General features: G+C 41.9%; 6 protein-coding genes, 3 long non-coding RNA genes and 1 other non-coding gene across 21 annotated transcripts in view; 4 read left to right on the top strand and 6 right to left on the bottom strand.

The window, feature by feature from the left end:
* Positions 1–1,871: 1,871 nt before the first annotated feature.
* On the bottom strand, positions 1,872–22,816 carry ARHGAP1 (Rho GTPase activating protein 1). Of its 2 annotated transcripts, XM_068193580.1 has the most exons (13): positions 22,678–22,816; positions 21,801–21,893; positions 16,506–16,535; positions 11,248–11,335; positions 10,880–11,011; positions 10,304–10,390; positions 9,621–9,719; positions 8,806–8,913; positions 7,482–7,558; positions 7,020–7,097; positions 6,346–6,474; positions 6,089–6,192; positions 1,872–5,662 (listed from the first exon to the last, which is right to left on the bottom strand). In XM_068193580.1, exons 1-13 carry the CDS (start codon positions 22,814–22,816, stop codon positions 5,483–5,485), a joined length of 1,344 nt encoding a protein of 447 aa, XP_068049681.1. In that variant the 3' UTR covers positions 1,872–5,482. The 2 variants fall into 2 exon arrangements, with proteins under 2 accessions (XP_068049681.1, XP_068049682.1); XM_068193581.1 differs by lacking the exon at positions 16,506–16,535.
* A 12,969-nt stretch (positions 22,817–35,785) lies between these two features.
* F2 (coagulation factor II, thrombin) lies at positions 35,786–45,589 on the top strand. Its single transcript, XM_068193565.1, has 14 exons — positions 35,786–35,879; positions 36,783–36,946; positions 37,901–37,925; positions 38,126–38,176; positions 38,662–38,767; positions 38,849–38,979; positions 40,612–40,908; positions 41,320–41,433; positions 41,708–41,831; positions 42,310–42,477; positions 42,804–42,977; positions 43,087–43,265; positions 44,480–44,550; positions 45,333–45,589. Exons 1-14 carry the CDS (start codon positions 35,801–35,803, stop codon positions 45,474–45,476), a joined length of 1,827 nt encoding a protein of 608 aa, XP_068049666.1. The 5' UTR covers positions 35,786–35,800; the 3' UTR covers positions 45,477–45,589.
* On the bottom strand, positions 37,340–42,315 carry LOC137475839 (uncharacterized). Of its 2 annotated transcripts, none has more exons than XR_011000094.1 (2): positions 42,007–42,315; positions 37,340–38,235 (listed from the first exon to the last, which is right to left on the bottom strand). It is a non-coding gene; the product is annotated as an uncharacterized lncRNA (long non-coding RNA). The 2 variants fall into 2 exon arrangements; XR_011000093.1 differs by lacking the exon at positions 42,007–42,315 and adding an exon at positions 40,310–40,617.
* A 2,717-nt stretch (positions 45,590–48,306) lies between the features above and the next one.
* CKAP5 (cytoskeleton associated protein 5) lies at positions 48,307–95,932 on the bottom strand. Of its 6 annotated transcripts, none has more exons than XM_068193543.1 (46): positions 95,880–95,932; positions 89,647–89,738; positions 88,919–89,112; positions 87,597–87,803; positions 84,980–85,151; positions 83,921–84,053; positions 83,533–83,636; positions 83,048–83,161; positions 82,744–82,848; positions 80,130–80,219; positions 79,863–80,027; positions 78,957–79,085; positions 78,009–78,191; positions 76,983–77,096; positions 75,668–75,778; positions 74,436–74,528; positions 73,673–73,858; positions 71,912–72,006; positions 71,213–71,270; positions 71,006–71,131; positions 70,530–70,666; positions 70,195–70,369; positions 69,562–69,675; positions 67,356–67,484; positions 66,565–66,759; positions 65,796–65,931; positions 64,985–65,073; positions 64,062–64,172; positions 63,657–63,779; positions 62,839–62,988; positions 62,251–62,454; positions 61,403–61,538; positions 60,420–60,613; positions 58,007–58,179; positions 57,771–57,794; positions 56,719–56,892; positions 56,167–56,287; positions 55,292–55,471; positions 54,672–54,859; positions 54,200–54,275; positions 53,228–53,416; positions 52,983–53,117; positions 52,388–52,471; positions 52,134–52,293; positions 50,228–50,382; positions 48,307–49,037 (listed from the first exon to the last, which is right to left on the bottom strand). In XM_068193543.1, the coding sequence occupies exons 2-46, from the start codon at positions 89,701–89,703 to the stop codon at positions 48,786–48,788; spliced, it is 6,240 nt and encodes a 2,079-aa protein (XP_068049644.1). In that variant the 5' UTR covers positions 89,704–89,738; positions 95,880–95,932; the 3' UTR covers positions 48,307–48,785. The 6 variants fall into 6 exon arrangements, with proteins under 6 accessions (XP_068049644.1, XP_068049643.1, XP_068049642.1 ...); XM_068193542.1 differs by having other exon boundaries at positions 48,307–49,040; positions 64,062–64,169; positions 95,880–95,931; XM_068193541.1 differs by having other exon boundaries at positions 48,307–49,040; positions 95,880–95,931.
* Positions 56,009–56,119, bottom strand: LOC137476714 (small nucleolar RNA SNORD67). The gene has a single exon (XR_011000549.1). It is a non-coding gene; the product is annotated as a small nucleolar RNA SNORD67 (small nucleolar RNA).
* A 5,577-nt stretch (positions 95,933–101,509) lies between the features above and the next one.
* LRP4 (LDL receptor related protein 4) lies at positions 101,510–184,992 on the bottom strand. 3 transcript variants are annotated; one of them, XM_068193550.1, is made up of 39 exons: positions 184,768–184,992; positions 144,169–144,315; positions 133,218–133,334; positions 131,513–131,626; positions 130,962–131,078; positions 128,418–128,546; positions 127,953–128,072; positions 127,697–127,822; positions 125,306–125,431; positions 124,722–124,856; positions 124,432–124,557; positions 123,165–123,395; positions 122,750–122,906; positions 122,175–122,392; positions 121,088–121,264; positions 120,419–120,544; positions 119,496–119,704; positions 118,811–118,892; positions 118,100–118,205; positions 117,095–117,296; positions 116,532–116,721; positions 116,159–116,290; positions 115,348–115,488; positions 114,562–114,648; positions 114,185–114,356; positions 113,939–114,101; positions 113,468–113,693; positions 111,780–112,083; positions 111,272–111,490; positions 110,826–110,960; positions 110,466–110,574; positions 109,992–110,136; positions 109,387–109,500; positions 108,964–109,087; positions 107,933–108,000; positions 107,240–107,327; positions 106,571–106,712; positions 105,942–106,010; positions 104,690–104,827 (listed from the first exon to the last, which is right to left on the bottom strand). In XM_068193550.1, the coding sequence occupies exons 1-38, from the start codon at positions 184,850–184,852 to the stop codon at positions 105,966–105,968; spliced, it is 5,454 nt and encodes a 1,817-aa protein (XP_068049651.1). In that variant the 5' UTR covers positions 184,853–184,992; the 3' UTR covers positions 104,690–104,827; positions 105,942–105,965. The 3 variants fall into 3 exon arrangements, with proteins under 3 accessions (XP_068049650.1, XP_068049649.1, XP_068049651.1); XM_068193549.1 differs by lacking the exon at positions 105,942–106,010 and having other exon boundaries at positions 101,510–104,827; positions 120,419–120,541; XM_068193548.1 differs by lacking the exon at positions 105,942–106,010 and having other exon boundaries at positions 101,510–104,827.
* LOC137476647 (uncharacterized) lies at positions 157,330–159,384 on the top strand. Of its 2 annotated transcripts, none has more exons than XR_011000494.1 (3): positions 157,330–157,445; positions 158,796–158,890; positions 159,194–159,384. It is a non-coding gene; the product is annotated as an uncharacterized lncRNA (long non-coding RNA). The 2 variants fall into 2 exon arrangements; XR_011000495.1 differs by having other exon boundaries at positions 157,336–157,468.
* Positions 184,993–198,775: 13,783 nt separating the features above from the next.
* Positions 198,776–277,010, top strand: CSTPP1 (centriolar satellite-associated tubulin polyglutamylase complex regulator 1). The gene is made up of 9 exons (XM_068193672.1): positions 198,776–198,935; positions 207,862–207,964; positions 223,370–223,500; positions 262,415–262,499; positions 267,433–267,518; positions 269,959–270,154; positions 271,846–271,955; positions 274,989–275,052; positions 275,566–277,010. The coding sequence occupies exons 1-9, from the start codon at positions 198,890–198,892 to the stop codon at positions 275,744–275,746; spliced, it is 1,002 nt and encodes a 333-aa protein (XP_068049773.1). The 5' UTR covers positions 198,776–198,889; the 3' UTR covers positions 275,747–277,010.
* A 590-nt stretch (positions 277,011–277,600) lies between these two features.
* ARFGAP2 (ADP ribosylation factor GTPase activating protein 2) lies at positions 277,601–287,282 on the bottom strand. Of its 2 annotated transcripts, XM_068193679.1 has the most exons (17): positions 287,089–287,282; positions 286,727–286,845; positions 285,747–285,819; positions 285,105–285,236; positions 284,935–285,015; positions 284,079–284,181; positions 283,384–283,440; positions 282,790–282,834; positions 281,656–281,708; positions 281,117–281,253; positions 280,459–280,590; positions 279,858–279,986; positions 279,650–279,778; positions 279,151–279,277; positions 278,954–279,044; positions 278,717–278,835; positions 277,601–278,290 (listed from the first exon to the last, which is right to left on the bottom strand). In XM_068193679.1, the coding sequence occupies exons 1-17, from the start codon at positions 287,158–287,160 to the stop codon at positions 278,270–278,272; spliced, it is 1,620 nt and encodes a 539-aa protein (XP_068049780.1). In that variant the 5' UTR covers positions 287,161–287,282; the 3' UTR covers positions 277,601–278,269. The 2 variants fall into 2 exon arrangements, with proteins under 2 accessions (XP_068049780.1, XP_068049781.1); XM_068193680.1 differs by lacking the exon at positions 282,790–282,834 and having other exon boundaries at positions 287,089–287,281.
* Positions 287,283–287,420: 138 nt separating this feature from the next.
* Positions 287,421–288,358, top strand: part of LOC137475866 (uncharacterized) — a 17,941-nt gene continuing 17,003 nt past the window's right edge. The window contains exon 1 of the long non-coding RNA XR_011000101.1: positions 287,421–288,358. This exon is cut by the window's right edge and continues 3,998 nt beyond it. This is a non-coding gene — a long non-coding RNA (uncharacterized lncRNA).

Here is a 288,358-nt window from a genome sequence, read left to right on the forward strand (position 1 = left end):
TGAATTAGGAAACTGAAATATTAACTTGTCTCCAGAGGAAAGGGGTGGGAAAAGGGGGAAAAATATACCCACAGAATTTGCATTGTACATGGTTGCTACTACACACTTAAAGAAGTGTAGGAATGTTTTGAGTTGACAGGAGAGATAGCAGAGACTAATAAAATATGGAAAGAATAACCACACTTAACAGCTGTATTCTTGTATTGGTAAAAGTTAACCCTGTATAACACACAATGCCAGGTTTGGTGCCAACACCTTCCCTCTAAAGGAAAGACAAGATTATAAAAATCTGTATACTAATAACAATTGCTGATTTAAGCTTTGGTGTAAAGGGTGTCTGGTTATTATAAAAAAAGACACAGTGGATAAAATGATAGGAATGGGGGGCGGGAAAGAAAAAAATACTCTGTGTATTAGAAGCTTCTATGAAGGGAATATTCCAGCTTGGGATACAAGGGTAACAAAAGCAATCTTTTCTTAATCACATCTTCAGAAGGTAACACAGTAAACTGAGCATACTGCTGGAATCTAACAGATACCGATCGGTCTACAATTATATGCATGTATATGTGTGCATTTATAAGTGTCATTTCATGAACTTAAAAAAGACATGGTACAGTGTCAAAACTCACTGAAATCATCCTGTAGGATCTGGGGCTTACTACAGGGCTTCCAGTATCCACTATTTACACCATGTCACCAGGAAGACAAGGCATTGGAAAAACCATCAGGAAATTAGGTGAGAAAGTAAAACAATCACAGAAGTATGATTAACCACCAAGATCATGAACAATTAAATACCATCGCCTTGTGAGCCTACTTTATGTATTTATAAAAAATGTTCTCAGAACAGTGTCCATAAAGTCAGGTGGCAGCTACTAATGAGAACGTGCCCAGTTGCAATGGTGTTCACACTGCGTTCAGTACTGCCCATGGCTGCACATAATGTAGGTCCTGCCAGTGCCAGCTCCCTGTCGGGGACAGATGCACCTGCTCTCCAGCTCCTCGGAGCTGATGTTGCTACAGCACAATGCCAGGCAGGTCACTGTGACAAAGCCCAGAGCAAGGACCAGCTGCTACACTGAGAGGAGGTTTGAGATCTCGCTGTATGGTTGGCATGTTAACCACACTGACCCCATTACAGGGGCCATGTCAACATGGAGAAGGGGAAATGGCAACACTGGGAAGCCCTTAACTGGTACAGTAAAAACTGACAAGCAGCACACAGTTTAGACATGCAAGTGTCGACATCAGCATCAACACATCACCCTGACATACCATCACTGACATCCCAGCAGTCAGGCTACTGCCCAATGCTGATGGTTTTAGCCCCAGCGCTCTCCATTCTACTCCTAATTCTTGCATCCTAGTCAAAAAGCTTACTGATGTAACAGGCAAATTGCAGTCTTTAGGAAAAAGTAGTGAACTCAGTATGGATCAAGAGGAGTGCAGTGGTCCTAACCAGACTACTGTTCATCCAGTTAGCAATCCATACATTGAAATGAGAAGGTGCAGGCTTCTGCTGAGTGTATCACCTGGCCCCAGAATAAACTTAGCCAGCTAATCCTAAAGTGGCTCCTGCTTGGCACCCATGGAAATCCTAGGCAGACTGCTCATCATGACAGGAAGATGGTAATGTGGAAGAACAGCCCTCTTCAGAAGAGCCAAATCTATACTGCTTCATTTCTGTTTTAATTCTGTTTCCAGCCCAAGGCTCCTGCAAACTAGTATTTCTTCAGAGTTACTCACACAGGAGGCATTTCATACTTTCTTTCCTTCCTTGCAGCATGGTTGTGGTTTGCAGCATAGGACAGCCTTACTTTCTTGTAGATGTGTCACTGCTGCTGCCATGGGACAAACATATCTGGATCTGAGATTACATTTTGATTTTTATTGAAATACAAAAAGTGCAAACTGTGAAATACAAGATTGGTGCAGATTAAAAGAAAATAAACAGTGTGAGCTGTGAAAACCCAGGCCTGCACCTGATGAACATCAACAAAGAAGGCAAGGAACGTCAGCAACAAAAGCAAAGCCAAAATTTTTGCACAGGAGCCCCTGTGCATAAAAAAGGAAACTGGGACCAAATTGGCCCTCAGCTCTCTCATGTCAGCACACAAGGCATCTGGATGGCCCCAGACCTTCTGCACCACCCAGAAGCTCTGGTGTCAGTTCACAGCTTGGGCCAGGGAGTGATCAGAGGCCATTAAGACAGCAGGAGGCTTAGCAGAGGGGAGTGTTCTAGGTGCTAGAAGGAGGAGGTTGATGCAGAACAAGTACCCCCAAGAGGAAGAAATGGCTAATAGCTAACCTGAAAGGTAAGCCAGGAAAGAGACCCTTGGACAGCTCTATAGCAAGGAGAAAACCAACACAGACCAGCACCTTAATTGTATACCACCCCCAACCTATACAAGGCAGAGAAACCCACCCCAGCCAGCACCCTGCCCATGTGAGGAGGGAATTTAATCCCCTGGCCTTGGAAGGTGCAGGCTCTGGTGACCACCCACCTGACACAGGCTAGCAGGCAGGCCTGGGCCAGTTCTCTGCTCAGACCACAGGAGGAACATTTCAATAAAAGGCATTCAGGAGAACAGATTGCAAAAGCAACCCTGGTTACTATGCCTGCTCCAGGGCTCTCAGCAGCTCCAGCACAAGGAGCAGCAGAGAAAAGGGGCTATTTACAGTGGGTCCCTTCCAGGATTTGCAAGCACTTTCCCACCATGAGCAGTAGTAGTTCCCTGAACACTCTCTGAATCTGGTCCCTGTAAGCACTGAACTGGAGCAGGCTTTAATCCCTGCCAGCAGGGGATGAACCAGCCTCTATTTTGCTAAAAAAGGAAACATAATTTCAAGAATTCACTAAAAAAACCCAAAAAACTAAATCCCCCCCCCCCAAAAAAAAAGCCCTAAAAAACCCCACGAAACTCCAGCCAGAACTCAGACACTTGCAGTATTCTCCACTTTCCCCACTGGACAGGAGCTACTCCAGCTACTCCAGCTGCTCCTCTGGCTACTGGACAGGGAACAGTCCTTTCTGCTCTGCAAGGCCAGGACATGCCACCTTTCCCAGAGAGTGCATAGGGCCAGGCCTCATGCACGCAGGCACTTGGATTCCAGATTGCCGAGCTTAAGCATTTGTCCCAGAAGTTAACTGGGCTTTGTCTTTCCTCTAAGAGATGAAGGTGAAGTCAGTGTCAGCTGCAGATACAGTCAGAGCACCAAGTCTCCTTCTCCCCCTACCAAAGCCTCCACAGAGCAGGACACCTGCAGGGAAAGAGGGGCTGCACTGGGCTCCCTCAGCCTCCATAGCCCTGCCCTTTAAACACTGGGGGAGGTACACCTCTCTCCACACTAGTCCACCCCAGATTACTCCTCCACAGCACATCAGCCCTGCTAACTCACTCTAGAAGAGATCACAAATGAATTAGGAGAAGATTATCTCTCCCTCCAAAACTTTTACTTAGTTACTGCTGTGAATTGTTCAGGATGAAACAATTCATATTCTGGCCATTCTCCTGGTCTTGCAAGAGGGAGACTTGAAGAAGTCAGCAGCCTGGTAGCCTCCACAGGGCAAAGTCTCCCCGGTATCTAGAAAGGATCAGATCCAGTTCCATCTTGGAACCTCTCTTGCTCCAGTCTTAGAAATGTTCACTTTCTTGTTTACTGTTCCCACCCACATGTCGGTGAGCCTCCTCCAAGGCAGCTGGCTGGACCTGCACTGCCTTGCAGAGCAGCCTACGTTTGCATCCATCCCCATTCCAGAGTTTAGCAAAAGGAGCAATCTCTTTAATTCCTGCAGCACATGCCACTTACTGAGACTACACCAGGGACACCGACCCTTGGTCTGTGCTTAAAGGCAGGCTAAAATGTTATGAAAAAGCAAATTCTCCTTAGCATCCAGTAGCTTTAAAAAACCAGTTCTGCTTGGTCCAAAAGATTTGTCCTGAGGCCAGATGCAGCAGGGAGGTCTGGCCCAAGCACACAGGGCACAAGATACAAAGATAAATCACACCAGTGAAGTAAGGCTAGAAGCTCCCTCCTAAAACCCTGACAGGCCCAGGCTGAGGAGGTTCTTTTTTAGCTCAGGTAATGGGAATGAGGCAACCCAAACCAACAGAGATGCTATAACAGTATCGCAGCTGCTCCAGGGAGGTGCTGGGACCACCCCACTCGGAGCCTGCCTTGCAGAGAACACGATCTCTCCAGCTGTGCCCAGGGCATCCAGGATGCATCTGACCAGATGCCAGGGTAGAAAGTATGAACACAGGAGGAGACACGGCAAAGGCCCTTGGCATGTAATAGCTGTTCCCTCACAGCTTTGGCACGAGTGCTCAGCATCTGGGCAGAAATTTGTAATCCAGGCCTGGTGCACCCCATGGTGAGGGTTAGCCCCAGTCCCTAGACCTTTCCTCAAGGCCATGCTCTCTGTTACACTGTGCTGGGGAAAGTTGTGCTCAAAAAGACAACTAACTAGTCAAGGCAGTCTGTGCCAGTCAGCACAGATACATGTGCCAGAAAAGGAGGCCTTGTGCTGCTGCCAGGACAGATGGTGATCCTCATGGTGTTCAGCAGCTCAGTGCCACCAGGGCACTTGCTCCTGCCATTCAGACTCACCAGCTGTCAAAGGGTCATAGCTGGCCCGCATCACAGCCAGGCCTGGCATGAACCTTCTCAGCCAGGCTGGAAGTGCTGCTGGAGGGACAAACACACCTGAGCTGGATAACTATGGGAGGCAAGTCACCCACTACAGTCCAACAAACACTGAATAGTATCTGGAGTGGGTGACCCCAGAGGGGCTGGGCTTTGGGCTAAACTCACCTTCATTGTTTTGGAGTCTGACAGGTAACACAGCCCATTGCCATGAGCCTGTCCTTCACCTGCCTACCAAAAGCAGGGGGCCTAGAGCGGTGTTTGCAAGTGCAGGACATGCTGCTACCTGAAGCACAAGGGCTGCTGCTCCCTTCCCTGCTTTAGGTGCCCCTGGGGAAAGGCAGCATGCATGCTCAGTGCTGAGAAATGGCACTCACAGTAAGAATGTCTCCATCACAAAACCCAGCAACCCTGCCCTAGCCCAAACAGCCCAGCTGAGGCAAAGAGGGTGAGCTGGGGCTATTGGGAGCTTGAATAAAAAGATCTGTGCTGAGGAAGGGACCAGGAGGGCAGAAAAACTGCACATAAGGGAAGGAGGAAAGGAAGGCAGGTCATCTGATAGGGCAGAAGACTGGTGATGAGCCCTGGAGGAGCTGCGCAGGTGGGTTAGGACTCCAGTCTCAGCAGCTGGGAGACCAGCTCCCCTCCCCATCCAGAGCTGCAGGTGTCCTGCTCACTTACTTGCACACTTTCACCATCATCTCCACAGCCCTCACTCTGCTCATCACCCAGAAGATCAGTGGTCCCTTTGTACTGGAGACAGCTTGGTCACAGCTCCAAGACAAAGAAGGGGGAAGGTGGGCACAGTGTGCAGGTGTGGGCTGGCCTGGATTCAGGCCTCTGCCGCCTCAAACAGCTCCTTCTGGTGGTCCAGCAGGAATTTGGTAAAGGTATTGATGGGATTGATGGCTTTTAGAGTGATGGCCACATCTTTGGCCCAGAGCAGATTTGGGCCAAACACAACTGCCAGGTTGGTGTTTGTCATCTTGTTTCTGTCGCTGTGAGCAGAGACCTAAGTGGGAAGGAAAGAGACCACTGTGAATCCTACAGAATAGCACAGCAGCTGCCCTCTAGCCTCCCCGAAGCTAGAGCTGATAGACTCACAGAGAAAATAAGAGGAGAAAAGCGGGCCAGGCCATATCATAACAACAGGATCAAGAGCACTGTCAGATAATATCTCTACAAATCCAGATCACCACTCATGATCTTCCCTCTTGCTTGAATGGCCTTGCAGTGGCTTTCTTGGCAGCAGGAAGTACTGTAAAGCAGATCTGAGACCCCTCTTCTACTCAGCTACTTTGTAGTTCTACCTCCACCCTGGGGAACTTTCCTTCTCCCTGGTATAGACCACACCAGCTGTATGCCTGCACTTTTTAGGCTGAAGGCCTGCCTGCACCTCTCAGCATTATGACAAGCAAATGCTTAGGCTAGCACTCACCTGCACCAGAAAGGCTGTCAGTAAACGGAGCACTTGGTAGTTTTCTTCGGGCAAATCCTGGAGCGTTTTGCGAACAACATCCACACGTTTCATCTCCTCCACACCTAAAAATCAAGAGACAGGACAATCCTCAGCACCCACCCTGGATGAAGGCCCTGTTGGCAGTCACAAGGTATCCCATGCACGTTTCCACTAAGTAAGACATCTTTGCCCTTAGCCAGTGCAATATTCAGGGAGTAGCACTTGTTACAACTCACTCTGGAAGCTGACAACATGGCTGTAGAGGCCAAAAGTGAGGAGAGGCTCAGGTAGCTCCCTCAAGAAGGTTTTGAGAATCACAGCAGGGAGGTGGACATCTTCATACTCCTGGAAATCTACAGGCACACCTGAGAAAGTAGAGCAGAGACTCAATGCTCACTGGCCGAAGCAGCATCTCCTCCAAAGGACAAGACATGATGGTCAGAGCCCAAAACTAAGGAAGAGGTATTTTTAAAAACACAGAATTCCAAAGTACCACATCTTCTAGCAGAGTAGAAAAATATGTCCCAAAATCATATACAAAACAGTGCTGAATCCAACATTACATCTTTAGAAGTCATCAAATCAAACATGACTAAGTTTCATCCTGGTCCTCCTAAGTCCCTTCAGTATAACCAGAGTAAGACGGTGTATTTCACCCCAAGAAACAGGGAAACTTTCAGGGAAAAAAAAAGGATATTAAAGGGAATATGAATGGGAAGGAATATGCTTTCCACACAGCAGAAATACCAGATACTTCTCCCTTGCAATTCAGGTCATACCCCAAGATGAGGCCTCACCTACAGACCTATCAAAGGAGGAAAGGATCCACGATGGACTAGATCCTACACAGTTGCAGTTGCACAGTAATCATTAGGGAATGAGAGGGGCTCTGATGTCTTTGGGCACTTACCCATATTGTATTTTTGCTGGACCTCTCTGACAACCTGCGTATTTGCTGATCTCCGGAAAATCCCCTCTGTATTAAGAGCTGTGAAGTGACAGCAGATGGAGAAGGAAAAAGTCAGCCATGTGAGAGTCTCTAAAAATGCTGGCCTTAACAATTATAAATCCATGCTGTGGGGCATTCAGACAGATATCAACAAGTCCCTTTTTTAGAGTACAATTCTTTCTGCTTCCACTATCAGACAAAAGATACAAGGGGCATTTGGCTACTTTTACACAGAGGGAACATGGACTCCTGAAAGAAGGAGTTCTCCTAAGCCCTCCACAATCTCACGTGAAGGCTAACTCACCTAGTTTGGGCTTTACACCCTATTTTAGACTGCTGTTGTTTATCTTACCACAGTCTTGATGGGACCTTGGACAGAACAGAGGTCACTGATATGGGACTGCAGCTTCCCCAAACACTTACCATGCTCCCGCAAATGAGCAATGGTGTCTCTGACCACCAGAGGAACAGGAGACTGATCAGGGCTCTTCTCCCTGAGACTGCACCAAGAAACAACAGGTTACACACGACTGCTACACAGGACTGGTCCTGCCCTACATGCAGCCTCCAACTCTTGAATTTGCCCACACCAGCTGTACTACGTATGATCTTGCTATGCCCATCCCTGGTTCAACCATTATTCAGGCCTTCTATCCTCTTCACCCATCATGTTACATCATTCACTGGAGCAACTATGAGCTCATTACTAGACCACAGGAACGTTTTTCCATCCTCTGTAAATATCTCAACCTGTATATGCCAGGGCAAAGGGTTTCCCAGAAGGCAAGGATGCTAGTTATGAATCAGGTGAAAAGGGTTACGCTTCCTTTTTTCTTCCTCATAGGAGCAAGGGCAGACAGAAGCTGACACATGAGAAAAAAAAAATTTTGGCCACTACATTCCTGTGACAGAAGATTTATCAACAAAATGGCTGTCAGGGAAAATCTCATGACACCAAGGTGCTAACTGCCACCCTCACATTCGATTGTCCAGATCACTCGATAGCTTGGAGCTCTTCACCCCTCCCAGGCTGCTAACAAGTTCAGGCACCACGGCACCATGGCAAACACCATCTGGAAATGTTGCACTGAAGCTGGGGAATGTGTTCCCAGACTGCCTCAGAGGATGTGTCTAGCTACACAGTAATGGCTCCTCCTCATTCCCCGGGGAGGCAAAACCACACTCAAGAGTTAAAAATACCTTCAACACTTACTCAGTATCACCAGCCCTTGCCAGTGTCTGTGTTTGCCTTTGTCATTGTGCAGGAATGGGGAGTGGGGTTCACTACAAGGCTGAATAGAGGTGCTTTCAAAATAGATTTTATGATTTGGAAAACAACTAAGAAACAAATCTGCAGCACTGCTCAAAGTAGCATAGTCCTAAAGAGACCCCCGTCAGCCAACCTCTTACAGACTTCTTTTGCTTAAAAGGAAGTTTCTAGTGCCATAAAGCTGTCTCCATGGCTCTTATTTTGCTCCTCCCTTAGTGACCCTAAGTTGCAAAAACAATCTAATCCAGGGATCAAGAGGTTGGAACTGAACTGAGTTAGTCAGGATCTGGACATGAGCACAGAGTTCCTCAGGAAAATGATTAAAATTTCGTAGGAAGTCTGAACTGCAAGAAATTTCGCAGCCATTTTCTGATGGTGTTCAGTAATACCAAATATAATAAAATAAGTAATAAAAAAATTCAGTGACCTCATATCAAGCAAGTCAGGACAAAAGCAACATAGTCCAGAAATACTCACTGCTGTAGGGAGACTCCAAACTGCTGGTTTGGCAGTGGTGGGCGTGGGGGTGTTGGCTTCTGGGGCACTTGCAAAGGTTTCTGCAGGGATCTCAGGTATTCATCATACCTGCAGCAAAACACAGACTAGTAGAAAGCCACTCCACCTTCCAGAAAGTGCATGAACCCAGCACTGCACACCCACTGTTAACAGCACCAGACTGGTACAGTCAATTACACCTACACAAAACCACCACAGGCAGCTCTGGAGCACAAGAACAAACATCTGGTTGCCAGAAAAAAAAAAGCAGGGAGAAAATGAGTATCTATCTGCAATCAAGAGTTAGAGTAGCCGAGTAACAGCATGGGCGGGAGGCCAGGACAGCACTGCTGTGATGAGACAGATGCATGTGTGGGTGTGGGACAGGGAAGCAGTCTGGTAGGACTGATATTATGGCAACTTTGGGAAGCCCCAAAGACAAGTTGCGCAGTGCAGAATGAGCTGAGCAGGTGCCCAGATGACAGCAAATGCACACCATGAGCTCCAGGTCAGTGTTAGGGTCAGTATCTTGCAGAAAGTCCCCAAGGGGTGAGTGGGAGATGCAGGATTGGTGCTCCATTGCAGGAGGATTTTTAACTCAAAGACAGAACTGGGGACTGGGGCCAAGGACATACAGGAAGGACTACAGAGAGAAACCAAGTCTTGAAGGCAACTTGTCAGCACACCCTGCAAAGCCACTGCCTGAGTGGACCAATCACTTCCTTCCCTTGCCACTCTTCACAAAAGGTCGTCTCTCACAGAGCCCTAAGGAAGGGGGACACAGACAGTATTCTTACTTTAGCACTTGGCTTGGGATCCCCAACTGCTCCAGCTTCACATACTCCTCCAGCTCACTAAGGTAATTCACATAAAAAATCTTTCGTCCAAATTTAAAGCTGAAAAACAAGAGAAAAGTAGATATGTGAGGAATTGGGAAATCCAGTAACATAACTGACTTCTTACAGAAAAGGAGAGCAGAGGGCTGCAAGAAACATCGGTGGGGCAAAGGGTAGGTATGGCTGAGCAGAAGAGATGTCACCCACGTCACTCTCCCACTTCATCTATTTTACCAGAAGATGCAAAAACTTTCCAAGATACATTAGAAGCCCTAGCAGCAGCAGGCTCCCTCAAATGGTGGATTTCTCCTTCCTATGTTCAGCAGTAGGTTTGAGAAGATCTTATTACCAATTATTTCAATATCACAATAAATTAACTATTTGAATTGCAGATCCTGCAACTTTTTACTTCTGCTTGGCTGGAGAGAAAAGGAGTAGCACAGAGCTGCAAGTTCTGTGGGTTCCTTAAGAGGTATTTCTGGTGTGTGAGTATTTCTGAGCTCAGAAGTGGGAGGAGATAGAAAAAGGTGAGAGACTCCAGGATAGGCCTGGCAGCCTGGGCTCCGCTTGTGCGCCTCTGAGAAGGCCTCGTTCCCCTGCAGTGTGAGCATGCAGGTGAGCTGCCAACAGCCCTTCCTTCCTACCTGATCAGAGGCTTGAAGAGTATCAGGAGGGTCTTGATGAACATAGTTGGGTGCACAATATACAAGGCTTTGATGTTCTTCTTGTACCTGTCAAGAAAAGCCCAGTAATGACCAGCTGCACTTTAAGCAGAGGAACCAACCTTTCAACAAGATTAAGGCACCCTGGTTGCTTCGTGCCTTTTGCACTGAGCCTCACCACATCCCAGCATCCATGGCCTCTGCTCTCCCATGCTCTATAGCAGTGTCAGGCCACTCAGCAGCCTAATGGCATGCTACCCTGTATTCCAAGATTCATCTAAAACCAGTGAGCAGTCTCCCCAGGAACCTACAAGGGGGCTGACACACTTGCACCAGGTCCTGGGTTTGCTCTTGGCTGCTGGCTTAAAGGATGTAACTACAGAAGGACCTGTTTATCCTATGATTCAGTCTGTATTAAACAACAGTCCACCTCCTTAAGCAGGAGAATAAGTGACAGTAAATTATGATCACCAAGCTACATAGGGGAGCTGGAGAAGATCCTCTATATTAGGCTACAGAACAGCACATAACATCCTTGCTTGCTGCACCTTTACTCACTTGCGATCAAATTCCCTGTAGGCATCCCGTAACCAGCTCAGGGATGGCTTGTTCTCACTGGTCAGGCCATGGTGCAGGTACACCAGAGTGTAGTCACTCTCCACATACTGGTCGAGTGTGAATTTCAGGTACCTGAGAAGAAAGAACTGATGAACTCACTTTGTGCTCTGCTAGAGAGAGGCTATTCCTCCCTTTGTGACTCTTTTTGTGTGCCATAACAGAGGATTTGCATCTCCAGCAATGGAGGTAAGCATGGGAGGACATGTCCAGCTAAAGAAGCTACTGCAGATGGATCTGTCCCCAGGAATCCAGCAGCTGAGAATTAGGTCAGATTTAAGAAATTAACAGCAGCCTAAGATTCTACTTACCCCAGCAGTTTCACGTGATCTAGTTGATGACTTGGGGGCATCCGGCAGGCACTGAACAAAATGACTTTTCTTCCGTATTTGTCATCACCTGCAGATAAAATGCCAGAGATTACAGGAAGTTAAGGACTTAATTGTGGTATTGGCAGCAAGGGGTAAAGAAAGAATGAGAAACCACGGTAACAAGGTACAGCTGCCAGCAAAGCGAAATCCAATTTTCAGCAGTTATCATGGGCCTAGTGTGGAAGCAGAAACCTGAACACTAAGGGCCTGGCAAGTCAACAATGAGAATGAAGAACAGATTCCCTGCTCCAGCCCTGAAAGGAGATGAAGGACTGGAAGCCAGAATGCCTCGGGGCACATAGGGATGGAGGCAAGTAAAGAGCAGAGTGCTCAGAGCATTAATCCTGCAAAACTGTGCCTGGGCATTGCTCCTGATGCATGCATGTCCAGAGAGGCACAGGGAAAACTGCCCCTCACTGGCAAAATAACTCCCTCCACCCTGCATACAGTCCCAGACTAACTTCTAATAGTCTGGTGCATCTGTTTCTTGCTTCACCTGGAGCTTAGTTCTGCACACAGAACACAGGCCATTTCATACCCAGGAAACCAAGAAATTCCTAGAAAAAGAGCACTTCCAGATGAGAACTCATCTGGGTGAGTTCCAGATGATTTCTCATCTTTCCAAAGACAAGTGTCTTCTACAGATGGGCCAAGCAGGGCTGCTGGATTCTCCAGGAGGATTGTAGAATAAGCTCTTCACTGCTTCCTAGATTTTCCATCCACAGAGAGATTTTCCAGCCTGAGACGGAAGGTGCTGCAACGTGCAGCGCGACAAAGCATTCTTTGTAAAAGCCATGCAGAAAACAGCCCCCATCACAGTGGAGCCAAATAATCCATAAAGCACTATCATGTCATTGAGGACACTCCCAGCCACCACTTGAGGCTTCAGAGACAACAAGCCAAGTTTTCCCCAAAGCAAGTCTTCAACGTCAGTGGACTTCTGCCAGCAGAGATCTCAGCCCCATCAACAAAGCCCAAGCAGACACACATGGCCAAGCTTAGCAGACATGCTGGGGAATAGAGATTTGCATAAGTGAGAACCAGGTCACAAATCCTGTGGACATACAGAGTTTGAGGGAAAGTCTGATTCTCTCCCATACACGACACCCAATCCATTTCCACAAAGATGACTTCTTTTTAGCAGCAGTGGAGATGAAATGGTTCCTTTAGTATTAAGGGTAAAAGTCTTCCCACCTTTTTAGCTACTCACCCTGATCTGAAACCTGTGTTTTCTTGTCAAGCAGAGAGTGCAACAGTGAATAGGGCTGTTGAGGCTATACACAACAGTACCCTCCTTACTCCCATATGGTAAACCATCTCACACAGACCACAGCACAGAAAAGCAGCAAGGATCACTACTTATGCAGGATTGACCTGCAATACATCATTCCTCTTGAAATATATCATTTTCTCAGCATGGATTTACAATATTCATGCCACCATTTTCTCACCTTTGCACAGGCTCTGGCCCTCAACTATCACTTGGCTACACTTGCCACGCAGCAACTGAGGTCTCAGAATAGCAAACCTGATATTTCTGGGAACGCTGCCTGTTAGTACCAGATGACCACTGGGTGCTGCAAATGGCAGCCAGAGAATTAATACACACCAGCCATGACATTAAGATGCCACTGGCCTCCTTTTGCCCCCATCTTGCCAGAACAGATTCTCTTGCTACTTTGTTCATTTTTATTTTCACCTTGCAAGTCCCATTTTCAAGTCACCAGACAACACAGAATTTACTGATGCACACAAGCCAGAAATTCTACCAAAGCTAAGGACACTGCGGCAGCACTAGGTACGGACCAGGAAAGGGGCGCACAGGCCATCACACACATACACATGCGGAGATACGGGGCAGCTGGGGAGGACACATGACCCGGAATGCAGGACTAGGAGAGAGTGATGCAAGGCTCATCTGGAATAACCAGGTACAGTCACAGCCAGGCCACAAGACCAACATCACATCGCACATCCCACAGTAGCCCACTCTCTGCCTACCCCAGAGTTTCTTGGTAGCTTGCTGTGAGCTTTAGGAACAGGTCTAATGTAATTGAGCTGTCTAAAAGACTAAGTGCAGGTTACAAAGTCCCGGGCAAGAAACATGGCATATTGTGACCTTTCCCATTGGTCTTGAGCATCTCATATGTGTCTACCTGAAGGACAAAGGGTCTTGCCTGTATAAAGCACCAAGAAGATCAGCATTTGAGAATCTGCTGAGTTTTATATTCATGAAAGAGAATAGTCAGAAAGACAGATCATACAAAGCTCTATGCTAAATTCAGAACAGATGATATCTTCAGTTAACTGAAGCTGCATTTCACATCAGAGTGGATGATCTGAAGGTCAGATGCAGACTTCAAGTTTAATCAAGGCAGGCCTCTGTGGTGCAGTACAGTACCATGTTTGTGCCATGTTGTGGGTGACCATACATGCAACTCAGGCTTCTGGGCACTGATTATCAGACCTGACAAGTCACAATTCCAGAATGACATACCATAAATAGCTTTCTCTGAAATGACATAAAAGCCTATAGCAAGGCCTATGCAAAGTCTACAGTCTTGTTCCTTACATAGCCTGGGATTGCTGGTAAAGAATAAACACACAATCCATAATTCTTTCAAAGGGGAGATGGCATGTATCCCCTGGACAATTTCCAGGACCAAGCACATCAAAAGATAAACTACAGTGCCCTGGATGACTGAAAAAGGAGTGGCCTGTTTTGCCTTCCAAATCAGAATGAATTTATGCATGAGACCTACAAAGGAACGAGCGTGCCCTTTTAAGAGTTCTGGGTTTTGCTCCAGTTTCATCACCCTGAGCTCAGCCTATCAACACAGAAACTTTCAAAACCATCAACTGCCAATCTTGTTTCTACCTGATATATATCTGATCAGTCACCTTGCTTCAGACATGACAAAATCAAAAATTCAGCATCGAAGCTGAACAATCAGTTTATAAACAAGAACCTAAAGCCCATTCCATGCATTCTTGTTGGAGGAAACTACCTTCAGGTGGCCCCTCTGCCTCCTACAGAACAGATTCTTATCAGGTTTGATCTTTCCCAGATGCTCCATCCCTTGTACTATTTGCTTTCCTGATTGCAGTATTAATCTTATGTATCTAGGTTTTCACCTCTTGTTTGCAATTGCAAATAGCTGAAGTTTCCACTGAACACAACTACAGACCATGAAGTAATCACTTGGCTTCTCTGGCTGCCTCCTACCTCTCCCAGATGAGGAATGCTCGATAGTTAACAACAAACCAATAACGAATTATATGCCATCAGTACTCACAGAGCACCCCAACTTAAAAAATATTTTCAATGTACACTTGAATTAAACTACCTCCCTGAAGGATGTGATTCAGATTATTTTGCTTTTAACAATGAAGAGCAAGACAGTAGCCAGTATCTAAAGCCAGTCAAGACAGCTGCTCATCTAAAGAGATATGAACTCGTAGCACTGATGAACATAAACTCCTGAATATTTTTATGACACTTTTAAGGCCTGAACTGTGTTTTTCCTCTCGCTCGAAAAGCAACATTTCCAGGGCACTTCTAAGACACGGGGCAAGGAAAATCACTGCTGTGTTTCCAAGCCATGAGTGCAAGGCCAAGCTTCTAAAAGGGCTGAAATGAAAATACTGAGGCAAATGTTTCAGACTGAAACCTGCAGCAATACAAACGTATCACAGCAGAAATTCAGATCAAGATGGCAGTAATGTCCCAAGACACGGCATTAGATGAATCTGCACAGCCAACATGGAAAATACATCCTTGACATGCAAATCCTGTTATTTACTATTTCTAGGTAAATAGAAATATATCCATTACATATCCTGAAATATATCATTTAGCACTGATGTCATGATTTGAGGCAGCCTAACTGCAGTCTAGAGACTGCTCATTCCTACCTTCATCAGGTCGCCTCAGTTAGGTGCCCATCTTGTTGAAAGATTCATATGGGAATATCCTAGTACTTTGACACTGAGACAATGCAGATGGATAAAACTTGCCACCGAAAGCTAGTGTTACTGCTAAAACAGCAAAGTTAACAGAGTTGAGGGTCAAGGAAAGAGCACCAGTACAGAATACTGGAATATTACTACACAAGTTTCACAAAGCTTAGCATGTGGAGCCACTGTGAGTAAAATAGCTGTCAAAAGTAATTTCATTTCAATTAGCTGTGCTAAGCTTATGGCACAGCTGGAAACATTTAAGTATAGTAGATTTTAGTTGCCTATTGAATTCCTAAGTGGATTTAGCCCTGAAGGAAAAGAAGGCAAGGATCTCAAAGCAGAAGTATTTTAATACATTATTTCATCCATCTTGATATTCCCAATATCCAAACACTGCCAGAATCAGAAAGCCTTATGAAGTGAATATAGCTTTAACGGATACAAAAATATACTAGAGGGTCAGATTAAAGATTGCAGAGTGGGAGGATGTCTGAAAGCATAGAAAAAGGGGGAGAAGACTCCACATAATGAGGAAATGAGAATCAGCATTTCCATGAATTGTGTGAAGGTCTTAGCAGTAAGAATTTCACACCAATAGGAGTGTTCATGTACATTGATAAGCATGAAAGCACCAGCAGCCAAATTATTGAGACTTAGGACTGAAGTCCGGAGAGTATTAACAAATGCTCAGCAAGCCCAGGGCAGTCAAGCACAGCTTTGGGCAAACAAGTTACCAGAACACAACATCTCTGTAGCCAAATGGAGAAGAAGTAGATAACAGTTGCTTTCAGATGGAGAATCCAGTTTAAGTGCCAGCTGCTTAGCATGTGAGTGCAGCAGCAGATCATGTGAAAGAATAGGAAGCAATCCTTGAATGAACTTCCAAACCACATAAGATAAAAGGATAAACTGGAGTTCAAACTGAACTGGTCCAAGCAGGCCACCACCATGACAGGACAGAAACAGGATTTACATTGAGACCAATGAGCCCCAGAGTGCCCAAAGTAAAGCCCACACACCAAATTTGGCTCAGATGATTCTGCTGTGCCTGAGGCAGAGGTGCAGCCCTCAGACAACAATTTTGTGTAGCTTTTGGATTCCTGAAAAATTGCCAGTGCAGCCTAAGGCTGAGCAAAGTTTGGGCTCCCCTGAGACAGTCCAGCTACAGGCCATGGTCATGCTAAAGGAATACCATGATCTACAGAACCAAATGTTAGTGCCACAAAAAATCTACCTACCTGGTTGGGCCCCATCAAGTGCACCCTGGTCTGGAGGAATAGAAAAAAAGTTATAGCAAGCCAAGCTTTGCATCCTTTCCCAGAAAGTAATCATGAGGGTAAAGTCTGAGAGCCTAGCCAGATTGCCACTGGGATGCATTTAGCTGCTGTCTTGCAAGATTCAAACTCCTTCCATTTCATCTTTCCCCCGTGCTCCTCTGCAAAAAGCAGCCTTATCTAACAATTAGAGGCAATTACTTGAGCAACAATTAGAGCAACCCTTGATTCCCAAATCTCCTTTTTGAATTTGCAATTAACTGTATAGTCAAATTTCTTGCCCTTACTGTTACGCTTCCTCTGCCACCAAAATGGTAACTGCTGTACTGCCACTTTTAAAAGGGTCAATTGCAATTCTGAAGTCCTCTGAACAACTTCAGAAGTGTACAGAGAATGGCATTATACCATATGAATAACACATCCCACACCCATAACTTTTTTTCATGATTACTAGATTCTGAATAAAAAAAATTGAACTGCCAATTAGAATTTTAAAAAGATTCCTCTAGTTTATGAAGGCATTTATTATCACACCCAGCCCCTTTCCATCACTCTCACAGCTATATACTCAACAGACCCACATGGGCCTATCAAGACAGGAGCCTTTGCAGAGCAGAGGTCATAGGAAGAAATTCTCCATTCTCTCAGCCTCTCACAGAAACTTAAAATTCCTTAGATACTCTCCCTTCCCTTGACCTTGCATATCAAAATACGGTGCACAAGCTGGGCTTGCTGTGGATGGACTCAATTCTATAGAGGCAATTCATAATGTTTTATCATTCAAAATATTCTTAAACAAATGAACAAACAAAAAAGTTAAAAGCCAGAAACTACATCCAAAAGCAGCAGAAATGCAGGCAGTCTGTACTGATGGAGCCAGTAACAATGTACCATGCCTGAAGCGAAAAGGACCCTTGTTATCCTTTGCTAACGGGTGTCTGCTGAGTCCATTAGCTACCAAAGACACCCTGCAACACACCTTCAACACAAGTTTTGTCTGCCACTTCTACCTTTGCCTGCCTAGAGAAACAACAGCTACTGGTGCTCCAAGATTGATTTTACCTCCCCATGTCAATCACCAACACCTACAGCAAATCATCAGCACCAGTTACAGCTTTAGCACCTGCAGTCATGTTTGTTGGGTAGGTTTGGTACCAGAATCACCAACGAAAATAGATTATTTACTGCTGAAATTGCAGCTTCAATCCAGTAACACAAAAGGTACACTCATAGCTCTCCACCTTGTTTTCCCACTTCAGTTACAGGTCTTACACCTATTTGGCATCACAGCTTTTCTGCGAGGGCAGCCCCACAGATTGACAAGTAATGGTGTGAGGCAGCAGATTTCCCACACAAACTAGCAGAAACATGCTTTGAGCTCCAACAAAGTTTTGAAATCACTGGGCAGGGACTACATAGCTGGAGTATACAATGACAGCCACTTTCCTCACCACAGATACACTATCTTCTACCCCCCATGGCAGTGAGAAATTCATATGCTAATATATGTTAGGCCCCTGTTTTCTTATCCCGAAAGAAAGCAAGGCAGTTATTGTGTAAAATAGGAATGCTCATGAACCTCATAGCCATAGTTTTGCATATTGACCACAAAGAAGAGACCAGTGTTTCAGACTGGGCAGCAGAACGAGGAAGGAACACCTTGCCAGAGCTGACAAGATCTCTGCTCTTCTCACACAACCACAAGTTTCCAGTATGAATTGCCATCTCCAGAAACTTCCTTTAGACTATTATTAACTACCTGCCTTAGTTTTGCAATTTGGCCTGTGCTAAAATTCAAGGCCAAGACCATGTCACATCTAGTCTGCATCAACCCCCAAGAAGATGGAAGCAGCGTCTTTGCCATGTAAGAACTGGCAGAAGAACACAGAAACTCTCAACGTAACAGAAACTTGAGATATTTCCTTAACAGCCCTCAACCAGGAGCTTGTGTTTCCTCCGAATGCTACGTGACGTGAGCAAGGAAAACAACACTCCACAGAAGTGGACTGTGCAATGAAATCAAGCCTCCTCTCTTTCAGCTTCTGGACAAATGTAAAGAAGAATTTCACTGCTACAGTGCTCACAAAAAGAGGCACTCAGAATTAAGAAGAACAAAACCACACAGAGACCTCTCCAGAGCCTGCGTAAAACACTCCATTAAACACAGACCTTAAGGCAGGTCTGAAAGGACCAGCAGAACACTAACATCTTCTTTTGCAAAATCAGGTCCCAGAACCAAAAGAATGTTTCCTTAAACTAAAATATTGTGATTCCTAACAATACTCCAGTTCTGAGTACTCCCTCAGGAATGGGGTGGCCCTGATGCCTTTTGTTGTCATCTTTGTGTAACACACCACCACATGGGACAGCAGTGACACGCCTGCTCCTTTCCCATGGACAGCCTCTTCCCACAAGATCCCAGTCCCCAGAAGAGACAGGAGCATAGGGCACAAAGGAGAGTCTACATGAAACTGCTGTACTATGTTTAAATTAAAAACAAACTCCAGAAACTTATTTTTCTAACAAATTCTACAAAATATTTTTCAATACTTTCCCCTCTTAGGTCAGATAGCCAGATTTTTCAAATCCAGCATGCCTTGGACTGAATCAGAAAGAAAGGTCAGCTAGAAAATGAGTGCGCTTTTTTGTCATCAAAACGGTGCTTTTTAAAAGTTATTAACACCATGTACATATCCAGCAAAAAGCAATTACTTTTCTGACCACACAGGATAACACTGGGATCATGGAGTTCAGCAAGGATGGGAACCAGCCTTCTGCTTTTGTCTCAAAATAGCATCATCATCCCAGAACATATTTCAGGGCAGGCAGGAACAGAATTAGCCACAAGCTTTCTGTTCTGAACTGCAGAACAGAGAAGGACATGGGACAGAAAGCTAATGAATCAATAGAGTGGATAAAACTATCCTTGATCTGCTGCCATTTGCTAATATTTACAAGAGATCTAGGGTAATTTTGTTTCAGGCTCAGCATAGCCAGTGTTCATTGCACCTGGAGCTGCTGACAAACACAATTTGTCAGCAGAGCCACATCTGAACAGTTTCATATTAATCCTCCAGTGAAATTTTTATTCTCCAGACTACCTCTAATAGGATTTTTCCAGGCTTTCCCAGATTGTTTGCCTCCAGCGACAATCCAGAGAAGACTACCCTGTCCAATACTCTGAACAGTTAAAATTATCAATTACTGACCAAAAAAAAAAAATTAACAGCTTCACCCCAGAACCAAGATTACAAGTCAGACCTCTTTGATCAACCTCTTAAATTCTCCTTTCAGGAGATGAGAAACCAGCAAGTCTCAAACCTACATGGCAGCAAATCCTCAGTCTGGAGCTGTGCTCCAAGCTCTCCCAGTGCCAAGAAAGGCATCACACCACACGGCGTGTGTGGGACCATCACATGCTTTCAGACACATCAGCTACTGGTGAAAACTGGCCAGCAAGAGCCAAGAACAGAAGCTTCTCTGAGCCGTTTCTGCACTATACAAAGACACTGCAGGGACACAGAGCTCACTAGGAATACAAATTTAAACCTCAACAGGGAAGAGTTCAGAATGCAGGCACAGCTCCCAGTCAGCCACCATCCCACCCCGGAATCTTTTCAGGAAGCTGGCAAATTCTTCATTTGCTACCCTAGACTGTATCAAATGGCAAAATGGCTACATTCCAACAGTATTGACACACACCTCCACTGGCGTGATACTCCATTCAGAGAGCTTGTCAAAGAAAAAGTCATGTTACTCTAGAACAGAAATCCCTCAGAAAGAGTGGTGTTTATCTCAGGAGGCAGCAAAGTATATCCTTGGTTTGCGCTGACATTCCAGTCTTATCAATGTCTCTGATCTAAACCCTGCTAAGCACTTTGTCTGAAGCTTAGCCTAAAGCGAACAACTGTATCATTTAACTCACCCTTTCCCAGAGTCCTCAAACAGCAGTTACCTGTGCCATTTGCATTCCAAATATTCTGGCTATTAGTACTGAAATGTTTCAGCAACAGGGTGCAGACCTCTATAAACTCCAGTCCTGAAACTCCAGTCCCACGGAAAAGAAGCTTAGTAACACATTTGTAAATGAAAACACTTCTGGCAAATCTATATGGCATAATAGCCCGAATGTCAAACACCTGGCCTGTCAAACTGAGCAGGAAAACAATAAACAAGGTTTTGAGTCTGTCATTATAATTTTGTTCCACAAAAGATGGAACATGAGAGATCAGGAAAAAGAAAGCTCATTTGAGAAAAATGCCCAGAAAAGAATGATACTGAGACAACTCTTACCAAAGTAAGTGCTTGAGACTCTCCGTTGTGGTCAAACTCTGCTGCAGAACAACCCTGAATCAGGAGGATTCAGCCTCCTGCCTCTCCTGCCTCCAGGCTCTGTGCCAGAGGCACAGAGCCTGTGCCTCTGCTTCCTTGACAATTCACATGTGGGGCAGGGACCAAAGGACAGAGAGATGGCAGTAGGAGGGGTAGGAGGTGGCAACAGGAGGGGTAGGAGGTGGCTACAGTCAAGCAGGAAGTATGAATCAAGTTACAACCAGTTGTAGAAATGCTGCTTCTTTTTAAAAACAAGGAACACAAGACAAACTGGCCTTACCCTTCACTAAGGCTCACCACAGCAACCTAAAAAATACCTCCAAAACTCTTTCTCATGGAGGTCCCAGCAGTATATCATCAAGGGTTAGTGTAAATAAAATAATATGGACAAGAAAACACAAAGAAAATCCAAATGCTTGTGACCCTGAATGAACAGGTCTTTCCTTGCAGTGGAACACAGGCCTATTCCCTCTATTTCAGATTTCTGCACATATTACATCTGGACAGGATGGCAAGCTCTGGCCATTCAGATATGAGTGATGCCACCTACTGTGGATTACTCTGTCAGCTGAGGACCTTACAGCTGTATTGCTTAATTACATAATTTCTGTGGCATTATCAAGCAAAAACCACTTTTGTGCTCGGGATGTAGTAACGAGCCATACCTAAAACAATTCAGCAAAAGCAACCGAGTCCCGACAAAAATGTAATCAAGTCAGCAAGAGCCAAGAAGCAACCCAAGTTTAGCTGAAGTCAATGGAAAATTACACATATCACAAACATTCAAGAAGTTTGGTGCTCTTTCTGTGCCACCTGTCATTGCCACTTGGGCTTGGCAAACAGCAGATGTCCCCAGAGCCCTGTTAGCAAAGTCCTTCCTCAGCCCAGCTGCAAAGACACCAAAGGAGAAAACAGAAAGGTTCCTACCTGCTACTTCCACAATGTGGTGCCTGGCGATATCATAGTAGGGATCATCCCACTGCAGGTGAGTGACAGGCTCAGGGGAGCCTTTGGAATCATCTGAACAAAGTACAAGAAACAAGCAATCAGAAGAAGGGATCTGGAGCACATTGGCAAGTACAAAGAGATAGAGGCATGAGAAAAAAATGGCACTTCTACATGGGAGGGACTAATGTATACAACTATACACGTTGAAAACCCACTTTTGAAATTCTGAGTGGACAAGAGCAGCAATGACTTCAGAAGAGTCCTCTCAGTCCTAGGAGATCCATATGTGTCCCTCAGAATGTACACTCTCTCAAACAAATGTTCAGATATGTCACAAATATTCACAAAGACAAAACCCAAGCACATCATCATGGCTTTTTTGGAAAGGAGGATCTTAACATAGTCCCTTGATGGATGGTCATACTATATATCCTTCAGTTAATTTTCCTGACCTCTCTGTTCATAGTTCACAGCACAGGATTTCAGAGCAACAACTCAGATCTCCAGCCCCACCTCCCAGATGGAAGTTTGAGACCATTCCATTCCAGAAGGCCAAACTCCTGCAGGAGACCATAATGGAGCATACTCAAAGATTTACAGCACATCTATTCTGTCAGCACCAAAATGTTGCCAGGCACAGGACTGAGAAGAGCATATTTACAGCAGCTGGCTCTGCACTTTTTAGTGCTGTTCAATACTGAGGCTGATTCACTTGAGTGTGGTGCAAGTTTAATGTGTCTATAAAGCTTTTAAATGGAGCTGGGGCTCTCTGTATATGTAGATATGACCACAATGCTGCAAAACAAACAACTGCTTTTTGGCCAAAACCCAGATCCCAAACAAGCAGGATACTTACCTGATTTGGGAAAAGCAGGGACTTCATCTGCTGGCCAGTTCTTATCATCTATGGAGGCCAGTTTGAGCTGGCTGAGGGACTGGTTGGTATCATCCAAGTTCAGGTCATCTTGAAGCTCCGAGAGAGGGTCTGTAGCCATGGTCCCCAAATACCACAGTTTATTTCGCTGAGTCTAGAACACAGACTGCAGAGATTGTTACATGAGACACAGAGATCACAAATCTACCTCCCCACAGAGATGCTTCCTCTTCTCACTGATGTCCCCCCAATACTCCCTTATCTTTACTTAACCAGAGACTGTGTTCCCTCCTCCTTAACAGAAGCAGGAACTCCTCCTCCTCACCGGAGGCACAACATGTCAGATTCTTTCATGCCAATTGCTATCAAAGGCCATCAAGAGCTGTACCAACCCTCTCAAGGAGTCTCTGCTTGACCACAGCTCTGGGCAGAATAGCTTTTCTCTCCTGAAACAGAAGCAGCACCAGGACTCTGCAGAAGGTGACAGGCTGCACCAGCCCCTGCCTGATACACTCCCTGTATGGCTCTGAGCTCCCCCTCCCTCTGAACGGCTGGCACAAAGCCCGGCTGTTTCCACAGTTGGCCCAGTGCTGGAAGCTTTCCCAAGAATCGCCCCCCCTCCTTCTCCCCATAATGGAGAACCAGAGCTCTCAACAACACTGAAGTGGGTGCTTCAGTGTGCTGAGATCTGAACAGAGAAGTGAACAACTCCTTAAAGCAGGAATTTTTTAGGTGGAGCTAGTAAAACAGGGAGAACAATACACATACAATCCTCATTTCCTTTCAGCATCACCCAGTAAATCCTTTATCCGACATAACAGCTAGCAGCAAGGAATCACTTCTTTCATTTAAAGCCATACTGCCCGAATGAGTATTTTTCACCAAGCATGCCATAAGGAGACCAAAGAATTAAGAGGGTCCAAGAAACAACAGCTCAGCGCATTTGCTGTTGTTTGCAAATATTTCTCACTCTCATCTGAAGCGGAAGATACATTAAAAATGGAACTGAGCTAGCACAGCATACAGGACCTCCTAAGAGTACCAGCTCTTAGGGACAATCCTTGGGAAGCAGCTGTTATCCTCTGAATTCAGTCTCCTGGAAGTAAGCAAGGAAACATTAAAAAGGACAACTATGTAGATCTGGACTGCTCAAACAGACCACATGGACAGTAATTCAGTGGTCAGCAGGCAGCAAGCCAAGAGGAACTGTAGAAAAATCAAGTGACACCTTGCATCAGCAAGAGTCTCTATAACACTGTTTCACAGAGATGCTTGTGCTTATTTTGCTCTATGAGGAGAGGAAAGGGTTCAAAGATGATCTGAGGAGGCACAACACCTTAGTGTGAAAAGTATATTCGCAGTTCCTTTAGTAGAACTGAGAGGGGGCAATGATGTTTTGCATCTTCCATCCCTAGAGCTTGAATATGTATATTCATCCAGAGAAAATAATGCAACAGTTACTCAGACTGAGCACAGAGGACAAAATCTGTGAGAGACCGAGCTCTGGAAGGTGTCACGTCCATGCTCAGGTCTATACTTGCCACCAAGCTTGGGGATACATTTTGAGAGCACAGGAAACTGCATATTCAGTTTATTCAGGATATTGGTTTTCTTCTCCCTTTGGACCATTCCAAGCTTATTATTTATTTCCTTTCCTCCCTTATCTGCTACTTACCAGTTTACAACCAGTTTTCATCTCTCTGGGGCTCCCAAAGGACTGGAAGCTATTGATAATCAAATGCAATGTTACCCAAAATATGAAAGAGCATGACATATACAGACAGCGGGTCATCAAGACAGCACATCAGACACACAGGATCCCACCACTGCAGCCATGCAAAGATCCAAGCAAAATTATTTTCCCTGCCCTCTGGTCAGGGCTGCCAGAGCTGCCTGACCTCCTCTGATCTCGACAGGGCAAGGAGCGAGAAATCAGGTTCCCTAGCTCCGTGAGCTCATGCTGGAACCATGCAGCAGTGGAGCCAAGGGACCAGGACTCCCCACCCCCAGCAGCTGATCCGATTTCTATGGTAACAGCAGGCACTGACTCCTATGACTCAGCGAGCTTAAAGCATTTCCCACAGGAGCTCAGCAGCCCCAAAAGCCAGTGCTCCATGCTGAGAAAGCATCCACTGCTGCCCAGGACAGGCTCTCAGCATTCACAGATCTCAGGGACTTCCCAGCCCTAGTGGGGTCAGAGGACCCATACTCAACTGCTGCAATCCACTGAGATGCCTTTCACGGGAGATTCTTGGGGATGCCTGGTAGCAACCACTTCCCCAAAGCCGAGTCCTGAAACACTTGGGGACCAAATCCAAATCCTCCCCACAGAGTAGTGACGGTACTGCCACAGGGCCAGCAAGTCACCAAGTGTCCCTACACTCACCACTTGGCTTCACAGTCAACTTGCAGCACTTGTCCAGAGACAGAAGAGCAGGTTATTAGACAGCACTGGGGGATTTCCCCTGAGGCATAAAATTAATCTTAGTGTGGCACCATGTGGAAGAAGTTGTTAGTAGGATCCACACTGCAAAAAGAGCCCAGTGGAGAGTGCTCTGGCCTCACCTCTTGGAAAAACAAACAAGGCTCTCCAGACACTTTCACGTAGATTTCACAGCCAGCTCCATTCCTTGGCAGTAGGTTACTGCTCCATGGTGTTAATGGAAGCAGGATGCAGAGCAGAAGACCTAGAATTCAGATCCTTCTTGTGAACCATACTGTAGTACCCAGAGAGCCCCAGAAGGTTTTGCAGAATTTTTTCCAGCCCTTTCCCAACATACAAAAGCCAAAAGCAGGGGATCTCACATCAGATAACCATACAGCAGTTTAGGACATGCAATCCTCTAAATGCTTTGGAACTGGTAGGCTTTGAGAAAGAGAGAACTGGAGTTAGCATGTAAGACACAAATTGAGGCTCTTCATATAAGGATACACATTTCACTTTCCAATAGTGCAGCTGCATGAGATGCTTTCCTGTGTACTCAAAAATGATCCCTAAGGATCTGTCATTAAACAGAAAGTCCATATGTATCATAGTGATATAGTTGTTAAAATGGGTAAAGCGTTTGTTAAAAACATTGAATGGTTTTTAACAATAAAAGAGAATTTCAACAGATTTAACTCAGTTTAAAAACTGAACCTGAGAGTGCATGAGAAGATGCAAGTGGTAAACTCCATATAGCAAATAATATGATAGGAAAAATTACATACCTAGATTTTGAAAAACAAAAATTCTAGCCAAAGATTTAAAACCTAAAGAATCACACATGGCAGCTGAAGCATTTACTTACTGTCAGGCTCTAAAGAGCTAACTCTTACCATTTTTTCCAAGTATTTAAGTATGTTTTCTGCAACTGCACTACACCTGAACACTTGCTGTGTAATAAAAATTAACTTTCCTAGATAAGAGAGACATATGATGGAGAACAACACACTCCACTAAAGGAGAGAACTCAGACCATTAAACTACAATTTCCACAAAAATTCTGAACTGAAGATTCCTTACATAAGATCCAGAATTTACCCAAGGAAGACCATTCACATTACATCCAGGAAATCTTGGTAGCTGCTGTTCATGAAAACTATTTTTTTCTGCAATTTCAGTTTCATTACTTTTCTATCACTTATTTCTAAGCTACATCTGCTTAGGAGTTTCTTTTTCCTGTTTTTCTTCCAGATGTATTATTAGTTCAGAAGCTAATTACACCTCAAAATACGTACATGCATATATTACCACACCCTGGAGCTGTACGCACAATAAAGAATTACAGAAGCAAAGTGGCCTCTTCTTCCATGCAAGATGAGCAAGCAATGGTCAGATGCAACACAGTCCTGGTTCCGGGATTAATTTTCTGACTCTGCTGCCATCCACACCTCCTCCCAGTTTCGGTTTATTTGCACAGGTGTCTCTTTTTCTGTACATATCAATCAAGGCCCTGCACTTTGCTATAGTGTTAAAAACAAGGACGTTGAAAGAAAAAGGAGCAGTTACTCAGCAGCAGACCTTCAGAGTACTCACGTGCATGAATGAGGTCCAGAACCAAGACTCACCCACAAAGCCCACCCCTTGTCTTCCCTCACATCAAGACTGATGATACCACCGAGAGCATCACTACCCTGGTACTACCCTGACAAAACGCAGACGTCAAGGGCCAGACCTTATCCTGGCTCACCATGACCAGTAAACTCAGGACAGACACACTATTGCTCAGGGAAGCCCTTTGGTCCTTCATTATTCCAACAGCTTTTTAATTGAGCAGCCTTCCTTCCTCAGTCATCTCAATCTGTTTACTGAAGGCCACCTCCGGCCAGCTGGAAATCCAACTTAGCGAGCAGTCAACCACTGCTGGTTCTCTGCAGGGTCTGAGGGCAAAAGTGCTGAACTCCCCAAGTGTCCTCTCCGGAGCTGCTGCACAAAGTAAAGAATCTGCTCTCAGTGCCGTGCAGGATGCACCCAGGACTCACATGTGAGGGAGGCAGTGGGGCACACGCAGCCCTCCTACTCCTCCTCCTCATCACCCCCTCCACTATACACCTGCTCTCTCCCGTTCCCTTCGACTCATCTCCCGGGAGACCCCTTAGCGAACTCAGGATTGCTTACGAGACTCACGGATTTGCTATTTACACTGTTAAAACAAACGTCCCCTAGTACACGCCAACTGCCTGAAGGCAGGACAAGTACCAGCCCCTGCTGCTGGGCGCCGGGGTTAATGGCAGCCAGCCTCAGCGCCAGCCCCGCCGCAGGAGCTGCCCCGCCGAGGTCGGGAACAGCCAGCAGCAGGCCCGGTGGCGCCGCTCCGGCGATACCTGCACCGCCTGCCCGGATCAGCGGTGACCAGGACACCAAGGGCTGCCGGCCCGGCTCTGCCCGCCCAGGGGCCCGCGGCGCTTCCCCAGCCGCGCTGCTCCCGCCAGGCGCGCACCGCGGACGAACCGAGCCGCTCCCTCACACAGGGCGAGCCCGGCAACACCCAGGCGGAGCGCTCGGGGCTCTGGGCCCAGCTCCGGCCCGTTCAGCCTCAGCCCCAACCCAGCCGCCGGGCCTCTCCCCCGCCCCAGCAGCACCAGGACAGGGTTCCGGGCCCCGCTGCTGCAGGCAGGGCCCGGCCGCGCTCCCCGGGCACCCCACACCGCCCCGCCGGTGCCGGTACCTGCCGCTCGTACCGCCCGCCTGTCACCGCCGCCCGCCGGAAGCGCGGTGTCGCCGCCGGGGGATCTCGCCCCGCCCCGCCCGCTGCCGGCCGCCGTCCGGGCGCGTCCGCCGCTCCCTCGCGGCGTTCCGCCGGCACGGAGCGCCAGAGGCCAAGGCGGCGGCTGCGGAGGCGCCGGGGGCCCGAGCCACCCCCGCAGGCAGAGCCCCTCGTAGGTGCGTGCCGAGGCCCAGAGTGGGTGGGATGAGCGGCCCGGCCTTCCCTTCCCGAGCGTCGGGTTTGCGCCTTGAGCTGTCCCCGGCATGTGTGCGCCCTGCAACCCCCGCGGGACGTCGGTCCGGACCGCGCGTCGCTTTTAAGGAGCTGCCAGCCGAGAAAAGAGCACGTCGCCCCGTTTTATGCCAGTCAAGACGATACGTCCTAGAAATACTGCTTGTGAAACAATAGGAATGCTGCACGGGTACTGTCTGTGGTGAGAAATCAGAGACTCGTCCCTCTTCCCCAGTTTAAAAGGGAAAAAGATCATAAAAGTAATGGTTCTCTTGGGCAGAGCCTCAGGATTACTGCATAGCAGAGTATCCACCTCCAGCGTTCATCTTTCTCTTATCCAACAGCAATCATGTCGCACAACAGCTAGCCTTAATTCACCCATCGTGCCTTTGTGTTTGTGCATGGGATCCCGAGCTCTCCAAGGTGGTAGCTGATGAAACCACAGTCCTCAATGACCCTGTTAGCAGGCTGTCCACCAAATATTTCCACAGGCTGCAAGAAGCTTCCAAACATGAGCCGTAACAAGCCAGAGTGCCGGGGACTGAGAATCAGCATGTTGAGCCCGTCTCAACCATTAAGACCAGTGGCAGATGCAAATAGAAATTGGACAAGGGAGTGGATCCCAGATCTACAGTAGAAAAAAGTGGAAATGGGACAGCAGGCAGCAAAGTCCTGAAGACCTGGATCTGTTGTCTCCCTTGAGTAGGGTTTGATTCAGTGCTCCTTTGGTTGGCAAGCCATGCAAGGTACATGCTCTGGCCAGCCCACTCCAGAAGTGCCTGAAGGAATACGGTGGCAGGACAATTGGGCAGGTACCCCAGAAGCCCAGTCAGTCCTTCAGAAGGAGAGACTGTCGAGATTTGTGAGAAGGAGAGCAAAGCTTCCAAAACCTTCAAACTGGCTTTCCCAGAGCATCGGGGGAAGGGCTCGCTGGAGGGGCCCAAGTGGCAGAAGGAGTATACACAGCTGGTGGAGGATTATTCTGGCAGCCCAGGCCCCGTCTAAAAATCTGTCCCAAAAGGGACAGATCAAGCACAGGTGGTGCTCCAGGGAGTATGATAAAGCCTTCCCGTGGCTCTGCCACCCCAAGAAGCACCACTTTGTCCACCCTGGCCACAAGCCCCTCCTGCACACAGAGTGTGACAAGAGCTGTAGTTCAGAAGGGAGCTTCAAGACTCACATGTTGGCCAACAGGGCTGTGTGGCCATTCCAGTGCACCCAGTGTAACCAGGTTTGCTGCCCCAAGTGAGACTTTCAGGAGCACCAGGTCCTGTGCGCCGGCCAGCACCCCTTGTCCTGCCAGCAGTGTGGCAAGGCCTTTGCATGCTGGCTCTGTCTCTGCATGCACAGGAAGATCCATTTAGCTGCTGGGACTGGCCCAGCTGGTCCCAAGGGGTGCCAGTGTGCCATATGTGGGTGTCACCTGGCCAACTCCAGCTCCTTGTGCAACCACATGTGCCTGCACTTTCACCTGCAAGCAGTGCAGCAAGTCCTACACCCTGGCCACTAAGCTGTGGTACCATCAGAAATCCCACCCGGCTGGCAAGCCCTGCAGATGCGAGCTCTGTGGCATGGGCTACGTCCTTCCCCAGAGCCTTGTGCACCATGTCCTCGCCCACAAGGTGGTAAAAGGACTCTGAGGAACTTGCCACTACAGTGGCCTCACTTGCTGTGGGCTTACCTCAGGCAGCAAGAAAGAAGCCACAGAGGAAGGGCCAGCAGGGGGGGCTTGTGGCAGAGCTCACCCTGCTCATGGTGGTGGAGGTGCTGAGGCCAGTGAGTGAGGCTGAGCTGCTGATCATAGCCAGCAGTCACTGCATTGCTACTTACCAGTCTAAAGGCAGATCCCAGATCCTGGGGCACATGGGACAAAGGCTATGTGTCCATCAGCAAAGGACATAATCAAAATCATCCTCTCCAAACATGAAGACAAATGCATTATGATGCAGGATGAGGCCTCACTGAGTGACATGGTCATCATCCAGGAGGGGATGGGCTTCAGGAGCCGTGGCAGAAGTGGCAGAGGTCAAGACTGATACTTGGCTGTCCCAACATGCCCTGGCTGATCTTCTGTACTTATTTAAACAAGGTAAAAAACCAAAATAAAACCTAGCTCTCTCATCTTTCTGTTAGAAACAAGGCCCTGTGGCTCAGCCGCAGGCAGAATTAGCAGTCTTGGAGGTAACTGCCTGTATAAATGTGGGTCTTTGCAGTAGCTGCTCATTGAAGCTATGAGCCTACACATGCCACATGCTGGGCTTGGCACAGGGAAGGCATTGGCTGTTGATGGGAATAACTTCCTAGAGAAGACACAGCGTTAATGAGCAGTGCTTCTGTTCTGCCTGTGTTACATGTCAGTCAGTGATAGTGCACTGCAGGGAAGGCAAGAAAAGTCTCCAAGCAGTGACTTTGAACAGTGCCTTCCTTTCAAGTTTTTTAATTACTTGTTGCTATTCAAGCACTTTCCTGGGCTTTTACTCTTGGAGCTAAGCAACACTTCTGATCATTTGAAGCTCATGCTGGTGCCAGACATTACTGGTAAGCAGCTTTCCAAGTGTTTACAAGGTAACTTGTAATATGAAGAGCATTTTTCACAATTAGCAGAAGCAAAGTCCTGCCTTGGAGCTAGGGCTGAATGTTCTTCTCCACTGGTGCCTGGTTTGCTTGCTGTCAGTTTCCTTCGCTTATGGTGACTGGACAGTCTGCCTGAGGACATGAAAAGGATAGCTTTGTGTCTTACTGAGCAATTTTCAGTGTCCCCAGCTGAAAGGCTCTTCACCTCTCCACATAAAGGTTGACTAGTTCATCCCCCCTCAGAAGATTGTCCATTTCCTCTCCGTGTTCAAGCTGGGTTCAATATTTTTTCCCTTGTTCCTCTTCACACATTTTTGCTTCCTCTCTTCCCCTTCTTTCCTACCCCCGTACCAAAACATTAAAAGACAGCACTGCCTCAACTACATCCCAATATCCCGTGCTCCATCTTCTTCAGTGCCTGTTTGCCAGCTGAGGCATGCTGATGTAAATTAGTCCTGTTGCAGGAATGAAGTGCACAGCTATGTGAACTTGACCTCCTTGGAAGAGCTGACAATACCAGACCTAACAGGTCTTTCAGACTTGCCTGCTCTGCAGTCTCTTTTCACATGTTATAGGAACACCATTTTCATTCACTGAATCCTCAGTTTTAGCTATTATTGTTCTCTATCTTATGCCTCTCAAATATCTGCAATTTCTCAAATTTTTTTGTTTAGTCTTGCTTAGTGGCTTTAACTTCTCTGGGTTTCTTATGCCCACTGCACAAGGCACCAGGGAATCATAAGTAGCACAGTTGCCTTTTGGGGTGCTATGAATGCAGTTATGTGACACTCCTAAAAACTGCTCTTTGCAGTTTCTACCTTAATTTTTTTTTCATGAACTTTTATGACTTGTTTGCAGACAATGTGCTAGAGTGAGATCCATGACACTTTGATGTGATGTAAAGATGGAAGGTGAATTCAGTTGATAAGCCTTTGAGTGTCCTAATTTTTAATTATTTTCTCTATAGGGGCACGTGAGCTAAGTCTTCCCTGAGTGCTTGGAGCACAGGCATGTGAGGGGGTTTGTATTTGAAGGTGCAGTGCTTCCTACTGTTCTCTCTTTGGTGCCTATCCAAACTCAAATATTGACACAGCTGCAGAATGTTCTCACTGGAGCTGAGCTAATGTGCTGTGTTTGAAGCGTGTGCCCTCTCACAGCAGAACTGGGAGAGAAGGGGGAGCAATGGGGGGAAGGGGCAGGGAGAACCCAGACCCCTACTGCCTAGGTAGCTGACCTGCTTCTTTATTCCAAGGTAACAGGAGAGAAGTAGAAGGAGCAATTATGAATTAGGAAGTCTTTGCAGAAATGTTTTTCACCTGACAGTTGATCTGAGAAGGTGGGAGCATGTCTGTGCCATGCTGCACGTATCACTCGGCTGCGAGATAAGCTTAGCTGGCTAATTCTGAGGAGCCCGTAGGTGATTCCCATGGGCCCCTGCTGGTGATGCCACCACCATGTTTTTGTCTTAGAAACAGCATGTTCTCATGTGAACAACCTTTTTCTTGACAGCAAAATTATGCATAAAGTTGTTTACTCCTAGGAAATTCCTATGAAAGCCCTGAAGACCACGGTGCTGGTGAACCTCAGCATGGATGGGATCTGTACAGGGTGCCATGGCCTGACTGGATAGCTGTGCAGTGTTGTATAGCTTGGTGTTTGCAGCATCTCAAGGGGTGTGGGATTACCCAATGCCATGCCCTTTCTTGTATTATGTCCAGTAAATGGTATTTTAATGACTACATTGTGGGCTCTGAGTGCCTTTTTTATTGGGATCCATAACAAGCCCTCATGCCAGTGCATTACATTTGGTGCAGTTGTCAGCATCCTGGTGAGAAGGGAAGGATAGCAAGGAAAAGGATGTGTGCCTGCCTGGTGCCATATGCCGGCATGGGGAGCAGTTACACAGCGTGCTGCCTTTCAGTGCCAGTGAGGGTTATGCTTCAGCACAGCAGATACGTGGATTACCCATTATAGGTTCAAGCAGCAAGCACAGAGCTCTCCTGGGTAATGAAGTCCACCATGCTGGCAGGGCTTCACCAAATCTTTGGGGTGCTGCTGCAACACTCCTGGGTGACAAGTGCCAAGGTCTTTTGGATGATTGGGGTCCTTCGTGCTGGCAGGGTGACACCAGGTGTCAGGCATGCACACAAGTGTTAGATTTAAACCTCACACCACAGTCAGGGTTCAGTTCCTGGCCAACTTGTAAACTGGCTTAAACCTGACCAAGGTGTTTGAATGAAAAGGAACAGGCTGCAAGGGAAGGAGACAATTCTCTGGGTCCTGAAGTCCTCTCCCATCTGGCAATTCCCTGGCCCTCAGGGACAGGGGAACTCCCATGTGTAGGGATAAGGGTTTCATTTTTCTGATTGTATCCAAGGTGTTGTTTTGATCAAACTGTATAACTCACTTTAGGAACAGATTGATAAATGCCTCAACTATTGAACCAGCAAACTATCCATCACAGAGCACACAAAGGTCCAAGAAAATGGGCCAAGGCCAAATCCCCTCTGGAAGATTGAAAAGTTCCAGAGGAACTTTTCAACTCCCTGGAAGGAAGTTTTCAACTCCCTGGAAGTTGAAAAGTTACACAGGAAAAAAAATTGTCAAATTTCTTTACTTAAAAAGAAGAATCCACACATAGAAGGAAAGAGATCAAAACTCCAAACTGTGTTACAAGCCATAACTCTGGATGGCAAAGGTATCTTAACTCTCTTGTCCTAAGAAAGAAAATAGCATCCATCATTCATAGGTGAGTGAAGGCAGAAAGAAAATGAAATTATAAAAATTTGCTTTGAATGGAAGAGGTAAATGTTGGAGGGGTGGAAGTCACCCTTGGAGAGGTGATAGCTGATGCATACTGTGCTGCTGCAGAGGCTAACCACAGGAATGGGAGAAACAGAGAGGAGCCCTAGAAGCATATTATGGAATGAGAAAGGCCACAATGTGAAGAGTCAGCATCTTTAATTACTAACATTGCTATGAGACACCAGAAAGAGCTGAAAAGTGTCCCAGGATGTAGTGAAAATCTCCAATTACAAAGAAAATGTAAAGAAATAGAAGACATCTAAGTGATAGATGTATCCTTGAGCAATGTAGAGATAAAAGGTTTCAGCAGTTACAGTTAACAGCTTAGTTGCCCTGATAGGTGGGTTTGTCTTGCATCACAGGGGAAAGAAGAGCAGCAGCAGAAGAAAGCAGCTGGACAAGAAGCAGCCAGACATAGTGACAGAACCATCATCAGTTTCAGTAAGGGTTTTTCAAACAAATGTTTAAGCAACAAAATAAATGTAGGAACCAGAACAGAAGTAATGTTTAAGGAAGATGGCATAAGTAGGTATTAGAAGATATTCATAACCTGTCTGATAGCCAAGCTTAACTGCTGCAATGTAACATTGCCTTAAGTTAGCCTTATATACTGCATGATCCCATGGAAGGTGGTAAGACCTTTCCTTTAAAGGAAAGACAAGAAGAGGGTAAAAATCTATGCATAACAACATTGACTTAAGCTGCAGTGTAAATGCTGCCTGGTTGTTATAAAGAAGAGACAGAGATGCAGAAATGAAAGTGATTGAGGAGACTGAAAGCTGCTCTTCCTCCAGTGAGGAGTGGAGGTGGCTGTGTGGGACACAGCAGCAGCTCTGACCTCACCACTCTTTATTTGTGCTTTTCCCTGTCCCTTCCTGTGCTCTCTACCTAAATGCTGCTTCCCCTGCTAAGAAACATGGGTATTTCTAGGGTTGTGTCTAATTCCATTCACACACTGTCCACCCAGGTCATTTCCACCCAGGGAATCCCAGCCATTTCTAAAGGTATCTCTCCAAAATCCATAGCGAGGAATAGAGATGTGTGTGGATGAGAACAGGAGATACTCTTATGTGAGGAAGGAAGCCTCTGCAACTGCTCTTTGTACCAGTGTCCAGAGTCATTCCTCAGCCACCCTAATGCTAATATTTGCACTCCTTCTATGGAGATAAACATTACAGATGTATCAGCTGCACAGAGGCACAGGACAAAATATGCTCCCTGCTGGCAAGAAACACTTTTGCTCCATGTGGCAATTCCTGAGACTACCCCCATGCTGCCCTGCTTTCTGCTGTTTTTCCACTCTTGCCAATAGTCTGCTTGCTGTAGCAATCATTAGAGCTTTCCCAGCTCTGGTAGTCCACTTCTTGACTTAATAGCTGATGTCATGACATCCAGACCATTCCTCTCTCCCTGTTCCTGGAAGCCCTTGTTTTCCTGGCTGGTTTGGGGTGTGCTAGCTCCCTGCTTGTCAGAGTTTCTGTTTCCTTTTGGATGGAGTTTAGTACGTTCCACTAAGGGGGGGAGAAAAGGGGGAGCCCAGCCTTCATGCTGTTTCATCCTCCTCCACTCAGCTGGGAATTATAAGGCATTGGGAAGAATGCACTGCCAATGGCACTGCTAGCTAACCTAACTGGGAGGAAAATCTAAATTCCGAATGGGCTGTCAAAGGCACCCTTTCTGCTCATTGTCATGGGCAAGGGAGAAGGGGGAACACTGAAACTGTGTTGTGGTGCCAGAATAGCTGAGGCTGAGCTTGCTGATAACTGCAGGAAGGAAAGACAACTGAGCACTTGGGAGAATCAGGGGGGCTTGCAGCTAAAAAGAGAAGGACTGGGAATGGCTAAGGAGGTCTCAAAGTCCTTCTGCGTTTGAGGCTGCTAGAGTACAGCCTTTGAGAACAGTCAGTGGCAGGGACCTGAACCAGCAGGGTGGGGAGGCAGTGATGGTGCCAGGGGCTGCACAGAAGCAAAGCCAGGGAAAAGGAGCAAGCTCTCTGGCTGGGATGGCTGTGAGCTGACAGAGGTACCTCTCTCCAGCCCAAGTTCTCCCTGTGGCCTAGGACAAATTTGTCCTCTTGCTACTCATGCCATCATTCTAGATATGAAATAGGAAGTTAAGTAAGGAAATGAAGATGCTCTGACAGGAGGGAGAGATGCCAAGAGAGGAGGGATAAGAGTCCCACTGTCCCTGACACACCACGACCTGGAGTCCTGTTTCTTCATTCTGGTTCAATATTAACCCAGCAGGGCTGTGACTCTGCTTATTCTGCTTCCTTTGCAATTCCCCTGCAGCCAGGGCTGTACAGCATGGCGCAGACCAAAACCAGCATACTGAGGGGCCTGCTCTTCTCCAGTCTTCTGCACCTCACCTTGAGCCATGCTGGAGGTAAGACTCAAGGGCAGAAGTACCAGTAGATGACAGGAGGAAGACGGGGATAGTTCTTTCCAGGGGTAACACAGGTGGCAAGTTTTCTTCCTCAAGTCAGGAGGACAGGCTAAAATCTTGAAGCTGGGAGCAAAAGGGTGCTGAGAATGGAGTGAACATAGGAGGATGCAACTGCATCTGTCAGCTGGTGATAGCAACTCAGTGCATTTTACGGGTCACCTGGGAAATGGCAGGGAGGGGACTGTGGCTTAGTCCAAGATCAAGTCTAACAATAACCATGGGGCTTTTGGGGATAGAGTTTCTCAGCTGACCTAGGTGACTTCAAGTCTCTATTGCCTCCCTAGCTGTGCCTTATCGAAACTTTAGGTCATACAAAATATTCCACCTTCCTGCTCACTGTTTCTTTTATTAGAGCTTCTAACTGTCTTTTCTTAACATGAGGTTAAGTCCTCTCTGACCCACTACTGTGTAGGGGAAGACCTGTCTCCACATTTCAAATCAGGGGCTCTGAACATGAAATGGAACCAAGCTGTGCTTATCACAGTGGTCTGAGGCTTACAAGATAGAAATACAGTGGCTGGGGACAGGGACAGCAGCAGGCTTAAAGCAAACAAGCCTCTATCTAACTGCAAATGAGCAGAGCAGCTTTGCTGAGGAGGCAGTGTTCCCGTCACTTCTGTTCCTTATGTGATGGGAGCTGTGACGGGGTGAATTCCAGAGAGCCTGCTCTGATCATCAAGTGCAGACATGACAGGGCTTCTCCTCTCTGTATGGTGCACTGAGGGAGGCTGGGCTGTGGGATCACCACATCAGCTGCATGTGGTTTTTGGAAACTGCAAGGGGAGACAAAGGTGCCCTCTGGCTGTGAGCAGCCCTTTGACTGGCAGTGTTCTGACCTGATAGTTTTCCTGGAAAAGGGGCAGGCATTGTCACTGCTCAAGCGCCACCGACGTGCCAACAAGGGATTTCTAGAAGAGATGCTCAAGGGAAACCTGGAGCGAGAGTGCTTGGAGGAGACGTGCAGTTATGAGGAGGCTTTCGAAGCCCTTGAATCCACTGATCAGACGGTACGTACCAGGAAACATTCCCCCAGGCAGCCTCTGTAGGGAGACACCAGCAGGTTGCCCACACAGCCAGGGGCCAGGGTTGTAATACTCAATTCTGTGAGCTAAAGATGAGGCTGATGAGTGCACACCCCACGGCAAACTCAGGCTTCCTTAGGGAGTTTCCCTACTTGAGACACTGCAGGAAATACACTTGAAAGCTCAGGTTCTTTTCTCTCCTTCTCTATGCATGAAGTGACAAGGTGCCATTGGTCCTGAATAGCATCTTCCACTAGCCCAGCATGGTACCACACATGTGAACTGCTATTCCAGACACTCACAGAAGCACTGGCATAGTAGTCAAAACACTAAGTGCAGGTTCCTCAGACTCCCTTGAGCTGAAGCTTTTGCACACCCTGTCCATTTTTCTGGTTTCCAGACTCACTCACTCTGCCAAATTTGTGCTGTGTCCTTCTGGGATTTGCTCCTAGCCCCAAGCCTGGTGTACCTGCAGAATTTCACACCCAAAAAAACAACAGATAAACAGTTAGGAGCCTAAGCCAGCAAGACACTACCTCTTTGGAGTACTTCAAAAGCAATCAACCTCAGGCTGTATGGCAGAGATGAGCAATACCTACATGTGATCTGTGGCCTTAGAAATTCCAGGTTCAGCTGCTTGGACTTCTGCACTGTAGCACACTGCATTACTTGCACTGCTTGCTCTGCAGGTTGATGAAAGTTGTAAACATCTTTGGTCTCTTTAGAAACAACAGTACTGTCTTGATTCCTGAGTCTGATGTGTGGGAATGTGGTTTTGTATCGCATTTTTTGCTTTGACTCCATAGTAATTGGTATGAACAGAGCGAGATTAGTCTTTCCTTTTGTTGTGATGGGATGTTCTCTTACTGGTTTGAATAGCGGTAGCCAAGAAAGGTTTGATGTTCTGTGTCCTTATTTTTTATTTTTTTTTTTTTACAGGACATATTTTGGTCAAAATACCAAGGTAAGTTGTTTTGAGTCTTGTAGGTACTGTTATTCCTTAGGATGCACTGTCTCATCCTGGAGAGATGGCTCCCTCTTTTAAGAGCTCACTTTCCAGGGCTAAGCACTTGTGTTTTGTCTCTAGATGATAAACTGGTTCAAATGATGATGCTTATTTGGATTGCTTTCTTATAATGTGTTTCTTTCTTCTTATTTTGCTAGTATGTCAGGGCCTGGGAAAGTCCAGGACAATTCTGGATGCTTGTCTAGAAGGTATGAACTTCATGCTGACCTCAAACTCCTAGATACAGTGAGTGCCAGGAACTTACTTCCTGCAGAGATTGTACAGAAAAAAATTAAACTGATGTTAGAGAAGCCATTTAATTTTAAAGAAAAATACAAGGGAAGGAATTTGAAATTACTTCTTACTCTTTGTTTCCCTAGTAATCATTTCAACAAAAACTCTGGCTTGTGCACTGAAATAGCATGGGGTAAATATCCTTATTCTTGCAAGAGTCAGGTGTGAGCAGCCTCTCAGAAAGGCTCTGAGCCAAAGCAAAGCACAGAGCCCTCACGGATAGCTCCCTCTGATGAAGCAGAGAAAGCTTAGGCTTCTCACTGGAAGAGGATGCCTCTGCTATTGCAGGCTCATGCACCCAGCAAAAGTTAAAAGGGATATCTGAGATGGTACTTCTGATCTTGAAAAATGCAACATCCAGTTCCACTGCCTGGCTTACACTCTCTTGGGATTTTGACAGGTAACTGTGCTCTTGGGTTGGGCCAGAACTATCGGGGAACAATTAGCCAAACCAAGTCTGGGATTGAATGTCAAGTGTGGACAAGCAAATATCCACATATTCCTAAGTAAGTTAATCTCCCACATACCCCTTAAGAGTACTCTGGGGTGTCTTTCCTTCCTAGCCTAACCAGCTTTGTCTCTCATAGATTTAATGCCACCATTTATCCCAACCTCATTGAGAACTACTGCAGGAACCCAGACAACAACTCAGAAGGCCCATGGTGCTATACCCGAAACCCAACGGTAGAACGGGAGGCGTGTCCTGTCCCCGTGTGTGGTATGCCCCAGCATTCCAGAGAGCCCTTCACTCACAGCAAAACACTGCACTGAGACTGATACTAAAGCAGTCAAGGAGAGGGTTAAGGAGGGGGAATGCTTACATGAACAGAGGTCAGTAGGAGTAGAGAAGCTGCATCTTAAAGGGTAAAGGAGCTGAGGAAGAAAAGTCAGAGTTGCCCATACATAATGAGCCATTTTCTCTAGATTACACTAATCTAGATCTAAATTAAAACCAGTGTCAGCAGTACCCTGGAATCTACTACAGTATTTTCTAGTCAGTCACCCCAAAATCCTGGCCCAGCTGTCTCTAATTTGTGACAGCCATGAACCATAATGTTTTTTGGTCTGAATGCCTACCTTTAGGACAAAATAACTGCAGTTTGTGCTTGACTGCCTGCCTTAACCTTCTTTCCTGTGGAGGTGTGCAGTTTAATACTCACAATCTCAAGTAAAGAGAAGATGCCCTTCTCTTATCATTGAGCTGAACATGGAGGCTCATCCCCCTACACTTACACATTCTAATTTCTCCCTAGGACAGAGCCATCTCCCCTGGGACTTGGCCTCTGTCTCAGAAGAACTGGTAAAGGAGAGAACCTTCTCACACAGCAGAAGTTTCTCTTCCAAAAACAGAGACTAGAAGCAACAACTCATAAGTAAAAGTTAGAGGTCAGCAACCATTTTGACATAGGGTATTTTGAAAGTTCAAAAGCCATTACCATTGCTCTGGTCTGCAGAATCTAACAAACTGAGAAGAAATACTGCTCTGCTTTGAGGCCATCAGGTATCTGTGCTACCTCTGTTCACCAGTTAATTTCTGACCTGCAGTATCTTACAGTTACACTTCCATGTACATGGATATAGCTGGATTAGAAAAGCCTTGGGTTTGTGCACAGTTCTTTTATAATCATGTTGACATGAGTCAAAAACAGAAGCAGTCCCACTGATAAAGGTGAATGCTACTTGACCAGTGGCTGTTGTGCACCAAAGTGAATATGCAAAATGGGGTCTCTCTTCACATGGGGTCTCCCCCTGTGCACAAGGAGAAGGCACCTTGAGGCCAAGCAAGATGAGATTATTGATTACCCACTCCTTCAGGAAATACTGCTTAAAACTCGCAGTCATTAGGACACTTGCAATAAAAAGTGTGAAAATTCTTGCATGAAAATTTTTCACTTATCATTAGATTTAGAAACATTGGCAAAAGTTAAATTTGTTGTTTTAGTAGAATACCACAGTAAAAGGCTCCCCAAATAGGGCCTAGTTATGCATTTTAGAATAAGGTGTTGAAGGAGCTAATACAGCAGAATTATCATGCCTGAGACACCTACCTATCCATTGAACTGGTTCTCAAAGATGTCCCGGAAGGGAACACAATATTGTTCCTCATATCTTAGTGACAAAGAGAAGTGTGATGGATAGTGCCAGCCTCATTTCACATACTGCTGATCTATCTCTGACACTGCAGTATTTTAGAGGGCCACCACACGCATGGAAACACAGTGGGAGCACCCAAACATAATGGGAGGCCCCATGGAACTCTAGGCTTTAGTAAAGGGGCTCTGGTGCTACTTGCTATTAGTACTTCTGAGTGCACAGCTATGGCTTAAATCATAGCTCTCTGTCTTTCCAGGAGAAGATAGAACAACAGTTCCATTTACTCCACCGGCCATAGAACCTACACCAATGGAGCCTTGTGAACCAGAGAAAGGCATGCTTTACACAGGGACTCTCTCAGTCACTGTGTCTGGAGCTAAATGTCTGCCATGGAACTCTGAGAAAGCTAAAGAGGTGCTCCATGGAAAACAAACTGACCCAGAAGTGGAGCTGCAGGAGAATTACTGTCGGAATCCAGACAGAGATGACGAGGGTGCCTGGTGTGTCATAGATGAATCACCCTACTTTGACTACTGTGATCTGCACTACTGCGGTGAGAAGTCTGCATAGGTTTGGGTAGGCACATATTTGAGGCAGTGGCAAATAACAGGAGTAGAATGAAGTGCAAATAACAGGAGTAGAATGAAGTGCAAATAACAGGAGTAGAATGAAGTGCTTGGCCTGGGAGGAATAGACAAGGATGTACATGCACCATGCACACAGGAATCTTGTTTGTCCATATATCACAATGTGTACTAACCTGCCTTAGGTGCACAGCACTGTTACCTCTCTCAGGTGTTCACCCTGAAAACTCACACTGGTGGGCAGGCACATTAAAAAGAGAACTGGTGTTTTAAAACATCATTCCTTCATCAGACCCACTGTGTGGGGAAAGGAACATTTGCATTGCTGATAATTATGGCAACTACACTTAAGCTTTTTACTTTGTCTTTCCATCTCTCAGACAGCTCGATAGAAGATGAAAACCAAGAGTCTGAGGGAATATCAGGACGTTCTACTACTCATAAAGAGTTCAAAACCTTCTTTGATGAAAAAACTTTTGGTTCAGGTGAAGCAGGTGAGCAAAAACTCTAGGTACAGCATGTTTGCAGAAGGGCTGTAGCTACTTCCTATTCACTGTTCTCAGAAACATTAGCTAGCCAAAAGCTGTTAAAAGCAGTGGAAGATATTTAAATTCCTTGAAGAACTCTCAGAAGTCAATATCCAGTTCCAATTATGGAGCTAGTAAGCATGTTCTTTCTAAGATCTTCCAGCTTCGCATGCTGGCTGCAGACAACAGTTCTCCGCTGTGAATCAGGTAGAGTAGCAAAGCCAGATTGCTTGTTTTTCAGATTGTGGTACTCGTCCTTTATTTGAGAAGAAAAAGATAACAGACAAAAGTGAGAGGGAGCTGTTGGATTCCTACACAGGAAGAGTTGTTGGTGGGGATGACGCAGAAGTTGGCAGCTCCCCCTGGTAAGTATTGTCTTTGCAGAGTCTTTGGGGATCGTGTCTTCCTTCTCTTCAGCTCAAGCAGGTAGAAATAAAAGGGCTTTCCTATCTTAGGCAGTGTGCATAAATTACAGAGTCTAATCAAAGCTTCCCCAAGTGGTTGACAGAGCAGTAATAAAATAGCTGGAAAGAACCTCACCTCTTGAATCAAGTATGCAACCACTGGAGAAAGCAAGGGTGTTGGTGTGTTTCATCTTCATGTCGTCCTCTTTCCAGCTTTGCTGGAACAAAAAGGATGAGAAACTTCTTCAGGTAAAAGAAATGGGGTAAATGGCCTAATACATAGGATATACACGTCGAGGGAAGACTTTTGCTACAGAGCTACTTAGTTTTGTCAGTATAGAGCAATGCTGTTTCCTGCTCACTGCCAAATCTGCACTTTCTGCAAGACACCAGGACCCATTTAGTCCTGCTAAGGGCTTCCTTCCTCCTCATCTCTCAGGCAGGTGATGCTCTACAAAAAGTCTCCTCAGGAGCTGCTGTGTGGTGCCAGTCTCATCAGTGACAGCTGGATCCTGACTGCTGCTCATTGTCTTTTTTATCCACCCTGGGACAAGAACTTAAGTACAAGTGACATATTGGTGCGGATTGGCAAGCACGTAAGAGCAAAGTAAGAGTCTGAATGAAGTGAGAAGGAACTAGACTTCCTCTTGAAGTAACGAGATACTTTGAAGTTGGGCTGTCATTCAGTATCCATGGAGTATTATAACTAGTTATGTGCCTCTCAATAACAGGATCTAGTGGGGCTTCATTTGCTGCTCTTGCTGATCCTGAAGGTTGAAGTGAAAGGGAACAAGGAAGACTGGGAAATCTAAAAGGGTGCTCCTATGTAAAGACAGCATTGTCTCAGAGGGTACAAAGCTGAGAGTATCACAAACTCCAGAGGACTCTCAGCTGCTCCTGTACAGCGAGTTCTTTCCTTCATAACTATTTCAGATATGAAAAGAATAAAGAGAAGATTGCTCTGTTGGATAAAATCATCATCCATCCCAAGTACAACTGGAAAGAGAACATGGACCGAGACATTGCACTCATGCACTTAAAGAGACCCATCAGCTTCAGTGACCACATCCATCCTGTCTGTCTGCCTACCAAAGAGGTTGTGCAGAGGTGAGAAGAGAGAGAAAAAGATGACTTCTCGAGACTATTTGCAGTAAGAGTGACAGGCAGAAGAAAGCTGTTACAATAAATTTAATGATACTTTTGCTTCCTTCCACAGGCTGATGCTGGCAGGTTACAAAGGGAGGGTAACTGGTTGGGGAAACTTGAAAGAAACATGGGCCACTAGCCCCTCTAACTTGCCCACAGTTCTGCAACAAGTCAATGTGCCCATTGTAGATCAAAGTACCTGCAAGGCATCCACCAGAGTCAAAGTCACTGACAACATGTTCTGTGCAGGTAAGTAACGCTGGAGACAGAAGGGCTCTGAGCTCCTGGTGTGACTCATGCAGCAACATTACTTTCTGATAAATTTGTAAATGCCCTCCACAAAGAATAACGTTCCCATGATAAGAGATTTCTCAGCTCTCAGAAAACATGAAGGCTGGAGAACTTAAAGCTAGGAATAAAGTTTGCAACACCAACCTGTGTCAGGCACTAGTCTAATGGTACTATGTAGCAGCAACAGTAAAATTATCTTTTCACCAGTACACAGAGCAGTTCAGTGACTTCCCAAATTAAAGGCTGCACATCGATTATACTATCCACTAGCTTGTCTCAATCTTTTGGAGCCCATTCATACTTATGGCCACAAACTTTGAAGGCTCCTACCTTCCTAAATCTCTTCTAGCATCATTCCCTTTTTGAGTGAGAAGGGAAATGGACACAGAATTCAAGTTATCAAGAGGCTATGGATTTATGTACCAATTTAATAGTTTCTGCTAGATTCTTCATTTATGCAGACTTTATCAGTTCCTACAAGCAAGCCTCATGATTTTTGACTAAATTTGTGCTGCTTGCATCTAATTGCATGCGATTGCTTGAGTTAGGATGGAAGCCAATTACATGAGTGTGCTGAAAATACACAGGTCTTATGGATTCTCTTTCTAGACAACATTCTATGAAATAGCTGAGATGCAGACATTCAGAAAAAAATGGAGACACGGATGATGGGAACGTGCAGAGATACTATCCGGTTCATCAGGAATGAACGAAATCCTCTTCCTCTTCATAGTGACACTTCAGGAAGACAGCTGGGGAGAGGAAAAACAGAACTTACAGTGACAGAAAAGTGGAAGTGGGGATAACAGTGAATCTCTATAGTAAATAGAAGAAGAGGGAAGATGGATTATTACAAATAAGTTTCTAAGACAAGAAAAGCACAGTAGCTCAAGCTACAGCTGTTGTACAGTGTCAGTGCAACTGACACTAACAGCAATTCTGATGAAAAAACAGGAACGAGAGCACAGCGGATAGATTCAAGAATGCTGCAAAGACAGATGCAAAGTTAGAATTTTTACATATATGAAAAACAGAAGTCTGAGGTGACAGAATCAGCAAACAATCTCATGGGTCCCAAAACATTTATGCCATTTATCCCAAAACCTTAAAGAAAGCATGGCCAACACCGGCCCCTCCCCCTATAGTCAAATGTCCATTTTTCTTGCCTGTAGGTTACAGTCCTGATGCACTAAAGAGAGGAGATGCCTGTGAAGGGGACAGTGGGGGACCTTTTGTAATGAAGGTATGTTCAACAAGTTCAAACTTATAAGACATACAAAGATAGGTTTGTTCTGTGCTGAACTTCATAGTCTAAAAAAAACCAGCAGAGTTGAGCCACTGCTGAGTGGCTGAAGCAAACTCAGCTCATGCCCAAGGTGAGCAATAGAGGCCAATCCTGCAGTCATCCAGCCCCATTTCTACACTGAGCTCTCAGCGTATTGGGAGGTCACCTGCAGGACGCATGAGTGATGGCCAATTCTTAACTAAAGATTGAAGAGTAGAGACAAAATGACTCTTAACAGACTCTGTTGGAGATGCCAGTCTGAAGCCCATAGTAGCATCATCCATCATTAGACAGACTGGGGCACATCCAAGGTTTAGATGTGAGAGGGCAACCAAGCTGCTAAAGAATCCAGAGCACAAGTCTTATGAAGTGGGGCTGAAGGAGCTGGGCTTGTTTAGTTTGGAGACAGCTTCCTTTTCTAAACAACCCTCCTTTTCTAAAAGGCAGCTCAGGGGAGACCTCCTGAAAGGAGGTTGTAGCTAGGTGGCACTTGGACTTTTCTTCTTGTCAAGCAAAGGACAAGAGAAAATGGCCTCAAGCTGTGCCAAGGGAGGTTCAATTTGGACATCAGGAGGAATTTCTTCACTGAAAGAGTGCATTTAGTGCTGTGATTTAGTTAACATGGTGGTGTTTGGTCAAAGGTTGGACTTCATCTTGGAAGTCTTTTCCAAACTTAATGATTCTCTGATTCCATCAAGATCTTTTGCTCCTTGTGCCAATCTCTTTTTTCTTTACTTTAGAACCCAGATGACAACCGCTGGTATCAAGTGGGGATAGTTTCATGGGGAGAAGGCTGTGACCGAGATGGCAAATATGGATTTTACACCCATGTATTCCGCCTGAAAAAGTGGATACGAAAAGTCATTGAAAATCAGGGGCGATAGATGAAGCATTTACATTGCCTGGTCTCATTTTGCTACAATGCTCCACTTTAAAACATAAGCACAGAAGATCCTGAAGTAAAACAAGTTATATCCTTACAACTTGACAGAGGAAAGTCCTATCCCTCGAGAATAAAAGCTCTGAAACCCATCTTCTTCCTTTTATTCATGCTGAATTTAGTTGCAGTTGTATCTAAGTCATGACAGTAGCCAGGAGTACTACTAGCTATACTGGTAATTACCTGTTGTACTTCAAACATATTTCTCTCCCTTCCATCAGCTATAATCAACAGGTTTTGGACCCCTCACAATGGCCTTGTCAGTCACAGCAAGCAAGATTATGCCCTCATGCACTACCCCTTTCCTCTCTTCAAGACAACTAATATTCTGTTCCAATTTTTGACCCATGTATATACCAGAGATAACCACCCTACAGTACCTGTAGCATTCCACAAAACACCAATGTCAAAAGTAAAGCAATCAGAAGCTGTTTTGATCAGACAAACATTGTTCTCAGCTACAACAGCCGGCAACAAATACCAGCACGACTGTGTGCAATTCATCCTACAAAGGAATAGTGGCTTGAATACATGAAGCAGCATTTCCCTTAAGTTCCTACACAGGAGGTAGTGCTGGGTCCTCATTGTGTATTTTCCACCTGCATAGCAAGATTCTGAAGGAAGCAATTCATGTAGTCATTGTCAAAGCCTACAATGAAAACATCCTGCACTATACCTGTTTGCTTGTGTTAAAAAGGCTGTTTAGGGATCTCTCCAAAAACAAGCTTCAGTCTTTCACAAACTCCTCTTTAGCAAGAATTTGTGGACCACTGAGGATCCAGTAGTACAGCAGTAAACACAAATTTCTGACCATCCAGTTTGTTCTGCCCAATTTTCTACTAAGACAACCGTGAGATTTTTGCCCAAATAAAGCACAAAACCAACCTCTCAAAGAAATCTGAAGAAAAAACCTCAACAGCTCAAGTTTCATGACTGTTTAAAGTAATTGATAACCACATACATTGAACACTGAAAATGCTTAGCCCTTCTAATGTTTAAATTTAAGCCTCACCCCTTCACTACTATCAAATAATCTGTGACAAAAGGGGGGAACCAGGACCATACAGTTTCTGGAGAAAGTCACTGTTCATATTGACTTGTTACAAACAATACAGAAGAATAATTTTTAAAATTCAGTTTAATGTTATTTAAATATTGTCTGGGCTAAAGATTAGGCTTTATTAATTTATGTGCACAAGTTTTAGTTCAGAACTCCCAGGATATTGAGTCCAACCAAACACTACAAAGACACAGGGCAAAAACTCATTCATAAAAACAACTATATCTTCTGCTACTCAATTATTCCTGTATTCCACTTCTGATTCAGCTTCAAATTTAAAATAGTTTATGCAGGTTTGCAGGCATTGCTGTTTTAACATCCTGAGCTAATTAACAAATACTTCTTCAGAATGCTTAATATGGTAAAGGAACATATGGATTAATTTACATGTCGCTAAGTTTCAGAGAGCAGCTAGTAATTGAGAGGTAGTGGCCGTAACTCTAATGTAACTCTAGCCAACACAAACTATTCACAGACTGCCCCAGTTTAAGTGCACAAAACCACAGCACTTACCAATAAGGGCCAAACCTCCACTTGTAACAGAGCTCTGTTCCACAAGTGCACGCTCATTTCAGGTTATGAGAGGAGACTCTGACTATTAAATTGAGGCAGTGGAGCAATGAGTGGGATCATATCAGTTAACACAGGATGGAGAATGCTTGTGATCACCTGCTATCACAATGTGCAAACTCACCATAAGCACCAAGCAGCATTATGTCAACTGCAACCCCAGCCTAGGGGTCCTGAGAAAGGAAAATTTCAGACATTTGCAGAAGCTCTGGCATAGATCTGTTGTACAAGTACTAATTTAAAGTCATGTTTTTACTGTAATCAGGCAAGACAGTTTCAGCAATGGCTCTTACGCTCTTATGCTGGTCCACATAGCAAACAACAAAAGCAGCAGTTACATGGAACAGATTAAAAACCTAGCATAGATGTGTGTTGTCTTAAGCCTGCCTGTCCAACCTTTCAATAACTCTGTTCTAGCTATGGAACAGATGTGTAATTTATGCTTCACAACCAGTTTCCACATGGAAGTGCAGCAGTAAGGTGAAAATACATGACCTCCCTAGAAATGAAAGGGCTAGAAAGGATACGCAGTGTGTCTGTCTTAAATCTTCATTATTTGGAGCTTCTGAAAAAGGCTCTTCACTCATAAAAAAAAAGAAGTGGCTACAACTTTTGCAGACTAGTTCTATTAGGTGTCTTAGTTACAAAATGGTAACATCTGTTGTTTAAGAGCAAAAAGAATGTAGTGAGTGAGGTTTACCTGCATAAGGAACACTGCTTAATCAGATGAGTTCAGGATAAATGAGTCTGCTGACCATACACCACTGCTACTCTATTCCGTATCAACAGCAGCAGGCTCCCTCAAAGAAAGCTCCCTCAGATGGGACCACGTAATCTGGGTAAAGGCATCACAAGGACTAGATAATTCAAAATAAACATTTCAACAAACTAAATATTTTCAAGTTACAGAAACATTCCAAAACAAAAAAGCAACTATATAAAAAAATGTACTGCTGCTCATAGAAGAGTGCAAAGTCTCAGGACTGCACCCACAGACAGTGTATTTCCACTCATCTTCCTTACAGTGTATCCAAACCCCAAGGTTCATGTCCGCTTAGTTCAGTTTCTAGATGCCCAGTCACTAACATTCAGAAATAGAGAGTGACCTCCAACCAGCAGTTGCTGCTGTTCCTATAGAGGCTGGTATAGTTAATGCAAACTTTATTTACAAAAGACACTTAAATTAGTTACTTCATGCCATGTGTCCATACAGAATCAACAATTCAAGGATTACATGGAGAAGAATTCACAAAATTAAAAGTGAAATCACTAAAGGTCCTCTAAGAGTTAAGAACTAGGAAAAGATTTTAAAGACAACTTTACAAATAAAAACCCCAAGTCATGAGAAACTAGTCTGAGCAAGAGGATGGTTGTTTACAGGTCTGTACACTAAAACTAATACACAGACAGCCTTCTATTGTCAAAGAGATGCTCATTGAGAAGCAGATTATGTACAAATACTTGTGCCACAATGACTCAACCCCCCAAAATCCACTGTATTATACATAAACCAGTTTGTATACATTAGGCCTAAACGAGGCCATTTAACTATGAAGACTTCTAGTTTAGTAAACTAAAGCTGAAGACAGCCCCAAGCAACAGCGACACCGTCTCTTTGCATCTCTATTTGCGACTGCTTTTTATTCTCTCCAATCTTTTTTTCAAGTCATCAATATTGGCTGCTGCAGAAGAGGGTGAAGCCAGGGTAGTTCCAATGCCAGAGGAATGAGTCTGATTGGAGTCCAGGTCCAGGTGTTGGTACTGCTCCCGGGACTCACGCAGCTGGGAGAGCTTACTGTGAAGCATATCTGTAGAGGATGCAACTGTAGGGAGTGTTGGTTTAGAGAGCAGAGACGTCAGAGGGGGTCTGTCTTCCTGCTGTGAGTGAGAAAAGTGAAGTGTTAAGACATATAGTGATAAAGACCACATAAAATGTACAAATCATAATCAATGGCTTTTCATCCCTACAAGCAATAAAAACAGAGGAAAGGGAAAGAGCGCTACAACACAAGGGGATCTGGAGCAATACAGTCAGTTGCTGTCCAAGTCAGAACCATGCAAAGCTAATTACAATGCTCAGTCATCTGAGTAGTTAATGTTTAATTTTATGTCAACAGGGACACAAAGAAACTAGTCTTTCAAGATCAAAAAATTCCCTGCAGATCAGAGTTTTACTGAGATAGACTGCCAGAGTCTTGAACAGCCTAAATTCTAACACAAGAGAAAAATCCCTCCCTATGTGCAACATCAACAGACAATGAATTTTCTGGAAGAATGAGAAGAGGAAACTTTAACTGACTGGCAAGACTGAAACTGTCAAAGACTTAAAGTGTCAATTCCAGTGTTCTTTTACCAATTGATATTTCCATCTGAGTTACTTACCTTGTTGCTATGATCTAGGAAACATTTCCCCTTCTCAGAGCTCTAAGCTGACACTCAAATTTGTGTCAAAGGTTAAAACAGTGATGCAGCTGGATGACTATTCCTAGAATGAACATCACTTCTCATGGATGAATTAAAATTTCAGGAATTGGCATTAGATTCCAAACGTACAGATCACTGAACTGTAAGAAATGTTGGTCCACAGGTTTCCAGTACTAAGCTCATTCATCATTCCTGCACCTCATTATCTATACACCCAAAATATATAAAACTTCAAAGTTCTAATTCAGCTCTCATGGTTGTTTTAGAGCAAAAAGTCTATAAGTTCCACATCCTTCATCTCTGAGGTGTTAACTTTTAGAGAAAAGTTGTTGTTTGAACCTTTCTGAGACTGAACTTCCCAGCAAGGAAAGATAATCAGCTACAGGCCTGTAGAAACAACCTGCACAAAACACCAGCGATGCAGACTGAGTGGATTGAAATGCAAGCCTATTTGGCCAAGTAATGAGTTTAAAGCCATTTATATTAGGCATAGTGACATGCAGGAAGTAGCTAGGACATGCATTATAAATGAAAGATCATAAATTCTGATTGGAATCTGCCTTCTGGCATTTGAATTCTTAAAAAAAAGTGCAAATCAAGTGCCTCCCCAGGAGATTTACAAGTGTTGTCAAGCACAATACCTTTGCGTTGTCGAGGCCACAACGCTGCCTGAGGATTTTTAATCTTTCCAAGTAAACTGAAGGCCCCACTTCCTCCCCATTTGTGTTTCCTATAGATGAAGATACAGTGTGGGTAGACGCAGGAACGCATGTTCCTTCCATCTGAGGAGAAATTCCTGGAGGATGAGGGGAAGGAAGGAGGAAAGTTAAAAAAATTAAAACATCAGAAAAGCATAAACCTCTTGGTCAGTTCCTTGAAATAAGATGCAATGGATGAAGAATTAACCAACCTATTATTTGCAATTGCTAGTATAGATACATCTGGCCTTTCATTTCCTTGCAAAAGTGACAACTGAAAACCAAGAAAAGAAATGGAGAAATTTAAGGAGTGGCTGCAGAGCAGCTCTAGATTGCTGAAGCCAACAGCTGAAGAGAACAGTGCGGGGAGAGAAGGATGCTGATGTGCATCAGCAGTGACCATAATGTCCAATGGGAGAACTAATCAATTAGCAAGGTGGGAAATACTTGGAGCTGTCTGTCTTTTTCTAGTTTAGTAGTACTTTTGGGCTTACCACTGATTCTAACCCCTCTTTATCTCTCATTTGTGCAACTTGAAGCTTTTTATTCCAACTTGGAGCTGTCTGTCTTTTTCTAGTTTAGTAGTACTTTTGGGCTTACCACTGATTCTAACCCCTCTTTATCTCTCATTTGTGCAACTTGAAGCTTTTTATTCCAACTCAGTCTCAAAGAGTGATTTCTGGAATGCACATAACAAGGTTTTTAAAGCTTCCCTACCAAGAGACTAGAAAAGGAATTTACATGACCAAAAAAAATTTTCCATTATTAAAAGAACTGCAAATTCTAAGACTTAGAATGGACAAGGATTTGTTCTCACTAATTTACTACAAGGGTGTTTAAAATAGATAAAATGAGAATTAAGGTTAAGCATTTATACCTTACTCTAAATAAAGCACTGATGCAATATGGAACAGCATGAGACTTACATGAGACAGCAACATTACATGAGACTTAAAGTTAGAGGAAAAAAAAAGACAACCATAGCACATAAATTAGGTTTTGAAAACTGCTGAACTAATATTTCTCAGTTGCACAGACTTCCATGATGCAAGGTAGAATTTTCTGTCCTACATAGGTGGACACATTTAGGAAGTTCTGAAAGAACCTCCTATCATCCATCTTTCTAAAGGAATCTACAATACAGGGACAGGAGAAGGAGCAGTAGTAGAAAAAAGGCTCAAATTTCACAGGACAATATGAAACAATTAAGAAATAAAGATTAGAGGTAGTTTTGCTAGACTGTGTATCAGCTTTTACTGTCAGCTAATAATTTGTCACATTCCTCCCCTAATATTTCATTAAACACTCCTTCGTATTCATCTGCAATGAAAAGACTCAGAAAACAACAGTTTTACAGTAATTCAGCCAATTAATCACAAATTCTGCAGAAACAGTTCATATTATTTAAAAATAAGCTTTCCAATTCCACAGAAAATAGTATTATTAAAAGCAGCCTATATGTTTTTTAGTAAAAAGGTAAAAGGAGAATCTGACAGCTGCTGCTGCCGTTTTAAACCAGCTTTATGCCTTGCAGAACCAATTCTTGATACCAGACACATGAAACACAAGCTAATGTTCAACACACACTACAGGATATGGATTAGAACCACATGTTTGCCAAGCCTTTCAGATGTTTTCTGCAGTTAGTATGGTTATAATTTCTGCTTTTGTAAACAAAGAATGCATACTCCCTACAAATGCTGCCTCATGAAGCAACTCAAGCAGCAAGAAAATACATGGCTTGCTTCAGAAATCCGTAAGTGTATGCAAATATTAATTTCTACCAGGAGACCTGTAACTGTTCTATCTCTGCTTCTCACAAACCAATCAGTTTTGCTATAACATGTACCTGAAGAAGTAGCAATGCGTCCTTTCCCTTCCCGTTCTGTTTCTATCAGTCGGAGGCCTCTTTCCACATAGCTTTGGAAGAACTGTGAGGAATTTTTCAGGAAGGGCTCAATGTCTGCATCAGAATATTTCTTTTTGTATTCATACAGTTCTGCCAGACCCTGGGAGGGAAGAGTTGCTATGTATTACTACAACTGCTGCATATACTATTCTAGTGTACCATGCTCTCTTTCTTGCATGAAAGGGGGCACTCACCTCCTTGGTGTTCTCCTTTGAGCCAATCTTCTTAAATATTTCTGCCAAAATATCATTGACTTTGGCTTTTGAAGCCTTTTCCTCCTAAATAAATAAACAAAAGGAGACTTTTAAAACAAAGAATAAACCAAAAAAGAAATCAGAAAAACCCATGACACCCTCAGACCTACTAGCTGGATACAGAGCTTCCAAGATGAAGAAAACCTTGAAGTGATCAGGGTTCTACATAGCCACTTTATACACAGAATGTGAGCAAGGACATCATGAAGCTGGAGGTCTCCTTCTGAAAAGTGTTTAAAACCTATTTTGGATATGGCTAACTTTTAGTAGATCAGATGCAGTACCATGCAGCATAAAACTTTTGCTGCACATTTGAATTTCCTGCAGAGTACTTCATCCTGGGATATGCACAGAATACTCAGGTAAACGCACACAACAAATTCCTGAAACAGTTGTAATGAAAATTTCATTTTACAAGAGTATTTCCAACATTAGTTGCCTGCTGAAAAGGGAATTACTACTTACACAAAATTTAGTTTGTTTCTTACATAAATTGCTTTACACTCCCTTCTCCTGCCAACACATCTTTACTTACTATGCGAGAAGCTCCTTTTTCTGTATCCTTATCAGCTTTTCCACTCTGGTCCATAGTGTGTTTCATTAGTCTACAAAGGTGAGCTTCTAGCTCAGATTCATTTTTGTTGTCTATCATTGTTAAATGATCTAAGATCTAAAATGAGAAAAAAGGGGAATTAAAAAAAAAAAGGAGAAAAAAGGAAAGACTCTAAAGACTGCATGAACATCCAATTTAAAAATATGTTGACTAGTGATTGCTCTGACCTTGGGCCCTTTCAGCTTGCACAGGGTGTGAAGTAGTGTCTTCAATGTCCTAATAGGGAACTCACTCTTACATTGCTTCAGCTTCTCTTTGGGAAAGACCTTCATGAAAATGTGGATATCCAGCAGAATCCGATCCAGATTGATGCTATTAATGGTTTCCGGAAGAAGACGCACCATTCTCCAAAGACACTGGAATGAGAGGCTGACTTAAAGCAAGACAACTCAAGAAAGAAGCTCTTGATTATATAAGAAGTTACACAACACTATCACTGAGCCACTTCACTCTGCTAGCACATCATGCAGGCAATGCGCTGTGTCTGCTGCTCAAGCTATATTTGCACTGGTACATACTTTCTTTTTGTAACTGGCTGTACAGTATCCAGATCTTTCTTTAGAGCTGATGCATAAGTAAGGTACTGATTTCCCTACCTGTAAGTGGAGACTGAATGCTTTGTGTGAAGAAATTTCAGCAGATAATATATATATATGCTATGTACACCTACACGCAGCACAAGTTCTTTAGGTTTAACCTCATCAAGAATGCCTGGGCTGTCTTTAAATCAAACCAGTTACAAGAGGGTGTTGGATGGTAAGAAAAGATCATGCTCATACTTTAAATGCAGACGTTTGCCTGTTCACTCTGCCTGTCAATACAGATGACAGGATACAAGTCAGCTCCAGCCCAGCACTGTTTGAATCCACAGTACAGTGCGGTGCTCAAGCAAACAAGCCAAGCAGGTGACTGTGCACTTCTGTATGGAGCTTGTATTAGCGTACACAAGTTTCTGTAACCTATTAACAGGTGTTAAGTTCCCTCCTAAAGTCCTTGTATGTGACATCTTGTAAGATAAGAATTATGGAAGTTATAAGAAATATTTCAAGTTATGGACACTATTTTTTTTAACTCTTGTTATTTCAGGCAAGATGGTTCAGAGAAACCACGTAAGTTCAAAATCTCTACTACAGGCTCACCTTCATGACAAGTTCTGAAAATTTAGGAGAGCTGGCTGTTGCTAGAAGACTATCTTGGAGCAAGACAAGCAGAGCACTAAAATGAATAAATTTATAAAGGTTACACAGAAAAAGTGCTATACACAAGGAAAAAAAAAAGGTATCAACTCACCACAGAACACCACACTAGAGACTGGGGTTAGTCCAGCAGATGTACCAATAGTTTTTCTTTCTTTTTAGTATGTTACAAGAATTTAAGAGACAGTCTGCTGAACTTCAAAGCACAAAGAACCATACTAAGCTGGCTTGTTTAGCCTGCCTCCAGCAGTGCAGTCAAATTTTGATCACAATCAGTGATAATGCTTTATTAGCTAGCTGAATGATTCTAGAGACACCAGTCTTCACTTACAAAATGACTAAAAAACTCAGCTGTTCAGGGAACATAAGAGAACAGGTAAAGAAGAGCAATAATTGTGCACTTTTCATTACTTACCTCAAGATGTTGGTCTGGTCAGACTTCTCCAGAACTTTAACTACCAAGAGGTTGACTGATCGGATGACCTGCTCACCCTCCTCAAGATCTTCAACTCGAGAATCCAGCATTAATGTAATAAGACCATGCATTAGGTCTTTAAGCACACCAGTGGATGCCTCTCGAGCCAGACTCTCTATCTGAAATAGCTACAGATTGAAGAAAGAGTTAGTTTTCCCTGCACATAATCCTTTAGTATAGGGACTTCTCCAGACTACACTGTCAAACCACGACATCTCCTGTTTCCCACAAAAGTAAAAAACAGAATAATGAAGAAAGTTATTTCTACTGAGTGACTTCTGAAAATACTCAGGCCACCAACTCAGCACTCAAAAGGTAAAGAATATTAAAAACAGAGCTTAATAGAAGTCCTGTGGCTGTATTTTGCAGAAGCAGAGACCTTCTTCTCTTCCCCAAATTCTCGCTCTCCACCTACTCTCAAAAGGTGCATTGATGAGCAGTTGGCAACAAACCTTAGTAAGAAAGACTCAAGAGTAAGTACAGAACAGACATTCCATTCTCCCACAGCTTCTGCACAGAAGTTATTTGCTCTTCACCTTATCTTTTACAGCAAGCCTTACCGTGATCATGCTCCCAATAATACAGCTGTAAAGTCTGACAATCTCATCTTTGTCCAGCTTCTCATCTGCCATGTGTGTATTGTAGATTAACCGGAGCTGCATAAGTGTGGCTATTAGGAACTGGTCGATGTGGCCAGACATAGCTTCTGCTTTATCTTCCTGTTTGAGTACCTCATCAATCTAAGATTTAAAAACAAAACACTCTAGTAAAATCAACATAATGCAAACAGTGCAAAATAACAATAATTTAAATATTTTTCTGTAGGAAAGGTTTTGCCCATTTTGACCATTTGCCAAGGCAGATGTATTCTAAGCTTTCGCCCAAAATCAGTAGCTAGAGATTTGTATTGCTAATCCAAACACAATCAATTACTGATATTTTAGAGAAGTGCAATCCTATCCTGTACACAAATGAAAACATCAACAGCTGCATAATAGATTCTGGAATTTACAGCTTTGTAACATCTTCTTGACAAAAAAAACTTCTAAGTAGTTAAAGCCACCTGAAACCCATGCAAAAACTATGGGGCAAGACAATCCTTTTGCTAAGGATCTCTAAAGCAGTTCAAATTTAAAAGTTAATTCTCCTTGACAAACTGGCTTTTACAAACTTATAACACAAGTAATTTGACAAAACCAAAAATATAACACAGAAGCACTAATGAAAAAAAGCATTAAGATTATTCTACATCTTTCAAGTGGAACTTCTATTGCTAAAGCGAGTCAGATGGCCCCTGTGCACTTAGTTTTGTCATCAGGGAAATTCTGAGCAGAGCCCACGTCACCTGACATGATTGCTCCACCACAGTGCAACTCATCACCCTCGCCGGCAAAGTCTGCTACAGTGTGATTAGTTGCTACCTTAATTCACTTACCTGTGTCAGAGCCTGGATACTCGTATTTATATCACCACTGGCCACTTGGGAAATGACAAAGTTGATAGTAGAAGCTGTGTTACTGTGCATGTCATCAAAGTGCGGGGACACAGCACGGATTCTGAAGGGTTGAAAACAGGATTCATTACTTTTTTGAGAGCTACTTTAATGTACACTTAACTGCTGTATTTCAATGAAGATTTAGAGGAAAAAGGATTTCATTCTTCACTGAGGATTCTCAAGGAAGGAATTGTTCCTTTTAACCATGTCTGTTGCACTATTTGTAAAGACACTGATGATGCATTTACAAATGCGATATCCTCTAACTATAAAAATGCCTAAGTAGAACTAATGTTTTCCATTAAAAATAACTGCTCTCCAGATTTCAGAAAAGTACAACAAACACTTGTTTTGCCATCTCTTCATGTTAGTTGACATTACCCTCTTACGAAAACAAGTCTGAATGTAGAAACTAGCACTATCAATTCACCTTCTCGAAATAGTTTTTAGGCAGCCCTACTGATTTCACTTAGGAGGTAGAACTAAACTCACTTGGGCTCAGGAATCAATACTGGCTCAAAGATGTCATCTAGTTTGTGCTGTACAAGTGCTGGCATCTCACATCTGACGGTTCCATTGTCATTTTCAATTTCATCAAGATCCAGCTGAAATTCCCGTGGAACTGTATGTGTTGTCTCCGAGTGGCTGCCCATGTTGCGATTTTGGCTACAGAAACCAGGAGAGAGGCAAGAATATTAGCACTAGCATCCACTGGTAGCCCTAAAGCTCTCATACTAACACAGGTTTTGCAGTTTGGATTATATTAAGCCCCTTAACTCCCTCTGCCTTTCCCCTAGTCCTTAGTAAAACAAACTTCTGTAGGCCAGAAGAGCAGCTGCTACTTACTTGCCCTCTTTGTTTCTCTTGTAAGCCACAAGATGCCCTGTACCTGTGCCAGGTATGCATGGTTTGGGATAACTAGCACAGTTTACAGTACTATTAAAAGAATATAACTTTAAAGTTTGAGTGGCTTTTTTCACCTTTGTTTTTTTTTAATAATGGACAGGATGCACATGTACAGAGCAACCTCACAAGCTCCTCTGAATCTAAGACTCATAGCATCCCCACATGACCTATGCTGCATATCAGATTTTTCAAGGAAATACTTGAATACGTAGTTCTCAGCACAGACTTTTATTCCAAAATAATGAGCAGGTGGCAAGAAATAGTTTCTGAGCTTTTTGTTTTGGGTACTGTTGCCCCAGGATCTACAAGTCACACGTGCTTATCCATTTCTGTGCTTCATGTCTAACACAACCAGAACATGGTCCAACAAATATCAAGTTTAGAGCAACACATTGAAAGTCGTCCCAATATTTTGTACAGTTGCTTAATGTGGAAGTGCCATGTCTGTCTGCAACCTGATCTACAGTCACCTTGACTGAAACCTGTATTTCTGTTTTCTTTCTTTTCTTTAATTCAGAGACCTGAAAATAACCTAGAACTAGCCATGGCAAACCCATCACCCTCAGGAAGGGATGGCTAGGATAGAAATTGAAAGATACAAGAGCCTTGCTACCAAGGAGTTAGTGGGCAGTACTTACATCCTATAAGTGCGATACATAATTCTGTCCATGGAGAAGCAGTGAAAAAAGGCACAAGACCATTTAGAAAGATTTCAAGACAGACGAAGACAAAAAAATTTCAGACATTTAGATTTATACTATTTGGCCATTTTTCACAACATGCGAAGATGATGATACAAGAACTAAAATGACATTGTCTGACATATTAGCACATAGACTATGCAGGCTAGAGACCATAATAAAACATTACATACTTGAGTTTGGAGGACATGTCCTCAGCTTGTCCCTTGCGCATCATGCTGGCATTAGCACTGATGTTCTGAGTGCGCTGAGGTTTCTCCTCTGCCTGTCTCACTGGAGCAGAAGAGGGTCTCTTGGCTGACCGCTTTATTCTTTCCTCCAGCATGCTCATGTCTTTCTCTGAAAGCTGTAACACACAGTGCTATCACTCATCCTGAGTTGTATGGCTTTTAGAAATCTCAATCACCTACAGGATTCACACCATACTTATCAGTGCAGACTGTAGTTCTCTGCTATGAAGGTGGGAACTGTCAATGCTACCTCCTAGCAGCAAACTCACCAGAACACTCTGGACTGTCAGGTGCTGCTTCAAGAGCCAATTAACCCATGTTGACAAGCTGTAATACAGAATACACCTATTTCTAGCCCATATAACTTTCAAGAAACAGTTAATCTTGAATTCAAACTATGGTACTACCCTGTGTTCGTAGTTGTTGCATGTGTTGCTGCAAAAACCTCAAACAAAAAAAGCCCCACCAACCTTTCTATATTCTCTACTAGCAGACCAGGCAGTGCTTGAACACTCTGGACCCTTCCATGGAAGCTAGAGTTCTTCTGACAATTGCTCTGTTCAATGTACTCATTATTCAATATGTACACCAGATCAGGCAACTTAATGCTCCAACTCAGGCAGTGAAAAGATTCGTATTTACCTGCTTATCTACCAGACCAATGACTACCAATAACTCCATTTGAACAAAAGTAGGCATTACAATTTCATGAGAAGTACTTCCCAGCATCCCTATGATTTAGAAACCTTCCTTTCTAAATAGAAATATAGAACCCATAGATGGACCATACTGAAGCTAAGAAAGTCATGGTTAGAAAGAGCTGAATTGTTCAGGTGCTACAGTTTTTCCTTTACCTTGAAAATGCAAAAGCAAATGGACTGTGTAAAACTGAGGCAGAAGCAGATTGCACTCTGAACAATAGTTAAGTAGAATGGAAATCTAAGATGTTAATGAAAATGCAATATTAACTCTCATGGGAACAGTTACCAGAGAAGAGTCACATTTAATTTCAACTTTTCAAGATGCTGGAAATTTTAAAAAATAATAATTAAAAAAAAAAAAAAAAACCAGCAGGGCAGCCTTGCTGCCCCTGCTTGTCATGTTCCATAAAATACCCATCCAATAGCTTGTATGCCCTATAGTATATGACACAACACAAAAGAGCTACAAAGGCATTAAAATATCTATCACATTCCCATCAGTTTTAATGCTGCTAGAAACACGACCAAGACCAAATCCAGAGAACAGAACTGTAAAAAGTTATCTAACTGCTCTTGATTCAGATTGGAATTCAGTGTACTTAATCTGAGACGCACAGCAATTATAAACAGTGAACTAGCTTTCCATTGCTGGACACTGGAAACTGAGTTTTGCCACCTTTAACTTTTACTGCATTTTAGATGATAATGGCTAAGTATGTTCTTCTGAAAGCAAAAGAGCAGCAATAGAAAGCAGCATAGTACTGACACTTCAAAAATGAAAAGCAGTAAGATGAAGCAAGTAAGCAAAACTTACCAGAATTCAACTGCAAAGCAATTGGGTAAGTTGGGGATAAAAAAAAAAGCTGAGAACTTAATGAAGCCCTAACAACTAGCCTTTTTTTGGCCAAATAAGTTATCCAAATATTCTGAATCAGATGTGTTACTTGTATAGTTGACTATAAAGCAAGTTTCTCTTTATAAAAAATTTAATTCCCATCAAGGTCAGTCTTTTTCTCTTTTTTTTTTTTTCCAGTATTCTTTTTCATTCATGTACACCTGGGTTATATACACCTCTCTTACTGGAAACAGGCTGAGAGCTGGGGCTGGAAGCATGCTGAAGAGAAGGCTCTGGGGAGACCTCACTGCAGTCTTCCAGTACCCAAAAGGGGCCTACAAGGAAGCTGGAGAGGGACTTCTAACAAGAGCACACAGTGAAAGAAAAGTGGTAATTACTTTAAAATTAAAGAAGCTAAATTTAGATTGGATTAGAAACTCTTAACTGTGAGAGTGGCTGAGGCAACGAAACAGAACAACCAGTCCCTTGAAGTGTTCAAGTGTTTCTGCCCATGGCAGGGGGTTTAGACCTAAATGGTTTTTAAGGTCCCTTCCCAAATAATTCTATGATTTCATACATTCTACAATCTGGGATTAACCAAATAGACATCAGAGGATCTATCATGTAGCAAGTTATTTTCAAAACTACAAAATGCTCTTGACGCCAACAGCAAGATGTACCATGACCAATCACAAGCAAAACAGTGCTAATCCCCTACAAAAGTGTAAGGATCTGAAGAAAAACCAAACCACCAAACCCCAAACCAAGCACAGCATGCTAACCCCAAATCCTCCATAAACTTATTTGCAGTTATACTGACATTTCCAATCAGCTTGAACACTTGGTCACCATGGACGTTGTAGACGGTCACGATGGTATTCAGTGCAGCGTTGCGCACAGTGTTGTCCCGGTCACCAATGTGGGTTGCCATTTCTTTTAAGGCTTTCCCTGGAGTTGGCTGGCAAACATTCATGCCATATGATTCAACCAGACATCCAAGCTCTTCCAAGCATTCTAAAAGAAGAAGATAACGTATGCACATTCAACTTTAAAGCTGCTGGGAAGAGAGACCTCCAATTCATCTGTTGCTTGCACAGCTTGAACATTCACTGTAGAGAACTGCCAATCACAAAGCTGATGATATATATACTTCCAGGTGATTTATATGGCATCAATAGTAAGCTACAGCAGACTACTTCACAGATAAAAGCTGTCAGTCACCCTTCTACCCTTCAAGTATTTCCTATAACCATGTATGAGCAATGTTACAGTGAACATCACATTCAGGTTAACAGTTGTGAGCTTGTAATACTATATTATGTAGAGAATTTAACTTTCTGCTTATACCAGGATAAGATATTCTCAAAGTGATCAGGAAGTTGTTTGAACTACAAATGTCACAACTTTAATATAGACATTACTTGTGGTGAGACAAATGTACAGTGCAGAGACATTTCTTGATCAGATTAACTGAATCTCTTGGTGAGTAGGGCAATAGTACTGTCACTGTTCTCCCCAGCACTGTTTCACCAAGAAAACAAGCCTATTCAAGGGACTTATAAAACTTACAGCAATTTAAGAGATTACTTGTCTTTGGAAGGTACAGAGACACCAAAAAATAAAAAGCAGTATGATACTACTTGAAAATTTCTTCCTTTAAACATTTAGGAACATCTGCTTAAAATCCCATGTGCATGCAAATCTCACATCCCACCTAACATTCTTATGCTGGGTTTTTCAAGATGCAAACCAAAGCAATTTCAAGTACTGTGAACATGTGCAGTTCAACAGGCCATTTCCTACCTGCACGTTGTTTGGAGTTTTTTGATTTTGTCCCCTCCATGATAAAAGGGAACATCTTGCTGGCTGGATAGATGAGACACATTCTGTTCAGAATGGCACGTACATCCTTTCGGATGACATCTTTTGGTTCTCCTACCTAATGGAAAATTAATGTAAAAACAATGAAAAAAAGGGCAAGAAATACAGAATATTTTATACAGTCTCATTATACTTTTGACTATTCTAAATAGTCTTAGGAAAGCCAGAATCATTCTCAAGGCAAAATCCCTTTTTTGTCCATGGCTTTTAAGGGAAATATGCAATATAGAATCATAAAGGTGACAGAAGACAACCTTAACATCATTGAGTCAAACCATTACACCAACACTGCCAAGTCTACCACTAAACCATGTCCCCAAGTGTCACATCTACATGTCTTCTAAATACTTCCAGGGATGGAGCCTAAGCCTCTTCCCTGGGTAGCCCGTTTCAGTGATTGACAGCCCATTCTTTCAGGAAAGAAATTTTACCAAATATCCAATGTAAGCCTTTCCTAGAACAACTTGAGGCCTTTTGCTCTCATTCTATTCACTTGTTACTTGACAAGACAACACCAAAACCCCTTTCAGTACAGGTAGTTATGAAGAGCACTTAGCCTCCTTTCAGGTAGTTATGAAGAGCACTAAGATCTCCCCTGAGCTTCCTTTTCTCCAGGTTAAATACACACGGCCTGTTGAATTGCACACAAGACACCAACTGGATTTAACTCCATTCACAATATATTTAGAATGAACATATTGCAGTGTTTGATGGTATTCTTCCATAATACTCATGAAAAATAATTTCAGTTTCTGTAAAACAAATTTTACCTTTAGGATAAGATATGGGATGAAAGAGGATGCTTCATTTTCAGTGAGGTGATACTCTTCTTGACTCAGCAAATTGAAAAGCAATTTAAGGTATTCAAGTGCTTTCATCAAAACACTTGTGTTGGTATCAAAGAACCTCAGGGTAAGCCATTTTAGGATCAAATCCAGACAGCTGATGACTCCATCTTTTTCACTCTCCAAGTGCTTGAATGCAGTTAAAAAAAAAAAGTTACGTAAATTGAAAGACACTGCTCAACAAGAAAATAAGCTAAGCTATGTCTGGTAAAATAATCTACATTTATTGGTAGATTCTTAGAACAACACATACTCACTTTTAACTTATATGGCTTTCTGAAATTCTAAGAGAAGTCTGTGCTGAGGAAATTTTCCCTCTCCTGAGAAACAATCTTAATACCAACTTCATCATACCTCTGAAAATTACTTCTATGTTATGTTTAGGTTTCAACTACACAGAACAATGACCCCTGGCTCCTCAGAGAATTTCTATTTGATTTTAATTCAAGCAGTATCTTACACAGCAGAGAGTAATTCTATTAGCCTCATCTTCTACCACAGATCCAAACTCACCTCAATCATAACAGTCAGTGCTTTGTTGTGGTGCTGGAAGTCTGCATGAAACATCTCATCCTGTAGCCATTTGGCCACACAAGTGGACATCTGAGTTTTCAGCTGTTCAATATATTCATCACGGGGAGTAGTGAAATTCCACTTTAACACCTGTAAAAGGCAGCATTTAGAACTCACAGCAAGCACAGATTCCTTCCTCACAGATGCTGCTGGTCGAATATCTTTTAATTCTGCTTTAGAACCTGTTTTCAAAGCCTTCTTACTGCCAATAAGTAATGAAAAATCAGTGGTGTTTGCTCACCTTTTTTTTACATGACAAGTTTTCTTCATATGGACTGATTATCCTTATGCTATTATCTTAATAATTATCACTTAAAGTCATTGTTTTTAAGCTCCAGACAGGCCTACTTACTAGCAAGTTACAAAAAACATGCCTATTTTCAGAATAGAATTTTCCCTACAAATTGCTAAGTGGGGCGGCTCAAAATAAGTATATTAAAGCATTTGCAATGTACCCTAGAACTCTGACATTGTAACTGAAAGCAATTGACTAAGCTAAATGATACTTCACAACTTGAAAAATGTAAAAAGGTCTTCAGTTTTTATGACAGTGTATTAATGCACAAAATTTGAAAATCAGAAAAGAAATGTCACAGTAAGCCTGCTATAGATATATGAAATTTAACTCATGAATCAAATTCCAGGAGATGGACAGTGGCTAACACATGCCACAGTATGTTTAATTCTAAATTAAAAACTAAAGAATGTGTTAAAAGCCTCCACTTCAAAACTTGTGAACACATTCTGATTTTTCTCACCTTCAGAGCTTTCTCTTCTCTCATCCTCTGTTCCTTCCCATTTGGGACAATGATAAAAATAGGGCCTGATTTATCATCGTCTTCCTTCAGATTAGGCTTGCTTAGCACCTTCTTTCCCTGTACCTGAAAGAAGCAAGGTATTAGCAGGCAACACAAGCCATATATATGCCTCAGTCCCAGTAACTGCAAGCATTAGGCACTTGCCACCCTCATGCTGCCCATGTGTACAAGAGCCAGAGAGAAGCTGAAAGAAAAATGTTGATTAGAAGTTTAAAATTGTGTGCTCAGCTGCTGTGGAAGCAATACCCATGACAGTGTGCACAGTAGTACTCTGTGAATTATGACACATCACTCTCAACCAGTGTGCTAGTCACCCACACACATCCCTAAAATCCAACGTGGTACCTGTTTGATAGACTGGTTCTTTGTCAGACTTGAACCGCCCTTGCTGAGGCTTGTATTAGCTTTGGACAGGCGGGCATTGCCCTTGGACATATTGCTATTAACATCTGACTGCTGGAAATAAGCCATAGAAAAGTCTTTGCTGAGAATGTGTTAAAAGGTTTGGAATGGAAACTCTTAAGAATAAACAGCTGTCTGACAACAAAGGTCTTAATTGTAACAGCAGAGTTCTGGCAGAACACTGCATTGACTTCAGCAAACCTACAACATCCTTCAAGGTTTGTTCTGCTCATTCTTACCATGAATATAGACCTACATCAAATGTGCTTGTTACAGCACTACTTCAGACAATGGCACTGTAGAACAATTTGGCTTATTTTTAGTTATATACATAGGACAAACTTTATTATTAACAGCAAAAAAGAAAAAATACTGTAACACAAAACAACAGAAAAACCTAACCAAAAATTGACTGTAATCAGTTGAGATTATGTTTTTAAGCATACTCCTTCCCTTTTTGCACTTTGACTGAGAACTTCTTACCCTTCACATTGTAAGACAGAGATTAATTTCTTTTGATACATGGGTTCAAAATTAGCATCCAAGTGTAACATTGGACCTGGAATAGTAAGAATGAATTCTCAATAGCACAAAATCAAAATGGCCATGAAAATTTAGAACAGACTGAGTTTCTCATAAGACTCATTTTTGACAATATGGACTTTAGGAATTAAAAAGGTCATGACAAAAGCAGTGATTAGGTAAGTGATATGGGAATGCCTGTCATTTCAGAGTTCAGAAAAACACGAAGATTTCTAATAAAAGTTGTCTGTAGCAAGGACTACACTCTTCTACCTATAACACATTAACAAACCACAGCTACTAATTTCATAAAACTCCTTTTACACAAAAGGCCATCAACATACCTTAGTTTTAGAGGAGAGTCCTCCTGCTTTGGCTTTTTTGAGATCAGGCTTGGATTCCATGGTATTAGACCCCAAATCATCAGCAAATGCTGGAGAAACAATTGACCATTTAAAGTTATCTAGAAGCCCATTTTAGGTTATCAGTTTTCTCTTTTTAGGACATAAGAAAAACTGTTTGTGAATATAATATGCTTAACCACACATATGTCTGAGGCTTTTAGACACATTGAAGAAGATCCTTAAATTTCATGTTAGCATACAAAGTTTTTGTAATTAAGATTATGGTATGTCAGCCAATTTGTCATTTTTCAAAACAATTAAAAAATGCAGACATATATACTGTGCAGGCTAACGTCTAGAGCAGTAGCTGCACCTGGCTTGAGTAAGCTAGCCCCAGCAGTTTGATTCTTCAAATCAATAGTCCCCTAATCCCATCACAGAAGCATTCTGGCAGTCCCACAGTGAACTACTCTGAGTAAATAGTACAGATAGAAATAATGTGAACACATTTTAAAAAATACTATATTAAAATTAGATTAGTATAAGAAAAAAACTTCCCCTTTAGCCCAGCTTGGTTTGAGCTTCAATACTAAGTACATATTTTCAAGTTTTCAAATACCAGCTGACAGATGGTTGTGTGGAAAGGAAACATCCTCCTACACTGGAAACTGATTCAAATGCAAGACCCACCAGAACCCTATCTATGCTGAACACCTATTATCTAGCTAAGTATATTTATTCCTCTGGCATGTCAAAAAGCTTCAAAATCCACCATTTTCTCAGTAATTTCCCAAAATGTCAGAGAGGTTACCTGATGCAGGTTGGAATTTGGCTGGAGCTGCTCCTCCTACTACTCTGGAACATGCTTTAGCAGGTGGAGCTGGTTTGGCTGGCATGTTGGCTTTGGCTTTCTCCAGCATGGCCAGTACCTGGTCTTTGGAGGTTGGCTAGAAAACAAAAAGTGCAAAAAAAGAAGTGATAAATTTAGTAATGTCCATCACTAATCTTTCCAATATGTGCTACGGACAACAAAAACAAAATTAGTTTGAAACCATCCATGCTCTGTTAAGCATCTCAGAGGATGATCATCTTAAAACACCATTGTTCTCAGATACTTTTGTTCTGAGTTAAAACATCTTTCCCTAAAGTTTCTTCTGCAAGATCTATGGGAAATATGTAAACTCGCTCTGGGTGAGTGGTCTTTGGACATCAGTGGAGTGCCTACTCACCACTCAGGGGTACATAAGTCAAACTGCTAAAAAACATGTTAAAGCATGAACAGAAAGGCACAGAGTGGGACAGGAACTGGTATGGAAGCTATCTGCAAGTAGATTTTTTTCAGAAGAAAAGCAGAGTGAATAAATATCAAGCTCTTGAAGTAATAAGCCTGTAAAGGCAGTAATCATTTCTGAAGCAGAGAAACCTCTAGCTTACAGCTCCTGATACTATTTTCAGTCCCCCTGAAAATATTCAATGCAGATAAGCTGACATGACTCAAGACAGCATGTCATGAGACTGTGAATAGGACTTAATATTCACTCAGTCAAGATCACAAGATCTAATCTTTGTAACAGAAGTACCTTCAGCTTGCCAGTGGCTTTTGCCATCTTCTCAAAGCCCAGGTGCATCATGAAGAAAGGCAGGGCATCCTGTGCCTTTTTGCGCACATCCCCATTTCGATCTTCAAGGCAGGAGTACAGGTGAGGCACACACAACAGTAGGTCAGAAGGAACAGAACGGAGGGTAGGCAACTTCTCAGCCAACCAGCCAAGAAGCTGAAAAAAAATTTTAAAGAAGTGTTCACAGTGCTGTGCAAAGTTTATCTGTGCCAAGGCATGAGAGTCTGAACAGCAGTCCTTCACACACCATTACATTCTACAATGTAAGTAGGAACAACCCACCCAAACATTTTTCAAATATTCTTCAACAACATAAATTTTCATGTCAGCAATTAAAAAAATTAGAAGTTAAGTCCAGCATGTTAAACACAATTATCTTAAAACTTTAAGCCTGGTTTCTTTGCAGGCTGTTTCTTCCTTTTGAAAGGAATAGAATTTCAGCCACTCTAATGTCTCCAGTTCTGTTCCATGGTGAATTTGAGGGAACATAAACTAGCTCTTTAAATACTAATCAAAAACCAGAAGTTTCATTTTAGAGGCACTGAGGTCTAAATGACAGCTATCATGCAGGAAGAAAGCATGTTATTAGCCTTTTAAGGTTTAACAATTTTATGTCAGAACAAATACACAGTGACTTGTTTTCCCATATAATGGTAGCATTGTGTAATTTCAGTCTGCATAGATAAAGAGTCCATAGACATAAGGTTATTTTGATTTGACATATATAAAAAGTTTACTTGACAGAAGCCTACCTCTTGTCTTAGAAAAGGATTTTCTTTTTTGAGCTCTTCTGAGAGGTCTTCCCCTTCCAACCACTCTTTCATGCCAGTTTGTTCAGCCCAGGCATTCACAGTTGCCAGTGCAGCAGCACGAACATTATTCTGCAGCAAGAACAAGATTTAAAAAGAATTAATCAAAAGAGAGGTCAGAAGATTACAACAGAAGAAGCAACAGTCACCCTTCCTATGAAAGCAAAAAGCTTCCACATCATGGGCTTTGAAATATCTTTATTTGCAGCTTAAGAAGTCTAAGATTCAGAAGAATTTAGTTTCAGTGATGATATCAGCTGCAGCAATCTCCAAATCAGACATAATACTTATCCAGCATAATATTTTTAAAAGTAAGTTTAATAAAGAGGATGAAAGGGTATCTCTAAAACTACTTTTACATGTTACGATTCATTGATGATAATTCTGGGAATCTAACTCTCAAAGAAGCTAAAAATTAATGTTAATGATGTATATAGAGTTTAAAATAGACTGCACATTCATAAATCAAGGCAAGTGGATTATGGAGCCTGCTATTAGAGCAAAATCAGGAATGCGGGAGCCCTCTAATTCCTACCAATTTCCATCTTGTTTTTTCCAAGCAAAATTTAGAACAGCACCCTTTTTTGAACCAGCTATATGAAGTTATGAGAAGCCAGATGGAATATTTAAAACAACTGTGGTTTTTCAAAACGTTATCAGTCTAGACATGACGCAATACATGTGACCATCTCCTGTAGTCTGAATTTCTGAGGAAAGCTAATAGCGCAGCAGACTCATTTAGTTAAGTATGAACCATATTAAATGCAGAAGTAACATTCGGGCATATATGTATGTAAACAAGAAGTCAGCATCCTTGCTTTACCAACTTCTCCCATCTTCTACCTCATTGAGGAAAATAAACAAATCATGTGCTGCAGATAAACACATCCTCATCAGCCTCTCTGACAAGGCCTTGGCTCCCATCACCCAAATTTAATTTGTCTTCACTCATGCTTCAAGCTGATTATTTTCCTCAATTATTCAGTGGGTCCACTATAAACATATTGAAGTAGGACCCAAAATGGACCACCCTCATCTTCAAAAACTTGACAAATTTGATAAACTAGTTAAATCTTGCACTTGAAGTACTTAAAAAATTTACCACTGTAAGAGTGTTCAAACGAGCATACAATCTTCTGTCAGCATTACTGTGCTTACAAGTTATGTCAGTATTATGCATTTTAGTAACAGTGTAAGTTAATCATGATTGGTCTTATATTTAAACCACATACTTGCAACTCTCCTACCAGTTTGGGGCTCTGAGCAACCTGGTCTAGTGGAAAGTGTCCACTGCCTATGGCAGTGGGGTTGGAACTGGATGGTCTGTAGGGTTCCCGTCAAACCTAAAAAGTTCTATGACGCTACAAAAGGAGCTTGCTGTTACCTCAGGATAATTGGCGAGTTAAAAGAAGAATTTAACAATCACATAAAATCTCCGATCTTGAAGACTCTTGGAGAGAAAATAATTTGAACCAGGAGATTTTTATCTAGCCCTAGAACCAGTCCAAGTCTTTCCACTGTTTGGGACAGGTAGATCCAGCTTCTGCTCTTCTTCCTACTCACATTCCAAGCAGAGACAGCTGAAGTATGCCACCTTTGATAATTGCCCATGACTCCTGGCACAAGATATTGGCACCTTCCCAAGCCTCTTTACCCATTGCTTCAATTGGCTCTTTCCCATGGTCCTAAGCTTGATTTTGACACAACATCCTGGCAAACTCGACACTGATGTTATTTACACAAGCTTCAGTGTCAGCTGTGAATGTCCTATGTCCACCTACAGTTCAAAGGTCCCTTACACAGTGACAAAGACAACACCGATGTATACTGGAATCCACAGTGATAGACTAAAATTCTGCAAGAAACTTTACCAAGCAAACCTGTTCAGTGTCTAAAATACCACACTTTCAGCAGCAGAAATATGCATATAGTCACCACATTCATTTAAAAGCCAGATTGTTTCACTGGGTTTAGTTACAAGGAGAAAATACATCTGAATATACATTCAGGCACATATTTATACTTGAATATTAAGTTGTCATTCAAGGCAAGAACTTTTTAAAAAAATTGGTAAGCTTCCAAGGAAGTTTTAACTTTCAGGCATAGCTTAGATACACAAAAAGCAAAGAGATCTTCACGTCTGTCCTACCTTACTATCTCCTAGAACTGTAATGACAGGAATCCCCAAATTTTTCACATACTGTTTGATATTGGGGCCCATTGCTGTCGCTAGCTGCTGAAGAATGCTCAGTGTTTGCTGCACCTGCACATAAGGAAAAAAAAGGTTTATTTAAAAACAGTGTAACAAGCATTTGTGCAAAACCTCAAGTTATATAGGGAAAAGAAATACTGCTATATATTAAGCTTTTACTTTAGAATGCCTGCTCAATGAAACCTATTCCAGCCTTCAAATTCATCACACTGAAAACCAAAAAATATTTCCATAATCAGAGCAAATTAAATTTCAAGTAATAATATTTTCAAACAAGGGACAATTCACTTTTGACACAAAAGAAATTAGTCAAATTCTTTTAAAATTTCCTTATATTACATTCAGAGCAAAGGTAGTTTTTCTTTCCTTTGAAGATTTTTTAAATGAAAAAAAGAAAAATATTTATTAAAATAGGGAAATATATGATTTCAAAACACACAGTTCACTATTTTCCAACTGTTGATTTAATGACATTAAAAGAGACCACACCGTAATAAGAAAGGTTCAGAAATCATGACTACCTTAAGTTTTAAGCTGGAAACAACTGAAACAGGATTTTGAAAAACATACCAAGATTTTATTGGAGTCATTGAGACGACCCTTCAGAGCAGCTGGAAGTTCTCCTATGTTTGGCTGTATGAACTTTGCTTCATTTATTATGCTTGTCACTTCATCTAGACCTTCCTTTCTGATCTTCCAATTCTTATCCCCAATCTTAGACACTAGTTCCGCTGTGATCTTATCACTGCAAGAGAAAAACAGGTAAAGTGTCCGTTTACTTAGGAATACCTCTGTTAGTATTTGAGTGCTTTAACACCACAGATTTCTGCTTAGAAAGCAGTTATAAATGCAAAGTTTTGAATTGCAGTGGCAGTGTATTTTCAGGTTACAGAGTAAAAACCTACCCAATATCTGTTCTTGGCAAGAGATCCACAACATCATTCCCAACCTCCTCCTGTTCTTCTTCTTCACCATCATCCCCTCCTCCCACGCTGTGCCTGGAAATGCCACGAGTTGGAGCTGGTGCTGTTTGTCCTTGCATCTGCAAGCAACACAAAATCAGAAACAACAATTTTACAATTTTTCATTTGACACTAAAAATAAAACCACTTGTATGATACAAATGCACTGGATCGGGACAGCAGACTTCTAAACCATTACACTATTCAAACAAACCAAGGAAACTTTAAAGCTCATAATGAAAAAAAAGGACTATTGAGATAGCTACAGATAATGAATTTGCAGCCTTTGTGCACTGTCTTATAAGTCCGGTTGAATTACAAGCCCAAGGGTTAGACTACAATATTATTATGAACTCCAGCTACTGAAGTTTCAAAGTAGCTTTAATGACACTTGGTAGCAAGAGAGCTCCACTTCATACCTTTTCAAATTCTGCATCTATCTGGGAGAGAAGGGCTGGCTTCTCATCTTCAAAAAACATTCGCAGAGAAGGTCCCACATAAAGATACATTACTCCTAGCAATGTAATGGCAGAAGTCCTCACAGCCTGCCAGAAAGAGGAAAAAGCACTCAGTCTTCAAATCAAGGACTGATAATAATTCAGGATGAAGATTCTAAATTTACTCACTGGGTTAGTTGCAGCAAGAGCTGTCTTCACATTACTGATGAAAGCTTTGACATTCAATCTGTGGAAAAAAGATGTCTCCCATAAATAAAACACAACACAGGAAACAGCACCAACAAACAAAATCATCACAGTATGTTAAATAAAAAAGATATCCCTAGACAGATTTACACAACTAACTTAGATGCAGAAGACATGTATACTCATAAAATTATATAATCACAGGTACAGTGTAGATAGTAGCTGCTTAAATAACTACGGAAAGATCAGTTTGGAGAATAGCCTACTGTGAAAATCAATCAGTAAACAATTTCTACAAAAGCCTACTATTATCACAGCTGGAAAGTTTCTTCAGCTACATAATCTATGTGACAGTTAGGACTGAAATATTGAGGAATGAACCTAGAAACATTTTAAGTACCTGAAACATGACTATACAATAAAGATGAGGGTGTATTACTGACCCACATCTCTAAGTACCTTAAGACAGAGAAGATTGAGTGGTGAGTAAAGTAGCTAGCAGTGTAATCACATCCTATCGTACTAGTAATGCCAGATACTTTCAGTTATATACTTAAGAGCTAGAAGAACATGGCTAGCATCAGAGTTTAAGGAACTAGAGTTCAGATGAACAGAACCTTAGTTCCAGATTAGAAACATTTTCATTCAAGTTTCTCTTAGCAATTTATTTAAAAGACTTACCCAGAAAAGCCAAACTCTTTAATTGCATTTGAAAGCCAGTTCAAAGTTTCTGACTGGTTTTTAGGATTCTTCTGAGAGAAAGCCATAGCCACAACCTGGAATAGAAGGGAGTTAAGTGTAAACTTTCACTGGCAAATCAGGTGACAAAGCACTGCAATAAATAAGTGAAGATACCTGCAAAAAACACAGGGCAAGTGAACAGAAAAGGCTAGGGTAACAGAAAATGAAAAAGCAACTGTGTCACTGTAGCAGGATACAACTGGAACTGAAGTGAACCAGAAGTTCCTGAAGTACTTAGAGGCAGCCAGAGATACCTTTATTATGGATTCGTACCTGCTTTTTAAAAAAAAGCATTAGATAATTATTCACTATTACTGTGCCTTGGAAGATCATAAAAGAGATCCTCCTAGAAGCTGTGCTGAATCACATGGAGGACAGAGGTGACTGAGACAGCCAGCATGGCTTCACCAAGGATAAATCCTCCCTGAACAACCTTAGGGCCTTTTATGATAGAGCAATTATATCAGTGCAGTTACAGACGCCATATATCTGGACTTCTGTCAAGCCTTCGACAAGGTCCCCCACAACATCCTTCTCTCTAAATTGGAGAGAATTGGATTTCATGGGTGGACTTGTGGGTAAGGAACTGGTGAAATGATCACATCCAGAGGGTGGTGGTTAATGGCTCAGAGACTTGATGGACACTAATGACAGGCAGCACACCCCCCCTCAGGGATCCGTATTAGGACCAGTACCATTTAATGTCATACATGACAGACAAAAGGATTGAGGGCTTCCTGAGGGCACGTTTGAGATGAAACAAGCTGAGTGGTAGAGTTAACACACCTGAAGGACAGGAGGCCATCCAGAGAGACCTAGACAAGCTTGGGAAGTAAGCCCATGGGAACCTGAGGAGATTCAACAAGCCAAGGTGTTGCACCTGGGTCAGGGCAACGCCCAGTATCAACACAGGCTGGGGGATGAATGGAGAGAGAGCGTGCGCAAGAGAGAGCATCCAGCTCCTCCAAGGAGGCTGCACACAACCCAGCAATGAGCACTCACAGCCCAGAACGCCAACTGTGCTCTGGGCTGCACCAAAAGCAGTGTGGCCAGCAGGGTGAGGAAGGGGATTCTCAGGGGATTCCCTCTGCTCTGGTCTTGTGAGACCCCACCAGTAGTACTGCATCCAGTTCTGGTGCATTCAGCACAGGAAGGACATGGATCTGTTAGAATGAGTACAGAGCAAAGCCACCATGATTCAAAGGACCTCTCCTATGAGGGAAGGCTGACAGAATTGGAATTTTTCAGCCTGGATAAGGCTCCAGGGTGATCTTCTTGTAGCCCTTTAGTACTTGAAGGAGGCCTCCAAGAAAACTTTTGAAAAGGGCATACAGTGGTTGGACAAAGAGGAATGGGTCCAAATTGAGAGAGGAGTTGTAGCTGCCCTGTCCCTGGAAATGTTCAAGGCCAGGGTGGATGGGGCTTTGAGCAAGCTGCTGTAGTAAAAGGTATCCCTGCCTATGGGGGAGGACCTAGATGATCTTTAAGGTCCCTTCCAACCCAAACCATCCTATGATTCTATTTTCAACTTTAGAGGAATATATATTTAAATTCTGCCTCAGGAAGCATCTTGAGAGCAAACAAATCACTTTCATGCAACAGAGAAAAATTAAAGATTTGGGATTTACTCCTCAGACAGAAAGGACATCCTACATGTTTCTGATTTTATTTACTGAAAGAGTATCTTTGCTGCTCACTCACCTGCTCAGCAGTCCATGGCAACTGACACGCTTCTGCTATTGCTGTCATGGCCTCTTTTGCATTAGTTCCACATTTCACATCACCAACCTTGTCTACAAGACCATCCAGCACAACCTGTGCTGAAGTTTTGGAGAAGTTTCCTTTCTGTGCAATTAATGCAACTATATGCAGTTTCATCTGCATCACCTGCAGTGTCCAAAACAGCAAGAAAGTTACTCATGCCTTTGTGTATTTTAGACTAATTTTTCTCATTCTATATATCTATAGATACATATAAGAATTATATGGATTTGGGGGTAAATACTAACGTATGCACAAAATTTGTATTTGTATATATATATATACACACATTTCATTATGTAAAAGTATCTTTGCACAGATATTTTGTACACACACACACAGGTGTTTTGTGTGACTATACACAAAAACTGTGTACACACACAAATACAAACTATTATATATATACACACAATCAATAATACTGGGCTGGCATTATCTACTTTTATAACTTATATACACACACATGCTTACATATATGCACATGTATACACGACATACATCTACAGACAATCTTTAGATACCTTAGATGACATCTAGAGTCTCAACTCTCAACAGAAATAAAATCCAATTTGAGAGTTCATTTTGTCATTGATTACAGATAGAACTGTGGCCACAGTGACATATGCACTTACAGCCTTTCAGCTGGAAACTGCTTTACAGTAACAGAAATGGACTATTTAGTTACTACAGGATAATGTATTACCTGAAAATTTGTTTCCTTCCAACCAGGTTTCTTGGCCAGCATTCTTACTAGGGCTTGGCAAGGCATTTCACTTCTTTCCATAAGCTCAACAGCCTAAAAGATAAACATCAAGTTAGCCAGTGGGTCACAAATTATACAAAACAAACAGAAATTCTCAATTGTTACCAAAGTATTTTCTTAATACTGAATTAAATTAGAGAAATTCTCAGCACAATATAATTTACCTGAAGAGCCTTTTTTACAAGGAGTCTGACCAACAAGGAGTATTGAACCAACATTTAACCTACAGATTCGCATCACTACTCCTTTAATGTTCTTTAACAAATGTCCTTAACAATCACTACTGGCCATTCCAACCCTAGGAATTTAACACTTAATTAAAAACAAACAAAATTCAGAACAGCCCACCTGCCCCTCAAAAAGCTACTTTTGTTATTAAGATGAAGTATATTATGAAGCTTTCATGTTGGAATGTTGACCACACAGCACACATTAATCCCGAATATGATCTAAATTACTGGGGTTTAGCTGTTGTTAGGCTTAATCATTCAATTTAAATGACAACATTTTAACAAAGCAGGCTTCTGCAGCAGCATTTCAATGCAGCCAGTCACCATTTCCCAATTGAAGTTAGTCACTTTTCCCACTAAAATACTAAAAGCTCAGTCATTACTGTACTGGTGTCGTGGTATGAACTACTTGTACATCTACAGTTGAAGCTTTTGTTTGTTTGTGACTACATGAAGCACTTTCCACTAGCTGTGAAGACTGCTAGTACTGTATATGCCTCTAAACATAAACAATTCAACTGGCAAATAGTTGATTATAAGCAATTGCTGCCTAACACACAAACAGCAGGAACTTACTTGCAATAGATCTGGCCTAGTTGTTGCAAAATCTTTTGTTTAAATCTAGCTATCTTTGAAACCAAGTTTTACAAATTACTTGGAGTTTTAAAAATACCTCTAGGTATCCTCAATCAAAATACAAGTATTTCTGACAAAAGCACAACTATCTATATTAAGGTTAAATACTTACTCCACCATTGTTACAGAATTTAAACCATACAAGCCATTTGGCTTTTTCAAGTATTGTTTAATCCATCCAAAGTGCTGACATACAACTACTACTCGTAAGTATTTCAGGAGACTTAACAGGCCTAAAGAGCTAAAGAAATTATTATTTGTTTTCTCTTTCCCTACTGACTCTCTTACCAACTGTTCCAAACCTACCTTCTGAAACTCCTCCATGCAGGCAAGCCTCTCTTTCCAGTTACCACTGTCCAACTGCTGGATACAAGAAGCTGGAAGGACAGCAGCAGCTTTCTCTTCACATACTTCTATCTGCAGCCAGATCAAAGGAAGGTTAACACTCCACTAGATCACTTCAGAGGAGGGCAGTAACCTTAAGGATAGGTAATATACTGGGACTGACCCTTGTACTGTGGTGCATTTACAAAACAGGAAAAGGGTTCTGTAGTAGGTTGAAAGATTTTAGTATGGATTGTGGTTTAGGGGTCTTAAGGGTTTAGAAAGCTGCTAAAAGTGCACTGCAACAGAAAAGTAATCTCTGGAAAGTATGAGAAGCTGTGCAGACAGTCAAAAATAATCTTGAATACCAACATTCTGCTTAAAGAATCAAGCAGAGGTAGCCCAAAATTTGCAAGGTAATTTTGGATCAAGTCTGAATAAACACTGACAACAACAAATCAGAAGTTGATGAGGGCAGACAGGAGAAGACCTATCTTCTGTCTCCATTTTAGCAAAATGGAAAATGAAAGTTATTTAGTGATAAAAACTTCCCTCGCTTCACTGGTGTCTGCATCACCCTCAGGAACTGTGTTCTCATTTTCTACTGCATAACTAACAATATAAGCTGGATACACAATTGAAATTATTCACTCTAAGCAACATCCCAAATGTAATTATGGTTTGGATTGACAGTCCAAAAAACTTGCAGATACATCTAACAAAGCTTTAATAGGTTTCTTGTTACTGTTTGACCCACAGATACCTGAGCTTACCCGGTTCCCTACCAAGAAAGTAGGCAGATGGTCAGCTAACATGCAGAATTCAGTAATTTTTTTGGAATGTAACTTAATATGAACAGCACAAAACATATTAGTTCATTTAATTATTACTTTATTTCACTTTAGATTTCAATGTAAAGTCCAGAATAAAGTATTCTTAGGCTTTTAATACCAGACTCCTTCAGCAAATCATGTGTCCTAAATTACATATCAAGTATCACTGTTTTTTCATCTCTTCCTACTTCAGGGACAATTAATATACCCTGTTATAAGGGTATAAGCATGATTTACTTCTTACTGTCTTAAACGGCCTGGTGCCAACAACAGCCTGAAGAACAGGTGTATTTAACAAAGTCCCATTTCACCAGATACAAATTTATACATACTGCTTTCCCTTCTCCTAACAAAAACAAAAAACCTCTGTGAAGAACTCTGTAGTGCCTGAAGAACTGACTAACCAAAGCTGCAGTCTTTGGTTACAGAGGGCTTTGTATTTCATAGAATAGCAGAATACTCACAGAGAGCTCCGACTCAAAGATTTCTTTGGTCTCAGGACCCTTCTTGCTTTTAGGCCCACCACCTCCTGTACCTGCAGCTGTAGCTGGTTTGCCTTTCTTCGGTGGGACCCCAGCCTAGAAAGTAAATGGACAAGTTAGCCAAGATCAAATAGGTCTCTAGCTCAGATATCAAAAGAACTGCTGTTTTTCCTATACTACACTTCTATATTCTAATGTCAGAAAAATACACATCTCTGATAGCATAACAACTGCAGGCAGAGATAAGCTAGAACTTATTTAATTAATATATTGCTTTTAGACTATAGGTTTTACAAAACAGGACAGTGGAAGATGAAAAAGGAAAGAATGATGTATTTGTGAAAGTTCAGGAAATAATGACTTAGTATGTATGTTTTCCTATGGATGCTGGTTAGATACTAAACTTGTGGCTGGTGTCTCTTTCTCAGGTTATCTGAGTACCGACATATTTCAAAAATTGTATCTATTCTTCTATTGAATTCCAGGTATCCCACCTGAAGAACTAAGTAGCATATTACAAAAACCATCTACTGCAGTCAATTTTTAAAATCCAAATAATAGTATTAAAGAAATACAAGCTAATAGTTCAAATTACTTCAGAATATACAAAGGAACAAACTAAAAACTATGCTGAAAAATACCCAATACTTAATTAGTAACCTTGCTAGTTACAAGAAATGTTGACTTCAGCCAAGTATTACTATATCACAGAGCACATAAATGTTACAACACCTGAAGCTCCTCTGAACGCCTCTAGTCTTTTATCACTATTTCAAAATCAAAATCTGGTATTAAGACATAAGTGGCAAGACAGTTTGTATCATTAAAAACTGAGATTTCATTATGTTCCCAGAAAGTCACAGATTGCTTTTGCTGCTAGGCTCACCTACTCCTGCAAAAGGACAGTGGTAGCTCAGTGGAGGCAAATGTTCAACAGGCCACCTTTGATCTGCAGTAAGTAGCTATTTGATGCAATCACAGACAACTGATTGTCAGACAACCTCTCACCTTCACTGCAGATGCTTTTTTCAGTGGTCCTGGTTTGGTTGCTGCATCTTTTGTTTCTTTATCTCCTGCAGACCCTGGAAGAGCAGTGGTCTTTCCAGTAATAGGCTTGCCTTCTTTTTTCTCAGCTGCTCCTCCTGCTTTTTTACCATAAACCAATTCTACCTTTTCAGCACACTCTTTAATCTGCCAAGCAGTGGGGAAAAAAAAAAAAAAAAAAGGTGGGGGTAGAAAGAAGCCATTTAGCTACCACAGTTGATGCACAGTGTCTCTTTACCAGAAGTTGCTCAAACTTGGCTACTGTGGAAAAAATGTGAAGAGTTTAAGTAGTTTACTTTCCAAGATTTTGTTATCTGGCGCTCCTTCAATAGTAAGGTTAACCAGTCAGTGGCATCAACCATCACCATATTGCCAAAATAATTCTCCTAGTTCAAAATGAAGTGCATTTATATACTAAGGAAACATTGACACCCTACTGATACTCATAGATGCTCTAAGACTAAGTCTGAACACCTCAAACTATAAGTTCTTCATTCAGTCGACATAACTGCCAGCTTATGCAAAAGTATAACAACTTTGTTGTTGGGAAGTAAGTCTTTTAATACCAAATCCTATCTAGTAATACAAAATTAGACCATATGGCTGTGACCTAAAAGCTTATTTCAGACAACAAAGTGTTAAAAAACAAACAAAACTCCATATACCACCAACCAAATCCACAACTAAATCTCGCAACCCACCTCACAGATAATACAGTCAGATACTTTATGTAAGAATGAAGAGATTTTCGGATTTCCTGCAACATCAGTAACATTTAAGTAAAAAATACATCTTCAAAAATCTGTGCTGAAATTAACTAGACTAAAGCATCATCTTTCACCTTCTCTAGCCTAAGATGCATTTTAAATGGATAAATGGAGCCTTTTAAACAACATTTATGACAATACTCACCCGATCAAGCTTTAGTTTGTCTACATCTGCTAGAAATGGATTCACAGCTTTCTCTCCAGCTACTTTCAAAGCAGTGCCTAATGCTTCAAATCCAGCATCTCTTACTTCAGGAGCAGAATCATTGATATGCTGCAGAAAAAGATAATTTATGCCATGTGACTTGTGGCTCATATCTGAACATATTCTATACAAATCCCCTCCCCTTATGTAGAATCTAAATCTATTACAGAGTAATCCTTGATATTCCACTGCAGAAAGGAAAAGGTTGCTTTACACTTCAGTTTTCTAATGTACTGACCAAGTCTACTCTTTCTCAAATACAGCCATTTTATCATCTTTGGTTTTTTCCACAAGAAGAGGTTGAACATTCATGCTTTAAACATCATGGAAGTTCATCAAGAGTTTGAAGTTCTATAATCTTGTAATCTCAAAATTTTAAGCCAGTGATATTGTCTATAACAAGGAAAGGACTGTTTGCAATAAGAAAAGAAGTTTATATCATTGTAATTTACAATGACAAATGCTCTAGTGTCACTGCCATGTATGAATCAATAATGGTTGTTCTTTTATTCATAGTAAACAACAGCATTTCAACAAAAACTTAGAGATGTGTGCAAGATGCAAGTGGCAGTGTCTGGGATAACAGCTGTAAGTCACTGTCTTAATCTATTACAAACTTAGTGAGTCTACAGCTTCAAAAAAGCTAAGATAAAGGAAATCAAATTGTTCCCCTGACTGACAGTCACCTTCAAGTTGGACATCAGCCATAAATGACTCTGAGGGCTACATAGCATACAAGAACTCTTTGGTCTCTGCACTACCTTCAGGTCTTCCCAAACAATCCAAGGTTTCACAACAACAGTGCTCAAGTCAGTGCCAGAGAAGTATCAACTTCTTCTACTTTACCTTAAGAAGGGCAGCACAGAAAGGTTTTAAGAGGCTTTTTGGCAGAGTAGAAGGTGTGCAGTGTCGGAAGCTTCTTGCAATGAAAAGGGATGTTTGTTGCTTAATTGTTGGGTTTTTGTTGTCCATGACTGCCAAAATATCTTCACTTATGTTCTGTAATGTGGTCTACAGTGTTGAATAAAAAAGTCATTATTTCAGTAAAGAGAAAAGCAAATCAAAGTTTGAGACCAATTCTCAGACAATGGGGAAATTTTCACTCTTACTTACTGTAAGAAAGATTGCATCAATGGCCTCCTGCAGAGCCTGCACTACCTGGGGCTTTTTCTCTTTGAATTTCTCCAGGATTGTTGGAACAACCTATGGAGAAGAGAACAAAAATGTCAAATACCTCTTCACTAATATAACTGGAAAACCTGATAGTCTACCCCATGATACACTGCAGAGAAGTCATTAATTCAAACATCTCCGCTGTACCCCTCCAGAAGTACACAGCAGTCTGAACTAGTTTATTCTTGCTGTTCTCCAATATTAAACTCATTCCGGTCACTCTATTAACAAATATAGATTTTTAAACAATTTCATAACAAAAGGCAGACCTACAAGTTCACATAATTACAGATAATAGAATTATGCTGTAATACAGAGCAACAGAATGGAAATGAATGATTTCACAACATAAAGGATGCTGTGCTGTTGTATTCTAAGAATCCAAGAAGGCTTTCCCAGCTTTCTGTCAGCACTAAGCATGGCTCATTAAAAAGTCCTCATCTGATCCACAGCTGACAAGATCATGATTCTAAAGCAACTGGAATCCTCTCTGCAGCAATATTTTTCACATCTACCACCTTGAAAAATCAGATCTGACAGTAAACTATGCCATACTGGAATTTGACAGCAATTTCTAGTCTAGGTGCTCAGACAGTCACTGCTAAAAAAACAAATTAATAAAATATTCAAGGGAAAAAAATTAAAAATAACTACACTGCAGATGTGCCAGTAATATGAGCAGGTCCATTTTAGTATGGGCTCTGTAAGAGTAAGGACTTCTGTCAATGAGCCAGGAATATGCAGATCTTAACTGTGGAAAGCAGTCTATTCTCAATATTTTCATAAACATAACAGTTCATCATTTGGAAGCAGGCAGATGCCTTACAGAAAGTTATACGCTCTTGCATAACAAAAAATAGATTTGCTTTCTACTCAGAAGCCAACTATGGGATCCCAACCCCTTGTGATGTACTGTGACCTAGGCTCAGGTGGTGTCTTGGGCTGCAACCTCCAAATTCCCAGTTCACAGACTTCAACACTCAAAAAACCTTAAGATAATACAGACGGCACCACAAAGACCATCATACATGCTACTTCAGGCGCTAGATAGCCCTACACACCACAGAGAACAAAGTTATAAGGAGGAGATGCTTAAAATCATTAAGCCTCTGCTTTGGAAAATACTGAGAAGCAAAATGAGTATTTTTTAACATGGAAGTTTGAACTCGTAGCCCATGTTAGAGAGAAAGAAGAGAATTAGTCCAGGAGTACAAATGCAGTCAAGAGGTGAAGCTGGCACATATGTACCCAGTTATAGTGAAATATGATTCTATGCATGATTTTACTACTCTAGCTGGAACACACATTGCAGACTAGCATTGCAATCCTATATTTAAGTAACAGTTAATAAGAGTTTATAATCATACAATTCTAGTAACAATTCTGTTTCATAACATTTCAATGCCCACTCTCAGGAGAAGTCTATATCTTCTTCACAAATAAATCCAGCAAACAAATCAAGTGAATTGCTAAAGTGAGTACTGAGATTATGCAATTCAGAGCTGCCATTACACTACTGAAAAAGTCATCTTCTCAACACCATTTGCTTGGCAACCACAGAGCTACACCCTTGTTTTAGAAGCTTGGCTTTTTCGACACTAACTCTGTAGCTGTAAGGGTTAACCTTCAGAAATCAACTATAAAACAGATGCCAGAATGATTTTTATAAATACAGACAGCTTTCAGAATGAAAGTGACTGTCCAAACTGTTGTTCACAGTTCAAGAGACCTGAATGTTTCTGAAGCAGTGAGAGTCAGCAACTTCCCAATTCAGAGACAACACTACCGGCAAGCCAGGCACATCAGTTTTCTAACCCCATTACTCCTGCATATCACACAAAAAATTTGACTGAGCAGCTTAAAGAACACAGTGACACAGGCTTGAGAAACAAGTGAGAACTGCAACTTACTAAAAAGCTCTCTGCTTCCACATACTGGTTAAGCTACCCTGTATTCCCTGATCTTAGCTACTTGTAAGAGAGAATCACCATAGGAGAGAACAAACAGCACTGAATTGGAGCGCCAGAACATTTTGGTACCAAAAAATCTCAGAAGTTTTTGCTATTTAAAGAAGACAAAAACCCCCACAAAACTCAGGCAACAAGGAAACAGAACACCCACCAACTACCATCCCCCAACATTCAAAAAACCCAACCAACATAAAACATACACCATGGAGGTGCTAAGTACAACTCTGATTTAGAAGCTGTTTTTTCCATTGTGACCTGCAAATGCATTCCTGTAGGGGTATCTCTAGGACAAGGTAATGCAAATAAAGTTTATTTAATGTCAGAACAATTAAATTTTCTTAGTACGGAAGACTTACATTGCAACAGAAAGTTTTATGTTCCCGAATATGACTCAAGAAGGTCCTTTCAAACTTAAGCTACAAAGATCTAGGCAAGTATTTCAATGCTTACTCTTTTAAAGGGTTAGTAAGCATTCATAACTGTACAAAGAATACCTTTGATAAATACAAATGCTCGACAGGGAAAAGGGAAAAAAGTTGTCCAACATGAATACAACCAGGAAAAAAGTACATACTCTTACTTACATGCCCTGCATACTGTCCAAATTTCTTTCGGAGGCCTGTAGCTAGTCCAGCAAGGCATTTGGCAGCCAAAGCAACTAACATAACATTTGTATCCTTTCCAACAACCTGAAGAAAAAATCAGTTTCAGAGAAATGGAAGAATTTCTTACAATAATCAGTGAACCACAGATTGGGTTATTTCCAAAACTGTACCAGCTAGTAATTTTCTACTCATGAGTATTATATCAACAGTAACTTTTAAACTATCATACAAATAAATTATAAAAATATTAAATTATACATGCACTCTGAGTCTTATTTACTACCTTTTTGAGAGCTTTCACCAAGTCTGCATAGTCTCCTGATTCCAGCTTGGGATTTTTCACTAGTAATTCAACAGCTTCTAGAGCCTCTTTCCTTTCTTGCCACTTTTTTGCTTCCTGCAAAGCAAATAATTTACATTAATCTATAAATAGAAACAGTTCTAGAGAAGCATACTTGCCACAGACCTTAGATTAAAACCCTTTATTCCATCCTGAGAAAACTAAGGTCTCCCTACAGTTCAATACCAGTAACTGCAGTGAAATATGAAACACAGTCATTTCCCAGGACATACCTAAGCCCCTCAAAATTATAGCTTTCTTGCTGCTAAATCCAACTTTAAAACTTATTTATGATAGCCCGTATGTTATTAACACTAGTTTGTTATTATCCATGCAGCACTAAAGCACACATTGCAGAACTGCCCCTAAGTCTTAAGACTCATCAGCTATACAGAGAATTAACAGGTAGTATTTAAGTTTATGCTTACTATTTTCTCATAGAAGTCTTTGGGAAGCTTGGAGAGAATTTCTACAGCTTCAAGCAACTCATATGCATCTACCTGTGGTACCGCCTCTTCCTCATCATCGTCTCCTGCAACCAGGAGAGAGAAATATATCAGCAGAGTGACAGAAAATTTTGACTGGAGCTTCACCTACGGCTCATTGCTTAGAAAGTGCTATCAGCAGTTGTGAATTTGCTATTTCAAAAGACAGATACTCCATATAAAGTTTCTGCCTCAGACACATTTTCTTCTTGTGTAGTGCACTCTAAGTTTTGCACCAGCTTGAGTAAAAGCTCCATTACAATTTAATGCATTCCTTCACCAACTATATACAATATACTCGCCAATAGAGTTCAGAGATGAAACAGTTTACCTCCATCTGCATCTCCTCCAAGTCCCTGCTGCTGCTCAAATTTTGCTTTCAGCTCCTGTTGGGAACGCAGGAACCTGGTCTGCTTAGGAGCAGCTGATGACACTTTGATCCATTCTTCTTCCAGCTCTTTTAGCTGCCAAATGAGAAAGGAATAATCATATCAGAGACATTATGGACATACTCCAAGAGAAGCAAGCCATTACAGTTTTCCCATTTCAAAGCCAAGACAGCATTACCTTTCACTACTATCTTTTTTTGGCCACTAAAGCAGTGGCTTCACATTCACTGTTCCAAAGTGTTTGACTAAGTATAACCACAGAAGAGAATATTATTGGCAAAGCATTTACATAAGAACAAATAGTAGAAGAGTCAGAATGGTGTGACCCCTCTGTAGACACTTTGAAATAAAAATGGTTGAGCATGAAGGAAGCTTTCCTTTACAGCCATGCTATTATTACACACTAAAACTAAGATGAAACAAACATGCTGAGCAACATTTGATGAAACAGTTTGGGTTTTTTTAAGCATGCCCTTTTAAAGCAAGCTACTGCTTTCCACCTGAACATAATTAACTCAAGTGGGTAGGAGGAAAGGATGCATAATTTATAAAATTTTAAAAAGATGAAATATTCTATCTATCATAATGCAATGCCACTTCCTGAAGGGAAACAGTCACATCCTGAGCATCATCAGAATAAGTGTGAAGGGATGCACAGAAGAGAAAACTTCAGGAAAAAAGAAAACTGAGAATGAAAATTATTAACTTGAAGACTTTCAGTGCAAGGGTCTTTTATAAGGGCAACCATTCTGCTACTTTCTACTGCTCAATTGCCATTCTCAGTTCCAATATGAAGCTTCATCCCACAATTTCATGTATGTTCAGAGCAACCAAACATTGTTATGATTTCCTTACAAATGACTAGGAGTGATCAACATTTTGGATAAAGTTAAATGGAGCTAAAAAAATACATTCCAGTTTTGGCTTTAAGAATGCCCAACATCACAGAATCAGGGAGGATGTGCATCAAATGTTTGGATACATAAATATTTCCTGCCTACCTGAACAGAATTTATGTTCTGCAATGGAGGTCTCAGAGCATCCCTTATCCAACGGTAGATTTCCACAGCAAGGAGCTTGGCTTCATCTCGAACAGCCTTTTCTCGAGATTCAAAAAGTTTTGGCAATACTTTGATGATTGGCTTCAGTGAGATTATCTTTGAACCAAATTCACTGATGGTGAAACACACAGACTAGCATCAGTGCCCATGAACAGGGAGTCATCCACAACTCAATTTTTAAAAACAGTCTATGAAAGCCTTCCAGTGCACATTTAGCGATTTTGTCATTTACTCAAACCATTATGCTAGATATTATTTTCAGATGCTACCATAAAATTTAAAGAATATATGCCCTATCAAAATTAACCTCCACACCCAGCTTGGAATTACAAAATCAGGCCTCTGAAATTACTTCAAAGCACTTAATCTAATCCAGTGTTTAAATCGTCTCCCTTGCCAGGGGGGAAAAAAAGAGAGAAGAAAGAAAGAAGTTGTCCTTAGACCAAAATTTGTATGACCTACTTTTTCTTTTTTTTTTCAAATCAGAATAGAATCTCCTTTGTCTATCCTTGGAAACAAACTGCAGTAAAAGCATTAGTCACTCTTCCACTTGTTGGACCAGATAATTATAGTGAGCTTGGGTCATCTTCACAGAAAACTTATGTGCTGAAATATGTGCCACTGAAGGAACACATAAAACAAGTTTCCCCGGCCAACTACCCTTCCTTGACAGAAGATTCTACATGCTGTTGCACTTAATACACAAAATTTCCTATTTCAATCATTGATGAATGAGAACACAAGAACTTTCTTTTCAAACTCATAGTAAAGTTAACTGCTGTAGTTACTAAGGCATCATATATAAATCACCTCAAAAGCAATATTTTTTTTTTGATTCAGAAACATTTCTTCTTAATTCTGAATTAACCTTTCTACCAATCACACTTTTTCTTATGGTTCCTTCCAATTCTAGTTCCACATAAAAAAGTTAGCAAAACAGGCTGCTTTAAGAACTAAAATCTCCATGTCTTGCTTTCTAGAAATTCAAGAGCACATAATTTTATTTCCACATCAATTTTAAAAAGTGCTAAGTATAAAAACCTTCAAAACTGGTCTTGGAAGTAACATGATTTAAATATGTGAACAAAAGAGTTGCCCAATAATTCCATTTTTTTTCTATCATTACTTTAAAAGAGAGCATATTTGGACAAATGCCTATGCAAACTTATTTGTATCTAATGCATATAATCTAATTTATATAACAAGAAAGAATAGAAACCTCAGCACAAGATAGAAAATACCAGAAATTAAACTACTTATGCATTCAAGCTACCCACCTAGAAACAACACAGACAAACTTTGTTATCAATGCAGAAAGCCTACCAAAGCATAAGAAAAATTTAAGCAGCAACACAGCTCAGAAGCAGAAGATGGAGTTTAAGCCAGCATGGCATGAGAGTATTTGATCTTAACATCACAAAGATAATAAAATACTGCATGTAAAGGAAAAAAACCCATATGCGGTACATTTTACAGAAGTAGTTAGTTGAAAGATACTGAGGAAGGTTATGCAGGTTTCTAATTACACTGCACTGTTAAAAGGACATTTAAGTGGATAAGCAATTTAAAATAGCTAAAATATATTCTCAGATAGAGGACAGTAGTTTCACTTAGCAGAAGCACAGGTAATGTGTTAAGCCCAAAGCTTTATTTTGACATTTTTGAAGCCTGAAACAATCAGTTTAACAAGGATCATCTATCTCTATGTACGCCTCAGCAAGTTCTCTAGAAGATCTATAACAAAAGGCACTTTCCACATATATAATACAGTTTTCATATGAGCTACTTTACTCAGAAAGAAGTGTTCTGTCCATTAATTTCAAAATTTTCTGTTTCCTTAAAAAAAAAACCTTAATGGTCAGTAAATTATATCTGCACCAAGTATAAGAATTTCATAAAGCTCCAGTATTTTTCACTCAAAGGCAGCAAACAAATTTGATGTGGTACCAAAAAGTAATCTAATATTAAAGCCTACAACATCATCTTAAATTGGATTTGATTTTTAGGGAGCACTAGCAGCTCTCCTTTGCAATAAAGGAATTATTATATGGACAACTGAAGCTTACTGTGCAATGAGCTTGGCCTTTTTTTTTTCTCCTTTCTTCTAAAAGCACACACTGTGTACCCAATTAAACATGCTCACATCACTGAGGAAAACAGTGGTTTAAAAAACACCAAAACAAAAAACTAAACTATGTTTTAGTTTTCACATCAGTGAGTTTATTAGAGATACTCAGAAGAGAAGCTTCACAGTCTGGAACAAGACACATTAATCTTGCCCTTCTCTCAGAGGCTGGGAAAATGGAAGTTTGGTAAACAGTTACCATGAATGAAAGAACCAGATGAGACTAGTAGAACACAGACAGCCCTCACATCTAACAAATCCCATGATGTTGTCAAACTGTTGCTGTCAAAAAACACCAATTAAGGAAAGATGCATTCTACTCAATAACAAGGACCTGCTAAAGACAGCAACAAAATTAGAGTCCACATATTGCTTGGGTGAGGAAAAAGCAAAGAAGAAAACCACAAAAAATACCATGAACTAAAAGCTTACCTTAGTGCCTTCCTCAGTGTCTCTATACATGCTACTATAATTTTTGGGTTTTTGTTGTCCAGACCCTTTAATAATTCTTCTTGTATTGCCTCTCCTTTCTCAATTTCTATATACATTAGACATATATCTTCACCCAGCTCTTTTGCTCTGGCCTTTGGCTGATTGAACACTTTATTTACAACTCCTGATGCTACTTCTCCTGTTGTCCTGAAAATGAGAGAGTATTACTTTTGGAACATTTATGTGAATTAAGTATTCCACATCATTATCCACAGAAAAAAACCGCACACAGCACCAAATCCAGATTAAGACCCAACAAATCTTCATATAAAAGGGACTACATCCTAAGATAACCTTGAAAAAAAAAAACTTTTTTTAAGGGATGGCTTTGTCATCTAGTTTTATAAAAACACAGATCACACTTATATTATGATTCTAATAACAGACTGCACCAGTGAATAGTAAACATTCTCAAGACTGTATTAACACACTCTAGTTGAGGTTCACAAATAAATGCCACGTCCTGGAATTATATATGTTGCAATAGGTTAAGTGTATCTGTACATAATCCCAGCACAGTATTTCACATATACTTCCAAGCTTCACATAAACTAAATCATTGACACCACTTTAAAATCAAGGAGTGTGCAAGGTTGTTAGATTTTCAAACAAAGCTTTGAGTTTGTTTGTTTGTTTTTAAGTAAGACCTTTATTCATTTCATCAGGTCACAAAGTCAATGGACCAAAGCACTAACCTGGCCTGTTATGTGCTTTTATTTCACCCTCAGGAGTATGGTCTACTTCATGGGCTAGACAACACAGATGTACTAAAACACATTCAGTGAAGAAATTGGCAGGTATGAAGATTCATATTGGTTATGCTGGATGCAATGTCACATCAACATAAGTATATTTTATTTCATGTATGAATTACACAAATATCCCGCTGAAAAAAAGGCTCCCTCCTGTACAGATAAGACTGTTTCTATCAAACAAGAACAGAGATCCCAGTTCACAGCACTTACACCACCACATTAGTGATTCACTTTTTTCCCCATTTCAGAAATTTTTACTAGTGCCTTCAATAGTTTTTTTAGAACACTGCAGGCAAGTTGTGATAAGCTAATATGCACATGGAGGCCATCCACAAGGAAAGCCTACCATTGGCAAGTTCTCTAGATTAGAAAGCAAGTTCTGCTCTTAACAGTAGAGATCAGAATTGGTAGTGGCCACTGCACTATTTACATGCAGCTGCAGCCTTTCTCAGGGAGGCACATTAAACTGTCCTAACAGCCTAAGAGCAGCAAGAAAAGGCTACTTACTTCCCAGCTACATGAGCATTTTCAACATAAGCAAGCGCTGCTTCCAGTCCTTTCAGCTGAGCCACTGCATTGGAGTCAGTCACAAATTTCTTTATCAATCCAAGATACTTGGACCATTCAGGACTCTTTTCATCATCTATCTTCTGGAAGAGCTTAAGGGCTTCTTCATAACCGTTTAATCTGGCTTTCCATAGCTGGAACCAGAAATCGGACATTTAAATGTTGTGCTATTACAGCCTTAACTCACCAATCTCAGAAAGCTCTTCAATCATATTTGAAAGTATGCTCAGCAAGCTGGCACCCGCAGACTTCTCTTCAATGTCTATATGAATAACATGCAACAGGATAAAATACTTGTTTGTCTCCCACCAAGAATGATCTGGATAGAGAGATACCAGCCTTCCCCCCAGCTCTTCATAAGTTCTAGCAACCACCAATGAGTAGGTGGGAGCCCAGCAATAGTTTCAGCTACAGATGAGTAATTTCTCCATGTGAATGAATGTACTTATCTGTCAGCACACAAGCTTACGCCATATAACGCTACTAAAATCTGCTTAATAGAGGTTATTCAGCCTCTAGGTTGGATAGAGTTGATGCAGTTTCAGATATGTTAATACTCACACAGTGCAGCTGTCAAGATTACCCAATTACAGATTATTTAGATACATAAACACTACAAAATCATCATGAGCAGAGATACACAGCAAGCCAAATCCATGATTGCCCACCTTATGTTCACATTTCTGATCAATGGGCAATTTCATCCACTCACTGTCGTCCCCCATTGTAAATCAGGCTCTCTTGATAACTACAGTAATTTCTGTGGAGATAAGGACAAGTTAGGAAACAGAAAAATACATATAGGGTGTACACATACTTATACCTAAAAAACCAAAAACATAAACCAACAAAAAAAAAAAAAAAAAACCCAACAAAAAAAAACAATCCAAAACAAAAACAAACAAAAAACAAAACAAAAAAACCAAAAACCACAACAAAACAAAACCAACAACAAAACACAAACAAAAAAACCCCAAAAACCAACCAAACAAAAAACCACCACCAAAAATCCACCAAAAAACCCAAAACAAAACAACTCCACAGTACTACAGCAAATCTCATTGCTAATATGCAATCCAAGGTTGTAATTATATTTAAATGTACACTTTGAAGACCAGAGCACTATTTTTTTTTAGCTCTAGAAAATTACCAGAAGCCATCAAAGAGTAGAGAGCAGTGCAATTTGTAGTATTTCTCACACTACAAGTCTCAGTAGGTGAAACTTTTAGAAAGCTGAAAAGGTATGCAGAATATAACCTCACCTAAGCTTGAGGAAGAATGTACTACAGCTAAGGCACTAAACCAAAATGAGCTGCCATCAACACTAAAACCTGGCTGTCATTGACATGTGCTTTTAGCAACAGGTGCCATGAATCAGTGTCAAAAAATAATCAGATGCAAGTGTAAGGACAGTCATTTTAACAACTTTACAAACAGCACAACTGAAATAAAATTACCAAGAAGAACAAAACCCATTTTTGCCCTAATTCTAATGTAGCCAGCATCAGCAACTGTCAACAAGAGATCAATTTCTTGCCACCGGTAGGGTTTAAATCCTTAGTCATTCAAGTTTTAGGGGTTTCCCTGTTCTCCTTTTCCTTTAGATTAAAATAAGAACACTGACTATTAGGGTATGACAGACAAGATCTCAGGCTCAATGCCCATCTCAGAATTATTGTACAACTAATCTGACTGCTCAGAAAATAATGAGAGACCCAGTCTGATGCAGAGAGGTCAGCAAAATGAAAATAGCAGCAGCAGAAAGGGCTCCCAGTGTTATTTATAAGCACAAAATTAAACCAGAGAGGGAGTAACACATTTTAACACACCAGTCTGAATTCACAGACCAAGCCAAAAACTCTATAACCCGGCCATACACAACAATTTATCACTACAGGCATATAAGTACACAACACTAGCAGAATGCTCCTAAGAGAAATTTAGCCTTTGGCCTACAGAGTATTTCACCTAATTCACTCAGAGCTTCTCTGTGGAAAATTAATCCCTTGAATTAGTGGTATATTTTCAGTCACATAAATTAATATAAGCAAGTACTTCAAAGCAGTCTGTCAGCCACACAACACTAACACATACAGCTAACCTGACAGCAAAATTAGGCTAGCTACAGCATACAGTAAAAACAATCTTTTTAATTCCTTCCTGGATAAGTTAGAAGATACTTAAGTAACAACCCAACCTCCTAATAATTAAAAAAGAAAAACCATAAGAAACACAAAGAACTCCAAAACCCCTACCTGTCACCGATACACACAGCCCCACAGTAAATTACACTAAGCTAGCCTTAAATATTTACAGTATTTAAATGGATTTTAAATTTAAAATTTAATTACAACATTTTAAATGGATACTAATACTGTTCTCACTATAATTGCATATACTATTAATTTGTCCAATGGCAGGAAAACAAGAGTAAATGTCAGAACACAAGCTGACTACATACATGAACAAGTGTATCCAAGCGTTATTATGGTTTGTCCTTCTCATTCCCCTTCTCATCAAAAAACAACAATATGGATATTTTTTCTTGACATCAGCACAGTGGTACCAAGTGTGCTTCCAAAGAAACACCTTTTTTTGGGGAGGGCCAAAGAACTGCAAACCACTGAGAATGAAAGGATCTGCTTATTCTGTAAGAATCAAAGTACTCAGAAGTGAGGCTACCTAAAACCCATTCTACTGAACTGTTAATTCTCTTTCACTATCTTTTTTAATGTTCAACTTACTAAAAAACAAAACAAAACAAACCCTCTAGTCACAGCATTCCTCCATGTCAGGAACTGACAAAAAAAGGTACTCCAAATTAAAATTTACAATGAGAACTCAAAAGGCCATACCAATCCCAAACAATCATACCAGGTGAAAAGGGCAAATGAGTTACTGCATCCAAACCCCATGAGCCTTCTGCAATGGATCTCTTTCATCTGCTTAAACTCCTTCTAATATTTTCTCTGCCCCAACCTCTCATTTGTTCTCTTATCCCTCCTTCAGCCTACTGAGAGAGTTCAAACTAAAATAGAAATCAACAAACTCCTGATTCAAACTCAATGCATTTTACCTATTAAAAACCAACCAAAAAAACCCACCAAAGCCACAAAAAACCATAAACCAAACACACACACACCCCCCGAAACATCACAAAAAGCACCACCCTGCACCCAAAAGCAAGATGCGCATGGCAAATACTGAAGTGGGGGGTAAAACATATCTAACTCTATGAAGGCAAGGACTTGTCTCCAAAAGCAAGAAACGAGACTGAATTCACATGGAAAGCTTTCCAAACAGCCCACCTAGCAATGGATGCAGGCATGCCCTATAGTGAACAGTTTCCAGCCGCAAAATTCCCCATGCCTCACATTAGTTCTGCAGCCAAGTGCCATAAGCAGACAGCTCTGACAGTATAAACTGAGCTGGCATTAGGAATATCTTCATTTGAATGCACCAATATAGAAATAATGGAGTACTTCCTCAGTGTGGATGCAGACAACATAAATAGATGCAGTGGTCTCTTCCCAAAGTTACATATGCCTTTGCAAAGAGCAAGCAGAATGAACTTCATAGAAAAATTAGGTAGCCCTGATTCTTAATCAGAAACTTGGAACTAATTCAAGCTATTGTCTCTTTATACATTTTTGCTGAACAACACATAAGGAACCAATACAAGTATAACAGTTACTCTGAACAAAAACAAAAAGGGGAAGAAAGCATGAATACACATGCCAGCAACAGAAACACCAGGATAAAATTTTGGCACCTGTACTAGACATCTACACAGTTTTTGGTTTTTTTTTAGAAAACTGACAAAAGTATGAACTTCCTACTTCAACAATAAAAAGAAACATTTATTTCTCTCCAGAGATCTGTTCTACCAAGGAAAGAAGTCTTACTGTAGGACAGTCCTCAATCAAGTACTACAAACCTCAATTCAGTTCAAACCCTAAAGTCAATAGCAACTCTATTAAAAAGCCTTGTCCATTACCAGACTGATACTGATTTACAATTATTTTTATCCTTACACATACACAACAGTTCACTTCCACAAAGTACAACCTCTTGCTTGCCCACACAAAAGAGACATAGGGAAGGGAGTTGAATGACTATGAAACAGAGTTTCACCTATTTTTTTTAAGTCTGGTCAACTGAGTTTCCCCACTATTTTTAGTCATTAACATCTACAATCAATACTTCAATTACAAAATGGGTTAAGTTACCTTCTGCACTGAATCTGCCATCTAAAAATAGTGATAAAATTATACTCCCCCCAGTAATTTACAAATCCCTTTAGAACAGAATTTCTCAGAAAGTATACCATGATCACAGAGGGAAAGCTTCTTAAACATCCAGTCTTTTTAGCTTCATCACTGCTCATGTCTGTCCTAATGCCAAGATTCTGTACTGTCTACATCTTGCATTTACCAGAATAAAAGATGATTGCTTCTCTTTTCAATTAAGTCACTGGGTTCTGTGTGATCATAGAATATCCTGCATTTGACAAAAAGGTTTTTCTTAAAAGCTTCTTTGCAAAGACATGTAAACCTGAAGTCATTACTTCTCAACAACCAAATAGCAAGTGGCCTCATTACACGATAACAGCTAAATTCTGTTATTACTAGTGAATTTGCAGCAATGAAGTGTTTGACCCACATAGATTTTTTTTTTTTTTTCTGCCACAACTTGGAACAAACAGAATTAAGCCTTTCAGGAACAACCTTCATTTTGGTAAAATCCAGAAAACAGTAACTCTGAAGCAACTGAACTGCCAGAGTAAGTTTTGTGAGACTCGTTTGTCATAAAAGTGGTCAATGCAACGTTTGCAAAAGCCAGTCACCCGAGAAATCAGAAGTGGAGATGAATAACAAATCTTTCCTGACAGTTCTGGGCAGGGCAGCTTTATATTATGGAACAGTGAGAAAATGAAGACCATCAAGGAAAGAACAGGATCTTTTGAACGGGGATCATGCAAAATAGAGCAAGAGTGAAAGCATTTGCAAGGCAGCACAAATGCAAGAATTTCAAATATAAAAATGAGAATTCCTAAATATGTAAGTTTGGGAAACAAATGTATCAACACATTAAAAGATTGTGAGAAAGTATGAAAACATCAAAGTTTGGATTCACCATGCAGTACCCTGAACAGCTCTTACTCAACTTCTAAATAAATGCTCTTCCTACTACAATTTGGAGAGCTGAATTGCATTAACATCATAGCTTATAGTATGGGTACTGCTAAGGAAAAGTCTTTACATCAGTAACATTCTAAAATGTGATTTCTTTTGAAGCGCACATTCATCACCTATCACTATATTTTATTGTGAAGTGTCAGGTTCTAGACCATTTTCTACAGAAGATGTACAATGGCAAATTTTATGCTAAACAAAACCAGCTGTATATTGATACTGATTGCCTACTTCTCCCTACTTTCACCTATTGAATACTACTGTTGCACATGAACATCATCAAATATTTTCATATTTTGAAAGGTTCTCAAAAGCATTACTCACCAATAAGTTCAGAGAAATCAAGACAGGTCTTTTTAAAAGGAAAAATCCATTTGAAATATTCTTATACAGTAGGGCACAAATTTGGAGTGTATATAGTTGGATGTCACATTTCAGAAAAAACTATACTTCTTGGCAGCTAGATCTCTGTTAGTGCAGCCACAGTTTTCCTAGCAGAAAGAATTATTTGTTTATTTGTTTAATGGCAGTTTTGGGTCAGATTTGCTCTTTGGCTCTGAAATGACAAAGTTTCACTTTCTTAGAAGTTTAGCCCAACACCGGTTTTTTTTGTATTTGCCAGCCAAATCTTCCCATTAGACACAACATAAAGTAGCTCTGAAAAAAATGTTAAGACTCAATCATAACAAAGTAGGCAATAAAAATTTTATAGAATTTTAAAGGCTGGTAGATGAATTATAAGTTGCAAGATACACAGACTCTTGATGAAAAAATAGAAAGATCTCAGAATAACAAAAAGAAAAAGGAAAAAAACAAGCTAAAGGGAAGCTACTGTTTCAGCAGCAATGAAACGGCATTCAAGAACAAACAGAATTAAATTCTCTCTTGCCTGCTTTAACTTGTATGTCCTAAGTCACCTCAGTGAAATTTTAACAGCACAAATGACAAGCTAGTGATAAAATATATAAATACTTAATTTCTCTGGAAAAATACATTTTAATACATGGCCTCTGAAAGTAACCAGGGCCGTTCTTTTCCGTTCATCTGAAAGTGAGAGACAGTGCAAAATAAACTGACCTTCTGTTACAGCTAAGACCAAAAGCAATTTGTAACTGTACGGGTAAGCCTGGAGTGAAGCCAGTCTCAGGGAGCCGAGAAGGGCAAAAGGGAAAAGGGCAACACACGGGCAAGAGCACAGGCATGCACTGACATAATTCTAAGGGTGGACAGTTGGGAGTGAAAGATGTCAGTGGGATTGTGCTTGTAAGCTGCAGAGCTCCCCACCCCTCAAGAGGTTTTACAAAGCTCAGGCATGAAACGGCTCATGTGATTCTCTTTAAAAGGACGGCCTGAACTGCTGATGAAGGAAAGCTCCCGCGGAGACATCACCAGCTCCCTCCTTCTCCAAGGGAAGCTCCCTCCAGCACGGCTTCCCTCTGCAACTAGCGGCGCCCCCGACATCCCCAGCACCTTCCAGAAGAACACCCCCTCCACTTCTGCCCGCAGCCCCACAGGCGTCCCCGCAGCCTGGCGACGTTTCCCACTCCGCGGGTGTTTGGCCGCAGGCCGCGGCCGGGCACGGCGAGCAGGCCGCCCGCCCGGCATTGTCTGTGCCCGCCGCCCCCGCCCCACGGCCGGGCCGGGCGAGCCCTGCCAGAGCCGCCGCGCAACGCCGGCGGCTCGGCCGGGCCTGGCCGGACACTCACCCTGACAGCTCCGGGCCGGCTCCCGGCAGCAGCGGGCGGGAACCGCGGGCGGGCCGGGACGAGCCCCTCCCCGCCGCGGGCGGGGCTCGGGGCGCCGCGGCCGCACCTGGGCGGGAGCCGGCCCGCGCCGGGGCCAGACAAAGGCGGGCAGGGCAGGGCAGCGGCAGCCCCGCCGCACTGACCCCGCAGCAGCCCCAGGCACATCGCGCTCCCTTCCCGCCGCCGCCGAGCCGCCCCCGCGGGGCCGGGCGAGCGGCAGCGGGCGCTGCCCGGCCCTGCCGGCGGCCGCGGTGCCGCCTCCCGGCAAAGAAGGGGCCGCCGGGCCGGCGACCAGTGACCAGCTTGGCCCGCCAGGCCTGTCGTCCTCATGAGTCATACCCCGAACGCCCATACCCGTCAGAACAATTACTACTCTAACAGAGGGAGCTGCGGTCATACCCGAGCATGCAGCAGACATTATCACAGGCCACCAATCACCCAGCAATCCCTAATTGAAGGAGGGAGCGGTTCTGAAACCCGACAGCAGGAACAAGGCCAGCCGTGGGGAAAGAGAAACAGTGCCTTCCAAAGGAGGCACGAATGAAGAGCCTGGCACCATACCATCCCCGCATTTCATGCTGCTGCGAGATGTGTAATGACAGCACTCTGGTGGAGCTGATTCACCAGCAATCTCTCCAGCCCATCGTCTGACATTTTGAGATGCCTTTTCTATAGTGGTAATAGCAATTGAAGAAGCCGGTATGGTAGGAACTGGGTGTCACTTGCTTCCTCCTCAGAAGTGCATCAAGCCATGTGATGTAAGTCTGTATTTCTCCAGCCATGTTTTTAGCTAGCTGAAGAAAGAAGCCTCTTTCAGGCACCACCAGCACCAGCCATGCTTCCCACTGAGTAACTGTCCAAGTTACTTTTCCTACCACCTCACTCTACCCTCTGCAACAGGAAGGCACAAACATGCACAGCAGCTTCTGCTTTTCAACATCTGACATTTGCAGCAATCGAGCTGTCATAGACAACCCCAGACAATGCACAAGTGCTCAGGTCAAGAGACTCTTTATTCAAACAAGCCAGAGCAACACTGCCCAGTGTAAGGTAATATTTAGTTTAAACAAAAGGCTACAAGGCTTTTCAATGTCACTTCAGAACTCCACCCATATAACACGAACCACTGCGAACAGTCTACAACAAAGCAACATCATTTTAGTCTAGGACTATGATGTCTTGAACCACTCTGCTACAGATGCAAATGGCTTTAATGTCATCCTACTCTGGCAGACTTGACAAACCATTTACATTAAATAGATTACAAACAAATTAGCAACACAAGTTTATAGCTTTGTTTTATAAACTATGTAAGGACAGCTGCTGGTAGTGTGTGTGGGACAGAGGAGAGGTGGGAACAGGAAAAAGGGAACCAAATGAACACTGACCGTGATTTTGAAAACCTTAATTTAAAGTTTGCAAGCATTTACATCTCTCAAGTGTCTTTCTAGTCACTAATCCTACACAACAAAATCCCCCAAATTAGATAATTAAGATAGCTATCCCTACTCCACACAACATTCAGTGCAGTTTCTAATTGGATGTACTGTTCAAGATATGTGTAAGTGATGTATAAGAAGGGGCAAACAGAAGTGCTGTGTTTGCAGATGACAACTGGGTAGCAAAAAAAAAAAAAGTTGACTGAAGGAGCATACAACATACTAAGTGCTTTTCAGCTGTAAATTTATCACCAAATACACAGAATGGAACAATTTATAACATTACACTGAAATTCAGGTTTTCTGCATTGACTATTAAATACAAACAAGATCATCCCATTTTAGCAGACTCTGGTATGAGAGCACAGACCCACTGTGGCAGACCAAGTTTTCAGAGGCAGAGGCCCAGCTTACATAACTGGCCCATACAAGGGGAAGGACAAAAGCCAGCATGAAAGTTAAGTCTGACAAAATACAAGTCCTATGTGTACAAGAGCCAAGAATCATGTTCCATCACCATGCATTCCCTTTTTCATATATATAATACCAAGGGAGAAACCATCCATCAATACAGATCGAAAGCAGTCCAAATAACCCCCATACTTCTAAAATTCAAATTTCTTTTTGTCAAGTAGTCACATAATTTTTCCTAGAAGAGGTCACCTAGTTAATGTACCCAACTTTGCGTTTTTGAGGATTACTTTCAATACATCTGCAACCATTTGTTCAGAAACAGTCTGTTGTACCTGAAGGCCATTTGCCAGCAATTCTGCTTTGATATATCACTCTCTCAATGTTGCTTATAAGGCTTAGTCCTATGACCATTCTGGAAGTAGAAAAAGACCAAATAGTGAATTTGTAAGTTCAATATGGGGGGAAGCTATCAAAACATCGAAGTTCAAAGAAAGGCCAAGCCTGAGGCAAGAAAACCAAACCAAATTCTAAATTTTGTACAATCAACTGATCTCATGTTGGACACTAAAGAGTCAAAAGTGTACAGGCAATCTGCACTCAAGCCATCTATCTCCTGAGGTGAACCTTTCTCAAAGTTTTAGTAACAGACTTCTGTGAGTAGACCACTAGAATACTCCAATATTCAAGACTCCATGCATTCTGAACTAAGCAGCTTTACAGTTTCAAACGAATAAATTCACTGAAAGCCTACAGCAACATTTTCTTTGATACACAAGTAATACATTAGGAAGGGCTCCCACTGCTGGTAGCTCAACATCCCAGCAAGTACTCATCCCCTTCTCACCTGCACAAGGCAACTTGAACTGCACTGCAGTTCAGCGGAAATAGCAGAAAATCAAACACTAAAATCAGCCAAAAGTAAAAACCGCAGAATAATCAGATAGATTATACACAACAAACACAAATCAGTTAGAAAACTGTAGCACATATTTTTTAAAATTTTTATTCTTAGAACAGAATCCTGGTTTGCTTAAGGCACACAGAAGTATCATTCCTCAACCTCTTGTCTTCCGACCCAAAAACTGCGGTCTCCCACTGACAGAGCACCAGATTCAGGAGGAAAACCCTCTGCACACCAACCTGAAAACTACTGTCTTTGGGAGAATCACAAGACTGCCTCTTTCAGAAACAAAATCAAATGAAATGCGGGAAAGGTATGTGTGCAGCAACATGGGACACGCACTTCTAGCCAGCTCTTCTTCGCATATACTAGAGAGGATTCAACAGGAGCATCTCCTGGTGAGGGGCTCTGGCAATCTTAACACTCGCACGCAACAACAGAGCTGCAGAAATAAGAGACGAGCTCGCGCCTTTGTTTTTAGGACTACAGTCACCCCAGAGAAGGTTTCTCTTAGGACCTCCTAGAGGGGGAACCGATCCTGCACGCAGCCTCAAGGGATAGAAAGCGCCCGATCCGCATTTCCCTTAAGGGGTGCCCAGGTCCCCCGACGGCTCCCAGGCCCACTATCCCGGCCGCCTCCCACGGAAGGCTCCCATTAGCAGCCCCAGGCCCACAACGGACGGAGGCGGCCGTAGCGGAGGCGCCGAGCCCGCGGCTCCCACCGGCCCCATCGCCCCCCGGCTGGCAGGCAGGCGGCCTGAGCGAGCTGCACCTCCGCGGCGCGGCGCGGTACAGGCCGCGGCCTCTCGCCGCTACCTGCCGCAATCCTCACGCCGCCGGGCTCTGCGGGCGGATGCCGCCGCAGCCCGCGGGCCATCCCCGTGGGGAGATGTCGCACCACCGGGACTACGCCTCCACACGCTCCCCGGGAGAAACGGGGAGGCTCGGGCCTGGCGGCGGAGGAAGGCCTAGCCGCCCTCCCACGGGCGCGGACAGCGGACGGAACAGGGACCAGGGCCCAGCGGGAAAGGGACAAGGACAGCGGGGTCTCACCTGGGCCCGGGGGTCGGGCCGGTGACGGTCCGGCGGCTGCTCGGCGGGGTTTGAAATCGACAGCACCGCCCGCACCTCCCAGTGTCCGCCGCGCCCATTGGCCGCTGCCGGCCCCGCCTGCGCTCGCGCCCGCGCCTCTTATTGGCCCGTTTGAATCTGGCAGCCGCAGTGCGTGCTCTCCGCGCGCTCCCGAGACGGCGGCGGGGCCGCCGGGGAGCGCGCACCGCCGCGGGCGGCCGCCGGCGGCACCGGCCCGGCCCAGCCCGACCCAGCCCGACCCGACCCGGCCCGGCCCGGCCCGGGCGCACCCCGCTCGGGAACTACCGAGACGTGCCCGTCCGCTCTCTCGGCCGCCGCCGCCGCCGCCGTGTCCCTGGGGAGGGTGCAGGATGGGGCTGCCGGGCCCTGTACGGCCAGAGCGGTGCCTGGCGAGAGGCGCAGGTCCTAAGGCAGCCGGGTCACGCTGCGGGACCCGCTGGCAGTGGGCTAAAGCATCTCGGAGCTGATGGATTCGGCTTTGGGGAAGATCCTGTTACAGAGGAACGGACCTTCTCTTTCCTGTGGTGAGTTTGCAAAGCAGCAACTCAAGAAACGGCTGAGAGGGGACCTCATCAATGTCTGTCAGTATCTGAAGGGAGGCTGACAGAGGATGGAGCCAGGCTCTGCTCCGTGGTGCCCAGCAACAGAGCAAGAGGAGACGGGCAGAAACTGATGCACAGGAAATTCCACATGAATAGCAGGAACTTCTTTACTGTGTGGGTGACCGTGCACCGGAAGACGGCCCACAGAAGTTGTGGAGTCTCCCTCACCGGAGATCCCAGATTTGTCTGGACACTGTCCTGTGCCGTGTGCTCTGGGGTGACCCTGCTTGATCAGGGAGGTTGGCTCAGGTGACCCACAGTGACCTCTCCACCCTGACCTATTCTGTGAACTTTTTTGGAGCAGAGTGTGTTTTCTCTCCTTTGTTTCTTCACTTCAGATTAAAAAATGGAAGGAAAATTTTTTATGGGTGATGAGAATAGAAGACAAAGGACACCAGAATGCCATGCACGCAACTGCAATTAGTCTTACACTGCCCTCTCCCACCGTGCCATGTGAGCACCATCAGTTTTCTGGAAGTCAGGCAATTTTTTCATGAACTGACTGAAATGGCTTCTGCACTGTGCTTCAATTGTGAAATGAGCAGAAATACAGTTGTTTTAAACATTTAAGGTAGTTCATCAGAAAGGAACAGAATATGTTACAAGATTGTCACTAATACTGCAGTGTCAGTTATTAGTGGATGTTTCATTCATTACTCAGCCTTTTGCACTATTTAAACTCTTGGTTATAAAAAAAGGCTACAGGAGCTTAAACCCCCCCCCCCTACATAAAGAAAAAATGCTTTTCTTCAGAACTTTGTTTTCCACTCAGCAGAAGCTTGAGACCTCTACAGTTCTAATACATGCCAAAATGAACAGCCTCCTCTGCTGTTGCCTTGCTAATAAAGAGGGGGGGGGGAAAGCAAGGTGGGGCAGAGTGAGAGATATTATGTGTGTGAAAGAATCTTCAGAAGTGAGTGTAGATATTGGGTCCTTGATTCAAAATCACAGGGGTATAGTGTGTGCTACAATCAGGCTTCTAAGAACCTAAATCCATTCCTACCTTCTTGCTCCTTTGAAATGAAGCAAAGTTGAGGTTCTGTCTGAACAGGTTTGGACTCCTCATTCAAAGGTTTGAACTCCTCATTCAAAGGAGAGTCCAAATAACATGCATGATTCACAACCAAAAGCCAGACAGAGTGGTTAAGAAAAGCTAAATTTATATTAAATTATCATCAACCCCTAAAATATTGAACACAGTGGTTAAATAACTCCAGAAAATCCAATGTCTCCAGTGAATAACGTTAAAACCATTACACAGGAACACATGGAAATCCACTGACATTAGCTCAGGACAGACAGGAGAGAGGTTTGCTTTTTACACAGTAAATCAGTGTTCAAGAGATCTTCCTCCAGTAGCCCTTCTACATTCTTAACATCCTAAGTGCAACGAGGGTCTTCTCTTCCCCGGATTGGGGAACCATGATGCATCCCCAAGGCAGCATCTCACTGGGGCTGTCTCTAGAAAAAAGCCACGAATTTCTGCCCACCTCACTCGTAGAGGAGGCTGTGTGACATTTTATTGCTCCTTTTCACCATAATCATTTGAGGAAGGGAGCAGAGAGCAGTTATGAATGGTTGTTAGGCTGAAGTGCGCAGGGTCTCTCCTAAGAAGCAGCAGAGAATATTGATCAAGGTGGAGATCACAAACACCAGGAGTTGTTGAAAAGACTGACTGTTTTTCCTTTCCCTTCCACTCTTGTGACTTGGACAGCAATTACTGTGACAGGCTGACTTCATCTTAAGTGACAGGTCTGGGCAGATGTTTCCCTTCACTCCTGTCCCACCTCAGGATTTTGGTGCATGGTCACATAAGCTACTGGGAAAAAAAAAGAACAACCCATTCCAAAACCCAAAGAAACCCAGCTCTCCTATAGGTCAGAGCCTTCCCCCTTAATCTCCCCACTCCCAGCCCTGATGCCCCTGCCCCTACACATGGTTTCTGCTCAAATTGATTCTTCTTCTTATGCTTGAACCCTCTGGTGCTGTCCCTGCGTGAAGTGGCTTAGATGGGCAGGGCCCATGTCAGTGATATGCACTCCTTTCTCAGTTCCCAGTCAAGTCCACACCTCAATCCAAAAGTGCCTCTGCCCAACAAAATCAATGCTTCCAAGGCTGGAGTCAAACAAATAAATAATTAAATAAAAATCTAATTAAAAAAAAATAAAAGTAAATCCCTCTGGGAGTAGGGAAGAGTCCCACATTAACACAGGGAAACCCAAGCCTTAGCTCCAGTTCGTTTTCCACAGGAATATACACCAGTCAGCCCAATGGTGCAATTAGGGACAGAGTCTCAAGCCACCTAGCCAGGTCGAAGTTGCAACCTTCCCCTATCTACAAAGCTACCTCTGCTGTGAAAAGTACAGGCAAACTGTTGTGTTTTTCAGGGGTAGCAGGCCTGTTAGCATATAAACAAGGTTCGAGCAGAGTAGGATGATTCTCCTTTTTAATCAGCTGAAAAAAATATTGCATGGGAGATGTACGCTCCCCCTACCTCTGAACCATACCCCAGTATATGTTTTTCTCTCTTTACACCATGGATGGGAATGTACTTGACCTCTTTCCATGCGATAAAAGAGGTTACAAAGTTTGTAGTGAGAAATTCTTCACTGGGAAATTCTGCTTCCAAGGATCTGACTTAATGGTTAATATTTTACCATGTGATTTGAGGGGTTGATATAAATTTTGGTTTTGAAGAAGTGTCAAGCAGTATTTTCTCTTTTTTCTTTTTGAACAAACAGATGACAAGAGAGTATGAAGAGGTGGCAATAGTCCTTGGGAGCATGCAAGACCCAGCTCCAAATGTTGCTGGGTTTTGGCTGCAAGGGTAGGATGACATTCCCTAAAGGGTAAATCTTGGAGGCCAGAGAACAACTGAAGCTCATGCAGCTGATGGGAAAAATTATTTGGCAAGGAGAGCTATTTAGTGGTAACAGAAGAACTTAAAGTGCAATTCTTTCTGATAAAAAACTACTTAAAATGGCCCTTGCAGCTCCCTGATTATTGTCTCCCATTCTAGGTCAAATGGGCTCAGCCTAGTTATAAAGCAGTTCTTAACTGTCAGCACTGAGCATTCCCCCTGGGAAAGACTCGACCTAGGAATTCTCTGTTTTCCCTTATTATGGTAATCAAAGGTCCTAAAGGCCAAAACAGTTGGGACCTTGCAGAATTTGGACTAGTGGGGACCTAGCAAATTTTCTTTTTCTTTTTTTATATATCAGTTATGCAAAGATGAGTAAAATTTAGGTCTTGCTGAGATCCATTTCCCCCCATTAGCTCTGTAGAGCTAAGTAAAATAACAATTTCTTCTTGTCTCAAGTTCAGCACTCAGACTCCAGTACTCAGGGAACAGTTCTGAAAGGGGCATTTGCTAATTCTTGTTTTTCCAGAGTAAAAACATGTTTTAACAGGAAAGGGGAGAGAATAGGAGCAGTGTCCACTGCCAGCAACAGACACAGTGCTCCAATCTGAGCATTCCTTAAAGTTTTTAGTAGCAGATATGAAAGTAAGCAGTGATGCTCTCATGAAGTAAGTCTTGGCAACTGTGCTTATCCTCTTTATGCCTTTACAAGGTGACCTGATGCTGTGTCAGTGTCCTCTTGAGCCCCAAAGTATATCCCATCTATACCAAGACCCCTCTCATGTCAGAGACCCCTCAACACAAAGCCTCAAAGAGTGCTGCTAGTGCTGGAATGACTAGGGGTACTTCTGTGACCAGGAGCCAGCAATGAGGCAGCTCTGCTCTCTTCATGGGCATTGACCGTGAGCTGGATGGCACAGGACTTGCAGGTTGCCAGGGAACAGACTCCAAACTAGATTCAGGCCAGACGAGTCACTGCAAAAGTTAATGTGGCAACTTCCAGGAAAAGGGAACATATAAATAAACCACAGACAGTGAAAATGAGTCAAAAGGGTCTCTGGGCTCCAACCAACCCACCCATCCTCTTTCTCCAAACACAACAACACAGCTGCCCAAGCTCCATGCTGAAAGGCAATCCCAGTCTCAGGCCCCTCGCAAGAGAGGCTGATCTCTGCGCCCTTCCTTGCCAGGCAGGCAGAGTTCTGTCTTTTTTGTGCAGAGCAGAGGGTAAGGAGGGTACGACTGTTTTTAAAGTCACGTGTACTTTAGACCTCGCTCTCTGTGGAGGGCTTGCGTTGGTGTTTCCAGCCTGTGTCTGGGAGTGAGCCCCGCCGCTCAGGAGTGGCTGCTGCTGTGTTAACACTGCTGCATTCAGACTGTTCTTCCTGTAGCAGCTGCTCAGTTTCGGTGTCATCCAGTGAACCAGAACTGGCCTGGATAGAGACCGTATCCGTCTTCATGCAGACGTGGTCCCGGAGGATCCCTCCACGGGAGCTCCGAATCTGCTTAAGGTCATCCCATTCGGAATCATCACTGGATAAAAGGCATATTCCCTCCACAATCTTGATCTTCTCCTTAGTGTAGCTGTGGTCAGGACCAGTCTAGGGAGAAGACAGATGAATGAAAAAAATAAGTCTATGGAAAAATAAGGCAAAGAGCAATGCAGAGCTGGAATGAAGACAGTGAAGCAGACAAAAAGCTGGACCTCCATGTAAACAGCCACTGGCTTTAACAGCTACAATGACAGAACACATTTTAATCTTCCTTTAGCTCTTTACCGCCCCCAAACGAGTCCTCCCTGCAAGGGCTCTCATTCCAAACTCCATGATTCTTCAGTCATGGAAGTGGAATGAGGATGAGGCTGCTCTTCTCATTCAACTACACATATTACCTGACAGAAGAGAGTAGGAACACTGAACCTAAAAAGGAAGGAAAAAAACCCCACCAAACAAAATGGGAAGCAGGAACAGACAGAAAACCTCATGGTAAAAGTAGGCAGGAGATCAATTCTAGGTTTGCAAATCTTTACGTCTGAGTCATTCTAGATTCACCTCTCAGCAAAGCACAGCTGGAATACTCCTGCTGAGTCAGTCTCACAGCAGCATAGGGGAAGGAGATTATAGGGAAACAACGAAAATGATCAGAGGCAAAAGGGACCACACTGAGATTAAAACAGTGAAATCTAACTTGGCTCACTGAGAAATAAGGAGCATCTGATCTATCCCTGAGGAGAAAGTGGAGGCGGTGGGGAAATATACATCTGTGTATACCAAGGAACATCAGAATTAAGAAAAAAGTGGAAAGGATTTAGATTCCCAGATAAATAATCCTGGCTTATCCTTAATAGATAAGGCTAAAATGGCTTGATGATTTGGGGAATCTACTGGATAGTACCTTTGAAAAACAGTAAGGGAAAACTCTCCCCTGCTAAGTCTGTGATCCCTGCCAGAGGAACTAAGCGATCTAACAGAAAATCATAAATAGTTCTAACAGAAACTGCCTTTTAAAATATCAGTGAGTATGAGTAGCCAAAGCCCAGACCAAAGAATCTGCCATACAAAATTACTTATATGTTCCTGACAGACAGTACAGCTAGTTTAAGGACATAAAAGCAGGGGGGGAAACCAAGAAAGAGCAATTAGTACGGACAGCGCTTGAGCCACACAGCAGAGCTTGAGTGAGGGAGGCAGGATCAAACACACAGAGTAGTGATACCTGACGTGAGGATGTGGACGGAAATCAGAAGAGGGAAGCTGAGAAACTATCTGAGTGATAAGAAAGCTTCTGAGGAGAAAAGAGAGGAGACACTAAGTGCTGCAAGATATCTTATTGAACTCTCTCCATCATGTGGCACCAAGTACGGACCTCTGACGGGCCTTTAAAATGCTCTGTTTAATAAGGACTCTATTTTTTTCCCCTATCCCACCCCTTTCAGACCGTGCACAGCCAGGAGCCACTGGCGTTACCAAACGCCTTCTGGCTGCCTGGTTTCCCTGGTGACTGTCCAAAGCAACCTTGGTGCAACAGTCACTAACCAGGACCTGTATCCAAGGAAGACAGTTTTAATTGGCTCATGCACTTTCAAGACCCCGCACCCAATGCAAATGAAATACAAGACACTGTGGGAGTGGGTAAGAAGCAGAGAACTAAAGACAGGTCAAATTCACTACAGCTCACTGGAAAAGAAGTGCTGCTGGCTGATGTCCATAGCAGTCTGAACAATTCACTGAAGCCGTCCTTCTGTGTCCTAAAAGTAAATGCTCACAAGTTGCAATCCTTCCACATAGTGAGGCCTGTAATACTCAACAGCAGCTTGAGCTGGGCTCCTTAGTAGCAGCTCTTACCTCTTTCTTGTAGCACAGCTGGTTGTACATGGTTGGTTTGGGAATCGATTCAATCTTCACCTCCTGGGTAGATGTCCGATATGAAGGATTACTGTAGGTTAGGTTCCCCAAGCCAGGGTCCGTAAACTTGGACTTATTATGCCTAGAGGGAGAGAGCTGTCAGAAAAGTCACAGGAACCCACTGCCAGGATCCGAAGTTCCTGAGTGCTCAGCAAGTGGATGGCTTCAGCCATCTCCACTGTCCCTCAAGGAGAGAATCCTGGCTTCATCTAGCTCTTCAGCTACAAGCCCATTTACTAGCTACCAGTACAGCAAGGCACTGCCATGTAATCACAAAAGTTATCATGGCACTAACTGGTGAAGTTATCTGTCAGAAAGCACATGAGCTCACACATTTACTGAGATACGAATTATCTCACATCCCTGTCCATAACTCATAAGCTCTCTGCAGAAAATTTAGCCAATAAGGTTTCAAATAGTAGAACTGCATGACCAACACTTTAGAGGCACAGGACTCAAACCCTGCAAATAAAATCAAGCACTCCTTCCAATGGAGGAGAAAAGGACTGTAAATGACAATAAGAATAAGGAAAGATTTAGTTCTTTCAGGGACTTTCTTCTCCTACAACCCAATACAACTGGCCAGGAGAGGGAAAAAAGATCACTTACCTATATATAATTAAAGCAGCAATAAGCAGCAAAATAAACAAGATGCTGAGAAGACCTCCAATAATGTAGCTAACGTGCAGTCCTTCTCCTGAAAGTGAATACCAAGGATAATTTATGCACTCATTTTATATTTCACTGGATAATACTGACCTTGGTGTAATGCCCGATGCTGGGGCTTTACCCATACAGAACTATGTAAACTAAAATGTCAGCACATTAAGGTTTAGCAGAAGGTTTTGTTTGGCTTCATATGAAACAAACATATGGTCAACTTTCACCCAGGCCCCAGCAAACCAGGAAGTGTCAAGATCTTTGTAATGGGGTTGTAATGGAAGAGTTAGACCCCCTTGCTGACAGGTTACTCCTGCATTGGGAAGCAATTACTATAGTCAACCATCTTCAACTAAACACAAAGGAGACAGTGAAACAGAGTACTATTAATGGGAAGAGCCCAGTGGATGAGGTATAGGATGAAAGAAAACAGAACTATTCTTCAAACCAAAGAGTCACCTGGAAAAGTCCCCATCTAGGTTAATGAATGCTTATAGAAGCATTTTGCCCTACTCAGAGGGCATTTGAGTAATTAAAGTCTGAGTTTCAGAAATTTCAGTTTCAGACACTCTGGACTGGAATGCCCTGAGCACATCTGGAGGAACAACCCTGGTGGAGAAGAGTTAAAGAAAAGCAACTCACCCATGGTGGCCAACACTGCCTCGTTGGCCCGAGTACACAAGCCTTGCCTAGCATCTTTGTCAGAGCAGCTGAATGACAGAAGGACAGTTATTTACTTAGTAAAAGTAGAATCAACAGTAACAAAGGTATCAAAAAGCAGGATGGAATAGGCTAGCACTGATATCCCTTCCCTTTCTTCATCCAGAGAAGAGACAACCATACACGTACATATATGTAGGAGGTGTGCATGGCTATATCAATTACTGGTCTGCAGTATTTTTATATCCAGTTCATTCTATATTTGCCTCTTGGATACACAGGTGTACTCACATCTTTCAGGAAAGAAATTTCAGCATCAGTGCTGAAGCAAAAATCAAGATGTCTCAGAGTCAGCATGAAGATATTTTTGTCCAATAAATCATACTCAACAAAGTGCAAGTTTTGCTCTGTAAATTACTCAACCATATACTACAGAGCTACTCTTTTGCTGAGCTGTATAAATAGTGGGCTGTAGGGAATTAGCAGAAAAGAGTCTCTTAACTACCTGCACTGCAACTTAAATGTTAGAGCTGCAAAGATTCTGTTCTGCCCCAAGCAAGCTATCCCTTTCTAGGGCAGAACCATTTCCTCAGCTGTGTGAGGTCTAGTGTGAGATGTTTCAGTGAATTGAAGCAATAGACTCCTCTGTCCTACTCTCAAAAATAGGTTCTCAAAATTAGGAGATTCAAAAATCTATCAAATGAATGACACATGAGCTAAAGGTGGATTTTAACACTTCAGTACAGTCATTTCACACACACGCATTTCAACAAAATGGACAGAAAGGATCTCCAGCTGTTTCTTGCCATCTCAGCAATGGATCTTTGCCATCTCAACTGCATCTTTGTCATAATAGTTAAATTCATTAAAAATGTGAAATCTGGAGCTAGAATATCTGCCTTTGGCTAGGGATAGGTATATTCAGATGATGGTAACCAGAGGGGGCTTGCATGTGGCACCTTGCAAAAGCTGGGACTTTCACACCCCAATTCCAAGAGAACAAGAACACTTACTTTCTTTCCACTGTTTCCAGAGATGTGAGAGGTTTGGTTGTTGAAGTACCTAGTCTGCCAGGTGGTGTTTGACTTCTCTCACTTACACTGGTTGGTTCCGGACCAGGGGGCACCACACCAGGAACTAGAACAACAGAGGAAAATAAGCAGGACTCCAACTTTGTGAGACAGATAAGCAAGTCTGATAGGCCATTTCCAAAACTCTCTATAGCTTATATGAGCAGCCTTTCCATCTCAAACCCAGTCTGTCAGCAGAAAGGACAAGAAGGCTCTATCACTCACAACCACTGGCCTCAGTTCCAATATATGACTGCGTAAGAGCTATACACTGAAGAGCCTCAGCTGCTCTGGCTGCCACTGCATAAGCAGTAGCAGTGGCTCACTTATGGAAGCTGCTACCCAAGTGTCACTCAGTAAACTCACTCGTAGAACAGGGCCGCCCATCTGGTTCATCCGGACATGCGCAGACAAAGTCAGAAGCCCTGGCAAAGCAGAGGTGAGTGCAGCCTCCATTGTTCACTCCACAAGCATTACTACCTGGAAGGAACAAACAATTTTCTAAATATGTTACATCTGAACAAAAAGGGGCTCAGAGCAACAACCTTCTTTGCTGCTCAGCCAGAAATACTTCTTAGAAATCTGGCAAGTTATGTTTTTGGCGTGTGCCCATGTGCCAAGACAGTGATGACAATAGCCAAACACTGAATTGGATTAGGGCAGTCTTGAAAGGAAGGTATTGGAAATCTTTAGACAGAAGCCCAGACAACACAGTGGCAAAGATAAAAAAAAATAAAGACCTCACATTCTTCTGTTTCAACACAATGTTGGGTGAACAGCAAGAAAGTGACATTTGCTAATCAAAGCTTTAACAGAACACCATTAATATGTACCTGACTGAAAAGTCACAGGCAGACAAGGAATGAGCTAAGGGAAGATGCATGAATAGTTTGGGCATAAAAAAAGGATGTCATCCTTACTTGACATTCACAATAATGCAGTGGGGTTCCAGAGAAGGTCCTTCTATTTACCTGTCTGTCTCTGAGGAGAAACCACAATGATATCCATCAATCCCTCAACATTGGCTAGGACTGTTTCTTTGTTACGCCCAGAGTATTTGTCCACTCTCTGGATAGATTTCGTTTGCCAGTCAGTCCAGTATATCCATCTGTCCTGCTGCTCAGGGAGACAGCAAAGAAAAATCACAGCCATTATTAGCATGTTTAGTCATGTAGACACAGGGTACTCATAAAAAACATATGCCAGTGGCAGAAGGCCCAAAACAAAGGCCTTTTCAAACCCTTACCCTCTTATTGTAAAGAAGATGACTGTCTACACCCTACAGTTCAGATAAACTTCCTTTGTTAGCTCCAGAGAAGATTTAAGTACTATCCCCTCAGCCATCTTTGTTTCCTCAGACTGTAACACTTCCCTGTTCCCAAACTCCACTGTACAAACTCATCAACACCCCAGTAAGAATGGTGGCAGCAGGAAAATCTTCTCACCTGTGTCAGAGCAAAGGGATGTGACACCTGGCTGACCAACACTTGTCGTAGCTTCCCACTGAGATCACAACTCTCTATGCGATCAAGGTGAGCATCCACCCAGTATATCCTGAAGGCACAGGGAAAGAGGTGAGCTTCCATCTATACAGCCTCTCTTTACTTTCTAGTCATTTACTGACCAAGATCATGGAATTATAAGATGGATCAGGAAATAAAAACTAAAGAAGAAGGTGCCAAAATACCCCAAAACCAAAACCAAACCCAAACCCACAGTGCTACTCCAATAAATAAAACTAAGAGGGATAAAAAATTCATTACATCCCTTAACCCTATGCAAGTATAGGAAAATCTTTCACTGACCTCCTGGTGTCATAATCCAAAGTCAATCCATTGGGCCATCCTAGGTCAGTGTTAATCAGGATTTTACGTTCAGAGCCATCCAAGTTTGCCCGTTCAATTTTAGCAATGTGACCCCAATCTGTCCAGAAGAGATACCTGAAGAGATAAAAGGCAAGTGTAAGAAGAAAAGACCATTTCATTTGGCCTAAGGAAAGTTTTAGTTATGAATGAAACTGCCAGATTCTTCAGGTTCAAAAAATATAATATAGTCTGTAGCCTGCTTCTCACAGCTATCTGCCCAACCTTCAAATTCACTGCCTGCCTGACTACTACAAGTCACTCAGAGTCAACCCCTTACTGGTAACTGCAGATTCACATGGCACATCTCTTCTTCCTCCCACAACTTCCTCTTCCAGCCTGCCTCTGTGCAGCCCTTCCCCCTGCCCCACCAATAACCCCATACCTACCCCTTCTTGGGAAAGACAGCAATGGCTCGAGGTTCATCCAGGCTGTTATTGATTAGCACTTTCCTGGAGCTTCCATCCAGTCTCGCCACTTCGATGGTATTGCGTCCCGTGTCTGTCCAGTAGAGGTTCCTGGCAACCCAGTCCACTGCCAGGCCATCCGTAGTCTTCAAACCCTGACCAATAACAGTTTCCATGTTGCTGCCATTCAGATCAGCCCGCCTGGATCAAAATCAATGACAAACAGCAGTGAGGAACAGGCAGTTCCTGGAAAGCTGGATCTCCATCAATCACAGGTCCACTGCGTACTAATACCTCCCTAATATTTTTTGCCCCTGTCTCCAGCAGGTTAAACACACCTTTCAGCATGAGTTCATTGATCACATGATGCTGTGTACCAAAGACAAGGTGTAAGTACTGGTGCAGTACTCAGTCTCCCCAGTTTACTGGTACACTCAGCACAAGTCACTGGGTGACCTGGGAACTGGCCAAGCAGTTGACTGGCACCTACCTGATAACATCAAGAAATACATCTGTGTAGTAAATCTTGCCATCCACACTATCATAGTCCAGAGAAATGACATTGTTCAGCTCAGGAACAGGTATGTGCACATCTGTGTGGTCACTGGTGTCCAGCGAGATACGACGGATGGAAGCACGGCTAGAGAAAAGTAGGTAGGTCTCTGGAGAAGAGTCACATGTCTGTTCATCTCTCTTCAGTTGGATACCAGTGGGGCAGGCACAGGAGAAACCAGTGGGGTGAGGTAAGCAAAGGTGGGAGCAGCCACCATTACGAACTCCACATTTATTGAAGCCTTTAGAAACAGGGAAAGTGTAGTTTTAGGATCTGACAGACCAAAGCTTTACTTTAAAAGCTACATACATGCTCACCTTGCTAGCAGCTGAGCTCATCTGTACCATCCCAGCCTTGCTGGGAATCTACAAGCCCTTTGTACAGAGATGCTCTCCCTCCTCTGCAAGATTCATGGTCGGTATGGGCATGACTGGCAAAGGAGACCAAGAGGGTCCAGAACAAGAGGGATCATTAGAAGAAAACTCTTATCCTGCATTCCTTGCTAATCATAGTTTTCCCATGGAAAAAGAAACAGCCAAATGCTCACAGATTTATGCAACTGCAGTTTAACTTTATTACTGCTGCAAATGGTAGTGCTGACAGAAAGATCCAACCCTGTATGGAAATAGTGTGACTGTACCAGAGGCCAGGCTGACAAAGAAGCTTCTGTTTCAACTTAGCTTCACACAGTGGCAAGTAAACAAAGGCATCAGAGAAGCCTGCTGGAAGTGCCTGACATATTAGGGTCATAGATTTTTTTTTTTTTTTAAATTGTAAAGAACCCAGCTTACATCTACTAGGAGGGAATAAGCCCAGGAGACAGGTGCAGGGAGTAGGAAGAAGACAATGTGGATATGATGGCTAGACTTTTGGCCAGCTTTAAGTTATATTGCCAAGTTACACAGTCAAGAGTGATGATGGTCTGCTGTTAGTAACCACAGGAAAAGCAGCACAATTTTCTGTAGAAGTATGTATTGGGGAAAATTCTACCAAAATAAAACCACAGCACAAAGGAACAATTTCCACTGAAAAGCAAAGAGGTACGATGGGGTGTTATAGGATCCCCAAAGAGTAACAAAGAATTGACTCTGGCACAGAATAGTTGGACAACATTACATATTAAGAGCAACCAGCAGAGATTTTGCAGAGCAAAGAGGCAGACAAGACAATGAAGCCTGCAATGATTGGGAAATAATACTAGAACTTGAAATAATACTTCAGCAACTGGTTTAAGAAAAATTAGAGTCTTCTGGAGTTAAAAAAGGGAACTTGTCCAATGTCAGTTCAGTCTGGTGAAGCCTAGTAAGGCATGACTTGTTCAGTTGTCCTAAGAAAGTGGCTCTGCTGTGTGCGAAAATGAGGTTGTCAGTGCAATCCAATGAAGGAAATGGGACAAAGGGGTCAAAAAGCATGCAGTAATCAACACTAGACCTATAGAGCTGGGTAAACAGGGAAGGGTGCAATAATAGTTAAAGAGGGAAGAAGTGATGCCTTAAAAGGAGGCATCAGAAGAAAAGCTAATTTTTGAGAAGTCACTCTATCACACCAAAGGACTGTTTCCCAGTCACAGCTTTGAAGGACTCCCCTCACCACCACCGACACCCACCAACTGGGGAGCGACTTACCCAGGGGCCGTGCCCTGTCAACAGCTTGAATATCCATGAGGCCAGGCAGGTTTGCCCTCACCAAGATGACATTAGCACCAGTGTCCTTGTCAGCCCTGTGAATGCTGCGAGTTTGCCAGTCAGTCCAGTAGATGTAAGAGTCCAGCAAAGTGAGGCCATAGGGGTGTTGCACTGGAGACAGCAGGGTGCGGCGGTTCGCACCATTGAGATCCGCAGCCTCGATCCGCTACAGGAAGAAGTAGAACATCAGCCCATACTCAAAACACTTGCCCTCTTGCTAGCACTTACTGTAGCAAGTGGGAAACAGTCTCGGTGAGTGATGTTATTCAGGTTCACCCTCCCTCCATAGCCCATACTCTCAGAAAAGCTTACATTCCCCTTGCTCTTTTGACAACTTGCTCAAGAGCTTCAAAGCAGCCTCAAGGCTACCAAATACCCTATGACAAACAACACCGAAGAACAGAATCAGACCTCAGTGTGTGCATCAGCCCAGAGCAGCTGGGACCCAGCCTTATCCACTGCCAGTCCATTAGGCCAGCCCAAGTTGTTGCTGATCAACACCACACGTCCAGAGCCATCCATCCCAGAGCGTTCCAACTTGGCATTCTCACCCCAGTCTGTCCAGTACATATACCTGAGGAAAAGTCAGCAAGTATTAAGGAAAAGGAGATCAGAAGTTCTAGTGTAATTCCTAGACAATCTCTTGACAACACTAACCCCATTTCATGGTATAAAGCTATTGCCCGAGGGCTGTCCAGGTTCTGCCAGACCAAGACTTTCCTCATGGAGCCATCAAGGTTGCCCACTTCAATCCGGTTTGTTCCTGTATCTGTCCAATATATCTTCCTGCCAACAGCATCCACAGCCAGCCCATCTGTAGTCAACAGACCTGAGAAAAGAGCAAAACATTTTGGTCACTACTTTTTCTCCCAATTTAGTCAGGAATTTCTAGTATTTCTCTTGTCCATCTCGTAAGCAACTGCTTTAGGCTTTGCTTGCCTTTCCACCAAAAATGTATTCTACAAGGGTATAGAGAATCTCTCTTTTCATTCTGCATAGAAGTAAAGAGGCTCTCAGATCAAAATCTCCCTCACCTGTAGTGATGATGTCCTCAAATTGTGAGCCATCAAGGGCAGCACGACTGATTTTCCGCAAAGTGCTGTCTGACCAGTAAACCTTTCCTGGGTTGAAGAAGAAAGAGGAACTTGAAAAAGCCCAGAACAAAACCAAACTTAACCCCAACAATCAAACAGCAAAATCCTTAAAAAAAAGATCCAGGTGTCTGACTAACTGCTACACCATTCAAAATGGATCTGGTTGTACAGGAATAGTAACAGCACAAGATTATTAAGCTAGAGTGATAAAACAGTGCAAAATTTCTTGTTCCAATTCTCCCCAAAATAAGTAGGACATTTACACGAGGTCTGACCTTCACAAAGGAACAGAGAACATCTAATACCATCAGCTAGTAGTAGAGTTCCACATCTGACTTCTCAAAATGAGATCATCTACCTTACAGTGCAACAGTATTTACATCCAGCACAGCATCAGATGTTTACTATACATGAACAACCAGAGTCTCAGCTCTACTGTTGTAAAAGGTCTCAGCAAGAGGAACTTTGTTAAATCCAAAATGCGCAGGGACCCCACTCGATATTGCGGGTAGTTTTTTTCCATATAGTTTGGGTTCTCTGCTTTCCTGTAAGGATAGTCCTTTCCTCACTGGAAACAAATTATTTGCAGCACATACAAGAAAAATAAAAACCTACCCAAATCCACAGCCTACAGTAAGATCTGTGCCTGGGTCTTTACTCAGACATTTAGATAGGAAGTTACTTGTTGCCTTTCAAACACAGTCAGATACAGTAAGAAGTTCAGACCTTCATGAGGATCCACTCCAATTGCAATGGTGTTCTTCATGGTGACATTGACTGAGACAACAACATCTGCAAAGTAGGGGATATCCAGAGAGACCATCCGGATGTCAGTCCTTCTGGCAAAGATCAGAAAGCTGGTCATTCCTGCAGAGTGGACAATGGACAGATAATAGTGAGGAACAAGTTCAGTCAACTGTAGGCATAATTTATCAAGTATTCTAGAGTTTACATCCACTTCAGTGGAAAAGGGAAAGTGTCCCAGAACAAATCTTGGCTTATGGACAGTCTGTGTACAAAAGTATCACTTTTTTGAGCATCATTTAATGCTTCTCTACATCCAAGCTGAAAGGCATAACACTCACAGAAGAGTTACTTCTGGTCATATGTGTGGGAAATTGAAATTAGGAGGCACTTTTTTCCTGCTAGGGAGGAAAAGTGGATGCACCATGGCCTGAAGCCAAGTGCCTTCCACCATCCTCAGAAGAGGACTGTATACAGACCTATTAAAGAATGTAGCACCTTGTAGTTTAAGAGTTCACCTCAATATTAGGGCAAAAGTATGGGAAAAAATGTGACATTTGGTTTACTTGGCCAACATAATTACAAGAAAAATGTGTCCTTCATCAATCCATTTATCAGTAAGTTTCTTCACAGTAATTCCCACTCAATTTGAAGGTACAGGCACCAAATGGGTTTTTTAAGGTGTAAAGCAGGTAAGCACATAAAAGTGAAATTTATTCTCTAACATGGCAGAGCCAAAATGTAGCTCTGATACAAAACTACAATAAGGATTCTACAGGGGAGAAGGTCTCACCAGGGGAGCAGGTCTTGCCATCAGATTGCAGATTGATCCCTGTAGGGCAAGTACAGCTGTAGCCTTTTGGAAGAGGTGCCAAAAGGCACAGGTGACTGCAGCCTCCATTGTTAACTTCACATGCTGAATGTACTATGAAAAAGAGAATGAGAAATCCATGAGCCAGCAGCACTGGCACAAAAAAAAAGATGCAGCAGTTATAGAAACGCATTCTAGAATGCCCTCAAATACCAAATCAAGAGTTAATTGTCACGCTCTCATACTCCACACATACACTTAAGACAATGAGGGCTGACAGGTCAGAAAAGACTTGCCACACAGCAGAGCCTGAGCAAGCTCTCAGTTCAGTGGAGCTTGGGCATGAGCTCTGTACCTGGTGGCCTGTGCCGGTGGAAAACGTGAATATCCATAAGATTCTCCAGATTGTCCTGCAGTGTTTCCCGAGACTGCCCAGTCCTCCTGTCTGCACTCTGGATGCTTTTGGCCTGCCAGTCTGTCCAGTAGATTCTCTCACCATAAAGAGTAAGTCCAAAGGGATGAGGCAGATTGTTCCCAATCAGCACCTGCTCAGATTACCCCCATCACCCAAAGAAAAATATTATATTATACAAATTAAAATATTTTAAAAATATATATAATATATATTTTTTAAATATATATATATTAGCGACTATGAAGTCACAAAGGAGAAGAGGCTTCCCTTGCTCCCTCTCAACATTGTAACATACAATCACAGCAAAAAGAGAATGATGAGGCATTCTTAGCCCTCAAACCTCCGTCACACAATTTCAAATTGAAAGGGAGCTCTTCTCTTTCAGTGGAAGCCACTGTGTACTTTGATTTGTAAATTTTCGTTTCCATTGGAAAAAGAGGCAGGAACCATCATCACTTTGTGTTCAGACTCCCAGACCTGCTCCTCAAAGACAGCTCCCTTACCTTCCTGTGGCTTCCATCCAGACTGGCATACTCGATGGTCTTCATGCCTGCGTCTGCCCAGTACAAGCGCTGTGACTCGTAGTCAATGGCCAAGCCATTGGGCCATGTCAGGTTGGAGGAAATGATCACCACGCGGTTTGAGGCATCCATCCCAGCACGTTCAATTTTTGGGTTAGCTCCCCAGTCAGTCCAGTACATGAACCTAAGAAGAAGCCCAGACAGAAGTGAATGCCCACACTTTTTCACTGCCAGAGAAGCAAGGGAGTCTGGTGCCTTCAGGCCCTAGCAGGAAGAAGCATTAAACTATTAGTGTACTCATGTCCAGCCTTGGGCTCTTGTAATGTACCTAAGATCATACTCAAATTTATACAACTTCTACTGCTCATGGGCTGGCCTAATTACAATTTCTTGACCTTGATAAAGTCCAAGAAAATAGGTCAAGGTCTAAAAATTAACTGTTTATTTACCAATGTACACCACTAGCCTTTTATACTATTCCTGCATTTGTCTTCCAATAATCCACTCAAGGAAAGAATAGCATTCTTTCATTCAAGACATTCAATGCTTCTAAAGCAATGGCTGGCGAGCTTTTTCCTATCCACCCTATCCCCACCTCCACAAGGTCTGAGAACACCCTTCTGACTGAAACTCTAATTGATAAGCAAGGAGTTTGATTACAAATTCAACATATATGTGGAACAAAGAAATAGAAAATATCTAGATGGCCCCATTCTCAACATTTTTGTACCACATCTTTAGTTATTACATCCCCAGGATAAACAAATGAAAATGCCAGCCAGCTCCTGCAAGCTCCACAGCACAACACGCAATTATCTCGGCTTAACTTGTTCTATTAGCATCTAAAATCACATCTCTAGTTTCAGTCGCTAGCAGGTTGTAGAACAATGGCACCAGTGAGAAAGAAAATTGTACAAAACCAAAGATCCAGAAAGTCTTTAGATGTATAAGAATTGTTATGTCATCCCAGAAGAAAGACTCTCTTACCCTCCAACAGGGTCCACCACAATATCTCTAGGTCTGTCTAGGTTCTCCCATATTAAAACAGTTCTCATGGTCCCATCTGTATTGGACACCTCTATCCGATCTGTTCCTACAAGAGTCGAGATAAAATGAAAGAGATGAAACTGGAATTGCAAGAGCTAAGGCAAAAAACTTCCATACAACAATGCATTTTTCCCCTATATCTGTCTGTGTTCTTAGCTGGAAGATAGGTAAGAAATCTGGCTTAAAGTGTCGCTTTCCATCCTCTAAAGTCACCTCTGTGGCTCTCACTGATTTGGAGTCCTGTATATAATCCATCTCTCACCTAAGCCCCCATGCCATGAGAGAACAGCTAGAAAAGAATAATTTTCCTTACATCTCTCTTAACTATGACTCTCCAGCAGGGAACATGCTCCTGCTGCAGCCCAAGATACACTGTTGGAAGATACATAAATCAATCACAAGCTCTGCAGCAAGACAACAGTGACAAAAGTTTTTATAGAATTAGTACTGGGGATACTGTAAAGAGAATTAAACTAAGGGTTGGGCCTCAATTCACACTCAACTAGAAGCACAAGACATGAAACTCCATCTTTCTGCTACACAGAAATTATACAAATTTGGAATGAAACAGACAGAACTATCCAGCAGATTTTCTGTTTTCATGACTAATAAGGACGACAAAAGTCTATGTAAAGCAGAGGATCCCAGTACCTGCATCAGTCCAGTATAGTTTGTTGGTGACCCAATCAATTGCAAGTCCAGCTGGACTTTCCAGGCTGGTGTCCACCACAACCTAAATGAAAACAATAAGAAAAAAATCCTTAGTGAACTTAGACCTTAGGGAGAAAGTACTTGTCCAATGCACTACCCATTCACAAACAATGCTAACTTTCAAAAGGGCAGAGCAGTGCCATACAAGAGAGAACATTAAGGACTTAGAAGTCCAAATAAGGCTTTTATTTGGAGAAACATACATTTTTTTGTGCCTGTTCAAACTGCAGATCCAAACTTTGAACTCTGTTTGCCTCATTTATAGTACCATCAGCCTAGGAGTGTGTGCAAAAAACATTCCCAAAGAGCATGACTCTTGTTCCAAATGTAGAACGTAACAGAGGATTTAATACTTCTTCCTTTCAGATTCTAGGGCTACAACAAAGGAATTGACCACAGCCCACAAATCACCATGCTTCATGTCTCCATTCAAGGCTCTCCATACACCCAATTGTTCACGAAGTGTCCAGTGATCTCATTAGTTTGCAAGAAGTAGGCAAACTATTGAACAAAAGATCACCATGAACTGCAGTGCCCTAAAAAGCCAGTGTATCCCAGTGGCTTCAAATCTGATGCTCAAGGAGTCTCCTCGCCAGATGACCTCCACACAGAGTGAACACTGTACCTCCTGGTTTGATCCATCCCATTTTGCTCGGCTGATTGAGTCAGTGCTAACATCTGTCCAGTAGACATAGTCATCCTTTGAGTCCCAATCTAGAGCCACAGCACTGCGAACATCAGCAAGGGGGATGACATCATCTGACAGGTCATCTGTGTCAAAGCTGATCCGACGGATGTCCATCCTTCGGGCAAAAAGCAGGAACTTGTCAAGACCTGATCAAAGGTCGAAAGGTCTTCTTTTAATTTCTCTAAGTTCAACAATACAGTGATAGACAGACAATTCCCTGTTATATCCACAACCTTAACCACCTACATAATCTCTCACTGGTAGGTCTTTGGTCATTTTTTTTTACTGGAAGCAAAATATCACTGGGAGAGGATGGGCAAGGAAGGTCAGCGTGGTTGTGAGCTCTCTCCTGGGGTGTAACCTAAGCTGAGGGAACATGGGCAACCATATTTCTTCAAAGGATGGCATAGACATCCCTCCAAATCAAATAGCTATTTCTAAATAGCTCTTGAGAATCTGGAAGACAGTTGGTCAAATTTTTTCACATAGTTGCAAACTAAGAGAAATGTGGCAATGATGAGGACTGACTTTTTTTTCTTCGTCACTGACCCAGCCATTATGGGAATTTCAGGGAAACAATCACCTGTGCCAGGTAGCATGGTTCTAACAGCAGTCCTGAAATAAGGACAAAAAGTGGAATTTGTCTGCATCCCCACCCATGAAGCCTAGTGAGGGCAGTGAGAATACACAACAGGGGAATGCATCAAAAAGGTGAAGCACCCTCTGGCAAGACCCTTAATATTTCTAACTCAGTCTATCCAGCTGCATTTCCTTGGAAGCAAGTACTGCTGATGCTTAGTCCCACTGCCAGCCCTCTGCCACCCACTGAACATCTGAGCACGTGGTCCCACCTCACTTACTCTGGGCACAGGCATGGCTGCTGGTCTTGCGGAAGCCCGTGGGGCAGGCGCAGGTGTAATCCTTGCTGCTCGGCAGGCAGAGGTGAGTGCAGCCTCCGTTGTTGTCCCCACAACGGTTTCTCCCTGCTCAAGTAGCCAAAGACAAGAGCAACCACACATAAAGCAAAGAGTAAAGAAACGAGGAAAATCACTAATTGAGCTGTCAAGACCACATGGAAATAACTTCCCAACCCAGAAGTTAATTGAAAATAAGGAAACATATAAACTAAAGCACTAACTACATTTCTAGGGCTCAATTTTAAAACGAACATTTAACTCAATGCACTTTGAGAGCAGATAATGGCAATTGAAGAGGAGTAAGGGAGGTGTCAGTCATTGCAACGCCCACTTATGATTTTTCCCCGTCTCAAAACATCTCTTGTGTAAACGAGCCCCAAGTATTTCCTACTGAAAGGCCTCCACCCCCGGTGTCAGCAGGGGGAGCTGCGGTAACACCCAACTCCGAGGTACCGGCGGAGCAACCTCAACACGAGGGCGGTGGATCAAGTTCTGCCACAGCTCCGGGCACAGGCCGGGCTGCGTCCACATGCTGGGTTCAGGACGTCATCTCCCGGCTTCACAGGGAGTCTTCTACTGGTTCAAAGGAGCCTCTACCTGCTCTGCAGTTACCTGCTGGCTGACGCTGAGGATGCAGCGTGTGGATGTCCATAGGGAAGTGGAGTTTGTTACGGATGATCTCCTGGTTCTTGCCTGTGAATTTGTTGGCACTGTTGATGCTCTTGGTGTGCCAGTCTGTCCAGTACAGACTGTCCTCAAACACAGTGATAGCGAATGGGTGTGGGAGCCCTGCAATAGACATCCAGTACAGGAATATGATCACGTCTAACACGACTCAGTCTAGCAGGGAGACAAGGGAATGCTCTTTTAACTGCCCCTTGGGCTTCACCACATTCAACCTGCTCAAATACACTTTACACTAATTTAACAGACAATTCCTCTCTGCTGTCCTATAATCATAGATAGAATGTTAGGGGGCTGGAATGGACCTTAAAGACCATCTAGCCCCAGTCCCCCCACCATAGGCAGGGACACCTCCCATTAGACCAGGTTGTTCAAGGCTTTATCCAACCTGAACAGTTGAACAGTGCCAGGGTTGGGGCATTTTCAACCTCCCTGGGCAACCTGTTCCACCACTTCACCATCCTCACAGTAAAAAATGTTTTCCTAATACCTAACCTGAATTCCCCCTCTTTTAATTTGTATCCAGTACTCCTTGTTGTAACACTACAGTTCCTGATGAAACGTCCCTTTCCTGCCTCCTGGTAGGTTCCCTTCAGATACTGGAAGGTTGCAATGAGGTCTCCACACAACCTTTTCCTCTCCAGGCCGAACATTCCCAACTTTCTTTCCAGCCTTTGTAGGTGAGTGCATCAGTCCTCTTACCAACTTTGTGGCCCTCCTCTATACTTCCTCCAACAGCTCCATGCTCTTCTTATGTTTGGAGCCCCAGAGATGGATGCAGCATTCCAGGTGAAGTCTCACAAGAGCAGACTCACCACCTCAACCTGCTTTTGATGCAGCCAATGATGACTGGATGGCAAACCCCATCCCTCGGTAGTGACAGAATTCATTCCACAGTGAAAGAACAGGAGACAAGCACAGATGCAGGAGCCAGTGTCTCAAACTCAGATCAGCACTGTGCTACTCTGTGGTCTTTATTGCAGAAAGCACTCCCTGGAGAAAGCCTGTTACTTACCTTGGCTAATAACAGCCTTCCTATTGCGTCCATCAAGGTCAGCCCTCTCAATGACATGATGTTTGGCGTCCACCCAGTACATTCGATGTCCTGCATAGTCAATGGTCAGTCCATTGGGCCAGAAGAGGTGTGTATCCGCAATGATGCGCCGATTAGAGCCATCCATGTTGGAATACTCAATGCGGGGAGTGTTGCCCCAGTCAGTCCAGTAGATGGTACTGGAGGAGGCAGGGAGAGACAGCTAGAAAACTTGTGGCCCACATACTGCACCCAACATCACTCCCTATCAGGGCAAAGCAACATCAGTCCTGTGACCTTGAGCATGAGACTGGGTCACAGCCATGGGAGAAGTGAAAAGTAACACCCAGCCTGTTGAAAGTTGAAGGGTCCAGAGCAGGATTAAGGCTCTGAAGTGTCCCAGCATTGCCAGGTTCCCCAAACGGTCAATGCCAACTCAAGTCTTGAGCCCCGAGGTAACCTTTGTGACCAAGAACAGGGTTTTCAATGTTCAACAAAAAGCATGCACATGGAGAGCTCACTGGGCTTTCCCCCTGGTTTCCCATATTTTCACTCACCCCTCCATAGGATGTAGGGCAATTGCTCGGGGTTTCTCCAGGTTCTGCCACAAAAGCACTTTTCTGTGAGTGCCATCCAAGTTTGCTACCTCAATTCGAGATGTCCCAGAGTCTGTCCAGTATAATTTGTCATGGATCCAATCAATAGCAAGTCCACCTATGTACAAGACAGAATTAAGCACAGAATGAAACCATGTATCTGCACAGAAAAATAGTTCCCTTTCTCTGTCCACCTCAGAAGAGGCCCAGTTTCTTCTTCTGTCAGCCAAGATTAACTCCAGGGCGACACTCACCTAACACCCATTCCATCTAACCCATACCCTTCCTCAGGGAGACACACTTTGTTCTGAATGCTGGGTCCCCACTTTCCTCCATTCACCCACACTATACCATTGCCTTTCTTGTGATGACGCACCTGGGCTCTCCAGCCCTGTGGAAACCACCTCTTCCACATTGCTACCATTCAGATAGGCCCTCATGATGCGATCAAGCGTGACATCAGACCAGAACACCAGCTCCTTGCTGTGGTGGAAATCAAGGGCAATGGCATTTTCCAGGTTGTTCAGGAGCAGCGTATACTCAGAGCGATGAGGCAACACTTGTCGGATATCAATTCGATTGGCAAAGAGCAGCACAGGCTCCGGGCCTAAGAATATACAGGAAGACAGCATTGGAGTATTTGACAGCATTTGACTGGGTCCTGCCTACCATTCCCTGTGCACCAAGTCCCAGAACAGAGTTTTGCAGTACTGGCAGCAGAAATCAACCCTCAAGTGCAAAACATTTAGACAGCAGTTTTTACATCCTCTATACACAATCCTAACTCAAAGATGAGCAGTTTTAAACCTTCTGGCAAACATTAACTCAGCAAGGAGCAATCATTCCAGGTCCTACCTAAGCCTGTCTCACCTCAGCCTCTTAAACCATATCACTAGATAGCCACTTGGCAGCTGGATTAGTTTCTTTTTCCTATATGCATTTCCTAGCCATGCAAACACACGTGCTCTATTACATGTTCTACTACAGACAGGACACAGTTGAAATCTGCCTCAGCCAGATATAAACTCAGCAGGTACTTCCACTGAAAAAGCTATTCCCAGAATACCAACATCCTTTATAGATATCACTAGGGGAATTCCTAATGAAATCTAAAGTCTTTAAGTGAAATTTCTAATTCCTCAGCTCCTGCATTACAGGAGGAATAAAGTTAAAGAAGTGTATAGATATCTTTAAAAAAACCCAGCAGATCTCCATACAGCAGCCATTCAGAGCATTCAGGATTGGTGACCAGCATCAAGGGTCAAACCATATGGAGTTGTGATACAGCCTCACTCATTGGAAAGGCTAAGACACTTCCTGAACAGAGTCAGAAAGCGCGTTTTGTCCCAGGCTCTGAGTCACAAGGAATGACAAAGGACTAGGAAGAAAAGGCAAGCACCGTCTCCCTGGCAGGGAAAGGAAACAGTGTAGTACCTCTCTCCATGGTCAAAATCACACAAAATTTTCACAAACATTTTATCAACAGCATGTGCATATCTAACACAAATCCAGGTACCTCCTTTCCTTCACGTGTTTGTTTGGTGAACAGCACAATGCTGCCAGTGAAGCACTAAAGACATAATTATGAGAACTGGACCAACAGACACACACCAGTTGTGTTGTTAGGTTGAACTCCCCTTTACCTAGAGCTTTGCAGCTACGTTTGTCAGGTCGCAGCTCATAGCCTTGCTCACACCAGCACTGGAAGCCTCCTTCACTGTTGGTACAGCCTTGGCTGCAGTAGCCTTCCTCAGCACATTCATTCACATCTGCATGTTACAGCGAAAGTTACCATTAGATAGATCATCAACAAACCCAAAAATCTCACTGATAGATTGCATCTGCTTTCATACTCTGATTTTCACCCTCTCATAGCCACCAATTTCAAACATACCAAAGCAGCAGGGACGAGGCTACTGCTCCAAAAACCCACCTTGGCATGATCGGCCATCTTCCAGGAGCCTGTAACCTGTGTGGCAAGTGCACTGCACCATCCCTCGTACCATCTGGCATTTCTGAGCACAGCCACCATTGTTGACATTGCAATTCTCCTCCCCTGTTCGTGGACCTGCAGAAGAAACATGTGAAGATAACTGAGCAGAAACCGCAAGGCAGCTGCTCTTGCCTTCAGCTGTTAGGCAGCAGTCACCCTTCAAAGCAGGCTGAACAAGAGGGGGAGGACACAAGCTGTGCTGCAAGCTTCCTCTTTGCAGCCAGAACTCTCCTCTGCAGGCCACAACTGAACAGGAAAACAGAACTCAGATTAACATGTTTTTAGGATTCAGTGTCTCTGTAGACAAATGGTGATATCTGAGATCATAATCTTTTCCCCATCATTTCTCATGTGCAGTCTTTAATTGGCAAAACCAACAAGGTTTTTTTCCTCAATCTTTAACTCGCTCTCATTATCACAGCTCAGACTCTCTTTCCTACACAAATCCTTCAGTAACACCAGATAGACTCCTACACATTAATGGGACTCCATTTATGCCTAAGACTGAACTTGGGAGGACTTACGGCAGTTTTGATGTGGGCTCTCATCACTGCCATCTCCACAATCATTTGCTCCATTGCACAGCTTCCTCTGGCCAATACAACGCCCGTTCCCACACAGGAACTGGTCTGGGGCACACTGAGGGGTGCCTGCAATAGAAGAAGGGAAAAGTAGCACATCAGAGCTTACTGATGGAACAATAGTCATGGTGAAGAAAAGAATACAGAACATTTTCCAAGATTTGTTACAAACGTTTCATATGAGCACAAATACATTACTTCCTCTTCTTTTGAATTCAGCTCATCTGGCAGTCCTTACTGCTCCACATATTTTTATGCTGATTTGGAGGTCTGCAAACTCTCCACAGTCTGAGTCCACTGTTGCTTTACTGTGAAGTTCATCTGACTAGTTTCTCTTAGAATGACTGGAAGGTCCTGGCTTAGCTCCCTTTGGTTCCAGAATCCACAACCCTACTCAGCATGTGCAAAGACGGAGTCAGTTCCTCGCTTTAATAATATGATCTGTCACACCAGCACAGCTATGGATCTTAAGCCTGCCTAGGAAGGAACATCTTGTCTAGCCCTTTGATGGACTTGGAATGAGATTTACATGCATCCCTGAAATCTGAGCTCAGGCAACAGGATTTCACATGACCTACACGCTTCAACTTCTGCTGTTGGCAAGGAGACTGTACAGAATTCTTGTAAGCAAAGTAATACTGTTTGTAGGGACTTTGCCAATCTGATTATTTCTTCAGCAATAATTGCACTGTCCTGTTGCCTCTTACTTCTTGTACTTCTTGAGCTAACTTGATTAGAGGTCCCTAAATCATCACCCTCTGATAATCTTACAAAGATAACAGGACAATACAGTTACCAGGAGAGAAACAATCAGATTGGCAGACTGCCTGTAAACAGTGTGGAAAAGGGTAGTTGTGAGATTAACAAGTACAGTTAAGAACTACAGATACATCAAGTGGGAATATAAAATCAGAGAACATGCAGATTCACTTTTCAGAGCACAGCAATACTGTATATGAACGATTCTGAAACTTGGACTTCATTTGTCACATCAAACATAAAGATCCTTACATCAGCTGATTGCCTAGTATTTTAGGAATCTTCTCTATGGCCAATAAAAATATAACTCTGCTCTAAAGCCAAGAGGATTTTAACTCTTGCTACAGACATTGGGACACCACACTATGTCACTTAGATGAGCGAGTATACTTCCTGGAAAAAACAGTTTAATTTTCACCATAGACCTTTCACTGTCACCATAGACCTCATGTAGAACTGCACAACTAACCTTACAGTAATCATACCTTGTGTTTGGTTTGATATGGAGAAAGTGAATTTCAATGGCTCTGGAAGTTTGACTTGGCTTCTTTCAGTACCTCTAAATACATTTGTTATCAGGATGAGGAAACAGGGTTACCAGATTGTCTGTAAGTACAATTGCTTTTTCCAGAATCACCACACTGATGCTCACAACAGCTGACCAATCAAGAGCAGCTGCTCTCAAATGACTACAAAGTGTGCTCTCTAGGTCCTCTGAGCTCAGCTGTCCTCATGGAACAGCCACTCTCCACTCCTCAACAGTCCCAAAACAAGAGGTACAATCTCACAAATCCATTCTGTTAGCCCCAAAACCACAGTTCAGAATACACAGATACAGAAGGATCAGTACACGTAGGTGGGCTCCACTCCTAGGATGAATTCATGGACCAGCACACTCTAGTCCTCAACAAAACCTATAGGCATCCTGAAGAATTTAAGGACAAGAGAAGATTCTAGACATTCCTTGAATCCTACCGTAACACTAGGGTGGGTTGAAACCCTCTTGCTCCCCATAACCACTATCATAAAAAGGAATAGCAATATGTGAAATTAATACTAGTAACTCCTAAGCTAATATCTAAGGGGGAGGCTGACACTCTTAATCCTCTAAAACAAAGGTTTTGTTATTCTCTTCCACTAAATGTCCTTCTTGATTCCACTGTCTGCTAGAATTGTTCAGCAACTTCACAATGCAACAGGAAAGCTATCTAAAACTACCTAGAAGGCATAAATTAGTATAGCCCATGTGACAAAGGTAGTCACTTGGTACATTATTGATGTTTCCAAGTCTGAATGGAATTGTCCCAGAGTTTTGTGGTAATTCACAGTGTAAGAACAAGACAGGAGGATACTTGACCAGAAAACACCTTCACCTAAGTTAGTTTAAGCACACAGACCTGCACAAGTTGGCGAGTATATAAGACGGCCTACAGATCCCATTCTCTGGGAAGGACAGAAACTCTGGGCTGAATTCCCTGAAGCAATACAAAAGAGACTTTACTACCTACTTCTTTACATTCTACTATTAGGATGGGAAATTAATTAGCTATTAAGCAGCAAGGTAGCAGGTCAAACCTGTGTTCTCACAGTTCTCCTCATCACTGTTGTCAGAGCAGTCATCTTCCCCATCACAACGCCAGGACAGACGGACACAGCGTCCTGACTTGCAGCGGAACTGGTCAGCCGTGCACATAGACGTAGCTGAGGGCCCAAAAAAGGAACATCAGATGAGCAAGAAGGATCAGAAGAAACCCAGTTCCAAAGCTAACTGTCCCAAACACGCTTTTGCATCCACAGAAACAGAATGTTTCCACCAGCTCCCTGCACTCACTGCAGTTCCTCTCATCTGACTGGTCATCACAGTCAAAGTCACCATCACACCTCCAGCCAGCATTAATGCACAAGCCACTGTTGCACATGAACTCTCCAGAGCGACAAGGCTGGTGAGATGCTGCAGAGATGATAAAACACAAAAAGAGCACATTCAGACCAATGTAACAATCCCCAAAGCTCCTCAGTATCACTCTTACCCCCCATTATTATGGAACTTGGTCCTGAATAGATTTCTTCTGGAAACTGTAATAATTCTTGTAAGCAGAAGTGCACTGACTACACAATTCTCATCACTATTCTCACTTTCCAGAGTTAAACAAAACCCCTAATAATGAATGAACTAGCTTATGTGTGAACAATTAGATGGCCATCTACACTGTAACCCCTTCTCCAGCCAACGCAAAATGCATTTAGGTTTGCAACTCTGATTCTTGGATAAGGACATCACCCTGTGCTAACTTACAGCAGTCAGATTCATCAGACCAGTCCCCACAGTCATCATCACCATCACAGTGGTAGATGTCCAAGATGCAGCGTCCATATGCACACTGGAACTCCTCCAAGCTGCAGGTGGCAGCTGGAACATCTGATGCTAACAAGGGAATCAAAGCAAAAATACATGAGGTGACAAGGCAGAGTCTAGTTTAGAGGCAATCTTCTCAGTCCCATAATGGATTGGCAAGTATTCATTGCTGCTTATCTCTGCATGATTTGTATTACAGAGAGGAATGCTGGTTTTGCTTCACTGAAAAGCAGGTTAAACTCATATATAAAGACACTCATGCAGACAATCCAGTAAATACAATTTTATAAAAACATTACGTAGGATATTAGGTTATAAAGATGGAACTTTTCAAGAGCTGTTAAATTCTAGAGAAGCAAAAATATATAAATGAAGAATTGATGGGAAAGCCTCAGAAAGGATCCAAGAGTGTCACCTTCCATCTTATGCTTGAAACACTATGTCTTAGTGCCAAAGAAGTGTTTAAATTGTTTAATAAATCTGAAAAAAGGTAGATAGAAAAACAGAAAAATAAAGAAACCTTAGCGATAGCTCCACATTAAGGACTGCGGCATGTCAGAATGCAAGGTTAAACTAGGGAATGATTCCTTTAAAATTTAAAAAAAATAAGCACTTGAAGACCAAAGGAAGCAAGCAAGCAGCAGGGTGCCCAGGCCAGCACCTGACCTTTGAGGATTTCCCCCTCCCTTTCCTCTCAAGCTCTGGCCAAAACAACCATGCCTATTCAGTAAGGAGCACTGCCAGAGAGATGACCCTGGGCAAAGCCAAACAAACTAATGGTCAAGGATTTGCCCACTGCTCTCTGTTCAACAGTACACTAAGTGGGAAGGCATGAAAAATATTTTGAGTCCCACACAACAGAATCTGACACCTCTTCTCATACTATCTGGAGAATGCACTGTATGTTTCAGATATACAAGTCTCCCAACTGAGGAGTTCTGAATATAAATCTATTAAACAAAAAGGAAAAGAAAGACTGAAAAGAAAGAGTAGCCTAGGAAGTGAACTACACCTGCCTCTCCAACTTGAAGAAATGGGCACAGCCTGAAGGCATGACCTAAGAGCTTAAATTCAGTGAGTGTCAGTGGCTGGATATGAAAATGTGTGTTAATGTGTCCCTCACCAAAGGAGCCTGAGTGTCTCAGCTTCCTTGAGAAAATTAAATCAGTGACTTAAATTATCATGCTGCATGATTCAGTTATAACACACACATCCCCAAAAGAAACAAAAAGAAAAAACCCCAGACAAAAGAAAAGTGCAATCCCACCTTGTCCCAGACGAATGACAAACATGATTGTAGATAAGAAAAAGATGACAACCACATGGACGAAGATAAAAGAACAGGAGGTAGCCAAACTGAACTTCTTAGCAAGTTACTTAAAATGTCTTATAGAGGCAACTGCCAGCTAGGACTGAAATAGCATTTCACCTCAGAGAAACAGGGACACCACTTCTGGGTGCCCCTCTACTCCCATAGGAGGCAACGTTAGAACATCTCTCTTCCCTTCCTGAGGGTCTATTCATGGCCTTCGGTGAAGTGACAGGCAAGGGAACGAGAAAGGCAGAGAGCGAAAGGAAAGGGAGAGAGGCTGGCTTCCTCTTAGAGTCCTTTCCTGGCTTAGAAATGTTTGCAGCCCCTGGCTTTCTGCCAAGTCTCATTATCTGGAAAGATAAAAGACAACTCCCCCATGCATCTACTCCCCCTGCCCTTCAGGAGCTGGCGGCCCTCATCCCCCTCCCAGAGCCTTTTGAAGTTTCCTGCTATCTAGAACAAATTCTGCAAAATGCCTTTGAGAGCAGGGAGGGGGAAGGGACCACTGCAAGTTCCAGAGACATGGACAGTGCTTACAGACTCGGGAGAGAGGCAGTGCGGGTTAGAAAGGAACACAAACTCTGGTCCCACTTGCTACAAGCCTGAGAAAATGAAGAAGGAAACAACAGTTGTGGGTTCTCATACCCCAACACCACAACACCACCCCCTTCCTTCAGCATCGGTCACTTGCTGGGCAACATCCTGCAAAAAGCATTTAAGTGAAAAGAGACAGGGCAGGTAGAAGGTGTCTTCAGTGTGCAGCACCTGAGGGTGGTTTCAATAAGCAGAAATTTGCACTTCCAATATTTCAGTCTGGAATCAGACAAGAGGAAAAAGAAGGGAATAGTATTCTTGTCTTTCAGCTGTCCTTCAACTCCTCCAGTTTTATAGAGAGCTATATTCAGTAAAGCATAAACCTCCTGCTCTGACTCAAGGTCACAGCTATGGGAAAAAAGAAAAGCAGGAAGGCACAGATGCAGTGTGCCTGTGAGGTAACACATGAGAGACACCATTCTTTTGTGCCCTCTGGGGTAGGCAGCAGAAGGTAGCATAGCTGCCAGTACAGGCAGAACTAACTTGTTTTTGATCTCTGCTGCAGAAAACATGCCAAAACCCAAGGCAAGAGCAGGTCCAAAGGGCTATTTCCTGTGATTACAAAGGAAAGCACTTACGGCAATTCTCTTCATCTGAGCCATCCTTGCAGTCTGTGTCCCCATCACAGAACCAGTGCTCAGCTATGCAGCTGCCGTCACTGCAACGGAACTCCTTCTCTGAGCATTTTCTCATATCTGCAGAGACAGCAATGCAAACAAAGCCTTGGCTTTTCTCAGAGGACCCAGGAAAACATCACACCATCCTCCTGAAGCTCCTAGGGCACCCACAAACAACCGCTCATTAAGCCATATATACCCATGTCAGGCAGGGCCTAAGCAAAACCATAATTGTTTACTGAACTGACACAGAGTGCTGGATTCAACAGGAATCCAAGGGGACTTCACAATGCCATGTCAAGGAATGAAAGGTCTCAAGTGATTTTTTTTTTGCCTGGCAGGTAAGCCACATAGCCCTAGATCCTAAGCAGCCAGCCCTTGGAATGGATTATCCCACAAGTTCAGTGCAGAAAAGCCAGCTGGGAGCCTTAGCCATGTTCAGGGAATCCTGGAATTGCACGGCTGGACAACTCCTTTTAAAGTAGTGCGAGGGCAGAATTTATATTACTCACCACACTGCTCGTCACTGTTGTCCCCACAGTCATTGTCACCATCACAGTGCCACAGGCTGCGAATGCAGTATCCATTCTGACATGAGAACTCATCTTCCTCACACTCCCTTGGAGCTGCAAGGACACAACAGGGATAAGGCAAAGGCAAGGCAAGAAGATTTAGCTTGCAGAACACCAAATGTGTGACATGTTACAAGTCAAGCAACATATCCTCCAAGGACACAATGATGCTGGAGAGCCGATTCTCCTAACAAATACCAGGAGAGCCACTGGGAGATTTCTTGAGTGTCTCTTTTTCACTCCGTTCACACACCAACAATACAGCAGGCTCTAAAACTTCAGGTTTAGGTTGAAGGAAGTAGCTGGAATAGAAAGATGAAGCCACCCACCCTATGCTGGTATGTATTCTAGCACTGTCCCAAGCCAGACTCAAGATAACCCTACACAGAAAAAAGGTAATCCACACCTCATTTTAAATGCGTTAATAGTCTCTATTATTATCTAACAGATAACTGCCAGCACTGTTGTATTTCCACCTTTTTTTCACAACAATGTCAAAGCTGTCTTCAAAGCAAAGGACATGTTCACTGAAGAGGGAGAGAGAAAACTTGAACTTCCTCTTGCGAACACCTCAGCATTTGCAGCCCCATTCCACTCTTCTTGCCAGTCTCCTACGGAAGCTTGTCTGCAGACAAGTAAGGAAAGGAAAGGGACTGCAAATTTAGGACCTGAGGACTCCAGTCCAACCGAAACCCTCCTATGGTTACTGCTACCCTGAATAACCCCCCAGGAATCTCTCATGCAGAGAATCTTGTCTTTCTCCTTTCATGGGTCTCCAAATCTTTTGATCACACCCTTCTCCACTGCTGTCTTAGACATGAGGGCATTTCAACCTTTTATGAAAAAAAGAAAACCAAGGAGACCCAGATCTACATATCTTTTCCTTCATGAATATATTTTAATGGACTGGAAAACTGAGCTTAGTCCTGCATTCCAGAGCATCACACAGGATGTCAACCCCTGAACTTTGCTTCCCAGTTCTTTGCCCAAAAAGGCAGGCAAAGATCAGGGATATACTGATCAGAAGGTGAACTAACTTCCATGCATGCAGTGGACATGGAATACTTTACAGTCAAGGGCTTTATTTCTACACTTCTTCAGATGGAGTTCCTCCAACAGAGTCAGTCTGGAGCACCATGCACACAACTCTGTAGGCAGTATCCCTACAGCACCTCCCTCTCCTCAAGGAGCCCTGTTTGGAGGGACAGGATGCTGGTGACAGGCCAGCACGGCAGTAAAGTCAGACAGTGGAACCTGAGGCCACAGGAAGTCAGCCAGACAGGCAGTTCAGTAGGATTTGGCAGGGGTTAGGTGTTTCCACTAACAGGGGAGGGCATGAAGAGCCCAGCTCAGGGAAGTGCTTCATGGGACATTAACTAGCAAGGCTGCAGGGCATAAACGGTTCTACAGCTGGATGGAGAAGCATCCCCTCCCCCAAGACAGGCAGCTGAAGAGCAAGCCAGGTGCCAAGGCAGCAGGGCTTACAGGTACACACCTCTGTCACAGGCAAAATATAGCTTATTACAGGCCAATGGTCCAATTCAGTGGATGGACTCTTACACTCCTGTAATAAAAAGGGTCAACTTTCCCCAGTCACAGCAGGCAGGCACTGCACCCACCCTCTTCCCTCAGACAGGTGACTTACGGCAGTCCTGTTCATCAGAGTCATCCTCACAGTCATTGTCTCCATCGCAGACCCACGACCGGCGGATACATTTTCCATTGTCACAGTGGAAGTCCAAGGGGGAGCATGTGGGCAGCACTGAAAGAGCAAAGAAACACCTCATGGAGCTGCAGCCAGCTTCCTTCCTGAAAACAAAGTTCCTTCCCTCCTAAGGGAGCAGAGCTAAATCTCTTAGAAACAAAAGACAAAATTTCAAGTCATCAGGAAGAGCTGTTCCTTAGAGGAGCGTCAGGGTAGGTCTGTAACTTGGCAGTCTCTCTTCCCCAGAGAAACACTGACCTTTCCACAATAAAGTAGCTGTCACAATTCCCCCATTGAGTTCCTTTTTCCTCTTTCATCCCTGAGCCTGCTGTCCTCCCATAACTGCACTTGTTTTATAACAAGCAAAGTTAAACTATCAACATCTTTCCTGCATGCTTCCCAGGGCAGTCCATCCTGTTTCTGTTACACAGCAAGTTCCTTAGAGTGAGAACTATCAGAAGCAATGTTTTGACTTTATGAAGTAACATGCTACAGTGTGTTTCAGCATGGGGACTCTGTCAGGTTTTTTGCATAAGAAATCTGCAAGGAGAAGCTGAGAAGCAGGAATCCACCGCTGGGGATAATTTTCTGTAACTCAGGTGTGGACAACAGAGTCCAAAGCTTGCTTGGGTTTCCATCCAGAAAGGATGAAAGAAGGGGACAGACATGGGATGATGCCTGCCTACACAGGAGTCTCTTTGCAATGGAGCTGAACCACAAATCCACAGTGTCTGAAGAGGCCTGGAGCCACAAAGGTGGAATTCAAGGGGGAACATCATTCCTGTTCTTTCCCCCGCAGATGAGAGGAACACTCAACTCCAAGAGGCTCATGCTTTTAAGTGCTGCCAGCTGTGGTAGGCAAGGGGCTGCACGAGACTGTTCCTGACAGGTGTGCTCTCCAAAGAACAGCATTCGCTCCGCGATGTGACGGGCCGAGGGCTATGAAGGCTACTGCCTGAAACCCTTTCATCCCAGCCCAGCTTGCCGACAGCAACTCCCATCTGTCACCAGGCAGGCCAGCCCTTTTCTGCTATGCTGCTACTCCCTTTCCTGCCAACACTATCCTGGAGGTGGGAGTGAGAGTGGAGGGAGTGGGTAAAAAAGGAAGGTGAAGACAGCAGCCACACACAAAAGGAGGATGATTTAACAAGGAGAACAAATAGTCACACTTTCCGTTTTTCCAGCTTTCTCAACCCTCTGTTTCCCCTTGGCCCAGGACTGCCGCCAGTGTCCTGTTAAAGAAGCATGGATTATACATACTAAATCATTCACTGCTCTCCATAGCAAGTCCTCCAACATTTCTCACCGAGGGCCTGCCCTAAAAGCCCCCTCTGTAAGAATATATTAGGGCAGATAAATTCAGACTGTCTCTAACATCCATTTTTCTAACCACAAATTCGGATCATCTTCTCAGCTGTTCTTGCAGTGTGGCAGGTATTTCTGTATCTGAGGACATCACTGCACATGTAATTGCTCTCAACATTCAAAGAATTTGGCGTTGGCCCTTGGGAAAAGGTCCTTCCCATCATGTCCAGGCTACACCCACACAGATATCTATCCATCTCATATCAAACTACTTCTAGGTCCCAGAGGGGTATGAAGGAGAAAAATCTGTATTTTCCCTCTACAGGTTTGACAACATCCTGATCTTCCAATAGCTGACCCCTTTCCTTATATTTCACTTTCTCTGGGTTGCTGCAGCAAAACGAAGGAGGAGTTTCACCTTCTTCCTCAGGGCAGGTAGAAGTAGAAAACTCTCTACTTTCCAAACTCTGCTTCCAAAAAAAAACAAGACATTTTTGGACACAGACAATCAGCCTTACAGATCAGACCTCTCTCCCTCAAGAACAACTTCCAAACACTGCACACTGAGAAAAACCTTCCCTGGCCTCAGCTGCAATTTCAGGACTAAGACCATCCTCCCAGGATATGCTTTAGCATGACTAATCACCAAAGGACTGCACGGGAGCCACCTGGAAGGGAATTTGCATGCTCACTCTCCAGGGGAGAATTTTTCAGGCTCCCAGAGGGTTAAGCCATTGGTTCAGAGCAGATACCATTATCCCACTGAACTGCTGCATCCCTTAATGAGCTAACAAAATGAAATTCCACCCCTACAGGGAGCAGTTCAGCCAATTTCATACTCCCCCTAGATATAAAAATCAAGCTTCAAGCACAGGGGAAGAGAGCAAAACACAAACTGCCATATACAAAGGAAGACCAAATTCCCTAACCCAGCAGAGAGCAAGTGTGTGCTAGCCCAGACAACACTGGGGTGGGGGCAGGGTGGGATTAAATGTCCTTCTACAGGAGCTTTCCTTTAAAGGAGGAAGAAAAACCACAAACCCACTTGAGACCAAAAAACCCAAACTAATGAATGAGGGCTGATGTCTTATAGAGCAAAGGAACTGCCAATGGGATCAGGGCAGGGATCCACATAAATGTGTAACCTGAATCTAATAATGGTCAGAAACAGATGCTTCAAAAGAAAATGTAAGAACTTCTTGGGAGCAGCTTTCACATGGCGGCAATCTTCCTAAACCCCTTCTTCCTAGCTCTGCCCTCCCAACCCCTTCTTCTCACTAAAAAGCACACTGCTTACACAGAAACATTCCAGTTTCCTTCTATTTGTTCTAAGCACATCAGGCTCCAGTTCCACTGCACAGCCCTTTGCTCTAGGGTTGTTACTAATCAGCCCTTCTGTTGGCCATTTATCACTTCATATTTTGATGAGTTTTATTTCTACAGTTAAAGCCAAGGCCATATTGCTAGCCCACAGTAAATATTTAATACAGCTGTAAATACATCCAAAGTGTTTGGAAATTTGAAGTTAAGAGGAAATTCTCAAGTTAGGAGGTCACACTTATGACACTCAAACAACCACCACTAGGTCTTGTTCTGACACAATGGAGCAGCTATGGTAAGTGTATTGCTTTTACTTATATAGCTAACTTTAAAAGCCATAGTCACAAGGTAGGTACATGCAATACAGATAAAGCAGCAAGAACTCTTTTCAGTGACAGAGGTGGAACAAGACGTCTTCATCTTATTGGAGGACAAGCTGAATTGGCATCAAGAAGACTAGAAACTGAATCCCCATATTCTCATCCCATCTTGATATTGATGCATGACCCTAGGGCAGTTTTGACTCTTTTGCCCCATTCTCCAACCTGTAAAATGAAGGATATTTATTACTTTCTGAAACAGCTGCAAGTCCCTCATAGGCATTGCTTCCCCTGATAAGAAAGCAATCACAGATTGTACTAAGATGCTTTCACCAGTACTCACAGCAGGATTAGGCTATGCCAACAGTAAACACAGATAAGCCTCAACTCCCCTTCTCTGCTCAATTCCAGCTTGATCTCTCCATATCAATGCAAAGGAACAATATTTTCCTAAGAGAGATGAGCAAAGGCAAGTCCCAGTTGGAGTTGAAAGCAGGCAAATGCCCAGACAGACAGGTACTAACTTGCCTGCCCAGGCAGAGCCAGAGGCAGGATGGGGAGCAAACCAGAGGCAGGATGGGGAGCAAACCAGAGGCAGGATGGGGAGCAAACCAGAGGCAGGATGGGGAGCCAGTGGGAAGAACTAGGCTGGGCAGCAGCAGCTTAAGAGAGCAGATCTGTCAACTGACAGTGAGCAATACAAAAAGGCCTTTGAACTTCCAGCCATTTCCCTGAGCTCATCCCTCTGCATGGTCACACTGGACATCATCCAGTGTTTCAGCAAAGCTGGGTCTATCCTAAGCCTGCTATTCCTCCCCCTCTCCCAACTCCTATTACACAGGACACTCTTTTATTGCCAAGCAGAAAGAGAAGGGGGAGGGTGGGGGAAAAGGGAAGTTTATAAGGTGAAACACAGACTGAATCACGTCCCACTGTCCTTTGAACACTTTATCCCTGTTGCCTGTGGTGAGCAGGTTGCTTTGTACCCAAGGACAGCAAGCAACTGGTGTTCAGAGGTCTGGAACGCAGAGAGGCTTGAACAATACTGGCTGCCTAATTAGACGAACTCTCATTTATGTGAAGAATGAAAAGTCAATTTTAAAAATAAATACAACAACAAAAAATCATGCCACTTACATTAGGAAAGTGCAGCCTGACCCCCAGCTATGTTCATACTCGTGCATATGTATAAACACACACATACCCACAAACAGATCTGTCTGCTGAGATCTGCTGCACAGCAGGCAAAAAGTCCAGGGACAAAAATAAAGGTGGTTAGTCCACTCTCATGAAGAAAAGTGAGACATTGCATTTTACTAACAAACATTTTGGAAAATCTAGTTCCAGAATAACATAAAATGTTACTGCACTGCTGAACTGTATTTAAGGATGTTGCCAGTCAAAAAAAAAAAAAAAAAAAAGAAAAAAAAAAAAAGAAAAAAGAAAAAAAAAATTAAGACTATCAGCATCCAATCTTTCACAGCCCTTTGATCACAAGCACTCTGCCTGAGGGGGCATTGCATTAATTCTGGTGCCTTTTAAAGGAAACATACATACTCCAGGCCCAATAACATGACAAAGTTGCAAATACGGAACTGGTTTGTTTTCAATAGAATACTGAACTCTTGAAAAGAGTTCCTAGATTTTCAAACTTGAAGTTTAGAAGTGAAGCTTCACCTGAGCCTTTGCATCTGAGCTCCTGATTAAGTGAATGGCAGAAGGAAATTTATTCCTTCAAAGTTTCCAATAATTTTAATAAAAGACTGTGAGATTTTTATCCTAACCGCACCTTAAAAATTTTAGTTGTGGGGCTGATGAGCAGGTTATAGTGATAATCCTGCCTGGCAAGGAAGAGACTGTCTACTGGGTTTGAATGAGCTGTAGCTCAACAGGAACTGTGTAGATTTCTCCATGAGATGGGAACAACAGATCACTTTGAGTAATCTTTAAGGTAAGAAGAAATAAAATTTTCTTCAGTCCCTTCAAATGAAGAAGTATTGTACAACAGCGCACAGAGGTAAGCAAGCAAGTTCCCAAAAAGTAACACGTTTACAAGTTAATTATGTATGATACAGATCCAAAATTCAGAGCAAGAAAGCTCTTCTGGGAGGATGCTTATGGGGAGATTTGGTGTATCTTATAAGAAACAGAACTATGTATCAGTCCTCAGGCCAAGTTTACTCAGTTGTCCTTTCACCCTTGCCACAGGAAGTAAGACTCATTCACACCATGAGGACTTCAAAGGGCATGCGGGAGGGCAGAATGAAAACCATTCCTCTTCTTGCATGCGGCTTTCGTTAGGGACAGGCCAAAGCAGTCTCTGCTGGCACGAGGCAGGAAGACAGCTGAACTACTTTGTGCATGTGCAGTGAGGGCTTCCAAGCCAGACACTGTCAGCAAGCCAGAGAGCTGACAGCAGACAAAGTCTATGGAGCCGGCATGACAGCTGGCAGGTTGCTTATTGCTATTATTACTACAGCACTCTGGCTTGTAAACATGATCCAGAGCAGGAAGCAAACATGTCACGGAATAATTGGCTTCCATCACAGCAGGGCTTCAAATTTGCAAGGAGAACAATTTCTGACACAGGTAAGCAGAGGCAGGGCTCTCCTAAAACTAACAGAAAATACCTATGGAGAGGCAGATGTTCCAAGGACGCCGATACAAATGTCAAGTGTTTGGGATGTGCAGAAACAGTGACAGCTGAGGAAAAATTTAGTGCAACCAACTCAAGAAGTGGTGATTTGTTTTATAGTGTGCAACACAATATTAAAAATCCAAACAAAGTAAAACATACCATATTTTAAGAATTTATCTCAAAACTTTAAATGTCTCTCAAAAAGAGAGTTTCCCAGGTCTGCTCCTGTTTTTCATAGTTGTAACTCCACTCACTACCAAGTATCTTGCTTTCCTTTTTTTTTTTTTTTTTTTACACCACACACTGCATTTCAAGATGTCATTCTGTAACCAAAATGACAGATTACCAATTGAAGGCTAGAAAACTTCATTAATACAGAATTTAGCAAACTCCAAGCAACTACTCAAGCATATATGAGTATATGCATATATGCAGTACTGTATAGACAGAGGTACAAGACTGAATCTTGACTTGCTAAAATAATTTTCACCTTAACCCCCAGTCTGTTTCAGTCTCTTGCTTTATTAAGAGTCCAGTAGTCCGATGTCTTCCCATTTTCCTCTCCTCTTCCCAAGGAAGTAGACAGAACTCATTCTTCTTGTTGTATTGGCTTAGAGTATGCATATGAGCATATGATACACTGAAGAAAAGCACACTTTAAAAAGGTATGGTTGCAGATTTATTTCTCTGGAAAGTTTGGACATTCACAGGAGAAAAATGAAAATCCTGTAACTCTAAAACTAGCTTGCAGCAGAGGAGTGGAGAGGTGGGATTCCTTGCAAACATGTCTGTTCACTCTTCCAATCAGAGACATCTACTTGATATTCTAATTCCTGCCTGTAAAACTCAGAGCTGCCCATCCATACAATTGCTGGAAAAGAATCTAAATAGCTTTAGCATCTCAGAAGACTCCATATAAAGTGGTTGCAGATTGCAGTTCATAAGTCAGAAAAAAGCAACTGGGCCCACTACAGCATCAAGAATAGCCCCATGTTTTTTGAGGAATTTTTAAAGTAAGCCTTTAGTGTATCTGGAGCTTGCTGGATGACTTCAGAACAATCCAAATATTTAGCTCTGTATTTGTATTAAAAGAAATTTAATAATTTCAAACAATAAATAAAATGATAAATGAAGTTCAAAACAGAGAAGCTCAAAACTTCACTCCAACCAGGAAACTTTATGCATGTCACAGACAAACAGTCAGGGAAGGAAAGAAAAATTAGTGAACCAGTTGTTCTTATGTACTCTGTGCATCACTGCTGATTTATGAGAAATGTAAATTGATTTAAAGTTCAAGTTGTTGTTCCAAGGGGCTCAAGCCCCAGCCCTGCTCTTGCACTCCTGCTGCCCTGTTTATGCTTGGCACAGTCAGCAAGCAGAGAAAATGGAAGGTTAACCCCACAAACGAGTACACCTTCAAAAGGCTCCTGTATGCCAAGCAGAAGGGAGGGATTTAGCAAACAACCTGTTCTGGCAAAAAGGTTCGGTGCCTACAATAACTAAGCAAGACATGAAACAGCACAGACAACTACCACAAACCTACACTGTAGAGCTGATCTAGTTCTTACAAGCTAAGAATAGTATCATAGTTGGATTCATAATGAGCAACCACTCAGAGCAAGATATAACAGGCTTAAAGGAGTAAGTGTTCCTCGGGCTCCTCCACTGCAACCTTGAATGTGTGTGCTGAAGTCATGCACTTAAGAAATGGGGCGAAGAATGCTCCAGAAATGTTAACTTTTATTTCTGCTTTCTTCTTTCCCCTAAATTGTACTTCAAGTGCTGCTGGCTGTCAGCTGAAAAAGTTCTCTTTGTATCTATTCTACCAGGATGCAATATTTAAAAAGGCAGCTCCTATTCTAGTCCTTCCTCTTGAATCATTTTACTACTCTGTATAAATGGAGCTCCTTATCTCCCCTTCCATCCTGTCAAACCTACTGTCCCTTCTCTGTATATGCTAGCTTTCCTCTATTACTAAATTGCAGGCACCTACAGCACAAGTTGTATCCTGAATAAGAACACAGAATCACCAAGGTTGGAAAAGACCCTCAAGACTATCTAGTCCAACAGTCAACCTATACCACCCCCAAGCCACATTCTCAAGTGTCACATCCAGACACCTCTTAGACACTTCCAGAGACCATGACCACACCACCTCCCTGGGCAACTTATTCCAATGCCTGACCACTCTTTCAGTGAAAAGTTCTTTTCTAATGTCCAATCTGTACCTTGCCTGGTGTAACTTAAGGCCATTCACTCTCATCCTTTCACTTGAGACATGGTAGAAGAGACTGACCCCCACCTCACTACAACCTCCTCTCAGGTAGTTGTAGAGGGCAATGAGGTCTCTAGCCTCCTTTTCTCCAGGCTAAACCCCAGTTCCCTCAGCTGCTTCTCCCAAGACATGTTTTCTAGACCTTCCACCAGCTCAATTGTGCTTCTCTGGACACACTCCAGCCCCTCAATGTCCTTCTCGTAGTGAGGGGCCCAAAATCAGACACAACACTTCAGGTGTGGCCTCACCAGTGCCAAATACAGGGAGACAAACACTGCCCTGGTCCGTCTGGCCACAGTATTGCTGATACAGGCCAGGATGCCACTGGCCTTCTTGGCCACTTGGACACACAGACACACACACACAGGATCATGTTCAGCTGCTGTTGCCCAGCACCCTCCTTTTCTGCTGCATAGCTTTCCAGCCTGTAATACTGTCTGGGTTTGTTGCGATCCATAGGCAGGATCTGACCCTTCAACTTGCTGAACCTCGCACAGCTGTCTCAGGACATCGACCCAGCCTTTTCCTCATCCACTAAATGGGTCATGCTGTCATAGAAGGAGATCAGGTTGGTTAAGCAGGACCTGCCTTTTGTAAAACCATATTGTCTGGGCCTGATCCCCGGTTGTTCTGCACATGTTGTATGATGGCACTAGGATGATCTGCTCCATGACCATCCCTGGTACCGAGGTCAGGCTGACAGGCCTTCAGTTCCCTGGACAATCCTTCCAACTCTTCTTGTAGGTGGGCGTTTTATTTGCCAATCTCCATTCAACTGGAACTTCTTCAGTGTAACCACGACTGCTGCTAAATGACTGAAAGTGGTTTGGCAAGTTCTTTCACCCTCATTACTTTTAGGTGCATCCCTTCTGGGCTCATAGTCCCATGGGTGTCTAATTAGCATAGCAGGTCAATAACTATTTCCTTCTGGATTATGGGGGCTTCACTCAGCTCTTTGTCACTAAGTTCCAGCTTAAGTAACTGGGTATTCCAAGGACAACTGGTTTTGGCATTAAAGACTAAGGCAAAGAAGGCATTAAGTAACTCAGCCTTTTTCTTACTTCCCTGACACTATGCTACCCTCTACATTCAGCTAAGGGTAAAGACTCTGCTCAGCCCTCCTTTTGCTGCCAATGTATTTATAGAATTTTCTTCTGTTGTCTTCACTGCAGTGGCCAACCTTTTAGACACTGTAAATTAAAAAACGCAGAAGTCAAACCCAGTTCCCGCATTCACTGCATGACTTTGTATCTTATATGTCTACCTCTATTTTATATTCTTCCCAACTTCCAGTGTCTGAGAATATCAGCAGATTGCTCACACTTCAGTACTATTTCCTACTTTGCACAGCTTCCATTCAAATAGATACAGGCCAGATCTCCCTAATATATTGTATTTCCTTAATATAGTATATCTGACTGTGCAAGACCAAAAGGTTCCTTTCTTTGAGGCCACAGAGAGAGAGAGACATGATGCATCAGTAGACACCAAGAGAAGAGTAGAAGAAAGTAGCATTAAAAAAATGCTCCTCCTCAAAACACAAAATCTGCCTCTACTTGTAATACAAAGACTTCCCAAACAAGAGGTGGCATATTCATCCTTAACAGCCCTTAGTGGATTATACATCCATAAACTTGTCAGATTGCTGTTTGAGAATGTTTGAAGTTTCAGAATCAATGTTTTGTGGCAAGGGGATTCACAGTTTAAGTATACGCTGTATGAAGCAACCCTTGCTAGCACCTCCTGCTAATTCCTATGGAAGATCTTATCTTTCCCGCCCCCAAGTCCTACCATGCTTGCTTAGCTTGCATTTTTTTGTGCTGGAAGTTGTTGAATTACCAAGAAAATCATATCAAGAAGTACCTCTCATCTATATTGTTAGTGAGCCCACCAAAAAAAAGTTAGAACAATACCACCAGCATCCCCCAATCTCCTCACCTACCTACAAAATCTCCACAAGAAAGGAATTTTCTTCTGTGCTTAGTAAAAAACCAGTAAAACCAGCTTAGCTATCGGATACGCCTCACCTCCCCAAGACTCAAGGTCTTCCATGTTGCTCAATGTTTGCAAAATTTTAAGAAAAAATAATTGAGAAGGAAGGAAATTTTTGTGAAGATGGGTTGATATCTCCCACATCTAAGGAAGAAGAGATTCTTTAAGACAATATTTAAAAGATTAGGAAAGCTCCTTTCCATACAGTAATCAACAGCAGAAACCAGGAAAGGTTAGAGAAAGATCCAGCAGAGGAAGATAAATTTCTCTCTCATGTCCATTGACAGGAGCCTTAAATTTTCAGCTCTAGGGCAACTTTTAGGAAAGGAGTTTCATGAGACCAGGCATTTTTTTTCCCTACTCTTCAATTCTACCATGCTCTGTGGAATACAAAGAGATGAGGCAAAAAAGGAACTTATTTGGGTTTCCACAGAAAGAGGCTTTCTTTATTCATCTCTGTCAAGCTACACCCACTCAGAATGATGTTTCACATCAGTTCTCACCTAGCTGGGCTCAGCTACACAGATGCAGATAAATAGTACCTGCAAGGTAACATCTCTCAGCAGATCCCAAGACCAATGAATGTTATTTCAGCGCTTGCCTTTTCCTCCTTTCACAGGGCAGCAAGGACAGAAACTAGAATGTTACTTAAGAGGGCAGACACCCTCAATATGCCTCTTCATACTGTTTATTTTCCATGAATATTTACAGCAAAATCCTATAAATTAACTCGAAGATAGTGCTTATGCAAGAGTGGAAAAATGAGAGGTACTTTTCTCTGCCCTTCCTCTCCCTCTAATATATTAATGTCCAACCACCATCTAAAATCAGCTGAAAAAAAAAAGCCGAAGTTGGGCTTTCACTATGTTTTATATCAGTGGACAATGGCTTTGTTCGACTCCAAGTCAGTCAAAAGTATGTAATCTACAATCAAAAACATTTGTCACACAAATTGTAGGATGTGCCTGTAAAACAGGGCAGCACCTACAGAGAAAAAGATAGTCAATTTTCCCAAACACAAGTCAAGGATGGTATTCTTACTGCAGCCATCTTCATCACTGTGGTCCCCACAGTCATTGTCTCCGTCGCATTGCCACTGAGCAGGGATGCACGTGCATTCACCAAAAGCACTGACAGCACAGGTAAAATGATTACGCCCACAGGAGCACTCAGTGCTACTTGTAACACCTGTAGAGGAAGAAAAAAAGAAAGAAAGATGTTTTGAAGAGATCCCATCTATTTTAGAGTAAACATTAAATACAAAGTGACATCCAATTTTTCTCTGTACACACAGAGAGTGTGTATACACTACTGTGTATGAACACATCCTTGACTGCAAAGGAAAATATTCACCCTCCTCACATGCTGAAATTGGAGATCAATTACTATGCACAGTTTCTTGGAAAGTGGTTCTTTGAAGGCAACAGCATATGCAATCTGCCAAAAAGAGACTTGGGAATCAGCTGAAAAATATCTCAGCACTAATCACAAACGTTCAAGGAATGCCAGGTATCAGAACACCCCTTTTATTTTACAAAGTCAGTCTTCTCCTAGACCACAGTGCTGCTGCTGCTCTTCACTTAGTTCACAATACAAGGGAAAACTCTCTGAAGTAGAATCCTTGCTATTTGAAGGGTCTTCTCCAAACCCTAAACATTTTAGATGCAAACCTTTTGTATGTCACTATTTTAGACATTTCAGTCTCCAGTGAAAGTGAAAAAAATAGCTTTTATTATTTACCTGTAAACATCAAACTGTTACATTAGGCTGTGCATAACTGGCATTTATAAGACTAAGAGGATTTTTAAATTTTGGTCAGCTTTACACACCGACCAAAAGAAAGTGCAGTCTAAACAATAATATATAACCTCATAAGAATATTTTTTCCAGCCTTTAAGTTAGCCTAAGGACCTCCCAGCCCTCCTTTCCCGCCTTCAGAACAATACCCTAACTCAACTCTTGACTCTCATCCTTGTGCAAATGCAACTATTTATGGTATTATCCCACACCTCCTCTTAAAAAAATCTGCCTTGAGAAAGAACAGGCTGTAACACCACCCACTCCCAAAAGGAAAAGGTCATGCCTGAACTTCTGTCTGACTTTATCTAGACAATCTATATAATCAATATCAGTGTTAAACAAATGATTATCAATCAATCATCAACTCCCTCAAGCTAGTCTGGTTGGATTTTTTTGCATGGTTCCTTCTTTCTGCAATTCAAACAAACCTAAAGCTCTTAGATTAAACAACAGATCATAAGGAAAGAACTACAGAGAAATACCTGCCCCAAGTAGTAATCACATATGTAGTGAACCATTTTCAGGCTTTTTGATTTCATTGATCTCACTCATACATCTAGTATAACTGATTAATCATAACCTGTATCAATTAAGCAAAAAGAAAAAGCAAGTCTCATAATTTCCTTGTTTTCCATTCTAATTGAGAAAAGCAGTATCTGCAAAATTGATGTAATACTTCTGCAACTCTTTCAACAGCAGAATCCCCTCCAATGAAGACACCCACTTGTGCAAGTAAAGCAAATACTTTAACTTCAGAGAGGATGCACTTCCTTGAAAAAGGATTACATTGTTTCTTCTGCACAAAACTGACTGAAGAGATTTCTGCCAACCCCAGCTGCCTGCTTGCAAATGCTACACTGCAGGTTGCAAGGCCTTAACTGCAAACTACTTTACAAGCTGAACAGTACCCAACAAATTGGTTGCGAGATTTCTATTCAGTCTGTCATAAGCTCAAAAACCTTTTATTCTTTCACTCATGTCCACTACAAGTTACCTTCGAAAGGTTTAGTACAAAACATACATCTCAAGGTATTACTGCATACAACAGAAGGGTAGCCATCATCTGGTGTAATGAGGGATAAAGGCTAAAAGAACAGGAGGTGAATAAGGAATGCAAGAGGCCAGAGCAGTCAGATCTTCAGAAGACTTACCAGGTATGGCCAGGGCAACAGCTGGCTCAAAAGGACAGCAAGTGGGTGATGCAGCCAGAGGGCCAAAAAAGCAACAGACAATTCTAACAAAATGCAATTCATCATCTATGCAACATTTCAGACTAGTAGAAACAAACTAATGGAAATTCAGAAAAACCACAATCACCCACAAAAATCAAACAGGTTTCTTCAAACTGGTAACACAGAAAATTCCGGACAAACCACCTTCTGCTGTTGTAGGTGCTACAACCTTTTAAAAAGGCAGAACTAGTTGCACATTGTAGCCAAAGTAGCTGCTGTTAAAGCTACCTTTTCCAAAGCAATTTTCTACAATTATCCTCAAAAGCACCCCAAAACACTCATCACAGCTACTTTAAGCTCCAACACCCCTTGCTGTTGGAGTACACAAGACCACTATCTTTTAGGTTGGAAAAGATCTCTAAGATCACCAAGTCCAACCATGAACCCAACATTGCCAGGTCTACCATAAAACTGTATCTCTAAGCGCCGCATCCACATGGCCTTTTTAAATACCTGCAAGAATGAAGACTCTACTATTCCCGGGGTAGCCTGTCCTCCAGTGCTGGCAACCCTTTTGGTGAAGAAATTCTCCCTAATATCCAATCTAAACCTCCTCTGACACAACTTGAGATCATTTCTGCTCATCCTGTCACTTTGTACCTGGGAGAAAAAACACCTGCCTCCCTACAACCTCCTTTCAGGTAGTTATAGAGAATGATAGTGTCTCCCTGAGCCTCGTTTTCTCCAGGCTAAACAACCCTAGCTCCTTCAGCCCCTCCTCTGAAGACCTGTTCTTTAATCCTTTCACCAGCTTTTTTGGCCTTCCCCATGAGCAGCATGGCAGGGCAACTCTGCAACAGCAAAGAAAGAATTAGTGCAGCTGTCCCAGTCTGCAAACTGTAACTTAATCTGCTGTATTGTCAAACATACAGTGCTCTTCAAAGTTGCTACTAATATTAGATTACATATAAGCACACACATACTAAATCTGTTCTTCTCACCTCATTAAAGTTGCTATGTTCCATCATCTCTGCTTTGTGATTTTACCATGCTACTGAAACTGTTGGAAGCTGAAGGACAAGCTATGATCCAGATACCAACACTCTCTCATGTGCACTAGCTGGTGTCTGTAGTGCTATTATGAAGCATACTTTGCTCAACTATTTCAAATTACAACCAGTGCAGATCTAATGGTTTGTGATTTGTGACCCTTAGGAGAAATAACCTTCTAGTAATTTATAAATCATGATCTGCCCTGGTTTTGCACTTGTCAAGTAATGCACATGACTGTTGGGAAAGATTTCAGCCTATGAACAGTTTCAGAAACAAATCCTGGATGTCTAGCCTTTCCCAGCAAAAAGAACAAGGTGAATGAACGCTGGCACACCTTAAGGCAGCAGGAATTTTCTCAGTGATTTCAGTGTGGATAGTATTTCACCTTTGGTGTCTCATGATTATTTCCCAGTGCTCAGAGCTCCAGTCTCACTACCCTGTAACTATATCTGTAACAGTAGAGGGTCAGGAAGGATAAAGATGAGAAGCCTGTTTTTTCCAACTCCAAGCGGAAGTGGTGCACTCTGTGTGAGAAGCCTTAGCAGGAGATCTACTCTCTTACCTCAAACTCTCATTAAACACTGGGAGTGAGACAGAAGGCTGACCAAACACACACATAAAGCTCCAGTGTCACGTTTCAATCCCAGTTAGTCAGTGGGCTAGGAACAGGATGGAAATCAGTGCTTGCTGTTCAGGCAACTGGACCAACAATCAAAGGGGACATATGTAATTGCACTTCTGCACATTATTCTGGAGCAGGAACAACAAGAAGCACATCTGGGCTTAGTAATGACAAATATTTTTCCTGAAACTTTACATCCCTTTGCAGGCTTGGACATTTTACTAACTCTGTATTCAAAAATATCTTCACTTATGCAGAAGGCAAAACCCTGACATATTTTAGCAATGCAATATATACAAAATGATACAAAAAAGCTAAGCAGAGATATTGCCACATGCTGAGCTGATATCACTCAATTTTCATGGCTTCTCCTGATCCCTCATGTGACCACAAAAAAAATTCCTACTCTCACTTGCCCATGGGTACAAACAACCAAAAAATTATCTTCACTGTCTGTAGTTTGGTTCCCTCCAGATGCATAGCAGCAGGATCCAGTAACCAAACAGTTTTCTAGCAAAGTATACAAACAACCTCCAGATTTTAAAAACAGGAAGTCAGTCTAAACACAGACCTCATACTTAACATCTGCCATCACCGTAAATACAGCATGGTATGCTCAGTTTCTTCAGATTCCTTCCAAATATCCTCCACATCTTCATATTTATCTGATAAATGAAATGTCACCTAAGGAAGGGTTAGTTGCCCCCACCTCTCTTAAAACAATAGTTAGGATCTACGTAGTTTTATGTCTAAAGTTGGCAAAGCAGTTACGTCATTTCTAGCTGAAAAGCAGAAGTCAATTATCATCCTGTTATTTCTGCTTATCTTTTTTTTTTTTTTAATGGGGAGGAGGGAGGGGGGCAAGCGAGGGCAGGGCTGCTTAAACAGTACGTTGTTACTCTGTTATTCTGCTTCCCTCACCTCCCAGCAACTCTTCATCAGGCCAAACAATATAGCCCCATAAAGCAAAACCTAATAATATACACAGCTTCATTTAGCTGATAAAGTCACTTGCAACCCTCAGAGCTATTACAGAGGAACCCTTTATTTGTCACGGATTCATAAAAATATTGGCGTTACAAAGAAAACTTAAGTAGACAGGATAATTACCAAAGTGGGGTCTGTAGCAGTTGCTTTGACAGACACAGTAGATTTCTAGTGGAGAGTGAAAACACTGTTTTGTTTAAGTCCTGATGGTATGCTTTATTTCAAAAACAAAGATTCTAACCCATTCCCTCTACAACAAAAATAATGACACATGGCAGCTCTTAAAACTATTTTGTAGCAATTCAACCTTTGACAGGCTCTTGATACAACATGGAATCATGCAACAGCCCAATTTGGAAGGGCCCTGAAAAGATCACCTGGTCCAACCTTTTGTGGAGAATGGAGCCTGGATGAGACTATCCAGCACCTTGTACAGTTACATCTTGAGAACCTCGAGTGATGGGGACTCTGTCATGTCTCCCAGGAGGTAGCATGATTGCTCTCACCATAGAAAGAATCTTTTGTTGAGATGAACACATTCCTGTCAGTCTCTAGTAGCATTCTAGCACTATCAGAATTTTATCATATACACATATGGATGAAGTTTCCTCAATGAACAACTGCAAAAGAATCTGGCTTTAATGGTCAATGCCATGCTGCCTTTCCAAATTTTCTTTTATCCAGGTATCAAGAACCAGCTACATAAAAGAGACTCCCACTCCACACCACCCTTCTGATTGTATCTTTTCCCTTTTATCCTAACACAGCACCTCTTACTGTTATTTTTTAAATCAGCAGTAGGAAGTTCACAGCCATCAGTTTGTTTGCACCCCCTCCAATTCCTCATGTACCTGTAACACCGGACAGCACAGCTAAAACCATGGTAGAGTATCCCTTAAGTGCTGCAAGGAAAACAACACCAATAGCTTTAGAAAAGCCAGAACTACAAATAGATTTGGCATTATTTACAGTTGCAGACTGTTCAGTTCAGCTCAGAATCAGAAGCCTCTGGAAAGAACAATCATTCTCTTGGTCCAGCACTGAGCAACATATGGATCTGGGTTCCTCCCCCTCCATGGACAGGGATCTAATTCTGGCCTACAGAAGACCTTCAATGGAAGGCAGAGATCTTTCTGCAAACCTCATTATTACAAGAGACAGAACCAAAAATATGACAATACCGTATTTTATAATTTTAACTGTACCACAGAAAAATGTTGTGAGGACAGAAGGTATAAGTGGATATTGAATGAGGGTGAAAATACAGGACACATTGGACACTTAGAGTGACAAAGAAGAAAGAAGAAATCCAGGACTGTGTAAATGAAATGGAATATGATTAAAGGCATTAAAGTGAAAGGGGAGAACTAAAGTCCTAATAGAGATGGGTATAAGGTTGTAGGGTTTTTTCCACAGAGAAAGCACAGAAGGGTATCCCCAGATAACAAATCTGGAATATGCATCAAAATATTTTGTCCTGGCTTCAACAGATGCACAGAAATTCTTTCTTCTGCATTTTAAGAATTCATGAGCATCTGATTGCTTACTTGGGATTAAAATTAATGAATTCTGTAGCATAGCCTTCTTAACACCTTGCCCACCTATTGCTAGAAGGTCTATGTCAGACAACAATTATCCTTCTTTCTCCACTTCCAGGCCAGCCTCTCTTTTGCATTCCCATCACACAGACATCTTGATGAGGGCATATGAGGGGATATGTCAGATGGTCTTGAGCATAGTTCAGATGATACACTTTCCGTCTTTATCCAGCACTTCCCTGAATTCCTACAGCAAAGAAGCTTGGCTTTATTTGCTTGCCTGTCTTGAGGGAAAATAAAAATTTTGGATTCCTCACTTACCCAAATAGCAGTTTCCACTGAAGGAAAAAAGTACAGTTAATCCAGCTTTAGAAGAGGGATTTGCTGACCATTGTTTAAACTCAGAGCTCTGCTGGCAGACACAGAAATGGCAACATTACAGCACAACAGCCTGATGTCAGAAGGGGCACCATGCACTGATAAAAGCCAAGAGTTTTCTCTTCTCTTCTACTCCCATTACAGAAACATCTGAAGCAGTTCTGATTGGGTACCCACATGGTCTTCAAGCTGTTGAAGCCTGCCTAGACTAAAGTTAACATCACTAGGAAGAGCAATCCAAAAGCTATCAAAGGTTTAAACAAAATTGTTACAGTTTTGTTTGTGGAAGCATGTGATAGTGGAAAGGTTAAAGGGAAAAAAAAAAAAAAAAGACATAACCCTCAAAAAAACCACATGGACCAGAGAAGAGACTGAAGATGTTACAGCTTTTGGTAATGGAATATGGTGCCGACTTTGGCAGTCTCCAAGTGAGAATGAAAGTTCCCTAGTCCTAGAAGTTCCCCTTTCAATTTGAAAAAGCAGGGATACCTCAATCCTGAACCAGCTTGTTCTCAATTAAACATGTGACTGTACAAAGTGCTAGGGAGAGTCACATCATCAATCACCTTCAGTTACCCTATTGAACTGCCCAGCTACACACCTTAGACCTCAAAAATGTTACACTTAATGTGAGCACAAAGAATAGAAAGCATAAGGAAGAGAAATTTCCACAGGGCATCTGCTAAGGACTTGAGGAACATAAGGGGTACAATAAAGTGCAAACTGACTGAGTGTTGGTGCAATGGATGTGTGACTGAGCTAGAGTGAGACAGGAACAGAAGCTGTATTTTCAGAAACACTGCATGGGGAGAGAAATAGGAGGCCTTCAAAAACATGCTTGAGCCTCTGGATCCCAATTCTGATCCCACAAAATTAAAGATCAGCACTCCCACTGAAAACTTCTACCTGCAGCTGAGGAGTAGGAAAGTATTTACAGAAACAACTACTGAAAAAACATACTGAAAGAAGCATTTGATTTGAATATAAGAAGACTCAATTATTAAGAAGCAATTGTTACAGTTCCTTCTTCCAAAACTTTAAAGTCATAAATTAACACCTTGCAATAATCAATGTGACTATAATTGAGGTCTCTAGATACATGTCCTAACTCTAGTTATATCTTCTACAGAACTTGACAAAATTACTTCTTCCCTTCTACAAGTGGGTATACTACTATTTTGCCACCACAATGTACTGAGGTTTAATCTGTTTCTACATATACAGGCTTTGAACAGAAGGTGCATTATTATTGCCATGAAATCCTACTCAAAATCTTATTCAAATTTGCTGGGTTACCAGCAAACACAGATCAAAAAAAGTCAGCTGAAAGACCATAAAGAAAAGATAATGAGAAATGGCAGCAAGTCAAGCTGCAGGCGGTAGAGATAGCTAGTAGTTATTATAGGGATCTGCATTAGATCCAGTCCCATTAAATAACTTCATTAATGATCGGGAAGAAAGAATAAGTACCCAGTTAAAGGAGCCTGCAAATGATACCAAAATAGGAAATATTCTGCTCCAAACACAACAGAGGAAAAAGAAATAATATAGAAGGGACTTTGGAAGATTAGAATTATGGGCAGGAAATTAAGATTCAACCTTTAAAAAATATTTTTTAAACTAGTGCATCTGGTGGAAATTAATTTGAAACAGATCGAACAAATTAATAGAAAAGGCTGGGATTCAGCAATGCCTAGAAAAATCAAAGAGCAATAATAAAAGACTAGCCACTGGTTTCTGCTATGACACAATATGGCAGCCAAAAAAAATACTTTAAGCTAATTATGCATAAATGCCACATCATAGAGAAAGAAACTTTTCCCCTATCTGCAGAAGTGGAGAGTAAGATTAAAGTCCATACTGAGGCTTGTACAGGGAAATTAGGCATCATATTCTAACCACAGTAACCAAACGTTTATCAAAAGTGTGTTACAGCACACAGTTCCCTCAAGACTGCAAAAAGATTCTGTTTGAAGCCTGAACCAACATGGTATATTTTTATTCCCTGCTGACTATTTAGTTCTTGAAATCAGACAAAAGGCAACATCTACCAATCCTATGAGGGTTTTTTTCTGAATAGGAAACATTGCTTCCTGAGCAACTTTTTAGTTGCCTATGGAAGTAGCTCATAGTGGACAACACATGAAGTGTCAGCATAGAAGCAGGAACCTTTCAACCACTAAAGCGTGTTAAACACATCAAAATCTCAGCCTTAAGTTCTTGTCCAAAAGCACACATGAAGTATCAGGTAAATGACAACTATTTCAAATGGACTGAGGAATTTTAACAGGTGAGGCTAGACAGGAGAAAGCTGCACCTGAGTGACCCCATCTGCAGTTTTATCTCCAGCTCTCAGCTCCTCAGCACAAGAGACATGGAGCTCCTGGAGCAGGTCCAGTGGAGGGTTATGAAGATGATTAAGGGGATGAAGAATCTCTCTTATGAGCAAAGGCTGAGGGAGTTGGGTCTGTTCAGCTTTGAGAAGAGACAATTGAGAGGGGACCTCATCTATGTCGGTATCTGAAGGGAGGGTGTCAGAGGATGGATCCAGGCTCTGCTTGGTGGTGCCAAGCAATAGGACAAGAGGCAATGGGCAGAAACTGATGCACAGAAGTTCCACTCAAGCATAATAACTTCTTTGTTGTGCAAGCAACCAAGCACTGGAATAGGTTGAGGAGTCTCCCTCACAGGCGATATTCAAAAACTATCCAGGTGCAATCCAGTGCCATGTGATCTAGGATAACCTTACTTGAGCAGGGGTTGGACCACAATACCTAATGTGATCCCTTTCAACCTGACCCATTCTGTGACTTTTCCCCCCAGCCTTCTCTTCAGAATCCTATGCAGTTCCTTCCTGGGAACACCAGAACTACTTTGTAAGGACCTGGTAAAACATCTCAACTCTAATTTCCAGATATTTTGGCTGAAGTGTGACCATACAGTGATACATTTTGCATATTTAATAGCCATTAAATGGCAAATGTACTTTCTGTAACTACAAGATTCCCTCAAACATTTGGAACTGGCAGGAGAGTAGAAAATGCTGGTTTTGTTCTGTAGTTCCCCACACCTGTCAAACACTACTGACATCCAAGAAACCAAGCACAATATCAGCCTGCTTCAAACATCGTGTCCTATGTTAACAGAAATAGCCCTTTTAAAAAAGTCTTTGAGTCTTTCAAAAGATCAGAATTCAGTATGATGGTTCTCCCACTCTACCTATAAGTGTGTACAAAAACATTAGACAGTGGGAGCATCTGTTTTACCAAGAATCTGTCAATGTGCAAAGACCTGAGAAAGCCATGAGCTGCAGTATGTTACCTCTGACATTCTGCTTCTTACCTCCAAGGCCCTAACTGGAAGAGATTGAGCCTCCTACATACCTTTAACCCACATACTTATATTTTCTCTGTGGACTAATCATTTTTCCTACCTGGATTCCAAGGAGCAGAAACATTGTTTCCCACCATGTGATTTTTTTTCATGTTACTGTTAAAAGCATCCCTTCAGTCTTGGTATTTCATTACCTGTAGCTTTTCTCTCTTTGGCAGAGAGCATGTCATCCATTTTATATTATGGAGTGCAGAGTGATACCTGAAGGATACCATGAAGAAACATGCTGATTTTAACATGAAGAAGCATTTTCTTACATAGCTGCAGGCTCCTGTGCAACTACATGGCAATAGAGAACTGCAACAAAGAATTCAAGGGACTTACCCCAGCACTAAATTACTTGTCATGCAGGATCATTCCACTCAAGCATATTAAAACATAAATTAAATACTGTCTCCTGAGAAATAGACAGAATGACGAAAGGTTGTTACTGCATAACATCACTCAAGGACATCATCATCCAACCTAAAACATTGTGGGAATGTTTAGCTGCACCACAAGGGCCTGACAGGCAGAGCTACAGGACTCAGGCCCTTTCAGAATACACACACAAGCTAGACAAACACTTTAAAATACTACCTTAAGTCTATGCCATGCTTTGCAAGAATTAGTCACTTCAGCAATATGAGACACATAACTTTCCCTTTCTTTCAGTGTGCTTTTATTTTAACCCCCCACACTAACAACCTCTACCCTTTCCTATTCCATAAAGGTTGCAAACAATTTACTGTTCATTTATCATGAATCATGCAGTACACTAAAATTTAGAAAATAATAGCACAACAGTAGACACATTACCAGGTGACTTTCAAAATTACTAAGTGCCAGCTAGAGAAGCAATTGCTAAGAGCCAGCTAGAGAAGCAACCTGCTGTTTTAAGCATATAATCCACAGGGAAAAGGTACTTTTGATGTATTTCACTTAGTACAGTTACCTATGGCTTCACTAGCATGACAGCACTTACGAATGAAGGTCACTGAACAGCCAGAAAATGTACTGCTATATCAAAGTTCACAGAAGTGAAACACTGGACTTTGTTTTCCCAGTTATGGGGCAGAAAACATTGGCATTTTAAGTTCTGTGAGCTTTCCTTTAACTTTACCATTACTTCATAGACAGACTTCTCTCATCCTTGAAGGAATTATCCTAAAGTCATCTTTACATTATCTTAGCTACAGGAGCATCAAAGGTTTATTACAGTCACAGTAAGGATATGCTCTGTCACTTCTGGGAAACAACCTGAAAGAATCAGAATCTCAGAGCTATTGCAGAAATTCTGAGGCTTTGCAATCCTTCCCCTTCACTAAATGGAGAAGAATGCAAGCAACCTACAAGACCTAATGAAAACCAGCTTGGCATCTGTCACTCATAACTACAATATGAGAAAATAAAGATTTAATTTGAATACATGCATTCCTTGCTCCACAGCTGAGAAAGACATGCTGTCATCTCACCACTAACTAAATATGAATTGAGCTAAAAACAAGAAAAATAAAATCCTCACTAAGTTTTCACTTTCATACAGGAGAGCTATATATCCTCCTGTCTGCATATAGTGTTGAACAATAATGGCTTCCAACCATGATAGAGATTATTTTGGAACCAGTTACAGGTCACAGCATTAACAAAAACTGAAAAAAATGCCGATTTTTTTTAATCTACTGGCTGTAAACTGCACTGATTTACCTGCCGTGTCATGAGCAGCTAAGGTGTCACAAGGTGGGGCAAAAGGAAAATGGAGTGGTCAAAACATAGCAGCTAAGAGGAGAAAGCACCACTGCCATCTTTGCTTGAGAAGTTGTGCTCAGCGCTTCAGGGATCCAAGAAAACTAGAAGTGGCATTTTTCGATCTGGGTTGCAAGGATAAATGTGCTTTGGAAAATTCAGAATCCAGCCACTTCCTTACCACAAAGTCTACAGGAAAATCCTTTTCCATTTGATTCAGAAGCTCCTTGAGCTTTTAGCTTCTTCTGCCACACCACTCATGATCTTTGTTAATTACTGCATCAGTGCTTCTCCAATGCTCTCTCAATTTACAGATTACCCTTAACCTTGCTCAACACAATTTCAAAGCCATTTCTATTCTTTCTTCAAGGTTTCACCTGGCACTGGCTCTCTGAACTGCTCTAAGTTAGTCCTACAGGAAAATATCAGCCAGCTTCTTTCATCTTTCAGATGCTCCTGGCACTGGACAAGCTGTAAAGACATTCTACCCTCCAGAACATCTCTCCAAAACTCAGAAAACTCATTTATTTGTTTAACCTTTTCAAGACTTCTGTCTTGACAAGTCCCAGAACACACCAATACTGATAGCCATGCACTTCTTTTCAAAAAGTAAAAGTGAAAGCATTGAAAAGTCTTCCTTTTCAAGGAACGTTAGGTTCTAGTGGGACTGCAGTTGTCCAGGTACATAGTGCAAAGAGATCAACCGGCTCCAAAATAAACCATTTTGGCTTTTGCAGGCTGCAGTCCGATTTTTCCCATCATTATGTTATGATACAAAAAAGACCAGGCTCCTGGACAAGACATAGACTGTTTTCCTATAGAGAGATCATTTTAAGGAGTTTATTTTGGTCTTCTATAAAGAGGCCCTCATGTTAGCAGTGGAGCATCTGAGCTTTGTAGCTTTCCAGCTCTGCCACACGAGAGACTGGGAAACCCACCACAAGAGCTCAGCCTAGCAGAGGAGCCCTCCAGGGAAGGGATAGGACACACAATGTGGTTTTGTGGCTATAAGGAGGCAGGAGTTCGTTTTTGCAATCCCATGGGCAGGAGGACTTCAAAAGCACAAACCACAAGATAAATGGAGCTATCTTGGGACAAAGAGTTGTTCTGTATGTCGTTTTCTTAAAAATAACTCCATACATGATATTATGTTGCCCTCAGAAGATGAGGGGCAAAGGGGCAATTATTAACTGGCCAGATTGAGCTGGAAGAAGACAGCTAGGTCTGGCAAAGAGAGAGGTATCACACAACCACAGAGACATCACAGCAACTGGGCTGCCTACCAGAGAACTGGATTAACTTAAAAGTAAAAAAGAAACTTTTACCAGCAATATTTTTAAAATATATATATGCACACACATATACACACACACACACTCAAAAACACAAGTTTAATGCAAATATGGTTTGTGGGGTAAGTTCTTTCTAACAGAATTGCCAACAGGAAGAACACGAATGTCAGTGTTGGGGTTACTGCAGGGCAGCTATACTATACATCATCCCCATTTTAGCCCACCCACATTTGTTTGCTTTCAGGACAGCCCATGAAACACCGACCTACACCTCCCACAGCACCTGGACTTCAGACTGCTTTGCAACACTTAGAACATGGTGATCAAACTCTTCCTTTGTTTAAACTGGAAGTCTCAGGTGCTGCTTCTACAAACTCCCAGGTTCCACAGTTCATTTATCCAGAAAAATTAACCACAATAGCGAAAAGCACCAGAGAATCCCTTACAGCCAGTTTCACACTGTTCACATTGGGTTTCACTTCCAATTAAATAATAGCAACGGCATTGAGGCAGGCAGAGGAAGACACAAAGAGCAAAATGGTCCAGTCATGGAACCACATCTTTCGAGGTATGCGTGTGGTCTCCACTATTACAGTGTCAAGTTGCCTTTTTCTACTAATGAACAATTTTAACACCTCTTAAAAAGCTGAGAAGTATTATCTTCAATACAGGAGCAAAAAAAATGGAAGCTAAACAGCACAGAATTGTGAGTATTTGGGTGCCTAACGTGATTAAAATCAGTAGAAAATTAGGCATTTAACTATCATTACACGGCTGGCCTAAGAGACTTAGAGCTGACTCTGAATATTTCAAAATACTCATACCTCCCACCACAGGCAGTCTTCATGCTTGGAAACCTGAGCCATAAGTGACTTCCCAAAGAGCTTGTGGCCAAACTAAGAAATTAAAACAGATCCTACCCAGTCCCAGTCCACCTCTTAACTAGGGCACAATTTGCCCTTCTATACCTAGGTTCTTACCCCAGAGAGCTTATTGAAACAAACTTACAGGAAACCGAAGCCACTATTGCACAAACATGGAAGGATTTACACACACTGCTTGGAAGTCAACACCTCCTGCTCTACCTCACCAGTCTGCTCTCCCTATGCCATCTGACCCAAATTAAGTCAGAGCAAAGTCCTGCTTCCAAAAAAAAAGGTCAGAGCCAGGCTCCTGGGGGTTCCCAAGTTCCTGTATTAGCCTTACAATTCTTAAAAGGACAACATTAAAAGGAAGTCCAGTCCTGAGGCCACTGTTAATCTAATAAACACTGGAATTATATTTCTTCTCAGTGAAGAGGCTGCCTGCCTGATGGCACAAAGCCAAAATTTAAATGCTACTGTTGCTCAGAGCCCTAAATTAGTTTTGGATCTGGGGAGTTTGCCTTGAGCTACAGCCAAAAGAAACATAGGAACTGGAGGGAAATTTGTTAAACGTTAACAGAGCTGCAGGAAAGGACTACAGCAGGACTAGTAGGTGGTGGGGAAGAGGAAGGGAAGCCACAAATGAACAGCAGAAAGGGAAACAAGAAGACATGGGATGTGACCAAAGAGTAAGGAGATTTCTGTATAGAAGTGACTCCTCCCATCCCTTCCCCTCCACACTTAGCTGCATGAACAGCAGACTTTTTAAGTCCCACTTGCTCACAGGGTTTTTTTGCACTACAGTGGTTAACATCTACTTTCCTATCTCCATGTTAAAAATACAGAATAAGAATCTCAGGAAACTGTCATTCCTGATTCATTGGGCTACACTGATGTGGAGTTACCATGAAATTTCATTGTCATCCTTGGTCAGTTGTGAGTGAGTGAATATTTCCAGTATCCCTTGCTAGGATCTCAAGAGATCCCATGTTCCTAAAGGGAGTGGTACACAGCTGTCTGCAGGAAGAACTTTTGCAGCAGTCTCTTTTTCATTAATCAGATGCAGTGAAAATAATGCAAGATCCTGTCTGTTCATGTTGTTCTTCATTTTACTGATAAATTGTAGGACCTAGCATAATACCCTTCTTCCTTGAATACTCAAACCCTTGATCTAACACAAATGTCTACATAGAGAGAGTTTAAAGATGACATTTTGACTTTTTAAAATTTCTTTTCCCAACAGGAAGTGAGCATGAAGAGTCCGCCATTTGACAGCTGCTTCCTGTGAAGCCAAGCCAGTGAAGGCACAACCTACATTCTGAACGAAGTGACCAGAGATGCAGGACAAAAAAAAAAGAAGATAAGCAACTTCCACCTCAGAAAGCTCCTATGACAGTATGACCTGTTTAGTGGATGAGTGAAAGGCTCTGGATGTTATCTTCCAGATACTCTATCTCTTCAGTAAAGCATTTGACACTGTTTCCCACAGCATTCTTCTGGGGAAACTGGCTGCTCATGGCTCACCTGAGTTCACTGTTCACTGGATAGAAAACCAGCTGGATGGCCAGGCCCAGAGAATGGTGGTGCCTGGAGTTACATCCAGCTGATAGCCGGTCACCAGTGGTCATCCCCAGGGCTCAGTATCGGGCCTGGTCCTGTTTATTGTCCTTCTCAGTCTGGATGAGATCAAGCACACCTCAGTCACTTGCAGACAACTTGAGTGGGAGTGTTGATCTGTTGGAGGGCAGGAAGGCTCTGCAGAGGGATCTGGACAGGCTGGATCATGGGCCAAGGCCAATTGCATGAGATTCAACAAGGTGAAGTGTCAGGTCCTGCACTTGGGTTGCAACAACCCCATGCAGCACTACAGGCTTGGAGAAGAGTGGCTGGAAAGCTGCCCAGCAGAAAAGGACCTGGGGGTGCTGGTCAACAGCAGCTGAACATGATCCAGTGTGTGTGTGTCCAGGTGGCCAAGAAGGCCAATGGCATCCTGGCCTGTACCAGCAACAGTGTGGCCAGCAGGACCAGGACAGTGATTGTCTCCTTGTACTCAGCACTGAGAGCACACCTCAAGTGCAGCATCCAGTTTTGGGCCCTTCACTACAAGAAGGACACAGAAGTGCTGGAGGATATCCAGAGAAGTGCAATGATGCTGGAGAAGGCTCTGGAGCACAAGTGTAATGAGAAGCACCTGAGGGAGCTGGGGGTGTTTAGCTTGGGGGTGTTTAGCCTGGAGAAAAGGAGGCTTGGGGAGGCCATTTCAACTCCCTGAAGGGAGGTTGTAGTGAAATGCGGGTCAGTCTCTTCTTCCAAGTAACAAGCAACAGGACAAGAGGAAGTGGTCTCAAGTTATGCATGGGAAGGCCTACTTTAGATTTATTAGGAAAAAATTCTTCACCAAAAGGGTTGTCAAGCATTGGTGACAGGCTGCCCAGGGAAGTCACCATTCCTGGAGGCATTCAAAAGGCACGTAGACATAGTTTCGGGGTGTACTTGGCAGTACTTGGTTAACAGTTCGACTCATTGATCTTAAAGGCCTTTTCCAACCTTAAATATTCAATGAATTGGAAGGAATGAGGAGCTTTAGAGACCAAAAAGCAACCCCTCTGTCACTTTCCCAGAGCCCACAAAGGACCTTTGTTTGCTCCAACGTATCTCCACTCTTTCCACTTCTCTACAGAAACATTTCCAAGCCAGTGGGCACACATGTGCACAGGGTACTGTAGAAAAAGATAAAACAACTGGAGAGCACACTCATTAGAGGACTTATGTGCCATCCTTTACTGTGCCACACTTGAAGCTGAGCATTGCTGGGGGGCAAAAGCATCTGCCCCCCCCCACCAATCTCCTCGCACTGCAGCACAGAGACCCCTTTCAAAGCTTGAAGAGTCTATTTGAATAAATCATCTGTGCTTCTCAACAGAAGCAAGCTACAAACAGGGTATTAAGGAAGAAGAGAATGAGCAGAGAGCATTGAACCATGTCCAGACACTAAATCAGATGAGCAAAAAAATAGGTTAAAGAAAACCACCAGTATCACAACATGGAATTTTCTCAAAATTTGTAAATTAAAACAATATATAATAGAAATGAATTTTTAGTCCTTGAAAGGGGTTTCTAAGCATTCTGAAATTCCATCCCATCCCTTCTGGGACAACATTATGTCCAAGCTGCCATCCACTTTCCACACCAGTCCTCAAATTGAGCTCAACTACAGCTTTGTTCTCATACACATTATAGCATTCCTTTATATACTCTCCTGGTTTTTATGTTCTTCATGTTTCTACCAAGTACTTTTGCAACATTCCCCAACCAATCTGTGGAACTTTACAGGCCTCTTTGCAGATTTTTTCCTACTGCCACATACAGGATTGCACAGAAGGAGAAACAAGTATGGGTGGACAAGAGCTACTGAATTCTGCAAAACGATTAAAATATAGCAAATAACATTTGAGCAAACCCTCATACAACCTCTCCATGAACAAAATGCCCCTAAACTAGATTTTCATTCTTCAGTCCCTTGTCTTTCATGAGATACAGTCTGTTTACAGGTCTCCTACTGTGCACACAACTCCTTCCCCAATGACAGAAGTCCTGTGTCTCACAAACACGTATACACAGACTGAGCAATGTTGACTCTGGTGAGGATCCCCCTCCCCCATTAGCCTTATAAAGAGTTAAGGCCCAGTCATCACATGCTGGTAGGCTGACAGCTTTATGTCTAATGTCTGTGTGGGTTTCAGATTCTCCCTTTAATCGGGTTCCATTGCAATTAATCAGTGGGTTTCTTTATAAGAAAAATAATAATAAAAAACGGCAAGTATTCTATTCAGCCCAATTCAATCTGTCCAGCCAAATCTCACGACCAGCTGGAATGCCCCTTTCCTAGCCTGCCCAGCAGGATGCCCAAGAATGGCGTGTGAACGTTTCTCTCTGCTCCTGCTCCAGCGTTAAAATGAACAATAGTCCCTGCCAGTGTCATTCTTCAGCAATTCATCTCTTCCTGTCGCCAGACTCTTTCGTTCCTTCTTGCCCCTTCCACCTTTTTTGTATCAAAAACAACAGCAGATCAGCAGCAATATAATAAAATAAAATTTTATTTACTTGGGAGATTTGAGGGAAGGGGCAAGAAGGGGGTTGAGAACAGCAAGAGCCCCCACCCCCCTTTAGCAACGAAGACACCAAAAGGGAGCGTTCTCAAGCCCCAGCTGACCTGCTCCACTCTACGCCTGGCTTCCCTGCTGCAAGGAACATCAAATTTGCCAGGGGGGCTGCAGGGGGGGACAGAGCCCTTTTCTTCTGGAGGATGTTGGAACTGTAATTACAGAGAGGCAGTTTCCGGAGGGAAATTAACATGGATCTCAACTCATGTTCCCTGTGTTTTTCATCTGCAGACCTGTGGCCTTTACTCATCTGTCTCATTCAACAGGGAATGGGTCAAAAGAGACTGAAAGAGGCTGCAAGCACAGCGTTACGAGAGACCTGGACCTTCTCTTCCTGCAGGAGCAGAAAGAGAAAGGAACTGCTATGGGACAACTCCAAGTAAAAATATTGTATTATATACAAATATACTCCTCAACGGAGGAGGAAATAAGTAGTGTAATTGAATGGTCCATGAGGAACGGGTTAACCAGAGGAAGCAGTAAACACCATGCTAGCATACACACCACCAACATCAACAGTGGAGTTCTCCCTCCACTGAAAGGAAACGAGGGGCCAAGGCCTGGAAGATCTTTGTGAATTTAGTGTCACAGGTGTGAATTTAAAAGCATTGCTTCCTGGTACGCAGAACTGAGCAACAGTCTGGGAAAGACAGTATCTTATGCAGCATGCTTCAGAAGAAAAATCCAGCTGTTATTGATTACACAGAACAATTAAAATCCATTCTAAACAAGTTAGAAAAAGCTTTCATGAAATCTCAGAATTAAATTCACCTGTACAGCTTCTGCACTTTTATGGCACCACACAATCTCCATATTATTTGCAACACAAACTCCTGAACTCAATGAACAATTATTATATGGTATTCACCACCAGAACAGTCAAGCAATCCAGAAACATGGATTCACCTTCACATCTTACTTCTTTAAATGGTACCATCAGCTGTTTTCTAGATCTCTGACAGAAACCCATGATGGAAACCCAAGTGTCCAACTTGTTTCCAACTGTCCGGCTTGAAAAGCCAAAGAATGGTTTGCACAAGGGCTGGATGCTTGTAAAACACTACAGAAGGAAAGGGGAGTAACACAGGTGATATGAAGGTAAAACGGTGCCAAACAGGTCAACGTCAGGCCTCTCAAACTACCAAGTCCCCTTTTCCTAAGAAAAAGGACAGGCTACAAAAAGAATGTGAAAGACAAGGTTGCTTTGTGGGTGAGCCACTGTAGTGGGACTTGGGAGTAAAAGGTACAGACTAGATGATCTTGGGAGATGAGGTACAGGTATGAGGTAGATGGAGGAAAAGAGAGCACAAGGCAGAGTGTCCCATCTCACACCCACTACCCAGAACCCTCCTCCCACCTGCCCACATTCCCTCCTTTCTTTCAGTCTCTTAACAAGCTTCCCTACTCAATTCTCTCCTGCTACTCCTTCCTCCTAAACTTTACTTTTTTTTTTCCTCCCCTGAAAAATGCCCATAAATTCAAACTCGGTCCAAATCAGATGCCAGCATAGTCACTTTTCTCTCTATTCCCACTGAGTACAAATATACAGGTTTAAGCCACATGCATGCTGATGGCAAAAGAATAGCTCTTTTCCATCTGGATCACTTGGCTACCAAAAAAGTTAACACTTTAAAATTACCTGGAATAATGTGACCAGGCAAACAGGTTATATTATTTGGTATTTGACAGCACACAGCTGCACTGGTTTTGCATGTATCCCTTGTGGGATGACAGACTCAGCTCTCCATGCTATTTCTTGCATTGCAACACAATCTTCAACGCTGCTTTGTGGCACACAGAAATAGCCTCCTGCAGCTGCCTTCTCCTCCTCCTCCTCATGGCCTGTAGGTCAGCAAAGAAGCCCTCAGCCCCCAGGGCAGCTTCTCAGAAGGCATTCTCTGGACCAGAGCTCCTCTGGAGCCCTTCACAGGGGACCATAACTGGAGCAGAGATCCTGGGCAACTCCAGCCTGTGTGACTGGATAGTCAATGTCCACCACAGTGAGCATCAAAGAGGCTTTTCCTGGCAGAGTTTTTAACTCCTACTCAGTACATACAAATACTGATTGAAAGTTTTTACAATATTAGAAATGTTTGAACATTTGCAAAGTATTCACAACTCCACTATTCATGGGTGAATTTCAAAAATCAAGGAATCCTTAAGCTTCTCCTGGTTTTGGATTGAGCTTTTTCCTTTCATTTCTAGCGTATCAGAGGCTCTCTAACATTCTCCTTTAACTCCTCTAACTTTTCTGCACTTTGGCAAGGTTTTAAACATGGAGGGGGGAAGCACTATCCATCCTTATTCTCCAAACTCACCAAATCATTTCTAACTTAAGTTACACAAACAGTTTTAAGCAGAAACTCTTCTCTCTCTCTCTCAAGTTTCAGCCTGGAAAGTTAGAAATTGGTAACACTTTAATCAACTTCAAGAGAGAATCAGGCCAAGATTGGCATAGGCTTGGCCTCTAATGCACTAACTGCTTTCCTACATATCGTCCCCCTTCTGCTCCAGAAGTACCAGGAACTTTCTTTGTAATATCCAATTCACTAACACAGTTGAGCTGAACTCAAAGCAACTGTTCTCAACTTCTGCTTAATTTAAACACTTAGGCTTCTATTTTAGTTCTCAGGAAAAACTGCTCCCAAAATCTTGTTTGGTTTCCTAGTCACATTAATTGGTCTAACTAAAGTGGTTCTCTTTTCTTACAAATCTTGCCTCACTACTAGTTGTGATGTTCTATGGATAGAAGGCTTCTACAAATACTATATCATCAGTAGTAGAAAACAAAGGGGCAGTCACCAGATACCAATGAAGGTAAAGGTGCTTGAACATCTACATAAGGACAGATGTTATTCTATGTTCTTTTTACTCAGATCTATATTTGGCCTGTTAGGAATTTCCTCCTATAAATAAGGATTCATATTCTGTGCTCATCTCCAAATGAAAGGCAAGGATATCCCTTATTTAAAAGCACTGGTTATATCCATGCTAAGAACTTTATTCTCAGCTTTATTATTGCACAGTAGTCTCGCACATCCCGCATATTGCCTTGGACAGAGAGACCAAGAAGCTCAGTCTCCATATGTGCAGCCCCTAGTTATGCTCAGTGTGAAGCATCTGTGGAACCATGACCTTAGAGCAAAAGTATTCCCCGTTCTGGGAGAACACTGACACAGGTAAGCACCTCCTGCCCAAATTTAATTTCTGACATAACACACTTGGAATAAGGATTATGCTTCTGGTATCATTCCTACTGTAACACAAACATCAGGTCTAAGATGACATTTGAACCTTTAATGCACATGCAACACAGCTTAACTAATGTAAGAATTTAACTCCCAACTGTAGAAACGCCACGCTTGCTGCCAGCTGTGCAGAGGTGGAAAGCAATGTTTAAAGGAGGTGTCCTGGCTAATTTTTCCTCATAATGCAACAGAGAAGTGGGCTCACATGATCTCTTCTTGACCCAATCAAGCAGTTTCATGCTGCTTAGGTATCTCCACTGCAGCTTTAGAAACAGGAGACAAAACCAGCACATCAATATGAGCCCACCTGTCTATCCCAGGGCTATAGCAGTGGGTTCAAGCAATAGCCAAGGCCAAAACCTATCAGGCAGTGAAGGTGAAATAATTTGCTTTAAAGGGACATAATTTCTCTGATTTCTTCCAGTCTTGAGCTGCGACCCAGACCAAACAAACTAGAAATTGAGACATAAATCACAGGTAAAGAGAGAATAGGAAGTCAAGCATAAACCCTAGATAACAGCTAAACAGAAATAAGCTAGACATAATTTAACACAAAAAAGGCTATACTTTCAGTCTACACCAATACTTTGGATTAAACTACACAGAAAGGGCTTGTCAGCTATACTTCCTTCTTAAAGGAAAACAAAAAAACTAGACTGGCAGAGCTGAAACCACTACGCGCTGTCTGCCTTAATCTCCCTTCTCCTTCAGATCCAACACTGATGCCCCCCAGCCCCTCTCTAGCTTTAGCAAGGATGCTGACAAAGGTTCCTTTTAGAAGCCTGGACCACAGAAGCCAGAGATAAATCCATCCACCCAAATGTATTTTTGTCTCCTTTGCATATACAAAATTTCTTTCACCCTCCTACCTCTCAAACCCGTCTCACCCTCCTTCCCTCAAAAGCAATTAAGGAAAAGCTGTAGAAATATTTGCCCAAAGCTGGAGCCTGTTGCTGGGCCCAGCTGTATTGTTGGTAGGAATACACACAGCAAACTTTCACTGTGAGGAGCCCTGCGGGACTCCAGGCACTTCGGGGAGGCTTTGTGAGCCCAGCTCTGCATGCACTAGCCAGGCTATTGTGAAAGGGAAAGAGAAAAAAGTGTTACAAATCCCAATGCTCTCCCACTCTCGTCTCCCCCCACCTCCCCATGTGCCCCCCCTTGCACCAGCCGCCACCTTCCCCAAGACAAATCGAGAGGGGAGGGGGCCACTGATGAAGAGACTGAAAAGGTTTCCTCAGTTAGATTTAAGGCAACAAGTCAGGGCTGCAAGGAGTTCTTTATCCACCAAGGAAGCCTCCCACTGCTCCAGAGCTGGGCCGAGCGGGGATCCTGGGGGCCAGCTTTCTGAAGGCTGCCATTGATTTGTCACTGATGATAAGTGAGGCCGGAGTCGTTCCCACCATCGCCTGCAGAGGGGACGACTCCCACAACGCCCGGCAGGGGAGAGGGGCAACAAATGAGGAAATGCAGAACCCAATGGCTGAAAAAATCCCAAATGGCTATTTTTCCTCTAACGAGCTGCAACAAAAAAAAAGGAGCAACCGTGCTGAGACCGAGGCAGGGGACAAGAGACAACAGGGCACAGGGGCAGTGCGGTCACTCATCAGTGGACAAACCTTCCCCACGGAGAAGGAGCAGGGGGCATTTCTTCAGCCTCAGCCTCCTAAGGGCCTCACAGTGCCAGCTCGGTCAAACAATATTCCTTCAAAACCTCTCCAGCTGCTCCCTTGCCAATTGCTTTTAAACCTTTCTATTTACATAGAGACACTCTTCTCTCGAGCACATGCTACTGGAAACTTGTTCTTCTGCTTTTTGGGAGGGGAAATCTTTTCTCACAGTACTAAATAAATGAGAGAGGCTAATGAAGCACCATGTCTAAAAGGTGAATTCCCAAAGCAACAGGAGATCTTAAAGGAGCACCAGAGCTCCCCCAGGGAACATACAAATAGAGCAGCAGCTGCCTGGGCAAGACCAGATGCAGATGGGTGAACTGAAAGCAAGACAAAAGGTAGAGGGGGAGGAAGGCTAAAAGAAAAAACAGAAAAAAATTCAGCAAAAGTAGTAATGATCCTCGGCCTTTCTGATGTAACTAGTTAGGAAAACCATCAGAACTGGTTCAACTTGCAATACAAAATGTCTCTCTTGTGCTCCAAGACATGGAGGATGTTTAGGAGTAAATAGGATGCCTTTCCTTCCTTTCCCTGTCCTCGGCAAAAGCCCTCAGCTATCTTCTGCGCCCTGGCCAGGCTGAGGCACACAGGCCTTGTAACATGGCCTGAAGAGCAAGAGGCACATCTCCAGAGGGAAAAGAGAGTCACGCCTGCAGCTTCCTTCCAGTTCAATCAGACTAGACCCAGCAATCCAGAGGATCTTATCTGGCAATACATTACCTCAGGACACTTGCGCACAGTTCCTAAAGCTCCAGTTTATAACCCAGCACGCTAAAATAAATGAAAGTTGCCAGGCTGTAAACTGTGACATTCAGCAATATTTTACCTCGTATTCAGCCACTCAGAGGCACAGGGCAGATTACTGGGAGTAGTAATTATTTCAGATATTCTACTTAGAATTTCTTGGTATACAAGAGAGCACAGCCTCCATGGACCCTGAAGCTGGGGATGAGCACAATATCAGAACCTTAACTGACAACATCCAGCCCAAAAACTTCACGAGTTTAAACATTAAAAAAAAAAAACAAACCCAAAACCTCATTCATATTTGGGAAACAGTCAACAACCAGTTAGCTCAAAACACAGGTTCAACATGCTTCTTTCCAGAAATATTACACTCTAACCAAGCAGCCACATCCTAAACCAAATAAAGCTTTTGAGTCCTGAATTGCAACCCAATTAAAGCCCATTAAAGACCTTTGCCTCCTAATGAGAGAGGACTAAACATCTCCTGGCTTGATGAACTAACCACTCAGACCATTGCCACTGCTTGGGGACCTGGAAATAGGTTTATGTCCAGTAAGACCCCAACTTGCACACCTGAATAATCTCAATAATTACATGAGAAACAGGATTCACAAAGCCAGTTTCAGATGGAGTCATTTCTTAACAGACAATTTTGATGCATCTGTTGCCAAATGGAGGGAGGGGTTTCTTTCATGTCTAACAAAATGCAAACTCATGAGGAATCTTCATCCACAGCCAAGTTGCTCCTGTGGTCCCTTCCTTTTATTGTGCTGCCTGTTTTCATGAAACTTCTATTCTCTGGGACCAGTTTTTTTGGGTGAAAAGATATGCACACATATTGAAATAACCACTGCTTCCATAAAAAAGCAGGCTAAAGATGCCTGCGGATTTTTCTCATGAGAATAGTCTGTATTAACAATATTATTAAGAAGTGCTTCTGATACTACTTCCTGGACCAAGTTCCAGGATTTGAAGTGCCTATCCAAATAAAAGATTCCTCATAAAGCTCAGAAATCATTTAAGCAGACACATCATTCAACCCCGGAAGAAGAATTTTTCCTACTTGAAAAGCTTTTAAACTCTTCTGTGTCCCCCATGCAACCATACTTCCTTTTGCTAGAACCATGAACTCAGGGCTAAAACCCATGAACAGACAGTGTGATGTCTCCTGTCTTACAGATGCACCTACCACAATGACTCAAGAGCAATTTTCCTTCTGTTATTCCACCATACTCTGGGGAGTAGGGTACAACAGATAAATTAAGTTGAATTAGGCTTTTAAGCCAATTTGTGGGCACTGCAATACAATATTATTCAGCCAAATATAGAGTACTTCCTCTGATCAAAGAGCAACCCAAGCCCATCAGTGCTATAAATGCTACCTAAAATGACTGCATAACAGTAGAGAAGTGACAGAACACAGGGCTACTTGTCTACTTGTAGCAGAATTTTACCTCCAGTAATTACAGTCTACCTTGAGAAGTTCCTGGGAGTTTTTTCAGTTGAATAAAGCCTTTTTTTCCTCTCTTTCCACTCCTAAGTGGAGGAGTTATTCTTTTCAATAGTTGTGCAGTAAAATTACTTTTTTTTTCAGTCAGGAAGAAAAAAGAAAAATAGTATTTCTGAGGGGGGAAAAAGGCCTTAGTGTGCAGTTTATATCTTGACTAAATTTGATGAATTTTTCTGGTACCTTATGCTACCATTTTCAGACACGGTAAGAACATAGTATTTATTCCAATGGATCCTTCTCTAAGTAAGAACATCTGGTACATTTGGACCTTCATCCAACAAGCCTTGATGAGTCAAGATCAGGTCAGCTTAAGTCACAGTACCCAATTAAGCTACACAGCATTACAGTCATGACAGCATCTATCTCAGCTCCAGAGGCTGAGCTCAGTTAGCTTTCCCATCTCCTGGTGCTTTATTCTGAGGCTGAATGTGGTCCACTAAGTCCAGATTCTGAGAAGCTTGCTTAGAGTTTCATTACCCTCACTTCATTTTTTTTACTGTACGTTATCAAACGTACAGTTTGATAATGTGGAATTACAAATAGCAACAGCATTTGGAAAATCATTCCCATACCCCTCCTTAAAACTGTACAAACACTTTGCAAACTGAATACAAACACGATGATTTAGGTATCAAGTCCTCAGAGGAAGATGGCTGTTTTCCATGGGGAAGATAAAATTTTCTGCCCTTCATGCTGTAATCTAGTTTCTTGATTTCTTTCCAGGTATCCCTCTGAAATTAAGCATTCTTCTGTGCACAATAAGTAAAGGACAGAAAGCAGTCTTGATTTAACTATATTTAAGTGATAACACACTCTCAGGTTCTCTAAAAACACAATGATGTTTGCTCAAAATGAGAAAGAAGCCTCAGGATTGTGATTTTATATCTATCAGTTTTCCCACTCCCACCCTAAAGAGCTCTTAGCCCTCCTTCTCTTACTGCCAGTCCTACAACCCCCATAAATTGGCATAGCTTTGTGTAGTCTGATAAAAAAACAGATGAGAAAAAGCTATGCAGTGGGCAATGAGCTTCAAAAATATGCAAACCTGAAGGATCTTCCAACTTCTCCTCACCCAGCCCAGTTTGATTCCTTCTGTTGCTTCACTGCTTGCAGAACCATGGCCTCAGAGGCAAAATGACAGAAGTAGTTGGGGTCATTTCCTGTTTAAGGGTTTAAAAATGTATTTACTACAGTGGGTCATGCATGATTTTCTTCTTACAGTCTGCTTACCAAGTGTTTGTACATTTGGAAGTAGGAGAGGCATGCTACTGTGCTGAAAATTCTTATGAAAAGGAATAAACACGGGAATTAGATCATTCTACACTTGAGTAAGTAAGTGTTTAAAAATGTAACATTCTAATATGGGAAAAAAACACTGACTTTAGTGTGCAGAAAATAAAAAACAGCTATTAAACAACCAGTCACCATGGTTAACTTCTTTAACCTCAAAAGAAAAAAAGTCTGTAGACTCCAAAATAAAGTTGTCAACTATCCTGAGAGAAAAGTAAAAAAATCCCAGACCTAGCCCTTAGCACAAGTGGCCCAACAACCATAGAGAACCTTTATGTAACAGCTTGCAAAGACAGCACTCCCAACCCAAGTTCTGTACGGCTGATCTCCAGGGGGTGCAGGGAAAAACACTTGAGCTATTGGGTAAATGCAGCCACTGGAGCCAATTACGTATTTACAGAATTCTACCCAGCAATCTAGCTTGCTGCTACAAAGTAGCAAAAAGGAACACTTAATAATTATTAGGTAAAGTTGGCAACGGCTAAACTATCCCAAGCCAGGAATCTAGGTTAAAACTTGGATTTCTAACCAAGTCCAAGTTAAGCTTCTGTTCTCAAATTTCTTGACCTTTGTGATTACGTGGTTAAATACCATTTTGTGAACCATCCTAGGAGATGCTACAGTCAGGATAAGGGAAAGGGTGGAAGAGTCACAGACATAGAACAGATCTTTGCGAGCTGGGTTTAGGTATGATGCTCCTCATTAGACTAGTGCCAAATGTTTGTTGAATATGCTGGCAGATAACAGGAACATGCATTATCCAGGGCAAAAAGAGCAACTAAATCCTCTTAGATGGACATTACATCTGAGAATAATTTTCACTCTCCCAGTATCAGACTGCAGACACAACAAACATGTCTAATTGTGATAATCTTGTGTGCATTGTATCAGAGGGAGAAAAAGAACAATTAGAGAAAGGCAGCTTCAACAAAAAGGCAGGAAGAAGCATCACCATACAGACTAAAAGGCAAAGCTTAAGTGGAGCCTCTATTTACTACGTTAATCAGTACTTCATTGTGGGATTTTTTCCTCATTATTTCATACATCTGTCAATTTACTATATGTAGATATTATTAATTCTTCAGAGTAGGGTTTGTCCTTATTGTATGCACACACTGCATGTAACACTGTGAAGCTCTGATTTCCATTAGAGTGACTCTTTACGTGATCCAATTGACAATTCATGTGTAAGATTCATCCTATGTACATCTTCCCCTTCAGCCTGCCACATATTCATTCAGGGAGAACAGGAATGGCCATTTAGACAGCTTATGCTTTCCCACAGCTAGCTCTGTCTTCCTGTGACTAACCAGACACTTCGCATTCACCACTGCCACTTCCACGTCAGCTCAGGAGGAGAGTGGATTGTGCCTCCTTTTGTGTGCATGCCCAGGCTGGGCTTGTGAAACCACATCACACTACATCAGCAGAGAGTGGTGGGGAGAGCAAGCAAAACTCTAATCCAGAGTCTGCGAGTAAGGGTCAAAAACCAACTCTCTGCTAGACATCAGTCATTTAAAAGGCAAGATTAAGGAAGAAGAATCAAGGCACTAGCAAGGTGATAAAGGTTTTCATATTCAGATTGACCATTTCTCTGGCAACAACGCACAACTTTAGTCTGTGGTAGCCCAACTAAAATAAGATAGTAGGTCTTCTCTTGCAACCCTAATGAATAGAAGTTTCCACGACAAAGGGCATCACCAATTAATGTACTGCACCAGTTGCAACATCTATGGGTTGAACTTTCAACACTTGGATGCTAATACAGCACTAAGACTGCCATACAAGTAACAATAGAATAAAGAGGTCTACACTTATGTGAGCCACAGAAATTAAATCATGGGCTTGAATTCTCACCTCTCCTCCGTTCTAGGGAAAGCCTTTCCAAATTACTACAAAGGCAAAGCGAAGAAGCAGCAAGTCAGTGCCAAAAAAATGGCTTGTCTTGCCTCCCTCTGTCCTGCCATCAGGTCTATACTGATGAGGTCACTGAAGACCAATTCACTTCAGTTTGCCAATACCACACAACCTGTGGTTTCACCATTCTGCAGGCCAGTTCTGTGACAAACCAACAAGCTGGACTGATTCATCCAGCAGATATCTACACAGACCTATCAAAGGGACAAGGGAGTGAGACTGCTCTCTGGGACAACCCACAGTTACACCATACTAGGCGAAACAAGAAACCACACCCCTGGACCAAGGAAGCCCAGCAGCTGGAGGCCAAGCCACATACACTGTAGGCAGAGAAGAACAACCCTCAGCAATGACAACATCTTAGTATCCCTGCCAAAAAAAATTCTCTCAGAGAAATCAAGTTTTACTAAAAGAAAAGGGAGCAGGAGCAAAAACTCCTAATTCTGCTATTCCAAAACATGGGCTATATATTACCATAAAACTGTATTTTGATGATAATATTTCCCATAAAGCAAGCTTATACTAAACCCTACTCTGAATCAGTAACATGCGCTTGTAAGTAATGCCCTTTGGAGCTGCATTCTTAGTGCCATCTGAAACAAGCTACCAACTGTGTCCAGGCAAACCAGACCTCCACGATCCAGCCCACTGTTTAATTGTTTTAAGCAGTGTGTTTAATTTACTAAGTTTAAACAGGAGGAGAGGACTAAATTGATAGATACAAAGGAACAGAGGACTGGCAAAATGCAATTCATGATCCATAAGTCATCTCTTCCAGGATCCTTGAAAAAGACATGGATCTAGAGAAAGGCAAGTGGGTGATAACTGGGACAGTTGGAACATTGTTTATTTCCTGCTAGCAAAGAGAGCAGTTCAGGCCTCCAAGGATAAATCAAATTTCTTAACCAGATGGAAGACATTTAATTTCCAAACATCATCCATACAACAATGAACCACAGAAAGAAAGGAGCCAATTCACAACAGCAACAAGAAAACAAAATTACTAGAGATTTTAGAGATGAGTTCTCATCAAAATCTGCACTTGCAATGAGCCTCGTGTTACATCAGAACTTGCACCACATCCCACCTCAATCAATTCAAAGACACTTTTATTGGCAAAACAAGCTCTGCAAGTGTTACCCACATGTAAAAAGCAGCATGCTTGCGTTTCTTCCAGAAGTGGATTCAACATATGAAGGGCCTGTCTCCACAGAGGTTTTAAGAGAAAGGGATACATGGCATTAAAGTCCGAGGATAGAAATGAAAATGTTCCAAAGAATAACATTTTATTTCTAGTAAGACAACTGTTCCTTGCTCTAAGATATTTTATCTTTTACCCACAAGATTATAAAGTTTTCTTCTCAGCCCCTCCCTTCTCATTCCATCATTTATTGTTTACAGTATTCTCCCTGTATCCAAACTGCAACCCAAATTGCACATGCCAGCTCAGTATTTAGTAAAATTCTGACTTGATTTTGCACATTTCACTTGGCACTAGGTGCCAGCAGAATAACTTTGCACAATAACTCATGGCAGTTTAGTTAGCTAACAGGTTCAGACTTCTTTTTTCTGCTATAGAAACTTGTGTTCTGGTTTAGATACTGACTAGTTTCTCATGTGAATTTTGGATTAAACTATTTGCTTTCCAAGCCTCAAAAGGAGTGTCAAACCCCAGAAACAATGTTTTCGTAGGCATGGAGATCATTTTAACTTTGTTTCACACTATGGTTCTCTTGTGCTTTTAGGTGGAGACAATTTTTGCTGCTTTGGATAAGATTGAATAAAAAGAATTGGTTTTGCTGCTGCTAGGATCAGCAATGGAAATCCTCCCAGTCCTACTCTGTAGCAATCATTACACTGATTTCTAGATCTAGTAATTTCATGTCTTTGCACAACTGAAAATAGAAAATTGACTTCCCTTTGGTTACTATGGAAGAACATACAGAGCTCTGGAGTTCGTTCTTATGGGAGTCAAATATTTAATTTACACTTGATTAGTACAGGAGGAAAATCTCAGCAGTGTATTCAGTTCTAATGGTTTGAACAGTTCAAACATGTCCTACTTGCTAGGGCCACTTACACAGCCAGCACAGCCACACGGAGCCTTAAGCATGCAAAAGTTCCTGAGGCTCATTACGGTGGGGCTGTAGAGGGTCTGTGCTGTCTACCCACCTTAGCTCAGTCCCATCCCACAACAGATAATATTCTCCTTATGGAGTTACTGTCACTCTGCTCCTGTGAGCCACTCCCCTTCTGCTTGTCTTTAAAGGGCACGGAGCCACAAAGCGCATACGTTAGAGACTTTGGTACGCAGCCTGCACAGGCAGAAAAGCTGGGTCCTTAGGCTACCTGCGTCTTCTAGGCTGTAACTCCAATGGCCTCCTGTCCTCACAACACTTCAAGAAGCAGTTTTAGCATTGCCACCACATTTCGTTTAAGATCTTGACACAGGATGCGAAGCATGTTGTTACGATGTTGTTCAAGAAAAAATCCAAGACAGAGCCAGATAACACTCCATGCCTTTCCCAGATTAACCTGCAGGACCAATGCACTGCAGTACATTAGCCAGCTAACATAGGTGTTTTGGCAGCTGTCCCGGTCACTTAATCGAAGCCTGAGCTCAGAGGCTGTTTCGCCTGAGCGGGTAAATCAAGATGTACATACCAAAGATGTCATCTCTGCCTCACTCCCTTCCTTGCTCGAAGGCTTCTGTCTGAGTACTATTTTTATCCTATTGATGAACTGTACATAGGTCTAATTTGCCCCGTATCTCCTATTATTTTTATATTGTAACTGTGTTAGGTTTCACCTTGTGTACCCAATTAAACTAAGTGGAGTTTTGCCAAGCATTTAAAGGAGGCCAGTGTCTGCCACCCCGTCTTTTTTGCCAGTCTGTTCTAAAACGTCTCATCACAAAAAATGCTCACAAGTCCTTTCTCAAAAAATAATCTGAGTTTCTCTTATTCTTCCATATTACCATTATCAAATTTGCTTCTCCAGCACAACCAACCAAGTTGCTACAGAGTATCACAGGAATTGTCCCTTTTTTTTTTTTTTTTCAACATTCTTTTCAAGCTTAAAAGTTTGCTCCCAGACTTCTAAAGACTTGTGGGTGAAGAACTAACCATAACAAGGCAAGAAAAGAAGCACCAAAAAACCACCCAACATCTTCTAGGGACAACTGACTGGAAAACTTAAACCTAAGCAATTTACTTATTTTGCTCTAATCTGGAATTTGCACTAAGAGCAACAGAAGATTACAGCTCCTCCTCTTCCGGTTCACAGAAGGCAGGTCACAAACAAGAGAAACCTCAGAGAAATAACAGGCTTCTCCTGTTAGTGAGCAAGCTGCTTCAAGCCAAAGTTTGTAGTGGAAGCTTGCAGAAGTCAGGGAACACCAAGGTTGTTCTTGCTTGAGTACTGGCAGTGTAGAAATTACTCAGCCTAACTGTAAAGATGACAAATCTGCCCTTCTGGAGGAGTTGAAGCACAGGCAGGGGATCCACCTGCTTCCCAGATAAAAGGACCTTGTGCCTGGGGAAAAAAAAAATCAAACACACCAACAACAAAAACAAACCCCCTAAAACCAACAACTAACACCCAAAAGGCATAAATGTCTCCTGTTGTTTAAGGTAATGCTGACTGCGGGTCTGAATTCTTCCATACACTCAAAAATGCAGTGAACAAAGGCCTACAGACAGTATTGATTCATGAGTGGTGACAGTTTAAACTGTCACATGAGGTTACCACCCTTGTGGTGGAGACAACTGCTCGGCAATCAGCTCTTCATGAGTCAACACCCTCCTGCAGCTGCTGTTCACTGGATCAGGGAAGAAGTCAGATGTAGAGGCAGCCTTCCCTAAGATAGCAAAGGGCCGTAACCACACCAACTGGACAAATCAGTCCTTCCCAGTTTCCAAGACAATGCCCAAGAAAATTCCCTTCACCACTTCATCTCTGCATGAATACAGCTCTGAGCTCAACTTGCTCTTTCCTTGTATTTAACTTAGGTCTGTTTGCAGGGCAATGACTATTGCTCTCGAAGGACTCCTGACCCAGTCTCTCAGTCCTGCATCATGCTCTCTAAGATTTAAACACTAAATACTTCTATTTGAGATCCATGACAAAAATGCAGGTAGTTCTATAGCATTCCTCTTTACCAATGACTATTCTCTCCTGTTTCTTGGCTATTAAAGCCTCCAGAATGGCTATTAAAAAGCCTCCAGAAAAGCTATTAAAGCTTCCAACCCATCTCCCCTTTCCCATACCACAGACTCTTTAGTTTTCTCTCACAGACGGACTCGTTATGTTTTTCCTCATGGTAATAGCTACTATGCTGATCAAGGCCCTTTTTATAAAGGCAGCACAAATTAGTGGCATGTCCTTCAGCCACAAGAAGCCCAACTCAGGTTTTTCAGGAGTATCAGGCTTCAAAAATCACAATGAAGAGAATACAGTCTTTGAGGCCTCAAAAACCTAATTTCTTAAATTTGTCAAGCTTGAAGAAGTGGCAAAGTCTGAATAACAAAGAAAGGACAGCAGTAAAGCTGGCTTCCGCTTAACAAATGCAGTTTAAATTCAGAGAATTATCCCACCTCCTGGTTCATTCTCCAAAGCTCAGAACAGAAGCAGGAAATAACAACCCCAAGACTTCTCTCTTTTTTTTCCCCTGCCCTCAGAGTTGCAAAGAAGGGATTTGACTATTCAGCAGTTATGGAAATTCAGAACTAAAATTGGGTGGGAGCACAAAGAGAAAAAAAAAAAAAGAAAGAAGGTGTGTCTTTATTTTATTCTAATCCTAGATCCCACGAGACAGTTCTGATACACTGAATGGCTGCACCTTAAGCAAGAACCTCTCCCAGCACTACCAGCTGTCACCAAGTCAAATGAACTGATGGAGCTGGAGATTCAGGCTAAAGGAGCAGAGTGTGTATTTCCCTGTAACCTTGCATAGTCCCAGAATGCTTCTTATGAGCCTTTCAGAGAAGAAGGCTGAGAACATCAGGTGTCTATGTTTTAACTGTTCACTATAGTGACTCACTCTTTCACACAGCAATTCTTAATGGGCAAGGGGAAGAGAAGTAGGCTGCTTTTCCAGGAAAGGAGCAATTTTCTGTCACCAGACGTACACTTGTTTCTATAGCCAGACTTCTTACCAAACCCATAGTAATCTCCTGTTCCCACTTTATGCTTTTGTCCAAGCAATTATCTCCAAAGTTCTAGCTTCTCACTTCAGTTCTGCCCTCCCATTTCATACACTTTTCCAGACAATACTGTCTGCCAAAATACCTTCCTGGACATCCTACCCAAAAATCCTACTAGCTTATGTGCTCCCAAGGCTGACAGATTCCACATTCCACCACTGCAGATAGAGGTGGTGATGGAGCTATCTCATGGGCTCACCATCTCAGTGTTCTGCTAACAGTCTCCCTTTCCACCTCTGACTCCATTGCTAGGCTCCTAATATTTCATAAAATCACTCCATTAGGTCAGGGACTCTATTGTCACTGATTCCTCACAATTTGTCACATCCTCCTTTAGAGCATTAGTAAAATAAGTCTTTCCCTGTCTCAGCAGTTAAATTATGCTCAATGCTCATCTTCACTTTCCAAATTTCCATCTTTTATCCTACCTAATTAACAACTCTTTCTGCCATCAGATCTCACATAATTACTCCACTTGGATTTCCTTACATGACTCTTCTGTTCCTTTGCCAGCTCAAGTCCTTGGCTCTTATTTCCAAAATGCCTATCTTTGCTTCTGTTAATATCTATATTCCTATATCCCTTTACCTTCTTCTCATGGCTTACTACTCTTGCATTTGCTTCCTCATCCTTACTTACACAGTTACCAGCTTTCAGTAGTCTTTGATGCCAACTCCTACCCAAAACCTCTCTCTATCCTCATTCTAAGAAGTGATTGGAATTAAAAACTTGGGAAGCTTTTCCCATTAAATCAAAGCTAAAGGAAATTTAATTAGAAAGCAATACAATTTTAATATTGACCTTATCTAGCCCAGTAGAATTATCACACGCCTGATCCTTATCAGATGTCAGATGTCCAATTAAGACTATAAAGTCTTTAGGGCAAATGTAGACTCTTCCTTCATCTTATACAAAGCCACAGCACCTAGACCAATCCTTAAGTTAAGAAAAACACCTCAGTCAAAGAACTTGATTTTGCCAAGGGCAACACCACTTCACTGTGATTTGGAAATTACCAGAGAAGTTAAAAGTCCTCACTCTCTGAAACTTCAAAATGCAAGAATAGGGTTTCCCTCAAGAGAAATAATGTCTGACCATGTCTTAGAAGAGAGGAGCTGGGTACAGAACGCACTGAAAAGATTTTTCCATGGTATCTCTAGCTCCTTCCTGCCTCAAATCTCCAAAGACATCACTTATCCACTTCAAAACAGCAGGAGAGTCACTTCTTTTTTCCTCCTCTCTCCAGAAGGAGCACAGCAGAAATAAACCTCGAGTGATAAATTATGCACCACTTTTGTGTGGCTGCCTCTTGGCCAGACGGGAAATTTTTCTCCCAAAGCCTTTTGTTTCCAGCTTTGATCCCAATGTTGGATCCGCTCTGTTCAGCATGGAGGTGAAGGGAGAGCTGACACAGGCCAAGTTCAGGCTTACTTCAAGTCACAGTCAGATCTTCCATTAGCCTTCTCCCCTCCCCCTTTCCAACTGGAACTCTCCTTGAGTTTGAAAAGATCCTATTAAACATTTTCCAGAGGGCCTTACAGAGGATACATTATTTTGATGGATGCTGGGGCTAAAGGAGGAGGATTTCTAAGTACAGTGAAATAATGGAGTTTTTTCTAATGGGTTTAAGAGATGCCCGGGGGCACCAAGTAAGTTCCTTCTCTGCAAATCAAAAACACAGAAGACCAGAAAATGGAGCCGAACAACTGAACACCAGGAAGCGGGGAAATCGGGCTCTATTTAACTGCTGCTCTTGGTTACAGCCAACTTCAGGCTGCTTGGAAAAACAGCACACACACATATCACTGGCACAAACTTAACAGGAGGAAACAAAGAGACAACAGGGGTCAAATTGGGGGTGGCAAGTAGGAGAAGGATGCAAGACTGGGTCCCCACCCCCTACCAGAGAGTTGGATCAATTATCCTTGAATACTAACAAGATTTCTGATTAAAGAACTGCTGCTATGCAATAGAACAGAAAGCTCCAGCAGCTGGGAGGGGCTGTCAGGCAGTAACAAAGAGACACAGAAGACTATGCCTTGCTAGGGCATACTGAGGAAGTCACCATGCTGGTAGCCAGGAGAGTGGTCTCCCCTGCCTGGAGTCATGATAACGTCTGACTGCTGGTAGATTTAACTCCAAGAGTAAAATTCCCCCTTGACACTACAGAACATGAGGGCTGTTTTCAGGCAAATATGTTATCTACTGGAAGCTTTGCTGGACAACAGTTCTTTATACAACCTCATCACTACAGTAGAGGAAGGTGAATTCTATTCTAACTCTAACCCATTCAGGGAAAAAAATTTGGTGCTTTTTAGTTCTGAGTATTGCAACACCAGAAAGTTGCTATCAACATACAACAGCTTGAGAAACAAGATCTACGCTGTCTTTGGTCATACACTTTTTGACAAAACTGCAACTGACTGTGCAAACATTGAATATGCATCTACATTATTTTCTGTTAATCTTAATGGTTTGTGACTTGCTGACTGGTGGCTAATGCCAGAACCTAATCACCTAAGAACCTCATGACAGACAAAGCTTCTGTTACTACTTTTCAACCCACAGGTGTGCTAACATGCTTATACCAGTACGCTTAATGTATCTCATACCATCAGAATTGAGCTCATGATACTTCACTTCCCTTTTTTTCTTTGTCTTCTATATCAAATTACCTAATTCCCTGATATGAAGAATTTCAGTCATTCACAATTCAGCACTACAAAATTCAACAAACATTTGATGTTAATAAAGTCTTTATGAAAACTCATTTTCTTGCCTTTACACAGCGAGTCTCCTTTCGTCTAGGGTTACAACAGTGGAGGAGACCTCACTGAAAGACTGATTGCAGCTCAAGAGAACCCCACACTAAATGCAAAGGCTGGAATGCTTCAGCATCTACCAGACAGCTCTGTGTAAGAGAGGCAAAAAAACATGCCTGGAAAGCTAAAAAACCTGAACATGAATTCACTCACAACAGGAGGGCAGTCAAATACTCCCAGGTAACAGTCCCAGAGCAACCAGATATACAGCATGAATAAACCACAAGTCTACAGAATAACAAGCCCCTGCATCCATACGCTTACTATCTTTAGTACAGGGAAATGGAAATCTACAGACAGAAGAAAGAGATTCAAGGAGCATTACAGTGCCCAGTTTTCACTCAGTAGAGACAACAAAATCCCATGAAAGAATAATACCTAACCTAACAGCAATGGCAAAGAACCATTGGCACCACAGACACAAAAGTAAGAGCCTAACCATCAAGGACATGAGATTCGTGGATGACAATTACATTTAGCATTTTCTGCCATGATTTGTGTGAAACACAGACAGCCACTAAACACAGTATGCCATTTAAAGGAATGGGTTTGTTGTATGCCAGAGCTCCAGCTCTGGATGTTTTATCAGGTAAAGCCACACATTTTAAAAGATGGTCAGTTTAAGTCTACATATATGCCATCTGACTATGTAAACCCATATAAGAAAACATAACAAATAGCTAAGCCAGAAATAACTGAGGACTAGAGAAATTAAGTATCCACCTTTCTTTTACATTTATTTTAATAACACTTTATTTACCAATTCACCCTTTCCAACAGAGTCAGTAAAATTTTTGTGGTTTTATGATCCTGTGACCATCAGCAAGAGAAATATAAGTATTATTAAAAAGAGAAATAGTCACAAGCAGCAAAGGAATTCAATAAAGCTGCAGAACATGCACTTACTACATAAACCTCTTTTTAAAACCTTGACTGGTTTTTAAGATAATATCTCTTTATCAGGTTTTATAAGTGTTATGAAGCATACATTCTATTGTGTTCGACGGTAAGTTGCATTCTAGGGCAAATGGAGTTGGCCTTGGGCAAGACAATTTCTACTTCACTTCCCACATTTACAAAACAAGGATAATATTTGCCTATTTCACAAGAGTGCGTGAAGATTCAAGAGCACTATCAGACTACAGATCATTCTCATAGAATTAATGTTTTAACTATTTTTTAATGTTAATTTCACTAGTCTGGAGAGCATTTACAAGTAAAAACAAAATACAAATCACTTTGATTTTTTTTTTCTAGTTAACATACAGCAAGTACTGTTTTCTGGTTTGAACTACAAACAACTGGATAATGTTTGTATCTAACCACTTTTTCCTTCTGTAATTTCAAGGAATACAATGTAGAAAAACAACTATCAGCTTTCTGCAATCACATTTTGTGGCCCTCTGGAAGAGAATATCCCTCATCAAGGTTCACAAGACATTCTGGAAATGCAAACACTATGCAACTATGCACCTATTAATTTTTTTGCTGCATACACTCACACTCCCAAGATACAAGAAGAGTTTCTCTATTGCAAAAAACAGTGCTATAGAAGCTTACTGAAAGTGCTAACTGAAAGCTCCTAGAATGAGAATATAAAAGAAAATTGCTTATATACACTAAATAAAACAATAATGCTAACTTCATACTGGAAGATTTATGCCATATGTTTTTCCACTATGTTTTAGTAGATAGAATTGTCAAAAGCAAAACCAAAAAAAAAAAAAACAAACATCTCTTGTCACCACCTGCAGCATACTGGGCTTCATTTTAGAAATATAGAGAATGTTACTCAGTGCCATCACCACTTTGAAAAAAAAAAATCAAGCTAATTCAGGGTGATCAAGAGATCTGTGAATATCATCCAAATTGATGATTCAGCAAACCCTGGCACTCTCAGCACACCCAGGAAGGACAACATTATCAGCTCCAAGTTGACAATAAGAAAATGGGTGCTTTGCACTTGGCTAATAGCTGTAGAACCAACAGCAATGCCAAACACAGGCAGTTGAAACTGTGATTCCCACTGCAAAATATACTTCCACAGAAGTAACACATTCAGGTTTCCAGCTATAAAACATAGTCAAGATGTTTCAGAAGTGAAGCTCTGATATTAGCTATATATTTTTCTGGCACAGCTCCAGGAGCCAGAACAGCAAACACATCAGCCAGACAGGTTCTGTGACATTCTGTATTTATACTAACACAGACCATCTTAACACCAGGTCCTTCTTCACTCCAGCCACCAGCAGTGTGTGACATTAGCATTAAATTCCCTCTCTATACCTGTTTTTACCTCCAATGCACTTTTCCAAGAGCTCAAGGTAATTGCAGACCTCTTTAGGTGGTTTGGTATGGGGATTTTTTGGCATAGACTTCTCCAGTTTGATCTGCCACTATCCACTACAAAAGAGTCAAAGGTCAGTCTTGCAGACTTGTTTGCTTTACACTCTCTTGTACTGAGGCAGAGTAGTAAACGACCAAGTGTCTCTATCAACTTACCTGTTTGGCATCACAACTTCCGTGAATGCTTTATGACAGTTAAGCTGCCCACCACCCCTGCAGGTACTTCTAAGGGACAACTTTGAACATTTTCTAGCTAAGTGCAGGAACACTGACTCATCACAAATTTGGGCATTTTCTCTGCCACCTCCATCCTGATATCGCCTCATGTTTTTTCTTACTTCAAACAGGAAAAATTGCTCAGGAATTGTGTCCTTATTTCCTCATATTTTGATGAAGGAAAGAGGATATTCACTTCTGGAAGCAGCTGGCACATCCAGTCAGAAACTTACAGTGATCTGACAAGAGGATACAAAAGTGCACTGATGGGAAAACTACTTGAAAGAGAAACAAGCTGCCATAAAAAAAGCATCCTAGAGACATCAAGGAACAACCACCTACTAGCAAACTTGCATTTTACAATCAGACATCCCCCACATGGCTGTTAACAGCCCAGACACATTAACTAGGAGCACCTGGGTAACAGCCAAAATAAAACACATCCAGATCTGTACCTACACTAAGATCTATCTTTTAGATCCTTCTCACTCCTAGAGGGCAGCTAAGTATCTGTGTGGCATTTGGGAACTCAAGAGTCTTCTGGCTCCTAAAAAGCAGGCTTTCTGATACACACAACTACAACTCTAGTCAATCTATCCAAGCTGGCTTAGCACATTCTTCAAAGCTGCCTGCAATTAGGTTTCTCGTTAGAAGAGAAATAATATTACTTGAAACCCAAACTCCCTATGATTGTGCCCCAGGGGCAATACTTGTAGAATGATGGAGGTCATCAGCACTACTGCAAATGCTTCCTGTAATTTCAGAGTAGCACAGGAGAAAACGGATGGGTGAAATTATACAGCAGCTGCCAGAGCAGTGAAGGGAAAGAAATGAGGTACCTATCTGCTCTCCACTCCCCTCCCCCAAATGCCTTCTAACTCTTTATAAACAATGTTGCTAAGAGTTTAGATGTTTTCTTCTCCACCGGGCGCACTTTGTAAAATCAAGAACCGCAGCACAAGACGACGAAACAGCAGATGTCAGTTGACAGAGCAACCACAAAGCTAAAGTTTTCATGGCGAGACTTCATGAGACTACCTCCCGGCTCGCTAAGAGCGCAGCGAAACCCTCCCCTCATCACTATTTTTGGTACTCCTGCTCCGCTGTGCCAGGGCGCCGCGGGAGGACTCCCAGTCCACGCCGAAGCGAGGCAGGTAGCCCGGGGCGCCACCGCGGAGCCGGGCTGTACCTTTAAGGGGCCCGTCGCGGCGGGTGCGCGGCTGCATTCCTGCTCCGGAGCGGCGGCTGTCCCGACACGCCGGGCACGGCAGCCTGCGAGGCAACCTGCGCGCCCGCCCCGGCCCGGCCCGCCGCTCGCACCGCGGGAACAAAGCCCGCGCCCGCCGCCGCCAAACTTCCGCGGGGAGCAGCGGCCGCGTGGGCGCTCCCAGGGCAGCGCCTCTCCGCGACCCGCGCTCCGGCCTGCCGGGGCACTCCGCCGGCTCCAGCCCGCCGAGACACGGCGAAGGCGAGAGCCCCGCGTCCGGGCGCGGGACGGGGCGCGGACAAAGCGCGGCAGGGTGGCGCAGGGCAGGGCTCCCCGCCCGGAGGGCGCGGGCAGGTGAGCGGCGCGGCAGGGCAGGGCTCTCCGCCCAGGCACGGATCGCCGCCGCCGAGCCCGGGACGGCAGCTGGGCCCCCCGCGCTGCCGCGGGGCAGAGCGTGCCGCGGCAGCCGCTTACCTCTGGAGCGGAGCAGTGCTCCCAGCAGCACCAGCAGGAGCTGCGGAGGCGCGGGCAGGAGACAGCCCCCGCCGTGCCGCCTCATGGTGGCAGCGCCCCGGCCCCGTGCCCGGGCCGCCCGCAGCGACGTCGCGGGCTCCTCCTGCGCGGAGCACCCCGACACGACCGCCGCTCGCTCCGTCCGCAGCCGCGGCACTCCGGGGCCGGGGGCTCCCTCCCCGCTCCGCCCGCCCAGGCCCGGCCCCGAAGGAGGAGCTCCGCCGGGGCAGCCCCCGCCCCGCTCCCCCCAGCGCCGAGGCACTTCGCAAACTTTCGGCGCGGCGGAGGCGGTCCCGCGGCGGAGGCTCCGCGGCGACGCACGCAGCTCCCTTTCCCATCCCGAGGGGCCGTCGTCTGTCCCCTCGGCGAGACCCTTGTGCTCGCCCAGAACTCCTCACGCCTTGCCCCCGGTACAGCTCCCTCACCGCGGGCGGGGAAGCCCTTCCTAAGGCGGCTCCGGTGCTCGGGGCCGCCGGTGTCGGCTCTCCCTGTCCCAGCTCCCGCAGCATCGCCAAGGAACATTGCTCCTGGCTCTCGGCTGCCCGCCGCAGGGCTGCCCGGTATCCTCCGGTCCCAGCGCGTTGCCACCGCTTCCCGACTTGTGCCAGCTTGTTGTACCCAGGACAAATCGCAGAGCCCTTCTCCCCGTCCCGTCCCCGTTTACCAAACTCCCATCGAAAGGGAAACATTCACGAGTCCATTGCCCCGCATGCGTGTTCCTACCTATGAGAAACGTCTGATTTTTCCCTCCGTTCGTGACAATATTCTGCTATTTGGTGATTTCCTAATAGCCGCGGTGTCCGAAGATAGCTGACTACGTATGAATCTCAGGTACCCTACAAAAAGATTTAGCGTCGATTCCTGCAGGAGTAGAAATTAGCACTTGGACAATTGGCTTATGTGCCTTCTGTTCTGTGCTGCATAAAGAAACATACGGGCTTTCACTGGAGATCACCCTTAGAGCCAGTTTTATGATCCTTTTGGCATGATTTGACATTTTAATGCATAGGGTTGACAATGCAAGGAACTGTTGTTAAATAATTAAACTCAGTTGATTTCAAAGTATTAACTTGAACAGAAAGCTGACTCGGATAGTCCAAACCCTGGACCACAGGGGAAGATGAGAATTTTGTCAAATTGACACCAAAGAGCCAGTAATAGAAATGGTCTTATTTAAAGCCTTCCCCATAGATGACTCCAGAGGAAGCTGCAATTAATCCCATCCTCTAAACAATCAAAAGAGTAAGAAAATGACACAGCATGTGATTGAATTATGCCACTCCTATTAATTAAGTGTAAAATGGTGAAGACAAGGGGTATTATTAAAAATGTCAACGTAAAATTAAAACAGGGACTGAGTCTTGATAAATTGTGCTCAGTGAAAAGAGAAAATAATCCAACACAGCTTCACTGAGGAGAACTCCCAAGAGCAGTAACACCACAAGAAACAGTAAGCAGCAAACCATGTTTAAATCTTCTGTACATGGCCACCAAAATTTTTAAAAAGCAGACTTTTTTCTTTGTATGCAGAACCACTGCTTCAAGATAGGAATAGATCCATGTTAGTGCAAGATAGGCAAAGTGTGCAAAGTTGCAGTAGAGTAACAACAAATACAGGTAGTCAAGAGGGACTGGCTGAGGTGAAGAGATTAAAAAACTTCTGTATTCTAATATTGACTTGGAATCAGTGATAGACTGAGGCACAGAAAGTGTACACAATTATTGTAAAGTAATAAACTCCGAGATATCAGAGTTTAAGATGGTTGAAGGGGAAGAATTCTGAATAGTGGGTTAAAGTTAAGAGAGAAAAAACAATAATTTCACACTGACTGGCTGACTGACTAGAATGCAAAACCCTTACTTTATCTCCCTAAAATACAGAACAACATAACCAAAATTCATTTAAGTTTATATTCTCTACTACAGCTAGATCATCAGGTAGTATAACTCAGAGGAGTCCTTCTGACTTCAGGCTCACAGAAGCTTTTAGAAGTTTAGGTGCTGAAGTACTGACGGTGATAAAGCACAGACACAGGGCCCAGAACTTCTTGATAATTATATACTTAGGTCATGGAACAGTCAGATGTTAAGATGAGTATTTCCCTGTGTTTGAAACAAAAGCCTCTTGAAAAATATTGTCCTAAACACAAATAAATTCACTTGTTAGCTCTTCCCAGAGAACAAATGTTTTTACCCACTCTGTAAAGTGTTTACCAGTCCTCTGCATCCTGCTCTGTATTCTGGCAAATCACGTTCCTCTTTAAGCTCAACTTCCTTAAACTGTATCTCTGTCTTATTAGTAACTCTGAAATCCCCTGGGGAAATGTTAGAGAAGCACATAGTATTACCTTTCACAAAAATCTCCTAAATAGGTTGCAATTGAACAGATGAAAATTTATACTATAAACTTCTCAATTGCCTACCTGTTGATAAATATTTTAACTGAATATAGCCCTGATTACATGTGGGATCTTTGAGGAATAATTGTAAAGTAGATTTATGCAGTGTAAAATGGATATTTATGGTAAAAGCAGAATAGTTGCTAAATAATGCTGGTAAAATTTAACCATATGCTTTGGTCTTGCCTCTTTCAGACCAAATAATTTTAAGATTATGGAAATATCAGAATACACTTCAACCCATGCACAATGCAGGTACTTGCTTCTACCCACACCTATGATGGAGAAACATCATGAAGTAACCTGCAATAATTTATAGATCACTGATAAGTGATATATAATGCAAGTGTTGTGAGACAGATGAGAAAGAAGTAATTAAAATATAATTAACAATTAATTTATATGACAACATGCCCAAGCAAAAAAACTCAACCAGTCATTATAAATGGAATAGGAAGAAGATTATTATCCTAATAACTATTTTGGGACATAATTCAGATATATCCGCTCCAAAAGAAACATTAGAGAAATAAACCAATCCAATGATAGAAAATAAGTGCTATGAAATAATACTAATAGTTTGCATCATTTTCAGGGTATTTTTAAATAACAAACCTGTGTCAGGAAAAAGACAACCAAGAACATGGTGTCATTGGGAAAAGAAGAAAGGGACCAAAATGAGGTGGGATTATTAGGGAAAATACACTTTATCTATTTTGAAACTGCAAAGATCTTAATAATAACTTTAAAGAAAGAAAGGGGGAAACAAAGAAAAAAAAGTCTGAGTCTTACCTATGAAACTATTTTTAAAGGATTCAAATGAGCTTTTCCTTGTGAAGATGCTTCTCCACACCTCAAGTTTCATAGAAGAGAATGACACATTGGGTAGCTTAACTGTTGTGTTAGAAAGGTTTGGAGCAATTGCTGTTTTAAATACTTGAGATAGAGTGAATTAATTTACTAGAATGAAAAACACGTGAAAAATAGGCAAAATGCACTTGTGCTAAACCAAGTTCCCTTTTTAAAGTAATGTAAAGCTCGCTGTGTGAACAGAAGGCAACAGACATGATACACCTTGTATGGCTTTTGGCATCTTCTCACAAGACACTTGCATAGACCAACATTTTAAATACAGATCCGGGAAGATGTGCAAGCATCTGATAGAAGGAAACCACAGTGGTCATTAGTCATTATTCATCAAAAGGCAAAGGCACTTCACATATGTTTCAAGATATGTCCTGAGTTCTGTTTTGTCTACTATGTTCACTGACAACTTAAACAGTGCAATATTTATGCTTGCAAAATGTGTCCTACAACAACCGATAACCTCAAAACAAAGGCAAAGGGCTGGAAACACTAGGAAGGATGAGATCAGACACCCCAAATCCTATTGACAAATTGGTCAGATTGTCTGAAAACCAACAAGGAAAAATACAGTAGTTAGAAACACATTATTCTTAGGAAACAGAATGAGAAATGAATAAACTGCATGAAATTTTGGACTAGACAGAAATACAACATCTTAGGATAACAAACAATATAAACCAACAGTCAAGCAACATTGCCAGGAATGTGCTGAATTCTGGAGCACCTTAACAGGTGTGTCATATATGAGACAATTTGATTTCTTAAATTCATGTAATACTGAAGCCCCAGTTGTGTCTGGTCCCGCCTGAACACCATAGAAATGTAAAAACAACTGAAAATAAACAAGAAAATAATAAGAACAAGAAACGTATAAATCAAACCCTTTGAGAAAAAGCTGAAAGAATTAGTTTTGTCTAGTCAAGAAATAAAAGCTTCAAGCCAGATGCAGCTTTCTGATATTTATAAGAGCTAATTACAGAGATGTTGATCAGCCATCCTCTATGGCTCCAGTAGAAAGACATGAAAGAGTCAACTTCATTTGTAACAAGAAATGCTTAAAATATTTTTCTGATCAACATTCCAACTGAGGATTTTTCAACAATGGAGCAGACTGTCTAGGGGGACTGTGGAATCTCTTCCACTGGATTTTTATGAGAACACAATTTGATAAGCATGCTGGTACTAGCCTTGATATGTTTAGTCTTGATGCAGTACAGACTGGACTAGGTGATCTTTTGGAACCCCTAATGAATTTAGGTTCTACAATGGATATAGTTCAGGAAATTCTAACTGGAAAGATAATTACAAACTCTGCACTCTGACCAAATTCTGTTTTACTAGTGACCTCCACTAAATAAAGAGAAAAGCCAGGAAAACACTAAATGTTCCCAATAGGGCTCTAAGTTCAAGATAAAACTATAGGTATTAGACCATGAGATTTTCCAGTGGCTCTTTAGTTATTTCACTGGTACATTACCCACATTAGTTCCCTCTTCCAAATCACCAGTGAACTAAAGAGGTGGTAGCTAGGCTTACCAGGTAAGTTAAAAGTCAGATTTTACTCATACATAGGACAGTTGGGTGTTCAACTTCACTGATGTAAACAAATAGTTTAATTTTCCAAAGAGCTGAGGGATTGACAGCTTTTGCATCTGGTTATCCAGTTTGTAAAATATGGTCTCCATATTAAATACATTAAATGAAATTTTAACATTGATTTATATTTTGTGTTATCATGTTTTCCTTTGTTGCCTTCCCTTGAGTTTTCTAAGTACTGGCACTACAGCTGTGTACCTAGAGATGCTCATAGGTGTCATAAACATTCAAATACTGTCACCATTGTCCCCTACAGTGTTTCTCAAGTTACTGCTCACTTATTAAAACCATATGCCAACTTCTGCACAGTTACCAAAATTGTTTTCATTCACAAAAATATAAAATTCAGGTTAGCAGATGAGAGTTTAGGTGTTACTTAATTTTCTTGACCTTTCATTTAACTGCTGCTTTCTAAGCATTCCAATTGCACATTTGTTTTGGGAAACTTTATGATCATCTCATGGACTACTATTAATTCTACTCTGCAGCGCAGACCAGCAAAACTAAAGATTACATCAAATGGCTACATTCAAAAGCTGAGATATAAAGAATCTTGCAAAAGGTCTTTGTATTGTAATGTCCAAAGTACAGATTCATCTAACCCCACCCCTTTTCATGTGTGCGTCTAGAAGGTGGGACAGAAACCAACTTCCAAGGCCCTTTAATCTTCCACTCTAAGAAAAAAAAAAAAAAAAAAGAAGAAGGAAAGGAAACAAAACCATAAGTAAATTGACTCTCAAAATAGGAAAAAAAAAAAAAAAAACCACCAAAACCAAACAACAGACCAAACCAAATCTTTCCTCATGTTTTCTTTGAGATGGTAGCTCTTCCTGTGTTTTTGAAAGCTGGTTCTGCTCCTTCTTTTGCTGGTTCCCTAACATTCTCTATGTAAAAATAATGCAAATAAACACCCTCTTCAATTCCTGATGAGACTCCTCCCTGCAGTGAAATGGCAATTATCCAGGCCTTGCACAATGTCTGCATTGCAAAGGTAGCCTATGGCCTACCCTTAGGAACTGCACAGCTTAATACCTTGACTCTGGCACAGAAAAAAAGGAAAAGAGGAAGAGCTTAAAAGGAAAATGTTCTCTCAAAAACCAGCAAAAGAAGAATTCAGTTTGAAGAGAGAAGCCTAGCCACCTTTATTCCCCAAACACATTCAAATGGATAAGTAGCAAGTTGTGTCTCCTAAATTAATTTTTGACTCCACAGAGAAGTATTTTCTAAAGAACTGAAGACCTTTGTCTTTCTTTAACTTCCTATTAATGTAATGTCCCATTTAGCTATTAATGTAGTTTGCCATCAATAGTCGCTGTACTCAGATAAGAAGTTTGTGGTAAAAATCAATCACACAATCAGAAAGAAAAGGGACCTTATATCTCAGTATGTGGAGTATCTTTGATGGGCTGACTTTTCCTTTCTTGAAAAACCTAGAATACTTAAATTGGGCTTGTAACGAAACAAGTAGTCATGGGAATAGATGTGAAAGATATAAACATCTTTCTCTCAGCTCACACACCTTTCTTGTTTGCAGAAGCCACTATGCTATGGAGATGTAAAAATGTAGACAGAACTATAAAGAGAGTTTTCTTTTTTGCTGATGATTCACTTCTAATACTTTATTGGCATGATAGGTCTGGCAAGTACTGCCAGCACAAACAAGATAAAACCCTTGAGTGTTTCTGATAAGATGTCAACCATCTGCTTTCCTATCAGGTGGCTGAATCAGAGATACTTCTTAACACCTCTCCCTCTGTCATACTAGCTCTTGAAAAATGGGAGAGAGGGAACAAATTAATTGCTCCCTATGAGCACTGGGTGAGACCTGAATAAAGGCACAGGTGGGAGCAAGATCCAGACTTGCACACTCCCTTCACATGAGCCACCCACATGTATGCACACACATCCAACCTCCCTCCCAGTCACATATACTTGTGTCCATTTCATTGCAAGTTTAGGAGTTTAGAAACGTAACACATTAACATGATATTAGCATTCTAAGAGTTTAAGGTAATCTGAGTTTGTGTATTGCATTTCCATTTGTGCTTCATTCTATGTCAGACTTGTTGGAAACTCTATCAGAGATTTGAGTGAGCAAAAGCCAACACTTTTAATGTGCAGGGAAGACCATGTCATAGGGACTATAGGTTTCTCTTGTTTCTGTTTCACATAATTTAGAGCACACTGAGTATGTTTAGTAAATATTAGAAATGGACACTAGCCACAGAATTTGAAACTTGGATCCACATCTGAACTTCACATATTCAAGGAACACCTCTTCCTTCACTAACACAATGTAAGATTTAACACTTAAAGTTAGAATCTTAAGGATGTTTTCTTAATATCTGATGTTATTATCAGATTCAAATGCAGAATGGTCAATCTATTTTGTTGTGGTATAGAAACTAGAAGGATAAAGTTAACAAAGCAAAAGAAAAATTTAAAAACATTCCTCAGATAAAACTTAATTAGGTCTTAATTTTCTACTATATTCTGAAAAATGTTCCATGCTTTCTCTAGTCTGTTTAGAATTAATTGCCATAATCTTCATTTACTGTTTCAGTCTCAGTTGGTTTATATTCTCTCTCACTAAGTGATTTCATTCTCTTTCTAAGTCCTCCAACCATTATATCACCGTCCAATCTCTATCTTCTCCTCTAGTGACTCCATAAAGGTATTACTCTTGAAAACACCTTATGCATTATGTAGCAAAAAGGAAAAAAACATTCACCACTATGTCCTCTTATATTATGGAGTGAATCACCAGGCTACGGATGTGTGCTTTTGCTGGAAAAATATTTCGACTGAAACTCCTGTACAGTGGCAGGGTTCTGTAGTGCTGTCTTCCAAATGCCCTTTTGTGCAGCTAACAGACAGAATTAAGAATTGTTTTGCAAGCATTCCACTATTTAAATGAATCTGTGATCTCTTCTTTCTTCCATTTTATTGTTTTTTCCCTTAATTCCATCATTTGCTGTTCCATGCAGACATTATAAGACAAAATATTTTCAGAGTGTTTTGCACGTGATTAACCTCTGTTGTGCACACAGAAAGTTACACACCTTTCCCATAAGAGCTGGCCACTGCAGCCATCACAGTTATGGCTTCACTTCATCCCCAGACACAACAGTTCACTCCCACTTAGATCCGCCTGCCCTCTTGCACACACACAGAGCCATTTACTTATTATAATTTTCTCACACAGACACCTTGTCTAATGGATAACAGAGTCTGGCAGCTTATGTTTGCAAGGAATATTCGATAAGTAGAAACAAAGAATGAAAATTGCTGGCCTTTTTGGGTTACCCCCCAGGATGAGCTAAGCCTTGGCTGTCAGAAATGCTTCTCATGCCAGAATTTCATAGTGATATTTATTTTTACCAGGCATTTTAGACTTTTTTTTGTTTGGCATGAGAGATCTTGCAAACTCTGCCAGAAATGGCTGTTTTTCTTCTCTGCATCATTAGTGGGGCGGCATTCCAACAGGGAAGGGTCACTCACTTGGTACTTAAGTACTTTTAAAGATGTTGTCCTTTCCTTCCTGATGAGATAATGGGAACAAAAACTGATGAGAGTCTTTCAACAGTTTGTTCTTATAGAAAAGCCAACTTTGCTTACTAAACACTAAACTCAAAATCAGAATTTGGACAGAGCATTTAATACATGCCCGGAATCTATTATACAACTTACAGCTACCATTGATTTGAAAATGAACATGTGGCCTCCCTGAGCCACAGAATCTGTCATACTACTATTCCCTTTTCTCATAAGCACATCATCCAGAATTCAAATGCACTCATATGGCTGAGGACAAGAAGAATATTTCAAGGTTTTTCCCCACCAACTTGTATTTAAAATACAAGGATCTTGGAGCTTGTTTAGACCTAAATCATCAACAATACACACAGATCTCAAAATCAGATCAGATCTCTCTTTACTTTCTTTCTGTCCACCAGTTCAAGAGGGAAAATAAAATCTTAGGACTCCAGATTAAAATGCAGCTAAACTAGTAAATAAAATAAAAATTATGATGGCATCATGTTCACAGCACAGTTTCCTGTATTCTTATGACATCTTACTAGTTAAATATATTCCTGACTTAAGACTTGCTACAATTACTGGTGTCACAGTTAAGCTCTGTAATGGTACAAATGCTGGCTACTTAAGAGACGTGCTGCTGTTATCATGTTACCTATCACCAGCTGGAAAACACACAGTTGTTTCCAGAATTTATCTTGTGGCAGATGCTAGGAAAGAGAAACTTGGTGAATCTTATTTCTCTGAAAATCTTAAAGAACAGTGTAAGTCCAATCTGCTTGTCTAGGTTTTACCTGGAGAGGTAAACCAGTATTAATACTGCATTATTTGGGAAAAATAATTCATTTACTTGTACAAAACCACTGTGCTAAAGGTGAACCAGATAATCAGTTCATTCGGTTTGAGAAGGCTCAGATTAGGAGAAGCACTAGAAATACTGGATCTTTTTCTGTAAATGACTCCTGAGGAACCAACAATATAAAAACATGGATTTCATTACATAATTTCATTGTGGTTTTGGCTGACCATTTTATTTAAGATAATCTTATTTTTAGTGTATGTGTTTAGAGAGTTTGGTCATAATCCATATAAATAATTATTAAATCAAAAATTTAATAAGAGATTTTATGGGTTTGCAACTGACTCATGTATGAATCATCCAGCTTTAGTGCCATTGACTTTTAAAATTACTTACAAAATAGAATTCTAATTTCACTTACAAGATTTCCAATCGTTTACATAAATAATAGCACGTGAAATTCTTATTCTCTATTTCTTCAGATCTCTCCTCAAAACTTAGCTCTGCTACTGTGCCCAAAATAATAGATTATCAATAAAGATAGACAGTTATTTAAGTCAATGTTTTTCTCCTCACAGTATAATTTGTTTTTCATGTGTCTTTTTGTTACCACACCTGCAATTTTATTAATTATTATGTACAAGGAAAAGCTCATCTGGAAAATACATGAGAAGCCTCAAAGAACACAAAGCACTATCAAAGTCAAAAAAGCTGAGTTCTGCACAAGACAGGCTCTTAGTTAACTATGTTTTAAATTAGGATAAATCTTTGGATGCTCAAAGGATAAACATGAAATGCTAAGACATTTTCTTAGTGTTTCTCTGAAACTGTCTTACATTGATTTCACAGTCAGATGAAACAATACTGAAGACTGCCCACAGCTTAGTTCTTTGTACATTGTAGCAACAGCATTTCCATCAGTTACTTGAAGAAAAAAAAAGTTTTTTTCCTCTAACACACCTAATAGGCTGTATTGTAACTAGTGTAGTAATAATTGTTAAAATTCTAAGCAAATGAAACATTTAATTCCAAGAAAAGTTAAAGAAGCCAAGCAAAGTGACTCAAGCTGTTTAAAACAAGGCATTTCCTCTGGAATTTTTTTTCTTGCTATCTAGTCCTGTTTATTATTCTATATAATCCTCTGAAAGAGGAGCTGTTTCTCAGGATAACTTTGTTAATAAAAGGAAAATATTTCAGTTCCACATTGATAGTATAATTCAGGAAGATGAACATAAAATCAGCAGAGAGTAAGCTAAGCAATTAATATAGTGGGGGTAAAGTATGTGTTTCTGGAGAAAACAGAAATCTGATTTTAGCTAAGTTGCTGAGAAACACAAAATTTACACAGGAAATATTTTCAGTCCATACATCTTAACGTAATAAAGACATTTTATTTCATGACGTAATTTAAATGACACCCCTAACTATTTTCAAACTTGTGGTCACATGGACTCATATAACTAAGTTAGCCCAGTTTACTAAACATGATTTCTGAAACTCTACTTAAACCACACTTCAAAGTGAATTAAGCTAAATCAGATCAAGATTTACTCTGAGAGACGTTAACTCTGAAAGAGGGTGTGCACAAAATGTACCAACGTAATCCAACTGATCCTCCTTGAAAGACTGATTTGGATACCCAAATGTCCCTGGTAAACAAAATGCAGCAGTTTTAGCTACGAGATGTAAGCACCACCATGATTCCCAGGGCAAACAGTAAAAGTGTACTCCATAGGCTTGCCCTGAATTGAGATATGTACCTCTGATAATCTACCAAGAGGCTGTGACAAGGAAAAATAATTTTCTTCTCCATCATTCTTCCAGCTGGGTCCAAAAGAACATTAAGCCCTTGTTAGATGTGCCCCTCTGGGGGCAGCTATTAAACCTCCAGATGGTTTCCAGTGGCCCAGAAAAGCCTTCTCAATTAAAATGCACTAGTCTAGGGTTCTAAAATCAAGTTGGAAAACAAACTTTACACCTATGGCCAGGCTGCAGCATTTCTCCCTTTTCAGGTCATAAGAGTGAGGGAACAGGTAAGTGCTGCTGATCTGTTATATCACCTAATCCAGGCTCTGTCAAGCCAAGGGAGAAATAATAGTAAACAGGAAAGTCTATAAACGGCTTCCAAAATGATATCTTGTTTTTATACAATTTTCATTAAGTTGTTAACAGTCAGGCACCATTACTACTGAAATTAATTGTTATTAAAACTGCAAATGGTACCAGTGTCCAAAAGGTTTCTCTTAGCTGGTCTGAAGAAATAACAAAGTCTAACCCACAGAGAAAAGAAAAGAAAAGAAAAGAAAAGAAAAGAAAAGAAAAGAAAAGAAAAGAAAAGAAAAGAAAAGAAAAGAAAAGAAAAGAAAAGAAAAAAGAAAATACATCCCCAAGGAAAAACCAGAGAGATGTCAGAATATGTAGTACTCAAAACTGGACTTTAACGGCCTCTTGTAAATCAGTGCTCTAGATACTGATCAAGGCTAAACTCTGGTTTACAGAAATGGTTTAAACAACAAAAAGAAAACAGTGCACAACCTGTGGAAGGCTCCTACCAGCTCAGCTGACCAGAATTACAGAAGAGGTTTTTAAACACCAGTGACACTGCTTATGTGTGTAACAACGTAATCCTGTGTTTTCTCATTCTGCTTGATACACTTCCTTTCTAAATTCTGCTGAATTTCTGGGCTCAAAATATCTTGTATCAATGTATTTTGTGATCTAATTGTATCTATCACTAAAAAAAATCCCATATTTATATTTGTAGCCAATAACAGGATGCACAAAGTGATTTACTAAAATATGAATATCGATCTAATATCGCTATCCAACTGAGACGGACAAAAACTCTCTAACAGTTTAAAGTTAGAAGGTGCATGTTTATTACAACAGCAGGGCAGTACGTGGGATAATTTCCTAATGCACACTGCAGAAAGGCTATTAAGCATGCGTAGTTTTGTTCCCTGAAATGTTTTGTCCCCTGAAATTTTGGGGAGGGGTCTCCAAAAGAAGAAGTAAAATAAGTCTTCATCGTTCTGACCTTTCTACCTTTCCCATGCATACGTGCCAAATGAATCCTTGTGGTTTTCTTGTGTTCAATGGATTCTTCAAGTATGGGAAGTCAGCAACTGTTTTTGTGTCCCTGAAATCTGTTTATCACATTCTGTTTTTCATGATAAGCACAGCTACCCAAACATAAAGTTGACAAACAATGAGTTAATAGATCCAGCTACTGTTACCTATGAACAAAGCCTATTTATCTACTTCTGCTAACTCAGCAACATCTAATTTAACTATCATCTTAACTTTCCTAAAATTCTTAATTCTTCAAAATTAATGTCTCAAAAGTGCCAAACTTAACAAACTGGAGTTTTGAATGAGTTTCATTGTAGTATAAATAATTTTTGGTAACATAATTTCATATGTTATGCTTATCCTCTTTAAGACAATCTTACATTTTTTCAATCATTCTTCATGCTGGAGTGTCTCATTGTCTGCTCCCTAAACTATTCTCTCTGCTCATCTTTGAAATATTTATATCTAAGCCATATGCTTTTAAAGACAGAACAAAAGACAAAGAAGTGATCCAGGCAATCTTATGTGGGATATTAACAATTAAGTTAATTGTTTGCCCTTTTTAAATGTGGCTGCCCTTTAAATATAGATTAAAGTTGAGTTGCCAATGTCTGAGCATTTTCCTCTAGTGGAATAAAGGCAGATCATATGCATGTACAAATGTTAATTTCTGTTCTTTTGCATTTGTCATTAAAAACACAGACAACACCTGCAGTCCTTCTTTTTTGTTTGTTTGTTTGGTTGTTTTTTTTTGGTAATACTTCCAGGACTACATCCTGGCCTGGTATTTTTTCTAATGGTGATGAAAGAAAGTGCAAAGTAATTTGGGAATTTTAGGCACATCAGCTTCTGGGAAAGAGGAGTCCAGCAGGCTTGCTTCCAGCCACACGATGAGCTCTGCCACTCCTACATCCCTGGTACAATGGCCATTCCCAGACAAGCTCCCAGGCAAGAACAGAAAGAGCCCCGTGACTCAGGACTTTTCTGCTCATTTCTACTTGAATCTACAGAAGGGTCAATTCCTGAGGCTCCCCAAACCTACCTCTCCTGAGCACAAGGGATGCAGAAATTCCAGTTCTGGGATAGTATGGACAGAAGGACACAACTCTAAAGGATCTCATTTGCCACACTTTCAGTCATTGCCCTCTGGAACAAAGCTGCTACACGTTGACTTCATTAACCCAGGGAAGTGGTCAGAGCAGCAAGCCTGGCGGACTTCAAGAAGCATCTGAACAATGCTCTCAGGCTCATGGTGTGATTTTTGGGGTATCCTGCGCAGGGCCAGGAGCTGGACTCGACGATTCTTATGGGTCTCTTCCAACTCAGTATACTGTATTATTTTAACTTATTACAATTCACCTTGAAATCAAGGTCTTTCCCCCACAGCTGCAGTCCTAAATAACCCCTAGCAACTTGTCTAACTAAGACAGCTTGAATCCAATCAGAATGAACTTGCACGTGCCTCTCCTCCCGCTATTTCGGCTCTTCGGGAGAGCCTGCTCGCTCGCTCTCCCCTCTCTGAGGTGTCCCTCGGCCCCGGAGCAGCTGCCCGGGGCGTCGCCCACCGCGGCCTCCGCGCAGCCCTTGCTCACGGCGCTGTCCGCAGGCTCCAGGCACCGTCCCTTCCCCCGGGGGCTCTCCCAGCCTTGCCCCAGCCCCTGAGGGCTCGGGCGATGGGGCTGCCGGGCGGCTGTGGGCGCGGAACTGCGGCGGCGAGGGGCGTGTTCCCAGCCGGGGCGAGCGCCCGAGCAGCGCCGGGAGCGTCGGGCGCCTTGGAAACGGGCGGAAGCCGGGAAGGAGCGGCAGGAGGAGGATGCTGAGCCCCGAGCGGCTCTCGCTGCCCGGGCCCGAGTACCTGGGTGAGGAGCGGCGGGGCGGGGAGGCTTCCTGAGGGTTCTTTCCCCATGGCGTCCTGCGGCCCGGCATGGGGAGGGCTCGGCGGGGCCGGCGTGGCTGCGGCCCGGCCCGTCCTTTCCGGGGACTGCGGCGAGCGGCCCCAGGCTGGGCCGGGCTGAGGGGGCTCGCAGTGGCTCCGGGTCCGCCTTGGCTGGGAGCGGGCAGCACCGGGCAGCACCGGGCCGTAACAGAGCGGGGTCGTGGGCGCTGAGCTGGGAGGGCTGCAGAGCCCTCTCGGGCACAGGGAGCATCCCGCCGGTGCCCGGAGGTGCGGTCTCCGAGAGCGGCCGGCAGGAGCCGAGCTGCCGGCTCCTTCTCCGCTGTCCGCTTTGGCGATGTGGGTAGGAGCGAGCGGCGTCCAGCCTTTCTGTGATAGACTTCACCCATTACCAACCTGTTTTGCCCACAGACCTATGTGAGCATCCTTATTTTATGCTCGTTTCCCAACAATGGGAAGGAGTGCCGCTGTTACGTTGCGAGCTGGTTCGAATGTTAGCTTTTGTTCTGAAATAAGGTACCATCGATAATGTTTCCCTACATAAAATGAAAATCTTTTAACCTGTGAAGCAGCCACTCCTTTGAAGACTACATCCTTTTTAAGCTGCCTGTAATGGCTTGATGTTCCAGGAAACTAAGGAGCAAAGTGATTTGATGTTAATGTGTCAAATTAAAATCATTAGGATGGAATAAAGTCAATATGACTTCATTTAATTGCTGAAAAGGAGATGAATTACGAGTAGTAAGCATTTGGATTGTGTTCAAGAGAGTGTTTGTGAGGTGAAACTCTTCAGCCATTACTTCCTAGGCCTAAGAGACTGTTTGGTAATAACTCTTGTAAAGGTATACATAATTTTCTGTGGTTTTCTTATACAAGGGAAGGTCAGAAATGGATTGGATTATTTTGTGCTGCTTGTTCCATCATGATTTTGCCAGTTCTGTAAGTCAAAATGGAACAAGAGTACAGAAACACTGCTGTAAATGGAAAACCTGTCTTGCAGTGGGTACTAGACTAGAAGACTTTTGTTTAACCATTTAAGCAAAGGCGTGATCTAAGTCATGTTAGAGTAGAATCTGACTGTGCTGTAGCTGCTAGGCTGCTGTTAGGGTGCTTTGTACATACCTGCATAACTGCAATGCTGTTCTGTGCCAAGGAAATTCACAGCAGAAATAGGTTTATTTACTACTCTATTCAGGGTGACTCATGGGACTCACCTTGCTGAAGTTGTTATTGGTGATTTCAGTTGTGGAGCTTTGGGTGTTTGAGAACAGCATCACAGTGCCATGTAGACACACTTGACACACACCCTTTGGGTTTGTGCTTTTCTGTCACACTACTTCAGCATTTTTAACCTACATGCTAATAGAGTAGTTCATAACTTTTCCAGAGTGGCTCTAGGTTGAAACCTGCAAAATTTATTTTTCTTAATGAACCAGCTTGGTTTCAGGTTCTTTTAATTGTTTTTAATTAAATAGGCACTTTTAATTGTGTGAAACTTGTCAATAAGGATTGAATCACTCAAAACAATCTAGGAAGCAGACTAAAAATACTTAAAGTGTGAAAAAACCCAGTTTTCTGTTGCACATCTGAAGGTAAGACATGAGATGTACAAGAGAGATTTCTTAGATGTACAAGATTGTTAGGTGCAAGCAGCTTTACTAGTCACTTAAATGAGCCTCCTTTTATCTCTGTTCCACATGCTGATTTGGAATTCCCTTTTCATTTTGTACAACTTTCTAAATTATTCTGACACTGGGGTTAGAAAAAGACATGTAACTATATTTGGGTGAGGAATAACTTCTATAAGAGTCTTTTCTGTTCATTGCTTAGTATACCTTGGGTTTAGGTTGCAGTTTCTGTTGTCTATTAGAGGGGGAAGCATATTCTTATTAGCTGTAAATGTTACCAAAAGCAGTGTTTCTGCCTTCATGAGACTTTGTAACTTGCTAAACTGCTCACAGATCCTACAGAATTTAGTGGGCATTAGCAGTAGGAAAATGGTTAAAAACCAAACCAAAACAACCCCCAACTCCCCCTCCTCCCACCCTAAACAAACATACCTCCCCACATGTTTTTCTGAGTTGCATTTCTGTTTTCTACATTAGCATTGTGAAATCACCATTATTTGGATTGTTCTATTGTGCACCTCAGGGTCTTGTTAATACAGTTGTCTTAAGTGGGGTTGTAAGGAGCTGTGATAAAATTCACTTCCTATAATTTCATTCTGAAGTTGCATTGCCTTAGCTTGCCACTTAAGGTATTCTCTGTCTCTCACAGTCCAGATGACCCTGCCATTTCTGAGCTGGAATAGGTAACTCACCCAAACCCTTCTTCCCCTCTTCTCTTTATCAAAACTAGGCCAACACGTAAATTGAGCAGCCAAAATAACATAATGTGCTACTTGCTGTGTTATTCCACACACCCCCCACCCCATGCTCTATTTGAGATAATTCTTCTACAGCCAGCTAGAATGCTAAGAGGGAAATAAAAGCAGTTTTGAGTTAAAATAGAAATGAACAGGGAGAGAATTAAGTATTCACTTAAGATGAAAAATAATTGCAAAGCTTTGTTATGCCAAAGTTCCTGGAATATGAAAATCAGAGCAACATGTCTCATGCCACAATGAGACAGTAAGTAGAAGAAAAGAAATGAGCATTATTTAGGGAATAGGAATGGAGATGAAGTCTGCAGATTTGGCAGAAATGCTACAGTGAAGATGATGTTGTTACAAGCAGGACATTATAAACAGTATTTTCACTGAATAAACAGCATTTATTGTTTGGATATAGTGATGATAATCTGTTTCTCATTTGATGGATGAGACTGGACCTACAGTAGGCAAAATGACGCATATTTGAGACAGTTTTTTGTGGCTTCCTCATTATGGTTTAATAACTGGTGATTGCTCAGTTATTTATAACAGGCAGTGGAGCACTTAGGGTATTGTTCTGCTCATGCAGCTGTCTCTGAAGCTTCATATTGTATTACTTCCCTGCTCCCATTTCCTGTTACAGAGAAAAAGCAGTAGAGTACTGCAAATTTCCAAACTTCTATTTTCTATGTATTCTCTTGCCTTCTACTATCCAGCTCCAGGATGTTGTTTCTTGTCCTTCTTTGCCGATATAAGGCATGTAAGAATGCAAATACTCTGCTAGGGAAGTGCCTTATCAGTGAAGCATGTGCCTATTAAGTGCCACAAACACAGTTGTGTTTCCTCATCTCTCTCATAAAAGGTCTCAGGTTTAATGGTTATAAAGAGTATATGTTCTTTTACAAAACTGAGTAGTTCCCAACAGAGAACTTCAGTTGTGTGGAGACTTTGCTGAAGCCTAAGGCTTACTCTTCTTCTGAACAGTCTTAAGAAATATTGATCTGGAAAGTGCAAGTACAATATTTTCCTTTAACAGCATAATCAACACATAGACTACATTGTTATCCACACATAGACTACATTGTTATCCACACATCTCATCTGACACTGATTCTTCTCTTAGTATAGATATTTGGTGAACTTCTGTGGGGCACTGTGACTGAAAGATCTCATGGTCTAGAAAAAGAGCAGAGAATGCCTTTTTAAAAATTTTATTTCTTGCTCTGTTGTACAGATAGGAGAACTGCAATGTAGATTGAATATAATGTGTAAGAGTTTGCTTATAGAAATGTTAGTTAAATTTGGGTCTTCTTAGACTCAGTCTTTTACTTTGTCCAAAAGATGGAGGTTTCACCACCATACTGCTGTTGCAATACAGGAATTTCACCTTAACTTGAAAGGTACAGGTGAAATCTGATCCTGAATTAGGTAGAGTTCCAGAACCAGAGAGCACAGTCTTTTGCATATGTCCCTCTGAGCCTGAATAGGTAGGGAACCATTAGGCTACTTAATGCCTTATAACAAACTGGAATGACAATTTCTTCCACGATTAATAATTTTAGATTTAAACAAAAACCTCCAAAACCCCCAACCAAACAAAAAAAAGAAAAGCAATGATTTGCTTTAGTGAGGGGCTGGTTTCTAGCAGCTATATGACACCTTGCAGGAAGCAGTCTGCTGGAAAGATTTGCACAATTAAGTCAGTTTGTGTGCAGTATTATGCTCATTGTTTGAACCAAATCCTCAGCTATGGTCAAGACTAAATTATAAACGGAAATGTTTCTTATATTTTTTGTTGAAAGTGGTTTTAAAAATTCGAACATATGAAATGTGCTATAGTTACAGTGTGTGACCCCTTGGCACGTGCTCCTGAGTAACAGCACGTCTCACATTGTGGGATACCTCTGGTGTGACAAGGTCTACTTGTACTTATATGTTCTGTTCTTCAAAAAACATTTTGCTTCTAAGGGTTAATAGGAAATTACACTGTGAAGCTATGCAAAGCTGGAAGGAACTATGACAGTACACAGATGTAGCATTTAGGTTAATTGTTTTGTTCACTTACTTCTCTTTCCCAGGCTATTTCTTAGCAACATCTGAAGAGATTAAGTCCTTAATGATATCTGAAAAGATTATAATGAGCATCCTGAAAAAACATTAATTCTGGAAACATTTCCAGAGTTGATGTGATTTTGTTGTTGAAGTTTATATCCTTACTATTTCTCTCTTGCATCATTATTGTTTTGGTAATGTGTACATGAAATTGATTTTATGTTACTATGGATGTATCTTTCCAATGTGTGTAATAAGGTAGTCCTTAATTAAGCTCCAGTTTAGAACAAATGCTGAAAGGGTATTTAGCTATTACCTTATGCTCTCAGAGTATATGTTTTCAGAGATTAAAAATGCCAGAAATACTCCAGATCCATTAAAGCTTGTTATGCTCTCGAGCTTCTGATAACTGAAATGAATCATAACGTTAATTGCATCAAGTAGTGTGTATTTTCAGCACTTCAGCTGAGGAGGAGGCAAATAAGTAAGAAAAGCTGGTCTTATCTAGGAATTCCCACTCCTGATTTTTCAGCATATTCAGATATGCCAGGAATGACCCCAACTTAAAGAAAAAGAAAGCCCCCTTGTGTACATGCAGAACAAATTGCTTTGATAGACAGCTCCTGATTCAGAGGAAGTCATGTCTCCTGAAAAGTTAAGCAATCATATAACCACTTGGATAATAAAACCATTACATATACACGGTATCATGACTTAAAGGTGACATCTATTTCTTCCTTCCTCCTGAATTTCTGGCTCTTAGAATTTCCGTACATATATTCAGTTTTGTGCAGTTGTATTATTTGCATTAAGTTTTCCTTCAAGACTTTTCAAGTGTCAGTGCTTGTTCTTACAACATGTGTAATCAAACCTATGAAGTAGTGGATTGTTTGTTGTCATCAGAAGATTGAAACAAGTAATTTGGTAGCTTATATAAAGACTGCTTTTACTATTTAAATATATATGCAAAATTATTTGGTGTGGCTATGGCTAAATGTAATTAGTTCTGATTGTCTAATCTGTTGTAGAGAAATCCATAGAGATTGTGGATGTAATCCTCATTATGCCTTGTACTTGTAAGCTGAAGATTTTTATGACTTGGTCTGGCCATGCTTGAATTGAACAGCCACTGCTTGACCCTGAATTTGGTTCTGAGCCAAAAGTGCATTCATTCCAAAATTCATTTTAAACATTGGGCATGTGTGTGATGGTGGGGTGTGGGCCGTTACATGAGTATCACAGGCCGTTCTCTTAAGTGCTTCAGGGGGCAGCTTTGAAGGAGCTATACATGTTGCTACTGATTGGACTGAGGCTCGAAGTATAACATCACTGCTAGTGGTTTAATGATAAGAATTAAGATATTCTGTGCAAAGATATTTATTTAACATCAGGTTATGGGCTGCCTGAAAAATCCTCTGTGAGCTTACTCTGTCAGATTCCTTTGTGAAAGCCAACTGTTAGTTTTTTAAATCTAACAGGATAGAGTGTGGCACCTACCCAATGAGTGTGGCACGCACGCTGGCTTCCTGTTTGGGGTAGTTGCCTGCGATTTCAGAGTTGAGAGTTTTTGTTATATTTAGAGAATATGGGTTGCATCGGAAAGTTCTGTATGAGTAGGGAACTTCTGTTACAATAAGCCTGAAACAAACAAATGCCGAGGGTGATAGCCTGATATAACATCTCCTGCATGGAAACTGCTGTATACTAGAGTTCTGTCAGGAAGAAAATTAGTAGAGACAGAAAGCTGTAATAGCACAGTGAATATTTGGGCTTTACATTCTGATTTGGACTTGCTGCCTTGTTATTGCAAAGAGGGCCTCAAAATATGAGCAACCAGTACATTGTTATCCCTGAATTTTCAGAAACTATTAAAATGTATGAATTATCTCATTTATTTTGCCTAGAACTCCACAGATTTTTGACTATGCTTGCATAAACAGTTAATGTTTCAGTATGGTTTCAGTGTTTGTTATGGAAAGTACCATTTGTATAAATTAAGGAACCACTATTTTGCTATAACCAGACTCCTGGCACTTTATTTTGCCTCTCTGGCCTGCTAAAACCTGTCTGCAAATTACATTTTGTTCTATGACTTTCCTGTATAGCGTAGCATTAGTTGGGTTATAAAACATATTACTTGCATCGTTCCAAGGAACTGGGCAGTCAGTGAACAGGAAGCCAGAGCTGGAATTTGGTTTGGCAGTGTGAACTGTGCTACCTGGAAAAGAGCACAGCAGCCAAAGGGACAGAGGGAAACTTCTCAAGGAGATTTAAAGTGCTATTTTCTTTTAAGTTCTCTGCTTATAGTTTTCTTCCCTTCCCCACACCTCTACTCACTCTTCTGCAAAATAGGTATAGAGGGTCTTTGCCAGGATCCTTAGGGTATGCAACAAAAAGCTTAAGAGAAATACCCTTTTACAAACAATTGTATTCAATAATGACCTATATATTTTTGTGTGCATTTTGAAATTTCTAAAATTCTATGTTGAAAGTTAATTTATTCTCCAGGAGCAGTTCAAATGTATTTATTATAGAGGTCAGCCACATTGTGCTGTGTAGCACTGTGGGACCATGCATGTCTATTCCCAAAGGCTTTAGGGGAGGGTTATGACTCTAAGGAGAAATATGGTTCATTGATAGGGACTGTTCTATGAAAGGAGTGTATACTTCCCCACAAAGTGTTGAGAATGGTTTTGCAGTTGAACTGAAGTTTATTGCAGGCTGACATGAGTGGAAGCCTGTCTGCTAGTACCATTTCCTGGCATAATCTGGTACTGCTGACACCTCGGGAGGGGCCTTGAGAGACAATTGCTGAGTGTGAGATGGACTGTTTCAGGAGGAGGGAGGAAGGATGGGCTGAAGTAAACTTACCCAGTTGTTGCTATCTTGAGCCTATGATTGAGCTGCACGGATTCATTCTTCCCTCAGGGGACACAGGTGCGCAGAGCTATTTTTCTTTAATCACTCACATAAATTAAATTTATTCCTTTGCATTAAAATAATTAAATAAAGCTACGCCCTATATCTTTTAGTGCCAGATAATATCTTTAAACCTTTGGCTCACCGTTTTGCTATCAGCTGCAAGGTATTTTCCAGGGTGTGCTTAACCAATTTTAGTATTGTCCTGAAAAGTGTTCTAGGCAGAGAAATCCCCTGATAGCAATCAATATTCATGCATACTTTTAATCACTGTATCCACTGGGAATAATAATTTCCGGGCCCCTCTTGAAGTCCACCTGCCCCACACTAAGATGAAAGGGCCTTCCATGCTGTGTATCAAGTGGCACAGGCTTGATGCTTACCAGGATATTAAACACAAATTAAAATGGTTTAGAGAATATTGATGTGGGTCTGAGGTTGGCCAGTTGCTGGTGAGGGGGTGATTCTGCCAAGTCTGGAGCAGATTGGCAAGGAGCAAGAACAGTCCTTGCCTTTCCTATATTCCCTAAGGGTTTTCTCCTGCTCTTTTTAGGACACGACAATACTTGCAAAGGTACAGTAGGATACGTGTTTAGGATGGAGGTGTGTGGTTTGGGAACAGGGTTTGTGTGCTTTCCAGGTTAGGAATGATTTTCCTGGGTTCGTTGTAACTTGTCTTTTGATTGTTGAACTTGTAGATTTGGAAAGTCTACTGCTTGCTAGCTGGCACATCACCTTAGACTCGGCTCTTTGTTGCTCCAACTTGGTTTCTAGCCAAAAACATCAAAGGGGCTCAGTGGTAAATCTGTGCTGCTTCCTCCCTGGCAAATGCTTGTTTTGTACAGTCTGCCCCCTGTAGAAGCAGCAAAAGAGTTTGTGTTGCACCAAACTGTCTTTACTCAGGAGTCTTATAAGTGAGTGTCATTCTGTGGTGAGGTATTGGCAGATCCACCATTTCTGAAATTCTCCTGTGTTTGGCCTAGGTAGTTATTTGAGACTGGCTGTTAAACAATATAAATCGCTCTTGGCATTCAGACCTGTTCCCCACCTGCCACATTCACTGATGCTTGCTTGGAAACAGATGTACTTTTATTTGCACCTTCAGGAGGAAACCTTTACAAAACAACCTTAAAGGTATTTGGCTTTGGTATAGAGAGAAGAGTAAAGAACACCTAAAGCTCTGCAACAGCCCCATCAAAACAGCATTGACAATCTTTGTAGGAAAGATGGCTCAGAACCGAGATCAGGAACTCCTCTGGAGTAAGCATTTTCCAGTGAAACTGCCTCACAACTCCTTATCTTCCTTCAATACCAAAATCTCAGGGGTTTCTAAAAAAGAGTCAGTGCTGTTAATGACTAACTCTGTGTAGCCAGGAAGGAAAGCAGAATTTAGGTGATGAATTTTGCTATCCACTTCTGGAAACCTCCACTCTCTAATTGAGGAAGCAGATGCTTGATGTCTTGTGTAAGGCACACAGCTAGGCTTGTTTAGCTCTGGGAAGGTCCCTTGTATTCTAACTTCTGTCTGTTACTCTTTTTGTATTTGCAGCTCAGCGACATGTCCTCACATACATGGAGGATGCAGTGAGCCAGCTGCTGGAGAACAGAGAAGATATTAGTCAGTATGGCATTGCCAGGTTCTTCACTGAATAGTAAGTACATCAGGATGCTGCCAATGGGGCCGGCCTGAGAGGAGCTTTTAGAAACAGACGGAATACGTGGAGAATAGAGCTGGACATGTGCTGCTTATGTTATGAATGTAGGATTTTACTGGGTTAGTCAAGGGCTGCCTGAATGTGTTTTGGAAATGTATGTGGGTTTTGTACAGTTCAGTACCTCTTCTGTTACAAACATTCATGTGAAGCAGTCACTCTGGGGAACAGTGATTTTAAAAACATGGAAAACCAAATTCTGCTTCTCTTGGTCAGGACTGTTAGTATAAAACTGCTTGAGAAATACTGAAGCAGACTGTTTCACAGACTGCTTCTGGTTTCAGCAGCACTCATTCTTCCTTTTCCTGAGTATAAATTTGAAATGTTTGTCTCCTTGTGTGATTGTTGTCCTGCAGAATGTTTTAATAAGATGCCTCTTCTTCTCTTAAAACCTGCGTAAGTCCTTAAATACTGGACGTGAGCACTATCTCTTCTTACTAATTTGCAAGAAAATTCTTGAGGGAAAAAGTATGTGCTTTCTGTCCACAGAAAGTAATGCAGACATTAGTCAGCTAAGCAAATAGTTGGAAAACAAGAGCTTAAGAAAGATAAAGAGCAGGATTACAATGACCTCCACCCAGCAACAGGATTTCTTTACTGGGGTTGAAGGCAAGGTGTCTTTGAAATACCCTGCTGAAATTGTCATTGAGGCATCTCTGCAGATTAGTTTACATCTAATTGCAAACTGACTCTTCTGTGCCTTTTCTAAACTTCTGATCATATATACTTAACAAATTTTCCCATTTATTTTCAGAGATATGACTTTTACAATGTTTTCTTGTTCACAGTAAGTGTCTTGTGGAGTTTCTGATTTTATGAAAGATAGGAAAAGGATTTATTTTCATTCATTCTGTAATATAGAACTAGTAGTTGTCTTTTTTTTCTTTTTTCTTTTATAAAATATCTGGAGTTTAGCAGATAAAACTGTGTCCCCATACCAAAGCACAAACAAGCTTAGTAAATTTGAGAGTTGTGAAGATGTGAAATGTGGGATTCTTCATTTAAAGTGGAGAATAAATGATAGCCAATATGGATGTAGAATGTGAAGTTTCATATTATGAAAATGTCACATGTTCTGACTCCCAGGGCTTAGTAGTGAGCCCTCACTGCCCAAAAGATTTCTGTTCATCCACTCAACTATCAACATTTGCTCCAGCTGTGCTTTGAAGGCTACACTTCTTTCCCAAGCAAATAAACTTGATCTTCAGTCTCAGCATCTTCAAACTCAAAAATAACTTGTGAGATTCCAGAAGGTTTGTGGGCACTGTCCCAGGTTTTCCATAATCCATGTTTTTCTGAAGGAGAGGATTGGAATGTGCATGTTTTGAAGTATGCTGCAGTGATTTGAGATGAAGGGACTTGGTATTAGGATGTCCAGTTTTTAAAATTGTCCTTTCTCTATTTATGCTGACTTAAATTAGAGACCAAGCCCAGGTCCTTAGACATAGCCCTTAGAAAGCTAGCAGGCAGGCTCAAACAAGTAACTTTTTTTAATGTGCTTATGGGGTAAAAGAATGACTTCTGTAACTTTTCAGAAATTGAAATTAGTCTGTCAAGGACCGGTGTTAGATATTTTCCAAACTCCTCTCAGAGGGCATACTTCTCAATACAGTGGTGTTCCATGGACCTCTCCACTGGATTCACTGCTGAAGAGCAGCCTGATGGCATTTCCATCATGCATTGCAATGCCCCACTTTACCATAAGTCAATTCAAGTCTTTGAGCCAGTTACAACAACTTTTTTTTTTTTTTTTGGTAATTAAGAAAACTTTTTTGGGACTTAGCATACCTGAGTGAAATTTCAGAATTGAAAATCATGCAGTCATTTAGTTTTGTATGGATCAAGCAGTAAGTGTTTTGCTGGCAATGAGTATTTCAGTTGTTTCTAAGAAATGGAATTGGGTATGTATTTCACTGCTGTCCACCATCTAGCACCGTGATTGCTGATTGCAGAGGACTGACCTTAATCTGTACAGTTTTCCTTCCAGAATAGTTTTAGTCTTCAAGGATAGTTTTTTCTCCCACTTTATTCCAGTGTTCATTTGTCCCAGTCATGTGGACATCTGCTTTCAATCTTGGGAGTACCTTGAGGCTTCCCTCATCTGGCTCACTCCTGACCCTTACAGGAACAAGGATCAATCACCCCTCTGCCAATTAATCCACATCTTTTAGTTAAACAAGTAAAATTATGCCTCTCTTAGGACTAATCTTTATTTTATAGATATGCTGAAATGCTACTGGTATTTGTTCATTACAAGCCTAAGAAATCTCAGCTCTGCTCTTGAATCTTCATGAAATGCAGACTCTTGAAAACCCTCTGTGTAATTACACACTAATGCTGCTTTGCATCTTCCAGCCTGATGTCTGTGACAACATATCTTAAAGGAACATGTTCCCCCTATACATTATTTATCATCCTGTTTTCTTGATCTTTCCTATACTGAAGAAAAACAGGGCCCTCATGCTAATGCATTTGATCACGCAGAGGGAATGTGCATAGCATCCCACTTTATAATTTCTGGGATCTTAAAAGGAGTCTGTGTGTCTTTTTTTCACTTCAGCTTAAAGAACCAGAAAAAGAAATTATGAAGAGACTTCCTACTAGTACGTTTTACTTTTCTTGTAGGCTAACCCTTTGCTTGAAACTTTCTCTTCCAGCATGCAGGTGGATGTGCTGCTCTGTTCAAGATGCTTTGGAAAGCTCAGAAATAATAGCCAGTTGTAACTTACCTTGGTTAGGAAACTGGTTTTTTTCCATAACTTTAATAGTTTGTTTGATAAATCAAACACACAAGTGAACTGGAGATAAGGGGATGGACTTTTTTTTTTCCAGTCTATATTCTTGTTGCAAAACACTTTTCCTTTTCTGTTTTTTCTGGTGAAATGCCTCCTGACCAACTGCTAGCTGGAGCATGACTGAGAAAAAATCTCTTGCTTTTAGCTTGCAGATGTAGCACTGCTTCCACTGGACTCTGCAAACTGATGTCTGAGATCCTGCTTTCCTGTAAAGAGTGTTTCTGCTGGCTCTAACTTGAACGCCCCTGCTGGATCTTTTGTGACAGTTTAACAGTATTTATCTGAGAAGGTATCTGTGATGTGTGTGACAGGGCTGAGGCTCAGATACTGCTTTTAGATCTGTTGTGTGCCTGGCAATTCAAAATACTAGCTCAGCACTGTGTAGAGCCCTGTTGTACAGAAAGGAGCATTTGCTTTGTTCCTAGTAACAAGACTGACAGTGCTATATAGTTTGGGGTCCTTGGGAAGGAAGATGTTATCATGGTGAGAAGTATCAACTTCTAGCAATGAAAGTACCTCATTTTCTCTTGCTGTCTGGATTGGCTGGAACGATTTGTTCAACTCTTTCCTTAGGGACAAATATGATAGCACTCCTTTGGCTTTCCCTGGCAATAGACACAGGCTTTGGTATCAGACAAAATTTTGTCTTGTTCAGTCCTTTATTGCTGTACAACATTATAGAAATAAATCCATAGAGTAAACAATGTCCTTCTCTTTAAAAAAGTCTCAATACCCTTGGGGGAGGAGGGCAGGGGGAAGGGCCAGGAACAAGACAGATGGGATGCCCATGAGAACTAAGCCACTCACTGAAGGCAACCTTAATTGGCAACTGGAAATAAGCTGAATTATCTGATTATGAAAAGGAGAGATTCTTAGAGCTAGCTTAGAGCCATCAATTTTCTTTTTTCTTTGCATCTGTGTATGTAGACCTTATCACTGTCATCATCTTGCTGTCATCTGCTCTGCATCTTTCCTCTTTTCAGAGTAACTTGTTTTATCTTGTTTGCAAGGATAGTGTAAGCTCTTCAAGACAGAAATGATATTGTACTGCATGTACTTTACAGCACCTAGCATTGTAGAATGTTGACTCTGTACTTTGTACCATTACAGTACAAACAGCAAAAACAGTAGTGAGAAGGTCCTTAGGGCTTTGACAAGTTGTGCCAAATTCCCTTTCTGAGAGATGAAGCCATTCATTAGAATTTCTCAGTACAACTGTTTGGGGGAGGGGCATTGGTTGTTGGGGTTTTTTAGTGTTAGTTCTTTGTGTTTTGGGCAAATCAGTAGTATTTGTGAGGTATTAATACTTTTAGGATATTACCTAAAATACTGATATTCTCTCTGATATAATCATCTGAGCAATTGCAAAAAAACCCACAACATTTCTTGTATTCTTCAATTACTGTCCTGATTCCTACACGTTCTTGTGCTATGGAGAGAAAAAGATAAAATTATGCCACTCAATGCAAGACTGCACTCAGCCATGTGATCGGTATCAAGCTGCTGCTGTCAATGACCTCACTGTGCAGCCCTTTGGGCTGAAAATCTCAGCTGGGATAATGTGCTTGATGGTTCCTGACAGGCTTTTACTTGGGATTCCTTGACCCTTAGGGCACTGTGTGTAAGTCTGCTGTCTGCCTCTCCTTTGCTCTTCAGTTATCAGTGGAAAGAGAGTGAATAAATGAACTCAGACACAGCACTTGTGCCAGAAGCTCCAAGGAGGTGTTGCAGCTAATGCAAATAAGTTGCTGTGAAAAAAACATTTTGAAAGTGTCTCTCTACAGACTACATGGATTTACAGGACTGAATTTGTTGATAAATCTTTCTGGGGAACCTACAGTAGTTGCATATTTCTCCGCTAAGAGTGTTGCTAATGGACACAAAGCCTTTCTGTTAGTCCCTTTGTTGCCTTCCAGTCTCACCTCTACAGAGAAGCATTGTCAGAAGGGCAGACTCTCTTTCTTGTAATTGAATTTCTCCAGCCCACCTTAAAAATGGGATTTCAATACCTCCTGCCCACTGTGTATGGGGTATGTGTTTTGTATGAGAGCTATGGAAGATCTGGGGATTGTGGATAACTCTATTTATGACTTAAATTATGTGAATTTTGTCTGGAACCTGTATATCTGTCACCCAATGTTTTTATAATAGAATAGCTTTATGGCAGAAACAGCATTGGGATTTTGATATGACAGCCAGTATCTATGAACTCCTTATTTTCCCAGAGTTGTTTCTCTGTAACAAACATTACAACAAGTCCTAACCTGACAAATATGCTGATTGGGATAACTGCTGTTGAGTAAACAGGTGGAAAAAATGCATATATTAATCTCAATAACACACTTAATTCCCACTGTAATTTGTATATGTTGCCAATATATTGGAAAATGTAGTATTTTCTTACCTTATTCTTGAGAATCTTACAGATGAGTGGATATTCAGATGTGTCCCTTGCAAAGAAATACAGGGGGGATGAAAAGGTAAAAATATTTTTGGTAAACAGGATTATCTTGGAAGAACTATAGCAAAGCAATAACAGAATAGAACTTAAAACATTTACCATTGATGCTCATGTTCTTACTCCATGTAAGAAACTTCTCATACTGTTTTGGTGACAAAAGAATCTGCAAGATTTGCCAGAGCATATGAATGTTAATACTTGATAACAGCATCTTGTCAGCACAGGGTAGTTATCCATTATATGTCTGCACTTATATACTGACTTGACTTGCACTGTGCTTTTGCTCTTTGAAGAGAGGTAATCACAATTTCCACGTGCAGTGTGATCCGATTATGATGCTCCTAGTACAGATTCACAGGAGTATCAGTGTAGTCTTTGCCCACTCTTTCCTATTGCTTCACATCATGGAAATGACATATTTATGTGTGGTCTTTTTCAGAATAGCCGCAGCAGGAGTTGGCTGACTACTTTATGGAGACCTTATGTAATTGGGTATATTTTATTTTTTCTTACAGCCTTGAAGGTTGAAATGCAACACATCTGCCATGAAATTGAGCTTCCTTTAGGTTAAAGCCAACTGCATACAGGCGGTGTGGATAGCTAATATAACTGGAAAGAAATTTCCCAAAAGCCAGAGTCCAGGAATGTGGCAAATGGTACAAGCATCAAGACAATATATATCTGAGTTAACTTTGTGCCTTTTCTCTGTGCTAGAGTTGAATTTACTATACTCTCTCTAGCTTTGGTTTTTAACTCTAGTAAAACTCTCATTTATGCTTCCAATTTTTTATTGCTTTTCATCAGAGTTGCTGATATTACTAGTACAAATTTGGAGAAGTATATGATCCCATCTGGGAGTTAATATCAGGCTTTTGTGACTTGAAATGTATGAATTTATAAAGGCTGGGGGATGAACAGATTGAGAGCAGCCCTGCCAAGAAGGCCTTGGGTATACTGGGGGATGAGAGACTGGACACGAGCTGGCAGTGTGCATTACACCCTTCCCAGGATGTCACACAGTCTTCTGTTTAGTCTTACTTCCTCCATCAGTCTGCTTTCTTTTTTTTTTTTTTTCTTTATTTTTTTTTAATATATCTGTGATATCGGCTGATTCCTGCCCTGTTCTTACATTTCTTATCATGCATATCTGTTGTGGTTTTGTTTCTATCCTTGCAGAAGTGAAAGAGCCCTCAAGTCAGAATTGGGGAGCTCTGGAAATCTTATATTGTCCATCTTCCACTGAGAAAAGAGTCCATCTTCCACTGTAGTAGAGTTTGATGTGATGCAAATTAGATATTCAATGCTGATGTAACTGTTTGATAAACAACTTTCTCCGTCATTTTGGAAAATTGCTCAGTTGTGCTTGCTGAGTCACTCTTGGAATATATAGGAAAAGATGAGAAACATAAATAGTGATATATGCACCACAGATGTAGTGGGACCACTTACAGGCTTTTGCATACGATCTGCAATGTGTATATAAAGCAGTAATCTCACCTCATGCTTGGTCATATGCTTGAAAGATTGGATTTCCTGCAGTTTCTCTAAGTGTTTTGAAGAAAACTGTTTTGGTAATGTGAAATTGGGAACTGGAATTCAGTAGAAATGCACACGAGAATAGCAACTTTGGAAAAACATAGCAGTGTAGAAAGTTTGGTACACGTCTTTTTTCCCATATTATATGTGGGAGTTTTAAAATTATTCTTAAGAATAAAAGACATAGTTTTATAATTTTTTGTTAGTAATATTTTCTTTTTAACATACTATTTCCTCCAATAAAGCTTTTGATGTCTCAAGCAGTACCACTGTTGGATACATGGTGACTTCATGAATAACAGTACCTCTCTCTGAATTACTAACTCACATGGTATAGTTCTGTTTTAATGAAGCACTTGGCATGGGTGTAGGCTACTTCATGTATATAGGAGATCAGTTTTAGAATTCTTGGCTTACATCTGTCTAAACCTATTAGGCTTCCTATTAAATTGGAGTCAAGTAGTGTAAGTTTAAGGAACACTTTTTTTTCCCCCAGAAATATCTTTAAGGAAAGATGGATCAGAAGTTGGGGTTTAGTTTTTTTTTGGGGGGTTTTTTTGGGTTTTTTTGGGTTTTTTTTTTGTTGATTTGGGATTTTCCCCCAGTTTTGTGTTGTTAGAAGGACTTTTGTGTTTATTCTTAGGCTGCAAAATGTTGAGGCATCACAGAAAAACTTGAAGAACATTTCTAATTGCTGTGCTAAGAATAAATATGTTCCCTAAGAATATATGTGTTCCCTTCCTTATCCTTTACAGGATAAAATCCCTTAATTATATCTGTATCTCCATGAATATCAAACACCAAAAGTCTTGCAAGTCTGAAAAATGCATTTTTAAAACGTGGTTTATCTTCCTTTTCTTTAAAAACAAAACTAAACAATAGCAAAAAAAGCAAAAAGTCTAGTTTTTAGAAATCTAATTGTCTTCAGAGAACCTGAGATTTTCTATGCAGTGCTGTGTTGAAACTATACAGATCCAAGAATACATTAGCTTTAGTGAGTTGCAATAACCACGTCCTGCAAATTTAATGTTATTGTGTATTTTCAAGTGAATTAAACAAACTGTAGCTGGTCAACACTGTAGCCAAGCAGTTGTAGTGACCACAATGTGGTTTAGCTAAGCAATCTCCAAATGCAGACTTAGCATTAATGTCAAATGATGTAACTTCATCTATATTAAGGAATTTTGGCAAGGTTCATTTTGTTGCCATGATGAAAATATTGGAAGCCACTCAGTCTTTGATGTGCTCTAGTTCTTGCCAAAGCAACTGAATAGGTGAGAGAATACAAGTTGTAAATATTTCTTCTGAAATTCTCCAGTCAAAGGAAGGCTGAAATGAGCAAATACGGAATCCGCTTGCATGGCACCGGTATCAAATCTCTTTGGAACAGGTATTCAGTTATATTTCAGTATTTCATGCATCATCACAGTCATAACATGATTGGGCTGCTACCTTTTAAAATAACTAAAAGTCTAGTTTATAAAACATGGAACTGTCTTACAACAGGAGAATTCATGCAGAATGGAGCAAGCAGGCCCTTACTTGTACTTACACTTTGGCCTCAGCTTTCTGAGAAGTCAGTTTGCCTTTACATGGCATTTTACTTTGATCTCAGGAGTTCAAGATGGGTGCAGTTCCTAAATAATTTTCAAATCCATACTCCTCATTTGGTGGACATTTATGCTTTGGTATCAAAATCCATCTCCAGCCGATGTCAATTCCATAGCTCCTTTGGAATTGTTACACAAGAGGAAATCAGAATGCTACCTTGTGTGGCTTTAATAGTGTTTTTCATCTTTGTGCCATCTTCTCACCCTTGCCACAGGTTCATGGTATTGGTTTCTGTGGCATCTTGAAGCTAGTGAATGAATTCTACAACACAACAAGAGAGGACAGAAATACTCATTAGTTAATAAAGGAAGTCGAAGAATAGAGATCATGGCTGTATGGTAATGAAGCTAACAGAAAGACTTGCATCTCCCATATCCTCAGAATATAGAGTTATAGAGCAGTTCTGAAAGAATTTTTTCTTGCCCCAAAATGTCAAGTTGGACTAGTTTGAACAAATACTAAATAGATTAGCTGGAGAGTTATCAGTTTTTCTTGTGTAGCTATCATTCTAGTTTGGTTTATTATTTATGTATTTAGTTTAGGTTTTGGCAGAAAAAAGCGGGGTTTTTTTGAGGGAAGCTGGGTAGCAACTTGCAGTCATCTCTATAAAAGCTAGTTATAATGGTGTTCATGCAGCTGTTCCTGTGGTGTGCAACTTACAGAGTTTCCTACTGTAAAAACTGAATCTCTGTTTATACCAGCAAGAGCTCTCCAGACTCACTGAAACACCATGTAGTCTGAAATTGCACCTGATCAGATTGAAAGAGCTGGTCATGGGTGATTGATGCTTATCTGTGAAGGCTTCTTTACTTTTCCCTTAAGCACCTTGGAGGGCTTCTGTAGGGCTATTTGTGGTCTTTCATTGTATGCCCTTTCCCATCTTCCTGAATACTAGGCTTCCCAGCTCATAATTCTAAGAAGAAGCTTTATTTCACAGTAGAAAGGGGCCCCAATATGTGGCCTATTATATCCATATCAGCTTGCTTACCCTTTTCAAACAGCTATTGTGTTTTAATAGGGCCCTGCCTGGCAGGGGGAGTCCTTAATTCCTGCTATGTAAGAATGGTCAGCTTGAGTTACAGCAAACTGCAGGATGCTGCTCTGATCAAAAGGCCTCTGTTTTTAAAGATTCCCACGTCCCCACCCCTCCCCATTTGCCTTAATTTTTTTTCTTTTTTTAAATCCTGGGCTACTTATTCAACACAGTACGGTCATTTTAGCTTGGGATTTGCAAGCCTTGAGGTGTTAAATTACTGACCTAGCAAATGAAAAATTAAGGGAGAGGGACTCTAAAAAAGATAAAGGCTTTCTGGGCAATAACAAGCAAGCACAGCAACTCCTTTAATCCGTTCTTTCTCCAGAATCTCTAAACTGGTCTCAGAGGGCTTGATTTGCTACAAAGCAACATAAGAAAGCTTGTTCACTGCCTACTCTGAGCTGTGTCACAGGTGCTGTAGTTCATTTCCTTCATCCCAGTACATGGGATAATCTTTGTACCACCTGTATTAAGTCTGCCATGAATACAGAGATTCCTAGGCTAAATCAAGAACTCTGGAAACACATAGTTAAAATTTGTGTCACTCCTTTCCCCCTTTTCACACCCTCCAGCTGAAGTAAACGTGAGTGCATGAGACAGAAAGGATCTCAAAAGATCCAGTCTCTGTGTTTGCAGTGTTATATCACCCAATCTTGCCAAAATTTTTTATGTTAATGATTTCCTATCTGCCTAGTTGTTAAAAAACCCAACTATGTTCCCTTAAAACCAGTCATCAGGACTAACTTCTTAGCATCTGTTTTGTCTTAACGCATTTCCAAGGGAATGCCTAAAAAGCACTTCTAATTTCTTTAGAGGAAGATGGTGGTTTCCTTGAGGCTGACCTCGGTGTCCCAAGTTCTAAGATTTGTGGAATTTAAAAAAGCAGTTGAAACAGTGGCTTTGAATTGGGGAATGCTCATGGTCCTACACTACCTTCCAAAGGAGATAGCTAAAAAAGCAGTCCAGTGATTAATCTGAATATTGCAAATATTGTAGTACACTTAAACCAAGAGGTGAAGAATAAGATGATCTTAAATTACACTCATACAGCAGTAATTTAATCACTACAACAGTGATTTTTTTTTTACCCAGTTATGCCTCCAGTTTTAATTGTTCCCTCTCTGGGTTCCTTCTAGGCAAGGTAAACCTCACTTTACTATCTCAGAGCATAGCCTTGAGCTAAGTGCAGTTGGTCATTTGGGGATGCTTTATTGTGGTGGATGAGTTATTTAAGAATAGAAACGGCCTGTTTTATAAAGCCTTTTGTATTTCAGTATTTTCTATTGCTAGAGGTAGTTCTTTGTTACCCATTGTAGCATAGTCTCTAATCCTAATACTCCTGGTTATCCCTACTTACTGTATGTTAGTTCACACAATAAAGCAATCTTGGACCTCTGGGTTCCTTTCAGATGGAGTTCAACTGAAAGATGTACTCCTTCTGCAAATGAGCATTCAGTCAATGGGACTAGATTAGAAGTAGTCCAGAACATGTGTCAAGAAAAAACAAATCCTGGGATGCCTGTAATATTGACATCAAATCCTCCACACTGTTTTTCTCTGCACACCTCTCGGTCAGTCTAAACATAGCCTCTGACAGCAACTTTGCATTTGAGACTACCTTATTTTTGCTTGAGACACTCAACTGTTTTAATGACTTAGACACTTGTATAGCTGGCAAGAGAAGGGTGTGGGGGGTGGGGTGTGTGTGTGTGTGTGTGTAAGTGGTTCATGTTCAAGAAGCCTTCAAAATTTTTTCTTCATCATGCTCTTGATAGAAAGTGCAAGAAGTAATGCTGTCAATTAAGGAAAAATGGTCATTGTTTCTTGTTTTCCATTTAGTAGAGGAGGGGTCATATGAGCTTGTTGAGCTCTTTGCATGGTAACCAAAGGTGGCACCTGCTAGGGGGACAGCAGGGTCCTGGCAAGCTCTTCCATCCTTCTCGAGGACTTGGGACTCTGCATTGTGCATATTTGGCTTTGCTTGAGTTCAGCAGCCAGAGGCTAACTGCTATAATGGGTTTCAATTGAGATGTTACCATAGCATCCAGGGACTTTTACAATCTATTTAGAAGTCCAAAGGTTTGAAAAGAGTGCTTGAAAGTTCCTGGACTCTGGCAGGTTGCCAAAATGTAAATACACAAAAGACAAAGCCTTATGAAAGCTACTCTGTTCAGAGAAGCAGCACCTGAGTGCTAGAATTCCCAGCACAGCCATTTTTGGTATCTAGGGCTGTTTTATCACAGTCTCCTCCCAAATCTTTTTTCTTTCCCTCACGTGTATGTGCCATCCCACAAGAATAGCCTGGCTGTGCTGTGAGATGCAGCCCTATCAGCAGTGGTGTTGCAGGAGACTGTTCTGGGTTTGGCTGCTCTGGGGCACAGGAAGGAAAGGAGTGAGAAAGCATCCTGAAGCCCCTACTGTAAGAATTTCTTTAGATATCCCCATCAACTGAGAACCTTGCTTTATTCTTCTCTTGTCTTTCTTCAGGATTTTCTCACAAGTGAATGGAAAGAGCTGTTTTGTTAACAGAGTATCCAGTTGCCTAACAATTCTTCTGTGAAATTTGAGTGCTCACAAAAAACTGGTGTTAACTAATGAACATTCAATTCAATTTGTAGTCTTGGTTTCAGCAAGACAAATAAAATCACATCATTAGTAACAGTTGTTACTCTTCTAATTTGCCTACTCTATTTACTGGTAATGTAGAGGACTGAAACAATCATTAGGTTTGCAATAGGAGGCTTGGAGGCTAGCACAGTTGTTGAAAGCTTTCTTCTGGAAGGAATCTCTTGCAGATGGCTGCACTTTAAATGCCTAAAAGGGGAAAAAAAAGAAGTTAACCAGAGAAGTGAAAAAAATATTTTCCCTGCTTCTGGGTTCTCAGACCCATTTCTAAATGATTGAGGACAAAGTAATAACTTGTTGAGGTACTCTGTTTTTTTCCTAAGTCTTTCTTCTTCAAATGTGCTGAAAAGCTCTAGCCACTTAACTTTGCTAACAGTATGAGCTGTTCAGTGAGAGGAGGACAGATAGAAGGAAGACTAAGACTAAGCAATCCTAAGGGAAGAATCTCAGCAGCTGTTCAACTTGCTGAGAATGATTGAGCTTAATGGTTTTGTTCCTTTATTGCTGATATCTTGCTTAAGCTATTCCTCTGAGTGCAGCTTATTTCTTTTTCTGTATTCAAAAGGAATTGGAAAAAAAATCTGTTTGCATGTATAAAAATCAAGATAAGGTGTTGGTCATATGCTCTACCTACTTTGGAATACCTGTAACAACTTTGGGTTGTCATAATTTTTCTTTCTTCTAGAAATGTTTACGTGTAAGATTGCCACATTATTGGTAACTTCATCTCTGGGCAGCTGTTATAAAAAAGGTGGCCAAGTTATTTTGGTACTGGCCATCTACCCGTGATATAGGAATTTCAACTTAAATAGTTTACTCAAAATATATAGTGTTCCTGTCCCTTGTAGTGATCTTGACCCTGTCTGAGAATAGATTTGTCATTGGGCTGCTTGCTGGATAGCTCCATCATGGGCTGGCTCCTTTGAGCTGTACTTTTACTACTTATAAAAAGGAACGTATAAAGTAGGGCGACTGAAATGTAGCATCTTAACTGGGATAAAATTCTGACTCCCAGGCTTGCAATCCTGAGCTTTTGGGGGAAAATCCTTCCATTGTATAGTTAAACAAAATCCTCCTTTACTCAACTAGCTGGCGGCACTTGGCTGTCAGCAGATCCAGGTGTGATGTTCCAGCATATCCACCCACTCTTTTAACTGAGTAAGCAACAAATGATATCATACCCTTCTGCCTGGTAGGTTTAAAGCCATCCCATGAAAATGCAGGTGACTAGAGCTTTTGCTTATTAGAAATAAGGAGTAATACAGTAGGGCTGTCTGCTGTGAATTAATAGTATGTTAGCTTCATGTCTGGACCTTTCTGTTATAATTGTGCCAGGATCTGCTTCAAAAATTTGCATGTTCTGTAGATGTACTGAGCAGCATCATTTGGTGCATTTAATTGTATCATTGTGCCTTCATTTTCTTTCTCTTCCAAAAGGTCTCTCTTATGTGTGTTATCTTTCTGAAAGCTGCTACCTTCTATTACACACCAAGTTTCTTCTTTTTCATCTGTATCCTTCTTTTCTTCATCAGTCTGTCAAATCATCAGTGAAACAATGCAGATCAGAAATGAAAGAAGTCATACAGGCTGTGGTTTGGGATGAGAAGATCTGAAATTCCATTTCCAGCTTTGTCACAGGCATCTTGTGGGACCTTTAGCAAGTTACTTTACCTTACTCTGAACTTGTTCACTCTAAGGCAGTGAGTGACAGCACTTTTTAATTAATACACTTTACTCACTATGATAGTCATGTAATTTTGGCATATTTTGATCCATCACATGATTTATTTATTTACTTTAATCTCCTGGGACAATGGTTGTGCTTTACGTAACATGAATAAGGTTTCATAAATATGAAATATTGTATTTGTCCATGATATTTACAGGAAGAATATTCCTGATTCTGGGATTAAAGTGTCATGAGTGTTTCTTAATCATAAGGTGATTGTACTTATTTTATTTGAGTTACATTTCCTTTTGGGTAGGGGGGCTAGAAACTGTGTTCTGTATTACCTTTCAACAGATGACAACATATTTTGTTTGCTTTCTTGCATATGTTTGAGAATCAGGATATTAAAAATGAGAAAGGGTGATTCCTTTTGTAAAAATTGAATGACTTCTTTCCACACGCACACCCACACCCAGTTGTTATATGACTTTTTACATTTTGCTCAAGTCTGTCTGGTATAATTTTCTTTCAAATGTGAGACCCTTTTCTGTATTTTGGAGGATAAAGTTATTTAAAGTCTTTATATTAAAAGAGGTGATTTAAAATTGCAAACTGAGAGGGTTCACACTGACCACTGGATTTTGTCTGTTTTGGAGATGCTGCCTATGGAGAGGATCTGCTGTGATGAAAGTAAACTTGTATCTTTCATTAATTCTCGTCTATGAGGGAGAGTTAAGCTGCTGTCCCAAGTGAATGTTTTAATGATCTCTCTGGAGTGTTTCAAAGCTTTGTCCCACTTGCATGATGCCAAGTGAAATGCACAAAGTCTGTCTTTGAGGCAGCCCTGTCATTATACCTTTTGGTAAATAGTGTTTGTATTTGCATTTCTTTTGTTCTTGTATGTTGAGCTTTACCATGCCCAAAGGAGAACCTCTTGCACTTCAGAGAAACCTTTGTAATCAAATGCTTGCTCTAAAAAGTTAGCCTAAAGTGCTTACAACTCATATTTTAGAAATTTGTACTAAAATACAAAAAGATGAGTGTCGAATTGAAGATCCATCATAATGACCAACTACTCTTTTCAAAATGCATTAGTGCAAATTGTTGTTTAGTGATGCGTCAATCAGCTTTTCATCACAACTGCAGTAAGTTTTATACATCCAATAGTCAATTTTCAGTAACCTAGAAATGATATCTTGGGGTTTCTCTTAAAGAGAATTTTTTTGTGGCTTTAAAGAAAACTGTAATGAAAACAGCAGTGAAGTTCAAAGGTACGAAGAGAAAGGGCATCTTCTGGTCAAATAAACAACAGTTACTCTTGGCAAGCCATTTTCCAATGGATTGTTTTCAAATAAGTGGGTCTTGGACACTCCTTGCTGGGATTCTTTAGAATGAATTTTACTTTCACAAACCTCTAATTCCTGTAATTAAATTTCAATGTGTGGTTTTTGCAAATAGTCTTCTCTCTAGAGAACAGATGGGTATAAACTTTGGAGATTTGGTTTCACAAAATGTAATAGGCAGTGGTTTTCTTGCTGCTGTTCTAGTTGTTCCCAGAATATTCATGTTGGTTCAGCTTTCTAACATTCTTGTTTTGACTTTCTGTCCACAGTTTTAACAGCGTGCGGCAAGGAACACACATCTTGTTCCGTGAGTTCAGCTTTGTCCAAGCCACCCCTCATAACAGGGCGTCTTTTCTTCGGACCTTCTGGAGGTGTTTCCGAACTGTGGGGAAAAATGGAGGCAAGTATTCCAGCATCTGCTGCTGTCCTGTTACCTTGACATGAAACTCATTAGCCAGGCTATTAATGCACTACAAATACTGACCCTTAAAATTGTGTTCTAATATCCTAACATTATTCATGGGGAGACAACGTCACATTTCCCTGTGGAATGGTTAAAAATGGCTCCCAGAATATAGCAGTGTAGAAGCACCTTGTTGCCAGTGCTACTTCTGTTACAGAACAGCATGTCAAGCAACAATAGGTCAGAGGGAGGACATTGTGGACCTGTGCATTGAGATGGGTAGGAAAAGAAATGTGCTGGAGGTTGGTGGCTGGGACCAAGAGAAGGTTAGAATATTGAGTGTGGAGCATGAGGGCAGGGGGTGCTGAGATTCTCAGCCAGCTGGGCTCCTGAGTGCCTTCATTAGGAGCCAGCAGGAGGCTGGGTTCATAGTGGTGTGGGGCAGTTAACACTGCCACCTGAGCAATGCCTGAATAGTTCTCCCATAGCTAGGTGATGCTGCAGAAGCCTGATGGCTGTGGAAGAGGGACTACTGACAACTATGTGACCTCTTCCCCAACCCTACCCACAAGGAAAAAGCTCCAGTGCCAAAATAAATACTTGGTACTGTGCTATCATGTCTAGCTATTCTTATATTGCACTTGGTATATTAGGTATTACAGAACTGGCCAGAGTTCAAAATAAACTCCTGTAGCTACATGCAACTAAAATTATGTTTTGTTTTACTTTTTAATTTAGTATTTTAAGCAAATACACTGAAAATTGCTGTACAAATATGAATGTTGGTGGGGTTTTTTTACTATAAGCCTCATTTTTTTCAGGCTATTCAGACTCATTTCTTCTTGCAGGAAAGACTAGAACCTTCTCTTAAATATAGATAAAACCCTGCCTTCTGGCTAAGCTTTGTAACACTTCTGCTTTTGATGAAAAGAATTTGCCAGACCATCAATAAAGACTTTTTTGACATATGCCATCTAGATCTTTTGCAATTAAGCAATCATAGTTAAACATGACAGAATCTGTAGTAAGCTGCTGAAGTAACTGGCTATGCTATCTGTAACATCTTCTTCCCAGTGAGAGGTACTTTGTTATGATATAAATAATTTACTTTAGTACAGGGATAATATTTTAAAGATTTGAGGTAAATTATATGATAGTGCAGTAAGGACATACTGTTTGGAGATCAGGTCATAGTCAGGAAAAGTAAAATGTAGACTCGTAGGACATATTTCTATGGGGGAATTAAAGATAATAGTGAAGAAGTCATCCACCAGAACTGCAGCTGTTAGTGGTAAACCATATTGAAAAATTGAGAAGAAGCTCTCTAATGCAAAGTATCCACTGCAGTACTTTCAGTGCAAGTTTTCATCAGGCTTCATTTATCCAGCACCGACCTCAACCAGATGAAGAGCACCTGGATTTGTTGAAAAGAACAGCAAAGTTTTAGCTTTGTAATATATCCTTTTTCTTTAACTTTTAGTACTTTTATGTGAGTATGGAAAAGGCCATGGAAGAAAGTGTAATCACCAAGGTACTTTGAAGAGAAAAGGTAATAAGCACAGGAACAAAAGCTCAGCTGGATGTTGCTAAGCTCTGGTTGTAGCCTAAAAGGAGTTCAGTGTATATTTTTCTAACTTTGAAGTCCAGTAGCTTCACTTTTTAGTCTGAGTAAATATTACATGTTTAACTGTATATTTATACATCTACATACATTTTCTTTTTACACCAACCAGAGACAGAAATGCATCACTCTAGGTAAATTACTGTCAATATTTTCATCCATGTAGTCCAATTTCTGTGGTTCTCTAGCCATAATTATAGACTAGAACCTCGATATTTTTCATTTCAGTTTTATTTGCTATGGAATTTTTTTTGGCTATACCTTTGTGTAAAGGAGCTCATAACATTGATAGCCACCTAAGAATTAAACTCATTCACTGAGAAGCTGAACCTGTGCGATGTGGTGGGTGAAATATGGTCATTACCACACTCAGGCATAGAGTAGACCTAGATGTTTTTTCTTAGTTGTGTTTGCATGGGAAACCTATGCTGAAGCAGACTCTTGGAAGGACCTGTGGACCCATGGAGAGAGGAGCCCATGCTGGAGTAGCTTTGCTGGCAGGACTTGTGACTCCATGGAGGGACTCAGGCTGGTGCAGTACATTCCTGAAGGATTGTACCCTGTGGAAGGGACCTACTTTGAGCAGTTTGTAATGAGCTGCAGCCCTTGGGAGAGTATTATGCTGCAGAAGTTTGTGGAGGGGTGTCTGTGGAATACCATATTGGAACTGGAGAAGAGAGCAAGGAGACCGAAATGGCAGAGACAATGTGTGACAAACTTCCTGGTCTCCCTGTGTCACTTGGGGGAAAGAAGGTGGTAAAGAAATCAGGAATGAGGTTGAGCCCAGAAAGAAGGGAGAGCTGAGTGGAAAGTTTTAAGATTTGGTTTTATTTCTTACTATCCTACTCTGATTTAATTGGTAATAAAGTCAATTTAATCTCCCCAAGTCAAGTCTGTTTTGCCTGCAACAGTAACTGGTCAGTGATCTCTCCCTGTCCTACTCTTGTCCCATGAGCATTTCATTATACTTTCTCTTGATTGTCCAGCTGAGGGGGCAGAGTGACAGAACAGCTTTGGTGGGCACCTCGTTAGGGTCAAACCACCACAAGGAGGTCAGTAAGTTATGGAGTCCTGGTAAAAAATTCTGCTTATGGTTATATACTATGCAACACAGCATGGGACAAACAACCTGCTGTTTCTGAAGTTAGTAGCAATATAGCTTGGGCTAACATAGGAACGTTGCTTTTGAGACCTGAACTAGAATTTCTGCATTTGATGCCCTGTGTCAGGTGTATGAAGTGTAATTCATCAAATGGCCGCTTTATGTCAATGGAATTTCTGTGTGCATAAAAGGATGAAAATATACCCTTTTTTTTCTACAGTATGATTCTTATCTGCCCCAGTTTTCTCTCTGGGTTTGTTTCTGGGCAGGGATTGCTTCATTCTTTGTCATTGATTTATGTCTGTGAAGAGCTATGAAAGCATCTTTTGTCTTCCTTTATCAGAAGTAGTACATTCACTAACTTCCATGTCTTCTAGGTTGTTCTTGGTTTTATTTATTTCTTTATCATAAAAGTGTTTACTGCTTTTTCCCTCTCTCTCAATTACTTTACATTTCATTCCAGATTTGAATTTCATGTTTCAGGAGTGGGTGGTGGCTTTTTCTTAATTTTCTCCATCTGTGGAGGGTATCCCTGATAAACGACATAAATACCAACCCTATGAGGATATAAGTCCACCTAATAAATAACTTACATCAAAGCTTGTACCCTGGCTGGAGGGAAGCAAGGGAGAATATTAAAGATGTAAGATGATGCAATTTCCAAGCTTATACAAACTCATAAAAGCCCCAATCTAACAAAACCCCCATCTTTTCACTTAAGAGTGTGTAATTGGAATTTTAGAAAAGTAGACAAAATCTCACAAATAAGCTAAGTGATTGCTTAATCTGGCTGATAGCTGTTCCTCCTCGATGCAGGGAAATTTACTGCTTTGTCTGTCAGTCTTGACCATGCCTTGACTTGGAATGTGCATGTCATTCACTCAAGCAGATGCATCGAGCCATGAGTTTTCAAATGGCCAATAATAGAGGAATCTGTCTGAATACAAGCAGTGCTTAAATGTAACAATCTGTGTGTGTGCAGAACCATGTATACAGTAACTGAAATGCAGTAGCATTACTGTTTCTCTTGGGAAATTGCTGTAGATGTTACTTTTCTACTTAATTCCTTATCCTTTTGAATTACTGGGAAATAGCTCTTCATGGAGAAATATAGCAGATATTATGTTATTTTTCTATGATATTAGCTCTGTTACTTGATGTGTTGCGGTTACCTTGACTTTTTAAGTCCTTGTGTTTAGAGAGTAGATTTATTTTTTTCTTTTGTCTCTGAACAGTAAGGGAAATTTACTAGCTTCAATAAATGTGATGGTAACACTTCAAAAAGTAAACAAAAAATTGTTGTTTGGGGGGATTTGTTTGTTTATTTTTGGTTAAGATGATTTCTTTTTGGTGATATGCTGCATCCATTTTCCAGGATTTTCCAGCAGTTTTAGAAACTTAGTAAGATGCAGAGTTCTATTTTCAAGTATGCATAAGCATATCTGGGATCCCATGCATTGGGAATGTGATACCTGGACTAGAAGAAAGCAGATTAATGTGATCCAGTGTCAAGAAACTGAGGTTTCTTGTTGAAAAACACTTCACAGAATTTCTTGTGATAGAATCATAGAATATGCTGAGTTGGAAGGGACCCATTATGATCACTGAATCCAGTTCCTGGCCCTGCACAGGATAACCCCAAGAATCACACCATGTGCCTGAGAGCATTTTTTAGATGCTTCTTCAACTTTGTCAGGCTGTTGCTGTTACCACTTCCCTGGGGACCCTGTTCCAGTGCCCAACCACCCTCTGGCTGAAGAACCCTTTTCCTAACATCCAGCCTAAACCTCCCTGACTCAGCTTCATGTCTTCCTCAAGTCTCGTTCCTGGTCACAAGAGAGACGAGATCAGTGCTTGCCCCTCTACTTCCCCTTGTGAGGATGCTGAAGACTACAGTGAAGTTTCCCCTCAGTGTCTTCTCCAGGCTGAAAAGAGCAAGTGACCTCAGCCACTCCTTATATGACTTTCCCTCCAGACCCTTCATCATTATTGTAGCCCTCCTTTGAACAATCTATAATAGTTTCATGCCTTTCTTATATTGTGACACCCAAAACTGCACACAGGGCTCAAGGTAAGGCCACCCCAGTGCAGAGCAGAGCGGGACAATCCCTTCCCTTGCCCGGCTGGTGCTGCTGGGCCTGATGCACCCCAGGACATGCTTGGCCTTCCTGGCTGCCAGGGCACTGCTGACTCATAATCCACTGTCAACCAGGACCCCCATGTCCCTTTCCTGTGGCACTGCCCTCCAGCCTCTTGTTGCCCAGTCTGTCCACACATCCAGGGTTGCCCCATCCCAGGTGCAGAATCAGGCACCTGCCCTTGTTAAACTTCATATGGTTGGAGAATGCCCAGCCCTCTGATTTCTCAAGGTCTCTCTGCAGGGCCTTTCTGCCCTTGAGAAAGTCGATAGCTCCACCCAGTTTAGTGTCATTGACAAACTTATTTAGTATTCCTTTGAGTCCCACATCTAAGTCATTTACGAAGATGTTGAGAACTGGGCATCAGATGGAGCCCTGTGGAACCCCACTAGCAAGAGGTCACCAGTCAGTCTGTTACCCCATTCACTATAACCCTTTGTGCCCTCCTTTTAACTTGTACCAATGATACGCAACACTCACAAAGGTGGTTAGAGGACAACTTGTGTTTGTTGAAGCATAATGATCAGTTAGTAACACATTTCCCCCAGAGGAAGGCAGAATGGCCAGAAGTCTTGTTTTCCCTCTGCTTGTGTTTAAATTGACCTCTTGGAATCTATCTGACCTGCTCTTTTGAATTGTCTGTTCCTCAGGACTCTTTAATTAAAACTGTGCTTTCTCAGTTTAAACGGCCCCTGCAGAGTTCTGCTGTGAAGCCTCATAAGGTCAACATATGCCTCTCCCAACCCCCATGGCTTTCATGTCTTGTTGGTTCTCTGTTTTTAATTAAAAAGATTTTTCCTTAAATGCTTTCCAGCCAATTAAAGAAATTTTGCACTGAGAAACTTGTTCCAGGCCTGATGTACTGAGAAGTGAACAGAAAGCTCAGTCAGAACCATTGGTACTTCTTTTCTAGAGCCCCAGATTTCTTTGGTGCTTTTCAACAACTTTTCTCTTTTTTCTTTCTTTGCACCTCCCCCACTTCCCAATTTAGAACTGCTTCCAGCAAAAATAGCTGTTGTTTGATACCTTAGATTTAGCACTGAAATGTAAAACTGCTGCAGAAAGTTATGTTGGACTATATTGCCTGAGAATCCTTTTTGCAGACACTTGCATCCCCTTCAGACAAAAGGTACTGTTACTGTTCATATTGAAATAAAATCTTAAAATATGACCAGGTTTCTTTCACACTCATCACATGGTGTGATGGCTACCTCTTTGCTTCTGCACACTTGAATTATGAAATTGGAAGCCTAGCTGTCTCTGGAGCTTGTGGAAAAGGAGGTTGACCACAACCAAGCACACAAGCTATGTCCTGAAATGAGAAGAGTGGTAAGCCTCTATGACTAATTCTACTTGAGTTTGCCAGGAAGGCTATATTCTTTACAAAAAATAAAGAAATGTCTTATCTATATAATTCATATAACTTGGACATGGAGAAGAGCTAAATGGACCACTGTTCTCCCAGCTCAGTTTTGAAAGATGCTATTTGAATGCATTTTTGCTGAGAAGATTACTTTCCTGAAGTTACAAAATCCCTTCCTTTGCTAGTATCATTCTAATGCTTCCATATGTTATTCTTTATATTAAATTACTCTGCCTTTTTTTATTCCCTCTTTTGTAAGCTTTTAGACTATCTCCATTTTTAGCTTAGCCAATCTCTGCTAAGTGAGATGTTTAGAACATTACAGTGATGATCACAGTAAATATCAGAATCTTTTTCCCTTTCCTTTTTGTTACTAAAACCAAATCAGATTTTTCTACATGTTATTGTAGGAAATATTTTATGAATCAATGAGGTCTCACAGCATGTCCTAAAGATAAGTTAGCTGTGTTTTCTGGAAATTCATTCTGCAGTGAAATAGCTTTGGCTGAAATGATTGATCTCTAACCTTACTCGCTACGGTTCCTTCACGCTACGGTTACAGCTGTTGTTATTTATGATTTATCAATGTAGCTCTGCCTGGAAGCACTCATGACTCTGGAGTATCAGGACAAAGGATTTCTGAAGCTGGGGAGAAATAAGTGGAGGATAACATTTTTGAGATGGTGAGATATATCTACAAGCCATTGTAAGTTAAAATGTCTGCATTGCATAGATCTAAAATGCATTGCAGTAATCATTTGTAGAAGTGGGTCAGTGATGGTCTCCAGCTAGTTTCTCCCTGATTTCAGTTCATGCCATTCTGTCAAGGCAGTTTGTGAAATTAAATGTAGTACACTGAAAACCCTTCTTGTCTGATCTGGTTTGGGGTTTATTTTTTGCCCCAGTATTGTATTTCCTTTTCGACTGCCTCTGAGCATACACCAGCTCTTCTTAATATTCAAATGGGTTTTTTTTTCAATCTCATATTCCAGATGTATATCTCTCTAGAATTTGTTTTGAACCAGTAAATATTTCTGTGTGTTTTCTAATGTTTTCTGGCAGTTTTGTGTCTTTTGACACTTCTTCACTGGCTGTGTCATTGGCAAATTAAATTAATATGTTCTTTACTTTTTGTCCCAGTTGAGCAAAACATTAAATAAGCAGTGATCATTGTCGCATTCTGCTAAGCAGTTATCCAAAATTCAACTGGTAATTATTATTACTATTTGCTTTGCAGTCTTCTGGCAAGTTTCCCATCCCTATGACAGCATTGCTATTCAAACCAACTGAAATGGATTTTTTAAATTAAGACATTTTTAGGTTCCAATGTAGTCTTGAACAGTTAATATTACAAATTGTGGGGATGTTCCCTGGAACAAAACTGGTTCTAGATGGTTTGATCTGGCCTGGGATTCTGAATGCTCCATGTTTCTTACATTAAATAAACTTGGTCTATCTCTTCTCTCACTTGTGACATGTCTTGAAAGATGATCTGCACACTTCCTGTGCATAGGCGATCATCTAGTAGAATGTCTATGAAGCCTTGGTTTCATTAATTAGTATGTTTTATACTATTGCTGATCTAGTCTTCAGCAGCAGAGATTCTGAAAGGGAGAGGTAGAGAAAGTAGATGAAAATCTTGTTTTATCTCAATTCCTTATACTGTGACTTTCTGCAAAAAGGTTTTATGAGAAGGGTCTGTGTGAAGCCCACATCTGCTTTCAGCCCAATGTTGGCTCTTAGTCTGCCCTGAGAGGTGAAAGTACCTAAACTGAGGAATGCATTGTCTTTTCTCTGTGAACCCTAAAGCCAACTTCTGCCCATGCTGTTGGTTTCAAGTGTGTGTCTGTGCTGTGTAATGCAATGTTTACATAGACAACTAAGCTTGGGGTTTGTGTTTCCATATGGTACAATTCAGCACTATTTCAAGATACTAGCCTGGGACCTGAAGTTGCAGAGCTATATTGCTCTCACAGCAGCCTGAGCCTAGTTGATCTGTCTGAGCAGATCAGCGGACATAAGGGGAGTGTTGTTATGGTGTGTCTGCGCTCATTTCTGTGGAATAAACTCTAATATCTCTGTGTTGAGCTGCTGTGAGCAGTGTAGATGCAGTCTGAGGAAGAAGACTGTGAAGGAGGAATGTGTGTTCAGCATGAACAGAAAAGTAAGGACTCTCCTTCACACATGTAATTAAGTCTTTGATGTAGCCTTGATACCAGGAGTTATCATTTTAAGTGAAGAGATAACTACCTTTTTGTCTAGCTGCACAAAAAATCTCTGAAGAAATAATTTTTGTGTCTTTGTCATCCCAGGTTCTTCTTCAGCTTTTCTCTCTCATGGTCTTATTATTTATAGTTTCCTACACATCACTACACATTCACTTCCTAGCTTCCCTAAATTAACTCAGCTGATTTATACAGTGTGCTCCTGACTCTACAATAGGTTCCTCTCATTGGATTGAGCAAATCTGACCTATATCTAGAAGTTTTTTTTCTGTTTGTTCATTGGGAATTTGCACAACTACAATTTCTGGCCCCCTGTTCTTCCACTTAAACTATTAGTTATACTCACAAAAGCTTTATGTTCAGTTATTTTGATAAAATAACGTTGAGAGTACCATTTATTTCTTTTGAGGAACTGATTTTCCCTTGTTGTTAAATGGACTGACTGAATTTCTGTTTCTATACCTATATTACTGAACTCTTCCAGTAAGCCTTTTCTTGTTAGGCAAGATAATTTGATCCTAGAAACTTTAAACCTTTCAGGAAGTCCCTACTTTGCACTTCATTTTGAGGCCTTGCTTCCATTCAGTATGTCCATGTTTGACTAAAGTGTGATGTTGAATTAAGTACAGAAATTCTTGCATCCTTTTAAAGTTGTCTTATCTCAGTAAACATCTTGAAGTCTAGTTTAAATCAGTATGATCATGTAAAAAGTTGTTGTATATAATGAAAAGGATTGTTGGTTTATACTTTGTTATGCCTCTTTCAAGGATCCTAGATGAGTATCAGTAGAAGTGATCTGCATGCATGATTAGTACTTTGATATGCTACTACTACTCTGTGAAATGGGGATAAGGTATTACTATGGAAAACCTGTAATCTGCAAATGAGTTATGAAATGTAGTCGGTAATATTTATAAGTTAAGCTTGATCCATTTTGAATTTGTCACAGGACATGACTGTGGTAATGTACAGTCTGTGATACCTTCCTTCATAAGCTGATGTGAGAGTGATCCTACTAAGCATGAATCTCATAACTGCTGTTGGAAAAATGGAGCTTTCTTCATCTTAGATGAAGAGATATTTAAATATCCATCACTTCTTGACCCCTTTTTTCTTTAGAGCCATATCCCATAGGATTCTTCCAAAGAGATCTCTGTAGTCATTAAAGTCTGCTCTCCTGAAATCCAGGGCTGTGGTCCTTCTAATTGCCAGGTAGTTACATTTCTGAAACTTTTATAAAATGGTTTTTCAGGTATAAAGAAAAACACCTTAGAAATGCTTCAGGCACAGGAAAAGCTTACACAGAAGTTCACACTTTCCTAGACTGCAATGTCAGCCAAAACCCAAAAATCTGTAGGATAAAAGCTTTGCTAATTCTAGTGCTCACTTGTCAAATCCTGTCTTCTCTGAGGTTTTCCTGCATTAAGGTTCAGACCCAGAAATAGCCAAAATTTACATCAGCTAATTTAATGAATTTGTACAGATTCTCCAGTAGAACTTGCGTAATATTTGTAATGCAGTAACCTGGCGTTTCTCAGTAGGAGAAACCATAGCATCAAGGGGGGCTCTAGAGTACACAGAGTACACAATAAACCTAAAGGAAGCTGAACTTTTGAGAAGAATTTTTTTTCTGTTTGGAAATGCAAGTGTGTGAGGTTCCGAAGTGTTACTAGTGTTCATTTTCATAGAGTGTAGGAAGAGATGTCAGGAAAGGCAATATTGTCCTGAATAGAATTTTAACTCTTCCCCTTTAGCTCCTTTGTGTTCTAGGACAAACTCATTGAGAACTATCTTCATCCCTTTCTCTAGTCAGCTCTTTACTTGCCCATTTTTTTATTATTTATCTCTGTTTTGATCATGTGTTTGTCAAATGTTTGTTTCCTTCCAGCTAAGGTATCTGCTTATCTGTTACCACTTTTCTCCTTACTCTTTCTGCTGGAGTTAAGGTATTGCATATTCAAAGGGCTCATCTACTCTTCAGTCAAATTTCCCTTATATAATTCCCAGAATAACTTAAACAGTTTCTGAAAAGAAGTCAAGCTGTCAGTTCTTTTTGCGTGAAGTTGTCTCTGCATTGCTTCTGATGTCAGAAACAAAGCTTTTTCTTTATTTCCTCTTTCTCATCCCCATTCCCCATGCTGCTATTAGGTGTTTCTTCATTCTGCTGGCAGAGGCAGAAGGACAGGTGTGCTGTGCAAAGTTACAATGCAAAGCAAATGCTAGTTAACATGATTAAGGTAGTGAACAGATAATATTGCAGCTTATTCCTGAAGGAATTTAATTTTTTCTCTCTACTTTGATTGGAAACTTCCCTTTACAAACCCTTGAAATGACTGAGCAAGTGTAAGTATCCTTAAGGTGCTGAGAAGTGTTTCATGTCTTTCTTCTGTGATGGACAGGACCTCAAATGTGATGTCTTAATTTCAGCATCATGATTATTGATAACACTTTTTTGTACCTACTCTCTAAGGATCTCCAGGTATTTTACAGATGTTAAGGATTGAAGCTTCCCAAAATTCTTGACAATACTGTCTTCACTTAACAGTTCCGGAAAGTGAGACAGGGAAATGAAGTAATTAGCTGAAGTTCACATAGAGTTCAAGGTGTTTGGCCTTTTGATATATTATTTTGGTTTCATATACTAAAGTTTATTTTTACAGATACAGGGACTGTTTTACTGTGAAACAAGTAGGAAAACACACACATGTTAGTATGAAGCAACATTGTCTACATAAATTGTTTGTAAGAATCTGCCATCTTTTTTGTTTTTTGAATGTTTTGAGAGTACACGTCTTACTCAGAATAGTAGATAACTGTGCATGAGCTGTGTGGGATGATGCAGGATGTATTTGTAGTTGTATTCAAGTTTGATGTTACAGCCCCCTTTGCTACATGCTTTTCTTAACAAAGACTTTAAAACAAGATAGAAATCAGTTTAATTACCATATGACATCAAGTTCATCATCTCTGTTGTAGAACCACATGCTCAGTATTATTTTCCTGACAATTCTTTGCTCCTCAGGAGGGGAAGGTTATTTCATGTGTGTGCAATACCTGTCTGAAAGTGTGTACCCTGTCTGAAAGTGTCTTGGCTCATAAGCAGTCTGGTGCTTAGCTGGTAGCTGTATCACTTAGAAAGCCAGTCTTGGTGTACAGAAGTTGCTGGCTTCTACAGTAAAATTGGCAAGAGATTATCCCTGTTGAAGAAGCTCAAAATAGAAACTACTTTATATGCTGAAGTATATTCTTTATTCATCTTCCCTTATTGTAAATTCAGACTATTTTCCTTTTACACAGAGGTTGCGGTCTTTTGTTGTTTTTGCTTAGCTTCAAAGTACTAGCTAGTAGAGTCTTGTTCAAGCATGTTGTTCTTCAAGGGACTGACCACCTTATAAAATAGGAGACAATTCTTTCCCCTTAGGTCCAGCCTACTAGGCAAGTCTCATACAAAGTCTAGTGAAAGATTTCTTAAATGTATCTGTTCTGTGAAGGGCCATCTTCTGAATTCTTTCATTTAAAAGAGTAAAACAACAAAGCTTAGAACCTGATCTGCCTATGTCATGTCTTGCTATTTATCTGGAAAAACAGGTTTAAAAGCTGAACTCTGGGTCTCAAACCCAGAAAAGTGGGATTTTGGCATTTGCTTTGAAGAGGCTGCTCCATGGGAAAGTTGAGTATGTGCATGGTGTAGCTAAAGCCAAAACTAAAGAATACCTGCTGGAGCTTGTCCCTTGTTGCAGGTTGTGTCCATCATGTCTTGTCCTGTGAGTATACAAGTTTGATGCCCAAACTTGAAATCTAATGCACTTCTTTGGTAGTCAGCAGAGAGTGTCTGATCCATAGGGTCATTTTGAATAGTTCTGATGGGCTTCTGGTCACTATCCTTCTCCTGTTGTTTACACTAGGAGTTTAGGTAGAGCAGCCTTTTCATTGAGACTTTAAGTTCAGAGCTTGAGGAGAGACAACATAAAATTTACATTTCACTCTGCATTTCAAACATTTTCTGTTTTCTGGATCAGTACGTTAAACCCTTAACAAAATGTGTCTTTTTAATGATGCTGTGTTAATTTATTCTGGTACTCACTATTCTTGAATAAATAATCATGAGTAAAGTTCATGAATGCATTTTAGAAAAGTTTTTTATTCCATGATGCTTTTCGTCCCTTAGAAATCTTCTCCAGCTTTTGTATCTAAAAAGTATCCCCTAAGCAAAGCAAAGGGAAGTGAATACTGTACTAAATCTTACTAGACTAGAGGAGTTAAGAAACAAATCAATGGTCAATGAAATCGAATTTGTAATCTCTTTAAGTATTTCCTTTGAACCCCAGCTAAGATATCTTGCAGAACTAATAATAAAGAAAAAATGTTTAGTAAAATGTTCTTTATCTGTTTCTTGGTAAGTAAACATTGCTAGCTTTAGCAGATTGTGTTGGGTTGACCCAAACTGGATGCCAAGGCACCAGACTGCTTTCTCACTTACCCTCCTTAGCTGGAGAATGAAGAGAAAAATATAACTAAAGGCTTGCAGGTCAAGATGAGAATGGGGAGAGATCACTCACCAGTTACTGTCACAGGCAAAACTGACACGATTTGTGGAAATTAATTGAATTTATTACCAATTAAATCAAGAGTAGGATAAAGAGAAAACCAGATCTTAAAAACACCTTCCAGCAAGCCCTCCTTTTTTCCTAGGCTCATCCGCACTCTGGATTTTTGTACCTCCTTGCCCTGCCAGAGCTACAGGGGTATCTCTGCTCTGGTGTCTGGAGCACTCCTTGTGCACTGACCTTTGTGTGAGAGCTGTTTCTCTCACACAGTCTCACTTCTCTCTCCAGCTGCAGTTTGGGGTTTTTTATCCCTTCTTAAATATGTTATCCCAGAGGCACTACCACGGTCACTGACCGGCTCAGCCTTGGCCAGTGATGTGTTGATCTTGGTTCAGGCTGGCACTGGCTCTGTCACACCTGGGGGTGAAGCTTCTTAAATCTTCTCACACAAACTGTCTCTGCATCTTCACCCAAGACCAAAACCTTGCCACACTAATCCAATACACAGATGCCGCAAATAAACAGGCTTACTAAGGGAATCAGTTTTTAAAAACATTATACAGCTACTGAAAGCTTTATTTGTTATTTTGTCTTTCTCTGTTAGAAGAATGTATCTGGAACATTCCCTGTATCTGGAACATCTGGAGCTTTGCTTTGCAAGGTTTTACACTGATTTAAAATAAATTAAATTAGTTCTTGTGTACTCAGAATATTATTTCTGATAATAGACGTGCTTTGGGTGTATGTAAAGGCAATTCCTAGTCAGACAGCTGATACTGAATAGGTGTTTTAACTTTTTTTTCTTGGTGCCAAGTAGAAGATGTCAGTATTTTCCTCTGTTCTCTGCTGTCCTTGTTGTACTTAGATTGCTGGAGCAAATATGGGATAAGCAAGGAAATTCAAACTGGCAATTCCTGAATCCTAATCCTGTTAATCCTTATTTTTGGCAAATCCCTTAATTTCACTGTACCTTCATTTTTCTATTTATAACCTGGAGTTACACCTGTTGGATTGAATTAAGTAATCTTTGGACATACAAGTGTTGGCTGCATTGGTAAAACAGAGAGTATTTAGCTATCTGTATAGATCAAATTTGATGGAATCAAGGCCTTAATGAACTTTCATTTTCTTGTTAGTGATAAACAGCTAATTTTAGACAGATGCATGTAAACTTGCAGCTTCTTTCCATTATAATAATTTAACTCTTTTTTGAATAGAAAAAAGAGTGAGTAAAACATTGTAAACATTTGAAATGTAAAAACTTTAACATAAAAAAGTCTTTAATATCAGTCTTTCTTCTCTTCTTTCTGCCCCCCTCCCCCAGTTCAGACTCAAAGTTTTTTCCTATGGGAATTTTCCTGCCTTTTAACAGTTCTTAGGATTATATTAAAATCAATTCTGGAGGAAGGGAGGAAAGGCTTTATGATAGCTAGAACTGGATTTCAAGAGTTATATCTATTCATTTGAAAACTAACCAAACTTGCAGAGAGTAAATATGAAAGTGGCGGCTCTGTTTGTTGTGGTTTGGTTGCACAGGATTGTCACACACAATGTACAGAATCATCTTCAAATCTTTCAGACCTGGAACAGCTTCAGAAGAGTGTGAGGTGTACCATTCTTTAGGTGTAGCCCAATTGTTAACATTTACTCCTTTGCCTTTTCTTACTCTCTTTGTGTTTGAGCATTTGGTAACTATTTAATAAAACATTAACTGTTGATCAAATACATCCAATACTTAATTTGTGGATATTTGTATGTTTCCAATTGCTACAAACTGACCATATAAAAAAAGTAAAAATTCAGATTAGGAAAGTGTCATCATACAAGCAAATCTGTCTTCATTTCCTTTTCTTTTTGTGAGCATTTTTTATATAACGGAGATACAGGAGAAGAATTTTACTTTTCACTCACTTATGACTACTCTGCAGGGCAGAGACCTCACTGTTATGTCAGTTCTAAACAATGGCTCTAAGGAATTTTTAGAAGAAGCTTAAGTGTTAAGTTAACCTAATATTTTAAGCAGCCTCAAAACAGTGGATATTTGCTTGCTACTAAGTTAACTCACCTTAAAAATTATTTATTTGTCTATTAGATCTTTTACAGTTACCATAGCAAAAGGAATTTACATAACTCCTAAAGTTACACAATAGTGTTCATTTTGAAACTGGAGCATGGTGGTAATTGTAGAGGAGGAGCCTGAATCCATAAGGAGTTAACTGTGTCATCAAACATATTCCTCATGACCTAGGAATGTGATTGTTCAAGTTATAGCCAGAAGTTATTCTAAAATCTTGTTTTCAGACTATAGTAGCTTCTTGAGGAAATACAGGCAAAAATAAATAAATACAGAAAAAAATAATAAATAATTAAATAGATTGTACCTCTGCAGACGAGATTACTTAAATAAAATATCAAGAGAGTTTTCTTCAACATACTGCAGTTTTCAGTTATTGAGGTATCCAGAAGTGACTTTTCTGTTTTTCAGGAACCTTGTTCAGATCACTTTGAATTTAAAATTGTTTCATGATAAATGCAGATTTGACAGATATTATTATCCTTGAGCCTTAAAGAAAAAATAGCATTTTGTCTTCTTTGATGATTTTGAGGAGAAACAAAACCAAATAAGCAAAAGTGACCATACTGAGAATGAATTAATAATGAAAACATCTCATAGAACATACCTTCAATTAAGCCTCTGAGACTGACTCCCATCTGCTGCAATTGGAAGTGCAATGCTGAACTTCTTGGGACTTGAATGCAGGCAGAGCAGCATGTAGGCTGCTAATTTTTCTGCACAAGAATGTATTTTCTTGTTGCTAACTGGGGAATTCTCCAGATATACTCAGTACAGTGTTCTTCTATCATTTCATTACTTGTACTGCATTTTTTAAAGCTTATTTTTAACTCAGATCACTTTCATAATTAGATTTCTCTGAAATCTTGACATTGGATTATCTCAGTGGGAAGATCTGGGAATCAGCTGGGTGACTTTTCACAGAATTCAGTTTCAGCTTTAAATGAACTACTTCAACTTCCACTAGAGTTAATATATTTGAAAATTGTTGCAGAATTTGTTCTCCCATTTCTGCATGTGTAACTATATAATTTTTTCCCAGTTACATTAAAGTACAGGTGAGAACCTGAAGGGATACTGTATTCTGCAGTTTTAGCCTGGTCTGGATGGTACCTCTACAAAATATCCCTTGGTTATCTTCTATAGTTTTAGCAAGTGACTTCTATGCCTGAGAGCCAGAAGCCATTTAGGGACTGCTAAAACATTGTGATAGTTCAGTTGCTTTCTGCATGCACATTGTTGCAGGCTTTAGATTCACTGAATAGACAAATTCTGATCATACTACTGCATGCAATCCCCTTGCTTCCAAGTAGTGACAAGGGATTTGGAAAGGGCCACAAGCAGCATGACAGGAGCTTGCAAGACAACAAAAGAAAGGCAAATTCCTTCACTAGTTTTGAAGGAGTTTCAAAGTTCCAAATGTTTTATGTTTTTGCTTGTTGAAAAGTCCCAATTGCACAATGTTTTACCTGAGTCACAGGTGAGTTTGAAGAAGCTGCACAGTAACTACGTTGTCTGTATAGGCTTTGTCTAACATGGAGGTGAAGGTGTTGTAATAGAGATGTTTAGGGAGTGGGATGAAGCATGATGTATTGCATTATTTGTTAATGCAGCCATTTTTGATTAGAAGTGTATAAGCAGGTTAGGGCACGGAGGAGCACCTGTCCCCTGGCCACTGAGTATCAAAGTGTATACTTTTTGTTGATGAAACAGCAGAGTATCTGTGTGTGAGTTCAAATGTCTGAAAAACTGGCAGCTGGGTTTTCTCCACATACAATTGCAAGCATTCTTCTCATATCTTACTATCCTCCTGTGCATTCCCTCTCATTTGCTTCAGTCCCTCCCTAATATCTTCTATTTTGAGGGCAGAGTCTGCCAAAGATGGATTGGCAAGAAAAACAATTTCTCCCTCTGAAGAGCTGGTGTTGCTCATTAGCATGTGAGAAGGGTGATTGTAAGTAAACAACAAATAATTTTGAATTCTGTATACTATTCATTCTAGTAATGTATACAAGGACATGCAGCTGACTGGATAAGGTAGAGATACCATTATTGTTTAGAAAGAAATGATTCCTGCAGCCAGTTAAACGCTTGGCACTTTATCCCAGAAGCCTTATTGTAATGAGAACAACTGACACTATCCTTATTTTAGCATTACCTCTAGTGTGCTTGGTTTTTTTCAGTTGATCTTACCAGGTGAGAGAGAACCAAGAAAGTACATATGTGTGTCCTGTACAGTTGTCCAATATTCAGTTAAGTGTTGTTGCCAGTAATGCATGTTATAATCCCACACTCTATCTTTAATAAAAATAAAGGAAATACACAGGACTGTATATTCCACCCCACAGTGCAAATGGGTTGCCCAGGAATACTTGCAAGTCAAAACCTGTTCTTTTAGAAATTGTACTTTCATTACCTTGGAAGCAATTTAATTTTTCTTTCGTCACAATCATTTTTAAAAATGGCTTTAAAACCAAACCACCATGCTTCATGTGGCTATGAAACATTTATAGTTGATTTATTCTATTTTGCACTGGGAAAAGGTTCAGCATTTAAGATATCCTAGTGATTCAGTTTCTTGAAGTAAGAGCTAGACAGGAAAAAGTGACCTATTCTGGTCATATGCCTAAGATAAATTCAAAACTGAAGATGTTGTCTTCTTAGAATTGAATGCATCTTAGACTTTACTAATGCCTTAATTAAATCTGCAGTACCATGTCAGCATAACCTGATCTAATTGCTGGCTAGTGAGGTACTACCTTCTCACATCCTTCTCATGGCAGCTCCAGCACTTGTTCCATCTTGTGCTGATCTGTCTCAGCATGCTAAAGTGGCAGCAAACTATTCAGTACTTCTGCTGCTTGAGTTAGTTTTCTCCCAGCACAGCACATTGAAATGTGCCAGTGCAAGGTCACAAAGAGGTGGAACGCAGAGTGTGGTACTCTGCACCCGTGGCAGAACTCAAACTGCCAACAGTTCCTAAGTGCAAAAATCCCAGCGTTGACAAACCTGACCTTAAAATACAGGTCATATTGCTTTGTATTGATAGTTAGCCTAGTCTAATTAGGTAATGTACTGAATATATTAATATTTTGCTTTAAAACTTCTTTTAGAGAGTAATACACTTGTTGTGTTTATAGCCAGAAAGAGCCATTAGGCCATGAAGTTTGACCTGTATAGCACATCATTAAACTTCACTTAGTAACACCAGTATTGAGCCAAAACACTTTTGTCTGACTGAAAAATAATTTGCATATCTTCCAGAAGGGCATTCAGGTTTGATTAAGTCATGTGAGCCTGAAGGGGCCGAAGGGCCCCTGGGAAAAATAGCAAGAGGAAGCAGTCAGCTGCCGGTGCTGCCAGGGCAATTAGGCTGGCCTGCAGCCCGGTCCCCATGAAGTACTGGGTTTTCATGGGAAGGAGGGTTTCTGCAAACTGCCTGCTCTGCTCTCGGACACCTTCCTCGGGAAGGCTGAGCCGTGTGTTGTTCTGCAGACATGCAGTAGGGTGGCCCTTGGGCGCACTCCACACTGCTGCTGCTGAGAGGACAGTTGCTTGTGAAGATAGGAGGGCCAGGTGAGAAAGAAGTTGTCCTGACAGGGGAGGAAGGTTGTTTATTGATAACTTGTGTGTTTTGTTGGAGGTCAGAATGTACTAAGACTTACTTGATTTTGAACTGAAACATCTCTTTGGGTGCATGTAAAATCAGATTCCTGAGCACACTACTGCAATCTCAACTTGTGGCAGACTTTATTAGTGTGCTTATCTTCACCTGATTTTTTTTCACTTTATGAAAATTATGGGGTTTTAAGTGTTTCAATCATATGTTAAAATCAATTCCTTATTCTTGCTTTTGACAAGCTAAGTAAATTATCATCTTGAGCCTCCCTCTGTGAGGCATGTTTTGTAAGCACATAATCATTCCCACAGCGCTTCTGACTCCTTTTCAATTCAACCATCATTCCAGATTGGTCAAGTGCTGGTAACTGAGCCTCTCTACTTGACATTGCTGTGTTTACTCATCTCAGGACCATATTATTCTCTTAACTGCATTTTTCTGAGCATTTCTGGTGACCACCATTTTCACCTGTCTTTGTAGAAACTATTTACGCAGGTGGAGCCCTCTGCATTCTTTGTTTCTGGATACAGTGTTTCACATATGAGGCTCTCTACATGTGAGGTGACTATGCCCATGAGGTCTCTCCATGGTACTACTCACTCCTTTTAAATTTTTAGTTTCCTCAGTTTGTATATGGCTCACACATGTTACACTTAATTATTTTTCTCTTCTAGGCCATTAATTGAAAAATTGCTTTAAAATGTAGAGCTGAGGAGGTATTCTTGGGGATCCCAAGAGAAGTACATCTCCTAAGTAGTTATTCATCATACTTATTTTGAGATGTAACACTTAATGTAGTTAGCTATGGTTTTGAGTAATTCACCAAGAAGCCTTTCTTCATGTTTCATAGCTATCAGTTATTTACTGATAAAATGCAATATTTCCTGTTTGAATACTTTGTTTGGAAGTGCCATGGTACAGATGCCCAGGTTATCTCAACTGGTGGCAGTACTTTTAAGCGTTATTTTCACCCCATCCTTGCTCTCATCAGTATACTGCATGCTCTTGTTGGGTAGGCCCTTCACTTAGAGTAAGCCCCAGTCTTAGAGTTTTTAAGTGCTGAAATGACTTCAGCTTTTTTCTAGTCCTGTAAAATTTCCCAGGTGTTTCAGGTTTTGCAAATCACTTCTCAGTAGTGCTGAGAGCTTGTCAGCCAACCCTCTTGAAAGTTCTCACAAAAATTATGAACATCTGCTTTTAATTTTTTAATATGTTAAGTACCACTCCATTACTGACATCCTTGCAAATTATCATTGGAATGGAAAATGTTTAGGATTCTGCAGAAAAAGAAGGATGATATGTATCAGATTAAATACAGCACATGCTTTTTCTGAGTACTATTTTTCCCCCCATGTAGCAAAATGTCAAGAGGACTATCATTACTACAGTTTTCTCCTGATGTGCATATCATTATCTTTCTCTTTTTTCCCCTATTTTTTTACCAGCTTCATTTTGTTTCTCTTCCCAGTTTTCTGCAAATTCCTAGCTCCTCAGTATTATTTGCTGCTGTCAGATGCCTTTTTTTTTAACATTGTTTTATTTATTTTTATACTGCTTAGGAATCTATGAAAGATATTTATGCTAATATTAGATGAATTATTGTCAATGTTTGTCAGAGAACTTAATCTCTCCTGCTATCTGAATTTTCTCTTGGGTAGGTTGTGCACCTTTTGGAAAGGAATATATCACAGAATATGATGAGTTGGAATGGACCTGTAAGGGTTGTTGAGTCCAAATCCTGGCCCTGCGCAGGATCAACCCCAAGAGTCACACCATGTGTCCAAACAGCTCTAGAACTCTGTCAGGCTGGTGCTGTGGCCACTTCCCTGGGAGTCTGTTCCACTGCCCAGCCACCCTCTGGGTGAAGAACCTTTTCCTAATATCTAACTTAAACCTCCCTTGACAAAACTTTAGGCCATTCTCATGGATCCTGTCTCTGGTGACACAGAGAAGAGATCAGTGCTTGCCCCTCCTCCTCTCCTCATAAGGAAACGTGTGATATTTCATCCAAGTAAAGTATAATACAAAAATCTGTCAATAAAGATGTTTGGCAGCGCTTTGACAATGAAATTGGTATGAAGTATGCAAGAATGATAAATATGTTGAAGAAACTAGGAGAAAATCTGTAATAGCATAATGCTTCAAAATAGCATTTGCATAATGGAGGAAGGGTTGATATAATTTATATTTATTTAATTTATACTTGTTTAATTTGTATATTTGAGGTAATTTTCTGCACATTCCTGATTTTAGAATTTTTTGACATTTACAATGTTGTATTACTGTCATGTCTTTAAAGGGCTTTTCCTTGAGATTTTTTGAGATAAACAAGGACTTAGAGTACTGAAATAATTGATGAATACTAACAGCCTTCTTAGTTCATATACTGCCATGTATTCCATGTGCTGAACAAATTCCATAGCAGGTATTTCTTCTTCGTTCATTTTATAACTTGTGCATGACTTCCAAAACACCTAAAGGAGTAAAGAGGGAAAAATTTCAGTTTCATATACAGGAATTTGTAACAGAAGATGAAAAATTCAGTGCTTAGGCAATGCCATAAAGTTTCAAAAAGGGTTATTTTCTAATATATGGATTTATCTCAGTTCATCCTTATTTTATTCTATTGAGTGGAAAGACAGATTTTTTTAAACAGTGAAGATCCAAAAGCAGGTTTTTCAGTTTACTCAAGTTAGAGTGGTTTGCTGTAATGATGTTTGCAATTTAAAAAGCTGAATAATAAGTCTTGTAAATGATAGAAGCTGACAGCAAAGGCAAAATAAGCCTTATGTTGGCATGTCAGTTCAGCTGTGGGTGGATTTTCAGAATTTTGAACTCTTTAGCTATTAATAACCCACTCTCTGCAGAGAAATCTAATCTGGTAATTTCAAAATTAATTATCACACTTTCAACCACCTGATAGTCATGAGTAACTCTTGAAAAAAAATCCACCCAAACCAACAAACTCCAAAACTTCAAAAGGGTATGTACTCCCATTACTAGTAAAGAAAATTGACTTGTCTAGAATACCTTAAGGCAAACATGGCACTTTTGAAGAAGATGCACCTCTCCAAGTCAAATACATAAACGCGTAAGAGGGGGTGGAACTGGCTGCACTAATGACTTTTTTGCCTAGAGCAAGGGATGTTCCAGTGTTGTTTAATAAAATGCAGTCTCTGATGCTACAAAATAGAGGCTCATACACCACTGCTGAATGCTAAAGTGACTGGTTAAAGATTCGTTTGTCCTTAATTAAATGACCTTAAATTTCTTCACACGGTGGCTACTGGAGGATATAATTGGAGGCACCTGACACTTATTCACTAACTTTAGTTCAAGATTTTACTCTTGTAAGAGATTCTTCAGTAGATAAATTCAGAATGATTTATCCCTTTAATGCTCTAGCTTTAATAACCATAAGCTATTTCCTTAATGATTTAGAATTGTGTGATGCAGGAGATAGTTAAGCTTACTCTCCAGGAGATTAATTTCCTGCTTTTGCACTGGCATTGACTTTTGACTTCTTTTTTTTTAACAGAAATATTATGGATTTCAGTCATGTTTTCTAATTGCAACTACTGTCATTTATAAAGCATTGTCTGTCACTCTTTCTTGTGTGCTTTGGAGGTAAGGATATTTGTGAAGAAGGTGATGCATTGCTTTCAGACAGTGGAGAAAAGAGTTTGCCTGGGAGTCCTGTGGCCAGCTGTGCTGCCAGGTGACTTGCAAGGAAACTGCTTCTGCCCAAGGAAGACAACTGAGCCTGTGGCCAGATAAGGACTGATAGGTTGGCACTGGTGAGAGAAGGAGTAGTTCTTACCTTCCTCTCTACTGATTTTCTTCCCTTTCTTTGTGGGGGTGTAGCTGGCTGTGTGGTGAAGATAGCACAGAGCTGATCCAAACAAAAAATAACCTTTAAAAAAGAAATTTCAGTTTCATTAGTATTGAGGCTGTAATGAGGCTGTATAGGGCAGCTGTGCTGGAATAATGGAGAGGATGGGAATGAAATGTAAGGGAGAATAAGACTTCCCTTTGCAGTAGAAGACCCTGTATAAAATCTATGTTTATATTACAGCTTTGTCTGATGGTGTTATAAAGGGCCTGGTAGGCCAGACCTGCTCTTAACCATCGAACTTCTCTTCCTCAGAAAACAAATTATATATAACTTCAAATCTCTTGTTTACAATTGTAGCATAAGCTGTCAGCAGCTTGTTCAATTTGTCTTGTCTGGATTTAACTGCATGTGGAAGAGTGGGAATTAAAGCACAAAGATGACTTGTTTATTGGCTCACATAACACTTTACTGAAAACATCCTGGTTACAGGTATTTCTAGTGTTTTCCTGAACTTTCCATATAAAAAGTATTGTGGATGCTGAACTGACAGATATATAGATATTAAATCCTATATGGTATAGGTCCTGCCATTTTTTCAGTTTATTGTTCTTCTGTTCATCCCAAAGTTGTCAGAATATTTTTCCTATTTTTGCCAAAAGCCCACTGGTACTACAGCCAATGAAGTAGCTTTATTCTTTTTCTTAACTCTCTGATGTACATTAAAATTTGCTATAGATACAGAAAAGAGTTTGAACAAAACTATGCATGTTTTACTCAGACCATAGATGTAATGAAGTTGCTTTGACAAGCAGCTTTAATATACCTCTGCCCTTCTCAAACGGTGAAAAAGGCTCTAGGGGAACCAAGTATGTTTGCCAAAACTGCTTAGCCAAATGCCTAAACATATCCTCCAACCACATTCATAGTGCTTGAGCACAGCAGACTCGGACTGAGTCAGACTGACAGTATTTCTAGAATAATTCTGTTTCAGATGTTAAAATTAGTGGATGGATAATGAAAGCACCTCTGCTGACTGCAAGTACATTAGAATAACAGAGCAAAACACACCACTGCAGACAGTCAGGAGACTAACATTAATCAAGGTGTTCACCTGTATTTTGTATTGAAGCTTCCCAAAACAAACAAAACCACTGAAAACATTGTTCAGGCTATTACCAGTGGTTCCTTAGTCTTGACAGTACCAGCTCAATTCAGAGCTGGTTAGCCTGAGGATTCTTTCTCTTTACTAAGTAGTGCTATCTCTAGCACTCATCTTCTGAGCATATCCACTTGTATTAAAGTGCCTTCGCGTGGCAATACTTGAAAGCCCTCCTCCAGAATTTGTTGTGCCCTGTGTTTTAACTGAGCAGTTTATATTAAAACCATTTCTGCTTTCCTTGCCTATTCTCTTTCTCCTCTTCTCTATCCTTCTATTTCCTGAGTAACTGTAGGGTGAGAAAAGAAACAGTTTTGCATTTCAGTACACTTAATGTAGCCAAGAGGTTTGTTCATTGCTGCTTTGTACTTTCAGGCAAACGAGAAAATTTAGATTAATAGGTTGTTTATTCTTTTGCTTGTTCCTCAAATCAAAGGCACTGGATTGCATTATTAAAGCAGTTTTGTGTGGCAGGCTTGGAACTGTCCTCACTGAGCTGTACATGAAGAAAAACTATTGCTTTTCATCCCCCACTCATTATGCAGATTGGCACAGGAACACTGTTAAATGTGGTATCATGTACTATCACTTAAAGACCTTCCTTCTGTACAGCTAATGTTGGGCTCCAATTTCACAGGATGATCTGTCTTGGAACAGACAAGGAAAACCCTAGAAATAGAAACATGTATGTCCTTAAATGTTAAAAATTTAAATACTAACCAGTTTGATAAGCAGAGGTTTTTTCAGAACACTAGTGGCTGTCTGCTTTGCTGTTCTTTTAAATCTCTTCACTGATGATTCGGTTCATTTGTTTCTCATCCATTCGGTTAGCAATAATGCTTAATTTAGGCTTGCAGCAATAATCTACCCAGCCAAATTAATGAAGAAAATTTTCAGCATTTTGAGTTCCGACCTATAATGGAAGGATCTAACTAGTGTTGGGTAGCTGACTTAAATGCATGACTCTGTCCTGTGGGTGTTCTATACTGAACAGGCAGTAGTGTATCTCTGGGTCTCTGAATACATTAGGTACTCTAATTCCTTTTTCATTCTGTGACAGCAGAATCTCTCCTGACCCAAGGCCTTCTGCTTTCAAAGTCAAAAGTCTGGGGGACATAATTTAAGAGTAGAGGAAGCGATTGTGCCTGTCTGAGGCAAACAGGAGGAAAAAAGTTTCTTTGCCTTATTGTTCTACTTCAGCTCTAGCTAATGTTAAGGGCAAGAAAGCACTGCGTTCATTGTCTTATGAAATGGCGAAACTTCTACTGTGTTCAACACACCAGTATGGCCAGGTGCACAGTGGGAAATAAGCAGTGCCACAGTTACCAAACTGGCTGAACCTCTGACCTTTTCTTGTGTAATGTCACGTATTCTTCTTCAGTGTCAGACCTGATGCAGGATGAAGTAATTATGATTTTTCTTTTTGTCTGCTGTGTTCCTCATTCTGCAGTCCCTTTTCCTAAATTAGAATCCTCTAGTTGGTGTGACTGAAATATATGTTCTCTCTGAGATACCAGTGCTCGGTTCTCCAAGTCTCCCTAGAGAAAAGTGTTGAAAGTGAACATTATGTGGGCTTGTTTATAAGGTACACTGTCATCTTCCACCTGAGGATCATGTAGAATTTCTCCAGCCACTTTCTTATTTCACTTTGCTATGTTAGTTGATATTTGTATCACAGATCACTGAGTTTTTCCTGTCAGGTAACCATTTTCTTTCTCCAAGGGATTTCTACCTTTTTCAGGAGTTGAGAGTGCCAGTATTTTGTTTTTTAGGGGTTTGTTTGTTTGTTTTCAATCTCTAGAAAAGTGCTGTGGCTTTTCTACCTAAAACATGTGAATGTACTAGTGTCTTGTAACTGCTATAGATACTGGGGATAGTATCAATTTTGGTCTTTTTATAACTTTTCTCTACACTGTTCATTCATGCCATGTTTTCTATTCCCATCAATGCTTGTAGGCCATGATAGCCAAGTTCGTAAAAGAATTACAGATCCCTATTTATAATGTTACACATCAACTGTTAACCTGTTATAAAATTACTAAACATGAATAATTAGACAACTATGTTCTTCTCCTGTGTTTCTAGGCAGGGGAGAAAATGTGACTAGATCCCAAATAATCTATGTTCAACTATGTGTTTCATCTGTGACAAATATGACAGTCACTGAGCCGAACATTGTCACTTTTCTGAGAAAATTATAAATACTTTTTCTCTTTCTGCGTAAACATTCTAGATACTATTTTGCCTGCTTAAATTTATTCCTTAATTCAATTTTTTTCCCTTATAGCTTTTGGACATTTTTGAATCAGATATGGCTGTTTGGTGATATATCATCATCATTAATCTTGTGTTGGTGACCAGTAGTATTCACACGTAGAAATACTAAAATACTGAAAAGAAGAGGAATATGTTATACTTACATTATCTAGTCAAAACTCTTCTGTCCCTATTTCTATTTTGCATCTGGAGGCACATTACTGCAGCAACAAATTCGCTCCTGCATCTCCACATATTCCTGCTGTACAAGACGCTTCTAGCACCTGGGTGGTTTTCTTTTTGTTTCCTAATAGGTACAATAGAAAGTATTTTCAGTGTTTCCTTTTAACATCTAGAATAGTTAACATTTTTACTCAGACATTAAAATTAGAATCTAATCTGTCTTGCTCTGAAAGCTTTCAAATCCACACTGTATTCATGGAAAGACTTTAGAGTGATACAGACAGCAGTTCAAAAAGATAAGAAACTCAAAGAAAAGCTAATTAAATTTCCAAATAATTCACTGATTTGTTATTTCAAACCTTAACTGCAAAGCAAGTAATGATCATCTTCCTTTTGCTGTGGCAGGGGCTGCAGAACTGTGTGTCCCCATTCAGCAAAAGTCTGTTCTGGTCACAGCTGTGTATACAAAGCTGCAAGTGAAAATGAGATGTACACATAAAGGCTCTCAGTCTATTTCCCTTTGTAGCACTCATTTGTTTGTTCTTTACCAAACCCCAGAAAACATCCTTCTAAAAGGAAAACACAAATGTAAATAGTGAGAAGATTTGTTTTTTCCTTTGATAAACATGTCATGCAAAGTGACTTTCCAAACATATCCCATTTAGTGGAGATCATTTAGAAACCTTGAACTTCATCATTGTTTGTTGCCTACAAGCATGAATCCTAAAGGCCCCTATTCTTCCTGTTTCCAATTCCAGGATCAGTTAAGTCTTGTTTTGGCACATAGACCCATGTTCTCCAGTCCAAAGAGTCACTTTTTTATTTTTCTGATAACTGAGGAATTGTCTCTTGCATTTGTCTGCTGAACGTCTCTGAGGATTCTTAGAGATGGGATATTTTTTGCTTTCCTTTTGGATCCCCTATGTGTTAATAATTTCATTTAATCTTGCATCTCTTAAGAGCTAGCACTACTAGTTTTGGAGCCCGTAGTACTACAGGTAGGTGGGGACTTGGCACAGTAAAATCTGAAACAGATCCAGACGGAATATAACTCATGTGAAAGGCAACTGAAAGGATGGATAGTACCTTTAAACGTGGCATGAAAGTGAGAGGAGGACAAATTAATACATTCGTATAGAATCCCCTTTTTTACCATCCACTTCACATAAAGTACTACTAAAATACAGCTACATCTGATACAGTGAATTGAGAGAGTTCTTTTGCCAGAAACACCAGGAAGCAATTTTTTTCCATCAGGGCAGTATTAAGAAATATTTCTAATTGCAGGGAGCAAATAGGACCTCAGCTTTCAAGCTTTGCTTTGAAAGATGCAGCACATTTCCTTTGAGTCAAGAACACATGCTGAAATACATTCTATTTAAGTGCTTCTTGCAGCTATATTGCTGTACAATTTGCGCCATCTGATTTTCAGACTTGCTCCATAAGTCTTAACATTGAATGGGAAAAAAAAGGCAGATATTGCAGGAAATAAAAGGAACATGTGTGTTCTAAGTCTTCAATGGCTGGAGATGCTTAAAGAGCAGCTTTCATCTCGCTCCTCCTCTGAGGGTTTACCATACTTGCATTTCCATGATGGTTTTTTTGGTGAACAGTCAGGATATTGTTGCATGGCAGATGAAAAAATGTAAGTGAAACCACAAAGAGTACAGTTGTGTTAGAGCAATGAAGCTGAGGCCCCAGCTGCTAGTAAAGGTTAATACAGTGTTACTCACTGTGGATGGCCCACCTCACTGACTGTTGCTGTTAATGGGTTAGTCAGCAGTAACTGTGGGTGTTTAACTATTCCAACTAAGAACAGTCCTACATCTTTTAGAGATGGTGTTTTGTTCCACTTTTTTTTGGTTGTCTTCTCAGTAGCCTGCATCACAGCAGCAATCCATCCAGGATTCTACAGAAAACGGATCATGTTTCCTTTAGGAAAAATCACTTGCATATCATATCTAGTAAAAATCATTTGCTCACTATGCTAAGTTATCATCCCACAACTAATCAGTTAAGTGATATTCCTTTTTATTGTTCCTGCTATAAAGATCCTTACAAAGATCTTGAAGAGACTGACCTCATTATAAGGCTGAAAAAGATTACACAACTGAATTCTGTTTTTAGTTTTAACAAGCCAGAATTACGGTATGGATTCCTCTCTACACGTGTCTTCCAGTAGATGGCCTTTTATTCCCCTCTAGAAAGCACTGTGCAACAACAAGAAAGTGTCCTTTTCTCTTTCTGAAACAACTTGCTCTTTTGTCTAGTTTCTTGCGCTTCTCTGATTATCATAATATATGCATAGCATCGGTGTTAGGGCATAATGTTTGAATATTTAGGACCTGAACTTTCTTCCAGCAAAATATTCTTAACTTGTGGTTCATGGTACATGGTCCAAGGAAGTTTATTTAGCTGTAAAATAGGTGGCATTTAAGTTAAACTTTGACAAAGATGCATTATGTCCATAAAAAACTTTCAGAATTAATGAAAAAGTTTAGAACTTCCTTAAAGAAACATTAAAAAAAAATGGTTTCATTTTTTAGAAATTAATATCCATGTTAAAATTTTATTAAATACGTATTTCTTCATGTGAAATACAGAGAAAACTAATATTCTTTCTCTCTCTTTTCAATCTTAAAAAAAATACATTATTTTGGACACATAGCTCACTAGAGTATTGTAAGAGTTAAAATCAAGGGACATTACAGAACCTTAGCCAAAAGCATACCCTTAAAAGGGGCAGTTGGATGCCTTGTTTCAGGTTTCTCATAGTGCATTCATTCTGTTCTGTATTCAGACCAGTTCTGTAGTGGTGGTCATTTACAATCATTAATCTAGCTCATTGATATTGTAATGGGCTCCAAGCATTCTCTGTGAAGCTTACATGCTCCACTGCATTTCCTTCTAAATAACTAATGATGACTTCTTCAGTCTTGTCATTAACCAGATTACCTTTCTCCAGCCAGCTGTCTTATAGATTTGCTTTGTTTGAAGTTCATTTTCTTTTTAAGTTTTCACACTCACGAAAGAGACTCAATATTGGAGTGTTTAAGAGCATTTTTATGACTGAGCAACACTGCCAAGCATAAGTCCAGATACCATACTTATTTTTATGAATAGAGACTTTAACTGTTGACTCAGAGGCTCCTAAAAACAATGCCCTTTCCTTTCAGACTGTTGTTTTAGGCACTATAATTTGGGAAAGAAAATTGGAGAAAACTAGCCCATAGTCTGGGTACTTGGGATTATACTGCATAGCCTGTGTGTAAACCTCTAGTAAATATACCGTGCAGTAAAGTCAAAGAATGGCCAGGCCTGCTGGTGGCTTTCAGTTCTTGGAAGATGCATGTTTATGTCAGGTAGTCAAATGGTTCCAGGTGAACACAGGTGCACAGAGAAAGATGTTCTAGATCCTTCAATGCTTAGTGCATCCAGTTTCTTGAGTTTCAACCAGAGTGAGTTGACTGCTTTGTATAATTGCATACTGGTGTCACTCCTGGTGGCATGTAGAATTCTCCACTCTGCGCATGCCTGAACTTGTCTCCTTCACGGCTGGGCTCACAATGGATGTGCTTCAGAGAAGCAATATCAGCAGAGTGCCTGCTGTGATAACAGTTCTTGGTGAAGGTGCAGTTAACTGTTCAAAACTTTACAGTAGATTAGTTAAGAGTTGATGTGGAGTAGGGTCAGGAAGACACACAAGACTGTCCCTAGTCATGATACAAATTATGCTGAAATTGTCTCTCTTCCATTGGGAGCTTGTAGCAGCTGCACTGTTCTTTGAATGCTTCTTCCAAAGAAGTCACTAAAAGAGGAAAGTCCAAAACATTCCTGTTTTATTCATTGATCTGAGAAAATTGTTGACTGTTGCACCTCATGCTTTTACATGCCACCTTGTACCATGTTAACACGTATTTGAAAATACCTGATTCTACCAGAACTGGTTCATTGGAACCTTTCACTAATGTTTCCTGGAAAAGTTGTCTAGAAAGAAACTGGAAATCAAGGAAATCTTTGATCTTACATTGCTATAGCAATCTTCAGCGTTTCCACAGTTCATTGTGTATCCTCCTTATCCTCTACCTCCTCTTTCTTTTAGGTCAATGTCATAGCTTTCTTCTGCTCCCTGACCCTGTGTGCATGACACAGATGAGCTGTCTGCCAGCTAACTGTATTTCTTGGGGCTCCCAAAGCAGAAAGGAAATACCAAACACTAATTGAAGACTGGCCATATTGTCACTAGTCCTAGTAACATATCCGAGGGAGGATATAAGGTCCTGCATTGAATGAAATACAGCTGCATACCACCTGCCCATTTACTCTGCCCATCTCGTGATGTGTAGCCATGAATTCTTCAGTTGTTTTGAAGATCTTAAGCTTAATGACAACTTGTTTTCTTGAGTAGAGGCTGATCCACATCTTGTCTAAAGATTACTGCTGCTGTTTGAGAGCTTGGGGAAATGTTGATGGTCCCCTTCAGTGAAGTGTTGCCGGCATTCCTGTACTTCACTATTAAGAGTGCTGTGGGTCCTGTTTCAAGTGGTTGAGCAGTCTGCCCCCCAGATGGCCAGAACTTCAACAGGAGGGTTTTCTCCTTATTGTTTACAAGACCAATTAGCTTTGGCATTGGATTGATTATTTTCTACACGAGTGACTGAAAACTTCTCAAAATGAGGAAAAGTCAGCTGTTGAACAAGATAAAAGCAGGCTAAATCACCTATAGCTGAGGAGGTCTGCTAGTTATGTCTTTAGTAACATTATAGTGAGAGGAAAAAATAATTTCATAGTGGACACATAAAAAAAGTCAAATATTATGGCATTTCAGTTATAAATTGCTTTCACTCTGAAATGGTACCTTATTTCTAGTTTTCTAGTTTATCTGTCTTAAAAGCCATTTATCTGTCTTGCATTGTTTTGGTCTGGGTTTGCTATGCCTCTGAAACATGATGAGTAGTCATACATTCTCATACTGTAGTCCACAAAACTAGGCCTGTGTCCTTTAGAGAAAGCTAAATGTCCCTAGAGATCATACTCAATGTGCTGAGCATATCTTTAGGATTATATGTGCTTTGGAATATGCATAGATTTATCTTTGTAAATGTTAAAGAACATTTAATGGAGAAAATTGGGTGTCCATTTAAGTCACCATCTGGTTCCTGTATTCAACTATGTACTGGAAAATTTAAACCAGACTCTTTTGTTTGTCATCTTCTATCTTCTTTTTCTGCTTCTGGAAATACTGCCAGAAGTTGTGGCTGCTTCTCCTTTCTTATTGTTTGCTGTTCTTGCACTTTAGGAACTCTGAATTCTTTAAGCCAAAACTACATTCAAAGTCCCACTCTAGACTTAAAGCAAGAAATTAAAGAGTTAACATTGTCTTTAGTGTTGCATTAGGTACAGTGTTTAGGTTCCTAAAGGGAAAAGATCAAACTTCAGTCATGTTTCAGATTTTCTGTGGATTCGGGAATATCACACTGTATCGGTTAAACTCTTTGATTATTGGAATGTTTTTTCTACAACCATGAGAGCTGAAATGTTTCTAATGTCTCTATGTTTCTAATGAAAGTTTGAATTTTTCAGTTTGTGGATGGGCCATGTTAGCCACATAAGCACGCCAAATGATAGCCTTGGACTGTACCTTTGGCACAGCTCATGGTGCCCTGAGTAGCATTCACTCAAAGCTGAAGTAATGCTTCCACATGAAACACTTCATACTAAAGGGTAATTATGGGGCATTTGAAAGAGACTAGAGGATGATTAACATTTGTATAAACAGAAAGAATCTGGATTCTGGGGATAGAATTGGAGCAGTTCTGTATAAATTAATTTTCTGTTTTTGTTAATCTGGCGAGTGGTTTATTGAGAAAAGGGCTCAAGATCAAAGTGCAGGAAAACAATCACACCATCTAGAAGATTTAACTCTTTAAAAAACCATTAGCTTGCTCAAAGTAGGGTGCTACAAACTTTGCCCATAATGGACCCATTTCTCAGTTTATGAACTGTCCGGGCTACCTCGAGAACAAATTACTTCAATCTTCATATCAGTCTGCTTAGCTCTCCACTATATTCGTCCTGAGTCAGACATAGGTTGTTCCAGGAAAATCTCACTAAATCTCTTTCACTCTTTGTTTTTTCACATCATAAACTGGCTCTTTTTACCTGTTGTCAACAGGAGTTACCTAAGTCTGCTGTTTGTAGTCATGCACCTTTTGTAGAGTGCAAAACATCTTGTTTGTGAAGACTGCTCACCTGCAGCAGCTTCCTTCCCTTGTGCTGGCAGGATTTTGTTCAAATTCTCACAGGTTAGGAGAGGCAATCCAGGGTGCAGCCAGTTGCTGAAGGTACCTTTCTATCTGAGCCAAATTGTAGTTATTCTGTGCATTCTTCAGTTACCCTGTCTGCATTTGCTGTCTTGTCATGTCAGACACCAAGGCTTCTGGGGTCCTTTCCTGAGGATCCCATATGGGAGGACCTGAACAATTATCAGTGGAAAGAGTAGGTTTGTGAGTAACCTGAATTCATCTGCCTGCTTGGATAGTAAAGATGCCAAAAGTTCTGTCTTAAATGTGTCTGATACCGGAGTGTTGACAAGCCATTACAGCAGGCAGGGTGCAAGTACATCAGGTAAAGCTGAACCTGCTTTTCATTAGAGGATCACTAATCTTAGGACACTGCCTTGCATACATCTTGGACTTTAAGGATTAAAATGTCTTAAGCAGGGAAGTACTTAAGCCTATCTAACAGTTTTTCTCTGCTGAGGAGGGGTGAATCTGCTGTTCTTATCCACCTCCTTCCCTCTTCCCTGCAGCTGGCTGTGCTCTTCCACAGCTTGCTTTGCATCACATATTTCTGAGAGCCAGTACAATTCACTTGCCCAGGGAAAAAGTTGAATTTTCTCAGCAAGAGTCCTGCTGAGTGGCAGAGCTGGTACAAGGGGTGGTTCAGAGCCATGTGGCCACCAGCAAGTGATGGGAAAGGAGAAAGAGTGAGCCTGTCCCTTTCAGCAGGAGTAAAAGTTTAGGTTGGCTTAGGTGCATGTTGAACTTCATCAACAGGAAGACAGAATTAATGCATCCAGTTGTTAAAATAAGAAAATACTTGCTAGTAATTTATAAAATGTATAAAATACAGAAATAATACATGCTAGTATATAAGGAGATTGAGCCAGACCTTGGTACAAAGCCACAGTGTTAAAAGCTACTTATGCCCAAGACTCCATGTAAAGAACAAGTTCTTATGTTGATCCATGATACAGATTTTACCATTATCCTCTTTAAACTATTCACTAGAAAATCTTCCTTTAAAAAAATAAGTTTTTTTTTTATCTAACCTGGTATCAATCTTTGGATTTGTAGCATTTTCCAGTTGCTTAGAAGTAACAAGTGGGTCTCTTTCAGTTTTCTTCTGATTTTCCTACACTCTTTGGACTAAGATTTAATGATTGTAGAAGCTGTCTGTACATTTCAAGAGCAAAATGAATCCTACTGTACATGTCTTACATGAATATGCTCAGTCCTATCCATGGATTAATTTCCCTAGAATTCTTGGCTTTTTGATTGTTATTAGCAGTAGATATATGGAGGAAGTTAGGCCATAGGTATCCTGTGAACAAGGCATGTGCAGGGTTTAGCCTACTAGCCAGGTAATACTTGTGAAGTTGCAGTATTATCAATGCTCATGTTTACGTTCACTTTTTTGTAAAATTGTAGTTCCTGTAGACAGCATGAGAACACGTAGATTTTTATTTTGGGGGGCTTTTAGTTTTTTTGTTGTTTCTACAAAGTTGCAATCCTTCATAGATATAGACAGAATCCTAAATATGTGGTACTTGCACCAGAAGCACTAAAAAACTAAAGGCCAGCAAAGACTATTCCAACTCTTAAAAAAAAAAAAAAATTAGGCTGTTCTCTGTTATATTTGCAGGAGACTGATTTACAGCTCTATGCCTTTATGACTCTTGAATGACTTCATGACTGTAGTAGAAAAACAACCTGTGGAAATTGTGTGTCCTACCATAATTCAGAGGGGACAGCTGCATTGCTTAGGGCTCCAGTCTGCTTGGATACTGGTTGTACATAAAAAAATATGGGAATAGGGAACTTTAATGTATATTCATCAAGGCAATCCTTGTGTTTCTGGGAAGCTAATAATGTGACTTTTTGGGGCAGATTTCATACACCAGCCGCAGTAAATATTCTCCTACTGCTTTGGGCATTTTTATAGCTGTCACAATGTTGTGACAACGTTGTAGATAGCTACTTCTTGTGTTGAAAGCAACCTAGATACAGCAGCAATGACTGCAATTCAGGCTAAGTCCTAAATATTTCTTGGCTTCCTGGGTAGATTTTACAGCCTACACTGAGCTGTAGGCTTCTATCTCTAGGCTATGTCACTATGGAAGATAACTGGTTTTAAGATAATTCAGGGGTATCTACACTTCACGCACAACACTGACAGCAGCCTTTACACATCATTTAGTATTCCCAGAGTCTGCATCACTCCAGGTTGTGTGCCATCTGTTAGCCACATTCAGAAACAGCTTTAATATATGCTTCAAAAAGCCAGGGAAGTACAAAGCAGCTGCCTCCATGTTTCTCAAGGTAGGCCATTTTTATCCAGAAAATGGTACCTTCTTAGCCTGTACCACATGGACAAAATTCTTTCTCCTCTATATCTCTGAAACATGAGAAACAGTCTGCTTCAGGCACTAAAAGACAATAAACTACTCAGAGGACAATCCAATCTGTAGGAAAGGGTTAGGATTTTGCTAGTGGCATGGTCTCAGTAGCAGTACAAGCTAGGCAGGAATTTGAGGTCTAGTAGAGCAGAAATTATGCTGAATGGTCAAAGTACTTCCTGTTAAGCTGCTTCTTAGTGAGCTGTTGTTTTAAAATGACTTTGGAATTTGTTATTAGCTCTTTTTTAGTAGAAGAATGAAGTGTTAGTTCAGCTGTAAATGAACGTGATTAACATGGAGACTGAAATCTCCATCCTTAAGCATATGGTTATGAGCAAGTTTGTTCCACTGCAAGGGCACAGTAGAGTGTGTGTATCTCACTGCCCTGTGCTGTGGGGTCAGATTTAAACACTCCATGATTTGCTTCATTTGTTACTGGAACTTGAGATGCAGTAATTTGTGGTAGCAACCAAAGTGGCAGTTGTGGATTCTAGTTTTCACTCATTCTGACTGGTACCTTCCTTCTTTTCTTTCTTTCTTCATCATGCAACATTGAGCTCTATTTACTCAGCTGTGGCCTGGAGACAGGAAGGAGCAACGTGGTCATGCACCAAAAGTGCCCTTGTTTATTCCCAGCAGCTCTTGGCAGACAATGTGGTATATGGGCAAATGTAATTTTCTGCATGGTCTTCACTGACCTTGCTGTAGGGGATAGGAAAACAGTGATCACAGCAAACTGAAGACACCTCCTAAGGTCTGTGGTGATCCCACTTCCTGTATAAAAGGTACCCAACTATCGTCTGAAAAATTGGTATGATTTGTTGTTCAGGCGCCTGGGGTGTCTACAGGCTGAGTTGTGTTAGAGCCTAAAAAAGTCTGCCTGTGTACTTCACTGAATAATTTGGTGCTATTTCTCCAGGCATTAGAAAAAAAGTGTTTCTTTAGAGCAGGAACTTCTCTGTACCACTTCAACTTTATGGGCAGTTTCTAATCTAAATGGACCATTAAAAGAGACTAAAAACCAAAATTATTGAAAAGGGCCTTAGTTGATTAAAGCAGGCAGATTATCCTCCTAGAGCCTGTCTGTTCTGAATGCACAAAAGATGCTTTGTATACTGCTGGACACCACACTGTGGAAATCTAAAGGGGATCAAAGCAGAGGAACAGATATAACTAGGCTAAGTAGGGAAAGAAGTAGAGGGTAAGGTAAATAGATTTAACTTTAGATAAATGTAGTTATCTGTTAAGTAGATTGAATAAGATACTGTATGAAGAAAGGGTTATTATAATGGTCTGTTGACAAATGAAAGAAAAAATAATAACAAGCAAGAGGTGTAAGGATGCACAAATAGGAATTTTAATTTAAGCAAATAAAAAATGGAAATTGAGTATTGCATAAAGTTTCCAGTTGGTGTGATTCCTTCAGACCAACATCTAGACTTTTTAGCAAAGATCAGAAATCTATTGACCAGCATTATTCAAAGCTAGATTTAGAAACCCTTGAAGAGTAAGAGGTCCATACTATCCTGTTCACTTATGAGAAAGTGTCTGTTTCAACAAGAGCTTTTATATGCCCAATTTCTCTGTTTGCATGTAACCTGCTTCCTGTGCTGGGCCTGTGGAAAATCACAGAATCACAGAATGGGTCACTGACCACAGTGGGTCATTTGGTCCGACCTTCCTGCTTGAGTAAGTTCATCCTAGAGCACATGACACAGGATTGCATCCAGATGGTTCTTGAGTATCTCCAGTGAGAGAGACTCCACAACCTTGTTGGACAGCCTAGTGCATGGTCACTCCCACAGGAAAGAAGTTCTTCCTTGTATCTATGTGGAAATTCCTGTGCATCTGTTTCCGCCTATTGCTTCTTGTCCTACTGCTTGGCACCTTCAAAAAGAGCCTGGCTCCATCCTCTTGACACCCTCCCTTCAGATAGTGATAGACATTGATGAGGTTCCCTCTCAGTTGTCTCTTCTCAAGGTGAGCAGGCCCAAGTCACTCAGCCTGTGCTTGTAAGAGATTCTGCAGACCCTTAATAATCTTCGTAACCCTCCACTGGACCTGGTCCAGGAGCTCCATGTCTCTCTTGTCCTGAGGATCTCAGAACTGGACACAGTGCTCCTCATGTGGCTTCACCAGGGCTGAGTAGAGGGGCAGGATCACCTCCCTGGACCTGCTGACAATGCTTTTCCTAGTACACCCCAGGATACCATTGGCCTTCTTGGCCACAAGGGCACTGCTGGCTCAGGGACAGCTTGTTGTCCATCAGGACCCCCAGGTCCTTCTCCAAAGAGATGCTTTCCAGCAGGTCAGCCCTCAGCCTGTGCTGGTGCATGGGGTTGGTCTTTCCCAGGTGCAGGACCCTACACTTACCTTTTTTAAATTTCAGTTGGTTCCTCTCTGCCCATCTCTTCAACCTGTTGAGGTCTTTCTGAATGGCAGCCCAGGTAGCCAAGAGGGCCAATGGCATCCTGGCTTGTATCAGCAATAGTGTGACCAGCAGGACCAGGGCAGTGATTGTCCCCCTGTACTCAGCAGTGGTGAGGCCACACTTTGAACCCTGCATCCAGTTTTGGGCCTCTCACTGCAAGAAAGACATTGAGGTGCTGGAGTGTGTCCAGAGAAGGGCAATGGAGCTGGTGAAGGGTCTGGAGCACAAGTCTTAGGAGAAACAGCGGAGGGTGCTGGTGTTGTTCAGCCTGGAGAAAAGGAGGCTCAGGGGAAACCTTAATGCTCTCTACATTTACCTGAAAAGAGGTTGTAGAGAGATGGGAGTCAGTCTCTCCTTCCAAGTTACGAGGTTAGAGAAAATGGCCTCAAGTTGCACCAGGGAAAGTTTAGATTGGATATTGGGAAAAATTTCTTCCCTGAAAGTGTGGTCAAGCATTGGAATGCCTCCCCCCACCTCCCTTCCCCCCAGGGAAGTGATGGAATCACCATCCTTGGAAGTGTTCAAAAAACATGTAGATGTGATGCTTAGGGATATGGTTCAATGGTGGACTTGGCAGTGTTGGTTAATGATTGGACCTTGCTGATTCTGTGATTCTAAGTTGTGGCTGTCATCTGAAACAAGGTTAATTATTTGGATAAGAGTCTAATGAAGACTAACGTGTTTGTGGAGAAACAACTTACGCTCTGTACCTCAGTCCTGCTGCCAGTACCCTTGAGATCCCCTCCCTGACTACTGCTTGGCTCTACTTCCACCCCTGGCTCTCTCTTCCATACTTTGCATTCTTCTGTATATAGAAGTACTGCGAAATTGCTGCTGTTCAGCTAGTCTTCTTCTTAACTCCAGTCCACAGCCTTTTGGACTGTGAACATACAATCATGTAGGGCTTTTTGACATCAGGATGTTCCCACTCCCTTGGGATCCTATAAGCTTCACTAAGAGTCACCTCTTTTAGACTCCTTCTGCTGAGCCACAGAGTTCCTTCTTGACCAGTCTTTCACAAAGCTGCTCTCTAAAACATGAATAACTTGATTGGTTTTCTTGTGTTTTTTGGATCTTTGTTCTGTGCTTCCTATAATAAAGTGACCAGATTTGTACACATTATTCCAAAAGACACCATCCAGCTGCCTTACTGAATGCCAGAGTAATAACGTCTGTGGTTTATACTCTGTAGCCTTCCATACACAACCCAAAAACCTTGTTTGCCTTTGTTACTGCTGCCAGATGTTCTGTGGATGATTTTCAAGTGTATTGTGGGGAATGTCACCATGCCAGTGAATTTCAGCAAATTTAAGCAACTTTGAAATTATTCCTTTTTCCACATGGTTATATTCAAGTCAAACCAAACTGTGTTCTCACTTTAAACTGCCCTGTTTTGGTTACCCCTTTTTCACACTGAATCACTCACTACCTGTTACCAGTTTCTCTGCAGGAGCCTGTTTCTCTGCAGAGACCCCTTCATCAGACCTCTTTCAGATGGTGCTGGAAACTCCATCTACAGAGCCCAGCTCTGAAAGTCTAGGGAACAGTTATATTGTCTTTAATATTCAGAGTACTTGAATTGGCAGTAAAGGGAATAGGAGGCTTTTTTCCTAGAGAGGAAGCAAGGGGAGGGAACAGCCTATAAAAGAATTACAATGTTCTCACCTCTCTTTTCCTGCAGATTTGCTGACAGCACAGGAATACCACTGCCTACTGCAGTTGCTCTGCCCTGACTTCCCAATGGAACTCACTCAGAAAGCAGCAAGGTGAGTCCTCATTCTCTCTTTAAAGGCAAGATTACTCCTGCATGCATGGACTTAGGCACTAGACCTGTGGGTAAAGGTAGGAACAGGGACCTTCAGCTTTTAAGGTTTTGGGGAAGAGACACCATCTTTTGAGGTTAAGAACAGGGTGTTTCTCTAGCAGTGTGAAAAAGTATATATTTAAGATATACAAAGACTGAAATATCAATGCAGAATGCTGCTGTTGGCTCTATGTTCAGATGAGTTGCATATAAAAGGATGTTAGCCAATATGTTTTTAACTGACAAGTTTTTAAAATTTGATTTCAAATAGTGTTTACCATTCTAAAATGTGTTCCCCCTTGCCCCAGCTTCTATGGTTGATCACATTTAAACACACTAACCTCTGAAAGATTGCCAGTGTTTTAAAGTATGTTTGGTAAGAACATGGCAGCTAATCTGTTTGAAATTTTATTTTAATCTAGACAAGGCAAAAAGCTGATAGTTGGCTCAGGGCATTGATAATGTGATATGGAGTATTTTACTGATGGTGCCTGCTGATTCCAGTCCAGCCCAGGCAGCTGATTATTAACTATCTGATATGGAAAATGTAATAAGTACACACATCTGTTCAGTTGCTTGTCCCCCAGTGCCAGACTAAGAAAGAACGCTAGCCCTGTAGCTGAGATATATCTGCCACTTCCTTTCATGGAGGTACATAAGCACCAGCCCCGTGTGCTGGTGTGTATTTCATAGGGCTCCAGCTGAACTGAGCAGGAATTTGTGATGGTGCATGCAATGAAGGAGACTTCAGCATATCTACACATGTTGTGATGTTTGTGTCAAAGAATTTAGTCCACAAGGCTGCTGTAAACTAGAGGCCCCATTCAGGGGCCTGCTGCACTGTTGTGCATGTGTCGTAGAGACAGACAAGCTGGCTTTGGGAGCAGGTGTTGGAGAGATATGAGATCTCTGTCAGAGGCACACAGACTCAGGTGGGGTGACCTCACTCCTACTTTTGTCTGGCTAGAGATTTACTTGCACATTGCTAGCTTTGTAACAAGCTAATCTAATTGAACAATTTTAATAAAACTTGTCATATTTCTAAACCATTTTCCCCTTTGCTTACAATTGTTGCTCACTCTCGTCCTTTTTCTGGTCTATACTTCCCATTGTCCTCCTTGGTTTCTGCCTGTTAGAAGGGTGAGCTCTGCAGACTTTCTTACAGCACCAGTTGACCTGATCTTTGCAAAACATGAGCATCACATGCAAACCTAGAGACATTGTTCCTTCTTCAGTCTGCACGCCCCCAACAGTTTTGTTGCTAATTTTCTTAGGAAAATAATTAAATAAAGTAGCAGCAGGAGTAGCCACAACAGTCAGTGACACAGGCAGGACCTGCATTGGTACTGCTGGGAAGAGGGCAGTCATAGCTGTAGCCTTAGTGCTGCGTGACTGAGATGATCTCACAGCATGGTGCAGTCCACTCATGCAGGAGCTGTTGCTATGCTCTGATGACAAACAATAGCTAAGATCAGGATATGTTGGAACATTAGAATGGACTCTACAACAATATAGGTTTTATTCATGTGGCATCAGAGAGCTCTATTTTCCTGTTCCTGGTGCAGAAGTCATACCCAAAAAATGAACTAGGATATCTGTGTCTGTGAGATTTCTTGGATTTTTTTTTTCAAATGGTTATAGCCATTAGCAGATTAAAGACTTTAATCTACAGAGATACCTTTGATCTTCAGAGACACCTTTTGGCTTGCTGAATCTTGAAACTGCAGGACAGAAAATGAAGGAATTTTTTCTGGTTTGATGCCATGATTTTAAGATCTGTACCTGAGCACTGATTTTTCTATTGCAAGAGAAACACAAGAAACTCACTGCCCACATTTGAGTAGTGACAGCCTCGTAGTTTACAGCTCCTATGCTGTTTTATTTGGTGTGTGAGCTCATGTTGCACTGATCAGTACTAATGGAACTGGGGCTTGCAATTAAGTACTCATGTTGTTAAAAGATAGCCTAAGAGTGCAGACTGTTTTGTGTGTTTTGCTTATTTTTGCCTCCATGTCTCAGTAAATAAACCAAGTGTCTGAAAACTCATTTGAGCCATCCTGGCTTTAAGACAGATTGTGTCTTTAATGGTAGCAGAAAATGGTAAATGTCCTTGCAACTTGCCTGGTCTAGAGTTTGTTCTGGGAACATCCTGTCTAGTCTGGATTTCTGAGATTTTAACCACAATCAGGAGACCATAAAATTTCCCCATTGGCACAACAGTAAGGCTTTCCTGCCAACCAAACCCACTTGAACCCTGAAAAACCACTATACCCTCTACCAGAATGCGTCAAGTGTAGGCATTTTTCTTCAGTCCTTTCCAAAGTTCCTCCTTGATTTTCATTATTCACTGAGTGCAAACTACTAACTTTTTAAATACATCTGTGGCCTCATATTTTAAAGTCTAATTTGGACAAGAAAAAAAATTCTCTTTAAATATGAGATACCTGATGAACTCTTTTGAGTTGCAGTTCATACTTTCATATTTTGTCCTCAGTTTTGGTCCTGCTGTATAGGTTATAGTCCATAGATAGGTTTTTCTTGCCAGATATTTCAAGGAAGAGGTGCAGATATGTTGCATATGATGCTCTCTCAGCTTCCTTGAGTGCTTAGTCAACTGGCTATGTGGGGGAATTGCCAGCTGCAGTCAATCTCCTCATAAATGATTGTATTGGATTTAAAGACTTCTCAACATTTCCGGCGTGCAAACCCCTGGGCCAAGCGGAGTCAGTAACCCAGCACCAGAGTGCACCTGCTTCTACTTAGATGCTCCTCTGTCACATATGTGCTGTACAGGCTTCCTCAGAGGCTCCTTGCTGTCTTTAACAGCAAAAATTGTCCAGCAAATTCTCATACTTCTGCGTATTTTCTCATGCTCTCCTCTAAGTAAGAGGCTGGAACTTGGTGCTGTAGAGCATTGCCATTGACCAGAGTTTTAGATTTAACAAGTGAAATGGGTTTATTCTTAGGAAGGTGATGTAATATTTTCTCTCTGCATAACAAATATGTAAAGCCACTCTCCACTGTTGTTTTCCTGCATCTTTGAGAAGAAGGTTTCGGTGCTTTGAGGGTATCAGGGAGACAGACCATCATTTCAAAGGAGGGAGTGCAGCTCATCAGTGATGTGGCCAATTGCATTTCCAGTGCTTAAATAGTGGTTGGAAATGCCAGTGGCTGAGCAGTTTTGCCTGAGAGATGAAGATACTCTGCCTGCCAGCTTCAAAGCCATTTCCTTGATGTGGCCACTGACAATCTCAGTAATATGCTTATTAGTGAGAATTAAGAACTGAAGCTACTGCTTCTTTAGACAGGAGGAGAGGAGGCTTCTGGAATGTAATAAATAAATCAGAAGCACTTTGACATCTTCAAAGGGTTTTGTTTTAAATACTGGCTTTTCTCCTGGGGACCCTCTTAGCCCCAGTCTTTCTTCTTTGAGATAATTAATTCAAGCTGCTCTACATGTTTGATTTTGCCACAGTGAACAGAACTGGTCTGAGTGGCAGGGAAGTCTTGCAAGATCCTATGTTCTTCTAGGTCAGCCTCCCACACAGCTCCCTGGAGTCTTTTACATGAGACAGAACAGTGTTTCTCCAGCAATGTGTTTAGACAATTGATACTGCAGGAGTTGGTGTGCAGATTGCATCTGGCCCTGTGTTCAAAAGGGTCCTACTGGATGACCCTTACTTTGGCTGTAATGACCTGACAATCACCGTATGGCGTGGTATGCCAGATGCTGACTGTACAGGTTCAGTAGACCTAGATGCAGTTGAAAAGAAATACCAATTGCCTTTCTTTAGCATTGCCTTAATACTTTGGGGTTTTTTCCCATCAAATTGGAGTATTCTCTTCTGTTTTACAGTCTAAGCTGTCATTGATTAGATGAATTTGATTTTCCCCACTTCGGAGACTGACCTTTTTATCCTTAGGTAGTGGTGGCAGTGACCAGAGTATTGTTTTTATTTTAATTTTTGCCCTGAAATCCACGGGTTTTTCCCCTTAAATGAAGAGCTGGACTTTGCTATCACTTATATTTTATGTTTATGGCCTGTGGCTGGTATTTTCCATATTCAAGAAATGTGCTTCAAAATAGGGATGCATGTAGCTCCCTACATGCACCTACAACTTAGCAGAGACAAAGAATACTGTCCCTGGCCCAGGAAGTCTTCAGTTGCCATGAAATTTGACTTGATAGTCAAATAATAGACCTAATATGAAAAGAGACTGATTCTTTTATCAGGAAGGAAGGATAGGATGTTCACAACGTGCAGTTAGGAAGCTGAATGTTGGTGCAGTGTTATTTCCTCTGTAGTCAAGTAGTGTTTGTTTGAGTATAGATGGTGAATTGCAACTGTTGTGGCCTTTATGAATCTGAAATATGTCCCAGTTTGATGAAGTCTGATATACCGAGGAATAGCATGAGTCTCATTCTGCTTACACCAGTTTACTACCTGTGTAACTGTCCTGTCTGTAGTCAAATTTAGTCAGAAGCTGGACTTTGATGATCCTTGTTATCCCTTCCAACTCAGGATATTCTACAATTCTTTATAACCATGTGAACCAACCTTGCAGTTTTTGTACCAGTGTTTGTTCCATCATGTCCCACCAGGCTTTGAATGTCGCACTGCTCTGTTCACACTGTAGCTGAAGTGTGTGATTGACATTCAGGATCTTCTCCTTGCTTCAGGTTCTTAAGCTGCCTTCAATTGATATTAGGACATCCACATCCATGCAGCAATGGGTGTTCCCGTTTCTCTCTCCTAGCTTCTTATATTGGGCCACTAGCAATCCTCAGTTGTGCATAGTTCCCTGCCTGCACTTTCTCACGGTCTGAGGTTCCTGGTTACAGAAACCTTTAGTTTTTTTGTAGATGCTAAACTGTTTCTCTCATCTTATCATAGGATTGTGCTGATGGATGATGCAATGGATTGCCTGATGTCTTTTTCTGATTTCCTCTTTGCTTTCCAGATCCAGTTCTACTACTCAGGTAAATTCTGGGAAGCTGTTGACTTCTCCCATTTGTAGCATTACAATTTTATGGCTTCCCAATCTTTGCACTTTTTCAAACTTGAAAGGATATGGTTTTTTTCACAGAAAATATATAGCTAATGGACTCTACTGATGAAAAGCATCACAGATATCAAGAGATTAGGAGACTTAATGAGGAGATTCCAAATTGTTGCGAATAACGACACACCCGCAACTGCTATGTCTGATGAATTTATTTGTCTTGGCCTTGAGACATGAATTTCCAGCTTTATCTAGACTATGTTAACAGCTAACAATTAGCTTTTACTAGGAATATTTTCCCTTTCTTTAAGGAAACTATTCAATCCTGCTGGATACAGCATAGGAAAAACCCACCAGCTGGTACCTTTAAAGGAAAAGCAGCTGAACAAATTGATATCATTCTTCCCCTTAATATTTCCTCAACTATGAGCTGGTTTCATCTCAGAGAGTTTCTGAACTAGGTATAATTCCCATGGGTTTAGGAACCCTCAGTGGACTCCACTCCCAAGAACTTCTCTAGCCTCCCCTTGAAATCACAAAAAATTGTACCCTCCACACCTTTTGACGAAGAATTGCACAGGTTTGGCACCTGTCCTGTGAAGATCCACCTCTTTTGTTTGGTTTGAGACCCCTTAGTTGGAAAGCAAAAGGAACAGATAATCCATATGAACAGTCTTCATATTGTTGGTCATTTATTGTATTCTATCCCGCTTCTTCAGTCTGTGTTTTAACTAGATAAGATACTTCTAAAATTCTTGGCAGGAAAAGTACAAATCAAGTAATATTGGTTTGTGTGTGGGTATTTCCTCATGCTCACCCACACATATACATCTGTAAAATCCCCAGGTATTTTTAAACTTCAGGAGACAAGGTGGAGAAACTTGGATGAGCATTCAGGTGTTTGTCCTCTACGGGGAGACTGCTTTAAAATACATCGTCCTGTCACCCTAGCCTCTCTAAATTGTGATTGAGGAACGAGAATCTCATTCAGGACAAAAAGAGGACGAATGGATATTAGATATGCTCCCAAGCACTGCCTAGCGTGCCACTTTCTCATCTCCTGGCACACAGCACTTTCTAACTTAAAGCCCATGGATTTCTGTCCACTCACACTGAAATGGCTCCCTCTGATGGACGTAGCTCACAATTGGCCTCGACCAGGCAAAATGGGCCAGGTTTGGATACACAGAAACACTGGCTAGAAGCTGTTGTGAGCATAGTCTGAGGTCAGAGAGTAAACTTGGGTGGCCTTCTGATTTGATTCAACCTGTGAGTTCCCATCTTTCTAGCAGTTAGGAGTCTGCTGTTACCCCTAATACAAAAATCTTTTTCTTACTATTTCTCTGTATATACTTCCCTTGTAACTCTGCTGTACATATCACAACTTTATCCATGACATCTTATTGTGAAAAAAAAAAACAGTTCAAAATGGTGATTTTGAGTTGGGCAGAACCAGGCTTGTAATGCCTTTAGTCAGGGACGGAAAATGTGTTTGGAAAGTTTTCTCTTTCCATGGAGCTGCAGAAACTCAGCACAGCCTCAGGGCCTGCTGACATCCTGGCTTTCCTCTCCACCCACCTCATGCACAGCATTGCACTTCCATTCACTTGGAACTTAAATGCCACTGGAGTCCTGGCAAGCTCATTCTTGTGTACACACTCTCAGAGATCCCATCCCTGTCCTGTTCACCCAGGCACAGTGCACACACGCAGCCTGTCATACACTCTCCCACCAACCCACACACATGCAAACCACTCCAAATGGAATCTAGATTTGTAAACTGCTGACCACATCCATAAACAAACTTGTTTAAAATTAGACTCCTGCAGTAAACAGTGGGTAGTATGAGGAGCCTGGGGAGAGGCTTTCTGCCAACTCTAGCCCTGACCTGCCCTGGCCCTTCTTCTAGATCCTGTGTTATATTTACTTTGGAGCAGCATGGAGGCAAGCTGATATACAGCCTGGAGCCCTAACTAACATGCTTCCTTTCCTCCTCTTGCAGTTCAATGTAGTTTGCTCCCAGCTTGGACGAGTTCTTACACAGTGGCAAGAGGTGGAGAAGGAAAACATTTTAGACATCACATACTAGTTTTGTGTTTTGCATTAGCGTTCACGCTTCACTGTTTTATCAGTGTGCTAGCTAGCCTTTGTTCCCTTGAGATGAATCTTCTCAACAGAGTGAGTGACATCTCATAATCATCCTCATAAGAAGAAGATAGCAACTTCTATGGAAATAGATGTATGGGCATACATAATATCTGTTCTGAACATGCAGGATGCTGTTTATTTGAGTTGTGTTTATTTCCAGTTAGTGCTGTGTACAACACAGAACAACAGTTTAAGCCACAGTCTGGTAGGTCAGGAGGATGCTTTGCTGGTTACAGCCCTGAGTTTTAAATAGGTTTCTGTTCTTTTAGAGTTCCTGGAAAGTGTGGCTGCCATTTATCAAGATCTGCTGGCTGGTAAGAGTCCAAATACTGTGATTGTGCCAACATCATCCTCTGGGCAACATCGGCAGCGCCAGCCCCCAAATGACTGCAACCCACTCGAAGGAGTAGAGGCATCTCTCTTCTACCAATGCCTGGAGTCCTTGTGTGACAGATCAAAATACAGGTATGAATGGAGTCTAAAATACAAATTTGAAGTCTCTGTCTCTGGAGACCTTTTGTAAGGTTGGAGCTGTGAAGAAAGAGAGGACTTTGAACAAGCTGATATTCCCACATGGCTCTCACTGACAAAGTATGAAGGGAAACATCATAGCTGAACAGCTTTAACTGAATGAGAGAAACAATTTCATGGACCAAAGAAACATGGGGTTTGAACTGATTCTTCAAGTAATAGATGGATTTGAGTCTCTGCTCTCCATCTCACTTCTGCATTGACACTTTCATCAAGGAGAGTTCCATCATGAGTTTGCTAGAGGGGAAAAACAAGTGCAGTTGCATTCTTGGGAGTTGAAAGAGCCCACTGGATGGATGGAGTATGAAGCCTTGGTACCTAGGTGAGTTCACACTGTCATTCTGTTCCCGAGCTTGGGTTGGAGCTGGTTTCCATCTACAGATCCCAGGCACAAGACTAGCTTTAGTTCAGCAGAGGATGGAGCAACAGCAGACTTTACTGTATAGCTTTGACAGACACTTTGATCATATTCTCACTACCTGCAAAAAACTATGCCCTCCTAGAAGGTCATGGTCTAGAAACACAAAATAACTCAGGACAATAACTCATAACAAGTTCTACCTGATTTCTACATTAGGTTTCCAAATCCAGATTTGTGATCCACAAAATTACTGCTGAACTGCTGTCCAGTGCTAGATATCTAAGCATGGAGTTGATGGGTTGTTTTGTTCTTTTAAACAACAAAAGTTCTACATTCCCTGTATGTCCTGAGAACTTCAGATGGGAAGAGTACTGTGGGCCTATCTGGTAGGTCAGGCTTTGCACAGCACTATGAGGGGAGCCATTCCCAGCCCTTCATGCAATAGCTCAATACTCAGGCTTTGGTTAACCACTGCTGCCTGAGGGATTACCAGCCCACCCCCACATTTCCCAGGGGTACCACTACATCATTGAGTGTTCAACACTTCCTCTTTATGAGGCAGTTTGATTTTGCATGAAATCCTTCAAGGAGTATTGGTCAAGAGCAAGAATCACCATGAAGATACTGCTTAGAGCTCAGGACGAGGGATTAAGTTGAGTGTAGAAGAAGGGGATATGCTAATTCAGTCCTCACCTAAATAGTGTTCTCTGACATATTTAGGCTATCATTGGAGAGGTTTTCTTGCCCCTTGGATGACTATCACTGATAATAATGTGATAGCAGCTTCGCTGAAATTGTTCAGAAATGTGTAGAAGTGGCAGTTAGGGACCTGGTTTAGTGGTGAACACAGCAGTGCTCCATTAACCACTGGACTCAGTGGTCTTAGTCTTTTCCAAACTTAACACTTCTATGAAAGTTTATTGACTTCTGAAAGCAAATATTTCCCAGAGGATTTTTGAAAAAACATGCTAAGAGTTGGGATGTGTATGCCTTTGAGTGAATCTAGGCTTTTCTCACTGTCCTTGGAATGAAGACAGGTAAGACTGTTCCTAGGGATGTCCCCAGGCAAAGATCTTGCTTAGCAAAAGGGGAGCAGATCCAGTGCTCAATAAGTAAGCTGGTGGCTCTTCATTTTAAACTGAGTCAGGGCAACCTTACAGTGTTAGACCAGGTGAAAGGGTTTATTTCTCAATTTTGAGCTGGGTCTTAGAAAAAAGAAGATTATAATTGGAAGACAAGATGATCTCTGTCTCTCTTTTCCTAGCTGCCCACCTTCTGCTCTTGTGAAGGAAATGCTGAGTAGTGTGCAGAGAATGACTTTCTATGGATTCCTTATGGCTCTTGCAAAGGATCAGGGCATCAATCGAGCCCTAGGTAAGACTTCTGTAAATTATACAGCTCTAGATTTTCAGTCATTCTGTATCTCTGTGGAATTTCATTTGTAAATATAACACACATTTTACACTGTCAGGAAGAGATTAAGGGGAAGTTTTTCATATTTTTGTTGATGGATTAACTTTACATAACATTGTGCTTTACTGTCTACCTGAAGCTGTGGAGCTTCCTCAAGGCTTACTGAGTTGGGGTGCCATCCTGTGTTTTAGCCCTTTGTGCTCATGCAGATTTTAAATGGCTGGTCTCCTCTATAAGGAAAGAAGGCACACTTAATGGAAAACCTCTACTGTCTCCTTGGCTGAAAGGTTAAAAGCCCAGTCTTTCCCAGCTCTTCCCCATCTTCCCTCAAGACAGTGTGATCTTGCTAGTGGCTTTCTGTGGCCTGCTGAAAACCCGATATTAAAACACAAACTGCTACAAAAATCTGTACCACAGTGCTGTGGGAACCACAGGGATTAGCAACCAGCATCTCACTGCTTGTGTCTATGTTGTGCTGGTTTGGAGCAAGGAAGAAGTGTTACATTGGCTAAAGAGAGTATGTAATCCATCCATAATTCACTCACAGTTTCATATTTCCCCCATATGCCTTGCTTGTGCTCTTCCTCCTCCTACAGAGAGGAACAGTAATGGCTTTTCTGTTTGACAAGACTGTATCCAGAAGATAAATTTAAGTGGCAGGAGCAGGGAGGGAGGGCTGTGTGTGGGGGTGTTCCCAAACACTCAGCCCCTTTCCATTCAGCAAATCACTTGGCCATTAATGGGAGATGACTCTGTCTTTGGGTAAGTATCCTCTTCTGGGCCTGAGTATCTGCCAGTCCCTAATTGCAAAGACAACTCAATGAAAAGGTGTACCTTGCCTGAGGGCTGCTTCTTTTGCACAGGTGCCTGTCATAGTAAAGTAGAAGTGTGTCTTCCCTGCCTGAACCCCTTCTTACAGCAAACCATTTAAGCTGCTAATGTTCCTCTGGGGCAGGGCAGATTATGTATCAAAGGTGCATGAATACACCCCTGCAATCCCCTCTGAAAACAGGCTTAGAAAGCAGTGTATTCACTGGGAGGAAGGTGATGCCTGGATGGCAGCAAGCAAAATCTTTTTTTTCCTTTGCCCTATGAAATCCACTTCTAGTCAAGCATAAAGAAAACAGATGAAAAGAAAAAAAAAACCCTCCTGCCCACAGCCTCCATTGTGCCATCTACAAAGTGAATGGATTTTCGTTTCCATTAATGTAGGCCCGTCCTCTGGCCCTCTGCCAGCCTCCTGCTGAGGCCTCTCTCAGAGGAGGGGCAGCAACCACAACTCTGACAGGTGCTAACGTTTTTGGCAAGGAAAGAAGGGATTCTTTTCCTGGTGTCTTTTAATCTCTCCTGAAGGGTGATTTCAATAGTCTTTGGTCTGTAGAGGATCACAAGCTCCCCAAAACCCTTCAGCGAGAGCAGTTTCAGGCAGAGAAGTGTTTGGTCTCACAAAGCCAGCAGCTCCTCATGAGGAACAAGGATAGAGCCGGGCAGACTGGAATCTGCAGTGTATCTCCAATGTCAGTGTTGATTTGTGAATTCTTCAAGTGCTATTTATCAACTCTCCCAAGTAAATCTTGTGCCTTAGAGACTTCACTGTGCACTCTGCAATTAGAGAACTAAGTTAAGCTTTAGTTGTTTATTCTTTTAATTGAGCCCACAAAAAGAAGCAGTCTGGGACACTTCCGTGGATCTCCTGACACTTGTTTTGCAATGCCAGAATTTCCTGCTCATTTACAGGAGGAGTAGACCAGAACCCAAATAAATGGGGGAATCAGTTCTGGTCTAAACTTACTCTAGTTTTCAGGCACTCATCACTACAGTTTTGATGACTGCTTCCAGCCTGCCTCTGTGGGACAGGTGGCTCTCCAGCCTCTCCTGCAAGAGCAAGATAACAGAGCCAGCAAACATATTTGTGTCCCCACAAGGAATACAAATCCCCTTCCCAAAGGTATTGAGTGTAGCACCCAAGTCTCCTGAAAAACCTTAGAAAGAGCATTCCTCACGGTACTGTTGGCATAGATTATCAAATAGTTTTTTTGCCCTGGTGTGCAGTGGTACTCTCCAGGCTCTGGTATGCAATCTCTGTGCTGTTCTCTGTCATTTCTGTGCTGGCTGATCACACTCTTCCATGACCCCTATACAACGTGGAGTTTGTTAAAGAATTAGGAAGGAGGGCTTTCCTAAGAGTCCCATCTTCCTTTCTGGCTCTGCTAAAGTCCCAGTGTTTTCAGAGAAGAGCAAGGATTATCAATCAACTGTTCCAGTCCTGAACTATATCACGTCTTTCATCTGGAGTAGGGTTTCTAAAGTGAAAAGGAGCATGTTAATCTTAGAGAGTACCAAGTACTGGCCCAGCCTTTCATGCTCACACCCAGACAGCAAGCAATGCTAGAGCACAGTTCATCCACACTTAACTCCTGTAGGCAAGGTGCAAGTGTCAGGCCTGACTTTTCTGGGTTTCAAGGAAAGCAAAAGCCTTATATCCGCGGAGTGTTTTGATCCCCAAGATCAGTATGCCACAAGAAAGGCAGGTGGCACAAAAACATTAATAACTCTGGGTGGTATAGTGCATGTTTCAGGCTGTGGCACTGACAACACCACATCTATTAAGCTTCTGGTACTGGTGACTATACTGGGCAATGAAGAGAGGCCCAAAGCTGACAGACTGCCATCTCCCTGACAGCCAGTACTCTAATTTTGTACAGTGAATGAAAACTGCCAATCCTCAGGGCTGAAGGAAGTGGGGCTACTGAAGCTGCCTCCAATTTAGTCTGAGCTCAGCTATAGCATGTATGAAAGACACAGCAAATGGGTCATCATTCTTTATCTGTCTATGATCCTCAACGTTGTGTCCGTTTCTCTAAGAGGTATAAGGAAACGTGTTCTCTGTCTTGCAGGTCAGATTTTGGATGCTGATATGCTTTGAACATTTTTCTTGAAGAATGATTAGCATAACTCTGCTGATACTTTCATTGTTTGGATTTTTTTCCCTAGGGGCTCTGCCAGATAAAGGAGACTTGTTTCTGGACCCTGCCATGGATCAAGAAATTGAGAAATTGTAAGTGGAATTGCCTAAACTAGGTGGTAAAGCAACAGATTAAAGGTAGCATGCTAAAGAGGAGTGGAATAAAGTACTGTCCTATTCCTCTGCTCTACTACAAAACAATAGAGGAGCTACAAGAGCAACCTGAACAGGAAGAGCTTCTTTCTTTGTGGTGCCTCAGTGCAGTTAACAAAATCCTTACAAAAATCTTCATAAGCAGAGGGGAAGAGTGTGACTCAAAGAGGGATCTAGAGGAAGCAGCAGTCTTTAATCAACAGGGAAATTTTGTATGGATGGTGAAAAGTAGGAGTGTTGGAAGGAATGAGATCAGCCCAGAAGATATGTTTAAATAGGAAAAGATTCACAAAGTGAGTCTGGGAGGTACCAGTGCAATGTGTTCCCCCTCTTTGCCATGGACATCTTTCCATCCCTGTGCTAGTTTTAAGTCTTTCTCCCAGGTTCACTCCAAGAGTGCTGCAGTAGAAGTTTTTGCAACACGCTGTCTAGCACATTTCTTTTCTCTTTCAGGGTAGCTCAGGTTTCAGGGCTTTCTGTCTCTGGTCCTGCCAGCTCCAGTGCAGACACAGCAAATATGCTTGTTCGTAACTCACCCAGGATTAACTCACCTTGGAAACCTCTACACCATCGTCGAAAAATGGATGCTGAGAGTGAAGGCTCCAATGAAGAGACAGACTCCTCTGAAAACTGAAGGTTGTGAGGGTGGGGACTATTCCCATCTCGGGTTCTCCAGAACCCACTGGAGGAACAGCACCTCCTCCCAGAGCATCTGCTCTAACAGTGGGTTCTGTCTACATCAGCAGTGTGTGTGTGTGGCTGTGCTAATCCCCAGTGCCGGGTTCACCCATCTTTTCCCAGGAACAACTTGCCTTTTTCTTAGCTCCAAATCCGTGCAGGAATAGCGCCTCTGCAGAAGCCATTTACAGCTATAGTTATGCTTCCCTCTGCTGGCAGGCAAGATAAGCCAGCAGCCGCCAGGTCTGCCACCACTTGGAACCAGCCGGGTATGCTCCCTTCCAGTTCCACAGTTCAGCAGGTGTTGAAGCAGAGAGAGCACTAGTACAGGCCGCTTGCCAGTGATTTGTTGTGTAGCTCTGCTCAGGTTTGGCCCAGATAACAGTGGTTAAATTGCCAGCAGCAGCTCTGCACTTCTGTTCCATTATTATTCCCAGTAAAGCTGCATCTGCATATGATCAAAGGTAAGGAGATTCCTGAAGTTCCTAAAAAAGGGAAGCTTAGGTATTGCCATGCAACCTGTCTCTGCTTTGTGCTTTCTCCTCCATGTGTCCAAGACTGCCAAAGCAAATACAGCAAATAAGCTAGATTGCAGTAAGTACTGCATGGTGCTGTCTGGCTCCGCTGCTGAACTAAGTGCCCTTCTGTGAGGTCTCCTCGTCCCTCCAACAGCATATTATGGTCATTTGGAAAAGTGAATTTCAGAGGATTTGGAAAAGAGGGCCACAGGTGGTATGGCTTGCAAGCATATAGAGCACCTACTGGGGCTAGGTGGGCAGAAGCACTAAGGGAAAAGGAAGCAGTCATCAAATGAGATCAAGTTGGGGTTTTTTGTAAATATTGGTATTGCTGGAGCAGCAGTGTAGCCCTTAAAATTACAAAAATAAGTAGCATCACATTGCATTAATGGTACTCAGCAGTTTAAACCTCCACAGACCCAAATGCTTTGTCTAGCCCAGCTCCTGCCCCCCAGCTTGCATAGACTAGTTATTTTGGGGGGAACTTCAAATTTCTCATGCTTTTTTTGGAGCCTCCTTGCTCCTCCTGGTCATAAAGTGCTACAGCACAGGCCACCAGGAGCTGGTACCCAAAGCTGGTAGCAGGGTGCCAGCAGGATTGTTTATTTATTGTAAGTAAAATAATTTATTATTATATGTTCATTCTCTCCCAGCTTGGTGAGTGGCTGTGACAGCCTGGCAATAAAGCACGCTGTGTCAGGGCTCTGTTGCGTCTGGGTTCTCCGGTCTTCTGAGCTGCCCCGGCCCCTCCTCAGGGGGAGTGGAATCTGGTGGGCAGGACCAGTGGAGGGCCCCGGCCACCTTCCAGGGCCCCAGGAACCCCTCCCCTCGGCCGGGGAAGGTGCCGGCCCCACCCCCGAGTGCCTGGATCGCCACCACACCCTGCAGCCGCAGGGCAGCCACAGGACTGATCCCAGCAGCGCCAGCATAATGTGACATTGACACAACTGCGTCAGAGCACAGAGACAGAACAGGAAGACCCAACCCTTACCCTCCTCATGCCCCCCCACCAAAGTGAAACATCAGCACAGAGCAGCCGAATAGCTGCCGCAGCCCTGCGACCGGAGAGGAGAAACCCATGCAAGCCTCTTCCCAGTCCCAGACAGAAGGCTCCAGAACAAACAGCCCCAACCTCTCTTTTGCTAACAGTGTGTAACTAGCCCTTTCCCACCCTTCTTCTTACTACCTAGTCCTCAACACCATAGTCCAAGGAAGAGAAGAGCACTCTTGTTCAAACCAGAGACTAAGCTGAACAGGACTAAAAGTCCTCACTGCTGCACATCATGGTTAAGTAAGTCAGAAGCTCAGTACTTTGATCTGATCCAAAGCTGGGCAACAAAATAAACCAGGGATCCAGTGAATTTCTTTACTTCTTTACCTGGGCCTTTTTTGCTGATGACGTAGTTAGAAGCTAAAAAAATAATCTTTGATTTGACTTTTTCTCCCACATTCATGTATGTTGGTTTAGAAGACGGTAAAAAGGACTAGATCACGGTAAAATGCAAACCCTGCAAATACAGAGGACTCCACAGCACCATGGATTGGGAGCAGTGATCAGAACAAAAAACAGTCATGTCACATGATGGATGTTCAGAAAAATAGCATTCCCCCTTTCTGTCACTTGGTGAGCTAAGGTATGGGCCAAAGAAGGACAGGAGCACTGATGAGGGCAGCCCAGGAGTTCCTGTCATATCTTTTACAGCAATGAGGTTAACCCTGTAAGAAGGCCTGTCTCCACTGGCTAGTAGATAGCAGTGGGTATGAGGGCACATTGAATTTTAATAGAGTGGAATCCAGAGATATTCAGAAAGCATCCTGGGCAGAGCCATGTCCTGACTCCCTCCGCTTATCTTCTCCCCTCCCCACCCAACCCAGACAAATAAGACAATCCTGTGGAGTTTACTCCAGGCAAAGTTGGCTGCAGTGCCTCTTGCTGGCTTCGCCTCGCAGTCCCTGGGTCATCAATATGAACCATAACGATCCTAAGGAGGAAACAGAGAGAGACACCTTGCTACAACACCTTTGTGCAAAATACAAAGATAACAAGAAATTGGGGGGTTTGGTACTTTAATGCAGTGTGAGGTTATCTAGACAGGACACTGTACAAAGGCAGAAGGTAAAATGACCTTGACTTCTAAAATTCTGCCTGGAATTTGTGGGAGGAGGTGTATCTGACATGACCAGGTGTCCTGTGCAGCAGGAGGGTAAGGCTGGCCAAGTAGAGTTCACTGGCCCCCTGCAATTGCTCAGCTATTGTACTGCAGTCAACAGCTACAAAAGACAGATATCTACCTGGGACTTTCCACATAATTTGAGAAAATAGTGATAATTCCAATGGAAACCAGGTAATGGTGAAAGTCCCTGAGCATGACAACAGCCTTTCTCAAGTTGCCATAATGTAAACTCACCTGAAGGGAGTTCATCACCCCATTGGCCAGGACAGCCATCTTGCCAGCAACTGATTTCACTCCTTGCTTGAATTGTGCAATGTCAGCTGCAGGCAGGACATTTCCAATAGACACACCACCTACAAGAACCAGGAGGAGTTAGCCCAGAGTCCCTCAGCTCCACAAAACACCATGATCCCCTCCAGTCCAGATCTTCCAAAGCTGCCCCCTTCCTCAACCCACTGAGTGCTAACAAACCTGAGTGCACATTGTCAGCCTCTCCAAACAGGTCTGCAGAGCTGATGGCACTGCTGCCTGAGAGCTGCTGCAGTCGGGATCTGGCTTCATACTGCAGCAGAAAACAAAACAAAAAGGTTATATAAGAAAGGACCTGAGCAAACAGGAGGAGGTAAAGCCAGAGCTTTACCAGTGTAAGCAGTGCAGAATGCATCTACCTCAGCATCTGCCTCCCGCCCGAAAAACATATCTGAAGAGATAGCTTTAGCCCCTGCAAACTTCTGCCGGGCTTCATTGGATTCCACCATGGATGGCCTGTTCTCAATCTCCCGCCTACTGGCAGGTCTGAGGAAACAAGAGGAGACATCTCAGATTAAGCTCACCAACACACTCAAGAATCAAAACTTCTGTCTCAGACCTCATCTAATCAAAGGAAAGCAAGTCATCCTTAAGTGTTAATTGCATTGGGGCTCTCCTCTCCCCACCTCAGGACAGTCAGCACTCAATGACCACAAAGGCTGTATAAACTTACAGACATGACAGGCAAAGAAGTGTCCAAGGCCCTTTCACTCAAGGCCCTTTTTCTTGGGCTTGTCTCTGCCTGTGCAAGTCATTTTCTGTAGCACAAGACTACAGCATCTATGCCACAGCTCCCACACTTATTCTTTGTCCCCTGCACAAGGGCACAAGATTCATTAGCAGTGGCAAGCACTTTACCTCTCTGAAACCGGCCGAATGCTGGAAACGGTCACCTCCGGTTCCTCCTCTTTGTCCATACCCCATGAAGAGTCTGTTTCCCATCGTGAGCCAAATGCATCTTCGAATGAGAAGGGACTGTATTTGTACCTGGGTACCAAAAGTAGGTAATTTACACCAGACATAAAATTCAGAAATAAGCAAAGACTATAGTAAAGCTAAGTCTTACTTGGGGGGTCCAGATGTGAAGCTTCCACCATCTTCAAACAAGTCCAATTGGGAGCGGGAAGATTTTGCTACCAGTGGCGTCTCTTGCTCAATTACTTGCATCTCAGACATCACCGAGTGTGAAACAGAACTAGCACAACAAACAGGCAGAGTCAGGGATGATGGGTCTGACAACATCCAGTCCCTACAACCAGTCTGCCTCAAAACTGAATCTGGCCTTCACAGGCAGGGCAGGTGACACAAGTTAAGAGGGAGAGTTGGGAGATGTCAGCCCCCTTCACCACTTATCTATGCTCCTTCAGAAGTCTTGAGCTACCTTCTTAAAGGAAGGATTCTGCAGGGGGACACCTGTGAAGCAGCAGGACTCTAATGCTAGACAGGCCACACATATCTGTTATAAAGCTCAAATGAGAACCAGAACCTTTGAACAGAGTCCCTATTCCTTCTGGGGCCTGAAGCATTTTCAGTCAGAGAACAGCATATGAGCATTTTAACTCATCTCCTTATCTATTACAAGAACAAACTACTGCCTTCAAGAAACTTTTCCAGAGCAGGGTACTTCCAAGACACTTGTCTATACTATGCCATCTACAGCCAAGTACCTTCTGGACACCAATCCCATGCCCAGCCTCTCTGCTTGTTCACGTTTCTTCCCTTCAAGGTTCTGGAGTTTCTTCTCTTCCTTCTTCCGATCAAGCTGCAGTTCCTGATAAGCCAGTCGCATTGAGGTGACTCTAAGGGAAAGAGCCATGGTGGGTGCTAGCTCATTACCCTCCCTCGCTGCCCGTGTTGTGGAAGAACAAGTGATTAAGTAACCCCAACAGTGGCTTCAAAACAGCCACTTTCACAACAGCTCTGCCAAAAATCCTTGCACAGAAGCTATTGCTTGTTTTGCCATCTCCTCCACTGGGATTCAAGTCTTTGGCTAACCATGATTTCCTTACTGTAAGCATCACAATGTCTATCTACTCTCCACCCCTGCACCCAGAATGATCAATCCAGTTCAGCCTTTGGCTTTTTCAGTCCTGTCCAAAGGTGAACAGAAACACAGAATACACAGTATCTGCTCCCCAAGCTCTTCCAGGAATGCTAATTTGAATAAAATACAGCAGTAAGGGCCATATTGGCATATAGCTACTGCTCTTCCTCTCATGCAGTATGTTCTGCGGTCACATTTGGTGGTCCTAGGGTGAACAGCATTAACCTCACACTACTTCTGCCTTAGGTATGCAAGGTTCTCATCCCAAAGAGGGCACTTACATGGACTCCTCGGCTTGTTTCCTGGACTCCACTGCCTGCTGCTGCCTCAGCTGTTCTGCCACCTGGGCTTGCCGCTCAATCTCACTGAAGCTCTGGCTGCTGACTTTCTGGGCTCCAAGACCTTTTTTTGCACCCAGCTTAAAAACAAGAACAAAATCCCATGAATTCTTCATCCTAGACTGTTCATTTAGGTAGAAGAAAACCTGAATCCTACTTCTTGCTGCACCAATGAGGCTTTCAGTCTCCCTGTGTAGTCACACCCTACAGACCCTAAAGAGTTTGCAACACAGTATGGAAGAACATCCAAGAGTTAACCCATCAGTGGCCAACACTTAGAGATCAACCACATATGCTTCAGACCACAACCAGTAATGATCCAGAACATAATTTTTTTGGCAATAATATACAGGCTGCTTAAGGTTTCCTTTCCCCAAAGCAGATCTCTACAGCCTTGTTAAGCAGAAAGCAAGAATCAGGGAAAGGACAGCAGAAATGCAAGACATGCTTTACCTCCCCTCCATAAAAGAGCTCAGACATACCCCTTTCTTTGCAGCTCCCGGCTTCTTCTTTCCAATGAGGGAGGATTTAAGTTCTGCAAAAGGAGGGAAGCAGCAAATAAGCAGAAGGGAATTAATTTAAGAAGCCAAAATTAGACAGCAACGCACATGAACATCCACCACAGTCCAGCTGCAGTAGTGTCCAGGGCACACCACGCATCTTCACATCAGCAGCCTGGGTGATTTCACCCAGGCAAGAAAGATGCACGTAGAAGCTCCACAGTTGCAGGCTGGTGGCCTAAAGAAGCATGTCCATTTCTGGAGCAACTTACAATTGAATTAAGAACAGTGAATAACTCCCCTGAGTGTTATGCAGCAGGTATCAGGGTAGTTAGAGAAAGACTAGGTTTATCCCATACACAAATTCAAGAAAATGCAGCTTCAGAGGCGTGTGAAGATCAGAGCCTCACCAATGCCTTAGGGACAAAGCAGCAAGAACTCTGAAGTTGTGTTTACATGAACATACAAAAAAAATGGACCTAAAGTGCAGCAAGCTGTAAAAGCAACAGGTTCCCCAACACCTTGCACTTGTCACTCTTGAGGGCATGCCACACTTGTAAAACCAGACAAAGGCCAGCCAAGCAGCAGATGTCTGGGGAAAAGTCTAAGAACAAAGCAGAGAGGGACTGCCCAACACAGTTTCCAGCTTCCTATAGGAAAGTCCAAAATCTTTTATTGCCCTTGTTGGGCTTTTCTTTTGTGTGGGCGTCTCCTGACTCTCTATGGTCACATGACTTTTGTTAGTCCATTAATTATTCTTGGCATGTTTTTTTTTATCTTTTCTAGTGTTATGATAAGTCTTTTTAAAAAGGGGATTCAAAACATTCACACTATCTGAAACTGTTTTCCGCTCGCTGTTCCTAATACTTAATTCGAGGTTGTTTGGGTTTATGTTTGGAGATTTTTATATTTCGGGAAACATTTAACAGAAATGTTAATACAGTCTCTTTACAGATACGACATAACTGGTTTAGATCTCAATACAACAATATAAGCTTTGTCTTGTTCTCTCCCTCTAAGCACAGGAAGCTAAAGTTAGAATTGAAGGCAGAATCTCAGGAGGGGCAAGCAGAGTTGTCACAAGCAGCCAGCGCAGGCCACCTGTTAGCCAGTTACCTCCAGCAGGAGCAGCCCCTTGTGTTGACAGATACATGGACATGTCTGAGGAAGAGATGTAAAACACGGGGAATGAAAAGACACTTGAGGACACAGGCTTTCCACCCAGAATGAACCCACTGTGGGCAAGGAGCACGCTCTCAATAAAGGAAGAAGCTCCAGCTAGATATTCTGTGTGCAGCCAGGACAGTAATGGCAGGGGAGAATCAGATACAAATCCCTATTATTCTGAAAGCTAAAAATTCATTTGTCTCCAAAGGTTCTGGTGGGAAACAAACCAAAAATAACAGCCACGTGGCCTTGATCACCCAAGTTCTAGATATGCAAGTCCCAAGTTTTATCCAAAGCTCAAAACCAGAAAAACATGCATTTGTGAAAGCAACAGCTTTAAATTTAATTATCCAAAACAAGGAGGAAACCTCCAGAAAACTGTGACTTGGTTTTGGGCTTCAGGAACATCCTAAGTACTGGCTCAACAGGGAGATAAGCTCATTTAGATATTCTGGAAACTGGCTTATTGCTTCCACCTTCACTGAGCTTACTACTGAGCAGTGGGTATAAGAGCAAGACTGATCTGAGAGTAAAGAGTCTTACCTAGAGGAGCCTTAGGAGATGTGCTCAACAAGTCAATAGATGGACCTTGGGTGGGATCTGTGGGCACAAAACCAGAAGAGAACATTCAGCAGATTGATTCTCAACCCTTTTCTTTCCAGTATGTTCACAGTTCCACTACATCTCTCCTAGCTCCTCTGCCCCCACAAATAAATCCAGTTACAGCTTGAAATATGCAGTTTCCCAAGCAAAACAACTTTATTTCTCCACAGAGCAAATTATTCTTTCTGCAGTGTTCTTAACACAGTACAAGAAAGCAAACACTCTGCAGGGAAATATACAAAGCTGTTTCAAATTACAGCTATGCCCCCAGGTTCTTGGTTTCCTTGTCCTTCACCTTAGAAATTTTTCTGTCCTATGTCATTTTCAGACCCATCAAATTCAAGGGATAGAGAAGAATGCTTAGAAAAATAATGTCTAAAAGCAGGAAAATGGGGCAGCTAATCCCCAAAACAGTTTTGTGTACATTTCAGGAAAAGTGAAGAACTGAGCCCAAATGGAGCAATGTTTTTAGAAGTCTCCACTAATTTAACTAAACATCATAAGAGTGTGCAGAACTTCCACTCCTTCAGGCCTGAACCAGAGGATAAGTTCAGCCCTTCCAACAGTAGTACAGAACCGCATTCTCCTGGAAATGAAGGCAGGTTCTTGGAAAAATTATTCAGTAAAGAACTCACTCGAAACTTCGCTGCCTTCTGATGACTTTGCTGCTTTTTCCATCTCTGGAGAAGACTGTGCAGGATTCTGGGTGGCATCTGCTACATCCCAGGTACTGGAAGACTGCAAGGAGATACTCATTCCAGTTATTTCCAGAAGATGAATGAACCAAACAATCCTGAATGTACTAGAGGTTTAGTGACCTGTATTCAATTTTAGGCCAAAGGAAACTTATTCCAAACTTCAGACTATGCCTTCCTTGAACATAACATATGGACAAGTCCACATTCCCTTAGCAGGGACAAAAATGAAAAAAACAAAAAGGAAGCTAAGCTGAATGTTACGCCAGGAGGAATGACAGAATCATTTGACAAGCTGGTTAATGTGAGGACTTTCCAGGTGAAAGGAAATTAGTTTAAATCTGGGAGAAAGTGTGAATGAGTTTTCCTGGAAAAAAATCATATCTACTTCCACTGTCTCTATTTGCCATTACCTGAGAAAGTCTGCCTGGCACGGTGCAGTTGCCCAAATCAAGTTTACCAGGGTCTATGCACCGAAAAGTTTCTTCTAAAGCAGAATTTCACAGTAACAGCTAGTCTTTGCTTTAACTGTACAAAGAAACTAAGCATTAACACAGCACACAAAGCATCTTCCAGGGCACTGGTGGTAGCTTTGAGTTCTTGAAGCTAAAGATGGTCTCAAAAACAAAGGACATGGATATTACAGGGACTGTTCAGATCTGTGACTATGTTCCAGGCAGATGACTGATTAATTATACAATTTAGAGTCCTTCCAAGCTGAGTGGGATTGCTCCTGGCTGAACAGTTGGCTACTGGAGAGCTCTTAAGGCTGCCTGGTTTAGGCAGCTCTTCTCACCTGTGTGTGCTCCATGAAGAAATCAGCATCACTCTTCTCAGGGGAGTGCCCAGGGGCTCCACTCAGTCCATCTATAAGCAACTAAAGAGAGGAGAGGGAAAAAAGAAGGTATCCTACAAGACTCGGCATCCAGCACTACCCATCTAGCACTCCAGAGCTCTCAGACTTACATCAGTGCCATACTTGGCCATGGCAGCACTTGCCAGCTGCCGGATCTTCTCCCTGTACATCTGGGCAGCTCGACTGTTATATTTAGCATTGGCATCTGTGGTGGTACAGCCGTGCTGGCGGAAGAAAGCAGTCTGAAAAGAGAGGAATATTCAGTCTCCTGACTGCTAGATCATACTCAAGCAAGCACTACATAAACTCAACAGTAAAAGAAAACTTCCCAGAGACAGAGGATGAAAAACTGAGAACACAGCATAAACCAACCACTCATCGAACAGCTTTCTACAAGAAGTCTCATTCCAGGGGCCTATGAAAATCATCCATCTTTTCTACAAAGAGATGATTCTGAGTCACAAAGCTGAGCATGAGCTTTCAAACTGATCAGTGTTATTAACTTCTGTCATTTAAGAAGGCTATGCCTCTCATTTAAACGAGGCACAAAAAATGAGAGATCTGCACATCAGAAAATAAGGCATGCCAAGGTCACAGTCTGACTTCCAAGCACACTTGACAAATTCCCCCCTTAATTACACATTTTAGATCAGACTGGTACCAAGAAAGCCAAACAAAGGAAAGGGACAAGAAGCAGAGGATGTGGATTCACAAGAGGGAAAGCAAGCAAAATGCCTACAGAGGCTCCTCACCGCGTTGGCATTACTGCCCACTTGCATACACCTCAGCTGGAACCAGTTCCAGTTAGAATCCAACTCTGTGGACCTGTGTGAGAACCAATTATTTCTATTAATAAAGACCAGGCAAACCAAATGCAAAACCAAGCTCTGGCCTAAAATAGTGAAATATCCCACTACTATTCCAAAGTGTAGGAAGCAAAGGTGGAGAGAACATCTTGGGAATTTTTTTACTTCTCTCTAAAAAATTAATTTCAACTTTCAACATGAGGAAAAAGACCAGCTTTTATCCAAATTTTGAGGATCTCTCCCTTGTACTGCTTGTTTAGAGGGCAGAGCTTGAGCTAGGAAAGCACAGCCAAGAACTTTTGTTCTACACGTGATCTCACCACAAGAGAGACTCATATGCAGCCTGTCCCACAGGTTAGGCCAAAACACGTGACAAAGCAACCGAGAATACAACCAAGTAAAGCTAAGGGAAACAGTGTGTCTCATACCAGTTACTCGACTTCTCTCCTAACAAGTAAAGGTCACAGTTCTCTTAATTTAAAATGCTGTTTTTTACAAGTACTGAAAACAAGAAGCAAGCTGAAAAGCTGACACCATCTTCCCCATTAGGCTGATACCAAAAAGATCAAACAATATTCCTCTTTTTGCCTTGCTCAGCGTTACAAAAAATTATGTACACCACACTGCTGCCTTACTGACAAGAGTCACGCACCACATTCTCATCTTTGTTCCTACAATGCCAAGTCCAGATAGCGTTTCTGGAAGGTTAGCAAAAGCAACATGTCGACGTTCCACCTTGAGGTGCTTTGGAAACTCCGTTTTGGAAGTGCTGAGTGACCCAGAACCTCCTGCGAGCAAGCCTCAGAAACGCCGAGGAGATCGCTCCGCGATAAGGCTTCTCTCGCCGTCCCTGCGTGCTCCCACCCCAAGGCGGGACGGCTGCTCCCGGCCTGCCGGCGGTACCGCGGGCCGCGCTCCCCACGCACCTGATGAAGCTGAGGTGTACGCCCAGGGACCTGTGGACGCCGGAGCAGTCGATGCACAGGAATACCCCGTAGGTGATACTGGCCCAGCTCGGGTTCTTGGCGCCGCAGTCGAAGCACGACTAAAGCGAAGGCAGAGGGACAGCCAGGTTGAAGGGACGGCTCTGCCGCTCCGCCACCCCCTGCCACAGCTCGGCGGCCCCGGCCGCTCTGCCCAGGCGCTCCCCAAGGGCCCCCCCCGGTCGCCCCAACAGCCGCCGCAGCGAGGCCCGGAGCCCACCGGGGCCCGGTCGGAGCGCAGGCCGCGGCCGCCGAGCAACGGCCCGGCACGGACAGTCCGGCGGACCCCGGCCGCTCTCCGCTACCTTGTTGGCCGGCGCTGCCCGAAGCCGCTTGAAGAGGGTCTGGATCTCCGTCTTGCTCGGCTCCACCGCCATGATCTCTCCTTCCCAGACACGCCCGCGGGGACGGCAGCCGGCCGGGCCCAATCGGCGCCGCGGCCGCGGTAGAGTTGTGCTGGGCCGGCCCCCCCCGCCGCGTCCGTGGGTGTGAAGAGCGAGAAGAGGGCGAGATCCCTCTTTCCCTCCGGTCCCGGGATTAAAGAGGGGCAGCGTTAGCTCCGGCTCAGCCCGGCCGGACCCTCGCGGGGGTCACGGCATGGCTCTGCGCACATGGGACGTAGCACGCCCCGAGACCCCCGTGAGCTCGGAGCGCTTACCGCGGTCCCACAGGTGCTGGGGAGCCCTGCTGGCTGTGCCCCAGGGCTGTGCTTTTGGGGCCGCTGCGGGCCTGGACCGAGAGAAGGGAGCTCTAGAATAGCTGTGGGTGCCTGCCGTGGGTCATCTGCTACCGGGAACAAACTCAGAGAAGCGTGTCAGGCATCACCTGCTCCAGCAGCCAGCCTCAGGGCACCGGGCCTGCTACACTGGCACAAATGAACGGTGGTTTGGAAATTATTTACAGAACCACAGCATGTCCTGAGTTGGAAAGCACCCGCATAGATCAATGAGTCCAACTCCTGGCCCTGCACAGGATATCCCTAAGAGTCACACCATGTGCCTGAGAGCATAGCCATAACGCTTCCTGAGCTCTGTCAAGCTGGTGCTGTGATCACTTCCCTGGGCAGCCTGTTCCAGTGCCCAGACACCCTCTGGGTGATGAACTCTTTTCTAATATCAAACCTAAATCTCTGCTGACAACTCTAGGCCTGACACTGGTCATTAAAGAGAATGATCAGGGCCTGCCCCTATGCTTCCCCTCGTGAGGGTATTGAAGACCACGGTGAGATTCCCTCAGTTTCCTCGAGGCTGAAAGACCAAGTGATTTCATGCACACCTGGTATGGCTTCCCCTTCAGACTCTTCTCCATCTTCATAGCCCTGATTTAAACAGGGCTCAAGATGGTATTACTTGGCTATGCAGTAAATCAAGGCATCACGAGGCAGTAATCAAGCTAGGGAAGTTGTTAGTTCAGAGCAAAAATGATGTCGTGGCCCTTATTACTGCTGTGTTATCTGCCTAAAAATAGTAGGATATTGGCTAGAAAGTAATTCGGTTATAATGCAAGAAAAATATAAAAATATGGTTGTGCTGTGAACTAGAAGTCAATGGCATTCATGCTTTATCAAACAAACAA

Source organism: Anomalospiza imberbis, chromosome 6, assembly GCF_031753505.1.
Source record: "Anomalospiza imberbis isolate Cuckoo-Finch-1a 21T00152 chromosome 6, ASM3175350v1, whole genome shotgun sequence".
NCBI classification, from domain to species: Eukaryota; Metazoa; Chordata; class Aves; order Passeriformes; family Viduidae; genus Anomalospiza; species Anomalospiza imberbis.

Coding starts and splice junctions, on each gene's coding strand:
- ARHGAP1 (XM_068193580.1), bottom strand. CDS start 22,816: ATGGCTACAGACCCTCTCTCGGAGCTTCAAGATGACCTGAACTTGGAT. Junction 21,894..22,677: donor CCCTGCTTTTCCCAAATCAG/GTAAGTATCCTG, acceptor TACTTTGTTCAG/ATGATTCCAAAGGCTCCCCT. Junction 6,193..6,345: donor CCATGTTGTCAGCTTCCAGA/GTGAGTTGTAAC, acceptor CTTGATTTTTAG/GTGTGGAGGAGATGAAACGT.
- F2 (XM_068193565.1), top strand. CDS start 35,801: ATGGCGCAGACCAAAACCAGCATACTGAGGGGCCTGCTCTTCTCCAGT. Junction 38,980..40,611: donor GTGTCCTGTCCCCGTGTGTG/GTATGCCCCAGC, acceptor CTGTCTTTCCAG/GAGAAGATAGAACAACAGTT. Junction 44,551..45,332: donor GGGGACCTTTTGTAATGAAG/GTATGTTCAACA, acceptor TCTTTACTTTAG/AACCCAGATGACAACCGCTG.
- CKAP5 (XM_068193541.1), bottom strand. CDS start 89,703: ATGGGGGACGACAGTGAGTGGATGAAATTGCCCATTGATCAGAAATGT. Junction 67,485..69,561: donor CAGTTCTAGGAGATAGTAAG/GTAGGACAGACG, acceptor TTCTTGCTGCAG/AATAATGTTCGTGCTGCTGC. Junction 63,780..64,061: donor AGAACCAGTCTATCAAACAG/GTACCACGTTGG, acceptor TGCTTCTTTCAG/GTACAGGGAAAGAAGGTGCT.
- LRP4 (XM_068193548.1), bottom strand. CDS start 184,852: ATGAGGCGGCACGGCGGGGGCTGTCTCCTGCCCGCGCCTCCGCAGCTC. Junction 128,073..128,417: donor GTCTGATGAATCTGACTGCT/GTAAGTTAGCAC, acceptor TCATCTCTGCAG/CATCTCACCAGCCTTGTCGC. Junction 110,137..110,465: donor ATCCCTTTGCTCTGACACAG/GTGAGAAGATTT, acceptor CTCCCTGAGCAG/CAGGACAGATGGATATACTG.
- CSTPP1 (XM_068193672.1), top strand. CDS start 198,890: ATGCTGAGCCCCGAGCGGCTCTCGCTGCCCGGGCCCGAGTACCTGG. Junction 207,965..223,369: donor GCCAGGTTCTTCACTGAATA/GTAAGTACATCA, acceptor TTCTGTCCACAG/TTTTAACAGCGTGCGGCAAG. Junction 270,155..271,845: donor TGTGACAGATCAAAATACAG/GTATGAATGGAG, acceptor CTCTTTTCCTAG/CTGCCCACCTTCTGCTCTTG.
- ARFGAP2 (XM_068193679.1), bottom strand. CDS start 287,160: ATGGCGGTGGAGCCGAGCAAGACGGAGATCCAGACCCTCTTCAAGCGG. Junction 282,835..283,383: donor ATCTCCTAAGGCTCCTCTAG/GTAAGACTCTTT, acceptor TCTCTTCCTCAG/ACATGTCCATGTATCTGTCA. Junction 279,278..279,649: donor ATTCGGCCGGTTTCAGAGAG/GTAAAGTGCTTG, acceptor TTGTTTCCTCAG/ACCTGCCAGTAGGCGGGAGA.